Source organism: Phyllostomus hastatus, unplaced genomic scaffold (assembly GCF_019186645.2).
Source record: "Phyllostomus hastatus isolate PE091 unplaced genomic scaffold, TTU_PhHast_1.1 phas_contig_254, whole genome shotgun sequence".
Classification (NCBI taxonomy): Eukaryota; Metazoa; Chordata; class Mammalia; order Chiroptera; family Phyllostomidae; genus Phyllostomus; species Phyllostomus hastatus.
Window position 1 is genome coordinate 5,985,398 of NW_025333810.1, and position 288,358 is coordinate 6,273,755.

At 38.6% G+C, this 288,358-nt stretch overlaps 1 protein-coding gene across 3 annotated transcripts; it reads left to right on the plus strand.

Annotated features, from left to right (window-relative positions):
• Positions 1–40,924: 40,924 nt before the first annotated feature.
• Positions 40,925–204,101, plus strand: MAN2A1 (mannosidase alpha class 2A member 1). Of its 3 annotated transcripts, XM_045837987.1 has the most exons (23): positions 40,925–41,264; positions 41,447–42,049; positions 70,708–70,965; positions 73,722–73,866; positions 87,327–87,498; positions 102,516–102,643; positions 111,145–111,318; positions 113,990–114,176; positions 117,708–117,885; positions 122,757–122,959; positions 126,165–126,347; positions 130,865–130,979; positions 132,867–132,934; positions 160,722–160,887; positions 162,516–162,734; positions 163,416–163,538; positions 166,174–166,288; positions 177,468–177,601; positions 180,585–180,726; positions 183,379–183,512; positions 191,033–191,227; positions 199,612–199,722; positions 201,322–204,101. In XM_045837987.1, exons 2-23 carry the CDS (start codon positions 41,915–41,917, stop codon positions 201,472–201,474), a joined length of 3,438 nt encoding a protein of 1,145 aa, XP_045693943.1. In that variant the 5' UTR covers positions 40,925–41,264; positions 41,447–41,914; the 3' UTR covers positions 201,475–204,101. The 3 variants fall into 3 exon arrangements, with proteins under 3 accessions (XP_045693943.1, XP_045693942.1, XP_045693944.1); XM_045837986.1 differs by having other exon boundaries at positions 40,925–42,049; XM_045837988.1 differs by lacking the exons at positions 40,925–41,264; positions 41,447–42,049 and adding an exon at positions 70,512–70,597.
• Positions 204,102–288,358: the final 84,257 nt, after the last annotated feature.

Here is a 288,358-nt window from a genome sequence, read left to right on the forward strand (position 1 = left end):
ACCTCATGTAAATTAAACCTAATTTTTAAAATAAGAAAAAAAAATAGTTTCAATTAATTCACAGCCCCATGGTGGTGGGTCCTGGACATGGGGATGTTTTCCAAAAACTCTCCAGGTGACTCCAATTTGCAACCAGGAGAGAAATACAGGAAAATCAAGGATAGTTTGGGTGCAGGTTTTGGGCACTCCTGTAATATCTGGGCATATCTGTATCTCCTAGCATTGTACTCCTACCCTCACCCTCTAATATGCTACAGAAGCTTCAATAATGCCATTCTCTTTTAAGCTGGGTGTGACCCCTCCACACTCTCCACCTAGACCTTCTAGAACTTTCATGTATATGAGTTTTTGAAGGGTACTTAGGAAGTAGCAATGACCCCAGAATCTCTTCTGTCATTTATCCCCTCAGAATGGACAATTGATTTATTGTGAGATGTAAGAGTGTACCAAATGCTTATTTTGTTCTTTTAATCAGGGAGTAAAATTACTATTTTAATTGCAGTATAATGAGTTTGAATCTACCCTTTTATTGACCTTCTCCCCTTTCTTCTTGGCCACAGAAGCACTTCTCCATGACACATTTAGAACTAAGAAGGAGCTGCGCATCTCACACAGGAAGGAATGAACATATCTACCACATACCACAAAAAGTATAATTGGCCAACCCAGAAACCAAAAGTATGCCTTACACTGGAAATGACAGAATAGCTTATGTTTCCTACTGGCAGTATGTTTTTCTAAGAGATGACAGTGATCATCCCATGTCCTTGATTAGAATTTTCCAGAGGACCAGTTGGCTGCAAGATAAAGTGCAGTCTCCACAGTCTACCACTAAATGTCTTTACTTCTGAGGCCCAGCTGCTACTTCTAGCCTCATCTTTCACTGCTTATCAACAATATTCCTTGCAACATGTTTCCGAAGTGAATTCCTCCTGTTCCCACCCCACTTTCCCTGTGCCTTATCCCTGGAACATCCTCACTCCCATTCAACCAAATTTTAAAGTGACCTTTCCCTTTCCTGAAAGTGTAAGACTATGTTCCTACCAAAATGAACATGGGCTTTGGACTCAGACAGATTCACTTTAAAATCCCATGACTTTCGGCAAGTCTTTTTATTTTTTATGCAAAAAAGGTCGGGGGTGGAGGAGATGATAACACTCCTGGGAGAGGATGGCTGTAAGAATTATATGAGATCACATGTGAATGCACTTAGATGATCAATACAGAGTTCTCTTCCCTTTACCACTCAAATAGCATTGTTCTCTATTGTGGGTTTTTGAGAGCATGTCTTAATGTCTCTATAACAGCATAGGATACTTGAAACCAAGGGCCTTTTCTTAAACTTATTTGAATATTCTCTTACACTAGGAAGAGTGCCTCACATGCAGAAAGTCCTCCTTAAGTATTTTTGATGGCTGAATAAATAAATGAATAAATATTATGACCCTCTGATAAATAAAACATAATGGCATAGAAGGAGATAAAAAGGAAAGAGCCAGGCTACTTAAAATAGAGTGTCCTGACAAAATGTCATAGTGATTAGCATAATTATGAAAAATGCATTAAATAACTTACCCAGTCATATCCTAGCCTATTTTGGCTTCCTGGGAATGGACATGAGAATTTATTATTTTTTCTCAAATTTTTATTTATTTGTTTATTTATTTTTATTGTGATTAAAAACATAAAAATACTATCTTAACCATTTTAAATACACAGTTCAGTAGTGTTAAGTATATTCATATTATTGTAAAACAGATCTCCATAACTTCTTGCAAAGCAGAATCTCTATAGCCATTAAACAAGTACATGAAGAATTTAACTTCACAAAAAATGGTTGAGCTTATGTTCTATACAACAGCAAACAGGTACCCAGAATCACACAAAAATAAATTCATTGACATTTGATGTTCTTACAGTGGCAATGTAAAAAATAAAACAGGCTCTTATAGTTTTCTATTTAAAACTTCCCTTTAATAAACTGCCTACTACTGTGTAATCCAGATGGTTATATTTGGTATATCAATATAAAAGAATGCTTTAAATTCCATGAAAATAGGGAGGAAGTACACAAAAGGGATGTTTTATGGATAGTCCAGGCAGGGATAGTGTCTCTTTCACAATAGGGACAAAAACATTTTTTAAAAAACATTCTCTATATAAAAAGGTTGCTGCTTTATTCTGAAGTAAACTGTCTCACAAAGAGATGATGCCAGAGAGTTTCTATTCCTCAGGAGGAGGTACCTTTGTCCTCTTTCCAGAGAGAAAGAAAAAAGAACTAGATGTGAGGCTTTCGAGTGTTTACTCCTAACACTGTGAAAAAAGCTCTCATAGACTCATTACATGACATAAGAACAGTCTCAGTTTTATATTACAAGGTAAGAATGAGCCACTTATTGATGTTTAAGATCCATCAAGACTTGCAGGTAAATTGAGACTCTTGACAGATGACCTTGAAACAAAGCAGTGCAATGTGATATTTCTTTACCACCAGAAAGAAAAGACATTCTTGACAGCTGAGAAATGGTGACCAGATAGATCTTGAAGTCATTTTTTCCTCTTAAAGAATTTGAAATATAAAACTTAGGACAGAGGTCACATCTTTGCTAGGCTCTTCAAGAACATAAGGTAGTATCAATATCCCACAGATAGATAATGACTTCTAATCATTGTTAAGGAAAATCAAATGTTATGACTTAGTGAGAATTAAATTTAGAGCATAGTTTAACAAATTCCTCACAATTTCAAGGACAGATATTTATTCAGTTGTACCTTCATTACTATGTCTGGGAATACTGATGGGAAAAAGATATGAGGCCTGTCTGGAAAGTATCCATCCATGCACTATGAAAAATAGAGATATTTATTGAAGAAGATACAAGATATAAGAAACATTGTACATAGGACGATGACACCTCAGTCCCCTTCAAAGCAGGCACCTTGGGACCTCATACAGTTCTCCCAGCATCTCTTCCACTGTTCAAAATACTGCAAAATCCTCTGTGGCAAATGCCATCAGATACCCTCTTTGTATTTTCCTGAATCTCATCAAGGGTCTAAAATCTCTTCCTTTTCAAAGGTGATTTTAGTTTTGGGAAAAGCCAGAAGTCACAGGGAACCAAATCTGGGTTGTAAGGGGGCTGAGTCACTTTGGTGACTTGATGTTTTGCCAAAAAACTGCACATGCATGAGATAGTGTGTTGTCATGACAAAACTGCCAATTGCATGTTGCCCATCGCTATGGCTATTTGCATCATGCAGCACCTCTCAACCAACAAAGAACACTGAGGTGGTACTCCTTATTAATTGTTTGGCCTGGAGGAACGTACTCATGATGGACAACACCTTCCCAATAAAAAAACACAGTTAATATGGTCTTGATCTTGCTGTGACTTTGCTTTGTCTTCTTGGATGTGGAGAACAAGGTGGCTTTCATTGGGACGACTGGGCCTTTGTTTCCAGATCATAGCTGTATCTAGAAGAACTTCTTGAGGAAAGCTTGTTCATTGGTAGTGGTTTGAGTCAAGTCATTAGCAATGGCAGAACGATGTTCCTTCTGCTCTGGGAGCAGAAGCTGCAGAACTAATTTTGCCACAACAGATTTCATGCCAAGAGCCTGTATCTGAATCTCAGACTTAGTAGTTTTTTGAATCCCCAGATCAGCTTCTAGTTCTCACACTGTTAGTTGCTGATCTTTGTTGATTGCACCCTGTACACATTCAACATTCTCAAGTATTCTGTTCGTTGCAGGCCTTCCAGAATATAGGTCACTTTCAACAGATTCACAACCATCTTTGAAGCTTTTGTGCCACACTTGTATTTGCACTGCACTCATTGCATCATCCCTCAATGCCTTCTGAATCGCCTGAATAGTTTCCATGGAGGAATGTTCAAGCTTAATGCAAAATTTTTTGTAGAGTCATTGTTCTACTCCCTCAGTCATTTTGAATGTGATGTCCACAAAGTACACATGCTCACTTAATGGTATCTACTCCCCCCACTGACTAGTACAGTGAAGTTGTCATTGTTCATGCATGTGCATTCCATTTCACTCTTCTTGGCTGCCAGGTTACACTGATCTCACACAAACTGGTCTTGTTACATTAACAATGGCTGGAGTTTTTCTGGACAGATCTTGTATAAGTTAACATAAAAACTCTTTGATGTAAATGCATTATAATAGTAGCATGGCTATTTCCCCAGCTAATACCCTTTTGGTTAATAAATATGACCAAAATTAAACAATGATTCATTTTATTAGCTCCTTCAGGACTTTTCAAAAAATCTGGATTATTTTTTCAGGTCTCATAAAACCATGTACAAGAGGGAAAGTTAGTTTTCACTTTAATGATTGATATTACAGCTGGTGGATAATCAATGACATATTATTTTTCTAAAAGATTAGATTTAAAGTAGGAAGGAAGACTGAAGGGAACTAAAGAACAAAATTCTATTATTTATCATTCTCACCAAAATACAAAGTACTTAACAAAAATCAAGTTATAAACAGTAATATTATCATTACCCTCATTACAAACTAACATAAAATATTAAAGCTATGAATAATTATGCTATAACTATCTATATTTATAATCTTATATCCTTTTTGTTAATATTTTGTTCATTCTTGAGCTGACAACTCCTCAATGAAAAAAAAATCTTCCAGAATGAAATAGCTCTCATAAGAAGCTTCTTTAGCTGCTTTCCTAACTCCTGCCACTTCTCCACAGATGAGTGTCCTCTAAAAGATAGGAAGGTAGTTCACTTCAAGAACACAGATTCCCAAATGGAGACCTTTTCAGATTAAAACAAAGAAAGAAAAAAGAAAAACTCTTTTCTTAAAGCATTCTTCCCAGACATTGGAGACACATAAGTAAGTCCCAGCAAACAAACAAAATAAACCTTTTTATTTGGAAATAATTTCAAACTTATACAAAGATACAAGAATAAGATTAGAGAAAATACCTATATTGACTTTTCCCTGATTCACCTGTTAATATTTTGCTCCATTTGCTTTATTTGTGCATTTTCTCTCTCACATGCACATGCATACATATGTATATCTATCTTTCTGTGAACAGTTTGAAAGTAACATGTATACATCATACTCTTTACTCTTAAATTCTTGTACTTATTTATATTAGAAACATTCTTTTACATAAATAACCACCACATAGTTTTCAACTTCAGTGAATATAACAATGAAAGAATACTATTACTTAGTCCACTATCTATACATCCACTTTTTTCATTGACATACTGTATAGCATTTACTTGCCCCTATTTGGAATTTACTCTAGGATCAACTATTGCATTTAGTTGTCAGCCTTTCATTGGAATATTTTTATAGGTTTTTTTCTCTCTTGTATTAGGTATTTTTTTTGAATTATACAAAAATACACAACAATATCCCTCATTTGGAGTTATCTGATATTTTCTCATGATTTAATTCAGGTTATGCATTACTGGTCAGAATATCACATGAGTAAGGTTGTGTCCTTTTCAAGGTATCATATCTGGAAGCACATGATGTCTATGTGCCTTTATTTTGTGATGTTAATTTTGATTACACAGTGAAGGTGTAGTACTATTTGTTTACTACAGGTAAAATAATTTTTTTCTATGGGGGTTTCTTGAAGACCATGCAAATATCCTGTTTCTCATCAAAATTATCCCTATATTTAGCATCCATTGGTGACTCTCGCATGGACCAATCTTTACAAATTAATATTTACCCAATTCCAGCCCTCCTTCCATGTTTGCCACTGACACTCAGCATTATGCTGTAAATAAGAGCTCTCCTTCACCCTTATCAATTTATCTACTTATTATCAGTATGAACACATGGATTCCTATCTTATAATTGTTTTATAATTCATTGCTGTATTCAGTTATTTTGGACACTAAAATTGTACCAGATTTGGCCAGTGTCAACCCTTTCAAACTGGCCTCTATCTTTTAAAGAAACTCCCTTAATTTCTGGCACAACAAAATTTTGTAGGTCCATCTTGCACCTCTTTTGCTCTGGTCTTATAATCAGTCATTTCTCTAAAAATCCTTGCTTCCTTTAAAAATATAAAGGGTCTGACAGAAGTAATGCCTGCTTGAATGTTGTTGGTAGGGTAATAATATGGATGTAATAATTTATAGTTTTAATTTGAACATCATATCTAAAATGTCATATGGTGTGCTTGAGTGTGATGTTGTTATGTTACAGAATTACATGCTTATGATTCTTTAATTATAAAGGGGTGTTATTTATGTTGGACTCTGTAGACACCAAAATATGCATGCTAAGTATGCTCATTGCTACTGTTGTCTCCTTATTTCCAGACCATTCCAGAAAATATATGCTTGTCTGTAGACATAATCATATACACATATGTATGTTTAGGCATATACACTTGCACTCAAATATGTCTCTGCACACACACTTTATTTATTTATTTATTTATTTATTTATTTATTTATTTATTTATTGTTGTTCAAGTACAGTTGTTCACATTTCCCCCACACACAGCCCCACCCCACCCATCTGTGCCTCCCACCCTTATACCTACACCCTTTGGCTTTGTCCATGTGTCCTTTATACACATGTTCCTTGATGGCCCTTCCCCTCTTCTCCCCCATTATCCCTCTTCCCCTCCCCTTTGGTTACTATCAGTCTATTCTTTATTTCAATGTCTCTGGATATATTTTGCTTGTTTGTTTGTTTTGTTGATTAGGTCCACTTATAGGTGAGATCATACATATTTTAGAAATCTTGAATTTATCCTGATGCCTCTAATACTCATTCATCACCATGGGATTCTTTCTTGTTTTTTTTTCAGTTCTCTATTTGTGCCTCTCTTCTTTCATAGTGAAAACTCTGACTCTCAACAACATCAATACATTTATTCACCTGTTTAATTTTATAATACATCTTAAATGGTTTCAAAATTGCTTTGCTTATAAAACTACAAAACAAACAAATAAACCTATTAGAGAGAGGTCAGGAGTTGCTTTCAATGCTTACCATATCCCAATTTTCAGTCAAGACTGAGGGTATATAGTCACCCACTGTTTATAAATTACCTGAGTTAGAACTCTCCCCTCTCCCTCAACATAATGATGGTCACATTTGAGATTGTTTGTTGCAGTGTTTTCCATTTTAGTTTTTTCCCTTTTCATCCTTGTTGAATTAATGTTATTCTTGATTTGTAGAACATTAACATGATTCCAATAGTCAAACCTATGCAAAAAAAGTATAATGAAAGAAGTGAAACTCCGATTCATATCCCTTCTTATCTATTTCCTGTGCACATTATAAGTGGCCAACTTCATTGTTTTCTGGTTTATCCTTTTACATTAGTTTGTTAGGGCTGCCATAACAAAGTACCACAGATTGAGTGACTTAACAACAGAAACTTATTTCTTACAGTTATGGAGGCTGGAAATCCAAGATCAAGGCACTGGCAGTGTTATTTTCCTCTGAAGACTTCCTGCTGGGCCCTCCTCTTGCTGCCCGTTCATGTGGCCACCCTCTGTGCACACACGCTAATCATTTCTCTCTATGTGTCTGATCTCCTCTTCTTATAAGAAAACCAGTCAGACTGGATTAGAACTCACCTTAATAGTGTCATTTTAACTTAATTACCTCCTTAAATGTCCTATCTCCAAATGAGGTCACATTCTTATGTACTAGGAGTTACATATTCAACATAACTCCTTCCTATGTTTCCTTTTATAAAGATAAGTAGATATGTGAATGTTTTCTTATTTCTTGTTTTTCCTACACATACAGCAGCATAATATTTATACTGTTTTGTACTATTCTGGTTCACTTTTTTTTCAAAGCCATTTTTATTAAACATGGTTTTGGATTTTTGTTTCCATTATGTAATATCTATTTCATATGTTCAATAGATTTCCAAGATTCAATAATTTTTATGCATTTGTAATGAGCATGCCAATCTTAGTTAGCTTCATGTGCTTGGAGTAGACAGTAAGAAGTTATTTTGTATTTTTGGCCTACCAAGGGGTAATAAAAATAATACTTTCCAGGTAGAGTGGCTTAATTCATTAAAGTGGATATGCAACAATTTAATAGCAAAATTGCAAGTAAGTGTAGTCAACGAGCATTTGGTGTGTGATATAAAAAGGGGCATTATAGCCAGTAATTTTTTCTCAGAAGAAGTTGCTTGTCTTTTTTGAGTATAAATTAATATATTCTCTACAACAGCCCAGGTCTGTGTAATCCTTCTCACTATCACAGCACAGCAGAGAGAGAAATATAGAAGATATTCCTCAACTCACCCTTACCACCACCATCTCCCCCCAAAACAACTAAAAGCAATGATACTGAAGACTAAGTTTGAATCTGAGCAATAACAAATTAGCTAATGCAATAAAAATACACTTGCTACAGACCCTATATCTAAAGCCTGAATATACATCATTGAAACAGAAAGACTGAGTCTCTGTAGGGAAAACAACCTGTAATAGTAAAAAATATGCATGGGTTTTAGAGGAATGAGTATTTGTCAGATGTTTCCCATCATCCAGCCAAACTGCATTTAGATGTTTGGAGAATCTGCCACTGCATATATGAGCCTAGTAAAAGTCAGGGCCTACATTCCCAGAATGAAAAAGAAAGTAAAGAAGGTGGTTTAATGCTGTGGACGGAATTATGCTCCCCTCTCTCAAGTTCATGTTTTGAAGCCCTAATCCCCAATGGAACTATATTTGGAGATAGGATCTTTAGGAGTTAAGGTTTAATAAGGTCTTAGGGGTGGAGTTCTAACTTAATAGAACTGATGGTCTTATAAGAATAGGTAGAGGGAGAGGAAGAGAGGGAGATATAGATAGAGAGATCTCTTCTGGGGCACAAAGAAAGGGTCATGTGAGGACATAGTGGTATGGTGGCCATCTGTAAACCAGAAAGAGAGGTTTTATGAGAACCTGAATCAGCTGAGCCTTGACCTTAACTTCTAGTCTCCAGAACTGTGAGAAGTGAATTCCTTGCCTGTGGCATTTTGTTATGCAGCTGAACTGACTAATAAACAGGCCCAGACCCAGGCCCAGATCTTCATCTGTAGATGATCTACTTCTGGAACAAAGGATGGAGAAAAGGCACAGAGGCAGAGAGCTCCTGTTGATAGTGGCAACAACAGTGAAACAATCCTTACCAATTCCTTCCTCTGACATTTACAAATTATTATATATTATAACTTTACATAAATACAGAAATGTAATCACACATGTGTGTGTCTTTTTAGTTCTTTTTTTTTACTTGATTTCATCAACTGTAACCATGTTCCCTAATCCAGCCAATCACTTCTGGTGACCACCTAGAATACATCCTTCTATGTTTTTCTCCATATCATGTATTTATATGTGAACATATACAAAGTCATGCATGCATATATAAATATGCTGATTAGTCATGTTTTATAAACATGGGATCATTGTATCTTTTGGCATCTTGCTTTTCCTATTCAGCAACTCCTTGTGGAAACCTCTCCAAGGTACCAGGGAGCATTCTATTCATCTTTATTAATGGCTGTATTACATTCCATTAATTCCATCATAATTTATTCAGCCAGTTTCCTTGATGGCCATTCATTGTTTCCATTTCCTTTCTTTTATGAACAAATGGCATGACTTGGGCTGAATTTCTGACTATCCAGCCTCTCTTCTGTTTCTCTGTTCAGTTTTGAGCCTACTACTCCAAGAACATATGATATTTTTTAAGTGCAAAAATACATATATAATTTCTGGAAGAATACACATAAAGGTTGTGAAGTTTCTGTTATCCTTCCAACAAATTATTGTTCTGCTTATGTTAATCAGAATCACAGCCTATCATTTGCAACCCAGAACCCTAACTGGTACAGCAAGTTTACCATCTTAGCTTTGCTGTTATTGTTTATTATTACCTATTAACCATGTGTCCTCTCTGAGCCCTTACTTCCTTGTAGAATTATAAGAATTTGGAAAATATATGCAGTGTCATTGGTACAGTGCTTGACATAAACTAGGCTCTTAATAAATGGTAATAAGAAATCATCATTAATAATAACAGTTACTGATAACAACTCAAGGACATGGAAGAGAATCAATGGAAGATATGGAAGAAGGTGAGAATATAAATGGGACCAAGCTCAATTAAGTCTTTACCAATTGTTTATTGAGGAGGATTTAGCATTACTGTCAGAACCATATGGTATTTGTAGGTGTAATTTACCTATTAATGATCCTGTACAGTCATTCCCTAGTGTGCATTTAGGCATTCTTATTTTGCCCTATCCATCACCTTTTCAAAGTTTGGCATTACAAGAAGTCCGTGTGATGATAGTAAAATGAATAGTGAAACGAGTGAAGCAGTAGACACATCTGATGACTCAGAAATGATTTGGCCCAAAAGGAGTAAAGCAAGAAAGCAGCTCCTTTTACCCAAAAGCCTATCCTTTGTGAGTGCCACATGTAAATTACCATTTCACACTCCAAAACTGTATATACCTCTTTGAATTTTTATTCATCGTGTAAGGGTATGATTGCAATAGTTATTCCAATGAAAAGTATGTCTACATTTAGAGGTCGATATTTTTGGTGGGTCATGAAATTAAATTTCCCTTCAGTAGTGAGCATATGTTGACAGTACATGGCAGAGCTATGTATATGTGTCAGTATGATTGGGAAGAAGAAAAGAAGCCTTCTGTCTTTTATATGCATATTCATTGGGAAACTCAAAGTTCTTTGAGAGAAGTTTCATTTATATATTTGATTCTAGATAATTAAAGCAATTAACTGAAATTGAACCATTAGGTGCTTCACATTTTCTTTGTAATTTAATGCTGCTAACACATGGCAACTAATATGTTTGATGTATGTTTCAGCATTTATTTTTCTGGTTGTAGTGTTTTAAAATCACAAGATAAATTTATTTTCACTGAAAAGTATTTATCTTACTTTTTTTTTACCAAAGAATGATTCCCCTTTATTAAACTTTTAATTTTTTCTTTGATATATTTGCTATTTGCTATTAACTGTCCTTACAATTTTTTATTGAATATTTTTCAGTTTTAAACTAGTTTCCTATTATAATTCATGCTCATGGCTAAAACATTAAAAGATATAAAGGTGTATAAACTAAAAAGCACAAACGCACCTCTCACCACAATCTCACTTCTAGTCATTGTTCACAATGTCTTGAATACCCTTCCAGAAATAATTGTACACATGTAATTTCTATTAAAAAAGCATATGCACATGATGTCACTATATAACTAAAGATTTTTGACTTAATAGATACCTTAAATATCTTTCCATATCTTAAATATTTTATATATAAGTATACATATAAAGGAAGATTATATATTTTATCTCATAAAATAAAATAATAAAAGTATCTTTATATAATAGATATCATATAAAAATATCTTCATATGTATATATTTCCCATTTGCTCATATAACTAATGTAAAATATTTAAATACATTTGTGTGTATATGTTATTTTAATTGCTGATTAGTATTCCATTGCATTGGGTGTATTATAATTTTTTAATCTTCAATTTATGAGCACTTAAGATATTTTGAGGGTTTTGTTTTGCTAGATTACTTTTAATAATATGATTGACATCAATTAAATTGTCCATCCTATTATTTAGTAATGAACATCATTGCCCAGGGAGAAGACCTGTAATTCACCAATCCCCAACCCATGCCAGCCCCCATCCCAACAATGACTCATACCCTGCTTCTTTAGCAGTATTCTGGGAACTGGTTAACTCAAGCAATAACCTTCCTAGAAGTATTACTTTGGCCAGTAAAGTACACATTTTCATTCTGGGTAAGAATTTGCTATGACTCAAGAAAGGTGGATATTTTGATGGTCAATTATATAATTTCCTTTTTGATGACAATGAATGCTTACCAGAAAGGCCATGGATCAATAAAATCTCAATTGAGTCTGTGCACATTGCCTAATTGTTTGTGTGATTCCCATAATAAATGAAATAATAGCAATAAGATAAATCAAAGTGAAAAAGGATTTACAAATTCTACAAAGTGCACCAAGTGTTTCCCACTTATCTCACTTACTTATTTTTTATTGTTTTTGTTGTTGCTGCTTTTGAATGTTTAGTAATTTTTTTAAATTGCAGTTGATTTCTTACTTTCCCATTGATGCAGAGATTTCTCTTTTTGGTTGACATCTCCCATTTTATGGTACATACCAATATTAAGCTAACAGAAAATACAAGCAATTTTATCTTTACATTTCTGATGAGATTGGGCATGTCCAGGGTGGTATGGCCGTAGACTATCTTTACATTTCTGAATTGCCTTTTTTCTTTATTATTTCCTTAGTAGCCTCAGTTTAATGAAAAGCCCCTTTTTAATATTTTTATTGTCTTTTTATTTCTAAGTCATCACTATTGCAGATATCCCATGATGCATGTGTTATATGAACTCCTTTCATTCTTTTCATTATTCTAATCTTTACCTTTTGTGTAATATAAATGATTTATAATACAGGATATTCCTGTGCTTCTTAGAATGAGCCTAGCTATTATGCATGGATTGGCCAGGTATTCTCCAGTCACTTCCCTATTTTACTACCAGCTCTGAACTATGCATTATCCTCTGTTTCTTGACTATTCCAGTATGCTTTTCAGCAATATGTGAAAATTCTTATGCTGTGAAAGACATTTATATACTATTAAAACAAAAACAATATTTTATTTAGATTGACTATAAATTTTCAAGGTGTTTTCTTCTTTGTGTTGCTAATACCTTAGAATAATGCCGGGTACTTGATATCCAGTTGACAATTTTTCATCAGGGGCTTTATTCCCTTTTTTAAAAGATTTTATTGATTTATTTTTAGACAGAGAGGAAAGGAGAGAGAAAAAGAGAGAGAAAGAAACATCAATGTGTGGTTGCCCCTCACATGCCCTACACCTGAGGACCTGGCCCACAACCCAGGCACGTGCCCTGACTGGGAACTGGACCAGCAACCCTTTGGTTCGCAGGTTGCCACTCAATCCACTGAGCCACACCAGCCAGGGCTATTCACTTTTTGATGGATCCAAACTGCTCTAAGTGTAACTGTAAAGTTATGTTTGATGATAAACAAAATAAAAAAGGAACATAGAAAAATAGTAATTGTTTTTTTTTGGAGGGGGTAGAAGTTGCTACTTGACTGTGGTTTTTATAGTGTGACATCATCATTTTGCTGATTGAACAATAAAAAGTTCTGTTAAAGTTTATCTGTTATAGGTCTATGTCTTGAATTCGGCATTTCCACTTGTTTTGCTAATAGCAAAGTAGATTGTGGCTTTCCTCTGACTCATGTTCAACATTTTTTTTTGATATAGTAAAATTGAACTGAAAAGAGCATCCAATACTCTTTTCCAATGATAAAGATAATGCTAAAAATAAGAGCCAACATTACTTATTCACCAATGCGCCATGCACAGTATGGGCAGGGAAAAGTAGCTTTACGGTTGTGAGTACATGAAGCAGTGTTTATTCTTGTATTATTATTTACTAAGTATTATATTATTTTCCATAAGAACAACTGTAAACCTACTTTTGCCAACCCCTGTATTTAGCACCTTTTTTGCAGCACTTCATTTAATCCTCTTGATATTGTTAGGAGGTAGAATTATTATTGTTTCTATTTTAGAGATAAGGAAGCAGAGACTCTGAGAAAGTTAAGAACTTATTTGGGAACTACCAGTATCTTGAGTCTGTCTCCAAAGTCCTTGCTGGTAACCATAATGTAGCCTGAGATAAACAGTTTAGAATGAAGAGTTGGCAGGCACATGCACTTTGCTCCAACAGGGATTGAAAGATTGGTTGGCTATTATTCTTTGTTCAAGGGCTGTGGCTATTGCCTCCGCTTTGTTTACTCAAGACTTAGATAAATCAGAATATAACTGAGGAACAAATAGGGTGCACCTATCAAGGGAATTATTTACAGAAAGGATAAATGTATGGGCTGGGGAAATAAAATAATAAGGAAACAACCACCACCACCAACAACAACAACAAAACCTCATCATTATTATCAATAATAACAGTCTTGAGACTTCAGATTTGGTCTAAGGCCCATTGCTCAGGATCAGAGGAAAGTATCTGTTCAGGTCCTTAACACTCCCTGGGTCCCAGATTGATGGTATTATGAACAAGAATGAAGGGGCTCTCTCACACCATTTTTTTGAGGCTTTGAGAATACTATTTTCTGAGCCACATATCAGACCACATAAGGAACAAGGGGTGAGGGATCCAGACACTGCAACCTCAAGAGTCTTTGTAACAGGAAGACCAAGCAAGCAAGAAAAAAAATGGAGATGATGCCATTTATGAGTTCTTGTGAGATAGTCCTAGTGTTCACCCCTGGGCTGCCCTCAGTGTTCCGGACTACCTCCTTTTCCTCATTGGCCTTCCAACTGCTCCCCTGGGTTCTGCCCCACTAGATGAGCAAGAGCCCTATCAGAATTCACTGTACCAAAGGGACAGCAACATTTATTGTTTTGGTTATTAAATATTATTGTTCTAAGAAGGTAGTGAACTCTTCAAGGGCAATATTATTTTTTTGTCTCTCTGGTAGGGCTTAGCACAATGGTGGATATAGAGCAGGTAGTTGATAATTCCTATTAACTTGATTTGACATTAGTTTGGTTCTTATTATTAGTAATTCAAAACTGTACAAGGTTGTCCATAGGTATAAATAAAAAGAAAAAAGATCCCTCCTTCCTGGCTATCACCCAGGGCACCATTGCTTGGAAAGGATTAAAACATTTTGTTTCTCTACCAACCATTTCCCTGGGAAGCCAAGCCAAGCCTATAATGCTATTTAACAATGTTAATGTTCTTCTGTAGGCGGACAGGCAATTCTGAGGCTTGCTTCTCACCTTCCCCCTCTTGCTTAGTTAGAATGACTTAACTCCTCTAATTTTCAGTGGGGAGGGGCAGAGAGAGAGAAAGAAAGAGAGACTTATTTACAATTATGCAGACTTATAGATTCTACCTCATATATTCGTATGCCACAGGAATGTAGAAAGCAATGAACTTTAAACTACAACAACACAAATACTCTATGCTTAACCCTGCCTACCATATCAAATTAGGTACCATATCTACCAAATTAGAAACCAAGAACCGAGAAGAGACTTGATGCTTTAGGGCCTAACTTTGAAGTTTAGGCCATTTAAGTGCCTTCTTGTTGAAACCAGTGAGGTTTCAGTATCAGAAATAGCTGCAGCCTTTACATCCCAGTGACTATAGGAAAATAAAATACCACAACACACCTGGCAGATTATAGTCTTTCAGCTTGGTTGTTTATTTACACTTCACCATGCACTAACTTGACTAAGAGAGCCTGTTTTCTCTTGAAATTTTTTATTGCCAGATCTCATACACTGACAAATCTCTCTGGCGATGACTAGGTGTTTGTAAGTTTGCTTGCCATTTGACAAAAATGAAATGGTGGGATGACTCGTGGTTACAACTAAGTTTGATAAAGCATGTTTATCCATGGCAGCAAGGAGTGAGCACTGGCCCAGGAGTCAACACATTTTAACCTAATTCCTTTCTGACCCTTAGCAAGAACCTCATCTCTCTGGGCCTCATTTCTATACCTATAAATGAGCAAGTTGAACTAGATGGCTTATAGGATTCTTCCCAAGTCTAATGTCCTGTGTTACACTCAGTGAGAGTGTGGAGTTGACAGAAAGATGTCCAACTGAAAAACAGAAGACATATTCTTGAGATTATCTTGTTATTAAACAACTCATTAAACCCTTCTGAGACTTGGTTTCATTCATCTATGAGATCCACTCCAGTTCTAAATTCTATGATTTTTATGGTATTGCTTATTGAGCCTGAAAATATCACAAACATCAGTTCAGGAATTAAGGTTTTTGTACTACATAGCTGTATCATATAAACAACCCAATTTGATCATCATCAACCACCACCATCTATTGTGCAAGCAAATGATTTATCTGCACAGTAGGGGTGAGATGGTGCATATTTTGCAAACATCACTCAGTAGAAATGGTTTTACTTACCCTACCATAACTGCATTTTAAATTACAATTAATATTTAGCACAATTACCACCATGCTGTCTGGTTTTCATGAGGTTAAACACTGTGTCAAGTTGATAAATTCTATATTTTTAGCACTCTGAATTGCCTGCTTTCTACTGAATGGTGCCACTGGCAAACAGCCAACAAGCGCAGATTTGTACCTTCCTACAACTGACCAGCAGAATACTGCATGCCTGTTGAGGTGTTTATGCAGCCTGATTCCTGTAGTCGTTTCCACTTTAGAATTTCACAAACTCATCTCCTTCTTCCCCTAGGAAATAAAGTGTCATTTTTTGGTAGCAGCTTGATTATAGCTAGCCGTTTACTGAGCTATAAGAGTGTAGAGAACTAAGAATGACTATTTCCAAAGAGCTATCTGTAGGATACAGAGGGAGCCTGCATTGCCCTGGGTACTGACATTGTGCTCATCATTTTCCATTCTGTCTTACTGGTGTTCCTCTAAATGCCAGAAACAGAAGATGATTTGGTTTGAATTCTTGTCTGGCAGCTGCCAAAGTCAAAGAGGGAGGAAAAGAGATGATAAGTAATGTTTATTAAGCACCTTCTGTATTGCCAGACACTGCTGAACTCATTCACTGATCATGAAGTGACATCAGACATGACAGAACCCAGGGGCCCAAACAATGTGGTCAGAAAGCTGATTGTCTCCATTTTCCAGTTCTGCTTTTCCCTGCTTGACTGTTTTCACACAGGCTCTTTTCACATGGTGGCTAGATGGCCACACGCAGCCTCACTCTTACATCGTCCCAGCTTAGCAAGCCCATGGATGAATGATTTATCCTTCCCATGTTCGTATAGTTATCCCAAGGAAGATTCAGATTGGCCTTGCTATGCCACATGTTCATGGTTGAACCAATCACATTCCCCTCCCCCAGGCCACAGTGAGCTTGTTTAGGAGTCAGGGTAGCACAATAGTGAACAGCTCATTGGAAGCAATTTCTTTAAAGAACCAAAAGAAGAGGGGTGGCAACCCTTGTTACACAGATACCATTTGAAACTCTGTTCAAATGGTTACCCCAGTCCATTGCAATGAGCTACTTTAGAATAATGTCAGTTTGAGTTATCAGTTTGAATGTTTTTCTCTACTAAAACTGAAATCAGAAATTCTAAAGGAAAAGTTAAAGGCAGTTTAAATTCTCAGTGGACATATATTAACATATATTTATCAGACAAGCTACATAAATCTTTATTTTTTTACCTTTTTTAAAAAAATACATTGTATTGATTATGCTATTATAGTTGTCCCAATTTTTTCCCTTTGTCCCCCTCTGCCTGGTACTCCCCGTCCTTCCAGGGGTTGTACATATAAGTTCTTTGGCTTCTCCATTTCTTATACTATTCTTAACATCCCCCTGTCTGCTTTGTACATACCAATTATGCTTCTTAATCCCTGTATCTTTTCCCCCATTCTCTCCCTTCCCCCTTCCTACTGATAATTCTCCTTGTGATCTCCATTTCTACGATTCTGGTTTTTTCATCTTTTGATGAGTGACTTTCATGCAGAAATGGCAGTTAGCTTTCTCCTGGATACATATGCAGTCATCTAAGTTTAAAGGCATATGGTCTGTCTTGGATCACTTACAAATTGTAAGATGGCGCTGAAGCCCAACTTGTTGCTTATTTCATGCCCTGCACATTTAATTACTGTTTCATGTGAACAAAGAGTTTTACCCAAAGATATGTGCCACTGAAACCTTAGCTGAGTTGAGTTATAAAACAGTTTTTAACAGATTGAGGCAATCTTAGAGGAAAGTTTGTAAAGAAAGTTGGCTTGAACTATATCACTGTAAGTCATGAATGTTTTGAATCAATCTGATTATTGCAGGATAAGACGACAGATACAAGTGTCTAGTTAGTGATTTTCTGGAAAATTCTATAAACCAATATTATTCTACTGGGGTTAATCAATATTGGTAAATGGTTAACAGGTTTGTTCTGAAACAGAAAGGGCATTTCCCTAACTCACTTCTCTCTTTTGGGGGCTGTACTTTAATTTTTAGTTTGGTGCAAATTAGTTTCTCTGCAGCACAAGTTTTCTTAGCTCCACTCTTTGACCATCCACCCATGTGTTCATGCTAGTTAAACCATGCCTCTACCTGGTCATCTTAGATAATACTAGCCTGGAACAGGGAAGAAGCAATAACTGGTGAGCCTGTATAACCTGGTATTTCAGCAGATATGTTAAGAGCTCATGAGTTTGGATTGTTCTATATCATGGGTTGCTCTACCAATTCATAATTATCTAAATGTAAATATAAAAAAATAGCCAGGCTTATGATGAGGATTGAGTGCAATAATATAATGAACTTCCCAGCATGGTATTAGGCACATGCCCTTGATCTAAAGTGGCTGCCATGTTGTTGTTTCCATCCCAAGGCTGCTGCCCACATATGTTCATCATATTGGAATACTATGGGTGGTGAGAGGAAGTGACTAGGCATTTCTAGCCCCTGTATACCTCCTCTGAAATAGCCTCTGCTTTTTCTTTCTCTAATTCCTCTGTTTTGAGTAACTCAGATAAAATGCAAAAATAAATAAATTAGTTAGAAAAAAAATTACCTAAGCTCTGATCCTAAGAAACAGAGTGCAGAAAGTAATTTTACTGACTTCTTTGAACTCCTTCAAAGCATGGCATGTCCCCCTCCTGAATCTTCACACAGGCTGGTTCTCCAATCAGGAACACTTTCTCTCTTACTTGTTTCATGAGCCTTCTCACAATCAAGGCCTTAGTCTAACCTAAGTCTAAACACTCTCCAGAAAGCCTTGTCTGATACTGCCCTGAAGTCAGAGTTAAATGTTGCATTGTCTAGGTCTTCTATATCACCTAGTATGTTAGACCTTTTTTATCACTGCAGTGTCAATTTGGTGACTGGCTCTGGCAGAGACTTTGAGTTCCAGGGCGGGCAGAGTTCATTTGTGCCCTCATTGATCTAATTGATCATTGTATCATCAACACCAAGCACAGTACCTGGCCAAGATCAGGTACTCAATAAATGTCCTTGTTTGGCAATACATGTCCTTTTTCTGAAAGGGGCTCAATGATCATTTGCTCTTTTGTATCTCTTCAGTTATCTGTTTCTCTAAACAGTGCTCCCTCCTATCATGGTGGAAATGTCCCACAGCTTTGCTGGCTAGGAGAGTGACCACTAGCCAAACACTACTGTCAAGTATTTGAAATGTGGGTAGTGCAACTGGGATGTTTATGTTAATTTAATTTACATTTAAAAAGCCATACATGCTATTATATTGGCCACAATAGTCCAAGTGCCTGAAGTTTGAAGGTGTGCTTCTAGGAGCTGTAACTCTAGAAACTTATGCTTTGTGGAGGGATAGAATGATCACAAAATCCAGAAGTTTGACAGTAACATCAAGTTTAATTAATGTTTAGAACCAAGTTCCAAAATAGCACATACATTCTGCCATTTGTTGGGTAATACAGAGAAGTCCCAATATTAAGCAAAGGAATGCAGTGCCTAGGTTAGCATGCCTGCTCTGATACCTTCTAGCTGTGTGACCTCAGACAAGGCACTTATTATCTCATGTCTCAGTTTTCTTATCTATACAATACACCTGATAATAGTTTGTACTAGACAGAGAGAAAAAAAGAGAGAGAGAGCGTGTGTGCGTGCACATGCTTAGTACAGTGCCTGGCATATAGTATGTCCTTAAAATGTTAATCACTGTGGACAATTATTGCATTCTTCCATGTTTCTAAATTATAGTATCTGGATATATGTGTATATACACACACCAATATATCCACTAAATTTATGCATTTATTTCTTAATTTAATCTTTATTGAACTTTTCAATTACCATTTAGTCCCCTTATACCTCCATCCTTCTAACAATCACCACACTGTTGTCCATGTCCATGATGAGTCCTTTTTCTTTTTTCTCTCAATTCCTCCATCCTCTCACCACCGTCTCCACACCCCCAAGCTGTCATCTTGCTCTCCATCTAAGAGTCTGTCTCCATTTTCCTTGTTAGTTCAGTTTGTTCATTAGATTCCACATATGAGTGAAATCATATGGTATTTGTCTTTTTCTGACTGGCTTATTCACTTGGCATAATGTTTTCTAGGTCCATTCATACTTTCTCAAAGGGTAAAATTTTCTTTCTCTCTCTCTCTTTTTTTTGCACGGTAGTTTCCATTGCGTAAATGTTCTGTAGTTGTTTATCCACTCATCTACTGATAGACACTTGGGCTGCTTCCATATCTTGGCAATTGTAAATAAACTGCAAAGAACATAGGGGTACTTATGTTCTTTTGAAATAGCATTTTGGGTTCCTTGGGATATATTACCAGACGTGGGATCACTGGGTCCAAAGGCAGATACATTTTCTGTTTTTTGAGGTAACTGCACACTTTCCCACAGTTGATGCACCAAGCTGCATTTCCACCAACAGTGCAATAAGTGTTCCCCTTTCTCCACATCCTCACCAGCACTTGTTTGTTGATTTATTGATGAGAGCCATTCTGAGAGGTGTTAGATTGTATCTCACTGTGGTTTTAATTTGCATTTCTCTGATGATTAGTGACACTGAGCATCTTTTCATATGTCTATTGGTCACCTGTATGTCCTCTTTGGAGAAATGTCTATTCAGGCCCTTTGCCCATTTTTTAATTGGGTGGTTTGTTTTTTTAGTGTTGAGTTTTCTAAGCTCTTAATACATTTTGGATATTAACCCCTTATCAGATGTATTAGCAAATATGTTCTTCCATTCTGTGAGGTGTCTTTTTATTTTGTTGATGATTTCCTTTATTGTTCAAAACCTTTTTAGTTTGGTATAGTCCCATTTGTTTATTTTTTCTTTTGTTTCCCTTGCTTGGGGGGATATATCCAATAAAATACTGCTCTGAGCAATGTCTGAGATTTTACTGCTTATGTTTTCTTTTAGGATTTTAATGGTTTTGTGTCTAACATTTAAATCTTTGATCCATTTTGAATTTATTTTTGTGTGTGGTGTAAGAAGGTGGTCTAGGTTCATTTTTTTGGCATGTATCTGTCCAATTTTCCCAACACTATTTATTCAATGAACTATTTTTTGCCCATTGTATGTGTTTGCTTCCTCTGTTAAATATTAATTGACTATAAAATTGTGGGTTTATTCCTAGGCTCTCTATTCCATTCCATTGATCTAAGTGTCTGTTTTTATGTCATTACCATGCTGTTTTGATTACTATGGCCTTAGAGTAAGTATAGTTTGATATTAGGCAACATGATTCCTCTAACTTTGTTCTTCTTTTTCAGGATTGCTGTCACTGTGCGGGGCTTTTCATGGTTACATATAAACTTTTGAAATATTTGTTTGAGTTCAGTGAAATATGTCATTAGAATTTTTATAGGAATTGTATTGAATGTATAGGTTGCTTTGGGTAGTATGGACATTTTAATGATGTTATTTCTTTCTATCCATGAACACAGTCTTATTTTCTTATCCATTCAGCTACCCTATGTCTCTTGGTTGGAACATTTAAGCCATTTACATTTAAGGTGATAATTGATAGATATGTATTTAGTGCCATTTTATTGTTAGGGTATTTTCCTCTGCTTTTTTTTCTTTCTCTTTTTCTCTTCCTCTTCCTTCTCCTCCTCTTCTTCTTCCTCTTCTTAAAGCAATCCCTTTAAGATTTATTGCAGTACTGGTTTGGGGTTAACAAACGCCTTTGCTTTTTGTTGTCTGGGAGGCTCCTTATTTCTCCTTCAATTTTAAGTGATAGCCTTCTTGGGTAAAGTAGCCTTGGTTGTAAGTCCTTGCTTTTCATCACCTTGAATATTTCATGCCACTTTCTTCTGGTCTGAAATGCTTCTGTTGAGAAATGAGATGACAGTCTAATTGATGCTCCCTTGTATGTAACTACTTGCTTTTCTCTTGGAGCTTTTAGTATTCTCTCTTTGTCTTTAAACCTTGTCATTTTAATTATGATGTGTCTTGGTGTAGGCCTCTTTGGGTACAACTTGTTTGGGACTCTCTGAGCAACCTGAACTGTTTATTTTTTTCCTTCACCAGATTAGGGAAGTGTCCATCATTATTTTTTCAAGTAGGGTTTTTTTTTTAAGATTTTATTTACTTTTAGAGAGGGAAGGGAGGGAGAAAGAGAGAGAAACACCAATGTGCAGTTGCTGGGGGTCATGGCCTGCAACCCAAGCATGTACCCTGACTGGGAATCGAAACTGCGACACTTTGGTTCGCAGCCTGCGCTCAATCCACTGAGCTACGCCAGCCAGGGCTTCAAGTAGGTTCTTCATCCCTTGCTTGCTCTGTAGTCCTTCTGGTATTCCCATGATGTGGATATTGTTATGTTTCATGTTGTCTAAAATGTTTCTTAAGCTCTCATTTTTTAAAAAAGTCTTTTTTCTTTTTGCCGCTTTACCTGGGTGTTTTCTCCTACCTTGTCTTCCAAATCACTGATGTGATCCTCTGCTTCATCTAACCTACTGTTTATTCCTTCCAGTGGATTATTTATTTCAGATATTGCATTCTTTATTTCTAAATGACCTTTTTTCATGGTTTCTGTGTCTTTTTTCATGCTGTTGAGTATCCTTATAATCATTATTCTAGACTCTCTATCTAATGAATTACTTGCCTTCATTTCATCTAGTTCTTCTTCTGGAGAATTCTCTTGTGTTCTCATTTGGGATCTGTTCTTTGTTTTCCCACTTTGGCTGCTTCTTTGTATCTTCTGCCTTAGTTGTTAAAATACTCAGTGATATAGGCTTGAGTTGTAATCAGCAGTCCAGCTTAAGCACCACAGGCAGGGGCAGAGTAATTTCTGTGGGCAGCACTGTTGTTTCACCTTAGGCTGATGCCACTTGGAGAGGAGTGTTGTGCCTAAGAAAGATGGCAGCTGTTCCTTCAGTTCTCTCCCCAGAGCCATCAATCACAGACTTTCCTCAAGCATCTCTAGTCTACTCCGCCCTCCCTCTGCTGGAGCTCAGGGTAAGTGGCTGCAAATGAATTTTTGTGTACTGGCCCTTTAAGAGGCTCTCAGTGTCTCCAGCCATCTCTCCCTGGCAGTTAGAAACCCTGCTGCTTTTCATAGCTGGGTGTCTTCTGGGTTCTTTTCTAGCTCTGGTGCTGGAGACTGAGGAGCCCAGCTGGGATTTAGACCCCAGACTTCCTCAGTGGGAACCCCCAGCCACTGAAATATCCCTCAGAAACTTTAGCTGCCACCCTTGGGAGCTCAGCTAGCCTTCTTGCACCTCCTCCCCACCCACTACCAGTCTCACCACGGTGAAGCGCTTTCTTCTGTCTGTCCCTTGTTATAAGGCTTATCTCCAGCTAGTGTTCAGTTGGTTATTCAGGATGATTTCTCTACAATTTAGCTGTAATTCCAGATTGGTCCTGGGAGGAGGCAGGTAGCTTCCACTCACTCCTCCACTATGTTGGATCTAATTTTATGCATTCATTGTGTAATATAATAATTTTCAACCAGTGTTCTGCAAGATGCACAATGGTGTGGTGCAAGAATTTTTAAAATGTGCAATGATTGAGTACTTAGTCAGGAGCACTCACCTCTTTTCCCTTAGATGGTCAAATAAAAACATAACAAGATCATACACAACAATAGCTGTCTGGTGTGAATGAATCAAAATTATAGCTATTTTCTTTGTCAGACCAGCAAAACAATATATTTTTAGTGAGCCACAGAATTTAGTAATTAGTTTATGTGTGCCATGAGATGAAAAAGTTTGAAAATCGCTGGTGTAATAAAATATTAAACTGGACCGTTATTAGGGAAGGTAACTCATTTTAGAAAAGTAAAGTATCCCCTGGCTTGTGTAGCTCAGTGGATTGAGCGTGGGCTGCAGACCAAAGTGTCGCAGGTTCGATTCCTAGTCAGGGCACATGCCTGGGTTGCAGGCCATGACCCCCAGCAACCGCACATTGATGTTTCTCTCCCTCTCTGTCTCCCTCCCTTCCCTCTCTAAAAAATAAATAAATAAAATCTTTTAAAAAATTTTTTTTAAAAAAGAAAAGTAAAGTATCTTAAAACATGATATTCAAAAAGAAATTGTTTGAAGTAAGGAGCAGAATTCTTGTTTGTGGGAGGAACTTCACTACAAATATTTCTGTTCTCTCTCTCCATTTGTGTCACCTGTTCAGGCTGCCCTTTTGCCATCCTCTCAACAGGCAAAATGTTCAGTGGGTGGCTGCCTTCTACCATGCACCGCAGGGACTGACCTGAGGTGATGCAATGAGTCCAAAATCCAATTTCTGAGTTTCACTATTCAAATCAGTGTGCTCTACAATGTTTTGTTTTGTATACTTTGTGGCCCTTAGGCCCCTTATAAGACTGTGTGAGTGAGGGTGGGAGACAGGGAGATGGTTCCCAGAATCAGTAGCTGATTTGCAAGTATGAGGAGTTTGTGTGAAGGGCAGCACTAAGTCAGTCACCAGCTCTGATATTTATAGTGAGAAAGTAGAAAGAAGAAGAAGAAGCCATGAAATATTATTAGGAATTCAGGGAAATAGAGAAAGCTACTCAGTATAACTCCTACCTTACTACCTCACCTTCATTTAAAACAAATTTTTTATGCATGATGTATATGTAGAGTCTTTTTAAAAGGAATGTAAACAGTGAACTGTACTTCCTCTGATCCCTGGTGTATGGTAAGTTACTATATGCTTTAGATACATGAAATTGAAATGTATTAACCACAAATTCAGGAAAAAGAGATCTAAAAATTCTCCCCCCTCCTCACTTCTTTATATTAAAAATTGGAGAATCATGCTGAATTTCAAATAATCTGCCAGGTCCCGATAATAAACTGTTTCATTTTAGCAAATTGAGATGTATTATATAAAACATTTTATACTATACATTTTTGGATAGTGAGAAAACAAAATAAAAATGTAAATCTGATATTAGAAGTGTATCTAGTGCCTCTCAAAAAAGGAACATTATAATATTGTAGAAACAGAAAGTATTCATTTTAATACTCACAAATAAATAAATAGCAATAATAAGGAGTCTCAGATGCTTTGAAAGCTGTTGGGACAAGTGAAATGACACAAAATTGGGAAGCTTTAATGTGCCCTGATGAACTATCACTATTGTAAGCCCAGAATTATCTGGACATATTGCTTGTTTTTGTAACTTTGATTGATTATTATCCTGGGGAGAGTACACCATGGTGCTCAGAATTCTAATTAACCCACCATACTTAGAGATTACTCCCTTACATTACCTAGCAACTGGAAAGTAGACAAGCATTTGGGGGGAGAAAATGCTCAAATATATAGTAAAGTAAAAAATATATGTGTACTCTGTCTTTAAATGTCCTCTTGGGTTGAAAAGGATTCATGTTAGCACTAAAACTGCTCCTTGGATTAGAATTAGGACCCATTGGGAAGCTTTATAAATATATTCACCTTTGTGAGGCCACTGGGTTTCCACTACAGTAAATTAACCTAACCAGCAGCAGTTACAGAATGTTAAAGCCTGAAGGAAGAGCAGCTCTTTCTACTCCTTATTTTAATAGTGAGAAAACTGGAATCCAGAAGTAGATGGCTTTGTCTGGGCCACATACTGCTCAGAAGTAAGAGTGGTTTGAGAATGGCAAGCATCTCTTGATCCTCATCTAGTGCTCCTTCAACAACAGCAAGCTCCCTGGAATTCTATGATACCAGCATCTACTGCAACACCTGGAACATAGTAGGCTTAAAATAAATGTGTACTAACTGAATGGCCTGAGACCCTTAATGTTTTAAAAAATCATTTAAAATTAGTTAGAAGAATCAAACAAATCTGGTTTTTGGAGAGGGTATTCAATTGCTATTAGACCATTATGAACAAGAAGAGGGACTATTGAATAATATAAACAGGAGGAAACAATTAAACTGTAGTCTACAGTAATATGCTGAGACTTATATCATGATGGAGAGGCACTGGAAACAGCTGGTAGCCTGTGACTATATCAGAAACAATAAACATTCTTGGCTCAGATGGAGAAAACATAGTGTGAGAGTTCTTTGCTTTCTACTGCTATTCAAACAGCAGATGTATGTTCAAAATGGGTTTTTTAGATAAAACACGATGAAATCTTGACATCAAAAGGTCTTGAAGTAACCACAATAATGAGAATGACCACTGGGGGAAGAGCATTCTTCTTTTATACTGAGTTAGAATATATAAGTATTTTGAATATTTTTATTCAAAAAATGGAAATTTTGCTTAATTTCCATTATCCTGTTTTAAGTCTACCAACCCTGCAAAGCAGAGGCATGATTGATCTTAAAATGTCAATCTTTCACCTAAGAAAAGGAAGAACAGATTTATTTAAAGAATAAAATGTCATAGGGTTTATTAGGAGAAAAGCTCCTGGGTTTGGAATTTCTTTGACAGCCGGGCTTCCAAATGAGTAATTTGCCCTCTCCATCCCTTTTGGAGCAGTTTCCCAGATAGCTGTGAGTGCAGACATCCGCAATGGCAAATGCTTTAATATTTTAGGTTCCTTTTTGAGGAGGTGATAAAATTCTCCTGGATTACTGGATACACTCATCCCAATGAAAATCCATCCACTAGGCTGGGGACGGAGGTGAAGGGGCTGAAATTAAATGTCTTTTATTTGGTCCTAGGGGATCAGGGATCCAAATGAAATCCAGGATTTGGAACACTCATTTAAATAGAGTTTAAACAATGATTGTGTTGGGAAAATGTGAATGGGTTCTCAAAGGGTCTGAAGAATCCTTAGCATCAATATGCACTTTGCACAATGGAGGTTTAATATATGCATTATGCTGTATGTCTAGCATTTATCTGCCTGGCATATAGTGGGTTTTGATGATTATTTGTTAAAATAATTTAATGTTAAAATTAGAGAATATCTCCCACACTTTAGATGTATATAGAAATTTATATTATTTATGAAAATTAATGCATGTTATGACCCTTTAAATTAAAAGAAAACAAAAATGAGTTTGAAGACACTTTCAAGTGTTATCTAAATTGGCCTGTTTCAGAAAGAATCTTATTCAAATCACCCTAGACTAATAAATTCTATTTCTAAAAACCTTAAGATGGAGAATGGCTGTATATAAAGTCCAGTGATTGGTGCTTTGGTTTTCTTTGTGTGGCAGTAAATAATTTTTGTTCTTCAGGTTTTCTGTATTTCCCAGATAATGGGTAAGATTAATGGCATATGTTGCCATTGCACAGGACTAGCTGGAGGGGCCTCTAGGCATCTTGAAAGCCTGAAAAACTCAGTCCCTCTCCTCATCCTTGCAGTTGTTACAGAGGAGCAAGAAGCCTGAGAGGAGGATACCTGTTGTTGAAGAAAACCAGACAAAGGAAGAACAACTCCAAAGACAGGAATCTGTGGTCTGCTCTCATATGTAGGAAGCCTGAGGAATGAGTCAGTCTCTCCAAGGAGTACCAGGCTGCCAGAACAAAAAAAAAAACCTCTTATTTTTCCTCATAAGGATGGGGAGGAACAGAGGGCATAGGTGAAAACACAGCTGCAGTTGGCCATTCTAAAACATTTGGAGAGCATGGCCCCAAGAAAATGGAAGATGGGAAGGGGGCCTGTTTTGGCTTAAATGTTTCATTTTCAACAAAATTCATGTGTTGAAATCCCATCCCCAAAGATGATGGTATTAGGACATAGGACCTTTGGGAGGTCATGAGAGTGGAGCCCTTATGAACAGGATTAGTGTTCTAAAAAGGGATCTCATAGAGCTCCCTAGCCCCTTACACCATGTGAGAATGCAGAAGTCTGCAACTGGGAAGATGGCCCTCACCTGAACATGCTGGCATGTTACTTCTAGATCTGTGAGCAATAATTTCTGTTTATAAGCTGCCCAGTCTATAGTATGTTATTATAGCAGCTTGAATTGGCTGAGACAGGGCCAAACTAAGAATGTCCCTAGTTAATTGTTTAAAAAGTCCTCCCCTGAAACACCTATTCCTAGTTTCTAGATAATGCATGATTCATTCATTCATTTATTTATTCATTCAACAAACAGAGCAGCTCAGATCAATATTATGTACGGCTTCGTGAATATCTTTGCTTCTTAGCAGAGAATCAAGCAAGAAACTTAACTGTGAGCTTGGACTGTTCTTCTAAATAATTTCTGTAGGTTACACAGTTACGTGCTTATGATTCAAATACACCAAGGAAAAAGGGAATATTCTAACACAAAGAAATCACTCTTCAGAAATTATTAAAAAGGCTTGGAATCCTGGCTGGGTAGCTCAGTTGGTTGAGCATCATCCTCATATGCAAAGATTGCAGGTTCAATCTTGGCTCAGGATACACACAAGAATCAACAAATGAATGCATAAATATGTAGAACAAAGAATCTCATATTCTCTCTCTCTGTCTCTATCCCCCTTCTTCCTCCTTCCTCTCTCTCTTTAAAAATCAATGAAAAAAACTTAAAAAAAGAACAGACTTGGAGAAATTTAAATTGAAGAGATAGCTTAGCATCAAATCAGAGTATGAATATACCAGAACTGCTATGTCTTAGCAAATTGACTCCCTGAGGGGCAGCATAGTATACATGAAACTGAAAATGCACAGACCTTTGGCTCCCCAATGGCTGTGGAGAAATACTCTAATTCATTTGGAATTTGCCAGGAAAATAGCTTACCCTTTCATTTATGTTTCATTTTATGTTTTTGAATTTTAATAAGTTTTATTGATTCTTGTGACCATTTTTCTATGACACACTGAGAAAAGTAAATTAAGTGTTTCAGATTGTTTTCTCTGAACACCCTCCACAAGATTTAATTATATTGCTTTTCATCTCTAGAGGTCTTGGATGCCGTTTTACCTCCTTTGTATCAATGACCATCATAGGAGGGAAAAAAGGGTTTCCACACATTCCTTACTTGGTATCTATATGCCTGTAAGTGAAGACATTGGTTTTATCCACAAACCGCAATAGTCAGATTGTTGCAGAAATATGTATTAATTACTGCAGAACCAATATAATGCTGTTACCAGGAACCAGAGGATTAAATCCAGGATTCAAGGTATTACCTATAAGAGAAAGTGGTTGGGATTTGCATCTAAATCATGGTGGTATATTACGGTGTGGGAGGGATGGTGAGATAGATGGTGAGACAAGGTAAACCTCACCACAGCACATGGAAGTTTCTCCTTAGGAGAGCCTAGTGGCTCATTGTGCCTGTCAAGTAGGCTAATGTGCTTGTAAATTTTCTCTGACAGAAAACACATCACAGCAGCAGCACCAGAAAACAACACAACCAAACTGTGGAAGACTAAAAGCTCAGTGCTTTAAAGGGTGATTAGAATATAACAGAGTAAAAAAAATACAAGGCATTGAAAATAAACAAAAGCTAGGAAGAAATGAAATCGCTTTCTAAGAAAAAAGCATTTGTCATTTATAGGCTTCTCACACAGCCATTTTTATGTATTATTTGGCAGTCTCAGTTCAAGGTCAAAAATATCAGAGGGCAAAAGGAATATGACTCAAGGTTTAAGATTTGTCATGACTGGCTTTGTAATTGCATAAATATTAAATATGTAGAAATAATTGTAAGCACATTATCTCCACATCTTTACATGTTGCTTTAATTTTTAATGTAATCTTTTATCTGCCTTTCCTTCAGCTGGCTGTGTGTTTGTGATTTGCATAGCTAGAATGATCCGGTGCCATCAATTTAGTAATGAAGTCACTCATTGAGCAGAAGAGGTTTCTAAAGATTATAGAATGCTATAGGAATGAAGAGTGTGGAAATGAAATTTTATGTTTCAGGTAAATGGGAAGTTTATTTTAGAGCACATTTTCTCATTGAAAATTTAATATGGTCACTTTAAAATAAATTCAGAAAACAGAGAAGTGAGGAAACAAGCATCCATGTTTTCATCATCTTAAGTTGTATGTTCTGGTCTTTTATACCTATGCACATATATTTTTAACATAGTTGTAATTACAATTACATGTGTATGTATTATTTTGCACCCTGTTTTTCTTATTACTGTAATTATATTAATAACTTAATTATATTAATATATTATGTTAATGTAACATTATGTTAATATATTACTAATATCACACTATATAAATATAACTATAACTTTTATGACTGTAAGTTAATAAAAAGAGGGTCCCATAAAATACTTACCCATTGAGTTTCTGGTGACTAGCAGAACATATTAGTTAAGCCCCTGAAACTGAGCCAGATGGATCAAATACTAGCTCTGTAGATTTGGGCAGGTTAGCAAAGACTGTGCCTCAGTTTTCTCATTTATAGAATGGGGATAATAAAAGCACCTCTATTAGAGTGTTTTTGTGAGAGTTAAAGGAAATAATTCATGAAAAGTACTTAGCCTGGCTCTATCACATAGTAAGTACTAAAACTAAGTGCTATTAAAGACAAAAAGTCAAATACATTGCATTGGGTTTACAATTCTATTTTTAAAAAAGAAAGCTTGAATTCTTCATAAAATGTGATTTTCCTAAGCCATTGCCATCATTCAATAAGTTCCTATGTGGTTTTCTTCCCAGTAATAACTCCTGCCATTCACTGTGTATCAGACATTGATGGTTAACAGTTCAACATGTAAGTATGCTTCCCTAAAAATATATCTCAGTTTTGTCTGTTATTGGATTTGATATAAGTGGAGTCACATGCACAACACATGCACATGATACTGCTCTGTATTAGGAAGCACACAATCTAAAGCTTGGTTTTGTTGTGATGAAAAAGCTTTGGGGGAGCATTTGAGATCTTGCGCCTCAGAGTGTTGTCAACTTGGCTCAAAAATTCTTAAAAAATTCAAAAAAAAAGAAAAGTAAGCTTTGGATAGGGAGTCAGAAAACCTGGGTTCTAGTCCAGTCTCCATGAGACACTGGACTCTCATGGGCAAATCTTTTTGCCTCTTTGGGTTTTCTATGTGAAATGTCTAGATGTGTTAAGTGTCTTTGGAAGCTTTAGAGTGCTAAACTGTTAAGCCCTTCCATTTGAGTATTTGTTAACATATGAAAAAACTAGAGCTGAAGAGAATCCAGAGAAAGGTCTGGGGCCTGCTGGAAATAGGCCTCTTCTCAAAAATCATGACAATAATCATGTCAGCAAACAAAGGGCTATAGAAAAATGAAAGTAATGATACTACATCACAACTAATGTTCCCATCTCTGATATGTGCACATTTGGATATAGTATTGGCCTTAACTATTATGTGAATAGAAGATATTTTTTCTGGGACACATCATAGCCACAAAGATTTTAATGTCATTTTTAAACATTTTATAATGTTCTGTATATACTTTGTATATATAGTACTTAAAACATTCTATATAAGTATTTCTCCCAATGCTATCCATAGTAAGTATTGCAGGTTGGCTTACTCAATGTCCATTCCACCCTCCTCTTTTGGTGGCTTCATAATGCAAAGACTGGAAGCTTAGAAATTTTCCCAGACTTCTTTGCACCTACAGCTATAGATAGGAATTAGGTTTGTCAATTAGATATACTCATTCAAGATTTAGAAAACATAAGAGAAGGTGGGGCATCCTTCTGACCACTTCTGGCTGTATTTCTTTTATACTAAAGGTCATATAAATATTTTTCTGCATGGTGTTCCATGGTCCATTCTTTAGCACCATGGAAAAAAATAAGAAGTTGTAGCAGTTGTGACAGCAGTAACTTTTTGTCTCCATCTTCTATCCTACAGTTAAGTTATTGAACCCCATGTTCCAGTAGTCCACCAGCAGTAATAGGTCCACAGATACATCAACTCTGTACTGCAGTGGAATCATTGATTCTTGAAGGCTCAGTTTATGACTCACTTCTTTAATTCTGACATGGACTTTTATAAGCGCCCTCTATTAAATACCTTCATACTTAAAATACTTAGAATTGCTTCTGTTTGTTTGCACTGAACCCTGACTCTTACACATCCTAAATGTTATTTTGGAAAATCTATTCACTGTAACACAAGGTATAAGGCACCATAACTCTACAGAATGTTGTAGCAGGAAGAGAAGGAGTTTTGATGCCAGAAAAGCAAGCTAAACCATTTAATAGCTATATATCCTAAAGAAAGTTATTTAACCTCTCTCTGCCTAAGTTTCCTTATATGTAAAATAAATATTATTATACTTATCTTGCAGTGTTATGAGAATTACATAAGACAACATAATAAAGACTGGTAATAGACTGGTTATTTCTTTCTATTCCCATATTTACTTCCTTTAGTGATTGAGATTATTAGTAAAATGATATTTGAGAAAATTCTCTTTAAAAGACTTTTATAAAAAAACAAAAACAAAAGACTTTATAGGCACAAAGGATTTAGTACTAATTCAGAAGACAAGAAGAATAGCTTTAAATGTAGATGAAGAGCAAACAGACTTCTATTATGAGCCAGAGCAACCCACTGTGAGTGCTACCAATTCACCACAACTGGTGGTTCAGGGCCCAGCTAATCCTTAAGTTCATTCAACAAATATTTATTAAGCTTCAATATTGTTAGATACTACTTTACTCATTAAGATACAGCAGTGAATCTACTGGTCCCTGACTTCCAGGAGCTTGCATTCTACTGGGATAGACATATAATAAATCAACAATGTCAAATAATCAGAACAACTATAAAAAAAGGTACTCTTTCTTCAGTTCTTTCCCTTACCTTCTCTTTCCCTTATGTTACTTGACTTATCCTCTCTCTCAGCTTTCTTTCATGGGAGGAGTCAGAAGGAGGTGAAGATCATACCAACAATGTCAAGATTCTCTTAGGTAGATGAGTAACTTCAGGATCTGTGAGGGGTCTGGGGCTTGTTACTGCTTCATGGTTGCCAGCAGAAAATACAAGAAACAAAGGGGCATGTCAAAGCAATATGAGCATGATGTTGATGCTAGTTTCCCATGTCCCCCAAATCCCATGGGGTCTAAGAGGAGAAGTCCAGGTGAGTGCCACATACACAGCACATGTCTGTCACAGACAAGGAATAGTGAACTTGAGAAGTTTACTGCTCTTAGTGTTTGTTAGGCAAGCCTCCTCTTTGTGGGAGAAGATATTACTTGGTTGCTCAAGGTTGCTCACTGCAAATGCAACCCTCAGAAATAACACAAGTAGAGTAGTTATGGACTCACATTCTTAGCATACCCAGAAAAATGTGTAGACTCGGGGTCCTAGCCGATTGCTTTTCCCAACAGGTAGAGGGGAGAAAATGATTGAACTTTTCATCCTTTATAGTTTTATCCAAGCATAGTTATAAAATTTTGTAAAGTTCTTAAAACTTTGTCCCTACTTCCCTCCAACTTTTCACCTTCTATATGATGTACCGAGGCAGACTATGAGGAGCTTAGATATACTTAGATTAGCAGTTGATAGGGAAAGAGATAGATTTTCCAGCTGTTGCCAAATATAATGTGAGGCTCTTGTACAGATCCTGTCATCACTAGAAGCATGGAGCTAGACCTCAAGCCTTCCAGAAACCTCACCCTAGGCTTTTTGCCTGTTCAAGATTAGAATGAATGCTTATTCTAACAAACTTCCAATGCAAAAATATATTTTGTGGGTAGGGAAAGGACGGAGTATGATATGCTCCCAGCCCTGAGCACTCCTTGCATGGTCATTGCTTTGGCATCCTGGTAGAAAGGCACCTTCCTAGATCATTCTCACAGTCCACTTTTCTTGGACTCTCAAGCCATAGACAGCTGCCTCCTTCACCATTATCAGCACAGAAAAATCATTCTTCCTTGTCCTTTGTCTATAGAGTTATCTGGCTACTCATGCAGGAAATTTCACATTGCCTCAGAGGTAAGGCCTGGGGGAGATACAGTTATGGGGATTAATAGCTCTGGTGGAATCACTCTGGAAAGGAGAGGTTAAGAGGAGCATGCAGTTCTTATTTACTACGAGGCAGTAAGTAAGAAATCTGCTTCTGATCCAGAATACCTCATATGCTCATTCAAGATAAAGATGAATATTGAAAACCCAATACTAGATGACTGAGAGATGTAATGACACAAATATTTTCAGATCATGAGATAAAGTAGTTATAACAAATACCTGGCAATATTTAAAGAGATATATTTTTTGAGCTTCACTATGTGGAATGAGTAGGAGTTTGCTGGTGGACAAGGCAGCTTGATCATGTTCCAAACATAATTATACCAAGGATCTGGGGTACACTCTTGTTCAAGTTTTTATAAATTGGCTCTTTCTTCAAAGTACTTTACTTCTATGTGTTACAAGATTGTCATATTACCTTGATTTTATTCGAATAAGACTTCACTGCCATATGCCAAAAGCAGTTCTAATAACTATACAAATTGACCTTTTAGAGATGTTCAAGTTGTGGTCTATACAATACACAGTGGCCCTGTCTGCTTGGCTCATTAGGGAGAAAACGAGTTGTTCAGCATAACTAGAATAAACATCATATGCTAAAAATTGGTAGGAGACAAAGGCTGGGTAGAAAGACAGAGGTCAGAATTTGAAACTTAAGGTCCATAATGATATGATTCAAATCAAATCGGAAGGTGCCGGGAACTACTAATGGATTTTAGGCAAGAACATTGTGATATTTTAAAATGTCACAAATAAGGAATATTGGGAAAGTGGTGATAGTAGGACAAGATCAGTCAGGAGACCTGGTAAAGATACACCAGATGATAATGAGAGCTGAAAAGGATGGGGAGGAAGTTGATTTGTTCTGCCTCAGCGGGGAAGGAGGTCTTCTTCCTTCCCAGAGTGATTCTGTCCACCAGAGATATTGATCCCAATCACTGTATCTTCTTCTCTTCCATGTTTATCTTTCACTTAACTCTCCTTTATCTTGTGTCTTCATTCTCTTTCTCTCTACTTGCTCTATCCTCGCAGCCTTTCGTTGCCCCAGTATGTCAAAGTCTTTTTTCCACTCACCCTATTTTTCTGCATTAATATTTCCCCCTGAGTTAGAATGGCTTTATTCACCCTTCAGATTAGGATAATCTCACTCTTATAAGTAACAAGTGGTTGAGCAGCCTCTAAGCAGCACTGTGGTGGCTAACACAGCCACAAGTATCACCATTGAGCTGCTATGTTGGTTTGCCACACTTCCAGAAATTTAGCTAGTAAGAAGACAACAGGCTGAACTAGATTCAGACAATTTATTACTTATACAGCAAAAACAGTATCAGCATGGTGTTAGCTTCCCGCATTTCTAGCCCCATAGGATGACCTAACTGGAGGGACCTGATGACAGAGACAGCAGTAATGGGTTGATCTTCTAGTCAACTAAACTATAGCCCGGAAGTTTCCAGATTTACAAAAAAGCTTCTAGCTGAATTTGGGAGGAGATAAAGATGGAAAGTCCTGTGCTCAACTGAAACTAGGGAGATGGCAGTCTTCTGTAAGGTTCCTTTTGAGCCCCCCACAGGAAGCTTATCTGTCCTTGATCAAGGAGGAATTGCAGGGCACTCCAAGACTCTGGTCAGACTTGTCTGTCTGGCCTATGTGAAGACATGTATGATCATGTGGTGGAAAAGCTGTCTCTCAATAACTCTACCCACTTTCATGTATCCAAGTAAGAATAATTTTCAGTCCAAGCTATCCATTAGATTACCTAATTTACTGTACTGATTAATTATAGAGCCTTGGACCAAATATTTTCTATTTGGCTTAGGCCACATCAAATGAGATGATTATGACTAGTAGCAGCATGATCAGGCTCACTTGAAGGATAAATTCCAAACAAGCTCCCCATCCAGAACCAAGTCGGCTGAGTATGTCTCAGGTACTGCTGAGGTATAAACACTTGCATTAGAGAGTTTAGGCTGTTTTATGGTTGTTAGGTAAATGTAGGCCTGATGTCCACATAAGATGTAGTATCCTATTGGTGGTATAACTGTGTTAAGAATGTAAGTATCATTTATTACAACAAGGCTGAATCAATTTTGGGTTCCTTGTGATGGAGAAACTCCTTGATTGAAGCTAAATAATTCCTGCAAAGCAGGCTGGAGTGTTTTGGAAGAAACAATCTGTTTTTCAGAGCAAACTAGCCTAGCCATTATAGTACAGACTGCCCCAGGTGAACCATATTCTGCTAACAAATTCATGGTGGCCTCAGCAACAGCATTTTGCTGACATGGGGGTCAAGGTTTGATTCTTCAGTGTTCAAATGAACAGCTTGTTAAGTTTTTGTTGGTAGAGCCAGGAAGGAGTAATACACACAGCAGTCAATTAAATTCAGAAAGTAGCTATGGTCTAGGGAAAGCATAGGTGGTAGAGAGAGACCACAAGGGACTGACAATAACATTAGGCTGGGGGGACATATTAATGTCCAGAATATTAATCTTGTCATCTTGGGTGGAGGTCATTCACCTGAGAGATCATTTAAGATCTAAGGACTAAGAACCTAAGTCCTAAGGTCTAAGAATCTACCAACTAAGTTAAGAATGGAGATTCATAGTTACTAATGCATAGATGACAGGCCAGACCAAGTGTCCTAAAGGGAAGAGCAAAAGGAGTAAATGATTTTTCCCCCCAAATCCTGAGTTCCCAGGGTTTATGGTGTTTCTTTCCTACCATCTGGGTTGCTGCTTCCCTATCATAGGCACGTGATTAGTATGACCAGTCTCTGCAGCAATCCTTTCATTCTTTTTATCCATCCTCATCATTTATAACAAACACCATTTGCTTGGATTCCTCCCTCTCTCAGTGGCTGTTTCCTTATATAGTGTGTACCATCCTTGAATTTATCCCACTCCTGAGGTGTGGGCTCTGCCAGGACCACTTTAGAGTTGTCAGTTCATACTCATGACCACAATCTTCTGTCCTCTGGCTTAAATATCTTACCAAGGCATATAAAATCCTGGCTACTTCCTGCTCATCCAATTCAATCAGCATAAATAATGTTGTCACTATGAATAATCAAAATGAACTAATGTGGTATTTTGTGGAATGTCAAGATGGTCAGCATCTTTGTAGAACATATTAAGGAGAACTGATACACCACTGAAAAAGTACTATGAAGGTATACTGTTGGCCCCATTATGTAAAAGCCAACAGTTTCTAGTGGTTTTTATAAATAAGTACAGAGAAGATGGCATTAGCCAAGTCAATAGTTATATGCAAAGTGCCAGGTGCTGTGTTGGTGATTTCTTCCAGTAAAAATACTGTATCAGCAACAGCAGACACAATTAGAATTACCTCCTGATTAAGTTTGTAATAGCCCACAGTCACCTCTAAGATCTATATGACTCGGCACTGGCCAAACAGGTGAGTTAAATGGAAATATTATAGGTATCACCAGCCCTGCTTCTTTCAGTCTTTTATGGTGGATTTAATTGTTTCTGGTTTACTACCTTGGAAGGGAATGAAAGTTCCAGAAACTTCCACTTAGCTCTTTGTAGTATAATGGCCCTCAACCCATAAGTAAGAAAGCCAATGTGGTGGTATTGCCAGTTCTAGAACTGAGAAAATACCCACATAGTGACTATGTGGATCATCTGAACTAACTGAACTGTGAGCTGGACATGAGCAAAAGCTTCATCTATCTACTAACAAAGATAAACTCTACCTTTTCTTGGAGGGTCATAGCGGTGTTTTGTGTCACCAGGAATTAGCATCAATTCAGAGCCAATTGTCTAGTAAACCTCAAAAAACCTGTGTATTTCCTTGGCTCCAATGAGCATCATAGGGGTGCCAGAAGGAGAAGAGAAAAAGCAAGAAATCAGAAATCTATTTGAAGAAATAATGAAAGAAAACTTCTCTAGTTTGGTGAAGGAAACAGACATGTGAGTCCAGGAAGCACAGAGAGTCCCAAACAAGATGGATGCAAAGAGGCCCAAGCCACAACACATCATAATTAAAATGCCAAAGGTTAAAGATAAAGAGAGAATCTTAAAAGCAGCAAGAGAAAAGCAGATAATTACTTACAAAGGAGTTCCCTTAAAACTGTCAGCTGATATCTCAAAAGAAAATTTGCAGGCTAGAAGGGATTGGCAAGAAGTACTCAAATTTATGAAAAGCAGGTACCTACAACCTAGACTACTCTACCCAGCAATGATATCATTTAGAATTGAAGGGCAGATAAAGAGCTTCCCAGACAAGAAAAAAACTAAAGGAGTTAGTTCATCATCACCAAACCATTGTTGTGTAAAATGTTAAAAGGACTTATTTAAGAAAAGAAGATCAAAGCTATGCACAATAAAATGGCAATAAATACATACTTGTGAACAATTGAATCTAAAAAGAAAACTAAGCAAACAAGAAGAATAGACACAGAATCATGGATATGGAGAGCATCGTGATGTCATGGGGTCATGGGGGAATGGGTGAAGAGGTGAGGGGATTAAGAAGTACAAATAAATACTTACAGAATAGCTATGGGGATGTAGAATACAGTATAGGAAATGGAGTAGCCAAAGAACTTATACCCATGGACATGAACAATGGTGTGGGGACTGTCGGAGGGAGTTGGGGGTGCTGGATGAAAGGGGGCAAAGGGGGCACAACTCGGACAACTGTAATAGTTTAACCAAGAAAATAATCAAGAAAATGTAATTAAAAATAATGGCCAAAATGTAAGATTATATGCCTTCCATTCTATAATTCGAGGTAGAGAAGCATTCCCCAGCTAGACACAATATCCCTCCCATAATACATTCAGGTAAAGGAGACACAGTCACTTCACACAGTCTGTTCACACATTTCAGTCTTCATCCAAACTTTCACCTTAGTCACATCAAACATTTTATTCTCATATCCTTTCAATGTAACTGTAGACCCTGTTAGCACTTTTCCAACAAGCTGGGGGATGCCACATACTAAACTTGACAAGCTCAGGGGAGGTCTGCATGGCAGGTTTTACAAACTCAGAGACCTAAAGTAACCACATAGGATGGTCTGAAATGAAAACTTCCTAACTAAACATAAGTCATGCTAGGTAGTCATGTCCTAGGCCAGTATTTTTCTTGACAAAAGTCAATCTTTACCTTAACTGAGACTGTTTATTGTCTTTTTGCATCTATGTTAACATACCTTTGGAACATCAGAGTGAACCCTTTTCCAGACCCCTCAGGGCAAAATCTCCCCCCAGGGAGACCATAGAACTCCTCATTGTCATCTTGCTGCCCAAATATCATCCCAATGTGCTGTAAATATTAATTGTTAACTATCCCATACTCACAATGTAAAAGAAGTATGTGTTCTTCCATTTTACTCTTTATCCAACCCCAGATACTTCCCAGAAAGCCCGTTTGGCTTTCTCCCACCTTCTTAATCTACTACTAATGGATTTTGTAACCCCCTCATGTCCTCCTCTTTGAGTCTGGTATAAAATAAGTGGTAAAACTGCCATTTTTGGGAACATTTTTCTCAATCCATTCATATTTTGTTTCCTGGCAAATGTCAGTTTGGCTCAAATAAACTCAAAAAAATTCTTAAAATTAAGAAGCCCATCTTAATAATGGCAACCTCTATAGTCATACATGGCCTACAGAGGGGAACATCCACAGAAATTTTCAAAGATGTATGCCTTCTCCTCACTACCATATTTCTTGTTCTTTAGTGAAGGAAGTGTCTTTTAGGCCTTTGCATGGCACATTGGGGCAATGTGTATGCAGGTTACATTTGATTAGTCCAGTATAACATTTTTCTAAACCTTTGGATTCCCTGTTCCACATTATATCAGGAAGCTCTGGCATCTCAGTCTTGCAAACTCTATGCCACTACTGAGTCCAAATTTTCTTCAATCAACCGAGTAAGCTAGAGACTACAGGCAAAGCTTAATAAAAATAATTAACTACAACTGGGGATTAGAGTAATGAGGGAATCACCAGTGAGAAGAGAACCCTGGAGAATACAGAAATACCAGCTATAAGGAGCTAAGCTTGAACTAACCTTTGGGCTGGGAGATGGAGTTCCCAAGGAAGAGCTCCCCCAGGCCCTCCCAGGGCTAAGATGCAGTCATTACTGGAAAGGGAATAGCCGATTTTCACTGAATGGCAGAGAAATCACTGTGGTGTCACACCTGCAGAACTTCTTGAAAGTCTGCCCTCTGAAACTTGTTTTAAAGGTTGTGTCCAGTATGCCTAGAAAGCTACTCATGGAATAGTGTCCACTACAAAAACCACTAGATTTGGGGACATAGGAGAAATCTGCTGGCCCCTGAGCACTAGAGGGCTTGGCACAAGAGAAAATCAGGTATGCTGCAAGAGCTTGTCTACCAGTGCACCGAACCCAGGTGGGACCCCTCACCCGTTTTTCCTGTAGCGTCTCTTCAGTGCCCTCTATTGACAAAGCTTCAGCCCTTGCTGGCAAAGGAAAACTTACTTTAAAAGGCCCAGACGCATTTTTAGGGCACAGTCAAAAGAGGGTGAATTTGGAGTTGAGAGGCTTAATAACTGGGACAAGCATCACTTTTCAGTTTTCCTCATAGATTTTGTAGCCATATGTCTACATCTGCCTGAAAGGTCTTCGGCAGGCTCCTTTCCCTCAGGTTTCACCAGGAAGCCATCAAAAGCAATGGAGTTAAAGATGCGTCTGAACAGAATTCGAAACCCCCATTTTTTCTTTTCCTATAGCTCTTCATGGAGTTCCCGTCCAAAGCACGCCAGAACCGGGTCCTCAAGGACAGGAAACCTGAACAGCGAAAGGAGAGTGAGGAGAAATCTCAGCCCTAGTGCAATAGGGTCAGGTGGCTCCGGAAGTCCTCTGAGGGCCTCAACTCTAGCAAATATTCCTCCGGAACGACAAAAGCCGCCTGAGGTCTCCCCACAGCCAGGGCTCACGGAGGCAGACGCGGGGCGGGCCCGGCGGGCGGCGCATTGTGATTGGACGCCATGGGCCCCGCCCCCTCATCCCGGCGCGTCGGGAAGGGGCGGGGCCAGCTGCCTGCTCAGCTCTCGGGCTGCGGGCGCCTATTGACCCAGCGGCCGTCGCGCCGCTGCTGTCTCCAGCTAGTGGCAGGCGGTTAGGAGCGCCGCGTGGCGCTGGAGAACCAGCGTTTCCTTTCGCAGCTGCCGCCGCCATCTACACATTTGCGGGGTGGGAAGGAAGGAGGGGACCTGCGGTTGCAGCTGGAGCGGGCTCCTCTCCGGGGACGGTCCTCTTCTTGCTCTCCTTTTCCTCCTCCTCCGCGCGCCACTGCCGCCTGCCCCCTGCGCCCTATCAGCGCAGCCCGGGTCTCGGAACTGAGAGGAAGGGGCGGCGGGGGGCAGGATAGGCAGGAGGGTGGGCGCGCGTTCCGAGGTAACTCCTGCCAGATCCTTGCGTCCCCGCGCCCGGGGTGCTTCCCGGCCCGACAACGGCGGCCGCGGCGGCAGCAGGAAGGGGCTCACTTAGGGGAGGCGGGGGCGGCGCCGCGGGGCGGGACCGGTCGTCCGGGCGCTAAGTTGGGGCCAGGCTCCTCCCGAACCGATTCTTTCCCGTAGGCTCCCGGGACCCAGCTCGGCGCCGCCGGCCCTGGACTCCTGAACCCCGCACCTCCTGTGTGAAGGGGACATCCCTACCCTTGTCGAGAAAACTTTTCCTGTGGATTTTGTTGGGAAGGTGGTGGCAGGAAGTCCGGGGAGCGACCTCTTCTCCGCCTGCCCCGCTCGCCCAGCCTAGTGCTGGAGCTGAGCTCGAGATCAAGTTTTTCCGGGCCCTTTACGGGCTGCAGGCGGGTCCCGCTAGGGGAGGGACGCTTGGTCCTAAGGAGAGCGGTGAGCCAGGGTGAAGGCCGAGGGCGCTAGTGGCGCCAGATACAAGGTGCGGAGCGCGATCCGGACCTGCACCCGCAGTCAAAAGCGCGGAGAGCGCACGCTTGTAACTGGGGAGCCTTCGGCGACCGCTTCCAAGAGTCCACAGTTCTCCTCTGGGTGAAGACTGTGCCCTGGCCCCGAGTCTATCGAGGAAAAATGAAGTTAAGCCGCCAGTTCACCGTGTTCGGCAGCGCGATTTTCTGTGTAGTGATCTTCTCGCTCTACCTGATGCTGGACCGGGGTCACTTAGACTACCCCAAGAACCCGCGCCGCGAGGGCTCCTTCCCCCAGGTAAGCACCGAGGAGGTAAGCGTGGGGGGGGGGTGTAGTTACCCGCCGCTCCTCGCCCTCTACCTCCCGCTGAGGCTCCGCGCAAGGGCAGGGCGAACCCGAACCGGAGGAGGATCGGAGCCTCCTTCCAACCCGGCTTTGCGGCGTTGGGGTGGCTGTGGCCGCGATCCGGGAGCCTCTTCCTCTTCCTGGGCGCGCCGAGTTAACTAAGTGCGGAGCGGCGTGCTGTCTTGGTCAGGTTCCTGTACTCTCACCCCGGGCCTCTTAGGGTGCCCTCGGGCACCTGCTGGCCGGGGAACGCGTGTGGCGTGAGAAGCTCCCTAGCAGGCACAACGCAGTCTTACCGCTTTTGGGTAGACCCTCGGCCCACACAGGGTTAAGCTGCACAGACCCCCTGCGCATATCTAGTTGCGGAAATGGGTCAAACAGACCCCATCTGGGCAATGTTTTTACCCCATTCTTAAGAAATAAACAAAAGTTTATTTCGTGTTGCAGTCCTCTTAGATGTGAATCTGTAGGGTTGCTTTTAGTCGTTATTCTTCAGCTATTACATGGGGTTGTTTGAAGCCTAGTGGGGAAGCGCGTGTTATACTCAGGCCGGAAGCTGTGGGGCGCTCAGCCCTGTGCCGGGTGGTCGAATTGTCAAACGAGCTGGGAAAACGACCCGTCTTGAGGCTTTTATTTAAAGTTGCTAAAAATAAGCAAACGGAGACAGTCTGTTTTATTTGGAAGGATACCGCGCCGCGTGTATTTTCGTTTCCAGTTATTTGTCAATCATCAGTGTACTTCAGAAATTTTAGTAAAACTGGGTATTGTGTAGTATCCCCTGTAATGAATGAACCTGAAGAACTCAAAACCCTGACAAACTGATCTGACAACTACTTGACTAAGGGATAGAGAAACGTAGAACGCGAACAAGTTGAGGTTTTAATTTGTGTGTGTGTGTGTGTGTGTGTGTGTGTGCGCGCGCGCGCGCGACAATTTAAATGGTCTTATAATAGTAACCTTGTCATTTGTTCTTGTGATATGCTAGGGCAAAGTCTTGAATTTATTTAAAATTAAACTACTAACTTTACCTGAGTTATTATAGAAGTGGGGAAAAAAAGACCCCTGTGTGGATACTACCATCATTGTAGAACACTCAATATTTTGCAGGTGACAGGTATTGAAAATCTTGTTATAAACAGATGTATCAAAAATTTAAAAGCTTCCGCTTCTCCTAAGTAGTCTGATAAAGAAAATATTGTGGGATAAGCACCATGGGATATCTTTCAACCTTGGGTTTAGTGTTTATCCAGTGCTTGTTGATAAGATTGGATAAAAGTTTTTAAAAAGGGTGAACTCTGTGAAGCAAGAGCAAAAGGAGGAATTCTAAGCCTTGTTTCATAATTTGGGGGCTAATCTTACTGTTGTGAGTCACCTCTCCCTGCTCCTACTCCTAGTAAACTTATTTTCAGATTTTTTTTATTACAGGAAGAATCATAAAAACTGATATATTTTATTTAAAGTGTTATCTTGAATAACGTCCTTTGGATTTGTATTTGATGACCACTTGGAAATAATTTATGCAAACATCTGGGGCTAGGGTTCTCTGGCAACCTTGACATTTACTGTTTCTAAAGAAGTGAATGACTCATTCAGTTACTGGGACATCTTAGGCAAAGTTAATTCCGTATTTTAATATCCAACCCTAGTCCTTGTCAGGGGGTGGAATTTCTGCTTAAAGTGAAAGTATTTTTGACAGTAGCTGCTGGAAGAAAAGGCCCTGTGTGTTTTCTGTTTTGCTTGCAAGAGGAGAGAGTTTGGTAGGTGGAGATTTTTACATTTAAAGGGTGTCTTAGGTTTTTATTACTGGATTTTCAGTGCAGCAAGAAGGCACTCTTTGCTGAATTAGTTTTGGAGAACTATTAAATCCTGAAGCAGGTGGATAGAATAAACCTGATGTAAGCCTAACTTATGTGTCTGACATCAGCCTATGCATCTTCCATGATAAACTCGATTCTCACAATCACCACCTAGTAGGTAAGGAAACTGAACACAGAGAGATGAACTTGCCCAAAGTCACACAGTTAAAGCTGAGATTTGAACATGCGGCCTTTGGAGGCTAGGCTCTCAGCAACTAGCTCTACTGCCTCTTGGTAATTCTTTGCCTGCTATTAGGCCCCAGCCTGCTTGTGGAAAGATCTGATGGGGAAGTTTGAGCGTGTTGCTCTGTGGCTCCTTGGCTTATGACTTTTTTTGTAAATAAAACTTTTATTATGAAGCCCTGATGAATATGCTAATTTTTCTGAAACATTAAATGCTTGATATTTATAACTGTCTTAGGTTTTCTAGCTCTTGTCAGAGCCAAACATCATAATGAAAACTATTAATGTAGCACAGCATCCAGCATTTGAGTTGAATTTTAGTTTTTTCATTACTTCTGTCATGTAAACCTTCATTTGATGAGAAAACCAAACATAGTGCACCCAAGTTGCAGTGTATTACTATATTCTGCCATGTATAATGCACACTTTTTTGCCCCAATTTTTGAGGGAAAAGTAAGGATGCACATTATACATGGGTAGTACTATTCCATATCTACAGTGTTTTAAATTCTTTCATTTATGCTTATGCATTATGCATTATTTTGTATGCAAAATAATGCCCTGGAATACGATAATCAGTTTTGTTTCTCAATATAAATAAATAAATAAATAAATAATCGAATTAAATAAATAAATGGAAAGATTTTTTTTCCTGAAAGTTTGGGCCAAAGACTTGGGTGTGTATTATACTTGGCAAAATATGGTATATTTATTTGTTGCGGTTGGATACCGAATTATTAGACGCAAGGCAGTCAGCCACTATATATCATTTTTGATGTCTAGAGGAATGATTTATCCAGAAAGGGATTGATGTCTTCTGACTTGTCTGTTTTAGTTTCTTTCAGTTAATGTGGAACCTACAGGAAGGTATATGATCCATCTCGTTAAGCAAGATATGTTTTAAAATCATCCTAAAATGAGAGTAATCTATTTGCTCTAATTCTGGCTTTCACTCTTTCATTCCTCCTACAACTCTGTTTTCCACTGCTTGGCCAGGCTGTGGGGCAGAAGTGGGCCCAAATCAGGGTGCTTGGGTTTCTCCCACCCTGGAGCAGCTGCCTGCCTTTGAGAGAGAGAGAGAGAGAGACAGACAGACAGACAGACAGACAGACAGACAGACAGACACAGGCAAAGGCTTTCACCCTGTGCTTCTGGGAGGAATTCCTTTGAGGCCTGAAGCAACAGGTGGCCTTGTTTGTTTTAGCTTATGCGTAAATTTTAGGGTTAATACAGCTCAGCTAGGAAAATTAATGAAACTTCCACTCAGTGAAAGTCTGGCCAGGGTCTAATGCCCCAAAGATGCTTTGAGGTAATGAAAGAATTCCAGCAGATAGAAAGGATAGAAACATTGTTAAAGTCTTCCTAAAATGCTTTATCATTTCTTACAAGCAGATTTCACAAGTTGCTTATTATCAACAATGTATATATTATAATATGATGTCTTATGTTTGGATCTGGAAAATTAAATTAATGAGCTGATATTGTATAACAAATGATCAGTCTTTAAATAACTAGTATAGCATGTGGCCAAAGAGATTGATATTAACTCTTGGGACTGATGGGAAATATGGAAATGAAGTTCAGATTTTATCTTTGTATCCAGATAATATTTATCAAGTGAGAATGCCTTTACATAAATATTCAATTAAAAGACATTGGAAAGTGGGGACTTTTATGCCATTTGGTTTTTAATTTGTATTGTAAAAATAAACATATAAAATATGCTTAAACACTTTTCTATGTTAATATTTATATTTAATATTTTTATATGTTAATAAGCATCTAAAATATTTCTTAAACATCATTTATATTGGGTGATGTTTAATAAATCTAGATGATGTTTAATAAAAGTTGACCTTGATCCCCCAATTGTTTTTTCTTGCCTTCAGAAATCTGTGAATCTTTACAGATACAGACGAAAACATGATCTTGCTGGCTTCTTCACACTCCAGTGTACTCTATTTATAGACTATTTTCTGAGGTTTGTGCAGGTGTGTATATGGGAGCTTACTTCATCTGTGACTTCTGGGAAGGTGTGGAACTTTGATATCGGTGGCAGTCAGGCATTTAGGAGGAATGCCGGAACTGCAAGCCTCTGGAGAGACTGGTCTCCTCCACCCCTTTCTGAGTCCAGCAATCCTGCAGGACTCCTCCTGCCCAGCATGCTTCACTAAGACTCAAGCTTACTTCCTGTACACCACTGTGACAGTCATGACAGCACCTGGTCTGAAGGCTTCAGTGTAGTATTTTTTAAGTTGATTTGATGTTATACCCAGATCAGCACTGCTGTTAGGGACTAAACAAATAGGTTTGTTTGGGAGAAGTTGTGATCCTGTTTATCTTCAGGGGATTTTTTCTATTGCTCATTCAGTAGCATTGGGGGATACCTGAGCTGTGGGCAAAGAAGCATTGACTGAAATTTCCAATTTTACTTGTTGTCTTCACTTTGAGTCAGCTATTGCTCTTTGTGATAGCTGTTACAACTTTGGCCTTTTTTTTTTTTTTTTTGACAGACCGGCATAAGTGTTGGCATTTTTTCATAGAAGGAGTGGTATAGTAGCTGCTTCTGATCCCCTGCTTAATTATTAGCTTATTTTTTTGAGTCTGGTGGTCTGTTTTTCTTTGTTGTTCCCTCACTTCCGTAGAGATACTTAAGCAAATAGGAGGCTATTCAATAGCTGAGATATCATCTGTTTCTTGGATCATAAAGTCATTGTGTTTTATGATCGAGTTCCTAGTAGCATCAGCTTTTAGGAGTGGAGGAGAAACTTGGAAAGTGAATTTTACTTCTTTTCATAGTTGTCACTAGTAGGTTGATCAGGAGAGTAAGTAGACCATTTTAGCTAAAAGGTTTTTTTTCTTTCAGATACAGATTTCAAGCCAAGCACTAATTTTAAGGTTGAAATCATGCTTAAGATCAAGTGTGAAGGTTGATTGTAGTGAAGTGGAGTTTAGACCTAGTGTTTGACTATTGCTAAATTTGCCTTATGATAGGAGGACATAAATCACTTGGTTTAAACAAACTCAGTATCTTGAGGTCATATGGTAGCTTTTCTGTGAGATGGTATATTTAATGTTATTTGTACTTTTATACAGACAAGCACATAATAGTTGTGTAGTGAATATTTTATGTTAAGTTTTTAACTCTGACATATTGTTTCCTAAAGAAAAGATCAACTTTGAAGCATTTTAGCTTAAAACTGTACAAACTCTACCTTTGGCTGCCTTACAAACATCATTGCTATTGACATTTTGGTTTTGGGGGCTATCCTTTGCATTGTAGCATCATCCCTCAGAATATTCCAGAAACACCTTTTTCCTTCCTTTCCCCCCAGTTGTAGCAACTAAAAAATGTCTCCAGACATTGCTAAATGTCCTCTAGGGGGAAAATGAGTCCTGTTGGAAACCAGTTTGGCTGCAGTCTAGCCAAAGGCCTATTCTTTAGTATACTCTCACTGTTCTTTGTTAGCATTTTGTGTTTTAGGAAGGAGTGATCAAAAGGATTAATTTTAATACTCAAAAAGATATCTAGTACTTTCAGGTGATTAAAATGTTTCCTTTCTCTGGATGCCTAAAATTCACTTACATTTTTTGGATTCTAAATTGCAATATGTTACAGAAAATATGAGGGTAGATTATGTTCATATGCAAATTAAAGAAAGAAAATGGAAGATTATTATAATTAACTTATAAAAATTATATATACTCCTGGCTGGTGTAGCTCAGTGGATTGAGCGTGGGCTGGGAACCAAAGTGCCCCAGTTTCGATTCCCAACCAGGGTACATGCCTGGGTTGCAGGCCATAACCCCAGCAACCGCACATTGATGTTTCTCTCTCTCTCTCTCTCTATCTTCCTCTCTTCCCTCTCTAAAAATAAATAAATAAAATCTTAAAAAAATTATATATACTTGTTCTGAGACAAGCATTCTGGTCAGTGGATAGTAGGTAGATCATCTTTTACTTTCTGCAAGCTAAATTAGAGGTTGGCAGTAGTCCAGATTTATTTCCTTTGCCTTTTAGCACAAGAGATATGATGTATTGATTAGTAACAAGGTAGTATGAAAGTCATATGCAAAAATAATTTGATATGTTTAAAATTTTCTTAGGCAAGCTATTTCCTTTCTTCAGTTTATCATTGTTTTATTTTTGTTAATTCTGATGATTCTGGTTGCTGCACATTTTGTATCCTTTCTTGAGATCAGAAAAAGCAGGGAAAGAAATTAGAAAATGAAGTGCATGGAGACTTCCCTCTTATTCATTTTGTTCTAAATAGTCTTCTTTTTTTTTTTTTTTAAAGAAAGAGGGACGGCAATAGAGGTAGTAAAAGAATGAAGGTTTTGGCAAATATTTTCCTTCCCTCTTGTTTCCAAGACCTCTGGTCTTAAACTCTGCCTAAGTCAGCTGCCAAATCTGGCCTGCCACCTGTTTTTTAGGGCCACAAGATAAGAAAGATTATAATGTTTTTAAGTGGTTAAATATTTCATGACATAGACACAACTCATTTCTCTATGAATTGTGCAATAAAGGCAGATGGCCCACAAAGGCTCAAATATTTTTAAAATGGCCTTTTACAGAAAAAAAGTTCTCCAATTACTGGTTTAAACTGTATTTCTCTTGTTATTGACATTAAAGATATTTATAGTGTGGTTAGAGCTATTGAAGCAGATGTAGATTAATAAAAACAAACAAAATTCTTATAAACTGGTCATTACATAAGCATTAGTCAAATTTATTTTGTGTTTTGAGAGGGTGGTTTAAAACTAGTGTTATCTCTGTGTTTCATAGATTTCCAAGTATTCTTAGAGAACTGTCAGGCTAGAGCATGGACATGTTTGACATGTTTAATTTGTTTTCTTTGTATCACCTGAAGGTTGCTCACTACCAGACTGCTCTGGGACAGAGGGTTCTAGGGCATGAACTGTGCAAGATCGATTCAGAGTCTCATGATTGAAAACCATGACTTTATAATATTTCGATTTCGTATAATTCACAGATGGGCTAAATTCTGAACCTAATCTGACTGGTTGGGTTGGTTAGTAAGCAGTAGGTGGAAAGCCAGGGTCTGGGTATTTTCCTCATAATCTCTTTAGGAACCCTGAGGGCTGCTCAGCTTGGAGGCAGAGAACTACAAGGATATCTTGAACCAGCACTGGACTGCCATCCTATTTACCAAAGAGTGATTAATTTCTGCTAATTTTGATACTTTTTCACAGTTCTTAAAGATTATGTGTGACTTTCTTCATTCCTTGTGGCACAGGCCACCATCCCTTTTGTGTTCTCAGAGATTTAACTGTCATCATTCAGTTGCTGCAGAGTTTGGCTGAACAACATGGGTGTGATTTCTCTCATTGAGTGGTGTCGCAGTTTTTAAGTGTATTTTTTCCATTTTTAAACGTATGTGTTTGTGCATCTTTACATGTAAATGGGTTTCTCACTGGCTTCCTTTGCAGTAGGCACCTTAGAAGTTCAGAGAAATTAAATGCTTTTTCCAAGGACAGAGCAAGCCTCAAAGACACCTGATTCTACCAGTGAGCCTCATTGCCCTCAATCAGGAGTCTGGAGGACCAGGGAATTTGCCAGTGATTTTTTTTCTTTCAGACATGTTTCCTCCAGCATTGCTTGTGTTTAGTTTTGTCATGGGAAGTTCTCCTCCTCCAGGGTGAGGCTGTACCTCGCGCTGAAGATGTCCTTTGCAGCAGTTCCCTTCTGTGCCTTCCTACCACAGGTGTAGAGGAATGTGGAATTTATAGGTTTTGCCTTTGTGGTAGCACTTTTTTTTAAACCTGTGGAGCATTAGAGGATGGAAGCCTGAGAGTATGAATCATTCTCAGAAATTATTTTCTACCCCCAAAAGTCCTGAATTTGCATTTTTAGAACCCAGTGAGGTAGTCATTCTCTTAACAGTCACCAGGGCCCAAGAAGAGTTCTAATATGAAAAAATCAGACAAAGAATTTTAGAGTAAGGGAGGGTTCTTCCAAGTCAGATAATTTAGTCTTTGATTTTTCAGGTAGAGACATTGAGATGCATAAACTGGACTTCAGAAATTTGCCGCAGATCTCATAACTGGTCATAGCAAACCTAAGTTATTGTAATTCAGTGGCCCTTCTCTTGTATTATACCCAACATGTATTTGAGAAATTACTGTGTGTTTGACACTATGAGATTATGATAGTCATACTAGATATATTACTTGCCTTGAAAGGGCTTCTTGGTTATTTGAGAAGACAAAACTACCATTTATGAAACCATAAGAAACAGTTAAGTGTCACCTAATGGTTCACTAAAAGAGTTGAAGAAGTTAGAACAGTGACTGGCATATAGTAAATGCCAGTTATTATCAGTGAACCAAGATTTATGGACAGAGGTTTACCTGCTATGTACCAGGCACTGTTGTAGGTTTTAGTGATACAGCAGCTAAAAATAAAATAAAACTGTGATCTTAATTCATATTCTCGATATAAGGGAAAAGGCTTTAAAAGGAATTTAGAAACAGAATAAAGTTCTGGTAATGGCCCAGGTCAAGTAGACCAAAGGACATGGGAAAGAAGCTAGGCTTTCCTGATTGGGTAGGACTTTGAAAGGAAAAAACAATATTCCTTGTGTGAATATAATGCTTCTGAAGGCTTGGAGTCATGAAGGAGCCTAGCTGGCATCATGAGAAGTGAGGAGATTAACTTAGAATTTTTGGTAAAGAGTAGATGGGAAAACGGGGTAGGTAGTTTGGGATCAGATTGAATTGCCTGAGAGCCAGTCCAAGGAATTATAAGTTAGATAGAAGTGAACCATTTGAAGTTACTGAGTATACCAGAAAGATGCTTGAGAAAAGCAGTGCTGGAAAATTAATTTCGTAGAAAATTTTAGACCTGGAAGAGAGCGAAGAGAATATTCAGTCTCTAGATTATTCTGGTAGCAGTGTGTAGGAAGACTCAGAAGCAGGAAGGAGCTGAGGAACTGTTTGAGATTATAGAGACACAAGGCAGTAAATCCCTATACCAGCACTGAATTGGCTAGAGTCAAGAGGAAGAGGAAAAATGTGGAGACATGCTGTAAAAAGAAGCATCAGGGCTTTCTAGCAGATCAGATAAAGGGTAATGATTGGTCTGAGTCAAAAAATTTCTCTCACCTTTCTCCTTTGGGGTGTTTGGAGACTGCCTGTACTGTTTGCAGAATGGGATAGTTTGAAAAATGAGCTGGTTTGGAAGCCAAGCTCAGATTCATTTATGATGAGGTGGATGTTAGTGGAAATAGCCAAGTGGGCTGGAGTGCCAGAGTGAGAGAGATCAGGGAAGGGAGATGTTGATCTGGTAGTCATCAGTATAGTGCGTTCAGTTGGGATTGTGCTTTGTGAGAATAGAGCAGAAAGCGAAATACACTTCTTATACCCAAAAGCTATGCCTCTTATATTAAGATTACTGTATAGCAGATGTTAATAAAACTAAGCAGCTTGTATTCAAATTCTCAGAAGCCAGCTCATTGATCAGCATTCCTAAGAAAAGAAGAGACTATCATAACGATTTCAAAGAAGCATTTCAATAAGAAACTAAAAATGACCCTTTTCATCTTCAGCTCAAGTTATGGGGCTAAATTATTTTTTTCTAGGCTGGAAGAACAAACATAGATTAGTGTGTGTGGAGGGGGGGAGTGCTGGGGAGCCTGCTGGACTGGAGAAGGATAGATATTTATTATAGGATCAAAAGGCAATGCCCCAAGTAGGGGTCTTATAACTCAGGGTGTTTTTTTTTTTCTCTGAAGATCAGACAGATTTCTGAGAATACCTACTAACTGCTTAGGGTAAATAAGAGCTCCTCCTCTTTGATTGGTTGCTGATCCCCCACAAACTGAGGAAGAACTGTCTTTGTGCCAGGGCTGCTGCTTGCAAATTGTAGGGCCAAATGAGGACAACGCTGGAGATGCAAGATATTTCTTGTGACTTTTAAGGAGAAGATCTAACCAATAATTGTTTAAAATAAGGAAAAATAAGGAAAAACAAGATTTGAGAAGAATCTAAGAAATTTATATCCTTAACTTTTCTTTGATTCTGATGGTGTGACATTTACAAGTTTGCTATTATTATAATTTTATATATTACTTTATGCCTGGCTATTGCATTTATTGCTTCTGTGGTATTTACCAAGTCCCACCTTACCCTTGGAGATCAATTGCATCAGATGGATTTTTATAAAGAAAGTCAGTAGGGAAGGATTTATAAAACCATAGAGGCTTTAGGGCTTGTAAAGAATAGTTAGGAGGTTCAAAATTTATTGTCATTAAGATGGGACTTGCCTAGATACCTGTCTCCTGTCAGTAAGAGGTCGAAGGAGCTCATTGAGGAAATGATTATTATACAGTAAATAAGCCTGAAATCAGACTGATTATATACTTAATACAACCCTGTTTTCAGAGGTTCCTCAAAACTATTTCTGTATGAAGAACCATCTTAGACATGTTAATTGTGTTTATTTAAATAGGGTAAATACAGTATATGCCATTTATCCTCAGAAGTTTAGGTAGTATAAGTATATAAATAACTCTTGTATACAAAGATAGGAGTATGTCAAAAAACTAAGACATTACCAGCCTAGATCAGCAGTCATTGGCCAGATGACATGTGACAGCATGATTGTGGTTCCCTGGGAATTGTTGCAGCCTAAAAATTCATCCCATGAACTTTCATGAGTGGTCTTTGGTGGAATATATTTTTGGCATTATTATCCCAGAACAGAAATGCAATAAAAATACATTTAGAAGAAAAATTATTATGATTTAAAAACTTTTTTAGCAAAAAAATTACAAAGAAAAATAATGATCCATAGAACAATTTGGGAAGTGTTGAATTAAAGAAAAATATTCTATTAGTCAACACTTAATTTGCTTAGTACCACTTCATGCAGTTTTTAAATGTATTTGAAAGTAATAAAACTGCATTATATCAAAATATTTAATAATACAAACATTTTGTCCTATTTACAAGCTTTCTAATAATAGTTTTTAAAAAGATAACTGTTGTGCAGCATCTCACTTTATATAGCAGCTTGGTGCCTAAAATGTTGCCTCAATAGGAGGTGATTTCTGTGCAGCTGCATTGGGCTAATGCAGGAGGGTGTCATATGGTTCTAATCTAAATATACATCTGGAAACTTGCAGGGTAGAAATGGAGCTGTGTCCTGGAGCAGAAGAACGTGCTAGCAACTGGAATCATGACCCTGTTTTTGGAAGTGGTCAGAGGTGGGGCAAAGCTGAGCAGCCTGTTGTTATTTCCAGGTTAGGGTTAGGATCCTCTAGAGTGATTCTGGCAGCTGCAGAGTGGTTTACCCAGGTGCAGCCATGAGTCCTTTGGGTACCCAGCTGTGGCAAGGGATAGTTAACTTGAGATCCCAGCTCTTCATTTCAGTCACGTGGCACTCTTGTCATATACCTGCATCTAGTAGCCTCTGTTACTGTCACTTATAGGCAGATGCGAGATTACGAATCTATAATAGTATTATATAATTAAGCATTCTTTATGTTCACATGGTGAGGGCATTTATTTCTTTGAATGAACAAGTGGCACCACAAAGATAATACCTTGAAAGAGATTCAGGCATGGTAAGTTCTGGGTCTGGAACATACCATTAAAAGGTCATTTGTAACTGTGGTTTGTGGCTTTTTGATAGAGAAGTAGAGTTAGATACCTGACTATGGCCACAGCTCCAGTTCACACTCTTTTTGGCCTCAACACTACACATCTTAAGGGGTGGAGTGGTCACTTGAGGGGTTACCTGTCATTCTGATCACTTGAGGGGTTACTTGTCATTCTATCAAACCAAAATGCTTTCCTGTTAAGTGCCTGAAATCTAACCAAATAGCAGGATTTTCCTCTATATAGTTGAAAAGCATCTGACTTGGAACTACCGCACCAACAGTGTCACCCCTGCTGGAAATACAGATTCTCTTTTACCAAATTACAGTCCCTATATTTAGCTTTAATGCAGTGGTTCTTAACTGCAGATGTGTGAGAATTGCCTGGTGAGCCTTTTACAATTATAAAAAGCGGCTCTGTGCACTCTCTCTCTCTAGGTAATCCCATTCGTTCCCACTGCTTTAAATTCATATTTATACTGACCCCTCAAATTTATATATTCTCCCAACTTTCAGACTTGCATGTCTACCTGATAACACCACTGAGCTATCGAATAACTCCAGAACAAAACCTTTATCCCTCACTCTGCTCCTACCCCAGCATTTTCTATTTTCTTAAAATGCCCCCTATCATCCTCCAGTTGCCTCAGGAAAAAAAAAGAGGCCATTTTTCTTTTTTTCTTTCCCTTTTCTTTCCTAGTTCTTCTGTCCTGTCAAATGGTTTCACATTCCTCTACCTCCACTGCCATGGTCCAAGCCACCATGAAGTTTACCTGGCCAACTACAGTACACTACACTCTCATTCCATTGTCCCACCATAGCTCCAGGATAGCTTTAAAACACTTTTTATTTATTAATCCCCAGACTGTCCAAAATGGAGAGCTTGGTGCTTCTTTCTCTGAAAAATGTTTTTAACCGTAAAGTTTTCTTCTGCCTCCTTTATTTTATAGCCTCATTAGACCAGAATATATATGCTCCTGGGAAAACAGCTTATAAAGTCACATGGCCTCACTCTCCATTGCTCCAGTGCATGGGCTCGCAGTTCCTTAGGCTCTCAGCTCTCCACTTCTGATGGGACTTAGGCAGCTTCCTCCATCAGGGACTGAAGGTATAAGGATACCTTCTAAGCTTTATTTATGTTGCATCAATACTTTGCCGGGTATATTAATTTTCTGTTGCTGCTGTAACAAATCACAACAAACTTAGTGGCTTAAAATAAGAAAATGTATTCTCTTAAAGATTTGGAGGTCAGGTCTGAAATGGGTCATAGTGGACTACAATCAAGATGTTGTCAGGGCTGCCTTCCTTTGTAGGCTTTAAGGAAGAATCCATTTTTTCTTGCCTTTTCTATTGGGTTGGCCAAAAAAGTTCATTTAGTATTTTCCGTACAGTGGGTCTAGTAGTACATAGTTGTCTTTAACTTCATTCAAAACAATTTTGTTAGGTTGTTGTGACAGCTGTCATATCAGCATGCATTTAAAAAAATACTTACCAAATTGGTGAACTTTTGTGCAGCTATTTTAATATTGAAGAGGGAAGAAAACATGCAACATTTTGGGCATATTATGCTTTATTATTTTAGGAAAGGTAAAAATGCAACTGAAACACAAAAAAAAGATTTGTGCAGTGTATGGTGCTATGACTGATTGAATGTGTCAAAAGTGATTTGCAAAATCTCTTGGTACTATTGACATTTTGGCCAAATAATTCTTTGTTGTGGGGCTCTTAGGCATTGGAAGATATTTAGCAGCACTCCTGGCCTCTACCCACTGGAAGCCAATAGCAAGAGACAGTGACATACTCAAAATATCCAAGTCAATAAAGTTATTGGTGAAAATGAAAAATGACTCTTATTTTATGGAAAAAAACTAAATGGACTTTTTGGCCAACCCAATCGCTTCTAGAAGCTGCCTGCATTCCTTGGCTCAAGGACCCTTTCTAGCATGGCATCACTCTGACAACCTCTTCTGTTTCATTTCTTTTCTGGTCTGACTGTCCTCCTTTATCCTTATAAGGACCTATGAGATTACATTGGACCTAACTGAATATTCTAGGAAAATCTCCCCATTTCTCAAATCCTTAAATTAATCTCATCAACAAAGTCTCTGTTGCCATAAAGAGGTTCACCATAGGTTTCGGGGATTATGACTTGGGTATCATTGGGGGGCATTATTGAGGGTGCATTATTCTGCCTTCCACAGTAGCAGTTTGTATACTGTATTTTGCTATATATTATGTACACGTTTTTGCCCAAATTTTTGAGGGAAAAATAAAGATGCACATTATACATGGGTAGTACTTGAAATACCTTGTATCTGTTCTTGTGTTTTGTAATTATTTGTTACATGAAATTTTTTTGTACCATAATGTTCACAAATAAATGCTAAAATTCCTTTATAATACAAAAAACCAAATATCTAAATATAAATAAATAAAACATTGAATTAAAAAATTAAAATGAAAGATTTTTTTCCTGAAAGTTTGGGCCAAAAACGTGGGTGCACATTATATATGGGAGCACTTTATACACAGCAGACTGTATTAATATTACTGGGTTTTGCATCTGGGGATTAAACCAACCCTGGACTGAAAACAGTATTTTTTGATCTGCTGTTGGGAATCTACTTATGTAGAGGGGGGTCAGTTTAAGTTATATGAAGATTTTTCACTGGGTAATGCTCTTCACCTCCAAGTTGTTCAAAGGTCAACTGTACTAATTAATTTGACTCATAGCCACCCTGTGGGTTAGGCATTATCATAGATGAGGAAACAGAGAAGTTTTATAACTTGCACAGAGAAGTTTTATAACTTGGCCAAGATTTTGTCATAGTAGTGGAATCAATTCATATTTCATTTTGGTTTATTTTTTATCTTATTTTCCAGCTTTAGTGAGATATAATTGACATATAAAATGTGTAAGTTTAAGGTACAATGTGTTGATTTGATACACTTATATGTTACAAAATGGTGACCACCATAGTGTTAGCTGGCACCTCCATCATGTACAAATTTACCATTTTTTGTGGTGAGAACCTTTAAGATTTGCTCTCTTAGCAACTTTCAGGTATAAAATACAGTGTTATTAACTGCAATCATCATGCTGTACATTACATCCCCAGGACTTATTTGTTATATAACTGGAAGTTCATACCATTTGATCATCTCATTTCCCCTCCTCCCAGTCCCCAGTCCCCTCTACCGTTCTACTGTATTTCTGTGAGTTATGCTTTTTAAGATTCCAAGTGATGTCATATAATTTGTGTCATACAATTTGTGTGATATCATAAATTTATTTTTTTGACTAATTTCATTTATCATAATGCCCTCAATGTCTGTCTATTTTGTCACAAGTGGAGGATTTTTCTCTCTCTCTTTTTTTAAATGGCTGAATAGTATTTTATTGTATGTAGACATAGACATATATATGCTTTCTTCCAGGAGTTTTATGGTTTCAAGTCTTACATTGAAGTCTTTTTTCCATTTATTTATATGGTGTAAGAAGGTGATCTAGTTTCACTTTTTTGAATATGTCTGTCCAGTATTCCCAACACCATCTATTGAATAGATTGTCTTCTCTTCCCCGTTGTATGTTGTTGCCCCTTTTAGCAAATATCAATTGGCCATATATATGGGTGTGGGTTTATTTCTGGGCTCTCTGTTCTGTTTCATTGATGTGTGTCTGTTTTTATGTCAGTACCATGATGTTTTGATTATTACAGCTTTGTAGTATAATTTTCAGATAGCAGGATAAAGACTGCTATGGCTGTTCAAGGTCTTATGTTATTTTATATAAATTTTCAGATTATTTGTTTTAGTTTTGTGAAAAATGACATTTGACTTTTATTGTATATATAGGTAATTTTGGATGGTATGGACATTTTAACAATGTTAATTCTTCTATCCATGAGCACAGTATATGCTTTCATTTATTGGTGTCCTCTTCAGTTTCTTTCTAAAATGTCTTAAAATTTTCCAAATGCAGGTCTTTTACCTCCTTGGTTAAATTTATTCCTAGGTATATTATTTTATTGATTCAATTATAAATGGGAATGTTTTCTTAATTTCTCTTTCTGATAGTGCATTATTGGTATATAAAAGTACAACTGATTTCTGGATATTTATTTTGTATCCTACTCCTTTACTGAATTGATTTATCAATTCTAGTAGTTTTTTTGTAAAATCTTTAGGGTTCTCAATATATTGATATATAGTATCATATCATCTGCAAATAATGAGTGTTTTACTTCTTCCTTTGCAATTTGGATGCTTTTTATTTCTTATTTCCCATTTGCTATAAGTAGGACTTCTAGTACTATGTTAATAGGATTGGTGAAAGTGGACATCCCTGTCTTGTTGCTCATCTTAAAGGAAACAATTTTACATTTTCCTAGTTGAGTATGATGTTAACTGAGGGTTTGTCATATATAGCCTTTATTACATTGAGGTATATCTCTTCTATTCCCACTTTACTGAGAGTTTTTATAAATGGGTGCTGGATTTTGTCAAATGCCTCTTCTGTATGTATTGGTATGATCACCTGATTTTATTCTTTATTTTGTTTATGTGCTGTTAATTTGCAGATATTGAATCTTCCTTATGTCCAGGAATAAATCCCACTTGGTCATGGTGTATGATCTTTTTAAGGATCATATTGCTGGATTCAGTTTGCTAATATTTTGTTGTGGATTTTTACATATGTTCATCAGGGATATTGGCCTGTACTTTTCTTTCCTTGTAGTGTCTTTATTTGCTTTTGGAATTAGGATAATGCTGGCCTTGTAAAATGAGCTTAGGAGTCTTTGCTACTTGAATTTTTTAGAATAGTTTAAGAAGAATAGGTGTTCTTTTCTTTTTTTGAGCGAGAGAGGAAGAGGGGGATGGAGAGAAACATGCATTTGTTGTTCCACTTATTTACGTATTCATTGGTTGATTCCTATATGCGCACTGACCAAGAATCAAACCCACAACCTTGGCATATAGGGGCTCTAACCAACTGAGCTACCCAGCCAAGGCCTCAATGTTAGTTCTTCTTTGTTGTTTGGTGAAGTTCACCTGTGAAGCCAACTGATCCAGGGCTTTTGCTTGTTGGGAGTTTTTTTGATTTACTGCTTTGATTTCATTGGTTTTAATAGATCTGTCCCGATTTTTCTGTTTCTTCTTGATTCAGTCTTGGAAGATTGTATGTTTCTAGGAATTTATCTATTTTTTCCAGATTATTTAGTTTGTTGGCATATAAGGTCTGTAGTATTTTCGTATAATCCTTTTTATATCTGTGGTTTTAGTGGTTACTTCTCTTTCATTTCTGATTTTATTTATTTGGATCTTCTCTTTTTCTTGATGAATTTAGTGGTTAAAGGTTTATCAATCTTGCTTATTTTTTCAAAGAATCAGTTGTTGGTTTCATTGATCTTTTATAGTGTTTCCTTAGATTATATTGTATTTCATTTATTTCTTCTGTGATCTTTATTATTTTTTCTGTTCACTTTGTTTTTTTTCCTAGTTCCTTTAGGTGTAGGGTTAGATTGTTCAATGAGGGATTTTTTGTTTGTTTGTTTCTTGAGGCAGGCCTGTATGGCTATGAATTTTCTTCTTAAGATTGCTTTTCCATAGGTTTTGTGTTGTTGTGTTTTCATTTGTCTCAAGATATCTTTTGATTTGGTCCTTCTCAATCTTATTGTTAATGCCTTCGTTGTTTAGTAACGTGTTTTTTAGCTTACAATGTGTTTGTGTGTTTTTCAGTTTTTTTTCTTGCAGTTGATTTCTGGTTTCATACCATTGTAATTGGAGATGTGTGATACGATTTGTCTTCTTAAATTGAAACCTGTGTAGTATCCTAAGATGTGGTTTATCCTGAAAAATGTTTTATGTGCACTTGAAAAGAATGTATATTCTGCCACTTTGGGGTGAAATGTTTTTAAAATATCAACTAAATCCATCTGGCCTTATGTGTCATTTAAAGGTACTGTTTCCTTGTTGATTTTCTGTCTGGGAGGTCTGTACGTTAATGTTAATGAAGACTCTGTCTCTTCCTTTAAGTCCGTCAAAATTTGCTTCAGATATTTAGGTGCTCCTGTGTTGAGTCCATATATTCTTTTCTTGGATTAATCCCTTTATCATATGTAATGTCTTTTTTGGCCTCTTATTAAAGCCTTTGTTTTCAAGTGTACTTTGTCTGATACAAGTATTAACTACCTCAGCTTTTTATCCCTTTCCATTTTCATGAGATATCTTTTTTTCCATCCCTTTACTTCCATTGTGTGTGAGTCTTTTAGTCTGAGGTGGGTCTCTTGTAGGGAACATGTACATGAATCTTATTCTTGTGCATCCAGCTACTCTATGTCTTTTGGTTGGAGCATTTAATCCATTTACATTTAAAGTGATATTGATAGGTATGCATTTATACCACTTTATTATTTGTATTTATGTTCTTCTTTTGTTTTTCTTCTTAAATAAGTCATTTTAATATTCTTATAATACTAGTTTGTTGGTGATAAACTCCTTTAGCTTTTTCTTGACTGGGAAGCTCTTTGTTTTTTCCTTCAAATTTAAATGATAGCCTTGCTGGGTAGAGTAGTTTTGGTTGTAGGTTCTTGCTTTTCAACTCTTTGAAAATTTTACATCAGTCCCTCTGGCCTGCGAAGTTTCTGTTAAGAAATGACATCTTATAGGAGTTCCCTTGTAGGTAACTAGTGATCTTTCTCTTACTGCTTTTAAGTTTCTCTGTCTATAATGTTTGGTCTTTTAAACATGATGTGTCTTAGCGTGGAACTCTTTGGATTCGTCTTTTGGGGGGGGGGGCTTTCTGTGCTTCCTGGACTTCTGTATCTCTGGCACCCACTGGTTTTGCCTGAAATTACTTGAGAATTTGTCAGTAAAGATTGAGTGTGGGCCTATGTTGGACACTGCCAGCATTCCCTGAGCCAAGTGCAAATTTGGTGAGGCAGGGCCTTAGGGTATTAGCAGGGAGGGGCTGGTGCATTTCTCAAGTCCAGTGCCAAGTGGAGGGGAGTGTTTGACCCAGGAAAGATGGTATTTGTGCACTTTGTAGGAGAGGGACTGCACAGGGACATTGGTAGATGTCCCTCCAGCCCACTCCCTGAAGCCACACAATTCAGTCTCTCTCTGTATGACTCTGGTGTCCCCGAGTCACTCTCCCTCCATCAGAGACCAGAATGAGTGTCTAAGGAAGATTTTTTGAACTGGCTCTTTAAGAGGACACTTAGGTTCTAGCAGTCTCTTATTTCATCCAGGCAGATGGAATCTCTGTTGATTTTCACAGCCAGATATTATATGTGCTCCTCTGTCTAGCGCTGGTGCTCTGGGCTTGGGTGTTTGGTGTAGGGTTGAAATTCTTTCCTTCTGTGGGGTAACCTCTGCAGTTCAGATATCCCTCCAGATTCCCAGCCACCAATGTGGTTGTGGGGTCAGCCATGTTCATTTCTCTGCCCTTCCTAGTGGTTTTGATGTGGCTTCTTTTGTAAATCCTTAGTTAAAAGACTCGTTTGTATTCAGTTAGTGTTCCGAAAGTTATCCAGGCTGATTGTTCTATAATTTAGTTTTAATTTGGCTATGGTCCTGGGAAGGAGGTGAGTGTAACTTTCACCTACCTCATCACCATCTGAGATTTCCCCATAGTCTTCTGTTTACCAAGATAGTACAAGTATGGTTTGCAAATATTTTCTTTCATTCTATAGGTTGGCTTTTATTTTGTTTTTATTCCTTCACTTTTAGTCTATGTGTGTCCCTAAAGCTGAAATGAGTCTCTTTAGGCATTATATAGTTTGTTTTTTAATCTAGCCATTCTCTATCTTTAGGTTGGAGAATTCAATCCATTTACATTTATGGTAATTATTGATAGGTAAGAACTTACTAATGCCATCTTATTGAAATGACTGTCTTGTAGGTCCCTCATTCCTTTCTTTCCCTCTTGCGGCCTTTATGCTTGATGATTTACCATAATGGGATACTTTGATTCTCTTTTTATCTTTTTGTGAATTTGCTGTAGCTTTTACTTTGTGATTACGTGAAGTTTACATAAAGTATTTTATAGCTATAACGGCTTATTTTACAGTGATAACTTAATTTCAGTTTCATACAAAACTTTACCCTTTACTCCCCCTTTGTTATGTTTTTGATTCACAGTTTACCTTTTTAAAAATATTGTGTATCCACTAACAACTTATTGTAGCTATTTTTATTTTTAATACTCTTGTACTTTTAATCTTTCCTGGTTGTACTCTACCATATTATAGTATTAGAGTATTCTGAATTTGACTCTATACCTTCCATTACCAGTGTGTTGGTAAACATATTTTTATATGTTTACGTGTTTCTAATTTGCATGTCTTCATTTCAGCTTAAGAACTTCTTTCAGCATTTCTTCTAAGGCCGGTCTTGTGATGAATTTCCTCAGCTTTCATTTTTGTGGGGAAGTCTTTTTCTCTTTTTGAAGGACAGTTTTGACAGGTAAAGTATTCCTGGTTGGCAATATTTTTCTTTTTTCATATTTTCAAAGTCACCTCTTCTAGACTTTATCGATTAACTTCAGTAAGGGAAGCCTTTCATCTGTGGGTGAGCATGCTGGAGCATCCTGTTACCCCAGGTCTAGTGGTACAGGGCACCCAGTGCAGGGTGTATGACTATACCAATTTCAGGGGTAGCATGATGTTTTTTTGACTCACTCCACAGGGCTCCCCAACATTGACATCTGTGTGGTCCTAGGCAGGTGCTGCAGAGTGTCTGCAGTGGCTGCAAGTGCTATTTGAGTCCTCACTGTCATCTCCAGGTCCAGTGGCTAGGGACTAGGACAGACAGTCGTGTTGACTACATCAGGTGGTATACACACGTTTACCTGTGGGGGTTAGCTGCTAGGGTCTTGTGTAGTGGCAAGGGCTGGTTGTAAACTTATATATAGTAGTGGGAGTCAAGGCAAGCAGCCTGGGCTGGAGCCAACTGTAGGTGCAACTGTAGTTGAAGGGGCATTTATTGATGTACATTATATGACTGCTCAGTCTCACCAGGGACACACAGAGGTGGATACTAGTGATGGGGGTTAGGCGGGGGCTGTGCAGGTGTACAGCTGGAGGATCCAGGTGCAGGTGTGTGTGATGGTACAGTCCAGTGTCAGAAGATGGGGCCTTATCTGGGCCCACAAGCAGCTGTGGGGCCCCGGCTATAGGCATGTTCTCTCATGGCTGTATAGCCTTCCTGAGCAGAAATAGAATGTGGAAATGAAAGGGGTCAGGTCCATGGTACGCAAGTGCACAGCTGGAGGGTCTACGCTGGGGGCTTGGGCTGCTGCAGCTACAGAGGCCTAGGCTGGCTGCTGGTGTGGTTCCCGGGCTCCAGAGGGCTGGGTGGGCAGGGAGCATGGTGGGACATAGGTGGCTTAGCATCAGTGAATGCCAATAAACATGGGCTGAAATCTGGTGAAATCTGCAAGGCTTCTGCAGTAGCTGTGTTGGCTATTGGTTCCTTCTTCAGTGGTGAAAGCAGGGTTTGTGAACCTCTCTTGCTCTTTCTGTGTGGCTACTCTTGGTAGCTGTTGCTTTTCTTCCTTGTTCTTAGCTGTTTCTATATGTCACTTTGTGCAGTGAAGACTGGGGTAGCTGGTTGCTTACCTCTGTCTTCTTTTCCAGCAAAAGGAGCTCTTTCTAGCTGGGGAGTTCCTTTTTGGTATTGAACAGTGCTGGCTTTGGGGATAGGATAATGCTGACAAAAATGAAGCTTTCTTCCTTCTTTTTTGTGTGTGATCATTCCCAGATTTTGTTGTTGTTGTTGTTGTTGTTTTGTTTTATTGTGCTACTAAACTTTGGTAAGAGATCTCCCAAACCGTTTTTGTTTGTGGATGGCTAATTGTGTATCTTTGTGGGACGACGAAGGCTGGGGTCTCCTATGCTTCCATTTTAGTGATGTGGCTCTCTGGGCTGATGCCCTTAACTGAGATTTCAGGGATGTATAATTCTGAGAAGCCTTTCATATGATTCTGATCTGGTTCCTGTTACAGCCTGTTCACGTCACCACACTTGCTGCCTAGTGGGCACAGCACATTCAGTGATAGACTCCAAGTCCATAAAAACCTTGATGTGATTGAGGGATATGCTGAATCTAACAAAATTTGATTTGAACAGGGTAAAAATGAAAGATCATAGAGATCTCAAGCTTCAGATACATACCCACATAAGTATTGTGGTGATGTTTTATTTCTTTTGAATGCTGCCATTGATGGTTATATATAAATGTATAATACTTCCTCTATAGTTCTCTTCATTAGAAACTTGATTTGGTTGAACGAAGATCTTATATTACTACCATGGTATGAAGAATTCTAGAATTGTTAAAGTTCTTTTTCGAAACTCTATCCCCTGAATCAGTTGAAAATCATAGCCCATTAAGCCATGGTTACTGATAGTAGTAAATATGGGAAACCTTTTGTTGGACTGTATAGAATTCATAATCTTTTCCCAGAAAAGGAGCCACATATTTTACCTGACTCACGAGGTCACCTGTGGCCAAGCATGGATCAGTTTCTCTGTCATTTCCTAAGCTGTTCATGGAAATCACCCCTATTATTTCAGACTTTTCTCTCATCCTCCTATTACCTACTTTTTATTACAGTAAAGATTTTAAAAAATTTTCTTTCTTAAGATTCTTTTATTTTCTTTCTTTTTAAAAAGATTTTATTTATTTATTTTTAGAGAGGGGAGGGGAGGAAGAGAGGGAGAGAAACAGCAATGTGTTATTGCCTCTCACTTGTCCCCTGTTGGGGACCTGGCCCGCAACCCAGGCACGCCCTGACTGGGAATCAAACTGGCGACCCTTTGCTTTGCAGTCCAGTGCTCAGTCCACTGAGCCACACCAACCAGAGCTAAAAATTTTTATTATTTTTGGTGCCCCCAAAATGACATTTAATACTTCCATAGAAAAATTGTCACACAGTTTTTCTTTCTTTTTTCCCCTCAGTAAATACAGAGGTGGTCAAAAGTAGGTTTTTAGTTATTCATATGGAAAATACAGTAGTTAATAAATAATAATACAAGAATAGACTCTATTTTGCATGCTCACAACTATAAAACTACTTTGCCCACTCTTGTATTTTGCAGTCCTGTTTTACGCTAGGTATTCTGCCAGGTCTTAGGGTACAATAGTGACTATAAGAACTATTGTTTCTGTTCTCAATTCAGAGATTCATTTAGTGATGAACGTGGGGAAGCAGTATATGGATAAAATAGATAAAAATGCTGTGGAAGAAACAAAAAGTAAGTTGACATAGAGTATAACATGTGAGAGACCTATTTTAGGATGGCTGGGAAGGCTATGCAGAGGGGACATTTGAGGGGAGAATTGAAGATTATATAAAGAGGGAACATGCACCATGGTCATCAGCTAGAGTGGGGAGGAGTTGGCTCAGAACTTGGATAAGAACAGGGTGAAGTTAAGTTTTGCAGGCAAGAAAGAAAAGGGTAAGGAGATAGATATGCAGGTCTTTAATGATTGTCGTGTAAGGTGTTCTAAGTGCTTTGAGAAACTAACAGTGGAATATAAGAAAGGTATTGCATCTTAGTAGGGCATGGTTGAAAGATGTGTATATAGGAAATCAGTTGAGATATTGCTTTAGTAGGCTAGAAGACATCATTTGTGGTTTGGACCTGAGGGAAAAGAGTAAATTAATTCAAAAACTACTTTGGAAATGAGATGAAAAGAGCATGTAGATAGATTGGATGTGCGAGCGGGGTGAGGAAGGAAGAATCAGTTATGCCACCAAGATTTGGGAAGTGACCAAAAAGGTGGGGACCAGCGCTACTTACCGAAGACCTAAAGACTATAGAAGGCTTTTTGGGAAGGTGTCTTTTGGACTTAAGTTTGAAACCCAAAGTCAGGTAGTCATTTGGATTTTAAGGGTCTTTTGTTTTTTCAGAGAAGAGACTTAAGGTCAAAATAAAAATGTGGAAACATCAGTACAAAAAAAATGGAATTTAAACCTTAGAGTGGATGAGATAATTTAAGACAGTAAGAGAAGACAGAGAACTCAGGAGTTAGCCTTGAAGCGCTCCCTCATTTAGATATTGGGGAGGTTGATAAACATTTGGTAGGAGGAAAACCAAGAGCATGTTGTGTTGGGAGCCTGTGAAGAAAATGGTTCTAGGAGGAGTGCGAAATGCTCCTTGAGATGAGATGAAGACAGTGCTTGCTGCTCAGACTCGGCAACATGGAAGCTGTTGGATACTTTTCAAGAGCAGTTTTGGTAGAGTGGTGGGCAGGTACTGATGGGAATGGACAGGTGAGGGAGTGGGAGTTTGAAGGGAAGGGGGATAATGAGTGTAGACTGTTGATAATTGCTGTATGTCCAGGAAGGGGATAGGATTCTGGAAGGGAATGTGGGGCTAAGATAAGCACTGGACTTTGACATTTTTTTTTTAAGATAGAGTAAGAATCTCAAGTTGAACCATAAGAAATTGGTGGTATTTGACTACTTTTGACTTATGAGAATGGCAGTTTCCTATAGTTTGACCTAATATAACATGTTATATTATTGAGAATGTGTTATTTTAGAAGGGGAGTTTGATGAAGCAGTGCTGAGAGTTTAAACACAAGAATATAGCCTTTGAGCAGTTGAAAGAGATGGGGTTGGAGCTCACCAGCAATGCTGGCCTTTGAAGTGGGGAGAGGGGAAGGCACATATTTTTTATTGTAACAGGAAGGAAGAAGAAGGTGTGCAGATTCAGCCATGCTTCCGTGATCACAGTTAGTGTCTTACCTGGGGCAAATAATTACATAATAAGTTTTCAGATTAGCTATAGATACACATTGATTGATTTTGTGTAGAGGGTTGAGTGGGTACTGATCCTATTTTACCTTCTAGCCTCTAAATTTTCTGTCTCAAAAATCTTTGATATCAGTGATTTTTTTGCTCAGCTTTTCTTTCACCAAAAGCAGGAAAAAAAATAAAATACCATGACCTCCTTCCTCCTCCTCAGCAGTGCAACACTGATAGCCTCCCTATAGAACTGATTAGTAAATCAAAAAATAAAGTGGTTTTCTCATAAGTGATTTTCTTGCCCTACAAAAAATTGTCTTTTTCAATATTATCATCAGTATTCTTTGAGTTGTCAGCATAATTGAAACATTATCTGTGATTTCTGTTACTTTAATGTTGACTATGAGCACATCTTTTCTTAAGGTCATACCACTCTTCTCTGTCATGTACAGAATTTGCTTATGAGGTGTGTGTATTTCAGAAATTTCAGCTGTTTGGAGGGAGACTTTATTCCACTGCATAATGTAGCTTAATAAATAATTTCCATTAGACTGTTAGGCTGACATATCCCTGGGGCACAATTTTCTTTGTGAACTTCATTCAGTGCAAAATTCCAGGTACTGATCATTAATTATACCTTTAAAGTAACAATGAGATTGAAATCATCTTTAATGCCTGCAGGATCCTTTTTCATGAAACATCCATCTCCTGTAATGTTTATTTTGAATAAGACTCTCCTCCATAGGTTATGGTACCAGGGCCATAGTAAGACTATTCCAGAAGGAGCCCTCTTCTTTCTCAGCTCTTCTTGAGCTATAGACGGTTTTGCTGTGTGCATGGCTCCCAAATTGTCTTTTGCCTAAAGTACAGGAAGCTCTGGAGAAAGTTGGCACCCATGTGTTAATTCATAAACTAGTAAGTGTCTGATAAAACATATGGCATCTTTCAAAGCTCTAGGGTAGTTTATTTTTTTAAAGCTTTTTTAGCACACCTTTAAATTTCATTGGAATTAATGTCTTTTTTCCTTTTAACATTTTTAAAATTTATTTTTAATTATAGTTGACATATATTAGTTTGAGATGTACAGCATAGTGATTCAACATTTATATACTTTGCAATGTGATCTCTGTAAATCTAGTAACCATCTGTCACCGTACATAATTATAACAATATTATTGGGTGGTATTTTAGACCTAGCTAAGGCTTTATTTTATGGAGGTATGTGGCTTTACTACAGGCAGGACAAGTCAACATGTTTTGATTCTGCTTGTAAGCAGAGGAACTTTATTCACTCTCGTCATCTGCTGTGGTAGATATTGTAAGCATCACCGAGGTAGACTTGTATTTTCAGCATTGGAAGTATTGAACAGAATTCATCAGGAGTGATTTCAGAAAGCCATGGTCTGTAGTGTTGTGATAACTGAGGGAAGAAAAGTTTGCCCCTTATTTCAGACAGCCTTTGACAGCATGTCTGTTTAGGAAAATATGTATAGATTAGTCAGTTGTGTACTTGACTCTCAAATATTTTTAGCCTCTTCGGGTGAATTTTGGGTTGTGCCAAGGGTCCCCTTCGGCCTTTCCACTGAGAACCACTCAACCAACATCAGTGTGTGCTTGTAAAAAGGGTTTGTGGTATGTATAATACTGCTCCATAGCTTTGCTGACCTGGAACCTACATGGTTCAATCAGCTTTTCTTTGAATCCTAAGCTAGTGTTGCACTGATCCATCAAGTTTTCCTTTGCTTGGTCATTTCTAGTCATAAACTGATCTATACTCTCTGTCTTGCTTTTCACTAGGGAAAATGGGGTTTGTCTTGTGGGATGAGTTCTCTGCTAAAACATTGCACTTCTGTATATGCTGATGAACAGGCTTCAGAGTTCTACCTTGTGGACGTATGCCACCCCACCTAGATGTGACAGTTACCTTAAAGGACTGCAGTTTTGATGTGTGGGGGGCTATTTCTGTCTCTATTAAGAAGTGAGGACTGTGAGAGCATCTCTGAGGTCTGAGTAGGTACATGGCTGGCTGTCATGTGTTCCTTCTCTCTCGCACGTCAGGGCTTTGGGTATTCATCTGCAGTCATCTCTCCCACCACCTCCCAAGATAATTACTGCTGATATGCTTCTAATTTTGGCTACTTTTTTTTCTTATTCCACAATGTCTTCCCTAGTCCCTTCAGACTTCTGTCAGTTTTCACAGTTGGCTGAAATGGCCTTCTTTTGGTAGATAGCCATTTCCATTTCTTCTGTTGTCTTCTTTCCCCTTGTTGAACTGGCTGGTAACCTAGGAGTAAATTCCTTGTTTCTCTCAGCCTCCCCATAATGAAATCAACAATTGTTCACAACAGACAAAAGAAGAATATAAATGCCCATAACCATTTTTTACCACTTCGATTATGGCCTTCCATATGTATTATATTTCAGAAGGGGATCATCATGTCATATATTTCTAAATTTTCAGCAACTGAAAACTATTCTGGGATATTAAATGTACCATTTGACCAGTCCTTTACTTTCAGAAATTTAGGTGTTTTTACCTTCTTTTCTCTTTTTTCTTCCCCCATACTTTCTGTTATTTACTGGTGATAGAATTTCTTGTTTCTGGGTATCTAGAGTTGTTTGTTCACTATCCATATAGTTACTTTACTAAACTTTAATGTGGACTCTTGGGGACACAGGATAGGCTCTTTCTAGTTACACTGTCACTTCGTGTGTTCAGACAGGGACTCATATCTTAACGCATATCTGTCTTCCCAGCATGTAGCGTTATAGCTGGCACAGTAGGAGTTCATTAAAGAGTTGTAGTTGCTTTCCAGAAATATGAGGGCCATTTGGCAAATTTTTAATTGTCTACTCTGTATTTGGAACCCTGACTATAGGAATGAACAAAACAAAGATTGTCCTTGCTCTTATAAGCTGAGGTGTTCCTATATAGGCAAGGTTTATGTTACAGAGGTGGCAAGCCTCTTAGGTGAGGATCAATTAAAAACCTAAAAGTCACACAATATAGTGGCAACGGTCTAAATGAGTTAATAGTGTGGTTATGTGGGGGATGTTCATGGCAGTTTTTTCAAGCATATTACTAATTAACAGTGGACTAATTGATCTTTCTGGGGATGATTGTTCTTTTTTTTTTTTAATAGTTTAGTTTTTTTCCACTAGCATTAATCCCTCTTATACCCTCTTCCACCTTCACCCTCTCTGCTATCACCACCCTGTTGCCTGTGTCCATGAGTTCTTGCTCTTTTTTCCTTAATCCCATCACCCCCTAACAGCCCCCCTCCAGCTGTCAGCCTGCTCTCTATGAGTCCGTCTCTGTTTTACATATTCTTTCAGTTCATTAGATTCCACATATGAGTGAAATAATATGGTATTTGTCTTTCTCTGACTTGCTTATTTCACTTAGCATAATGTTGTCCAGGTCCATGCATGTGGTAAAATTTTCTTTTTTACAACCAGGTAGTATTCCATTGTGTAAATGTACCATAGCTGTTTTATCTACTCACCTACTGATGGATACTTGGGTTCCTTCCAGATCTTGGCTATTGTAAATAATGCTGTAATGAACATAGGGATACATATGTTCTTTTGATTTAGTGTTTCTGGTTTCTTTGAATAAATTCTCAGAAGTGGAATCACTGGGTCATAAGGCAGTTCCATTTTTAATTTTTTGAGGTAACTCCATACTATTTTCCACAGCGATCATACCAATTTGCATTCCCACCAACAGTGACAGGATTGTCCACTAGTGCTGCCAATTGAGATGAAATGATCGTTTGCAGATTTATACTTTTTGGCCTTTAGGAATAACTAGAATCAGTTATGCTTAAATTTAAAATTTCATGCCTGAATATAATATGTTGTTGTATGTAGTAGTTTTAGAGACCCAAAGATATTTTAGGGCTGGATTTGGGGTAATAGGAAATATATCCCAAAACATTTTTGGTCCTTCTTTTGCACATTTAAAAATATGATTAAACAGAGATGCAACCATGGAGGAGATTTTCTGCTGTAAATTGGTGTTTCAACTCTGCCAGCTGTCCGTGCTTTCTGTGATCCCACTTAGAAAAGTGGAAAGTGAAGGGTGAGTGGCTGCCCTCTTGGACAGGCAGATAATTTTTTTAAAAATGTGTGTGTCTCAGCAGAGCTATATTAGAGTTTCATGTAGCTGCCTTTTTCTTTTTTTTATTGTAGGGCCAGCTTTCAATGTTGCAAGAAAAAATAGACCATTTGGAACGTTTGCTAGCTGAGAATAATGAGATCATCTCAAATATTAGAGATTCGGTCATCAATTTGAGTGAGTCTGTGGAGGATGGGTCGAAAAGTTCACTAGGCAATTTCAGCCGCGGTGCTGGCTCACCTCTTCTGCCATCGAAACAATTGTCCCTCAAAGTTGACCCTGAAGACTGTCTGTTTGCTTCACAAAGCGGAAGTCAGAATTCAGATGTGCAGGTAATGTATATATTTGTCAATAATCACTGGGCTTTGTTTTTGTTTGCTTAGATTTGATCTGGTGTCTGTTCTTAGTTACTTAAACTCTCTGAATTCTAGTTTCTGTTTTTGTGATTTCACTAGTTACAAAGCCAATAATACTCTTTTTTAGTGATGAAATTCTGTGTTTCTCCTAATTTTTATTTTATACTTTGTAAATAGGGCCATTTTATATGCTCCTTAGGTGTTATTTTTCTGTAATAGTTGAAGGAAGACCCTTTGTCATTTAAATTTGGCCAGAGAGACTTTTGTTAACCTTCCTTTGCAGAGAACAAAAAAAGCCCTCCTTGTTGTACTATATCACTGTTACACATTGTAGGTTTGATACAGTGTAGGGTTAGATTCTTTTTGCTGAATATCCCTTTATGAGAGGAAAGGGGAATATTCTAGAGCTGTGCTGTCCATTATGGTAGCCACTGCCTACATGTGGCTACCAGGTACTTGAAATGTGGCTAGTTTGAGCTGAAACAGGCTCTAAGTATAATATATACACAAAGTATTGAAGAGTTAGTATGAAAAAAATAATTAAAATATCTCATTCATTTTTATATTAATTATACATTAAGATGGTAATGTTTTGAATATATTGGGCTAAATAAAATATATCATTAAAAGTATTTTTGTCTATTTCATTTTACTACAAAATTTAAAATTATGTATTTGGCTTGCATTATCTTTCTGTTGGATCACGCTGTTCTAGAGGATAGTGGAGTTGAAGACTAACTAGGGTAAGGAAAAACTTTCGTCTTTCCTAAATTTTGAGTGTGTCACTCATATTTTTCTGTCCTGCAAATTAGCAGAGAGCTGTGTTTAATCTTATACTTTAAATCAGATATTGGAACTTGGTGGCAGGATGCTTGGTGATTTCATAGTAGAAATTTTCACTAACTTGTGGGGACAGAGAACAAGATAGGATCTTGAGGCCATGGCTCACAGGCCAAGCTGGAAACTGGGAACAGTGGGGCTGGCTAGGCTTTATGCCTGCAACCTCATCAGCTAGTGTGTGACCACATTTGGATAGGACTGGGATTCTATCTTACGCTTTGAAGGGATGTCTATTTCTGTGAGGCTTGGTTTTAATTAAGTATTTTTTAAAAAGGAACAAAAACATCCCTTTCTTGTATGGGTGGAGTCTAAATCTAGTGGGAACAGAAAGAAGGTACAGAGCAGCCGTGGAAGGCAGAGGGAGGCAGCACGGACTGAGAGATCTGCAGAACCAAAGAAAGTGCTTGAAAGAATAGCAGAGACTGCTAACACATCCTCCTGTCCAGCTGGTTCCCAGAGATTTGTGTGGACTTACCCTTGGAGCATTGTACTTTACTTGTTAGAGTCATAAATTCAAAAGTGAGAAATATGTTACTGCCTTAAAATTCTTTGTATACTTTTATGTAACTTGCTTGATATCTTTAAAAGTTTTTGTAACCTATTTATGTATTAATCATATTTTGCCATGTATATGGCAAACTCATGTTTTTGGCCCAAACGTTCAGGGGAAAAAAAATCTTTCGTTTCAATTTTTTAATTCAATCTTTATCTGTATGTAGAAACAAAACTGATTATTGTATTCCAGGGTATTATTTTGCATATGTATATTATTACTGCTTTCTAGAGTTATACTTTTAATGCATAAGCATAAATAAAAGAATTAAAAACATTTATATAGATATGGAATTAGTAATACCTATGTATAATGTGCACCCTTATTTTTCCTTCAAAAATGTGGGCAAAAAAGTATGCATTATACATGGCAAAATATGGTAATTAAGATGTAACTTCTACATAATTTAAATTTTACCAAAGGGTGATTGTATTCTTTGTCACATTTGGTATAATGGGCAGAATGGAGAGTAAAAGTTGTTAGTTTTTTGGAGGGGGCAGGATTTTTTCCTTTGTGTTCAAATAGATTATTATCTAGAAGGAATACTGCATTGGAAATTTAGAAAACATTTGAGTACTTAAAAGCTAATTCTCTTTTTAAAAAATTCTTCTATTTTTAACCTGGTCAACCTTGTTATAGTTCTATTTTTGGAATAAAAAAGGTAAATTTAACGAATACTAAATGAAAGAATAGCAATAGACACATTTTAATTATGGTACAGATTTTAAACTATATGAGATTGAGTAAAATAAAAAATAATTTTCATCAAATGGGGAGGTGGGCAGGAATATTAGGGGGGTTGGGGGAAGGATTGTCAGGGAACATGTATAAAGGGCACATGGACAAAGCCAAAGAGGGGTATGATTGAGGGTGGGAGGTTGGGTGGGTGGGGTCGGGGGGAGGGGTGGAGGGAAAATGGAGACAACTGTACTTGAACAACAATAAAAAAGAGAAAAGAAGAAAATAATTGTGTTAGAATTTGGCCATAATCATGGCCAAATTTTGGTTTGCTGTTAAGTTCCTGTCTGTTACTATTAAATTTCATTGGAAGTAAAGCAGGGAAAGGAATTGAATGAAATTATTATTTTCTATTAGAAACAGATGGGGAAGGGGATTATTTATCAGGATAGTTATATAACACAGGTAACGTTTTAAGCATTTGAATGGTTATTAAATGTTTTTTGCCTTAACTCTTCATGCCTTTAGAAATGGTTTAACCTTGTAAAATATATACTCCAATGTACAATAATAAGTAATTTTGAGCAAATATTTTTCAACATTAAGTTTAAATCGGTATACATAATTCAACTTACTTATTTTTTGTCTTCTCTATTTTTAGATGTTGGATGTTTACAGTCTAATTCCTTTTGACAATCCAGATGGTGGAGTTTGGAAGCAAGGATTTGACATTACCTATAAATCTAATGAGTGGGACACTAAGCCCCTTCAAGTCTTTGTGGTGCCTCATTCCCATAATGACCCAGGTAAAATTCGCACTTCAAAAAAACTAGAGGTTATTAATTATTAAGTCCCCTGTAGGCACGGACAATTTTAATGAGAATCTGGTGGAATACACTTCTCAAATTTTTAAGTGTTTCCTGACTTTAAACAGTATTATATTCTTTTCATATATCAGTGTATTTTGAGTTCTTTATAGTTTGTGTGCCATTTAAGGATAATAGTTGTGCACTATGAAATAGTAATACCACAAGAAGGTCTTAGCTTTCGGGGACAAAAATTTGCACTCTAAGGTACTGATCATTCGTTTTAGTTACTTAGTGTAACATACTACGTGGGAGGATTATTTCATGTCTGTAAACTCTATGTTAAAAAGTCAGAACGCTCATGGGAAAATCTGAATCTTTAAAACAGAAAAGTAGTGTAATACAAAGTGGGTAAGAGACAGATATGGGCGAGTTCTAACCTCATCATGTCTAAAGTGTTAGACACCTGTAGGCAAGTTTCTTAATCTGAGAGTAAGTTTTTTTCTAGGTACAATCAGTATAAAGTACTTCACAGGGTGAAATGTAAAGGCATGGTATGTGGTGCAAAAGTAACTGCTATCATTATTGTTACTGTAGTTGTTATTTAATATGATGACTTTTGTGTTTTTTATTGGGGCCAGAGATTGTTCCCCAAGGTAAGTGGAAATTGCTAAAATCATAATGGAAATATGATTTGTTGTGACACTTGTTGGTATGAACACGTAGGCACAGAGTAAATGCCCGGCGGATGCAGTTGCAGGATGTTTTTGGAATGTACTTTGGAATGGAAAGACTTCCTTTTTTGAAGGACTTACTAATACTTCTATTTGTTCTTTATCCCAATTTCTCAATTTCATTATTACTATCAGAGGAAACACTTTTCACTTAGTGCTTTGAAGGGTTTTTTTCCTTTTACTCCCCACATTGATTTTCTACTTATATTCTTTTATATTAGTTTATTGCCAGGTATTCCTTTCCATCTCTTTCCAAGACAATAGAACTAACAAGTTAGTGTCTGGACACATGATTTGGTGAAGTGTGAGTGTGTGCTTGCTTCTTTTGGTTGTGAGAAGTAGTCAGGGAGATAGAGCTTGGATGTTGAAATGTTTGAATTTCCAGAATACTTGATTTTTAGTAATTGCAGAGGTATAAAATATATGAAATTAATGATTTTTTTTTAAATTTGTGATGTTAATCATACATCAGCTTCTGACTTGGTTTCTCTGTCTTTGGTCTTAATGTCTTTGTCTTTTTCTACAAGTACCTATTATTTTTAACTTTTTCTCTTGCATGTTTGCATCATCTCCCTCCTTAATCTTAGCCTGTCTCTTCAAATCCAAACTGAGGGATGGCTGGGCACCGTGGAAAGACTTCGGGGATTTCGAGCCAGGCAGAATGAGGCAGGCATCCTGACTTTGCTGTGTACTGGCCAGGTGTCCTTGACATGTTTATCCGTGTGTCTGTAAGATGGAGATCATATAGGTGGGGTAGCATCTTAAGCAGGAGTTAGCTATGAAGTGTAAAAGGTGATGAAAATCACATCTAATCAAAATAACACCAGATTAAATAGTACATCTGCATTTAGGGGATCCATTTTGTTACTGAACAGAAAGAGTTTGTTCACGAGCAGAGTTTGGCACTAGCAGAGCCAAATACTGAAAGCTGGGAATTGCATTAGAGAAAGAGTGGCTATTTTATTGATGAATGATGCCATCCAGGAGAAGAGAAAGCTCATGCTCAAAAGCCTGACCTCCTTAGTGGTGTGTGAGTTAGGGGTTTGGGGTTGTGCTGGGAGCCCATTGGTTGGAGGTGAGTAACGATGAATCATTTTTTCAGATCTTGAAGACAGCTTTGAAGTCTTTTCTGGCATCCCTTTGTCTGGTCTCGTAGTAAAGTAACCAGGGGATTGCTCCACCTTAGGGCTCAGGAACTGAAACGTAGCTTAGGTCAGGACGTTGTCTTTAGCCTGACAGAGGTCCTGAAGCATAAAGTCAGGTCTGGGTTACTATCTCCTGCCATCTTGGGTTGCTTGCTATCAGGGGAAAGGCTAGGTCTCTGGGCTGGGCGGGCAAGAGGCAGGATTTCTAGAGCTAGGATTTAAAACTAAATTCAATTGCAGTTATAAGGACCCTTGGTTTCAATATGAGAAGCACATTTTTGTTTAAATCAGACACACCCACTGAGGTAAGGTGCTTAAACTTCCCATGTGGAATCTGAGACTGCCTTTAGGACTACAGATATTTTTTTCAATAAACTTCATTTACTCTGAAATATTCTCTTGGTGAGTAAAATAGCAAAGCTACTTGTAAATCAATTGTTCTCTCTTTCTCTGCCCCTCATATGTACTTTAATTCTTGTTACTTAATTGGGTGTGTGATGTGATTCCATTGTATACTATGTTTTGGTAGGTTTATAGTTAGAGTTTGCAGTATGCCCTGCAAGTCTTCATGTGAACCACCTCTTCTCCCCTTTTTATTTTTTATTTTTATTTCTTAAAACATTCATTTTTAGAGAGAGAGGAAGAGAGGGAGACAGGCAGAGAAACATAATCAATCTGTTGTCTTGCACACTCCCCAACTGGGAACCCAGCCTGCAACCCAGGCATGTGCCTCGGTGGGGAATCGAACTTGCAACCTTTTGGCTCTCAGGCCAGCACTCAGTCTACTGAGCCACACCAGCCAAAGCTTTGTTTTATTTTTTAAAGGTCTTCATTATCCTTTACCGTTTTCTGCTATCCTCAGTTTCCTTAAATCTCATTTCTTGTTATTCTCTAATAGGCATGTGCACTTAACTGTAATAATAAAATTTGTGCCAAATAGCCCTGGCTGGTGTAGCTCAGTGGATTGAGTGCAGGCCTGTGACTCAAACAGTTGCTGGTTCGATTCCCAGTCAGGGCACATGCCTGGGTTGCGGGCCAGGTCCCCAGTGGGGGTCACGTGGAAGGCAACCACACATTGATGTTTCTCTAGCTCCCTCCTTTCCTTCTTCTCTCTCTAAAAATAAATAAATAAAATATTTAAAAAAAATTTGTGCCAAATATTTTGTAAACATCTACTGCCCCCAGTAACCCTTGAAGGTTATTGCCACCATTCATGATGATTGTTACCAACTTGCCAAGCTTACACAGGTAGTGACACCAGAATATTTTCCTATTAGTTTACCTGGACCTCCCACCTGGTAAACCAGAATGTCAAAGAACGTTTCCTATTACAGTTATCCTTATTGCTAGCCCTACACTTGGCATATGGTGATTGCTACATATATGTAGAGCCTTCTCTGAGCTACCTCTATACCCCTTGACAGCTTCCTCATACTGTGTGCACCCACGCATATGTAAATATTGATAGCACTTTTGCTGAGTCTCCTCACTAGCATGTACTTAGCTCAGTGAGGAGTCAGACTTTGTCTTATTAACCACTGGATCGCTGATGCCTAGCCCAATGCCCAGCACGTAGTACAGACTCATTCAGTTCAATGAGGTAATAAACAAAGGACTCTGGCTCTGCAGATTCAGGTGAAATAGTTGACCTTGGTCCATGATTTTAACTCCCTTCCTTTCCTTCTTCCTGTTGTCTACTTATTTCTATTTCTTAAAAAAAAATCTTAGATTGAACTTTGTAATTTTAAATGCCAAGAACAGATGATATCAAGCTCATCAAGGGCAGGGATTGCCTCTGCCTTTTAGACTTTGGTTCATGCTGAAGTTAGTATGTTGTTGTGTGAGAAGACACCTGTAATAACTGTTCCTGACTGCAATAAAAGCTTGTCTGTTGGTATCCTAGCAACTACAATGGAATCTTTTTGTTTTAGTAAAAGATGTTATTGAGTCCCTCAGTCCATTTCCACCTGAGGAAAAGTCATCAGAAATAAACCTTTTAAAACTAAATTGACTTCTGCTACCAAGCAAAATTCTAGAGAAAAGAGCTTGATCACTTTTCTTAATAATTTTTACTGCTCCTTAATAAATATAGGATTCATTCATTCATTCATTCATTCATTTGTTTTAATTATTTTAAAATATTATTTATTTTCAAAGAGAGGGGAAGGGAGGGAGAAAGAGAGGGAGAGAAACATTAATGTGTGGTTGCCTCTCGCACGCCCCCAACCAGGGACCTGGCCTGCAACTCAGGCATGTGCCCTGACTAGAAATCAAACTAGTGACCTTTTGGTTCTCAGGCTGGCTCTCAATCCACTGAGCCACACCAGCCAGGGCACAAATGTAGAATTTAGATAAAGTAAATTATTCTGTGAAAAACTGTATCATTTAGATCATGAAAAACCATTTTTTCAGTGGAGGAAAAGAGATAAGTAAGTGTACATACATTATAAGTCAAATATGACTCTGTAATGGGAAGTCTTCATATAATACTACTAAATAAAAGTGCAATTAGACGATCTACTTTCTAAATGAGATTTATAGAGATTTGTATTTTCTGCAGCAATTTAAAGCAAACTTGCTCAGTAGTTTGTTTCATCAGTGAAGTTTTATCTATTGGGTATAGAAATACTTGAAATAGGTTTTTTGAAGATTTCTATATTTAGTCCCCTAACTTAAAGAATTACATTACTGTATTATTATATATGTAGATATTGTTCTTTTTAGTTCACCGTAGTAATATGGCACAAGAAAGATAAATTTCAAATTATGTTTGTATTTTAATAAAATTCCTAATTATGTCTTCTTTCAGTCCATAATTGTCATACAATTGTCATACAATATTTTGAATGGTTTACATTAGTTAAAAGAAAATTGGAAAGGACCTGTTAAGTAAATGCTGATAACTTTGTACTGTAGCATTTTTGACTAGTTTTGAATCATGGACCATGAAATTAAATGTTAGTTGACTGATACATGGTCATGTTGTATTTAATAAGCTGATTAAAACACAATTACAGCACCTTTGTATCTACAATCTTAATTCCTTGCTTCCCACTAGTTAAACTGCTGAAATATTTAGGTGATTTTCCTTCAGAGAAATCACAGTGTGTAAAGAGAAGATAAGGTATACTAAATGGAAAGTTGGACAGCATGTTGTTAGTTAAGCAATTTGTAAAATGAACATCAGAAAATAATCCCCCATGTGGTATGACTCCAAAATAGAAGGAAGATCTAGGCCCAGGAATCATATTGCAAAATAATTCTCTTTTGTGCTTTTGCAGAAATTTTATTGATTAAATGAGTGATTAGGATTTTTTTTAATTAACAAAACAGATTTTTGCATTTTGCATTATATGATCATTTGAAATGAGTTTCTGTATCCTTAATCCTTAAAAAGTTTGCGAAAAAAGAACAAAAACATGAGGAAATTATAGTATAATGTTATTTTAAGGTTTTTTTATTCTGATATTGTTAAGCAGAGTCAGCCATAGTTGGGCAAGACCCTTGTAGGGTGAGAGGCAGTGGGGATTTAGAACTCTGGCTGTCAAGAGCACCTGCCAAGTGAAATGTGAGGGTCAGGGGAGGGAGAGATTGGTATGTGGGCACAGTTTGGGGGAGTACTTTGTTCTGTTTAGCTATTGTGGGATAAAGTGAGTTCTTTGGTTTTGGCTGCTGTGAATAGGGAATTTGAGTTTCTGGAGCTAAGGTATTATGAGGAAGAATTGAGAACTGGCATGCATTGCCTGTTCTGAATCAGGAAAATGTCTGGTGTGTGATACTTCATGCCATCCATTCTGCAACCCCAAAAAGTGGTCAATTAAACCCCATTTATGAGGTGAGGGCAGTGAGGCTAAGGTATGTTTTTTAATTTCTTCTTTCAAGGTAAAACAATTATAAATTAATAGAAGATGGTGAATTGCAGCACAGATTTGTCTGATTCTAAGATTCACATTTTTCCTGTTTACCATATTCCCTTCTAAGTTACTTTATTTCGTTAAATAGTCTCATTCTTCTTGCTTTATGGGCATTGGCTTATTCAGTGCATTTGTCTGAACTTTGAGTTAATAGGTTGCCAAATTTATCCAAATTTATCTGAAAAAACAAAAAACAAAAACAGGCTGCTCAGTTAAATTTGAATTTCCTATAAACAACGGCAAGTTTTTAGTGTATGTACCAAATATCATATGAGACCTACTAAACATTTATTCATTATTTATCTAAAATTCAAATTTAACTGGCATCTGGTATTTAGAAAATGGTGGCATTTATGATAAATACTTACATGGCTCCTTAGAATTGTCTTTTTAAGAGATCTCAAGAATTGGTATAATGAGGGGTTTTTTTTAGAGGGGAAAACTCTATCGGGCCTCTAGCTGTGCTGCATTTCTTAGGAGCACATAAGTCAAGTAGCACTTAAGAGAAGTAGATGGTCATTTAAACACCTCTCAATTTCCCTATTTTAGTTACTTTTGTCTTTCAAGCCTGGGAGCTTCAGAGGTCACCAGTGTCTGATTATACAAACAGTTGCTAATAATTGTGGGAATTGACTAGGTTTCAGGCATTGTTCTGGGTTCTTTACATGTGTTACATTCACTACTGCTCTCAGCAACTTTATGACAAGAGTTAATTACTATTACCCTCATTTCATAGGTGAGAGAACTGAGGCAAAAGAGAAGATAAGTAATGTATCTGAGGAAGGGGGACAGGGTTTGAACCCAAGCCTTCACGCTCTAGAATCAGGACTTGTAACCTTTATTTAACATTGCAACCACAAGCAGAACTTCTGGAGGAAAGTCTGTTAAGTGTTTTCAAGCCAAATGTCATCTGTGTTACATTATTAATCAATATAAAACATTTTATTAACTATCTTGCAAAACTAGACATGTTACTGCACTGTTCCTGGTCCATTTTTCTTCTCGTCTATCCGTGTTGAAATGGATGTTTATGTCTTTAAATATTACATTAGTACATGAGATGGTCTGGGTTTCCTCATTGCTACATATTTTACAATTAGAAAGCCACTTAGAAGCAGTATTTTCCAGCTTTTAAAAGAGCTTCTTCCAGAAAGTTTGATAATTTGCTCACTATTTGCCCAATCATAAGGCTGAGTAGCCCCTCCCAAATTTTGAGAGTAACTCCTTAAAGGAAGTCAGTTTTTCTTTTACTTCTAATGATGTCTCATTTTACAGACACTTCTCACGGTTTTCAACAACCGAACTGTTTGGGGAGGACTTACCAGGCCTGAAGTGTCCTATTTGGTGTGAGTCCTTAAAAAGGGAGAAAATCACTTTAGCACGGATTTAGATATTATTTTGGAGGTTGATCTCACAGTTGTAGGTATCAAGTATCAAGGTATGCAGGTTGTTTAAAGGTCACTTAGAAAAGCAATACAGTAAGTGGTCACAGTTGGATATTATACATATGCAGCGGTAGGATGAACAACCCCAGCTGTCCTATCAGTAGTGCAAATGGGTTCTTGTGGTGTGGGATAGAATTTCCAGTGACAGCATCTTACCTGAGTTTAAAAAGTGCTGTATCTCCAGCAATTTAAGGGATGTGAAGCTGATGGGCTTCAAAAACTATTAGATGACATTGAATCACTTGGAAAAAAATGGTTAGGTTATTTTGGAAACCTGAGTCCAAAAGCATTTAGTGGGATCAGCAGGTTTATAGGTTTCCAAACATTCATGTGTCTTTTGAAAACAAGCTTAATCCTGACTCTCCCACTCTTCTCTCTTGGAAACTTCAGTCAGTTACAAAGTTCTCTTCATTTTGCCTCTTATTATGGTCTGTTTCCACTGCAATTCATTAACCATTTTTTAAAATTTAATCTTTATTGTGTTTTTTTTTTTTCATTACTGTTTAGTCCCCTTATACTTCCCTCCCCCCCAGCAATCATCACACTGTTGTCCATGGACATTTTTTTAAAAGCAGAATTATTGTAGTGGCCTCATTTCCTGTTTCTCTTCTACTTTACTTTTTTTTTATGCTATCCTTTACACTTACAGAGCAGTTATTTTTCTTTTTTAATTTAATCTTTATTGTATTTTTTCAATTACCATTTGTTCTCCAGTTATTTTTCAAAGCACAACTCAGAAAACCTTAACTTTCTTCCTCCCAAGTTTTCAGTAAGAATTAAAAATGGTTCAGAAGCTTTCCAATGATCTGATGCCTCACTTCTATTTTCACTTCTCAACGTACTCCCACCGTGTAAGCTGCAGTGCAGCCATACCTAGCTGCCTTCTGCTTCCTGAAATTGGCATCTACCTTCATGGTTTGGTGTATTTTCCATATGCTCTTGCCTCAATTTGGAAATACCACCTTTTCCCCCTAACCAGATGATGACTAATCCAAGAATCTCTCTTTTATCCTTTTGGTAGGAATTTACCATTTCTTTATTCTCACAGCATTTGTTCATATATTCACTATAGAATCTGTTTCCATTTAGATTGGCTTTATTGCTTTGCCCTTATTAGATGCTTGGTTTGTATTTGAATGAATAAACCAGAACAGGATGTTAATTAAAACCCTTTCACAGTTTATTAGTGGGGGAAAAGCAAGCATAATTTATAATAGAAATTAATCAGCAGCATATGTGAGGTATGGTAATACCAATTAAGATTATATGTGACCCTCAAGTGTAAGACTGGATGTTGTAGTCAATTATTGAAGGATTTCACAAGAGCTGGAAGAAACCTGTTGAAAGAGAATAATGTAATTACTAAAATAAAGAAGCTTTTTTATGAGTCATATTTGTATTTGTTTTTAAGTTACAGAATATTACATTAAAATGGAAATAACTTGAAGCTTACATTGCATTTTTAAATGGTTATTTGTATATAATTATTTCTGACTCAAAGTCTTTTTATGTTTTCTTAACATTTGGTACCTGTTTAACTTTTGAATGAAATTAATGTACTCATTAAAAAATCATTATTGTAGTAGTTAAAACCATAACAGTGTAACAGTGATTTAAGGGACATGCCTTTTTTGAGGTGGGTGTTTTAAATCATTTTAGGGCTCACAGAGCCTTTTCAAAAGTATCAACTGTGGTTATTACCAGAGTGAAAGGCGGTAGGTGGAGCTAGAAGAGGGTAAGGGGATAAACGGTGATGGAAGGAGACTTGACTTGGGGTGGTAAACACACAAAACAATGTACAGATGATGTGTTACAGGATTGTATACCTGAAACCTATATCATTTTATTAACTGGTATCACTCCAATAAATTCAATAAAAAAGACAAAGAAACTCAAAGGTATTTGTCAAAGATTGTTAGATTAGCATTAGAATAGACAGTAGTGGACACATTGGAGCCAGTAGTATATGATATCTTTTACCTTTGGTTTCATTTCTAGTTGAAGTATAATAAATTTGCATTTATGTTCCATATACCATTTTTTTTCAGTCTTTTTGGCCATACATCATTATTCATCTATCAAGTGATTATTGAATTCTTGCTATTGTAGGTTTCATATCAGTTGCTAGATTCATGATAACTAACTAGTTTGAAGTTTGGGTTGGCATGTTTTTAGGCCTGCATTGAAAATTTTCAGGACCAGAAGCAAAAATACATGGAGGCCCTCAGACCCTAAGTTTAAATATTTAAAAGTTATAAATCAAACTAATGTATTGCTAAATAAAATAGGTCCTTTCCACCTGCCTTAAGGAACATTATAGCTCACTCATCTAGAAGGCCAAGTATGGGCTTAGATTGCTGGGGCTACAGTTCCCCTACTTGAATGTGGTGGTAGGTGGGGGAGAGTCAGCCTATGGGGCAGCCCACCCCCTTGCTTCCTAGATCTGGTCCTTCTTGCAGACACATCAGCACTTTTTGCACATCTCTACAAACAGTAGGACCTTGGAGGTTACTACCTGCAAGGTTGACTGCCCTGACAGGGGAGGCTCTAGAAGCCGGCCTGGGGCTGTTTGGACACAAATTTCTGGGCCCCTGGTACTCAAAAGGGCAGGGTAGGGCAGGGCAGGGCAGGGCAGGCTCTGGATGGGCCCGTTCTTTGCCCTGTGGATTTATCATGTGGAAGAGATGTTGTCAGAGGAAGAATGTGGAGCTCAGGGAGGGGCATTCTTGCCTGGTCCTGTGGGTGATACTGTGTACACCCATGAACCAAATGAAACTAAGCGTTCTTTAGGAGGATCAGGTCTCCACAAAGTCTTGAGACTTGGAAACTAGATAGGAGTCCAGGATTTTAAAAAATTCTGTTTTTTCAGTGTACAATTAATAGATGTTTAATTATTTATACATATTAGAAATAAACAATAGTTTTCAACTTTTATTAGTTTTATATACTAGAACTTAAATTTTTATGATAAAATAATGATATCAAATTTAGAATTATACCTGCTTTATAGAACTTATAATTATGTATTCTCTGTTTTAAATATTTCCCCACTTACTTAATATAGCAATTAGATTTTTTATGGGTGATAGTGGTGTTAGAGTGCCAAAGACTAAATGGAGTTCTTAATGCTGTTTCTAAAAGGTGTTCTTAATGCTGTTTCAGCCCTGGTTCAATTTCCAGGTGTATTCAAGGGAAAGGAAAAGGCTGTGAATTGACCATTTAAGTAAATCATTCTGCAACTCAGTGTCCTAAGATGATTAAATCTAGATGTAAGATTATAATTTTATGTCACAAAAATTTATCCCTTGGAACTTTTTATAAAATACAATCTTTCTGATGGGACTCATGATAATATACAGTTGTAGTTTTACAGTAATTTGGAAAAAGGAAAAGCCAATTCAGTGTAAAAGGGGATACTTGATTACTCTATTGTATAGAGTAATAAAAACTAATTTACTGTTATATTACTCAATATTGGAAGCTTCAAGAGGCTCTCTTTCAGTTCATTTTTCATTAATTGTGCTATATTGTTGTGATATTAGTCTGTTATAGATGAGTTTTGTGGAAAGCTCTGAAGTTGACATCTCTGAGCTTGTAGTTTGGCTCACTTAAGTATCTTTTACATATCTTCTGCGTGATTGTTGAAGGGCAGATGAAGTGTTGGAGGCAGAATGGATTCATCAGTCACTGTGATTCTTTTATGAAAACTCCTGTGATAGACTACTTTTTGAAATGGCCTTAGTTCATAACAGAGTTTAACTGATGAAAATAAGTAATTGCACTTTAAAAAACATTTTACTTATTAATCTTTCTAAAGGCTATTCTAAATTTGCCTTTTATGCTAGATTACTAGAATTTCCTTACTAAATTAATTTTGGAGGCACTCCACTATTCATAGGTCTTTTCTTCAATTCAGTTAATAACCAAGTAATTAGGATTAGTTTTTTCCTTTTTAATAATTTAGATGAAAAGTATCTGTGATATTTTAAAAAATAACTCTAATAGAACTGGTTAAATAATTTACGTGGTCCTTGATATACATATGTACCGTAATAATAGCATGGTACAAAAATAGATGTTACTTATGTGGATTTGCTTTTGGCTCAATCTTGCAATATGGAGGTAGATGTATATTAAGTATTATGATGGCATTTGGGAAAATAAATTCTTCCCACACTGCAATTTTTATTTTTTGGGTAGTAATAAAACTAATTTTTTCTAGTGCTGTATTATTTTGCTAGGGCTGTTGTTAACAAAGTACTACACACACTAGAAGGCTTAAACACCTGAAATTTATTTCTTAACATTTCTGGAGGCTAGAAGTTCAAAATTAAGGTGGCAGCAGTGTCGGTTTCTTCTGAGGGCCTCTCGTCTTGGCTTGTAGATGGCCTTCTTCCCCAAGTGTCTTCATATGGTCTTTCCTCTGTGTGTGTCCGTGTCCTTTTCTTATAAGGGCATATTGGGTTACAGTCCACTCACATGATCTCATTACCTCTTTAAAGACTTTAGAGCCAAATAGTCACATTTTGAGGTGCTGGGAGTTAGGACTTAAGCGCGTAACAAGGGCACAGAATGAATTCTATGAAAATCATGATTTCGGACAACCAATATGTGTAAGATGTGAAGCAGTTTATTTAAATATTTTATGTAAATTGTATATTTTTCAAAAATATATGTTAGAAATATTGTTTTCATTTCTTCATTTACCTGCTTTAATTGTAGAGATGGGAAATGGGCAATTAAAGACTTATGATGATAATTATGCTAGTAATAATAGTAGTAGTTAGTATTTATTATATATCAGGCTCGGGTCTGATCACACTAAGATACCTCAGGTTTTGATGTTTGTTTTTTTTATTACAGGTACAGGCTTTTAATTTAAACATGGAAAAGTTGGATTATGTGGGTAGCATTATTTGGTGTAAAACCACCTTAAAAGTGCCCTAAATCAAGAGAGTCCTATAAAAAAATATTTGACACTGTATTTCGACTTGGCTTTTAGCTTCATACCTGTCACTTTGCAGGTGCTTAATAAATAACTGTAGAATGAATGAATGAATAGATTTCAGTGAAAGCAAAAGGAAGAAATATTGTCACAGTGGCAGTGCCCTTTTCAGAAGCTCCTATTTGCATTGTCAAAACAGTTGTATTGTCTTCTTTGCCATCTCAGGTTTTTATTATTTTTTGCCAGCAAATATAGTATATGTTGAATATTAACTTAATCACAGTGACAAAACAAATAGTCATTTGGTATTTTAGTTTCCCACGTGTTTGAGGCTTGGAAACAATAGAGCAGTAGAGCTCAGCTTGGATGTATGGACACTCCTCCCTGTAAGATTTTACAGATAAGAAGTTATTTTCTGGAAGGTCCACTTTGCCAGTAGGTAGAACTGGTGGCTCTGTACGCTTTTGCCTCAGTCACTCATTATCTCGCTTTAGTACTCTGGGGCTGTGTTGGGACCTATGGGTCTTATTAAGAATGTTTCTTTATACTTGGATTGCAAATGTCTTTAGATAAAATTGCCTGGATATTTGACAAGTAGTAGGAAGAATCAGAGAACTAAGTTGTCATCTACAGTTCTCTTTTGAGAACACTTTACATAGATGTGTACACATTTGTTATTTGATTAGTGTCAATTTGTGCTTCCAAAAAATGGAATAATGAACAGCCTTTGGGAACCAGTGCCTATTTTTGGCAGAATTCTACTTCTCAATATTCATAATAGTGTAATTACCTTATTTCTCTGCTGTTGGCTTTTAGGTACCCCTTGTAATTTTTTTTTTAATTTAACTTAATCGGTGGAGAATTTTAGATTTGCCCAAGAGTGTACACATTTCATCCCATAGTATGAGAACAGTAATGCCAACTTATAAACATTGTTCAGATTTTTAAAATAAGATTTCTTAGAGATAAATTATAAATAATTAGATACTATGCTTATTAAGTATAAACAAGTACTTTTTGGCCTTTGGTCGTTTTTCTCATTTGTATCTGAATTTGTGCAGTTTTCACAATATTTTTATAGTTTAATTTTTAGTGAGTTTTTGAGTCTTATGTTTATTGAAATGTTTCATTAATTCAAAACATTTGTTAAATTATTATGTATGCCTGTATATGACTTAAACATCCAAGGGTATCTAAAGGTAATACAGTGGAATATGACTAAATTGAAATCAGACATATGAACCAGACCTTTGTGGTATATTTGTGTCTTGATTTAGGTTGGTTGAAGACTTTTGATGAGTACTTTAAAGAGAAGACTCAGTATATTTTTAATAACATGGTCATCAAGCTGAAAGAAGACTCAAGGAGGAAATTTATTTGGTCTGAGATCTCTTACCTTTCAAAGTGGTGGGATACTCTAGATATTCAAAAGAAGGATGCTGTTAAAAGGTTTGTTTTTAAGCTTTTTTTTTTAAGCTTGGTGATATTAAACATTCATTGTACAGTGAAACAAGTGTTGAATTTTTAGAAGGTGAAAATTCTTAGTTTTATATCTGAAACTTAAAATATTTTTTCACATCCTTTTTTCTGTGATTCTGGTTCATCTCTGAAAAAGTGACTTGAAACTTTTTCATTGAAATCTGCATGTTACAACTTTGTCCTAGAAATGGAATTACAAGGTTAAAGGGGCTTAATATTTTAAAGTTTTTTTTGAAGCATATAATCAAAGGGCCCCTGGAAAGGTTGTTTCAGTGTATTCTTTAGTCTTCCATATAATACAGTTGTTCACCAATAATACAACTTTTTTCTCTGAAACCTTGACCAGTTTAATGGTTGAAATATATAATTTTAATTTACATTTTTGATGAGTGGTAATATTGTTTATTTCTCATATATATAGGTAAAATATTTTATAAATGGCCTGATCGTATAATTTTTCTTACTGGTTTATAGTTATATTTGCACATATAACATACACACATACCAATCCTTATTTATCTTGAAGTATTTATTTATTTTCTTAATTCTTACTGCTTGATATACAGACTTTTAACATCTTTATGTTACCAAACTGATGAATCTGTTTTCCTATTATTTACTTTGCATGTCAAATTTTAAAAGGTTTTCCTTAATCTAGAGACCAGATAAGTTATCCTCTTTTCCCTAGTTTCATTTTTTACCATTCAGTTTTTAAAATCTTGAAATTTATTTTTTTAATGTGTTGTGGTGGGAGATTCTTTTCACCATATCTCCCTCTCCTCTGCTCCCTAGAGTTTTAAGATTATTTTATTTTAGCATGTATTGCTTTCTTTTATTTATTTGTTGTGTTGGCCAAAAAGTTCATTTTTTCTGTAGTATGGCTCTAGTAGTGCTTGGTTTTTAACTTCATTCAAAACAATTTTGTTAGATTGTATTGTGACAGCTGTTATATCAGTGTGTATTTAAAAAACTTATCAAAATTGGTGAGTTTTTGTGTAGCCATTTTATTATTGAAGATGGAAGAAAATATGCAACATTTTCAGGATATTATACTTCATTATTTCAAGAAAAGTAAAAACACAACTGAAGTGCAATAAGTTTTCTTACTGGTTTATAGTTATATTTGCACACATAATATACACACATACCAATCCTTATTTATCTTGAAGTATTTATTTATTTGTGCAGTGGCAGTGGCAGATTTGTGCAGTGTATGGAGAAGGTGCTGTGGCTAATTCAACGTGTCAAAAGTGGTTTGTGAAGTTTTGTACTGGTGATTTCTTGCTGGACAATGCTTCCTTGTCAGGAATACCAGTTGAAGTTAGTACTGATCAAATAGAGAAATTAATTGAAAATAATCAACTTCATACCACATGGGAGATAGCCAACATACTCAAAATATTCAAATCAATAAAGTTATTGGTGAAAATGAAAAATATGTCTTTTATTTTATGGGAAAAACTAAATGGACTTTTTGGCCAACTCAATAGTATCACATATACAGCACGTACTCATTAGTCTCTGTTCTAAGTACTTTACAGTGGTAAGGACGATCCTCACAACAGTCCTCTGACGTAGGAACAATGACTGTCCACATTTTAGAGATAAGGGCACTTGCTGGTCTTTCAGGGTCACCCAGCTGGGACATGCCTCACTGCTGAGCTATTCAGTCCAGCCTGTACAGCCCTATAGCCTGTTTCTTTTCACGCTGTGCTGCTTCCCAAAGAAGATTTAAATAGTCCACTCTTTTTACTGATTTGAAGTGCCATCTTTATTGTATTTAAATATGCATTGAATTCTGGAATTTCTCACTTTTCTCATGGACTTTCTGTTTGACTGTAATTGTTGCAGCTTTATATGTTTCATTGACTGACAGTTTATTTTTTAAAAAATATTTAGTTATTTTAGAGAGGGGAAGGAAGGGAGAATGAGAGGGAGAGAAACATCAATGTGTGGTTGCCTCTTACACCCCCAACCAGGGACCTGGCCCTGCAACCCAGGCATGTGCCCCGACTGGGAATCGAACTAGTGATCTTTTGATTCGCAGTCCTGCGCTCAATCCACTGAGCCACACCAGCCAGGGCTCATTGACTGACAGTTTAAATCTCTCCTTGTCTTTCTTTATTGAAAAATTATTTTAATGAGTGACCACTTAATTTCTCCATGGAGTTTTAATTTAGAAAAATTGTCTTACCCTATTAAAAATGGTATTTTGATGGAGATTGATATAAAACATTAAATGTAGTTTGGGTAGAACTGGTTATCCATCATTAGTCATTAGGGGGTTTTATTTTTTCTTCCCTATGATAGCACCCTGAAAATGCTTATAAGATTGGCTAGGGCTTTGGGGGTACTGGATTGAAGAAAGAGTAGCTGCCCCACCCAAAAGGGGTGGCCACTTTTCCACTCTAACCGAATTGGCTGCAGGAACCAGAGTTGTTAAGAAATTCCTCTAATTATTCACGAGAGGCTGGAATTCCAAAATGTTATCTAAATTGTCTTGACTTTTAAATTGAATCGTTAGCAGCTAATTTAGATTCTTTGTTCCCTAACCACCCTGCCCCCCCCCCCCCGCCCCGTGCAGAGTCCAACAGATCCTTAAATTGAGCCAACCTTTTACATTAAGAACTATTCTATAAAAACCCTGCGGAACTGGTGTTTGTTTTATAGGTAATTCCTTGACTGAGTTTTAAGATTTAAAAAAAAAAATTGTCTGCCTAGGTCTTGTGTTGCTCCTTGTGTATAAATAAACTTCATGTTATCTTAAATTAGAATTTCATAGAAATTTTACTTCAGTTGTTTAGAGTGTAAGATCTTATTACATCTGTATTTTTTTTTCTTTTTTACTTTTGGGAAGCTGAATTTTTCTTCATCTTGATTAGAGTGGCTAAAGCATTTAAATTTTTTTGGTGGTTTTTGCACTCTCCTCTAATCCCCAAAGAACTACTTATATGTTAACTGGTTTCTACAGTTGACTTTTATGCTTTTATCTTTTACTAATTCTGTCTTCCTGCTTTTATTAATGCTAAATGGCCCAGTTCATTTATTATAATAAAGAAATATGTCTGTTTCATCTGTTTGCCTTTTAGCACTGCTCTAACTAGCTTTTATGTTTTTGTATTATTTTTTATTGTATGTTGTTCTTAAATGTTATATAACTATATCTATTGTTTTCTTCTTGATTTGAGTATGTTAGAATAATTTTTAATTTCCAAGTGCAGTTTTTTTCCCAATTACATTTTAGCTTTAAGAATTAGTTTTTATATAAAAAAACTAGTGTGGTCAGAGAGTATGGACTATGCAATTTTTATTCTTTTTGTTTGGATTTGCCTAACCTGCACTGCCCCTTTTACTGTAAGTATAATCTAGAGTGGTAGTTCAAATGGCTGGGCGCTGAAGCCAGGCTGCATGGGGTCAGATCCTAGGAGACTGCCACCGCTGTGTGACTTGGGGAAGTGAACCTCTCTGTGCCTCATCTTCTTCCTTTGTCAAATGGGGGTAATATTGGAACCTATTTTATTTATTTTTTATGAGGATTGAATAAATAGGAATAATGTGCTTAGCACAATGTCTGGAGTATTTTAAGTCATTAATAACATTAGAAACTCTTATTATTTTAACTTTTATTTGCCACTCTGAGGATTTTTCTTGGATACCAAGTCTTTTTAGTTCTGAGGTTATCCTGAGAGTCATCTTTTAAAGCAGAACTTAACTATAAAATTTTGTTTTCTATCTTTAAAAAGCTTTCTTATGTAATGTTTCACTGAAGATCATTCCCCGCCCCCCCACAACTTGGATATTTTTAGGATTTTAAAAATTTTATCCAAATTCTAAATTTTCACTAGGTATGTAGGTATAAATAACTTATTAAATTTTCCATCTACCAGTTCAAACATTTCTTCAGCTATTTTTTGCTCTTACTGATGATTACTGTTTTTATTTCATTTGTTTTAGAATTCAGTTATTTAGTTATTGAGTCTCCAGTCTCTCTTTCACATATGTATTTTTATGTTATTTGTTATATTCACTGTGTGTTGAGTTTTTTCCTTGAGATTTTTTTTTTTTTTACACCCCCTCAGATTCACTTCTCTGTGGTATGGACTCTGTTCCTTTCTGGCTTTAAGTGCCTGCTTTTAACTGTTTTTTATTACTCTTTAGTTCTGTGTTCTTTATGTTGTTGTGCAGAAATTATGTATATTTGCCCATTTTATTCATCTTTAGCAATAACAGTCTATTCACATTTGTAATTTGTTTCAAAATGGAGAGTAACTCTCCTGAAATCCCGTCCTTTTCTAACCATATACTTTGTTTCCTTGCTGTGGTTATTAGTTAATATTGCCTGGCCAACATCCATTTCACCAGATTTCCTTTTGGGAAATGGTCCTTCATAGAAATCAGATCCTCCTTCCTGCCCCAGATCAGATGGGCCAGCTAGGCCAGCTATGACCTGAGCTCAGTTCATCAGCTTGTTATTTTTCTAGGGTTTTGAATTGTTAGTGAAATAAGGTGGAGAGATGGGAAGAAGGGAGACAGATACGGAGGAAAGGTTGCAGGTCATCCCTCACAGCACTGGTGCATTTGCAAGACTCTCCCTGTCCTGTGGCATGGTCCCTGTTGTCCTCATAGCACATGGCCTCTTGTTTTCTTCCAGCCATTTCTTAAGGGGACTTACAGTTTGTCCTCAGTACTATGTGCCCCGGACAATCTCCCAACACATTTCCCCTCCAGCATCAGCTAGTGTAGCTTGCAAACAAGACACCTACCTGAGAGATTATTCCTCAGATCCATTTTTGGAGAGCTGAGTTCTAGATGAGCAATAGAGACCCTACAGCCAGAAAAGATGCCCAGATTATGAATAGGACTAGCTGAGGGAAAGAGAAGAGCTGGCACTGAGAAGGTTGGGAGGTCAGTGAAGTGTTCTCTGTTAGTCAGGTGAGACACCTGTGGCTGGCTTTCTCTATCTAGCTTCCTTTTGTGTGGCCTGTAAGCCAACCTTCCTCACTAGGAGCCTGTATGAAGGCGCTTTCTCACTGACTATAGGTAAGAATCCAGCTACCACAGAAGGAAACCGGGTTTGTTGCTTGCTGCTTTTGGTAAGGTGAGGCCTGGCTCTGTCCCAGTGTAGCTTCATTGGGGAGCTGCTGTCTGCAGCAATCAGGGCTTGTGGGTGGAGAGGCTCCTGCACCTTTGGGCATGGGAAACACCATGAGGATGCAGGGAGGGACTGGGATTAGTGTCTATCCCAAGATTCAGCTGTGCTGAAGTCCTTGGCCCTTCAGATTAGGGGCATCTCTCAGATCTTCTCTCTTTAGTATTGGGTAGGCTAAAAAGTTCACTTAAGTTTTTTCTGTAAAATAAAAGAGACATTTTCATTTTTACCAATAACTTGATTGATTTGGATATTCTGAGTACGTTGATTGTTCTTAATTAATATCTTGTTTGACCGCTATCAACTTCAACTGGTCTACCTCACCACGGAGCATCATCCAGCAAGAAATCTCTAGCACAATACTTCGCAAACCACTTTTGACGCATTTGATCAGTCACAGCACCTTCTCCATGCACTGCACAAATCCTTTTCTTGTGTGTTTCAATTGTGTTTTTACCTTTCTTAAAATAATAAAGCATAATAAGCTGAAAACATTGAGTATTTTTTCCATCCTCAACATTAAAATGGCTACACAAAAATTCACCAGTTTTGATTAAGTGTGGTCTTTATAATGCTCACTGACAGCTGTCACAGTGCAACCTAACAATTGCTTCAAATGAAGTTAAAGACGACTAAATGCTACTAGAGCCATCTTATAGAAATAAACAAATGAACTTTTTGGCCAGCCCAGTACTTGGGACTCCCTGCTGATTTTTCATGTGGAAGGGTTGTAGGTCAGTACTTGTTCAATTCTTTTAGTTTCACCTGCATAGCATCTGTCACAGATGCTGCTGATTTTATGGCATGAGGATGGTCACCTTCTCTTGATCCTACCTGGACACATTTCTCTCTCTTTTTTCCTGTTCTGTTGGCCATTTTACTTACGTTGGACCATATGAAATTGCCGATATTTGACTGCTTTGATGTACAATATTGGCCCATTTTATGTGATTCAACCCAGTGTTAAGGGTAGAGAATAGTAAGATGTGGTGGGGGGGGGATGCATATTAGAATTTAGTGCTTAATCCATTGTTTTACTCAGATTCCTTTTATTTTGGCAGTGGGAATGATTCTGAAATACAGGCCTGATCCTTAATAATATCATTTTGCTTGAAGAAAAAATTGTTTTATAGACACATTAGGGACACTGAGTGTTATTTTTGGTTAAGCTTTGCCAAAGTTGCCTCCCTTCTAGCTATAACTATTTACTTGTATTCATTTATTACATTTACTTATAGAACTAGGGTAATAGCATTTTTTTCATACTTAGGCATTCTTAGTGTTTCTTGCCTAAACATATGTTTGTTGGGGGAAACAATAGCTACATAGGTTTGCTTCTATTATTTAAAATTCTGAGCTTGTACTAAGTGGCATTACTGATAAAATTTTTTTGACTACTAGTGTAATGCTTATGCAGTGGCTTCTTTTTCCTTCTGAAGATGAGTCTGTGGATTAAATGTCTGTACCTAAATTTGCAAGCTAGCTGTTGCAGAGCAGAACCAGTTAATTCCTGCAGAGTTCCATGTGAGCTTTTATTATCCCTGAAGAATACCAATTGATTGTGGGAACTTAACAGAAACATAACTCAAATGATCCCATAATCTATTCGAGCAATGACTTGTTTGATTCTTTCCCCTGTGGCAGAAGTAGTCAGCTCTATAAGCTTTTGAAAATGAATATCTAGTTAACTAAAGGGAGATCTATGCAAACATCTAGCTTTTTCATTGTTTTGTGATTCAAACTAATTTAATGAATTGTAGTCAGGGTGCCTGATTGTAACACATATCCACTGGATTTAAAAGAAATTGCCTCTCATTAAATAATCAGCACATTTTCGGTCTATACTTGTTTTATTTTGAAAATGACTGGTATGTTAACATTCTTTTTACATTTTAGTCTTCCTAGTTGAACATTTTTGTCTAAATGCAGTTAAATACTGCATGATGTTTAAAATACATCACAATGTGTGCCCTTATTCAGTCAAGCAGCTGAAACATGAGCCCTTAGCATTTCCTTTGACTAGTACCCAGTGTATTACATATTCATCTTTCCTCTCTGAGCTCTGAGGCATCGAAATGGTTTTTACATTGCATCTGCTCCTGCCGTTGAGACCGGTGTTCAGTGGAGCAACCCACTGAGCTGTTAGCCTCCAGAACGGTTGTATGTTTGCTAGCCTTGACCAGCTTCTTTCTGTGGACCTTTCAGTATGAGACAAGGCTCCAAATATGTACTGGAAGGCTATTATATCTTTACCACATTGCTGGGTTTCATTGCTTTGCCAAGAATGCAAAATCTTGCTCTAATCTTTATACCATCCTCTTAAACCTCTTTTCCTAAGTTTATATTTAAGTGAATCTTCTGCCTTGTTCTCTTAACATCTCTGTTTCCTTATTGAAATCAGAGAAATGTTTGAGGTTACTTTCTTACATAATACAAGTCCAGATTTACTGATGAGCATTTTGAGTTTCACTAGAATATATCTCTGAAATTTTTGTACAGACTAATTTATTATACATTTTATACAAGGTGGATTTTATGGTATTTGACTGAAGACTGCTGCCAGATTTGTAGAGCAGTGAGAAGTCACCGTGTGTCTTGTGATGTTCAGGGAAAATTGCAGATTTGGGTTGAGTTTACAGTCTAAACATGCATAACATTTCACAGAGGAATGAAAGCAATACACCCACTATCTGAATAACTTCGTCCTAATAGTTGAAGCAGCAGTGTACATCTATTATAGAAAGTATGTGTTTCATCCCATTCTCTCCAATCCCATTTCATCTCGAACGAGGTAGCTCTGTTCTCATTCACTTCAACTGCTGGCTTCTGTTTGCCTCACAGAATCTGGCAGAAGCCATGAGGTCATCCCGTCTGCCTCATCCATTGGATACTTCCTCAGTCCCCTGGGAGAATTTCTTTGCAGCATTGACATTGACCACTCTATTCTTCTTGAAATTCTTTCCTTTTTTGCCTCCTGTGACCCAGAGCTCTTTGTCTACTGGTTCTCTTCCTGCATTGCTGAGCATTCCTTTCTCATCACCTCTGATTTCCTCCTCTGTTCTCTTCCTAAAAAGTCCCCGTTCTGGCCTGTGTGGTTCTTCTCTTTGGCTCTTCTCTTCAGTGTGTGTACTTGTCCACACTGTGGTTTTAATTACCAGGTGTTCAGGCTGCTTCCAGATCTACAGCTCTAACCTCAACTTCTTTCTTCTTCCCTAGTTAATGGTAATAGTAATGACTAACATTTATTGAATGCTTACTATGTATAGGCATGTTTTAAGCACTAATATGTGTTTATTCAGTCAGTCCTATATCATTCCCATTAGTTAAGGTTCTTTATTGTTCTTATCTACTGTGGAAGCAACTGAAGCAGAAGTGTTAAGGAAAGTGCCTACACGCCCCCCCACCCCTCCCCGCTTCCGTAAGTGTGGCATGAGGACCACAGTCAAGCATTCTCACCCCAGAACCAGTGCTCTTAACCACAGTGTGCTCTACCTGCGGGCTCCATCCGGTCAGTTCCTAAACCTTGTCAGTTCCTGCCCCTTTAGTGTCTCTGTATACGGACCCCCAGCTCCATCCCCTTACTCTTGTTTCCTTTTTCTGGCTTCTAGGTGTCCTTCATTTCGCCAACAGAGTTAGGTTTTTGATATAGTATGTGAATCTGCCTATGCCGCTTGGCTTCAAAATGTTTCAGTGACACTTCACTGTCAAAAGGTACAGACCAGTCTCCTTTGCCTGGCACGTCCTGGCTTTTCTTCTCCTATTCCTCCTTACTTGTCCACCCCTACCTCTGATCACTTCCTACCCTGCACCCTATTCTTAGCCATGCCGAGCCACCTGAATGTCCTCAGGCACATACTTTTTCCTACTTAGAAATTAGCCCATGGGCTCAGCTTGGATTTTTTTTTTCTGTACACTAGATAATCTCAGTCCTACTCATATTTCAAGACGCAGATGAAATATTACCTTATCGCTGAAACCTTCCCTTATACCCCATTCATTCAACAAATATTTTCTGTGCTCCAGAGATACAGGAAATGAGTGACTGACCAGGTTCCAACTCTCAGGGCATAGCATGGGTGACATATAACTAAACACAGTATCACAATAAAATGTTTTATTCTATGGAAGCAAGAAGGGGGTCTTGGAAGGCTTCCTCAAATTGATGGTATTCAAGTCAAAACCTGAAAGCTGATTAGAACTAGCCAGTTAAGCAGGGAGTAATAGAGGATGGGGAAGGAATCAAAGGTTAGGAGAGAATTGAGATTATGGGCCAGCAATTAGCAAGAGCATGGTGTGTTTAACATCTGAAAGAAATGAACACCAGGATGCAACAGTGTGGGGAAGGGTGTGTGTAAAAGGGCCTGGGAGTGTGTGGTCCTCAGGGAGATGTAAATTAAAGATACTGCAAAATACTATTCCAAATCTTTCAGAGTGGCTAAAATCAAAATGACTGACAACACCAAGGGTTGGCAAGAGTGTGCAGCATTCTCAGATATTGCTAGTGCGAATATAGAAAGAGACACTTTATGAAAAGCCACCAAAAGAGTTTTCTAAAGTTAAACATATATCATGTGACCTAGAAGCTCACCCCTAGAGAAATAAAAACATGCTCACAAAACACTTGTACAGGTATTTTCACAGCAGGCCTTTTTTTATATCATAACTTCAGACTGGAAACAGTTCAAATGGATAAGAAGAAATTACGGCCCTGGCTGGTATGGCTCAGTGGATGGAGTGCCGACCTGTGAAGCAAAGGGTCACCAGTTTGATTCCTGGTCAGGGCACGTGCCTGGGTTGCAGGCCAGGTCCTCTGTTGGGGACCATGAGAGGCAACCATACATCGATGTTCCTCCCCCTCTTTCTTTCTCCCTTCCCCTCTTTCTAAAAATAAATAAATAAAATATTTTTTTTAAAAAGAAGAAATTACAGTGTATTCATGCAGTGGAATACTACTCAGCATAAAAATAATGAATTACTGAAATGAACAGTACTATGGATGAATCTAACGAGCATGTTAAGTAAAAGAAGCCTGATATTATAGTGTAAATATTGTATGATTACATTTTATGAAGTCTTAAGAGGAGCTAAATTGATCTATTGTGATAGAAATCACAATGTCAGAATGTCTTTTCTTTTTGGTGGGGGGAGGGTGAGGTAGGGATTGGTTGGAGAGGCGCAGGACAGAGCTCTCCGAGCCAGTCAGTGGAAATGTTCTCTGTCTTGTTTCGGGTAATGATTACAGGGGTGTAAACAATTGTCAGAATTTATCAGATTGAACATGTATATATTACATGTTATATCTCAATTATAAAATACTTTAGAAAATACAGTGTAGCTATAAACATAATGGTACATGTCTGTTGATATGGAAGGATGTTTATGGCGTAGTATTAAGTAAAATAAGTTGGTTAAAAACTGTGCCTACATAACCCCTTATGCATTTTTAGCAAGATAGTAAGAGTGGACTGACTTATTTGATTTTCTATTTTAACATCTTAATGTATTTTCTAATTTATGTTGAATGAGCATTTCATTTTTTTTTTTTTAAATAACAGGGTAAAGAAATATTTACTATATAGTGAAATATTTAAAGTGTATTTTCTGCTTATTAAAACATTATAGAAACTATTAATTGAACCACCTAATATGAAAAATTTATAAATAAAATTTCACTATTTTGTGAATGCGGTATATCTTCAGGGTATACAGTGCTTTTATGTAATTTTACACTTTTATATTTTTTCTGACTTTTGAATGAGCATGGGTAAAAGTATATATATTATAAAATTTAATAGTTACTTACAGCAATGCGTGATTATAACTACTTTGCCATATACCTTAGCCATCACAGTTTGTTGTACAGCTTTGTGATCTCTCTAGTCTGGTAGGTAAAAAGTGTCATCTCATTGAAATCTGAATTTGCATTTCCTTAGAAGTGAAGTTAAATATTTTTTCTTTTATAGGAGCCAATTGGTTTTGAAATAATCTACTTCATACTTTTTGTTCATTTTTCTTTTGGCTTATCTGTACTCTTTTTTGAGAATTTTGTACTGATAGGAACACAGACTTAAGTGATGAGGAAACAGATACGATTCCTGCCCTCATGGAGCTTACATGCAGTCTGTTGAAGGGAAGAGACAGTAGACACACAAATAATGTAGTTAAGTTTGCAATAAATGCTATTAAAGAGAAGTGTTGGATTTTATGAAAGATAATTTTGGTGGGGCTTGGGTAGGATGGTGGTGGCCAATGAAGGCTCCTAATAGATCCATGAGAGCCACCAAGGCACATATTGGGAGAGAGAACATTCCAGACAGAAACAGTATGGACAGCAAACTGAAAGAAGGCTGAGGGGTATGGCTGAATGACACGAGGAAGGGAAAAGGTGAGAGAGGACTCATTTGCTGACTGTCCCTCCTACTAAATCTTTAAGGACAGGCATCAACAATAATCAGTGAGTTTCCTCAATTATTTTATGTGAGAGGTTTTTAAAAAAAATCTTACTTTTACCCTCACATCAGATACTCCCTGTGAAAGGCACATCAGTCAGGTTATCTGATAAGCAAATGTCTGTAGGTTATTAATTGATTCATTGCAAGCCTCCATCTTTTTGAATTTTCCATTTAACAAATTTTTTATTTAAGAATGAATTTCTATACATCATCTTGTATTATTCCATGTTTCCCCCATATGTGTTATTACAAATTCAACTCTTTTTCTCATGTGAAATTAATTTGTGATTCTCTGAAGCTCACTAAGTGATGCATTGTTTCTTATTAAGCTATCTGTAACAATTTTCCCATTAAGGAAAAAAGCTCTTAGAGTCCATCCTTCTGTATGTGACCAAATTCCAAGTGTGTGCTGAATCAACATAGGGGAAAAAGTGACACTCAGAGAAAATGATTTGCAGCTTCTTGGTCTTGGCAGTAAACTCTTAAGTGTAAATTTGCATCAGAGGCAGAGTGAGCTGTAACAGATATGCTCAGCTTAATCAGTTATTTTCAGTTATTTGATCAGTTATTTTCTTAAGCTTTTTATACCACATTCCCCAGCAATGAAATAGGAAAAACCTGAAGGTCGGTAATGTCTTCACTAAGTAGTTTCAAGTCAGTCCTTTCAAAAAGTGAAATGGGAGTGTTCTTAATTTCAAAAGTTAGTGCTTCCTTTGTACTTTCTACATTTGCCTCACATATATACCTACTCCTTCCCCTCACTTTTTATCATTTCATGTTTGCTTCTAGATCTTGTTCATTAGGATATATTGGGAAAAGTATACGTGCAAACAACATTTGCCAAAAAAACAAGAGAATCTCTTGTTATAAACTACTCAATAGACCCTACTGGGTAGGCACATCTTTCAAAAAAATTTTTGTATTCCCCTATCACAGAGAAATAGCCCAGCTGATGCTTGCTGAACACTAAGTAAATGGAAATACTTGGAAGTACCTATGTTTGTTGTAATTTTTTTTTGAGATATAGGTATTTCCCATTACTTACTTGATGTGTTTTAAAAATTATTAGTCTTAAATGTGTTGTTGAAGTGTTTTAATTTTATTTCCATAATATTGCTAACAGTGTTTTAAAATATATTTGTATAACCTAATATAACTTTTCTGTTATTCTAAACATTTTTCCATTTTTTGAGGTTTTGCTTCTGTAAGACTGTCAGTCCTGCTTTTTTGTGCCTGTCAGTAAGTGGTTTGTGGTAAATGCTATCATGTGGTGGAATGTGGGGGTACAGAGGGAGTGTCAATTTAAGATGGGTGCTCAGGGAGACTTCCCTGGGTAGGTTTTATTTGATCTGAGGTATGAGGATACTTGGAGCCAACTAGGATGGTAATGATAGGAGAGAAAAAAATCAATAAGTAAGAAAATTATGGAAAACATTTTAGTGAGTAGGAGGCTTTTCATGCCTCTCCCAAAACAATAGACAGGATAGTCCTTAAAGTAATTATTATTTGCAGAAAAGTTCACTACACGATTACAGTAGCATCTTGGGCATCATAAAGAACGGTAGGGCTAGATTATTGACAAATGAGGCTTGGGAAATTGATTGCTACATACGGTATGTGTGATTCTCATTGCTTGTTTGGCTGTTTCTTGGAGCATATTCATGCCTGTGAGACTGGAATTATGTAGCCAAGTAACACTGATGTAGATGAAAAATTCAACATTGGAGTGACTTTTCACTTTAGTTTCTATTTTTCTATTTAAGAGTAGGAAAGAATTTGTTTCTGAAATTTTCCAAAAGATCCATTTATTGAGATACTGAGATAAGGAAGTCAAGTTTCTATATTTGATGGCCAGAGATTAAATCCCAAATCTGTCCTGATACCTCAGGCTTCCGAATAGTGGCTATAAAGCATAAGAGGTGGCAGTCTGGTCTGTGGCCTCCAGAGTGTGGCTAAATCAGGCAATCACCAGAAAAATAAGAAAAAGAACTAACTAAAGGCTAAAACCCATTGGCAGTAGGAGCAGGGCAAGATAGTCTTGGATTTAGTTGTGTTAATTAAAGAAAGGCAATTTTTAGAAATTTCCAGCTTCTTTATTAAAAGTTCTTGACTTGGGCCTATGAGAATCTGAGGTTTGACTGGACATTTGGTTTCCTTTAGACACTATAATGAGCCATCATATTCTCTCTGTGAATTTATATTAGTTGGTGATTCCCATGATAACACAGATTTAATTAACATTTTAAAATTTTATACGAGGAATTATTCTTGCATTTTTAGAAATTTTGTCCATTATTCACTCTGTCAGTGGTTATACGATTATGCATGTGTTCGAATAAATCAGATGTTGTGTTAGCGTTTTAGCCTATGTAATAGGCTTTGTAGGAAAATATTTATCTATGCCTCTGATCTGCTTCAGCTAAATTTGACTTGGTACTTGGCTGTTACCGGCAGTAGCCAGTGATATGTACCCTTATTAAAGCTGCTTTTCTTTCTGGAATTTTACACCATTTTCCAAACCATGTTACTGCAAACTGACAAGTCTGTGGCACTTAAGAGTTTGCTTAATCCTTGACTTTTATACTTCCTCAGGTACTTCATCAAGTTTTTAATATATTTTTTCTTTTTTTCTTTCTCAGAGGAAGGTACATTCTTATTTATACAATTTAGTTTTTCTAGGGCTGGAAATCTAGTTACCTTGTATGGTATTATGGCAAAGGAGTACCCAACAGCCTGATAATGTTAATGTTAGAGCTTCACTCAGTAGTGAAAAATAAACTATATAGCCCACATTTTAACTGAACCTGGAGCAAAGTGCTTTATAATGTTTTCTGTATTCCTGGAGGCATGTGATATTTACTAGCTTTACCCTGATATGTTGTTACTTCTGTGTAGTTTGCATGATTAACTTACCAATGTCAGAAGGACTGAAGTAAATCCTGATTTTTCCATATAGGGGTACTGAAACAAATACCATGCTTAAAATGACAGCCCTCCAATAAATGCTCATTAAGATATACTCTGAGTTAAGCACTTTGCCAGGTGCTTTGCAAGATTTAGAAATAAAGTAGATGTGACTCTTGCCATCAAGAATCTTTGAGGTTATATGGGAGATTATATACCCTTATGGAAAGGAACTTCCAAAGCAACCTGCATGGCTTTGGCCTAGGGTGGACACCTCAGACACTGCACTAAGGATGTTTTATCACCAGGGTCCTAAAGTTCACATTCATTCACTAGTTTTAAAAAAATGTTTTAACAACAAAAAAAATGTTTTAACAATTAATATAATAAACACCAGTTATATTTATAGGTTGTCCCTAATATTTATGCAGATTTTAATTTTTTATATATTAATGTAAATTCTTTCATTATTTTCTTCCTAGTTTACTAGAAAACGGTCAGTTTGAAATTGTGACAGGTGGCTGGGTTATGCCTGATGAAGCTGCTGCACATTATTTTGCAATAATTGACCAACTAATTGAAGGACATCAATGGCTGGAAAAAAATTTAGGTATGTATTGATGTCTTTCCCTTTCATTGGGACTACTTTGAGCAATAAATTTTGGGGAATATGAGATGAAGTTCTATTTTTTTTATTTTAAATAACTAATGTTTTCAATACTGATTATTTTTGAACAGTTTTTCTTTATTAGATTATAATGTTTCTTTGATCATAAATTGAGTTACATAGATGTAATACAGTCTTGTCTTAGGTTCATCTAACTTTTTTAATCTATTATTTTATCTGTTTTTTTACCTGTTCCATTAATTAGAATATTTTTTTTCTAAAAATATCCCACTGGGATTTTAATTATATATTACTTACAATACTTGATCATAAGAGGCAAAAACCTTATTTACTAGCTTAAGGAAATAAAGAAAGGAAAGTATTAATTTTGACAGTGTGAATTCCAGACATATGGTAGCTTCAGGTAAGGTTGGATCCAGGGAACTCAAAGTAGATTGTCTGGACACTAAGCACTGTCTCTTTGTCTCTGTTCATTTTTGTATAGCTTTAATCCTCTCCTGGCTCTCACCACATGGTGAATAAGATGACAACCAGGAGGAGGAGTTTTCCTTAATACCTTACCTAATTCATCCAGTTTGAGTCAGGTACTTATTTCTGAGCCAGTTAACTGTGGCCACAGGTATAGGAGATGAAAGCACCAAGGCCTAATCACTTTGGTGGAAATGATCATTAGGAAAGAGGGGCTGTGGAAGGCGACAGGGTCAGCCTTAACTGAACCATGGGAATGAATGAACCATGGAAATGAATGGGTCCTCCATGGGGAAGAAAGGATCCTGTTATCACAAAAGGTGGGGTAGAGGGTGCTTCACTGATAAAATCAAGTGTTCACTGCAACTCATAGGTCATGGGACTAACTATGATATCTTTGTAATATCTAATATTTGCATTCTGCAGTTATATGTAATTCCTTTTAAGTATTTCATATCAGTGCACTTTTGTAGTTTTAGGGGTGGTAAGTAAACATGTTTTTATTGAATTTCTAGATATTTTATTATTTAAATTTTTTTCTATAGAGATAAAATCCCCATTAAGTTTTTCTTTACTTTTTATTTTGGAATAATTTCAAACTTAAAATGTTATAAGAATACTGTAAGAACTCCTCTAAACCTCTTAAGTGTGTTCACCAATTATTAACATTTCTGCATATCTGCTTTATTTTTTCTCTTTTCATATTGTTGTTGTGATTGTTGTTAGAATAAGTTGCAGGCACCATGACTATGCAAAAAAGAGATAATAGCATAGTAGGCCTGAAACTGCTATCCTTAGAAAGGTCTTGCCTACAAGGTTGGCCCTTGTAGGTCTGGGGAGCTTGGATTTCCTAAATGCTAAGAGCGGTTTGCTGTGTTTAAATTGTAAAAATAATGTAGTTTATGCTAAATACTAGTTTTCTTATGGGAGCCTAGAATTTCAGTATATACTCGATAGAGGGTGCCTACGTGACCAACCCCAATGAAAACCTTGGACACTGAGTCTCTCAAGAGCTTCCTTTGTTGACAGTTTTATGTGTTATCACAATTTGGTGCTGGAGGAATTACATGCATCCTGTGTGACTCCACAGGGAGAGGATACGTAGAAGCTTGAGCCCAGTTTCCTGTGGACTGTGCCCTTGCCTTTTCCTTTTGCTGACTTTGCTTTGTATTCTTTCACAGTAATAAATCATAGCTGTGAGTATGGCTATATGCTGAGTCCTGTAAATTTTCTTAACTACTCATTAAACGGGAAGTTGACTTGGAGACACCCTACACAGTGCTACTTTTCTAAGCACAAGTATTGTAAGCTAAGAATATTCATTTTTAAATTAGTTTTTGTGGATTTTTTCTTTATGTTTATCTTTTATCCATATAATTTACATGCAGTGCAACATACAAATCTTAACTGTACAGTTTTAGTTTTGACAAATATATTACCAATTTAACCCACACCTTCATCACTATAGAAGGTTCCTTATTTTCCTCAATTCTCCCCCTGTAGCCAACTGCTTTCTGATTTGTATCACTAGATTATTTTTGCCTATTTAAGAACTTCATATGTAGAGACTGCCTCTTTTGGATCTGGCTTCTTGTGCTCAGCCTACATTTTTTTTTCTTATAAATGTATTGTTTTACATAAAATCTACTCATTTAAATGCAGGGGGACCCCCCAGAAATCACAATTAACTTCTGGAGGGTGGGCCTTTTGTGGCACAGGCTTCCCCCACTAGGTGACTATTCTAGGAACCCATCTGTATCAGTGTACCAGCTGGTGTTTTTGTAAGAGGCTGAGTTCAGCTTCAGTGAAGTTTTTTTTTTAACTCTTTCAAAGCATTTGCCCATTTCATGATGGGTGATTTGCATGTGCATCTGCCCACACCATGCTGAGTGTTCAGCAGTTTTTGACTAAAAATGGCATGACCCACTGTCACAGCCACCAGCGTGCAGTGACGGCGGAATGCTGCGGATGGCTCGTCGAAACACGAGAAAAACATACACAGAGACAACCACGTCCTGTGGGGAAATAGGAACGGAACGGCCACTCTCGCTAGTGGAGAGTGCCATGGCCACCTTCCCTAGGGGAGAGCACCCCTAAGGGAGAGCACCCCGTTCTCCTGCCTGAGCAGGCTTTTATTGGGTTCATTTGCATAAGAATTCAGGTAAAGCTCATTACTCATTGCTGGGAAGTAAGGATCAAACAACAAGGAACTCTGAGGGCCTATTTTGAGTCAGGGTCAGATAGCTAAAGAGCTGTAAAAAACTTTAAGGAACAAACTTACTTCTTCCTTGGACCCTTACCAGTTCATTGAGAGCATTCTAAACAAAGCAGGTTTCACATGATTTTATATATTCTTTCTTAGGCCTGATCACTTGGGGAACCCGCCTTTTCCAGCACAGGGCTGCACCACCCTCTGTCATTGTTTCAGGCTTAGGTGGAGCAAGGGAAGCAAGGCAGCCAAGAGATTAGGAGATTTTCTCGCAGACAATGAGGACTCGGGCTATGTCAAAGCTGAGGGGCGAGGGTTCATCACCCCCTTTTGCTGAGCCTCTAAAGTCCTTCCTTGGGGGCCTCCCATGTGATCATGCCTGTCTTAGATCGCTCCCCCCTTGGGGAATCTTACCCGTCATTGACTAACCGACCAAGCATTGGGGGCCAGGCAGGGTGAAGTAAAAGGAGCAGAAGCAGTGCTCCTGCCAGGGAGATAAGCCTGTCTCCTGGGTGGCTTACGGTTCCAAGGTCGTTCCCTCATCCTTAGCCTTGGCAGGAGTTACAGCTTCTGATACCAGGCAGGGTGGTTCCCAACAACCCACATACCCCACCCTCCCTGTTCAACCAGTCTTGCCCTAAGTGACTTTTTTTTTGTTTCCCTGAATGAGAAAGTTCTCAATGGGAAATGTTTTGCCCATCAAAAAATGAACAGAAGCACTAAAAGGCATCAAAATCAACGAGTTCAAAAACTGTTTTGAGCAGTGGGAAAAACGTCTCAATGGGTGCATTGCATCAAAGGAGAGTACTTTGAAGGTGACTGAAGTCTAAACATGTAAGAATGAATATGCAATTTTTTATAAATAAATTCCAGGTTCTTTTAGGTACTCCCTCATACTGTTCAGTAATTCTGAGTATTTTCACAGGATTGTGCAACCATCACCACCATCTATTTTTAGGACTTTTTCAGCATCCCAAAAAGAAACCTCTTGCTCATTAGTAGTCACATCCCTTTCTGACAACTTGCTTCCTTGCCCCAGGCCCAGCAACTACTAACCTGCTTTTTCCACGGATAGGTTTGACTATTCTGGACATTTCACTCAAGTGGAATCATACATTATATGGACTTTGTGACTAGCTTCTTTCACTTGCCATTATGTTTTCAAGATTGAACAGTGAATCAGGGCTTCATTCCTTTTCAGAGCTGAATAACATTTTTTTTATTCTTTAGTTGATGAACATTTTGATTGTTCTCCTTTTTGACAGCTATGAATATTGTTACTACCATACATTTGTATCAAGTTTTTGTGAGGACATATTTTTTAATTTTGGGAGTAATATACCCAGGAATGGAACTGTTGGATCATATGGTAATTCTGTATTTAGCATTTTGAAGAGCTGCCTAATTACTTTTCAAAATAGCTGCAACATTAACTTTTCTACCAGTGGTATATGAGGGTTCTATTTTAACTTCTCTACATTTTCAACAACATGGGGTATTGTCTTTTTTGTTTTAGCCATATTAGTATGTATGCAATAGTATTTTATTGTGGCTTTGATATGCATTTCCCTAAAGGCTAATGATGTTAAACATCTTTTCATGTGTATATTGGTTATTTGTATATCTTCTTCAGAGAAATGTGAATTCAAATTATTTGCCTACTTTAAAAATTGTGGGGTTTTTTGGGGGGGCGGTTTTTTATTGTTGACTTGGAAGAGTTCTTTTTATAGTCATACTACAAGTTCCTTGTTGGATAATGATTTGCAAAAATTTTTTCCATTCTGTGGATTGTTGTTTCAGTTACTTGAAGGTGTCCTTTGATGAACAAAAGTTTTAATTTTTATGAAATCCACTTTATTTTCCTTTTGTCACTTGTGTTTTAGATGTCATATTTAAGAAACCATTTTCTAACCCAAGGTCATGAGGAATTATTCCTGTGTATTTTTTTTCTAGGAGGTTTATGGTTTTAGCTCTTATATTTAGATAGTGAACACATTTTAAAATATGGAGTTTCTTCTTATTGTACCTTTGGCTGCATCTTTAAATTAGTGTACTCAGTTTTATTTTCTAAACAGTTCAGAATGACATTATGTTGTAGACGTTATTTTTACATTTGGTTATGGTATGCTTTTGGGACCTTTATTACACACATTGCACCATTATAAACTTTTATGAGTTTGAGTTTTTAAAATTGTCTTTTGCCCAAAATATCCATTTTTGCAATTATTTTCTAATTTCATGTAAGCTTCAATATTAAATGTACCTGACATAATTCAGTTTTATTAGTTGTATTATTTATATTACTCATATTCTAATTTTTAAGTCTAGTAGGTTTGCCAAAATTGAGTGGTGTGTTCTTTTAAATGATTGTTTTCTATAATTTTTCCTAACAGGTTTTTACTTTTAACATATTTTGGTAATCTTAATCTTGCATAATGGCACAAAATATTTCCTGTGACATTCTCTGGTTTAATTGGTTAATAACATTTTCAACTTTTCTTATATGTAGTTTTTCTTAATTTTCCCCTTCTTTAAAAAAATAATTGCTTACAACAAGAAAAACCCTAGTGGGTTACTGGTTTCAGGTGTCTGCCTAGCACAAACCTCCCTTTATGTCAAAGTTTTTAAAAATGTCATTTACATTCTCTTTTATATTATTACCTCTTAGGGTTGCTATAATTCACTGCACCTAGTTGCTACTCCTGTGGATCAAGTGGTTTTGATATGGAAACTTTTAATAAGATCACCAGTGATGCTAAAATTTCAGACATCACTGCAGCATAAGATGTTAATTTTTACTCTTGTTTTATAAGCTTATTCTGCCCTTGTTATTTGGGGCAACATGTATTTTTTGTTTTATAACTTAGTTTTGATATTTCAAACTTATAAAAACTTGTATGATAGTGCTTGGGAAGGGCTCCCATATATCCTGTACTTAGATTCATATGCATCTTTTTCTGAATCATTTGAGAGTAAGTTGGAGACATCTTGTCCTTTTATTTCTCAGTCCTTCATTGTGTATTTTCTCTGAAATGAGGACATTTTCTTATATAAGGTAGTTATCAAATTAGCAATGTTAGCAGTGATACAATACTATAGTCTGTTTCATAGGCTGTATTCAGATTTTGTAAATTGTTTCAATAACATTTTTTATAAAAGCTGATATTTTATTTTTACCTTCCAATCTAGTATCCAATCCAGGGTCGTGTATTGCAATTAGTTGTCATGTCTCTCTTTAATCTGAAACTGTCCTTCAGGATTTCTTTGGATTTCTTGACCTTGATATTTTTTGAGGAGTACAGATCTCTGGTATAGAAAGTTAGTCAATTTTAGTTTATCTGTTTCCTTATGGTTAGCTTCAGGTTATTTTTATTCTCTCCTTCCTATCGATCTGTCTACCTATCTACCTACCTACCTAATCTAACCCTATGTATTTATTTTGCTAGATCACTAGAATATCACTGTGGTGATGTTCTATCACCAGATGTTCTATCCTCAGTACGTCCTATCAGGAGGCTCATGATGTCTCTGCTCCAGTATCAGTCATGTTAGCCTTGATAGGTTGCTTAACTTGTGTCTGTTAAGTCTCTTTGCTGTATTGTTACATTTTCTCCTTTCTAATTAGTAACTAATTTGTGTGAGATACATTGAGAATAGGTAAATATCATGGTCCTCATTAAACGTTATGTTTTAGGATCTATTCATGATTTCCTAACTTCATTCTATAATTATTAGTTGGCAGTCTACTAACAGAAAGCATTTCTTTTTTACTTGCTACTTATTTATAGGCTCATGGATTCTTATTTTATTCAATGGGTTATAATCCAGCACTCTTATTATTTATTTTGACTACCCTTTTTTCCCAAATGTGGCAGTGGAAGCCTCTTCAGGCTGTCAACTGAGTTAATTTAATATGTTCCCATAATTCTTTGACCATTTCTTTAATTTATGGCATAAGGATATGTCCCAGGCTTACCTTGTACTTTCTAGCCTCAACCCTGGAATATACCATTTCTTTAAGGTTATTTTTAACGGAGCATGGTGTTTAGAGATTCAGATCTGGGAACTACAGTGAGCTCATTGGTACTGTGGTGTTAACTGTATCTAGGCCCTTTTAGTGCACTGAGCTAGGAAGTGTGTGTGTGTGTGTGTGTGTACTAAAAACGGTAAATTAGTACAGATATTTCCTATTTTAATTCAGTATCATAGGGTATATTCCAGTCTCCCACATTTACATGTTTGTGGTTCCTTTTTTTAACAGTAAAAATCTTGTCCTAATTTGTTTAATCTTTAAATACATAGAAAGTAGTTTCAGAATTATTAAACTCATAGTGCTGCAAAAAATTACTGAGTAGATTTCAAGATTTCTTTACAGTTTTTGGAGATATATTACATATGTGAAATGTACAAGTTTTATGTGGTCAGTTTTTTTAAGTTCTAATGCATAGTGTTGGTCCTCTGAGAGTTCTGACATCCCTTTCTCAGTCTGTTCTGCTGGTTTCCCAACTCGGTTTTCATCTTTAGTACTGTTCTACTAAAGGCCTTCCTGCTGCTGTCTTTTCTGTTACTCTTGGTTACATTGTTTGTGTGATAGTGTCTGCAACTAGAGTCAGAAATAAAATTAATTCATTTTTGTAATCCTAGGGCCTGTCGTAGTCTTAGATATATGGAAGGTGCTAAATAGGCATTCGAATAAAAAATACACACAGTAATACTATTTATGTTGATTTATAGGTTGTGTGTACATGACTTCTTTGAGAATCCTGAATAAATAAAAGATCAGACTTGTATTATGCCAAATGAATAATCGTATTTCATCAATTCTAATCTGTGCATTTATTTATTTATTACATTTTCTCCTCTGAAATTGAGATATATCTTTAGTTGATGGCTTTTAACATTGGTGGGGGTAAGGTGTGAAAACTCTATTGACATCTTTTAGGTACAGAAAATGCACCAGCATCAAAAAGAGAAAACAGAATGTTGACATACGGGAGGGGCCTTGGGAGACTGGGTGAAAAAGGTGAAGGGATTAATAGTACAAATTGGTAGTTACAGAACAGTCACAGAGATGTAAATTACAGCATAGGGAAATGTACTCAGTAATACTGTAATAACTATGTATGGGGCCAGGTGGGTGCTTGAAATATCAGGGGACCATTCTGTAAAGTATGTGATTGTTTAACCACCATGCCATACATCTGAAATTGATACAGAATAATATTGAATGCAAACTGTAATTGAAAAAATTTTAAATGCAAAAAAAACTTAAGACTTAGTGAAATATGATAGTTATTTTGGTCAGTTCTGCCACTGTTTAATAAGATGATTTGGAATAGCTGAAAGGCATAAAAGACAGAATTTCTTAAATGTTGGGATTTGGGAGTACAAAATGAAATGAGTTAGCTGACTTGCTTTTATTGCATAATAGCAAATTGAGGGGATATCCAGCTTCACAAAAGATAGGACTGTGAAATCCTAGAAGGAGGACTTGATTCTGTTTGTTTCTCTAGCTCCATTGAATGGCAGGAATTTTTTAATATCTACAAGGTGACAGAGTGCTTATTTCAGCATCAACTGATTTAACTTCCAGTGTGATCCCGCTGCTTGGGAGACACATCGCAGTGGCAGGACCCTCCCTTCAGAGCTTCCTGTTGGGAGGACTCCTAAAGGCAAATGCTGGGCAGTCACTTTGTCTTCAGACTAAGGAGACCATAGACCTCTGGGTCTGACTGTGTTATGACTCCTCTTTATTTCATTTGTTAATTAAAAAGAAATAACGCTTGTTTTTTTTTTTTCCCAACAGGAGTGAAACCTAGATCTGGTTGGGCTATTGATCCTTTTGGACATTCACCAACAATGGCTTATCTTCTAAACAGAGCTGGATTTTCTCACATGCTTATCCAGAGAGTTCATTATGCAGTTAAGAAACATTTTGCTTTGCATAAAACGCTGGAGTTTTTTTGGAGACAGAATTGGGGTATGTAGGATTTGATGAAAGTTGAAGTTCTCACTTGACCTAGAAGCTATTTCATAAGAGTTGTGAATTCATGCCATTACGGGTTTTATTCAGAATGTCAGTCTTGAAAATCAGGTTGCCCGAAGGTACACATTCTTATTTTTCCTATGTATGCATGCCAGAATTCTTTTAAACAGTAGTGAAAATATTTATCTATAGAACTTTGTAGACTCTTATGCATAAAGGAAATAAGTAGAAGGAATTAATCTTTTGCAAATAATACTTCACTTCTATTTTAAAAAGCACCTGTTTTATCACAAAATTAGTCTTAGAACTAATATCAAATCATTTATCTCAAATTCATTCAGCCAGTGTTTTTTTTCCTTCTTTCTCTCTTGTCTCTGCATCTATTAAGAATTGCCTTTTAAAACCATAATCCTGTCCTCTGAGATCAGCTCTTATATTACCCATATTGCTTACTTTCTTACTGTGTTTTGTGGACACTCAGGCCTTCCAAGGACATACTTCTGCAGCTCTTTGTTGGGGGAGAAGAGACAACATTTAGGTCTTTTGGGAGGCTTTTGCTTTTCCCACCCCTATTTAAAATTCAGAACACCTTTTTTTAAATTTATTTTTTGTTTATTGAGTCTTTATTAGGGGTCATGCATTATATTATGTGCCTTGTACTACCTCTCTCATTAGATCTTCAGAATAATTCTTTACATTAGGGTCTATTATTATCCCTTTTGTATAGTGAAGAAGTGGAGGCTTAGAGATGTGAAGTCATTTGCCAAAAGTCACATGGGGAGCGGGTACAGAGCTGAGACTTGAATCAGTTTAGAAGCTGAGGCTCCTAACCCTTGTCACACACTGCTTTCCCAGGATTGAGTTCTCAGTCAGATTTCATCTGAGAAAAAGGATTTAGTTGATAAAACAGTGTTCAGAATTACTACATTACATCATACTTGCTTTCCTGTGTAATCTAGTTCCCCCTCTTAAGTGTTTTAGAAAAATCATGTGTAAATCTAGATGTAACTTTCTTATACGTACTGCCATGTTTCAATAAAGAAAGAAGATAGCTATATAATTTTTATTTTGGAAAATTAAATCTGTAGGGAAAACAAGAACTTGTAGAGGGTTTGATCAGATGCAAAGGGGATATTGATTTTTTTACAAAAGGATTCTTAATTTGAGGGAGCCCTACTTAAACCATTGCGTACATCTTAATTTCCCATAAATATTAGTCAATGAGGAATTACTGAGCACTTTTATGTAGTTAATAATACTGAGCTTGGAAGAAAATAGAAAATGTCCTTGCCTGTAAGGAAATTATAGTCTCATCTGATAAAAAACAACACTGAATGTAGCAGAAAAACTAAAATTTGTAAGTGGACTGCTAAATAGTGTAGTGTAAGAAGAAACAGTAGGGTATGTCCTTGATCATAGGAGAAAGGAGGAGGAAATTCCATCAGTTCTGAGACTGGTAACAACCTCTGTGTGGTTAGTAAGCACTGTAGTGACCAGCATCCATGGTGTCACACTCATGACATGATTCAGTGAAACATCTGGCAGCAGAAAATGATAACAGATTATAATAACTTTAAAATTTGGAAAAGAATTAGCTCTTAAGCTAAATGGAGTGAAAGGTAGAACAAATATTTTAGGATTTATCTGATAGATTTGAATATGTTGCTTTAAAGTTATGTTTTACAATTAAGTTGAGCTTCTTTGTGTGTTTTGATCCTTAATGAGGCAGTTTTCATTTTTTAAATGTGCATGTTGCTTTCTTTTGTCCTCTTTTTTTCTTTTTTCTGTCTTTATTATAAAAGTAATACATACCCATTTTTGAAGATTTGAAACCCATGAAGAAATAAAGGGGGATAGCTATTCATAGCTCAGGATCATACAAAGATAATAACTTTTAACTACTGGTTAAGCCCTTCAGTCTTGCTGGGTGGTTGGCTTCTGAACTCAAGGGCAGTTATATCAACACCTTGCTGGCATTTATGTTTTAATTAAAAACAATTCTGCATCAGGAATCAGTGCTTGTTTACCATATTTTTTGTTTGCTTGTTTTGTTTTTGAAAATCCTTCTTTTCTTATGCTCCTGTCTCAGTGGAAAGTCCTGTTGGCTCTTTATTGGTGAGCATTGGGGTGACTCCATGAACTCTACTGGTTGTGCTTCCTTCTTCTTCCTGTGAGATGTCGATAGGAATTTGCCCACTATTGTCACAGGCGCCACCTTCTTTTTGTTTCCTCTTTTACTTTCTTCCTCTGTTCTCACCCAGCCTCTGCAGCTAATGGTCTCTCTCAGTGTATCCTGTTAATGGGAGGTGGGAACAGGTGTGGCAGGAGCTGAAAGCCAGGGATGGCCATGGCCATAATTTTAGATGAGCTGATTATAAATTTTGCTTCTGCTCAGTTCGTATCATCCAGGTCAGCAGATGCTGGTTGATAATGGGGCTTTTTTGCCTCTGCTAAGTTTAAATATAAGACGTAGATCTTACTCAGGTGTATCTTACTTTAGGCTGGAGGTCATTCAGTACTGCCGGGGTATATGGTAGTAGGAGTTAAAGGGATTGTTGATTTAGGGCAGAGCTTGCATTATGTAAGTATAAAGTCTGGCATTCTGAAGAGTTTTGGGAAAACAAAATTTATAAATGCAGGTTTGTCTGTTGGCTCTTTATTTTAGATCTGGGATCTGTCACAGATATTTTTTGCCACATGATGCCCTTCTACAGCTATGACATCCCTCACACTTGCGGACCTGATCCTAAAATATGCTGCCAGTTTGATTTTAAACGGCTTCCAGGAGGCAGATTTGGTTGTCCCTGGGGAGTCCCCCCAGAAACAATATATCTTGGAAATGTCCAAAACAGGTATGAAAACAATACATTTCATATGACAACATCTTGAACAAACAAGCATTAGTTGCTTGTTGCTGAAGGGGTGAATAAATGGGCTTCAGTAGCCAACAATATCCTTGTTCAAGGTTTTCATTCAAACCAGATGTAAAGCAACTTAAAAAGCCAGAGCCTTGATGATGCCTGTTATGTGCTAAGGCTTAATGGAAAGTGAACAACAGTAGATCAATATACAATGGATAATGTATAATGAACTGTTACTACTCTCTCCTTTGCCCTCATTATAAAAGCCTTCTGCTGTGTTTGAGTGATTTCATATACTTTTGTTGATAATAAAATTTCTGCTCTCTATTGTATAAATTGGTAAGAAAAGCACCCCAACTACAAGCACATATTTATTGAAATGGAACACATAAAGAGTGTAATTATTTGTTCCCTTAATAACAGTTTCAATAATAGCGAATGCTGCCTAGCCTGATGAATATACACATCTTTGCATCTCGGTGATGTGTTTGAATTACAGGAAACTTTAATTAGAAATATTTATACCTAAAGATATTTAAATAAACACCAAAGCAATGAACATATTTTCAAGAAGATTGCTGATGATGGAATTATTAAATCAAGTTCAATATAGTTATTTTGGTGCTTTTAAAATTTGATTTATTCACTTAAAAATTAGTGGCATATACCAAATGCATTAAAATAAAATGTATGTTATTATATAAACCACTCAGCTCTGCTAGAAAAACAATATAGCCTTTTAAATAAGATCCTTTGCACTGTGCTCTGTCAAGTGTATTTATTTAAAAAATTGTTTTTTAAATAACGTGTGTGAGTAGGAAGGTGAGATTGGATCTCTTTGCCTAGAGCAAGTCCTTGTGATCATAAAGAAATTATTCCAGTGTGAACCTCTGTGGCAGACACGAAAGTATTTTAGTGTGGCAGCCTCCTTCAAGCCATGGATCCTTGCCATCAAAGTCTGACTTTCACAGTTGTTCTGAAAAACTGTCCAAGATTAGGGATTAACATTGTTTCATTTTCTTGGTTCCTACAGCAGGGAGAATCACCAAGGAACACTGAACAAACAGCCTGCTTTCAGGGGTTAGGCTAGTTAGAGAAAATAGTGGAGTATATTAAACAGGAAGAGGTGGGGGGTGGGGCACGGTTGGCCTGCCTGTTTCCTGGAGAAAACTGCTGTTTGTCACTGAATCAGGTATTTACACTAATCCTCTCAGTTCAGGTGGTCAGGGATAGGGAACTGCTTATAGGGTATAGCCAGAGGCTTCTTTCTTCATTTGGGGAGTCCCAGTGTACCCAGACGTATTATGAGCTCCCTCTTTTTGGGCGGGGGTGGGGGGTGGCTTCTGTGAGTACCTGAAAGGCGTTTTCATGTGTAATACTTTGGCTGTGTCATCTGACCTTTCAAGAGCACACCTTGTGCTCATTCAATTCCAGTGTTTCTGAAAGTGGTTTCCAAGCACCTGGGGGCATACGGGTAAATGAATCTATGTAATACTTGCATAGATTAAAAACATATTATTCTAAGTCTTGAAATTTTAACACTTCTGGTTATTTCACAGCAAAATATCACCTTGTTTTGAACTTTGTGATGAATGGAGATCTAACACAGACCTTCCATCTTAGTGACACTTGACTTTTTAACACCCTAAAGAAAGTGAAATTTTACTACATTATACAAGTGATACATTTGATACGTGTAGTTCAGTAGGTTCCTCTACTTTGAATATAAAGAAATACCTTTCTTCATCAATTTTAGTTTTTGGTATAGAACCATGTATTCTACATTTGATGATGATTTACATGTTAGATAATTTTCCTGGTTCTGCTTAAGTTGACATTACTTGCCGAGTAGAATAAGTGAAGGGCAAATTACAGCCACGCATCCTCAAATGTGATGTTGGTCAATTCATTCGTCATTACTTTAACATATATTTAGTGAGTATCCACTGCCAGCTGATGTAGGTTGGTCCCTTAGCTTTCCTGGTGTTGACACTTTCTGAGCAGATGCTTGAAAGTTAGGATAGTTGCTGAGTGGAAAAGGCACATCATTAACATTCGTGATTCCTTTCATTTTATGTGTTGTACATGTGTACAAATGAGATATTAAACTTTGGGATGCATTTAAATGATCACATATCCTCTTTTATGCTGGCTGTCTGAGGGGTCTTGTTTAGTGACCAATCATGGTATATTGTATACTAGTGAGTTATATATTTGGTTTTTACTCTTATTTCTTTTGGTCTTTCTTATCTTTCTATGTGATTAATCTTGTATGTATTTTTTTAACTGTAAGAAGTAATCTAAAACTGTTTTTGGTAAACTTAGAATATTAGTAAGTTACTAGTAAAAATTAAATACTCTAATGATAATCAAAAAAACTACATTATGTTATCTGTGAACATTCTGGTTGTATTTTATCAAGCTATTAAATTTTTGCTAATAATTTAATACTTGTAAAGCAGTTTTAATACTTGTAAAGCAAAACTTGTAACTTCTAAGTAGAGATTATTCATATAAAGAGATTGTGTGAGATTCCCGATTTAATTAAGTGTTTTTTCATAATTTTTATAAAATGCCTCTTTCCATCATTGACATCCTTTGAGTTTCTTTCATAAGTTTTTCATTGTGAATTAGAATTTACTTCTAGATCATCCTTGAGGTGAAAATTGAAATACTTGGTAAAAAGCATATTTGTCATTTATCATTAATTTCTTAAGCTTTGGTCTTATAAACATGGAGAACTACTCTAGTTCTGCTTGTTTAATTTTATTTTCATAGGCCTTTCTATTCATTTCTGTTCTCAGACTTCCTCAGTTGGTGCCCATTCAGCACTTTCCAAAGGGTTTTCTGCAGAATACTAGAATATGAAATAGAAAACATATCAGCAAGTTGTGTTTAGCTGACCTTTTGAGTCATGGGTTAGAGCCCAGGGACATAGCAAACAAAGGAGCTTACTCAAGTCCTGAGCTTTAGCTGTCAATCATTATTGAGGACAGCATGAAAAATACTAAGATTATTGATGGCAGGTGTTAAGTGAATTGATTTTCTACCTTTAAGAAAAGAAATATGGTTCTATAATTGATTTCATTCAGACTATACTTTTCATGTGTTTGATCAGGCATTTTCATATAAATTAGAGAAAGAGATACTAAATCAAATCAAACTTTAAAGTTCACATAGTTGAGAAATCCTTACTGTCTTTGTGGGCTGTGTGGAATCCAGCCTCTGTGGCTGGGCTTTTGGAGGACACTGATGCCCCAGTAATTATATCCCAAAGTTGGTATGTGACTTTATTTCTCTAAAGATGATGCTTTGGGAAGCTATAAGTTTTTCTGTCTGATTAGGAACTTATGGATATTTTAAATAGATATGAAAATTAGTATGATAGTTTAAAAATCTGCCTCATAAATCACACTAACCTATGATATAGGTAAATGGACAGTTTCTTCTAATACAATATACTTTTTAATAAGTTGCCCATTGTTCTTTTCTTAATACCATTATTTTTTAAAATTTTTGTAGGGCTGAGATGCTTCTAGATCAATACCGAAAGAAGTCAAAACTTTTCCGCACTGCAGTTGTCCTGGCCCCACTCGGAGATGACTTCCGCTATTGTGAACGCACTGAATGGGATCATCAGTTCAAGAATTATCAGCTGCTTTTTGATTATATGAATTCTCAACCTCGGTATAATGTTAAGGTAATGAGAAAATATATAATATGATTCTGGATTTGAAGTTGAGCCTTCATTGTGAACTGAAACTCAAGGACAATACCCTGAGTTGCTTTGTCCCACATCCCAGTATTTCTTAGAACATATAGTTATTATGTACAAGTCTAATTCATGAAGAAGAAAATTACCTGCTACTCTAGTTCCATTTCCAGAGTTTTCCAGTTCCTACCACTCCATGAAGGTTAGAGAGCCATTACTTTCATGTGGTTGAAAACATGTACCTACTAAGTTGTGATCCTCATTTTTCAATGATGTTCTGTTTTTCTACCAGCATTGACAATTTATTGTTTCTCTCTGACAATTGCATTTTTGTGATTTAGTATTGTGACTGGCAGATGAAGATGAACATGTCATGAATTTTGCAAACAATTGTCCAGAGAATACACTAGTATTTTTTCTTAGATGAGAGAAGACTTCTGAAATTAATCATTTGTCTGTAGTTTTCACTTCTTTTTTTCTTATGGAAAATTTAAAATGTATCCTAAATGAGAATAACACAAGTACATCCCCCGCCACCTGCAATCCATGGTTTAGCTACAACTCAAAGCCACTTTCATTGTGCAGCTCCGCCTCACTGTCATCTCATTCCTTTCCCTGGGATTATTTTGGAGCAAATTTCAGATGGCATATAGTTTCATCTGTAATCATTTCAGTATCTATCTCTAAATGAAAAGGACTCTGTTTGAAAATATAATCATACCATTATCACATCTAAAAAATTAGCAACAATTTATTAATAGATTCAAATTTTTCTGATCTCCTAAAAGCATTTTTTCACAGATGCTTTGTGTGAGTCAAGATTCAAACAAGAGTCATATAATAGACCCTTTATGAGAAAAATTAATTATCCAACATGTTTATTATATTCACATATTAACTTTCAGGCAGTAGAAAATCTGTGAAAACACTGTAGAAGTGATGTTATTGTGTAGGAAATTAGAAAGCTGGTAATGGACCACATTTTATGTAGTGAAAATTAAAATTTATTAAGTAAACTTAATATCAAATAGATAAATAAAATGTCAAGTTTATTTAAGATACTTACAATTGAATTTCTACCAGATTATGAACTCTGAGCATCAGGATTATGTTTAAATCATCTCTGTAATGAAAATATTCTCAGAGATGAACATTTGATACCCACATGTATGTATGTGGTATTTTTTTTTTGTCCTCATCCAAGGACATGCTTATTGATTTTAGAGAAAGGAGAAGTGAGTGGGAGAGGAGGGGAGAGAAATATCGATGTGGGAGGGAAACATCTATTGGTTGCCTCTTATATTCGCCCGAATGGGGACCAAACCCAGAACCTAGGCATGTGCCCTGACTGGGAGTTGAACCTGCAGTCCTTTGGTTACAGGACGATGCTCCAACCAACTGAGCCACACCAGCCAGGGCTGTATGTGGGCATTTTATCTTTAACTTTATTTTCCTGGGGAATGGTTTTGAGATCAATAAAAGGACCTTATTCTGAAGAATTAAACCCCAATTTTAGTATTTTACCTATTTCCTTCCTTGTACACTGGAACACTTTCTTTAAGTAATTTTTAAAATTGAAATATGTACATAAGAGAAGTGCACGTATCATAAGTGTGTGAAGAATGTTTTCAAGTTTAAAAACTCAATCTCCAAGCCATTACCAAGTCCTTCAAAAGTAACCATATTTTTACTTCTGTCACCATGATTACTGTTGCCTCTTTTTAAATTTTATAAAAAGGGAATCTTAAGCATGTGTTATTTTGTGTCTGACTTTTTTTGCTCCACATAATACTTGTAAGATTCATTCATGTTGTTGCATGTAGCGGTGGTTCATTCATTTTTAATGTTGTGTATCTCTTTCCATTTGACAAATATACTGCAATATATTCATTCTGATGTTACTGGACATTTAGGTTGTTTCTATTTTTGTCTATGACAAATATGTGCTGGTTTTATTTTGTATTTCCCTGGTAGTTAATGAGATTGAGCCTCTGTCTCATACTTTATCGCCACATGGGTACCTTCTTTCATAAAGTGCCTGTTTAAGTCTTTTGGTGATTTTTTTTTTAAACTGGGTTGTCAGTTTCTAACCATTTATAGTTCCTTTATGTATTTTGGGTTGAATCTTTTTTATGATAAAAGTTCTGCAAATATTATCTTCCCCTATATAGCCTGTATTTAATTAATGTTGTCTTTTGATGAACACAAATTCTTAATTTTAATTGAATCTAACAAAACAATATTTTCCTTTACGGTTAGTGCTTATGTTCTGTTTAAGAAATTTTTGTTCATCCCATGGTAATGAATTTATATTTCTTATGAAAATGTCCTCTAGAACCCTTATTGTTTTACCTTCAACATTTAGGTCTGTAGTCCATTTGGAATTGGTTGTTGTGAAGCATGTGATGGTAGGGATCAGAATACCCATTTGCCCATGTGGATATTCAGCATTATTTATTGAAAAACAAACAAACAAACCAACAAACCATAGTTTTCCTATTGTATTGCAGCATCGTCTTTGTCATTAATGATGAGTTAGATTACATTCATGTGGATCTGTGTCTAAACTCTATTTGATTTTGTCTCTTTGACTAATCTTATCCTAATTACTACAGTTTTATAGTAGATCTTACTATCTGGTAGGATAAATCTTCTTGGTGGGATATTTGAAGTTACTTTGTCTAAGCTAAAAACTTACATTTATTATTATTTTTTTAATGAAAGGAAAAACAGAAGTAATTGAATAGCTAAAATATTGATAATATAGTAGCTAAGACAGCCAGTTTGCCATTGATCATAACTTACTTAACAATTTGTGTATTTTTCCTATATGATGTCCTGATACAGGAGTTGAGATTAAGGTTATATTTAAGATTTAATTATTGCTTTTTCATGTAAAAGCCATATAAATTTTTTTTCTTTGGCTATACTTGTATTTTTAGGTGGCCCAAATATTTACTTCATTTGAGCTACCAAGAGACTGTATAGAAAAGCTTATTCTAAATATTTTCTTTTGAGACTACTTTAGCAGTGATAGAGGATTATATTTCTGCTCTCTAAGACTGAATTAAATTTATACAAAAGCCCACTAGGCCACTTACATAAACTTTGCTCTGGGAAATTACAAAGTAGGAAGTATTTTCATCCTACCTAATAAAAATTAATTGAAATATTTTTAAAAAGGAATAGTCAGTTGTTACTGTAAACTCTGTAGCATGCCGTGGTTTCCTAAAATTTGAAATGAATTTTTGTTACCCAATAGAAATTCCTTATTATTACATGAGTGAAGTATGACTTTGAAATATTTAGAATGTTGAATATTTTGCCACTGTATACCTTTCTGAGATCATCTATACATTCTGCTTCCTGGTAATGAGATTGAAGAAAAAATAATACTTAAAATATTAGCTAAAATATATTAAGTACTTATTATTTGCTCTTAACTTTTTAAAGTGCTTCACCTTATTTGACTTAATTATCTAGACATTTTCTGGTAGGTACTATAATTATCCCCATTATAGATGAGAAAACTGAGATACAAGATTAACTTGCCCAGACACACTCTGTTAGGTGAAGCCATGATAAAAGTGGATAGTATAGTTGAAATTGCTTTTCTTTAATGTAAACATAGGATTTAGGAATAATCCTCTGTTTTGCTGTTAAAAATTTGTTGTATCACAATAAGATAGTAATAATTTATACTTACCTTACTAATGTCATGTTTCCAGTTGAAATTTTGCATTTGCAACAGAGAAATAATAGCTAAAACTTACACCATTATTTACCAGTCATGTTTCTAAGCATTTTACTTAGAACTCCATTAGCTGTAACACAGAGAGACAGAGACACTGTGTAGTGTGCTTGAAGCCACATGGCAAGGATTAGAGATAGAATTCAAACCCATGCCGTGTGGATCCAAGTTATTTGCTGCTCTTAACCACTCTGTGAGTATGCTACTCACTTTTTAGTGCTACTTTTAATAATTTTTCTGCCACACTGAGTCAAAATGGCTTTTAATAACCTGTGTATATTTGTGTATAAAATGGGAAACAGCGAAAGTTAGCATCTTTTTTATTAAAAGGAACACATTCCCTGTTGAATTCTCTATTTCTAAAAACACTGTTTTAATATTTGTTTATAAGGTCTGGCATAAGGTTTCTTTTTTCTTTTGATTAGTAAAATAGTTCTTATAAAAATGGACTTATGTACTGGGAATCTGAATCATTAATCAGAAACACCTATTCATTTGAGCAGTCAGCATGTTAGTCTTTGTGTTTTACCTCTCTATTCACTGTCACCTGCCCATAGAGAAAGTCCATTTTTTAAAAAAGTGACCTGCTGTGCTTGAGGTTTCTCCCTTCTGCCTTACAGGAACACATACCGAGGGGAAGAGGAGAGCAGAGTAGGGTAGGTGCATATGACATATGAAAGTACTTAATGACTAATAAAACTTACTATTTCAGACTTCTGGAATATTTTACTCAAAATATGTCCTTTTTGGGATAATTCCCCCATCTTTCTTTCATCTCTGAATTATTCCATGCCCTGATGATTGAACATTTTGAAATTCTACAGGTGTGTGAGGAGTTTTCAGAGCCACAAATTTGAAAATCTACATAACTCTTCCTCTAACTGCTTAGGCATGCAAGTTTTCTCTTAGTTTAATTTGGGACTAGATGCAAGTAAGTGTCACTGAGTATTTCCCCCTGCTTTTGAGTTTTGTTAAATCTGAGGCACATATTCATCTTTACTTGGAAGCTTATCTTAAACATTCATTAGTAACTTTACATTTTAGTGCAAAAGTAATTTTAAGGTAACTATGAATAATTGAAGTACAGCCTTTTTTTTTTTTTTACTAGATACAGTTTGGGACTTTATCAGATTATTTTGATGCTCTGGATAAAGAAGATGCAGCTAGCAGAAAGAATAGCCAATCGATGTTTCCTGTGCTAAGTGGAGATTTTTTCACTTACGCTGACCGGGATGATCATTACTGGAGTGGCTACTTTACATCCAGACCTTTTTACAAACGAATGGACAGAATATTGGAATCCCATTTAAGGTACATTTACCTTCCAATAGCTGCATGTAGTTATTCATGTCTTTTATGTTGTCATAGCCTTTTTGTAGAGTTTTGTGTAATGTACAACATTTATGGAGTGCCAGGATGTGTTTAATGTAATTGTGAAATTTTAATGAAATCAGAGCTGTGTCTCTGAAACATAATCAAATTATTACATGGGTTTATCTGGAATGCAAAGCAGTTTATATAATTAGTTTTTCTGGGAGCTGAATCCTGTGTTTTGTATTTTTCTAACTAATTGCCTGTATTATTGGCACACCATGATACTATTCAGTGACACTGCCACGTGTGTCTGCAGGTCAGTAATGTACCTGAATTATGGGAAACAGGAGCATGTGTCAAAAGGAGCAAATAGGGCCTGTCAGTAGCCAAAATGTGGGCCTCAAAATACATACTCTAAAACGAATGTATTTTGTAGATGGGAGAACTTTAGAGGCTTCATCTCAGTTCTTATTTATTTATTTGAAACACATTTCTATAGGTGTGATTTTCTGCTTAGAAGAGCTAAACTTATAAGAGATGAGAACTGATGGAGGCAGAGTGAGGGGAGGGAACCTGATGTGAGAAAGACAGAAAAGTCAATAGAAAACATACAAATACTGTGTACTGGCATTATCCAGTAGAGCTTTCAATCACTGCCCAACAGAACACTCTGCAGTGACAGAACTATTCCATTTCTTCACTGGTTAGTGTGGCAGCCACTAGCCACATGTAACTATTGAGCATGAAATGTGACCAGTGTGACTGAAGAACTGGATGAATTTCATTTAATTTTAATTAATTCAAATGTAAGTAGTCACATGTAGCTGGTGGCTATCACAGTGCAGAGTACAGTTTTAAGTAACTGAGTCTCGTTTTTGATAAAGATAAATCACCCCAGGGATTCGTATGTATGTATAGCCCAGGACAACTATTAATTTTCATGATGGATTCATTTTCAGTTCAGTTCAAATCATGAATTCATGATGATTAATTTTCATGATGAATCTCAGTATTAAAAGCAAAAAGTTATATCCACCCTCTTCTATGCATTAGTAGAAACAGTACAGTTTGGAAAGCCTTTTTTAAAAAACATGAATTTCTTAAAGAGCTGTACTTTGGTATAAAAGTATGTTTTTTTTATTATTTTACTGTTGTGCTACTGTTACCATTATTACAAAAGGCTAACCTTTTTTGACTGTTTTTAGATATTCACAAATATGCCAGATGAATTCATTATTTTTTTAAAGATTTTATTTATTTTTAGACAGAAGGGAAGGGAGGAAGAAAGAGAGGGAGAGAAACATCAATGTGTGGTTGCCTCTCATGTACTCTCTACTAGGAACCTGGCCTGCAACCCAGGCATGTGCCCTGACTGGGAATCGAACCAGTGACTCTTTGGTTCACAGGCCAGCACTCAGTCCACTGAGGCATACCAGCCAGGGCCCAGATGAATACATTATTATTGTATTTGTAATAAAATAATATATATTATAAAGGTTCATGCATTTTATCAAATAATAGAATATTAGTTATCTGTTATGTTATTCTGAATTGTCTGATAAAAAAAAAGCTAGTATTAAATAATGTAGAGATTCTTTTGGACCACTGAATGATTTTTAAGTGTCAAGTTTTTTTTGTGGCAAAGAGTTATGAATGTTGGTTCAATTTTAATATATATCGAACATATTTAAGGTGAAGTAGTTACTATGGTACTATAATTTGAAAATTCTGCTGCTTTAAAATAAACAACAAAAATACATGCCCTGACTGGTGTGGCTCAGTTGGTTGGAGTGTTATCCATAATTGAAGGTTAGTGGGTTCACTCCCCCATTTGGGTGCGTCTGGGCACCTATAGGAGGCAACCAGTGATGCTTCACTCTCTCCTTTCCCCTCTCTCTAATATCAATGAAAACATGTCAGGCGAGGATAAAAAAAATTATACTAAAAATAAATAAAATAAAACAACAAAAAATAATTGTGAATTTCATAATATAATTAATGTATTTGAGAATAAGTTTATTGTCTGATAATAGTGGTATTTATTTCATCCTTATGCTCACTTGTAAAAAATTTGGATAAAATAGGAAAGTATAGAGAATAAATATTCTTAAAGTCCACTTTCTTACATTTTCAAAACCAGGAATATATGTTGAGTATATGTATGAACATATATGTACAATTTCTTTATTAATTTAAATTTAGTGATTCTTACACTGTACATTTCAGAAGGGTTAGAATTTAAAAATGGAGATTATTTAGTATCTTTTCATTATTTCAATTATTTAAAGGAATTTACTTTTTTAAAAAGCACTGCAAATCTCTCCTTTTTCCTGATACCTTAATACATTGGCAAGCTACCTTGATTTTTCTCTCCATTGTCCTTAACATGTTTTGCATAAAGAACCTTCTTAATATTTTTTACTCCATCAAGTCATGGCTCTTCTTAAAGAACTTTTTATGTCCCTATCCATAATCATATCATCTGATGGAAAAAAAAGATGAAAATTATAAATCCCATATTTAGGCTCAAAAGCTGTTCTGAAAGCTAACGTGTTTTATTCTTTAAAATATATGAGAAAAGACAGCATTATGTTTTATCATTTTTCAGTTTGTATTATTAAATTCTTTGTAGTTGTATGTTACCATTCAGCCTTTAGACTCGCTCTCGTCACTGAGCTATGAAGCTATCATTTTTCTGCTTCCCCTTTACTGTTAGTGTCCCACTCATGTGGCTGTACATTAGGAGGGGAGGGGAGTACCTCCCCTCCTAATACACACTCAGTAGAGTAAATGGCTTTCTGTAGTTGAAGTTCATGGCACATGTCTTCACTGGTCTTGGAGAGAAAAAGGAAAGAAACATTTCTCTAGTTGTTACTGCTGTGTTGAGATATTTTTTCTCTACGTTATACATAAATAAGCCTGTGTTGCTGCCAGTAGGTACTGGCTTCTTTCCAGAACCATCTAGAATCTGAGTCCTTTGTATAAATATAGCAATGATGTTCTTTGATGATGAAGAATTTAGATTTATTAGCTAGATACCTTGGGGGTTTTATAGAATTGTTTATTACCAATATCTTATAAATTGTACTAAAATTATGGATTTTTACTAACCACATTTGAAAATGTGTCAATGCCATATATTTCAAATAGTAAACTAAAATGATTGTTTTCAAGTAAAAATTAATGACTTTTATGCAATCAGGTCCGCTGAAATTCTGTACTATTTTGCCCTGCAACAAGCTCAGAAATACAAGATAAACGGATTTCTTTCATCATCCTATTATGCAATGCTTACAGAAGCCAGAAGGAATATAGGGCTGTTTCAACATCACGATGCTATCACAGGAACTGCGAAAGATTGGGTGGTTGTGGACTATGGTACCAGGTAATACAATGATTGAAAAGTTATCTGAAAACCAAATCTTTTACAGTTTTGGGTCATAAGCTTGTATCTTTTGATAAGATCCTTAATGTCTATCAAGCCATGTTAATAATAATATTCCTTAAAATATTTCTGTAGAAAAACAGCACCAATTTTCAAAGAATTTTTCAAAGAATTTGTTGACAAAGTTCTAGCTGTCTCAACTTTTTATTGCACTGTATTACAAATGGAGTAGTAAAACATTATAAAACTGATCCTATTTTCTCCAAAGTACCATGTGGTACCTTCTTAACTAAGGATTTGTATCAAAATACTAGTTATAAACCAGGAAGATAAAGAGCTACACTTCATTGTACAGAGATTTAATTTCATTCTATTTCATTTCCAGTTCTCTGAAATACCTTATTTATTTAGAAGGACATTGACGAAAAAGAATAAACCTAGAAGCATAGCCAGCAAGTAGAAGAAACATTGTCATACATGAATGATATAAGGAATTAGAATGAGAAGGCATGGTCTGGGTATTGATATCAAAGCTATCTTCAGCATTTTGCCTGTCTGTTAGGTGGATGAAGGAGTAGAAGGACAGTTAAAAATTTTTATATTGCAGAATTAGAAACAATGAGTGCAAGCTTTGGCTCAGAAAACAGAAGATTTTTGTAAACAGTGCTTCCCAATTGTGGAAAGATTTATCTTTTGTAAGATTTCCATCATTGTGCTAGAGTTTGGGTTACCATTTATTAGGATCAGTGCAGAGGAGATTCTTACACTGGGGAAGTTTTGCTGATTGTTTCACTATAGTTTAGATGATTATTTCTTCCAGATTTTTTTTTTGCTATCAACAATTGGATGCGTTGATAATATTTTAAAATCATTTAAAAAATGCTCTAATTTTCTTATACAATAGTATAGATTTAAAGTGAATCTTGTTTTTATATAAAAATTGATACACGACTTATTTTACTAATTGTAGTAAGTATCAATTAAATTTTGTTAGAATATTTTTACTGCCTTTCTAGAAATTTGGGGGAAAATATTCTTGAGGTTCCATTAGTTAACCTGAGTCCTTTAAAATTATATGAAGGGTAGTATCTTGAACACCTTCTCAGTTTTCTTGTGGTATATTTATTTGGCACCCATCTTGAGGTTTAAGCTGAACTTAAAGTGGAAAACACTCACTGGATGATAATGGTGTTGGTATTTCTCCCACAGAAAACAATTTTGAGTGGTTGCCTCTAGGATTTTTGAAAGTAGAGTCAGATTTTCCATTCTTTTTCACTTGTTCCTGTCTACTTGGTATATTGAGAGTTTAAACGTAGGCTGCTTAGAATCAGGCCAGAGTTTCTAAGAGGAAAAAGAGAAGTCATTCTCCTGCATGGCCTGCTGTCTCCCTCTCTGTGGCTGCCATGTTTAAAGAGATTTGGATACAGATCATTGAGTTTTTGCTATAGAACATTTTCTGTCTCATCACCTTCCCAGGCCTGTCATTATATCTTCTGTGTGTTTGGTACTACTTTTTGCTTATAAAAATGTCCCTGAACAAAGTTGCATCTTAGAGGAGGAAAAAACAATAATTCTCAAATTAAACTTGACATTTGTACATTTGCTTTGTGAGCACTTCACACTTCATTGGAAAGTCATAAACAATTATCAAGTCATTATCACAGATATTTTAAGTTTTACATTTCAAAGTAAGATAATTATAAACAGAGGCAGCTAGTCTTTGATGTCCTCTTGTTTTTGGACTGTTGACTACTGTTTATTCTGTTGTTAGCAGATATATCCCTATGAAGAAGTGTCTTGAGTTAGTATTGCATTTGACTGCTAGTAATTGCAACTCAAAACAGATTAAATCCTATCCTACTTATTTTCATGCTGTATCAAATAAGGCTGCAAGTCACCAGTTCACATATGACAATCCCTTTTAGCTTTCTTTTCTGCCATCTAAGGATGACTTCTAAGAGTCATGCTCTCAACAGTAGATTGAATGTTTATATAATTATAAACTGGAGAGGAAGATGGCATCATACATCATGGCACATATATCATGGCATATTTGGAGGTTAATTCTATTTCATGGCATAAAAAATAATTAGACTGGGGCAGTGTTTATAATAAATGTTCAGCTTAAAAGTGAATAAAGGGGCTGTGTGGAATAGAAGAAGAAATGGTAATGAGGTCAGTTATAGAAAGATTTAGTATTTGTCAAATTGCGATTAAAATAAGTAGGAGAAAAAATGAACAAAGAGTTGAGTGTGAGGGTCCAAACATATAGATCAAACTTGGTATGACAAGCAAGATAAAACCTCCTTGAAACAGCAGCAATGATAACAAACTAGAAAACTGATTCCTAATTGGTTCCATGAACTGCTCCATAATAACAGGGTGAGGACATGTTAGGAAATTGGAGGCTCTCAGAAATCCCACATTGATTTTAAGTGCTGAAATATTTAAAATTTTGTTGTATCAGTGTTTCTCAAATTTATTTACTATGTTTAGTTTTCTTTCATTTTAAACAAAGCTTTGTACATCATGAGAAAGTGTTTGGGGAATTCTGTCTAGTCTAGTGCTCATTTCATTAGAAAACTGCATGTTACTATGCCTGGGCCTCCATCAATAATGCTGCAGTGAACACAGGGGTGAATATATATATATATCTTTTTGGATAAATGGTTTCAAAATTTTTAGGTAGATAGCCAGAAGAGGAGTTGCTGTGCCACATGGTAACTCTATTCTTAATTTGTTGAGGAACCTCCATCCTGTTTTTCCTAATGGCTGTGTCATGTTACAATCCCCCCAGCAGTGAACAAGTGATCCTTTTTCTCCACAACCTCTCCAGCACTTGTTGTTATTTGACTTGTTCATAATGGCCATTTTAACAGGTGTGAGGTCTTGATTTGCATGATTTGAGCACACAGTGTAATAATAAATATACGGGTGATGTATTATATTATACGGGTGATGTATACCTGAAACCTAATAATTGTATTAATCAATGTTATACCAATAATTTGGTTGAAGAAAGAAAAATTTTAAGTACAAAAAAGACTGCGTGTGTGCCTTTAGGATACGAACATTGATTCTTGGCATTCACTCAGTTTAGTTAGGACATTTTAATATGCTGTAATGCATATAAGGTTCTAGCTGATGTAGAACATGACTCTTATTTTGTAGGTTCAGACAGCCTAATAAAGATAACCACATAGATCATAAAAATAAACATAGATTGAGGGACTTGTGTCCATAACTGAATTGTATTCATTTATAGTCTTTTACTCTGGTGAGACTACTTGCTGCCATCTAGGTATCATTTGAATAGAAGGAGAAATTTAGCTACATGATGGCCTGAAGTCAAATCTGTGAGATTTTAATGCTGTAGTTACAGATTTGCCATGTAAATGCATTTGACTAATAACTTGATCATGATCACTTATATATTTGAAGGTAATCTTAATGCTCTGTAAAAATAAGTTATTTCTAACTTTTGTACATTTTTTGTTGTTGAATGCCAACAAAAATATTTAATGCACAGATCCAAATATTAGCTTCCTGTGCTTGAGAAGATAATATAATCACTGTATAAAAATAATAGATTGAGTCTGATAGTTAATTAAAAACATCACTAGTGAAGTTTCTCTACAAATTTCTCCAAAATGAGTTTACTTAGGAATGCCTGCTCTATAAATACTTAAAACAATAAAACAACTTGAAAAGAAATTTCAAGCAAGTTTTTATTCCCATATGTAGTGCTTCAGCAATAACTAGCAGTAAACTGAGATTATATTCCAGAATTGATTTTGAATCAGTTGATTTGTAAACATCCTTTGGTTCCTCAGACATTAAAATACAGTTAATACACTAACATACTTAATACATAAAATTTACAGTTTGAATACAGTTAATAAGTTCAATGACAGAGATAAGTAATAAGGACAAAGACAATTTCATTTTCCAAATCTGTAAAAAATTATCTTTTTTCTAGTTTTTTTTAACAAGAACTTGAAACTAAATTTAACAGAATACCTATTTGAATTCTTCAGGAATTTGAGTTTTTTGAAGTGTGTATATGGATTGAATTGTTTTGAGTAAGAATTAATCTCATGTCTTCTTTTGCTGTTTCAGTGCTTGTTAAAGATTTTTCAAAAGTGAAATATCAAATCATTGCTACAAAAAGCTGTTGGGGTAAACATGTTGGATATTCTTTTATTTGGTACGATAGTCATAGAAAGTATAGGTATACTATATAGGTAGTTTGAATAAGTTTATGTGATTCACGCATGTCCAGAAAGTTTTCTGTTTTAAATAAATTCTGATCAGTGTTATCTTTTGATTAACCTTTTTTTTTCTTCTAAGTACTTAGTTGGGGGCAAAAAAAGAGCCAATTCATTATAGGTTCATTCTCAGTTTCACTTTGCGAATACAGGGTGAAAGTAATGGTGGCTTGACCATTATTAAAGAAATTGAAAGTATATACCGATTTTTAAATTACTTCTCAGACTGACAAACTTTTTCGTTCACAGACTCTTTCATTCGTTAATGAATTTGAAGATGATTATTGGATATTCTGCACTACTTCTTCTTTTGAAGGACAAACACTTGTACGAATCTTACACTTCTGTTATTGTCCTAGAAATGGTTAGTTGATATCTCTTAATGTTCATTATAAAAATGTGTGATGCTTTTGTTCTCAGATCTGAAAAGGAGGCAAGAAACTTAGTGGAAAGACATGAAAAATAATTTTTTGTACATTATTTTAAATAATTTGCATTACTTTATATAAATTGCATGTGTGTTCTTCTTTCCTGTTAGTTTGCTTGTATTTGACTTATGATGTGTATTTTGTTCTGACTAAATCTAAGCATGAAAAATAAAATAATAAACATTTCAATGTATGTGAAATATACAGACTTTAGAACATTCTTATTAAGATGATACTGTAAGGTAACTAGACATTATAAATAACTGTTTTGGTGGGCATTAATTGAAAGACCCTTGATATTTGAACTTCTATAAATCCTTAGTCTGCTTTTGCTAAAATTCAATTTGAATAATCCTAAATTGTCTTCTGGTTTTAGGCTAAGTCCATGAGTGCTATGGGCAGTGCTGGGATATGCATAACAGTAGAGGTGATTGAGGATTGAGGACACTAGCTGTTAGCCTCAATCTGCACCTGGTTACATGGGCCTTGAAAGAGTTATAATATCCATGAGCCCTCCTTCAACTATCTGTAATATGTGATGATAATATCTACCTTGTTTAGTGCTATTAATGGAATCTGATGAGCTAATAGAACATACTCTGAAAGGAAGAAAATGCTCTCCTGCAGCAGAACAGTTGAAAAAATGTTTGATTGCCACCCTCTTTATACTTCCACTTGGGCACTTGGATATTTTGTAATTTATGTGTCATTAGAATCTATTGTGAATGATAGACTTTGGCATTTATATGTAATTTAAGTTTATGCGTGTGGAATAAAATATTTTCATATATTGATGCTTACAATCAAATCATGATTATACCTTTTCATATTAAGGTAAAAAATACAGTAAATAGACATATTTCTTAAGAATATGAAACATAGGATACAAAAGTAAAGTAGTAAACTTTTTGTAAAATTATCTTTAGAACCAGATTTATTTATTTCCTAATTGGAACTACCCATATGAACTCTAGTCCCTTTTACATAGGAGGTCTGTCTGGAAAAAGTCCAGCCATTGTTATAACATAACTAGAACTGTTTGCAAGACATAAATCTAACCTGGCAGCCAAGGAGAGTGGACTGGAATGTGTATGTGTGAACAATGATGACTTCACTGTACTAGTCAGTGGGGGTATTAGATACCATTGAGTGAACATGTGTACTGCATTTCTCATTCAAAATGACCGAGCAAGTAAAGCAACAAATCTGCAACATATGTTGCCTTAAGCTTGAACATTCCTCTGCAGAAACTATTTGGATGGTTCAGAAGGCTGCAGCTATGGGCAACTGGTGGTTGGCAGCTTCATCAAGACAGTATGTCCACTCATGTATCACGTGTCGTGCAGAGTATTTTGGTGAAACATTAAATCACCCCGGCTGCCCCCTAAGCCCAGATTTGGTGCCTTGTGACTTCTGGCTTTTCCAAAACTAAAATCACTTTTGAAGGGAATAGATTTCAGACCATTGAAGAGATTTAGGAAAATATGTCAGGGCAGCTGATCATGATTGGGAGAACTGTGTAAGGTCCCAAGGTACCTACTTTGAAGGGGACTGAGTTGTCACTGTCCTATGTACAATGTTTCTTGTATCTTCAATAAATGTCTCTTTTTCATATTACTTGGCCGGTACTTCCTGGACAGACCTCATATACATGCATACACATAGAATTATTTATTTTGAACTTTGATGGGCACTATGTAGCTGGAAAGAGGATTTTTTAAATCCTATTTTGCCCTTTTCAAGATTTTTGCAAGATACTAATATATAGATAATTTTAAAACTTGTTTTGAAAGTAAAATAAAAATTTCTGTTCATTTTTATAGGAATCAAAACAAAAATCACAAAGTTCTCTGCCACAAAAAAATATAATAAAGCTGGGTGTGGAGCCAAGGTAAATACATTTCTCATATACTTTTTCTACTTTGCTGTCTTCTCTGGCTTTCATGATTCTTTTCTCTAGTCAGCTTATATTTTAAGGTGATTTTTTATTTAATCGATTTATTAAAAAAAATTCTGAAGAAGTGGATTTTCTCTCCTGACTATGTCACATTCAGTGTTAACAGTTAGCACATATTGGGCATGAGATGGTAAATATATAGCTTTATGATAAAAATTACCTTGTGTTTTTCATACTGATTATTTTGATATTATGTTCTTTCTTAACTTTTTGTTTATTTTGATTAATCCCTATTTTTTAAATGAAGAAAGAAACTTAATGATTATTAGGAGATAAATTTCTAAGTATATTGTGCTAGTCAAAGTACCTAATTTTAGCACTATTGACTTCTGTTAATGTAAAGGGGAAAGGCATTTAATTGACCTAAAAATGGGACCTTTAATTGGTGGCTGCCTCTGATTTACAAAGAAATGTTTTATGTTTTTATTGGCAAGTATTTAACCAAGTCATCTTTTTTTAATGAGCACACATCCATCAGTCAGTACCAAGTATATCCAGATATGCAAAATATTTATGTAATATAACTTTTACTATTTAAATGATTACTGTTTAACTTACTATTTTATAATGTAACTTATTAGCATTTAAGTTTTACTATTAATTATTAAAAGGTTAATTTACTATTTAAATTGAGAGATTTAATATCTCTTACAAATTATAGGATAAACAAATAATTGTAAAGAATAATTCATGGTTTTAACTAGGTATTCTTTTTTTAAAACGTATTTTATTTGTTTATTTTTAGAGAAAAGGGAAGGGACGGAGGAGAGGGAGAGAAATATCAATGTGTGGCTGCCTCTGGTGTGCCCGCCTCTCGTGTGCCCCCCCCCCCACTGGACACCTGGCCTGCAACCCAGGCATGTGCCCTGACTGGGAATCGAACCAGCAATGGTTCCTTTGGTTCACAGCCCATGCTCAGTCCACTGAGCTATACCAGCCAGGGCTTAACTGGGTATTCTTTATTAAAGTTATTTAAGTATAAATGGAATCAAAGTATTACAGAAAATTTACAGTTGTTAATAGGTTGAGATTCCAGTTAAGAATAGACTAAAGACTTAGCTGCCTTTCTTCAGTAGGTGGTGACTTAATATATTGCTCATACCTTAAAATAAGAAGGTACGTGTTCTTTAGTAATACTAAAGTATCACAGAATACTAAAGAAATCTTATATCATTTTCTTTTGGTCAGAAAAAGATGGGATTAACTTGAAAAGACAGTTTAAGCTTTAAATTAGAAGTCTTGCTTCAGATTGCCAAGTCACAGGATGAAAAGAATAATGATACTGAAAGAAAAATTAGTTATAAAATTACAAAATGTTTTCTTTGTCTTAAAATGTGTTTTGATGCATTTGGAGTTATATGGCTCTTCCTTAATTATTGTATCCCTAATAAACTTCCATTAAACCTATTTGGTTTTAGGCATAATAATCCTCTTATCTATTAACTTTTTCCCCTTTCTCTATTTTGGTGGGGAAAGATCTTTGCTTTTTGCTGACTATAAGAATGACTTAATGTTTGCTATAAGTAATTTACATTTCGTCCTTAGCTGTTAAGATTTTTTTGTAGGTGCATGTCCGCGTGGTGGGATGAGATGGGGGGAGACCACAGTGGGTCAGAGGAAGAGTTGCACCCTGTGGTCTCCTTCCCTCCTACTGTCCTCGCCCTACATAGTAGTAATTGAGACTTTAGACTTACTTATGCTGGAGGAAGAAAGTTAGGACATATGGCCGTATTAATTAAGAATAAGTACGGTTTTGAATTTCAATATTGAGGAGTTACAGTTACAGATAAACAAATTTTTGAGGCTATTAGTAAAATGATCACTTTCAATATTTCCTTTTAAATAGTTTAAATTGTGTTTTTCATCTTAATATTATTTCTTCACAGTTCTTTTCTAACAAATGTCAATGTTACTATTTCCATAGCTAAGTGAATTGGGAATACTTATTGTTATCAGATTCTTATTTTTATCTTTATTATCCACTTTGTACTTCTAGAGCCTCATGAATAGAACTACTTATATTTTTAGTTTTAACATCTATGTTTTACTTGTTAGCCACAAATGATCTGAGTTACTGATCTTCCAGTAAAATTAGTAAAGAATGGAACAATGATGTTGGTGTTATTTAGTAGGTACTGAAAGTTAAATAATTGTCTACACTTCTCATTCTTCCAAATGGGAAGTTTCAGAAATGTGACCATGAGATTTTTTTAATATATTTCATCATATTTTATGATGCTCTAAGGCTTTTTGTTATTTTGATTATAAGTATTTTTCTTACATGAGCAACTAATTACTACTCTGAATAAAGCATGCATTTTCAGTGAGAAGATGTCCATCCCAGTAGGTTCTTGGTGGTTTAGGAAAAAACTTACTCTTTTTAATACATAATACACAGATATAGTACATACTAGCACATAACAGACATACTCCTCCTGCCCTTTTTTTTTTTTAGAGGGGAAGGGTGGGAGAAAGAAAAGGATCATCAATGTGTGGTTGCCTCTTGTGCGCCTTGCACTGGGGAGCTGGATTGCAACCCAGGCATGTGCCCCAGACCAGGAATTGAATCGTGTCCCTTTGCTACGCAGGCTTGTGCTCAAGCCACTGAGTCACACCAGCGAGGGCTGACATCCCTTTTATGTGTAATGTTAAAATAGTATAGGAAGAATGTAAAAGGTTTGTTTAAGGAAGTTATGATGTAAAAAAGGTTGAGAAACACTGATCTAAACCCATGTGATTTAAATAATACATGTAAATGAATTTGATCATGTTGTTGGCAAAGTTGATATAGCCAAAGTATAGCCATAATCTACTGTAACTTAGTTTGTATTTTAAAAGCAGTCCATAATCCATAGTGTATAAAATACTAATTTAATTCACAATCTTACATGAACTATATAGTGTATGTATAGAAAGAAGATACAATTAAGAGTGAAAAGTAGGGCACTGTGAACAAGTCACAAATTGTCTAGCCTTAAATAACCCTTAAATGTACAAAAGATATTTGTTTCTCTATATATCATGATTGCTTCGGGAAACCAACTGTAAAAAAAACAAAAAAAAACCTTGATACAAAGACTTACAAGGTTAGGGACTTGGAGGACAATGAAGTCAGTGACAGGGGAAGAGATTTTCGTCTTCAGTATTCTGTCTGCTCAGGCAGGGCGGGAATGAATGCCACCACCATAGCACAAGCAGGGAAGCCTAAAAATTTGTTTTTTCAAGTAGAAACTCTTTTAGTTTGAGAAAAATGTAATTCAAACCACCTATTACAAATTAACCTTTAAGTCTTTTAATTTTTAGTAAGGTAATTATTGGTAAGGAATCTTATGTCTTTTTCTTTGGGCCAGAAAAAGAAGTGATTAAGTGGAGAAGAAACCATTACTATGTGTAGACAGAAAGGAAATTAGTGTTTTCTAGGCTTGGGTGACTTCAGAACATCAACTGGATAGAAAAAATAGTACTTTATTCCAGAAAAGGTGCTCCGTATCCCCATTGCCATTTATTTATTGAATGGTTCTCCATCACTGGTCTCCCAGCACCTTTAATTCAATTTCCTTTTTATTTTCCATTTGTGTTTTCCTTTTAGATCCCAGTCTTGATTAATAGCTTTATTCCTTTTTCATTCTCTAGGTTCTGAAACCCCACAACCCACTTGACTTCTTTTTTTATTCCATAGTTTCATCAACTGGAGAGTCTTTGAGATTTTACCTTTAACCATCTCTGGCATTCATTGTCTCCTCTCTTCTTATTACCTTCTTGTTTAAGCCATTCTTGATGTTTTGCTTGAACTCCTGCAATGGCTTCTGATCCTTTTGTCTTCAGTTTCTCTATGCTCGTGATACATTACATGTCATCGTCAGAGGAATCTGCCTGAAGCAGAACTCTGAGAAAGTTACGTGGTGGAAATGGCAAGGCTTCTCTCAGTACCTAGTCTCAGGAGTCCTAGAAGGTCATTTCTACTACATTCTATTAGTCATGCAAGTAACGAAGGTCAACCAAGATTCAGGGGGCAGGGAATTACTCTCCATTACTCAACGTGAAGAGTATGCCCAGGAAGCAAAGGGAATAATAGCACTTCATTTTTGGAGACTATCCACTGTAGTTCACCCACTGGTCACCACAGTTCATAAACTTCCCATGTGGAAAATAAAATAAACTCACCCGTCTCCCAAGATGCCCTAAGTTGCAGCCCAAAATTTTCATTTAAATCAAGTTCAAAATGGCTCACTCATATAGCTGGGAATTGATGTCGGCTTATTTCTGCCAGTAAAATTATTTGAAGTTAATCCTGCTATGTTACAAACTCCTTGAGGGTGGAAACTATTTTCTTTTATTTTTCCCACCACCATGCCTATGGTATTATATTCAACATAATAACAATTCAATAGATTGGTTGAAATACATTTAATTATTTACTAAAGAGAATATTAAACTTCAGGCACCAGGTATGCATAGAACATTGTTCATATTCTGTGTGAAAATGTGGTATACTCCCAAGAAAATACGGTATTGTATATATTCTTTCTGTTTGAAAATGTGGTATACTCCCAAGAAAATATGGTATTGTATATATTCTTTCATCTAACATTTAGAGGTTGGATGCCAGAAGACTTTCTAATACACTAAGTAGTACTACAAGTAAAAATCAATTAAATTCAGTAGAACTTTGAATTTCCTCAGCATTGGGACAACTGCTCATTTGACATTTTGGAGTTTCATACCGTGAGACCTGAAAAATTTTAGATTACATCCCAGCATCATAGCATTCTTATAGAATTAACTTTCTTGAGATTGCATTCATGGGGGCTCTTCAAAGTGAGTTCAAAAGATATTCCCAAATATCCAAATGAGTTGACTTTGTCTGATGGGTTTTTACACATAAGACTTTGTTGTTGACTTAGAATATTTGATGATTCTACATTTTCTGTTTCTCAGTATTATCACAGATAGTTCTTCTGGTAGTAATTATCAGTGTATTGAGATTCAAGGCTTTAGATCATTTCGTCAGTGGTCACCATGGTATCAGTGTATATACAGGTCAGAATGTATCTAACAAGTATCTAATATCTCTGCCAGTTGTTTAAACTTGAGTTTTAAGTGAAGAAGCCAAGCTCACAACCTTATTTTTATTGTTTAGAAATGAAATTTCTGGGAAAACAGAATTCTAACCACTCAGATTTTGGCAGTATTTTTTGTTATAATACAGATGTGGTGGAAGCAGTTGTAGCTCAGTGACTGAACTGAGATTCCACTACTTGAGCCAAGTTGGCTCTACTGTGAGAAACTGGAGTCTAATGAAAGAACTGTAAAGGTCGAGGTGGAGCTTGCCTTGTGCTTGGCTGTTTTCCTTGAGGGAGATGGGAAAGTGTTAGCAGCAGTAACTAGTATGAGAACTCTGCTTGCTGCTCATCGATTGTCATGGTTTCAGTTCAAATCTTGTCATGCACTAGACAATGAGTATAGGAATGTCTGCACATTAGATAGTGGAAAAATAGGTGCATAAAGTCAGGAAGATTGAGAATTTCTTCTCAAAAATGGTGGGCTGCATTTTAAAATTATCCCAAGGGAATTCAAGGTAAGAATAGAATACATGATATGACTAGGATTTGATGCTGTGGACCCTTCCCTGGTTCTGTTATTCTGAGAGCAGCTGAAATGTCCTTTCCTTTTAAAGCTAGTTTAGAACTTTGTTGTAATGAGGGATTTTTTAATTGACAGTACTGGACACTCTTAAAAAAAAACCCTGAGCTATTCTAGTCTAGGTCTCTCTGGGTGTTAATAGCATAGTCCATTTATTAATTAATACTCATTACTGGACTTGGAAGATGAGTTCCTACACTCTCCTCTGAGATACTTTTCTGTTAATATTAACTGCTCATGGAAAGTGTTTGTGTATTTTCACCTGTGTTCCATCTGAGTTCTGTTCTGTTAACTTTGACTTTTTCAAGATACAAATTGACTAGTTCTCTGATTATCCATCCAGAAACATGTTTAAGCCTGTCCATAACCTGGGATATTTTTAGAAAGGATGTTTTACTCAAAAGACCAAGTAGAATACAGTACATTATTTAAAGAAGCAAAATTTTCTTATGAAATTAGAATTATCTTCAACATGATAAATTAGTTAATTTTATGTTTCAACTTCTTTGATTAGTGGTTGGAACTAGTTTTGGAACCATTGTGTCTGGGTAGCAATATAAAATAATCATATCTGGTGTTTGCTATTATAAATCAGTCATTCACAGGCTTGCATTTTGCCTGATTTTTCAGGGAAATATAAAGGTCCAGTATTTCCCTGAAGGGTCCAATTAGTGACTCCACCTTTCCCACAATATTCTCCCTACCCTGAACATTTCCATTTATTTTACAACATTAGGAATGATGAGCATTAATTCCTGAATTACTATTTCAACCTTACATTGACTTAGATGAAATAACACCTAGTACATACATATTTTTAAAAAGTTGACCCTTCCATTTTATATGATGGTGAACTAGGGACCCTGAGACTGACTCTCTCAATTTCCTGTTAAAACTCATGAAAACAGAAGATGATGAATAATCAGAGGAGCACCAAAACCTTGGTTTGACAGTCAACCTATTGCCACAATCTAAGATATTCACTAAGTACAAAGCTGATTGAAATGGTCTGAAAAATGCCATCACTCACTGACCAATGATAAATAGTTAGAAATAAAATCAACACAGAGGTCTCTAAAAGCAGGTATGGAGATTGATTCCTTTTCCTTGATATTCCTTGATAGTGTTTACCCCCAAGGTCTTGAAATTCTAGGATGTTACCAAATAGAAAAATGGGCAAATACTTTTCTGCAGGGAAGGTGCTGCCTTTTAAAGCTGTTTAGCAAATGGGTAGCTATTCTTTTCTTTTTGTCCTTGCTGCATAAGGTCTCTATTAACTAATTTCTACCTATTTGACCAATTAATTAACTGATATTTTCCACTCCTTTTCTGTGCCTATGGCACCCTTCCTTATCCTGGTTCTGACAGCCTGCCAGCTAGCAGGTTGGCGTACTTCTCTCTCTGCAGTATTTCAGTTCACCTGTGTAATCATTATGAATCAATTATTTATTCTCAAGTCAGTTGTTCTGTTATTTTTCTCTCACAATTTAATTTTTATTACACTGATGTATTGTGCAAAAATGTTTTTTATATACAGGGTGGTGCAAAAGTAGGTTTACAGTTGTATGTGAAATATAAAGTTTATTCTTATATTACTTATTAATTATTGTATTATTTTCCATATAAACAATTATTAACTTACTTGTGCCCCACCCTGTATATATATGATGTTTAGTATTTCAGAAATTTTCAGCAAAGGTGAATCACTAATAAATATTGACAAGATGCCTACAAAATTTGGGATGAAATCATAAGGATGTAGAACCAGCCTTTACCCAAGACTGCTTAACAGTTTTTAAGTGTTTCACTTCTTGGTCAACTTTAGAAAAACCCAAGCTGGAAACCATAGATGATTTAGCACACATATCATTGAGCAGAAAATATAGCAGTTCCACAGTCAAAGAAGAAGCTTTGATCTTATATCATCAGTGCATTGGGAAATGGTACACACATTTGTATGTTTTATGGTAAAGTTAAAGTGGGACGTCATGTATACTCACATATCCTACTTTAACTTTTGCTTTCAAATCAACTTGAATTCTTTCAGTTAACAGATCTATTACCAGCCATAATCATATTGATAAGAGGGCTTCCACTATGTCTGTAATTTGCAACCAATTTAGAGACTAAATCTGCCAGAAATGAAATAGGCAGGAACAAATGGGAACTTAGGGTAGAACATTGCTCTTGGAAAGTGTCCAGTCAAGGAAATTACTATTGATGGTAGCATGGGCCAAAAGAATACCATGATATTCCTTTGTTGAAGACAAGCCCTCCATTTGTTCAGAGCACCAGGGCTGATACAGAAGATTGAATACTTCAGGCACAGCCACCTTGGATGGTAGCCTTTTGAGAGCTTGCAGTCAGGCTGCATCTGTGCATGTGAATTTACTATTCATTCACTCCTTTCTCCATTACTGCGTCTTCTGTACATCCTTCAGGCATTGTTAACAATCTAGTTATTATATTTATTTATTTTTGTCCATTGCTCTTGCTAAAAATTACCTCTTTGAGGTTAGGAAACTTGTTTGCTTTTGAATCCCCTGGCAAATATCTGGTACCACAAATGTATGTCAAATTAGCTAACTCTTGACAAGAGAGAGACTTCTGCCAATACCAAAAGAAAGACCAAGTGTACCTTTAGCATTCACAGGGTGGATATTACTTCTGTGAGGGTAAGTAAAGGGAAAGTTATCATAGGAAACCATGGCAAAGCTGTATGGAATGACAAAAATAGGAGTAACATGAAGACTCAGAAGAACAACTTACCCCTTAAAAATGATTTACTACAGATAACAGAAAAAAATTTTAATGAAATCTCTTTGGAATTCTCAAAATGTCTGAGTCATGACCTCTAAGTAGTATGAAGCAGAAAGTAAAAGGCTGAAGTGAAAAGAAGACAAGGTGTTGTGAAAAATGGGAGGAGTTCAGTAAGGAAAGATTGTCGGGGCTGGGCTGTGACAGAACATGGTCATTAGTGATTCTGAAGAGTGTAGCTGACATTGTGAGAGAATGTATCACTGACATGGATTTAAAAAAAAAATAAAACCCGTGAGATACTTTTCAAGAATGCAGAGAAAAGGAACACAAGTGGTAACAATAGGAAAGAAGATTATAGGACTTCAACAAAAGAACTATAGATTTTCTTTTTTATATTTATTTTTCAATTACAGAGGACATACAATATTATATTAGCTTCAGGTGTACCGCATAGTGTTTAGACAATTAAATACCTTATGATCATCTTGATTTCTCATACCCACCTGGCCCCATACATAGTTATTACACTATTATTGACTTTATTCCTTACGCTGCACTTTATATCCTTGTTACTATTTTTGTAACTGGCAATTTGTACTTCTGATGCCTTTTGCCTTTTTCATTTATTTCCCAAACCCCTCCCAGGTGATCAGGTGACCATCAGTTTGTTAAAAGAATTATAGATTTTATTTAGGGAAACAAAAAAATGGAGCAGAGGCAGTGGTCAAAGATAGAATTAAAAGCTTTTGGAGCTGAGAAGGTCTTGGTTTATAAGTGAAAAGGGCTAAGTTCTGGATAATATAAATGAAAAGAGAATCACCCATAGTACATCTGGGTAACAACTCAATTAAAATGAGGACACATTGTCAGAGTACCAGGTAAAAAGACAAATATTGTATAATATGGAACAAAAGCTAGACTGACTTAGTTTTCTTCTCTGTGATGAGAATATGAAGTATTGAAATCATTTTATACTCAAATTTATCTTTCATATATGAAGGCAACAAAAAGACATTTTTAATAAAACCTATGAAAGGTACTCTTTCAAAATTTTCTTGATAAAGTCAACTCAGCTGAGTGATACATGAGTCAAAAAGTAGAAGGCATTAGAAATAGACATTGTGAAATCCATGCCCTGAGTGGTATGGCTAAGTGGGTTGGGCATTGTCCTGCAAATCAAGAGGTTACTGATTTGATTCCTGGTCAGGGCCCATGCCTGGGTTACAGGCTGGATCCCAGGTTGAGGGTGTGTGAGAGACAACCAATTGATGTTTCTCTTACACACAGATGTTTCTTATCCTCTCTTTCTCCCTCCCTTCCCCAATCCCTAAAAATAAATAAATAAAATCTTAAAAGAAAATACAACGCTGAGGTTCCTAATTTTAAATATATATAAGAAAGAAATATACATTGTAAAATGTATATTTGTTGTATATTTGTAATACCAACAAATATACAACAACTATACAACAAATGTACATTTGTTATAAAACCAAACTGAATACCAAATAATCATTGTAATACCAAACTGAAAGTAGAAGTGCCCATCCAGTTTTGGCAGAACTTGTGTAAGGTAATGGTAGTTTACTAACAGTAACGTGGATGTGTAGCTTCAAATAATGTAGTATCTGAAAGAGGTAGAGAACACTGTATGCTTCAGTCCTTCTCCTATCAATTCTGACATGCTGTGTTCTCGCTCACATCTAGACTTTGCTGCTAAGCAAAAAACAACATTAACCACCCCACCTACCCTCCAGCCCCAGCCCCAGCCTGCCTGATTCATTCCTGGTATCCTTTGGGACTCAGCTTAGATGTCACATTCTCTGGAACCGTCCTGTGATATCTTTGAGTCAGGGCAAGGTGTCATTCTTGTATGCTCCCATGGGACTAGGTGTTTACTCACTGTTGTCCCACTTATTATAATGTTCCTTTGAAGAGATGTCCTACAAACCCGATGAAGTTATGGGCTGGGTCTCGTTAATCGTTCTACCATGACACACCCAGCAGTCTTTCAGGAAAGTAATCTAGTAATACGTGCCAGGAGCATATGAAGTAGACATTGCATTGGAAGATATGTGTCTCCGGCTTTATCATGTGAGCAAATATTTTAAGAGACAATAACTATTAATGAATTGGTCAAATATTCTGTATTCACAAAAGTCTATATAAAGTTTTTAAAAGATGCCAAATTAGTGTTTCTTTTTATAATAAATGTAATATGGGATTGATAACATTTTGAAGTTCTAGCTTAAGTTTTAATGAAATATGTCTTTCAGTTTCTGTGTAGAAAATGCAGAGGACATGTTTGAATTAAAGAAATTGTAAATAGTTAAGTGAAATAAGGAAGAAGTGTTTGGCACATAGGACATGTTTGCCGAATTGATAACTAGTAGAATGGAGAGATGAAAATGATGGGAAAGAAGTTATAAGTAATATCTGATAGGCAGTTAAGTAAAGGACATAATTAAAAATAAGCAACCCTTTAAGGGAAAGTTTGCTTATAGTGATGAATCTTTATGGGAAAATATGAGATCTGTCTGGAAAAAGTCCAGGTGTTATTAATATAATGAGAACGGTTTGCATGACATAGATGTAACCTGGCAGCCAAGGAGAGTGGACTGGAATGCACATGTGTGAGCAATGATAACTTCACTGTACTAGTCAGTGGGGGTGGTAAACACTGCTGAGTGAACATGTGTACTGTGTGGTCGTCATGCTCAGAATGAGCGAACAAAGCAATGAATCTGCATCAAATTTTGTGTTAAGCTTGAACATTCCTCCACAGAATCTATTTGCATGATTCAGAAGGTTTTGAGGGATGATGCAATGAGTACAGCATAAATACAAGTGTGGCATACATGCTTCAAAGATGGCTGAGAAACTGTTGAAAGTGATCCACATTCTGGAAGACCTGTAACAAGCAGAGTACTTGAGAATGTTGAACATATATGGGCTGCAATCGACAAAGATTGGCCACTGACAGTACAAGAACTAGAAGCTGATCTGGGAATTCCAAAAACTAAAATCACCTTTGAAAGGGAAGAGATTTCAGACCTTCGATGAGATTAAGGAAAATGTTTGTGTGATGAGGCAGCTCATGGCGATTCCAAGAATGGATTTTTGCAGTGTTTTGAACAGTGGAAGAGATGGCTGGGAGAACTGTGTGAGGTCCCAAGGTGCCTACTTTGAAGGGAACTGAGGCATCATTGTCCTACTTACAGTGTTTCTTGTATCTTCTTCAGTAAATGTCTCTTCTTCACATGATGTGGCTGGATACTTTCAGGACAGACTGTGTATGTGCTTTAGCAGAATCATCTTGCATTCAATGTTACCTTCTTTTAAAGATCAATATTAAGTCTTTGGTACTTGTTGGTCTCCCTATGTTACCCAGTATTACTTCTTGTGTGTGTAGTGTTTCACTTCAGATTGCCTTTGACTACATATAGCAGAACCTTACTACACTGGCTTCACGAGAGAGCCTAATTTTTCTTATGAACAAGTTTCAAGGCTGGTAGTCCAGGACTCATGATTTGTTCCATTCGGTCAGGTGAGCCCTTTTACCTTTCAGGTCTGCCATCCTTAGCCTGTGACTTTTCTCAAGGTCTCAAGATTGTGCCTACTTCTCCAAACATGGCCTTTGTGTACCTACCAGGCAGGAGGAGGGGCGAGGATTAAAGTTATGCCGGTAGAGTCTGCTGACATTTATTAAATTAAGGATATAATTTTCTGGGAAACCCTATTCATTGAATTCTAATTATGTTTCATTGGCCAAACCTATGTCACATGACTAAACCAAGCATGCAGAATCAAGAGGCGGGGTGTGCATGTGTTTTAAGCTAGGATTGTCATCCTGAATGAAGTTTGGTTTCTGTCAGTAAAAGAGAATGTGAGAATGGTTATTGGATAGACCACTACCAGGATCTCTTCATTAGGTTCATTAATGACTAATGCCCTAGGCCCCAGGGCATCTATCATATTTTCTCATCATTGCCTACTCCTCCCTTCCTCCTTCAGCTCAGACTGGAGTTGTGTTCTGTACCTTTTAGAAACATGTGCTGAATAAATCAGGGCTGGCTGTTACAAGTTTTATTGGTTTGGGTTTTTTTTTAAGATTGTATTTATTTTATTTTTAGACAGAGGGAAGGGAAGGAGAAGGAAAGAGAGGGAGAGAAACATCAATGTGTGGTTGCTTCTCATTCACACCATACTGGGGACCTGGCTCGCAACCCAGGCATGTGCCCTGACTGGGAATCAAACCAGTGGCCCTTTGGTTAACAGGCCAGCATTCAGTGTGCTGAGTCACACCATCCAGAGCCTGTTACAAATTTCTTAAAAACTTGTTCTCAAGATTTCCTCACAGGTAAAAAAAAAAAAAAATCATATCAAATACTTATAATTGTTTAAAAAACAGTTATAATTATTATACCAGAGAGAGTTTCTTTTAGTCCAAAACCAAAATATAATTGGGTATTGCAAAATTAAGAATTGTGAGAGAGATAAAGTAAAAACTCACAAAATAAGAGCATATATATCCTATCGGGATTTGGGGTGTTCATATATTCAGAAATACAGTATTCTTAAATGTTTACTATTTCTTAGTGTCCTATTTAAGACCATGTTAAAATACTCTTACTCCTTGGTTCAGTTATCCAGCCAGTCAATGGCAGATTTATTGGTGTTCCCCCGTCGTGTAGCACTGTGCTGGAATGGATTCATGTGTTCTTTCCCCTTTCGTTTCTTGGTTCTTTCTTGCTCAGAACTCATATAGGCAGGGTGTCTTCTGTAAGTGGTCTGTGACTTAGACTCTGCCACATAGCCTGCCCCTAAATACAAGTTCTTAATTCTTTACCCAAAATCTTCAGGATTACACATATTTGTGAATTCATTTTTTTTTAATTTTAGGAAAATGCCATATATGCATATTGCATAATACTTTAGAGTCTGAGGCAGGAGTCATAAAATACTTGAAATTTTCTGAATAATAGGATCAAGTGTGATAAATATGTATAGCTTCATATCAGTTCAGTTTAGGTTTTGCCACCAAATGGTTTTGAAAAGTCTTCAAGCTGTCTGGATTTTGCAGATAGAGATTATAGACCTGTAGGGTAATGTTTTGGAAGAATTATGAAATTGTTTAAAATAATTACCAGGCTCACAGCAGAAACCACCTTGATTCTTCTGACTGGTGTTAGATTATTAGCATTTATGCTTGAGTGCTTTAACTTTTCCTCTCTGTCCTGATTCCCATCCCTTTTAATAGTCTGTTGGAAAATGTCTGTCTCTCAGGAAATCTTTGCTAGCTGAGCAACGCTGACTCTTCACTCTTATGTACCACATTCCCTATGCACGGGGATGTTTGAGTGCTGGCTTTTTTTCTTTGTAGGAGTCCTTTCCTGGACTCCACTGAGTGTTCCAGCTTTCTGATTCACTGCGAGAGTCTTCATTATCAGAATTTGTCTTTTTAAAAAATTTCTTATTCCATTCTTGTGTCTCCTGAAATAATATTTCTACAATTCTTGCATCAGGCAGTTTAATTTTTGATGAGCAGCTTTAAATAATATAATTGTATATTAGTTACATACACATTTTTACTATCATTTATGAGTTTCAAGAGACTGTCAGTAGGCTACTATAAACCTCACGCATTGATTTTTAAATGATTTGCAATGTGGAGTTTGTTTCCTTAGGACTTTCAGGGTGTTCTTTTCATAAATTTTACATGAACTTCAAAAGACTCTTTCTAGGCCCCTTGTAATTAGTCTGCTGTGATTTTATTCCTAAGTACCACATTATTTTAGATCTTATTTGATTTAGATTTTATTTATGGAAATGATTGAACAGACTACATTTTATAGGATGGTTTCAAGTTTTATTTCTTAAAAAGCAATGGCAAAGTAGTTGTGTGTTCAGTGAGCACCTGCTAAATTGCCTAGTGAGTTGTGTTTCAATTGACATTTTATTATTTATGCTTTATCAAACTTCCTCAACTAGCCATGAGGTTCTAGTTTATTTTTAGATTATTATACAGGGAGTTGAGTTGTGTGGTTTATCCAGTGAAATTAAAGTAATTCTGCTTGTTGCTTACAACATCTTGCAGTTACCCCATCAAGGATCATAATCAGGAAAATGCAGGAGATGGGGAAGAAAACCGTGCCTGTGTGTGTGTGTACACGCACACCCACACATATGATATTTTGCTTTCTTGCAATATGAAGGCAGCGTTAGCATGAGGACTACCACCCTTAGCCTAGGAATGATTGTAATAATTTCCAGTTAAGATACCTGGAAATATGAAACTTTGTAGAACCTAAGAAAAACTTTGGAAAGAAGATAAGGTAGTGTCGACAAAGAGCTGGCTTTAGTTTTGCTGTGTCTTCCAGAGAATGAAAATTTTGAATGATTCTGTTCTGTTATTGCCATCATGCCAAAGGTTCTTTCCCCAGTAGTTGGAGTTATGTAATGCACTCTGACAGTGCTCAAGTATGTCTGGAATGTGAGTGATTTTTTTAAGTGGTTTGTGTTGGGGTGGGAGTAATTGACAATTACGTGAGATAGAGTCCTTAGTTGTTTATTTTCTCAAGTTTCTTGCACACTTAGTCCTCTGTCCTTGGGCTCCTCTTCCCGCCAGTGTCCATCATGTCTTCTGAAATTGCTAGCATAAAGCTAATTAACTTGGAGCAGTTCAGAGCATAGACTGAAGTGATGTGGCATAATTCAAAGTCTTCCATTCTTCTGAACCAGATTTTTTTTCTTCTAAATGCAGATTAATAAAGCGTGCACTACAAGAGGAACAAGGAAAAGGAATTTAGTGAAGGTTTCCTGATCCTGAAAAAGTCAGGGAGGGCTTCAAGCCCATCTTGGACATCAGAACACTTCACAACTTTGTGGTAAAAGAAAAACTTTAAATAGAGCCTTTGGACTTATTTATTTCATCCTTATTTGGAGAGTAGCATTATTTTATTTTTTTACTTTTTAGTCAAGAAAATTATATGTGCAATTGGGCTCCTTTTTACACTAAAACATTCCTGAGTTTCAGACGTTGTTATAGGTACTTAATATATGCTCAGTACTTTAGGTAGTTGGATGGCTTGTGTGTTTTTCTTCGAAACATGTTCTGTATCTCGTGTGACATCGTGTTTGCATTCACTGTGAGTGATATTTCCTCTAGTGTTTTGTATCTTCTTCAATCAGTTCATTGGATTGTGAGTACAGTGTTTTTCCCAGGACCAATATTGGGTCTTTAAAGTGTTTTGAAAATATGAAGTGGTTTTTGTTATGTTGTTTTCATGTTTCTTCCTCTGTGAGGGCTCGCTAGCATGAAGAGATGTAGCACCAATAAAAAGTTGTTTTCACCTAAGAACCTCACACAAGATATATTTCAGTTGTTGACAAAGATGTACAAAGTGAATATTTGCTAGTTCTATCTTTACTAACAAAACAACCTTATTTTACCACATTAACTTTTAAGGTCTTTTTATTGGTGAAGATCAGCCTGTTTTATGTACTATCTGTTCCTCCAAAGTTACAGTGTTACAGTCATTGGAGAAATAAAATTTTCTTCCAGTAGATGAAAATTACATTTTGATTGAACATCATTCTTTATGCAGCCACCCATAAATATAATATCTTTTGTTGTCTTTTCAGAAAATGGCTACAGATGTCATTTCTGAATTGACAAGAAAATAGAACATCTTAATGTTTTAGGTAAAACAGATGGTATTTTTGTTTTAGGCAAAACTCTCTCGGAGCAAAAGCAACTTAATTGGTGACAAGACTCTTGGGGTCAGCCCAATTATGTACAGTGTTGTGTGTTTTATTTTTATTGCTTTAGTATCAAAAGTTTTAGAATAGTTGGAAAGGAATATTTATCCTTTTTGTTGACTTCCTGTTTTCTGTTATGTACTGGAAATAGTTATGAGTTTGCAGTCCTACTTTGTTTATAAATGTTATAAAATTGCATGTGGATTCTATGGTGGTTATATTTATGCCTTTAGAAATGCTTTTCCCATTGTGACAAAGTCCTGAAATATGTGGTGGTACTTTTGAAGGTCAGCTCTCACTGTCAGATGCCCGAAAGGCACAATGTTGTGAAGAGAGCCCTGGGCTGAGAGTCAGGGGGCTCATTCCAGTCCCGCCTCAATCACTAACTGCTTCATGTTGGAACTCTAGTTTCATCGTGTGTCTTGGGAGAGAGGAGGCTGAAGTAGCTGGTTCCCAGGGTCGTGTGTAGCTGACACTTGATTTTCTTGTTCGTTAAAACATAAATCATTTATAAAGCATTCATTTGGATAAACACAAGGAAAGGAACCTTTGGGGTGGAAAGCCCAACTTTAGAAAACAACCACATTTGTTCAATAACTGGGACAGGGGAAATTGTTTTCCAAAGTATCGGTACTAGCACAAAATGAAGACCTATTATATAGTAATTCCCTTCCCACCACCTCTTAGAAAAAGGAAGAACTTAATGAAAGAATAGCCTATGCTGTTATTTATAACAGTTAGGAGAAGTGGCTTCAACTTCATCGTCTCAAACACTCTTCGCCCCAGCCCCACTGTTGCAGGTGGTTGGAGGCTTTCAGAGTGAAAGCTCTTCGCTGGGGTGGCTCTAGCGCCCTCTGATGCTGCAGCATTCAGAGAGCCTTAGTGAGATGGGACTCTGAGTGCGGGGGCTTGTGGGTGTGTTCTTCCAGCATGTACACCCTGAGTGTCTTACCCATGGACAAGAGCAGCACCACCTTGCCTACCTCTAAGATGCCTCAGAGCCTAGCCCAAGTAACTGCTTGAGTTTGAATTGTGTCTCTACTATTTACACAGCTCTCTGTGGCGTACTGAACTCTTTATGTCTAACATGTGCATGCTTTCAGGGCTTCATAAGTTGGTTGTGAAGCTGAAAGGAGTTAATTCAAGTAAAGCACACATATTTTAAAAGGCACTATTCTAAATGGCTCATTTAGTGCTAGCTGTTGGTATTATTGTTATTATTATTGCATTTGAAAAAACTTACCACCTGCCCAGTCAAATTTACTTTGAGTTAAGAATAGCAGAAATATACCTTCACTAGTTTTATTGTTGACTTACTCCTTTGTCTGTTAGTATCATAAACAAATATAATTCTCTAGCCAAAGTACTATTTTCTAACATAGCTTTGTAGAATATTTACTTTATAATCTATACTTTTTATGTAAACTAAGAACTTTTATTAGTAATATTTATGGAATGATTGGTTTTGAGGATAGTGAGGTATTATCAGAAATTAAATACCTAGTTGACAACAGCAGTTTTAAGTTTTGCTCTCACATTGTTTCATGAAGGGCAGCTTTACTTTGGACTCAGTCACATATGCAGTGTGCTTGTTCGTTTTCTCTTTGAATCTTGTCTTTGCACAAATGATTCTCCATGGCATGATAGATTCTTAATATTTTTGTCCATGATTTTTAAGAAAGTTATTCTCCTACATATAGGAAATAATGGTGAAATAAACTTTTATGTGTTAGGAAGATCGGGTAATGTTTATCACTACTATATTGAAGTACAATCCTAATTTTTATTGCTGGGAGGAAGAGTGTTCTCTTCCTCAGTGTTGAATTTTTTGTCTTCTTAGATGAGGCCACATTCATCACTTAATCAACTGAAAGGCTAGAAAATACCACTTTTTATTTTTCTCCTTGCAAATTTAAATTCCAATATCTAATTGAAAATTTGAGATACTGTTATTTTATAGTTTCTAGTGAGATCTTTATGGGGAGAGAGTTAAATCTGTTTGCCTATTGAAAACGGCCTACTGTATAGAAACAGGTTCTTAAGCTGGGAGGCCTTTGGCACCTCTATGAAAAATCTTGGGCATGTGTGCATTTCTCCAGTGAGTGGGGTCTGCAAAAGATATTCAAAGATTAGACTATAAATAGAATTTTTGAAGGTTAAGAATAACTAACCAGCTTGGTGTAAGGGACTATCAGTCATTTGTTTTGTAGAGAGTATAGCTTTTGGGTTTTTCTCATTTGCCTTCTCCTTATTAACTGTGAGCTCTGGCACTGGACATTGGGAGTTGGGACACATCAGGTCTGGGAGCTAGAGGATGAGGAGGTGGGAGGCAGTACTCCATGGGCTAGACACACCTTCTTTCAGAGACCCCAAGCTCTTCTTATTGCTCTTTATCCATCCCCACCCCTGGCCCCACTTATAGGACTCAAGATTTTCTTCTTTTGTGTTCGGTGGTAAAAAGTCTCTAGTCTTTCTCATACAAAACCAAAGCTTATTCCTCATTTTCAAGAGGACTGGTATAACCTGATGTATAGTTTCCTATTACTGCTGTAACAAATTACCACATATTTAGTCTCTTAAAAAAAAACTCACAAATTTAATATCTTTCAGTTCTGAAGGTCAGAATTACAAAATCCAGTTTTACCTGGCTAACTGAGTATTGGCAGGCTGGTTCTTCCTGGAACCTCTGAGGGGAGAATTGGTTTCTTTTCCCTCTTCCTCTTCTAGAGGCCCCCTCTGTATTCCAGCCCCCTCTGTTGTCACATGTCCATCTTCTCTGTTGGACCTTTCTGCATTTCTCTCAGAATCTGCATTTCTAAGATGCTTGTGATTTTGTTGGGCCAGTTGGATAATCCAAGAAATCTCTCAATCCCATAATTCATAATTTAATCACATCTGCAAATTCCCTTATGCCTGAAGGTTACATATTTGTAGGTTATGGGGATTAGCATGTGAGCATTTTAGGGGACAGCATTTTGCCTTTCATGCTTGGAAACCCAAATTTCATATTTCCAGTGAATGAGGGGATAATTAATTAAGAAGCCTTAGGGTAACTCTATGTAGATGTTTCTCATGCACCTCAAATTCAAGAATTCTAACCCTTGATTTGTCACCTTCATCTTGAAAATTCATCTCACTATCCACCTTCAACTATTCAGTCTTGGTTAAGGGCACCACCATCCCTACCCCTCCCTAACTGAAAACCAGGACTTACAGAAGACTTTTTCTTCTAGTTTACCACCCAGTCTTATCCAAGGAATTGAAAAATTCCACTGATAAAATATCCTATCTGTTTCCCAAATTTGTTCTTTTTGTGTTTCTACTACTCCTCTGATGGAGGTCTTCACTTTTCCTAGCTGGGCTGTTGTAGCAACCTACTTAGGCTTCCTACTTTGAACCTTGACTCCTTGAATTCATCCTCCACCTACAAACTGGATATATGGATTAAAAATGAAAATCTGACCATATTAAACTTAACTTCCCATAATCAGTATAATAAGGTCTAACCTCCTTGCGATGACTTAAAACATCTTATAACTTGAGATTTATTTCCCTTTCTAGCTCCATCTATTGGCATTTTAGAGATGTACTTTACTGTGTAGATTCTAGTGATTTTGGATCATCTGTATGTTCTGAAAATAACATCCTTTTTCTAAAATCTGTGCATTTGTTCTTATAATCATTCTACCGAGAGTGTATTTCTCTACTTTTCTGGCCTAGCTAACTCACCACCTACCCTACTTCTAAAAAGTTACATGTTTTTGTTGTTGTATTTTTCTTATTTTAAAAATACATACATACTTTTTGTAAGTAGTGGTTTACATTCAGAAGTATAAAAAGTAGTTGCAGAATATTCACTAAGAATCTAGAGGAAATATTCCTGTTAATAGTTTAACTTTTCTTCTGCTCAATCTACTCTGTTGTTAAACATATCTGCTGAATTTTTAATTCCAAATATTCATCCTTTTGGAATTTTATTCAGCTAATATTTAACATTTAATTTCTGTGCCAAAATTCTTTATCTTTTTATATCTTTATTCATGCTTTCCTCTTTCCTCAGACATTAATCATTAAAGTCTAATCAGTTAACTCCAGTTTTCAGATTATGTATGGTTCTAATTCTTTTGTCTTTTTGTACTTGTTTAGCCATGTGACTCAGTCTTTGTGATGTCTCAGAATTTTATATTAAGTGCTTGACATTGTGTACCAAATTTATGTAGGTTCCAGAAAAGACCGTGTTCTAGAGAGGGTTTACTTCTGTTCTAATCAAGGACCATGATAAATTGAGGCTGATTTACTTAACTTGTTGTTTATCTAGCTCCCCACATTTTCATCTGATAGTCTGGTGTATTCTGCAGGCCCCACTCCCTGGTGGGTTCTGAAATCTCGTGAGATGTCTCTGAGATTAAGGGATCTCAGAAGCTTTCTGTTGTGGTTTTAAGCCTCCCTTTCTGTGCAGCTGCCAGTAAATGGCACATGCCCTGATGAGAAAATCAGGTGAATACTTGAGGCCTCTTAGGTCCCAACCAGGTGCTCTTTTTGGGCCTTTTTGTCCTTACAGTGATCCTCCGTGTACCTTTGTACAGGCTTTGCATGGAACCCAGCCTCTCCCAAGCTGAAAATTGGCTTGCCCCAGGGCAAAAGGGCCAGGATAGCAGCTCACTTCGCTGAAGTTCTTTCTTCTCCTCAGCAATTCTCAATTGCACTGATTTTCATCCTTTTTCATTTCATGGCACACATAAACTAATTACTAAAATTCTGCAACACACACAAAAAATATTTTTTGCTCATCTGATAAAAAAAATTAGGTATAATTTTGATTCATTCACAACAGACGGCTGTTGTTGGGTTGGCTGTTGTAATTATTTTTTTGTGCTCAGCTGAGGATATGTTTATTGATTTTAGAGAGAATGGAAGAGGGGAGAGAGAAGGGGAGAAGAAATATTGATGTGTAAGAGAAACATTGATCGGTTGCCCCTTGTATGTGCCCTGACCAGGGATCAAACCTGCAACCTTTTGGTTTACGGGATGACATTCCAACCAACTGAGCAACAGAGGCCAGGGTGGCTGTTGTCATTTTTTAATTTGACAGTCTAAGGGAAAAGAGGTCAGTACCCTTGACCAAACGGCCAGGTATTGCATGTTTTAAAAATTCTTGTGACATGCCAGTTGAAAATAGCTGCTCTATTGCCTTCTGGCAGATGATTATGGGATTTGATCTGGCTTTTCCAGTTGGCTGCTAGAAGTGAGAGCTCTTGTGTTTTGTCATCTATTCCATCTTTCCTGAAAATGAAAGTATCATTTATTTTTCAGCTTCAATCTGATAAAAGAAAAATGTTCACTTTGTCTTCTTCAATGTTTATGTTTCTGTTGACTTGTAAGAGTACTTTACAAATTTTCTGAATTTGATAATCTTTTATTTTTTACCCTTTAGTCTTACTGTTTAAGAGAGAAAAAGTTTTAAGCATTTGTTAACAAATCTGCCAGTCTTTTACTTCACTATATTTTCCTACTATGATTAGAAAGACCTTTTGTATCACAAATTGTATTTTTTCTATTAATCTTATATCTTTCCTATTTTTAAACTTTTTAATTCTTCTGGAATCACTCTTGGCCTGCTGTTTCAATGTAGCCCTTTACTCATTTATTCTGCTCATCTGGTGTTTTTGGCCCACTAATGATCCCTTTCCTTTCCTCACCTTTCCTCCCATAAAAAGATTTCAATGGGGTTTTGATTGGCATTGCAACTCATTTGATGTGAAAATAATTCTCTATTTTGAATGTTCTTCTCATTCCTAATCATCCTAACTGCCTCCTTTTTATGTGTGTCTCAGGGCGGTCTCTGCATGCCTTTGTCTTATTGTCTGCCCCGTTGTGTTGAATTGAACAGTTTCTCTCTCTGCCCCTTCCTAGACTATAGGTACTTACAGGACAGGGTGTATGTATCCACATTCACAAGTTTATAGCTACTCGTAGAAGGAGGTATCCTTCTTTCTGTCCTTTTATGTCTTGCCTTTTAGTTAGCCATACACCATGTGTTTACGTTGCATGTGTATATACTCTACGCACCTGTGAGGCTGCCCCCCCACCCTTCACATGTTCTTTAGATTCTTGTTTCAATGTATCTGTGTTATCACATGTGTGGTTTTGTTAATATCTTTCATTTAGATTTATATATGTCTTACACAAAAAAGCATTTAAGGCAGCTCAATGACCTGGGTTAATTAAAACGTTCACTCCACCATCCAGTATGATTCATGTACTATGGTCCCTGGTCAGAATGCCAGGAGGTTTTCATAAAGGAAAAGAGAGGAATTAGTTGCTATTGAGATTCTACTTTGTGCCAAGGCTGAGCAATATGATTTTCCAAACATTTTATCATTTAACCCTAACAGCAATCTTGTCTCCTAATTTTATAGATGAGGATAATAAGGTTTGGAGAAATGAAATAACTCAGCCAAAGCCTCTCAAATTCTAAGTGCCATGCTGGGGTTTTGAGCTTGAATTTTTCTGATTGCAGAGCCTAAGAATTACAAAACTGAGTGTGATTATTAAAGATCTAATATGTCTCAAAAAGTCTCCCTTTGTTTTCATACTGGATTTTTTCCCCCGATGGCTAATATGGTAAGCATTATGTTTTAACCCTAGAATACGAGGTAGACTATATTAAAAGGACTTTGAGTATAGAAATTATAAACATATAACTCTAAATATCCAATATATCCATATTCAGAATACTATGAAAAGGTTACTACTTTTCTTGAAATTATGCTCTATTAATTAGGCTGCTTAGATGAGTATATTCTTTTCTTTCTTTATTTTTTAATTCTGAAATCCTCACTTGAGGATGTGTTTCTTGATTTTTAGAGAGAGAGAGAGAGAGAGAGAGATAAGCATTGATATGAGAGAAAAATATTGATCAGTTGCCTCCTGTATGTACTCCAACTGGGGATTGAACCTGCAACCTAGGTATGTGCCCTGACCTGGAATCGAACCTGCAGCCTTTCTGTGTACATGACCATGCTTAAACCAACCGAACCACATGGCTAGGGCAAGAAGATGAACATAGTTTTATTTGAAATGATTTTTTAAAATATTCTGCTATTGATTAAGAATCAGACAAACTGAGCTCCAGTCTTTCCTTTGTTGTCCTTCTCTGGATCTGTCATTTCCCCTGTCTTTGCAAAGAGATGAAATGTCCTTTCAACATTAAAAATTATTTTTTGAAGAACTGAAATAATCAGAATGAAAATGATCCAATACATTTATAGAGCCTCATACTAGTCGGTATTATTTATAAATGATAAATTGTCCTAGTGGGACTTGGTGTGTTACTCAACTGTTATTCTATTTCAAGTACTGCACTAGGCACATGCAGCTGTAATTATTTTTTGTCTAAACTGGTATTTCCTTAATTAGCTCTAAACTACACTTACAGGGGACTTGCAAATATATTTTGTTTTTATCTTACTTACACAGTCATGAAAATAAGCAGTTTCTTCAAATGTTTCTTTGAATATTGTTTTTGCTTACCTCATGCAATGAGGTTGTAAGACAAACTCCTTAACTTATATGGCAAGATTTTTGCTGTTCCAGTGTTCCAGCTTATAAATTTTGTTTCACAAGTGTAACATATTACATGGAACATAAGTTTTTCTTCTCCTGGAGCTTCTTGAAGAGAGAGGCTCTGTGGGCATCTTTGGCATCTCTGAGGAGAAAATTCTTCACATATGAATTTGGAAGAAAGGGAGTCTGCACAGGAATCCCATTGTCAAAAAAGGTCTTTAAACCCTTGGCCTGTGAGGAAAGTGGTTAAGAAGATGACTGTGGAGGTCCGACTGAGTTCTGAGCCCTGTTGTGGCATTGGTAGCTGGATGAGTCTTGGCAACATACCTAACCTCACTGAACCTGTTTCTTTGCCTGTCTAAACAAGAGGAGGATGAAAGGCTGTACCTTGAGTTTCCCCGTACAGGCCTGAGGGCTGGGCCTGCACTCTGTGATAACACCGGCCTACTCTGACCAACGGGCACGTTCCTCCCATTCCACCCTGCATCCAGTTCTAGATGAAAACCTGTGTGGCCCTAGTCTGGTGTTCACAGCAGGCACTGATTTTATCTGATTTGAGAGGACTCGGATTGCCTCAGTTGTTTTTCGTAACATGACGTGAATCACTTCTACAAAAGAAATGAGGAAATTCTAAATATGCTCATCTTGATAGAATCTTCAAGGATAAACCGTGTCTACAGTGGAATTCTTTGTAGTTCTTTCATAAAGTGATTCCCAGTTTGACATGAGCATGCACATGGCATTTTATTTTTCTCTCTTCTTTTTTTTTATCAAAAGTAGATCATTTTTTGTCCTCTAATTCGATTGATAGGTAACATGTGAGTGTTTTGTCTTCATGAGATGATGGTTATTCTTTTTGTATAGAAATTGAGATAATTGCCTGTAATCCCAAGCTGGGGGATGCTTAGGGTCATAATGAGAGCCAAGAGTCCAGACGTGACTTGGTGTAACAGATAAGTAGGAAGCTAATGCAAATGTAGGGGAATTTGGAGGAAAAAGTTCTGAGTTTCCTATACAGTTACTTCCAAAATAAAATAGAAATTAATTATTATTTTCAGGGTATAAATATCACTTTTTTTGTTAATGTGGATTAAATATTAATTTTCAGTAAATGAGGATGATATCATATGATATTAAAACTGTTGGTTTCATTCACAACTAAACGGCTTAAAAGGGCTCATGTTTGGGGATATTAGTGGTATAACAAATGTTTGGTTACCAAAGCATAATGATAATGAAAATATAGTTATTTTGTGAGGGTGTACTTATTTCCAATGGAAATATAATTCATGTATAATTATGTTTTCTCTATGCTCTATTTAAAATATACATAGATAGGAGTTTGTGTGCATGTCAGATAAATTTGTGCTGTGATGCCCTTGGAGAACATTCTGTGAATCTCTAATTATGTTTAAAAATTATTTTCTTAGAGCAGCATTATACTCATTATATACTCTACACATTTAGTTTTTGAATAGATTCCTGGCATGATAATTACATAATCATTCAGTACAGTAGAAACATCATTATGGTCAAATACTAATTAGCTACTAAAATGAAACAAAACAGAACCTAGTTCACAGCTTATTATAAAAAGTGATTTAATATTGTACAAAACCAAATGTATGGTTAAAATTATTATTTGCTTTAAATGTGAGTCATATCTTTAATCCCATGGGAAGGAATCAGTGTTCTGGATGCTTGCTACCTAATTTATTGCTTGGGCACATTGCATTTTATTATCAGAATCTTTATTACCAATTCTGTATTGAGGAGCATCCAAAGAACTTGCCAGGGGGAATTCTAGGCTCAGTACCAGGGTGTGCCTCAGGGCTTCTGTAGAATTGGGAGACTAGCTGCAGTCTGGGCACATGGGGTTCAGTGGTAAATCACTCCCTTCTAGAATGCTGATTTGAACATCTTTGGTACTGAGGATGAGTGATCCTCAGCTGTTTTTCTTCCTCAGAGCACCTTAGGAACATAATAGAGTCCTGTTAGTAACAGTGAATCTTGGCTGTTGTGATTCTCCAGTGTGTTCATGATAGGAGAACAGCCAGGTGAAACGTAAGCTCTGGTACAGGCCAGTGGGAGCGTGCAAAGAGGTTGACAGATCCCTCAGGTAGGTCGGTTAAGCACGCCTCTCAAAGGGACATCACCCTCACTCTTCCTGAGAATTGCTTCTGTGGTTGAAACAGGTTTATCTGGTATTAGGAGGCTTCAGCTGCCTCTGTGAATATGTTTTGCCTGCATGGTTTCTGCTGCTCTTCTCATATATATAAGGAATCTCAATTATTTCAGAATGGTTAACTTCAGCCATAAGTGCTTCTCCTGATAAACAATTTATAAGGGAAACATTTTATACATTTTCTGTTCCATTCCCTTTCTTTATTTTTGTGTTTTCCTATTGTTCTTCACTTTAGTTTTGGCCAGTGTAGGTATTAATTTTATTTCTTAGTGAATGGTCTGTAATGCAGTTGAAATAGACAGGACACATATGGGATAAAGGAGTACTGCTAGACTTCCTGATGCGCTAAATAAAGGATGCTAGCTTGCTTCTACCACCTCTCATGTGGCTACTATGACTCAGGGAGAGAAGCAGTTGCTATCTAACTTTGGTTCTATACTCTTGCATTTAAAAAATTATATAGAGCCCTGGCTGGTGTGGCTCAGTGGATTGAGTGCCAGCCTGTGAAGCAAGGGGTCACTAGTTTGATTCCCAGTCAGAGCACATGCCTGGGTTGCGGGCCATGTCCCCAGTAGGGGGTGTGTGAGAGGCAAGCACACAATGATGTTTCTCTCCCTCTCTCTCTCACTCTCCCTTCCCCTCTAAAAATAAATGAATAAAATGTTTAAAAAATATGTAGAAAAACAAATATTTCAGATTATGAAAGCATTTACCAATGAATCAGTAAGTTATAGAATTGGTCAAATATCGTCTTGATTATAAAGTAAAATCAAAAACCTTGGAAAGGCTACAGATTGCATAAAGTCTGTGACGTGATGGTCTAGAACATTTGTACTCAAAGAAAAGCTATGAAACAATGAATACCAGCAGAATCATGCTGCTGAGAAAACCTAAGGATGTTTGATTCTTCAACTGAGAAGTACTTGAATACCTAAGAACTTAGAGAAGACTTTGGGGAAAGTGATGAAGTCCTTGACTTTTTTGAACAAATCTAGCTATGTTTAAAACCATCCTGTAAAAACAAATGTTAATGGAGGATATCATAATGTACTAGTAATAAAATGTTAGAAAAATCTGCCCAAAACCCTACCCACTTCATTTGTTTTGTATTCACTCTAAATATAACACTAGTTACAAATATTAACTAAATTTATTTTAATAGTTTTTATTTTCCTTTCTTTAGCTAAGTCCCAATCAAAACTTTTTTTACCACTATAATAAAATTTTAGCCCCTATTTTAAGTGGATACACTTCAAATTATCTTTTTTGCCCAGAACTAAGTTTCTTGGATAATAAGGGCCCCTTGTATATAAAGCATATGTGTGAATTATGTGATTCCACATGTATAGCCATACAGTTTTGCTGATTTAGTGGTCTAGAATGAATGTCAGAATTTTAGTTGAAATTAATTATTAAATTGCAAACAATTTATAAATTTTTTTACTCGGTGTGATTAGTCAGGGATCCAGATATTAGTTGTATAGAGCTGATTCTTTTAGGTCAATAAAATCACATGTATATAGGTCATTTTCTGGGTCATGGAAATAACTATTACAATTCTATTAATGTCTTCTATTTGTATAACATTTTGTTCTTAGAAAGTAAATCCTTAATAAATTACCCTTTGTATTGTGCAGTATTTGTTGTGATGAAATTGCCTGTTCTCCAAAAGTTTCACCAGAATGTTCTTTATAATTCTTTTCCACTTGCTGACTCTGTGACTATCTATGAGCTGGGATCTTACAAATAGCATTCAAGAACTACAGATATATTGAGTCCCCAGTAGTGAAGCAGCTCTTTTTGCAGGTACCTTGTGGTCTATAATCCTTCAGAGCAAGAACGAAACTCGATGGTCTCGCTTTACGTGAGTTCCCCCGCAGTACAAGTGTCCTCCGCTTCAGGAAAGCCTGTGGAAATTCAAATGAGTGCAGTTTGGGATACAACCAGTACTATCTCACAAATGGCCTACGAGGTATGTTTTTACCACAGATCTAGAGAGGGGCATAATTTTACAAGTATAGCCAGGGCCCTGGCCAAGTCACACAAGGGTGTCCAACCTGTGGCCCAATATAAAATCATAAATTTACTTAAAACATGAGATTTTTTTGTGATTATGTGTCACAATGTATTTAATGTGTGGCCTAAGACAACTTTTTTTTCTTTCAGTGTGGCACAGAGACGCCAAAAGGTTGGACACCCCTCAAACCCATCTTCCTGATATGCCAGGGTTGTGGGTTCTGTTCCTAGTCAGGGTACATACAGGAATCAGCCAATGAATGAATATAGAAATAACTAGAACAACAAATTGATGTCTCTTTCTCTCTCAACACTTTCCTCCCTCTCTCTAAAATCAATTAAAACAAAATTATAACCAATTTATATATGTCTACATGGTTCATAGAGCTGTCAAGTTGTTGTATGTGAAGTGGTTAAAGCTGTAAATACCAGCAGACTTAACTGGCTGGTTAAATAACACTACAGGAAAATAGATTCTGTCTTTCCCAGAATATTAATATATTTGTTAGTATGCACATTTTATGTTACTATTGGTACATATTAGCATGTATATTGTATATCTTTGTAAGTATGTATACTACAACTTTTTCCTGAAGTAATCAGGTAATCATTATTCATTAAATTTTGATTTGTTTTGTCTAATTAAATTCATGAAATTGAGATAAATACCACCCTTCTACAACAACTTTGAGTACTGTCAACTTTTTACTGCAAATGAGGGATAATATATCATGAAAGAACTACTTCCTAAAATAAGGAAGTTGCTTCTTCTCCAAGATGTAATTATAGAAATTCTGGGCTCATCCTCCATAGACACTTTGGGGAGGATTTTTTTTTAAATAAGCAATATTAAACTGAACCTCAATATCATTATAAAGGTTGAACTTTTACAGTCCAGAGTACAGTTTTAACTGTTAACTTCTGAACACATAGCCATAAGCTAGGAACTGTAAAAATTATTTACTTCCATTTGTTAAAAGCCATTATTGCTAGCTTCTCTAACAAATTCATAACTTTAAGTAGAAATGAAAAATATAATACAAGTCTTGGTCAGATTTCATAGAAAACACCCCATCTAGAAAATGGAAAGTAGCTCCTAGAAAGCAGGGGGCTTGGCTTAGGATGTGTGCCCTCTAAGCCTTCCTCAGTGTCTGCTGAATCCCAGGCTTTGATGGCTGGTGTTGACTGAACTAATTAATGTGTTTAATGTTCATATTATTACATTGACCATTTTTATTTTTAATGTACTGAAATATAGTATGGTAAAAGGATTCCTAATAATTAGGAAAAATCATTGTTCATAGTAAACCATTTTACAGAGAGATCCACCCCTCCCCACTGAACATTTATTACAAGCCCTGTAGGACAGTTGAGGGTGGTCACATAATTTCATACATTAATGTCTTTGAAAATTCTACCAACTTGAAGTTACACCGGATGAAATGAGATGCTGATATTCTACCCATGAGTATTATATTCTTTTTTTAAAAGTATGGTAGTTTGTTGTTTTCACTAGAAGTACAAATTGGTTTTCTTTCAGTATAGGGCAGTTTTCTTTAACAAATTCTCTTCTCTCTTTTAAAGATTTCTTTTCTAGTGCAGATGCCACCATTGGGACTAAAAGTGTATACACTTTTGGAATCAACAAGTTCAAATCCACATTTAGCTGAATATGTCTTGTATAATGGTAACATAGAAAATAAAGGAATTTTCAACATAAAGAGTATAAAAAGTACTGAAGAAGCTATAACTGTAGAGAACTCCTTTATTAAACTTCGGTTTGGTCAATCTGGGCTTATGGAGGTATGTTTGAATAGTTCTGAAATTCATAGAAGGTTTATTATTTCATTATAATATATGCAGGTTACTAATGCAAAAGGGAAGTAGTCTATGCAAATACTCTGGGAGAAGGGGTGAATGAGCTCTACGAACCTTCTTGTGTCTGCTCATGAGTGTGGTCTGTGGTTGGCGCTGCCATTACTGATCCACAAGCTAAGTGTAAGAGCCCCGACTGTTTAGAAGTGTCCCTGGAAACTTCGAAAACAATTTGATAGAGTATATTTATGCTTACTACATTTAATACTAAAATATTTTAGTGTATATTTGATATAGTACTTTAAATTTAACTTTTCTAGTAATTCACTTTTATCGTGCTTTATAAAAATATTGATTCATGCATATTGGAAGTAAAAAATAAGCCTGCTCCTTCGCTACAGAAGATTTGAGAAGCATTGGTCTAGAGGTCCAAATTTGTGTATATCTTTCTTGGTATAGGGGGTTCTGACTTTTTGTTCCTGTTGTGAAGGTTTTAAATTTTAAGGTTATGTATAAAATTTTGATATTCATTCAAGAATTGTAAATGTTAGCAACCATTAGCATTGTTCAGTCTATCCAGAGGTAATTTTTAAATCCACGTGCATGTAGAACCAGATGCAATAATGTTAATATCTTAATAGTGAGTTGCCTTTAAAATTTTTCTCTTAGGAAATGATAAGTAAAGAAGACGGGAAACGTCATGAAGTAAGAGTACAGTTTTCATGGTATGGAACCACGAGTAAAAAGGACAAAAGTGGTGCCTACCTCTTCTTGCCTGATGGGGAAGCCAAGGTGAGTGCCGCTGAGCTGTTACTCTAGAAAAATAGCCCCTTGGGGGTTATTTTCTAGTGCATTTCTAATAATGCACTATAAAAATGGCCCCTCTTGGGCCATTTTTCTTCATAACCTTCAGTATTTTAAAAAACAAAGAAACTCTTTCCCCACCCTTGACTGAAAGGGTAATATATGCAAATTTTGGCACATTTAAAAAATGCAGAAAAGTGTGATGAAAGCAATTAAATTTACCAACTATTCCATCAGTCCAAGAAAACCACTACCAGCATTTTAATGTGTTACCATCTTGTGTACTTAATGTCCTTTCCCCTCCAGCTTAGGTTTTGCATTGTAGCAGTATATGCTTTTCATTGTGACGGTGCTCACAATCTGATGGTATATTTTTTTTAAGATACGATATTATTGTACACTCTTGTGTTTAAAAAGTTTTAGCTATAAGATGAGTAAGATCTGAGGGTCTAATGTATAACATGGTTACCATACTTGATAGCTACCTTGTATAATGGAAGTTTGCTGAGAGTGGAGCTTAAATTTTCTCACACACAAAAAAGGAAAAGTGTGTCTGTGTATATGTAAAAAAAAAAAAAGAATTTTCTATTGTCATATATGTATGTTTGCTGCCAATACATTACTACTGTAACATTGTGATAAGCTTTCTCTGTAGCATTATTTCATACAATGATAATTGTTTCCTGAGAACTGTCTAGAAAAGTCATTTTGTGTTAGTGGACCAGGCCTGTTAAGGCTTTTGATACATTCTACTTTTTTTTTTTCTCTCTGGAGAGACTGCTTGTTCACTCCCACCAGTGTTTTTTTTAAAGTAGCTTTTGAATATACCATTTCATGCACCGAAACTTAGCCATACTAAAAGCATACCTATAATAATAGCTAAAAGATATTTTATTGTTAACATTTTTATGATTATTAGTGAGGTTCAACTTTCTTATACATTTATTTATCTTCATATTTCTTTTGTGAGATTTTATTTAAGCTCTTTGATTATTTTTCTATTGGTATGACTTAAAGATCTGTAAGTATTCTTTATGTATGGTAAAATTAATCCTTTTTCTTATATATTGCAATATTTTCTCCATGTGTTAATTTGTTAATTTTTTATTTTATATTTCTGTCATGGTAGTTTTTTTCATTTTTGTGTAGTTAGTTCTGAATTTTCATCTTTAGAGTTCCTTCCTTTGGTTTTATACTTATACAGGCTTTCTCCACTTCAAGATTAGTTAAATATTCTCCATAATTTGTTGCCTAGGAACCTATCTCTTGAAAAAGTTACTCTTGTTCTACAATTTACAAAAGCCTGCTAACCAAAATCAAATATAGATTTAAAGAGTTCTGTCGGACACGCTAAGGATCCTAGTTTTGTTTGTAAAAACAAACAAAAACAAACAAAGGTAAACTCTAGCTCACAGTAGGCATTCCAGGATGGGCAGTGGGTCTGTCCTTACTTACCATCTTTTGTCATTGAAGAAGCATTTTGTTTTGACTGACTCTTCTCATACTTAAAAAATAAATATATAAATGTGTATATTTATTTATATATGTCTGTGTTATGGAATATTATACATGGACCATAGTAACTAATTTATTTACAGTTATTAAGCTTTATCAAGCTTTAAACAGCTCTAATGTAAGAAAGAAAGATCATATGTTTACAAAGCGAAAATAAGTGCAGATCCTTGAAAGGGGCAGCTGGGTCTGTCAGACAGAAGCAGGAGCCCAGAAATCACTGCCCCAGGTTGCTGCCGCCTGCATTACTTTCTAGCTACATGTTAATTAGGTACAAGGACTTTGTAAATTGTAATGTAGTATGATAACTTCAGAATATTTTTCTTTAGCCAAAGAGGTAAATTTGGAAGAAAATTATATACAATCTGAAAATCTTATGCTATTTACGTAGTTCACATTGCAAGATTAGCTTTTTACACAATTGTTGAATTTTCTAAGATGTGTAATACTTAAAAGATAATTTTATAAATGCTTTAAATTTGTCCCTTTGTCACATAAGTTACATGTTTTATTCCCACGTTTACTTGAATTTAGATCCTAAATGAAACTAAAGGTTTCTTTTCAAGTTTATAAATTTGCTTTATATTCAACTAGCTCTTTTAAGTAAAAGGGCAGTATGTTTATATAGTAAACCTAACTCTGATTAAACTGTGTTTCTGAATCCTGCTTCCTGTTTGTTTAGATGACTCCCTGTGGTCATCCTTGCCACCTGCCCCAACCCCTAACAATAAGGGGCCATGGTTATAATAAATGTTTGCCTGGGGAAATGTAGCTACTGTAGAACGATACTGCTCTTTCTAATAAATAACATATGGATGGTGTATTTAGAGGGAGTTTGATCAAAAAGTTTTATAGCTTGGAGGAATGTGTGTAGATCTAGGCCAGTCAAACTGTAACATTTTTATTTTCTATTTTTACTAATTTTTGTGTAATGAAAAATCTTACATTTACTTTTTATAGTAAATGCATATTATACTTTGCAAGGTTTGGTTTTTACTTAAAATTGCATATATCAGATGATATGTACTTGCCATTTTAGAAACTATTATAAACATTTCTTAGAAAAGTTAAAAGCCAACTATTTTTCTTAAACATGTGATTTCCTCTTTAGCCTTATGTTTACACAACCCAGCCCCTTGTCAGAGTGCAGCGTGGAAGGTTTTATTCGGATGTGACTTGCTTTTTTGAACATGTTACCCACAGTGTCCGACTGTACAACATACAGGGTAAGAAACACAGAAATGCACTGGTTCTTGAATTTTTCCTTGTCCTGTGTTGTTTTTAATAAAATAGCAGTTGAGTTTTGGAGATGATATAATAATCTGTCCAAACTTGACATCTTACTTACTGTAAATTTAAAATATAATATTTACCCTTCGATAATCAAAAATTGTAAAACATTTCATTGTTCCCTATGTATACATGTTCTTTTTTCTAAGTATCTTCTCTTTCCTACCATAATATTTGTCTTGGTTATGAGCTCATTAACTAAAACCTTTGTTTCTAAGATCTAAACGCAGTGTATCTTATTTTTTTATATTTTATACAATGGAAATTATGTCAGACATAGCTTTCAATGAGCGGGCCACTGTTACACACACATGCACGCACATACACACAGTTAATTATACAAAAGACATTATTATCCTAGCAAAGAAAGAAATAGAAAATAAAAGTTGAAATAGAAAATGAGTTAATGTTATGGGTTGACTGTCTTTATTGAGTGTCAAATTCTGTTCACTTCAAACATTCTTTTAAAAGGCTAAAGTAATGCAAACCTGACAAAATACCCTTATATTTCTTAAACTCTTTATTTAGTCATTTGACTCTTCTCCCCAAAGTAACTTCTGCATAAATTAAGCTTAAGAAGAAAAAAAAATCAAGAACAAAATCAAACAACACTTTCCAAATTCTGTGAACTGTGTAAGACTCATTTTCTTTAACTATAGAAAGACTAAGTAGTTAGTTAGGTGTAGCTATCAAAGAATTAGTATTGATTTTGAAACAAACTGAGTTAGGAGAGTTGGGTTCCATCTGACGGCTGGTTTTGGTTTTGGTTTGATACTTAACTTTAGTTCCTCCATTTTTGTGCTCTCTGGATGATGAAAATAGTAAGAGGTGCAGTTTAAAGTCTCTCGTCTTAACATCACTTAAGCTATTAAAAACCACCGTGTTGTTCTTTTCATTATGGTTTCCATATTTACATTCAAATGATTTCTACAAATATTAAGTTAGAGGAAATCCTGTGCTCACCAGCTTTAAAAGTTCCAAAAGATCAGAGCAGTTTTAGAAATTTCTAATGAAACATAATGCTCTGCCTTCTGTCAGGTTAAATAAGAAATCCATTTCACAGAGACCATAATTGAATGAATGCCCTTTTGGAAGTGCTTTATGGTTTCTAAAAGATTATTTAGTTTGTAGCAAATAAAATTTTTCCAGAGGAAAAGATGGAAGGGGTGGGGGTTAATTTTTCTTGTAGTGTAATGTTCTTTCATTAAATTGAAGCTTTAAATGTTACCAAATAGGCTATTTTAGCTTTTGTCGTTAATCTTCAGATTTGAAGACAGAATATGATACAAACAGAAGCCCCTGTATCCCCTTGTGTTATATTGATACTGTATCATTGCAAAAAGTATATGCCTTGCAGTAACAAGGTGATCAGTAAGTGACATGAGCTAGCCATGGCTTCATTTGTCTTCAGAGCTGTAATTATTAGACTTTGGTGCCCTAGTTTTCTGACATCAGCACCCACTTTGAAGAATTATGTTGCTATGGGTTACCAATGTGTCATGTACATTTTCAGTGGCACAAGGTTTAGGTTCCAGATCTGTTATAATTATGTACCTTCAGGGTTTATTTCCTTCCTACACCCCAGGACTATGTTCTCCTATGTAGGTGTGTGTTCATGAGCAAGTGAGTCTGTATGTTTCACCCCTTAGGAGAAATATCTTAAATGCAATACTTTTGCCTGTTTCCCACCATAATATTGCATTATATGTAATGGATCTTGCTAAAAGAAAGCAACTAGCCTGGAGGTAAAATGTAATGAACTGCCATCAAAAAGTATGGAAGAAAACACCTTCCTTTAGCTGAAATGACATTTTCATTGCATGGGCATATTTAGCAAAGAGAGGTTGCTTAGTTTCTTTGAATTTATAACCAAAACAGATTAATAATATGAAAGAAAGAAGGAGCTCCTACCCTTTGCGACAGCATAGATGGAACTGGAGAGCATTATGCTAAGTGAAATAAGCCAGGATGTGAAAGACAAATACCATATGATCTCACCTTTAACAGGAACCTAAACAACAAAACAAACACACAAGCAAAATATAACCAAAGACACTGAAATAGAGAACAGACTGACAGTGACCAGAAGGGACAGGGGAGGGAATTTCAGGGGAAAAGGGGAAGGGTTTACAGGAGCAAGTATAAAAGATACATGGACAAAAACAAGGGTGGGGGGGGGGTGGAAGTGGAAAGGAGGTGGGGAGGGCTGAGTGGGTGGGCTGGGATGGGAGTAAAAGACAGAAAACTACTTGAACAACAACTAAAATTTTAAAAAATTTAAAAAAAAAATATGACCCTTGACTTTTACAGAGTCAAAATGAACTTCATCTAATTAAACATATAAGAAAATCACGTTGGAATTAGAGATCCAAATCCTTAATTTCACCTCTAAGCAAACAACAGACTTTGTTACTTAAACTGTACAAAGCCTAGATGGCCAGTTAGGTCTTCACAGAACTTAGTGTCACAAAGGTTCTCTGGTGCTTGACTCCCTGCTTCTAAATTCATCTTCTAAGGTCACTGGAATCTGGGATTCCTGTCCCTGGAGTCCTCCCACTGTAAACAAGGTCTCAGAGCTTCCCTGAAGTTGCTTTTATTTCCATAAAAAGAGTCACGAGGATATTAAAATGATCTGCAATCAATTGCTTATTTTTCCCACAGGACTACATTCCATATTTAGGGTGATTTAAGAGTAAAAAGCATTTAGTAAGTTACTGCTATGGAGGCTTAGGTAATTAAGACATTTTTGGAATATCATGCAATTGACTGCTAAGGGCTTTTTTTCCTGTAAATTGAAAGTTTTAAAAATTGAAATAAGTTCAATCTGATTATTCTCTACAGGCATGAAAGAGAACATTATTTTAAGGAACTATAAGCACTTTTTAGTTACCCAAATTCAGAACTCAGAGGTTATCCTGGGGGCTGTTTGACAGCAGCTGCTGCATTGAAGGTGTATCTTTTTTTTAAAAAAAAATTTAATTGTGTTGTATTTTTTTTCCATTATCATTTAGTCCCATTACACCTCCTACACCCCAGCAATCACCACACTGTGGTCCATGTCCATGAGTTCTTTGTCCTTTGGCTCAATCCCTCCGTCCCCTAAACTCCCAACCCCCAGTTGTTATCTGCTCTCCATCTATGAGTCTGTCTCTGTTTTGCTTGTTAGTTCATTTTGTTCATTAGATTCCACATATGAGTGAAATCATATGGTATTTGTCTTTCTCTGGCTTATTTCACTTAGCATAATGCTCTCCAGATCCATCCAGAGACACAGGGTAAAATTTTCTTCTTTTTTATGGTCAAGTACTATTCCACTGTGTAAATATTCCATAGTTGTTTTATCCGCTCATCTACTGATGGACACTTGGGCTGCTTGCATATCTTGGCAATTGTAAATAACATTGCAGTGTAAATAACACTGCAGTGAACATAGGGGTGCTTATGTTCTTTTGAATTAGTGGTTTGGACTCCTTCAGATATTATTCCCAGAATTGGGGTTGCAGGGTCAAAAGGCAGATCCATTTTTAATTTTTGAAGTGTCTCCATACTGCTTTCCACAGTGGCTGCACCAGCCTGCATTCCCACCAACAGTGCAAAAGGGTTCCCATTTCTCCACATCCTTGCCAGCACTGGTTGTTTGATTTATTGATGATAGCCATTCTGACAGGTGTGAGATGGTATCTCATATTGGTTTTAATTTGCATTTCTCTGATGATTAGTGACATGGAACATTTTTTCATATGTCTATTGGCCATCTGTATGTCCTCTTTGGAGAAGTATCTATTCAGGTCCTTAGCCCACTTTTTTAATTAGGTTGTTTTTTTGGCGTTGAGTTTTGTAAGTTCTTTATAAATTTTGGGTATCAACCCCTTATCAGATGTATCAGAAAATATGTTCTCCCATTCTGTGGGTTGTCTTTTTATTTTGTTGAGGATTTCCTTTCTTGTGAAAAAACTTCTTAGTTTGATGTCATCCCATTTCTTTCCCTTGCCTGGGGTGATCTATCTGATAAAAAATTGCTACAAGCAATGTCCAAGACTTTGCTCTATGTTTTCTTCTGGGATTTTAATGGTTTGGGATCTAATATTTAAGTCTTTGATCCATTTTGAATTTATTCTTGTGTGTGGTATAAGAAGGTGGTCTAGCTTCATTTTTCAGCTTGTGTCTTTCCAAATTTACCAACACCTTTTATTAACTATTTTTAGCCCATTGTATGTGCTTGCTTCCTCTGTCACATATTAATTGATTATAAAGATGTGAGTTTGTTTCTGTGCTCTCTATTCTATTCCATTGATCTATGTGTCTGTTTTTATGCCAGTACCATGCTGTTTTGATTACTGTGGCTTTGTAGTATAGTTTGATATGAGGTAGCATGCTTCCTCCAGCTTTGTTCTTTGTTCTTCCTTCTTATGATTGCTGTTGCTGTTTGGCGTCTTCTGTGGTTCTATATAAAATTTTGAAATATTCTATTTCTGAGAAATATGTCATTGGAATCTTGATAGGAATTTCATTGACTCTATAGATTGCTTTGGGTAGTATGGTCATTTTAATTATGTTAATTCTTTCTATCCGTGAATATGGTATGTGCTTCCCCTTATTTATATCTTCATTTTCTTTCCTCAGTGTCTTATAATTTTTCAAGTACAGATCTTTTACATCCTTGGTTAGAATTATTCCTAGATATTTTTTTGAAGCAATTATAAATGGGATTGTTTTCTTAATTTCCCTTTGTGTTAGTTTGTTATATTGGCATATAAAAATGCAATTGATTTTTGAATATTAATTTTGTATCCTGCTACTTTTACTGAATTCATTTATTAGCATCCTTTCCAAATGTGTACTAACTCTGAAGAAGGACTCAGAGTTGGGAAACGCAGGGAAAGTACTATGGTTAAGAGCTCAGACTCTGGAGTCAACCCATCTACATTTCATTCCCAGCTCCCAACCCAGTTCTGACGCTAACCAGCCATTTGATCTTGTGCAGGTTATTAACTGTCTGGCCTTGGTTTTGTTATCCTGGCAATAATGGAGTCTGCCTCGTAGGAGGTAGTTATTCGTCCTGTTGGAGGAATAACTGAGTTAACATACATGAAGTCTGGCAAATACTAACTGTTGCATTTCCTTAAAAGGCTGTGTGAGGCAGATGAGTTAGACCATAAATGTTATGAGAGAGTGGTCATCAAGGGTTGGGGGAGTTGAGGAAGATTTTTGATAAGGAATTGAATTGTTGAGATGCTAGGTCTTGGAGAAATGTCACTTGGGTGGGTGAAAAGGAGGAAGAATGTCATAATGAAGTAGGGTTGGTTAGATGAAACTCCTTTGTTTCTATATGATTTGAAGAACTCTGTTTCCATTACATGTTTTTTAAGGTGGCATCTAGTTTTACTTTGTATTTCAATATTTTTCAAATTGTCTTTGTTCAGTCCCCATCAAAGCTGAGGTAGGTGAGAGGTAAGCTGTTGCTCTTTGTTTTTTGTCCCCCTAGTGGAAATGTGGTAACAGGAAAAGGAAGACCCCTGTGCCTCCCTGGCAGGTCCATTTCAGGCAGAGGGTCTTGAGGGGTGGGTACATATGGAATCCAAGCTTCCTGACTAAAGGTGTCTTGGAAAGGAGCATGTTTGGGAGAACAGAAAGTAGGTAAGTTCAGAATGACTGCCATTTGGAGTATATGAGGACAGACCATCCTGATTATTCCAGCATTCTTCCCTCCCTTGTCCTAGACCAGCCCAAGCCTAGATTGTGGGGAAGGTAACAAACAGAAAGCTCTGGGGCTGTGAGATGTTTTATTCAACTCCCAAGAAAAGGCTTTAGTTAGACCTGACTCTTGGATTTAAAACAAATGTTAGCAATGCAGATGTTTCCTCTAAATCAGAGCTTCAAAAAAACCTGTTGTTTCTTAAAATCAATGTTTGTTAGAAAAAACAAAGGTAGCATCTCAGTTTTTTAGTGTATCTTTCAGTAATATTAGACCTTCAACTATGTCATACTAAATTGGAACAATCTTTAATTAAAATTTGCAATCCATATGATTGAAATTTTATACCTTTCCTATAATGCATTTACTTTTATGTCATTGTGAGAATTACTGAAATGAAAAGCCTAAAATATGTCAACTAGTGCCTAGCTTATTATATTATAAATTAATAAGTAGTGATAGTTATTTATCCAGTGCTTTATAAATAAAACAAAGTATCCATCATCATTTTCTTAAATTTGAGACTTGGAATGAAATTTGCTAAAATTTGTATTCATGAAAGCAGATGTTGAAATTTTCACTTGTGGAGAAATAATCAATGTGAATATTTACAGACTTGGAAATTAGCAAGTACCTCAGAGGATAAATTAGATCTTATAATGGATGATAAGTTGAGTAAGTCAACATGGAGAAAAAGGTCATCCAGTTGTGGGAATTATTACCATTTTTATTCTTGGTACTTTCAGATATGAGTACAATATTTTAAAAATATAGTCATGATAATATTTGATTTTCAGAAACATCATCTTCATGTTGACCTACTTAATTTATCATTTTTATGAGAATTGCTATTCAAGTATATGTGCTGAACTAAGCATTAATAACCATAAGTGTCAACTCCCAGTTAAGTTGGATAAGTTCACAAAAATGTCACAGAAGTAAATACATAGTGGGAAAGATATTTTTATATTTTTCCTGATTTAAATACAAAATTCTCTCAAAGTTGGAGGGAAGATATTCAAACCTAGAACCTCTGTTTTTTTGCCAGCTACTTTTGTCCTACTTCTGCTATAAAGTGATGAGGGCTCAGTCACCTTCCCTGTTCAGAAACAGTCTGAAGAAAAGGGATGAGGACAACAATTATATAGATAACGAGGTACCATTTTTGATCAAGATCCTGCATTTCAAGGACACTTACTGCAGACCTTATTTTCAATCTTAGCTGTTTTTTTGAGGATTTATTTTATATCTTATATCAAATTCCAGTTGAACTTTTGTTTGAAGATTTAAACACTTCTCTTAGGGTTCTCATCACTTTTCATTTTCCTAGGTGAGTATGAACCACTTGCTATTATCCCATCTTGATCTAATGATTTGTCCTAATTACACATCGAGTACCACTAAAAACAGAATTTGATTTTACTTGGGTATGAGTGAGGCTCTCTTTTGCTCTTTCTCCCTAGCTGCTGCCTCTCCCTGTTATCATTGGAATGTAGGGAGGGTGGAGTCTAATGAATTCAGTCTATTCCTTGGAAAAGTATACTCTGTATTTCAAAACTAGGTATGAATAAGGTGATCTAGAAAGGTGGAGAGGGTTGGATCAACTGAGATTCTGCAGTTCTGATAAATCTGATATGACAGTGAAGAGAGTAGATTAGATAGTGCAGAGGAAATGACACCCAGGATTCTCTGGGGGGCCGTCAGTTGCAGGTCAGAGCAATGACATCAGACTTTCCATCTGCATTCCTCAGAGTCACTTTCGCCCTCCTTGCTGGGTCCTCCACCTCTTTTTTTCAACATGGGGCACACGTCAGAGTTGTCCTCCAGTTTTCCTCCCCACTCTCAAGAATGCCCTTCCTGGTTTCCTTAAGACTGCTGCTAAGGAGTAAAGTCTAAAGGGCTATGCCCTTTCTTTTCTGTGTGCCCCTTTCTGATCCACCCAGTAGGAGGTGGCTCTGAAGAGACCAACATCACATTGAGAGTGACTCTAAGATCTTGAGGCTATTGTTCCCAATGACACAGCCTTGCCTGTCCCTGGCCCCGACCTCTTGCCTACTTTTAGTTTTTTCCTCTGCTTTCTTAGAAAATATTCTTCTTTTAAAAATGCTTCATAATTATTTTATGTATGTAAATACATTATACACACACACCCACACTCCTGACAGAAATTGCACACGTTCAGATATAAGGTGAAATTTCTCTGGAATCTCTGCCTGGCCTCTCTCCACTGCTCAAGAGAGGTAACACAAATACCTGTCCTCTCCTGTATTCTCTCTCTCTTTCCTCCTCTCTGTCTCTGTCTCACACACACACACATTCACACGCATGTAAAAATATAGTACTGTATTTGTATCTATGAAAAGCACAAAGCTTATCATGCTCTACAGGCACTGCATTAGTTTTTTCCATCAGATCTTCTTGGTCAGGACAGAGAGCTACTTCATTCTTTTCATTTCTTCCCATGTTGGCTAACTTCTGCATGATGAGGGACATCTTAACTAAATTTGTTTAATAGTGGTTCAGCACCTATGACATGCCCAAAACGTTGTTAAAAACTGGAATACAAGATGGTGTGGTGTGTAAGACAGTTTGTGTCTGTGAGAAGCTAACAGGCTCCAGGGAAGAAAACACACAGCTAAGGAAAGACTTTTGGCCGATGGACTGGCCCCGTTCTTACTTCACATTGCCTGTGTTAATAAGAATAAACAATGTTCATTCTCCTCTAAGGCATAAGCAACAAAAAGGAACTTAATTTTTCTTTGTTGAAACCTGATAATGACATCACCCTGCTGCCCTGCATAGACTACTTTTATGAAGGAGGGGCTATTTTCTTTCCCAGGATTGAAGCCCCTCCTGAGCTAGCCATTCATGCTCAGGTAGAACTACTTTGGTAAAAGTACCTTTTGCTGCTACATACCGGAAAGACCTAGCAGACCACTGGAATCACTGGGTCTGCTTCCCAGGGAGCTCACCCCCAAGTCCTGTGAGCTTCTTTGGGAATGGCATGGTATGTACTCCTTCAGGTATTCTTGACACAGAACAAGTGGACAACATTTCTCTTCCTCACACATACCCTTTTTTAAAAAAAATAAATTATCTTTGAGAACTCAGGGATACCGCTTTGCTTTTATTAGCATTACAGGCTTGTTCATATACATACATTAGGTTTGATCTTATTTTAAAAGTCTTTTTGGGCACAGAATTTAATTAATGTCTTGCTGAATTTTTAATGGATGTAGAGGCCCCTTGTAAGGGAGCTTTAAGTATTTGTGGCAACAACAGGATCTGAGCATAATACTGGGCTTGAGAAAGATGATTTTCTCAATGGAAATAATTTATTGTTGCTGGAGGTAATGTGAAATTATTAATACTTTCTAAAGCATGCTTTCTGTAAATATTTTCCAGAGATACATGACTTGAAATTAATGGCTCTCTCCTTTGTTAAGACTTTATTTCATTTGGTGTATTTTGTTGACCCCTGAGAGACTGTCCAGTCTAGAATGGGGAGCACGCAAAGCACTGCTAAAAACCCTGCAGATGCTTCCAGCAGATTAGAGTTCACTTGTGGGCTTCTGTTTTCCCCAGTGCTGCATCAGGACTGTCATGTTAGTGCTGCGTGTTGTGTTTGGAGCACTTTGGTTTATTTGTAGAAGCTTGTCCATTAAAATTCAATATACAATTCATTTGTTTTTTAAAAAACAATATTCTGGTTAATCTAAGCATTCTGAAATGAAAATTTGCACTTAAAGTAATACATTTCCTAATTCAAAGAAGATACCGTTATTCTGTCATCGGTGTGTGTGATTTTTTTTAACTTCCCAATAATAGGGAAAATACATTTGGATCAGCTGTCTTGGCAGGTTCTTCTGGTTATTCTCAGAAGGAAATATATGTGTGTGTTTAACTCGCAGAGGTTAGTGATCCAGATTATGTCCATAAATCAGGGAAAAAGGCACCCCTTTTTCCTGTCCATGCAGACCATATTCATAATAGCTTTCCAAACAGAGTAAGGAACTGGTTAGCTCTCATTGAGGTGGTTGAGTTGGAAGAGCAACCTATAACACAAAAGAACTTCTGTGAGCATTTTGAAAATCCTTCAGCCTGTTTAGTATTATCACCATGTTATTACTTATGCTTTATAATTTCCAGTGTTATTTTCACATAAATCTATAGTGTCTGGATAAGCTGCATTTACATTGTTTTCCACAAATCTCACAGATTCAAACTTCCTTTCACTATTTCCTGTCACCTTCTGTAAGCTCTGGGGATTTTTCTTGGCTCCTAGAAAGTCTTCTTTACTCCCTCCTTCCCCTCCCCACTTTTTCTTACATAGCCCTCTCTCTAAAGAGTGCTGGTTCTCGGCACAGAGTGACAGATTGCGTGTGAAGAGTAGGGAGAAGTAGGTAATGAATAGCAACTTCAGGGAAGTGACCAGTAAGTGTTGTACAGTCTCAGAAAACTTCAGCTGTATGAAGTAAGTAGGGTAAGTCTTTCCTCTTTGGACCACTTTTCTTAATTGCTCTCTTTCTTTGAAGACCCTGTAATATCTCTTCTACGTACTTAATCTGTATAGAGTATTGGGTTTCTCCATAACTCCTCTCTCTATCTCTGAAATAGACCGAAGGCTTCACTGAGAATCTGACAGTGCAGTTAGGGCAGCATGATAGAAATTAGTAAACACTTTAGGCTTAATCAGAAGAAAGAAATGTCTGACACATCTGGGACTTCTTCAAGCTGTCCTCTGCTTTATATAGCAAAGGGCACAATGAATCACTCTATACCAAAGGGTCCTAAGAGATACCAAATTCAATTAAAATTGATTTAATATCTGGGGAGCTCTCCAGATTATACTCCAAACTACTAATATAGTAATATTAGTTTCAGCCATAAATCATCTCATTGGATCTCCTGTCTCTTTTCCTAGATGTAGATCATGGGCAGTAGTACACCGTCTCTTGGACCAACAGAGTATAAATGTCACTGCTCATAATTTCCCGTGTGTAAGGAGAGCACGATGAAGAAGTAGGCTCTAATGGCTCTGCTGGGGCATGACGGTGCAGGCAAGAGGTGGACTGACCTGCAGTGGGGCTGGCCTTTCCTCATTTAGTGTCCTCATTCCCTTCTACAACTCATTAGAGAATCATTTGTGTGTTATATTTCATCTACATTTATCTCCACCAACTTCTTCATCCTTCTGTTAAGTTGTCAAGTTATGTCTTTGGAATAAATGTTATCTACCATCTGATATTAAAAAGAAAAAAGGTGAATTGGGACAGTATTTAGCATATGAGAGATGGTAAAGACAGGAGATAGAGAACAGGGCATTATATATAACTTCTGAGGGAGTTCTGGATAGTATATTTTTAAGAAGTGGGCAGTTAATTAATTTCCATCTGTTGTGTATACTCTTTTACATTTAGGAATAGAAGGGCAGTCCGTGGAAGTTTCCAATATTGTGGACATCCGGAAGGAACATAACCGTGAGATTGCAATGAGAATTTCTTCTAACATAAACAGCCAAAACAGATTTTATACGGACCTAAATGGATACCAGGTAATTTTTCTTCAAAATGTCTAAATAATGGTTATGTTAGTGCATAACTTTTATATATGGTAATGGGCCAGTTAATTTTGGGTCCTTTGAAAAATATGCATAATGTTGCAAATTATTTCTGAAATTGAACTGAATTTTAACAGCTACAAAAGCAGGGAGTACAGCATAGGAAATGGAACTTATAGGTTCTATATTAACCAGATTTCCAAAATTATGATGAATATCTGACAGTATTTTATAGATCATCTATTTGTAAGAATTTATTTTTTCAAAGAAAGATTTGGTGACTTGTGCATGTTAACTACATTGATGTCAAAATGTATATGAATTTATCAAATAGTAAGGAAACATAGTTAGGGATTGATGGGTTATATCTTTTTTCAACATAGGGAATTGACCTATGCATATTTAGTTTATTCTATATATATTTTATTATATATATATTGATTATTTATATATAAATATATATATAAATTATCAGTATATATATATTTATTATATATATTTTATTTTATATATATTTTAAATGCATAATCTAATAATGGGCTCTTTTAATTTTAGGAAAACTTTATTCCTTTTTTTTATTGGGGTACGTGTGTATACCATTATACACATAGATAGCGTATAAAGGTACAATACAAACATTTACTTAGGAATGTGAGTAGATATGTATTTAATCAACATTTTTGAAGTAATGAGAAAATTGATTTATATAAATTTTTTAGATTGTCAGCTCTCTAAAGAGTTCTTTTGATTGTTGCCTAAATCTCTGTATTCAGAGTGTATGTGTGTGACAATATGTCTTTAAAATAATACTTTTAAACAGCATCTTTTTGACACACTAGCATTTTGGAAATTTCTGGCTATGAATAGAAATAATTTCACAACAAATGCTTTTACTTTGTCTGATTTTCAACTGGGATGAGTAGACAGGATTGTGATAATTTTCTCTTCTACAGTTTCCTGCAGAAGTTAAATTTAAACCTTGTCCAAAGCCTAAAAATTGCAACATACATTTTGAATTAACATGTTAATCTTACTACAGCTGTTTGGTTTTCAAATGAAGCTGATGCTTTATGGTGATTCATTTCTTTGTATACAAAAAGCTTTTCTTAAAATCTACTAGAAGCAATTATTTGTATGTATGGGTGTATACATGAACGAAAAAACTTAGTAAAAATGAACAAAAATGTGAATTTTCTTTTTAAGGATTGAACATTTGACTAAATGGGAAAATACTATTTTTAAGTCTATAACCTAAGTATTTCTACTTTTAAAATAGGCTGTTTTATTAGCTTTGGAAAGAGTGGTGCTTGGGCAAGACTAGAACTCTAGACCTACAGGTAGGGTGTAAGGGAAACAGCTTGCACAGTTGTGAATTTTACATGTCCTTTTTATGAGTATATGAGTTCACTGGAATGGAAGGTCAAGGATTGTAAAGCAGAAATGGAGAATTCTTTTAAGCTAGCTCTGTGTGTGTGTGTGTGCGTGTGCGCGCGCACACACATGCATGTGTATAAAATGATTTATTTTTTTTATTTTTTTATTTTAATTGTTGTTTAAGTACAGTTTTCTGCCTTTTACTTCCATTCCAGCCCACCTCCAAGCTAGCTTTTTTTAAAACATTTTTTAAACATTTTATAGTTGTTTCTTCACCAGTTTATTAATTTCTGGGGACTGTGATAAATATTACCACAAACTGGGTGGCTTCAGACAACAAAAATGTATCCCCTCACAGTTCTGCACACCAGAACTCCGACATCCAGGTGTCAGCAGGGCCGCACTCCCTCCAGATGCTGTAGGGAAGTTGCCTCTTCTTGCCTCTTCTGGCTTCTGGTGGCTTCAGGTCACCGTTGGTACTCACTGCTTTGTATGCACATCACTTCAGTGTGTGCCTCCACTGCCACATGCTGTCTTCTTGTGTCTCCATATGTGTCCTGCTGTCTCCTAATTTTCCTCCTCTTATAAGGACAGCAGTCATTGGATTAGAGCCCAACCTAATCCAGTATTAGCTTGATTACATCAGCAGGGACTCAATTTCAAAATAAAATCACATTCATAGGTTCTGGGTGAACATGAATATGTGGGGGCACTATTCAGTACAACCAGTAAATTGAAAGACATACTGCAGAGTTGTGAGGATTGAGAATCTTCTCTGTGAAATTCCCAGCAACATGCCTGGCATCAGTGGGTACTCAACACACGTTAACTATTATGTTAACTTCTTTGCTTGAGTTTCATGTCAAACTTTTATGAGTTTAAAGGGGAGATGGCATTATTATGTGGTGTGAATAAGATTCCTGATACCAGAGTCTCAGTTTAATGTCTCCTCTTGATGTTAGTTTAGAGTGAGTCTCTAAAGTTAGACTTGAGTTGCATGCAGTCAGATAGTAGGCTAAGAAAAATTGGAATTTGGAATTGTTTACATTGAAACCAAGCAAGAAGACTAAGCATTGAATAGTTTTTAAATATAAATATGCATTTGATTATTATAATGTAATATGTTAGAGGATTTGATGGGGAGATCTAGGGCATTAAAACTGATTTTAGAAGAATTATAAGATATATTTCTTGAAAGAGGATAAGGAGCTATTATGCTTAGCATTCATTAAAAAAGCAGTATGTTAGATTTAGATGAGAAACGAATACTTAATACTTTTATAATTTTATGTAAATATTGGAGGTAGGAGACTTTTGTTAAGGATATTTATTCTGAATTTAAGTAGGAGTGCTTATTTAAAAAATCTGGACAAGTTCTAAATCTCCCTCTTTAAAGTTGTTTTCCCAGATACTTGTGATTTTTTTCATATTGTTTTGAAGAATATTTTACATTTTAAATTAGTTCTAACCTTAAACAATAAAGGAAGCTATACCTTTTTCTCTTTTGAAGGAAAAATCATCTATAGTCAATACTAATTTTTTTAAGTACATATGTAAATATCACTGAACTGTTTTTAAAAAAGAGAATTGTATGGCCTTGCAGATTCAACCTAGAATGACAATGAGCAAATTGCCTCTTCAAGCAAATGTGTACCCGATGACCACAATGGCTTATATCCAGGATGCCGAGCATCGCTTGACTCTGCTGTCTGCTCAGTCTTTGGGTGTATCCAGTTTGAAAAGTGGTATGTATTGTTTAGACTTTTTTCCTCCCATAAGTTTCAGTTGCCAGTGCATAGTTTTTCTGCTGGTCACATGTATCAGTTATCATCTCCAGTTACCAGCTTTCTTCAGAGAACCAGACTATAAGTTAATTTTGGATTTTGTGAGAACAGCATTAAGTGATAGATTTCTTAATCTTAGGGTGAAGAATAGGAGCCTAAAATTCTGTGAAACCCAATTGTTTTTCAAGATAATTTACCTATCCTGATGGCCCATTGTTTGCAGAATGAGCTATTGTGATTAAATGGATGCAGAACCTCAGATGAGTTTATAGAGGTGAAAGGTTACAGTTCAAATGAAGGTCCTTCTCTGAATCACATTCTTCTGCACTACCACCTGAAAGAACAAACGTAGATGATACAGATGGGGAGAAAGAGGTGACAAACACAATTATAAGGATTCCAAAACAAAGAATGAGATGGAGAAAGGAAATAGTAGATACTAATTAATTTTTTAAAAAAATTTCAATTGGGAGGCTTTTGTCTTTTATGATGCATATTTTTAAGTATCATTTATGGGCCATCAGTAGTTCTTCTGTACATGCAAAGAGTTGCTAAGATGAGTGTCTAAAGGAACCAGGCAAACAAGCGGGTGCAGATGCCTGGCGCATTCTTTGACACAAACCCACTTTTTATATTAGGCACATGCATACATTTTATACTTCCACACACACACAAAACGTACTACTTCTCATTTTTCTTTGTGGCCTTTATTAGACAAAATTATGAACTCATGCCATAAAGACATGAGTGCAGTTGTAAAACTAATAATGTCCTCATGCAAGGGATTTGGCCAGGGTGATGGGACTTGACTGAATTGGAGTGCGTGTTCCCCATGTCCAGTGGGGCAGCTGCTGCTCAGGCCCAGTACACGGTCTTCCTGGGCAGGGGCCCAGTGTTGCCAAATGTTTCAGTTTTTGAAGACCCCAGAAATCTGGAATTTTATGTGAAGTTGCCCAATCTGTAAATGTTGACTTAACTTTTTCATTATCAGAACATAAAACATCTTTGTGCCAGATGTGACTCTTGACCTATTCACTTTTAAACCCTGCCTTAAATTCTCAAAGGTAGGCTCTAAACAGGGGATGAGTCATGAGGACTCAAGCAGTCATGGACCAGGCAGTGTTATCTCCCTTCCCAGATAAATATAAGCTGAAAAATAAAGCTCCCTGCCCCTGCTGTGGACAAACACCCTAGAGTTTGAATAGCTACAAACATAAAAATAATTTGAGTACAGTCCAGGAAATGATTGTTATTATTTATTGTATGGACTAACATTTGGAGGCAGGGGAAAGAGTAATTGCCAAGAGATTGATGTACTAATTTTGGTGGGAAGTGATTAAACTCTAATTGTCCTCACAGGCATGGAGACAATTAGTCCCAGTGCCTGAGGGGCAAGTTCTAGACGGTTGTCTTATAAAATACAGAGGTAGTAACAGTGAAAACTCTAACTAACATTGGTCATTTTATATACTGGATACCCAAACTAGGAAGAAAGAAAGTGAAGAGTTGTTTTGACTATGTAAGAGTAATAGTTATTGCCCTGGCTGGCATAGCTCAGTGGATTGAGCTTGGGCTGCGAACCAAAGTGTCGCAGGTTTGATTCCCAGTCAGGGCACATGCCTGGGTTGCAGGCCACGTCCCCAGTGGGGGCCACGTGAGAGGCAACCACACATTGATAGTTCTCTCTCTCTCTTTCTCCCTCCCTTCCCCTCTCTAAAAATAAATAAATAAAATCTTAAAAGAAAAGGCTTAAGGTTCTCTTTATAAGAGTAATAATTATTTAAATCTTTTATGCTGAATGATTTAATAACAAATTTGAATTTGCTGAATAGATGGATAAACATACATATATTTTTTAAAGTATATAACTTTAGGGGTTTTTTTAGTATAATCTCAAATACATAAATATGACTAGATTCCTTTTTTTGTTTGGTTTTTTAGTTTGTAACCTCATAACCTAACCATTAGCTTACAATTTAAATTAGAGGAGATGTGGCATTATTGCACAGCAAATGAAGGAACCACCTGTGACCCCTTTTTGAGCCAGAGGAGACAGGACTAAGGTGATGCCGTCACATAGTGTTAAGGAGGGAAGGGGGTTCATGGTAGGAGTACCAAACCCTAGGGCGTCTTCAGAGAATCACTGCGTAGTCAGTAACCTAAACCATATTTCAAGTCCAATGTCAGTCCTACCCGTCTATATTTGTTTTATTATTTCATGCAAGATGTTAATTTCATGATGGACTTCATAAATATTTTTATATTCCAAATGCTGACACCAAAAATTTTAGAGGTTTAATTTACTCTTTAGATTAATTTTTTTTAATTTTAGATTAATTCTTTTTTAAAAGTTTTAATTTTGATCTCTCCTGTTTTAAATTTCTTCATCAGTTTTTAACTGGACATTAATGCAGAAATATAAATCATGTGGTATGAATACATACTGGTTACTTTAAGCCATTATTGAGAAAAAGCCCATGGTACTGTGCGTTGTATAGGTCTGTCTCCTTGACTAGAGGAGAAACTTAAATCGAGGCCTTGCCTGTACTTACATGATCCTCAATGTCTGTCTGTATTACATAACCCTGGCCAGTTTTTGTGTTCATTCCATAGGTCAGATTGAAGTTATAATGGACCGAAGACTCATGCAAGATGATAATCGTGGTCTTGAGCAAGGTGTCCATGATAACAAGATTACAGCTAATTTGTTTCGAATACTACTAGAAAAAAGGACTGTCGTGAATACGGTAGGAAAAAAATAACTTGTCACCCATAATTTGAAATTAATGACTTTCCACTTTTTTACTTTTTATAATTTTTAGTATTGAGATATGTTTATAACAAATTTATTTTATATTCACAAGAAAGAGAACTTCCATTTTATATCTACACATACACATATATACTTATGCACATATGTATATACATATGCATATTTTATATGTTTATATATATAAATATATATGTTTCTATATGGTAAGGTTTGCATGTAGGTTATTTTAATTTTTTTCTTATTATGTAGATAAAAAAATAAGGTCAAGGAATCACTTTGGGTGAAATTTCCTGAAATTACTTTTGAAAGACTTGAGTTAAAGAATAGAGCTTAGTAACATATTGAGGAGAATAAGTTTGATTAGTAAAATTGATTTGAAGCCCTAGTGTCTTTATTCTCACCTTAGACTCATCTGTTGAAAATGGTTACTTGTCTGTCTTCTTGCTCGGTTTTCATTCTTCAAAGCAAAGATCCAGCATCCCATGGTAGGGTCTGGCCAAAGCTCTGTTGGACACGAACCAGTCTGACAGTGTGCTGCTTCAAGTGCCAGTAAAGCCCCTCAGACTCCTTTGTAAATTCCCGATTACCTTCTCAAGTGGCCCTAAACCTGGCTCTTTTTCTTACTTCTCTCTCCACTCACCATTTAAAATCTTTCCTACTATTTCAGCCAGTGACCTCGCTGTCTGCTTTCTAGAGAGAACACCCATTTGACATAGCTCACAGTTCTAGATACCAAACATCAGCTCCCTCCCTTTCTCTCTTCCCTCGAGTTGCAGTAGAGATGTTCCCCTTCCTCTCATCATAGGCCAGTCCCTCCACTTGTCCTGGGAACTTGACCTAATCTCTCCCTTCAGGATCCTATTATTAGGTATTCTTCTTCTGTATTCCTCCCAGCCCTTCATAGGAAATCCTTTCTGTTCACTTTAAACACTTTGTTTTCTCCCATTAAAACTTAAAACAGCCCTCACTCAAGACTCTCATTTCCAATTTCCCTACACTACGGTCCTGTCTGCCTTATCCTTTGAGCCACAGTGTATGAGATGAGTTTATTTCATCACTTCCTCTGGCACTGAATTCATTTCAGCCTGGCGTTGGCCTCCATCATACACTTTTGTCAGTGTGGATGCAGCAGACGTTTTCATTTGTTCTCTTCTTTCACTTTTAGCAGCATTGGACACTGACCATTGTCACTTCCTAAAACACCAGGGCTGTTTTAGGTAGAATGTGGTAGCCAGGGCTTCCACATTCAGTGGGTTTTCTTTCTTCCTCTTGGGCAGTTCTTTCTCTGTCTCTTATAGTTATCTAGCCATTAAATAATCAGAGCTCTTAGGTTTAGCCCCAGGCCTCTCCCTTTCTCTTTTTATATGTTCTCCCTCCACAACCTCTCCTTCTCTCCTGGCTTCAGTGACCACCTGTATGCATATGGAAACCATAAGTGCATGTCCTATCTACCTAGTTACTTCCTGATAATTCTTTCTACATTTTGAACAGCACCTCAAACTCAACATATCGAAAGTTACTCTCATGATCTCCCTACCTGCCAAAGCCTACCCTTTTCTGTGTTCCCTCTCTTGGGGACTAGCACTACCCTCCCCTCCAGTGCCAGCCACCTAGGAGTCATGTCTCATGGACCCTTCTCCCTCACCAGCCCTTTACTCACAGCAGAGCTCACTAGCACATGGCTCTCTCATTGCCTCAATATTTCAAATTTATTAACTAGTTTACCTCGAACACCCTAATCTCAACTAACATGTGTTTCCTGGACCTAGCTTTTACATCCACTGTGCTCTCCTCTTTCTGCCATATGTTTTCCTTAATCCAGAAAGCAGAGTGTTTTTATTTTTTCAAAACCAAATCTAACCTCATTGCCCACCCCCAACATCCCCCTTACTTAGCTCATCTGAAGTCTCGTTGCTCTCAGTATAAAACACAAAACCCTAGCATGGCCTACAGGGCTCCTCATGGTATGGACCCTGCCTGTCTCCTCTCCTCATTGAGCATGACTCCCACTATTTCTGCTTTGGACCCAGTGGTTTCCTTTCTGTCCTAAGTACTTTCCATGCTCCCTGCCCCCACAGCACCTTTTTTATATGTTTTTCATCCTCTTTGCCCAGGGAACTCGGTTCTAGTTCAGATCAGAACTTACTTCATCAACTACTGCTGCTCGAGCAGGTCAGATCCCCTTCTTCTATGCTCCCTCATCCATGCATGTCTCCTTCATGTGTGTATGGAATCATTGGACCATTGCCTTTCTCTTCCTCTGGACAGTGAACTCTCTGAAAGTACGGTCTACATCTCTCTCTGCTTCTAGGTTGTTCCTGGCAGAGGGGCCACCCAGTATAACGGGTTGGCTAAAAATTCTGTATTGTTTTGTTGGAGGAGAGGGGTTCCATAAAATAAAAGACACATTTTTTTTATTTTCACCAAGAACTTTATTGATTTGAATATTTCGAGTATGTTGGTTATCTCCCACATGGTATACCATTGATTGCTCTCAGTTAATGTCTCGATTTGATCACTATCAACTTCAACTGGTCTACCCAACTGTGGAGAATCATCCATCAAGAAATCTCAAGCAGGAAACTTTGCAAACCATTTCACTTTTGACACATTCATCAGTCACAGCACCTTCTCCATACACTGCACAAATCTTTTTTTGCATTTCAGTTGTGTTTTTATCTTTCTTGAAATAGTAAAGCATAATATGCCAAAAATGTGTATTTTCTTTCATTTTCAGTTTAAAATAACTACACAAAAAAAATCACCATTTTTGGTAAGTTTTTTTTAAATTCACAGAGCTATGGCAGCTGTCACAATACAGTCTAACAAAATTGTTCTGAATGAAGTTCAAGAGTACTAAGTGCTACTAGATCATCTTATGGAAGAAGCCAACAAATCCTGTTGGCCAATCCAGTATGTTGTATGAAAGAATACCCAAATGCGTAGGTGAATGAGCTGTGAGAGTACACTGTGCCGCCACATTTAGCGCAATCACTGTTTACTGCCTTGTTGTCGTGGGTACGTTCGAGTCCCTGTATTAGACTCCAGGGACTTGTCTGTTTCACTTTGCTGTGCCTCATAGGGCCTCTTTGCCTGTGGTAAGCATCCTATAAGTAAAATACTAGTTGATTGAATGAAATGATAACAGCTAGTTAAAGCCAAGAGTTTCCATTATGTAGAATTTTTCAGGAAAAAGATTTTAATATCAATTTTAGATGTCAAGATTTATACCAGTTCTTTGGACTCATAGTTTAAATCAATTACTGACAAGATAGCTTAGTTCTTAGGCTAAAACTGCATAGGAAATCTGTTGGAGTGCTGGCAGCTACTGTCTCTTTCTCCTGAAAATGTTTCTGGCTTTTATGATTTTTCTTTTTATATAGACACTGATTTGCAAAACTTGCTTAACTATGGCAATAAGACTTTTCATGTCAGATCTATAAAGCTTTCACTTAGAAGTTAAATAATTTGTTTATTCCCTTTCAAAACTCCTTAGAGACTAATTGATTCAAATTTGATCCAGTGTTTTTATAATCCAGTGTTGGTTAAATTTTTCTTTTATTCAGCTATAGATTCTTGGACTTAAATCAATAATTTCTTTTAAATAAAAAATGAACTAGAAAAGAGAAAATACATTTTAATTTTTAGTGAAATTGATTAAAGAGACATTTGATAAAGAAAGGTTACATACAATATTAAGTTTTCTAGAAGGCGTTTTTGTTTTCAAGTCAGGCTTTAAAGTCTAAAACATTGATGGTAGAAATAGAGGTGGGGAGACACTGGACAGGAAGGCATCTTAGCGGGAAGCCTTGAGCCTGTCACAGCCCCACTGGAATAACCCTGGATGACTATATAGAAGTGAGTCCTGTTGTCCAGTGTGCTCCCTGGGAAGCAGGCAGAATAAGGACTAGAAGGATGTACAGATGCCCAGCAGAGGGCTGTTGCTGCATGAGGTTGCCCATCACCCGTGATAGTAACACAGAAATAAAAAACAGGAATTTCCTTTTTGGCACTGACCCTTTATGATTTGTTTCCTTGCCACTTACACCCATCATCTTCCTGCTAGCGGCTGGCATGGTAAAAGGGGTGCTGAGCTAGACTTAGAAGTACTGGAAGCATTCACGTGTCACAGTTGTATCATTTCACCTCTGGTTATCAGTTCTTTACATATAAAGAAAGGAAGTTAGGAGAGGTCAGATGAAAAACTCAAATGCTTACAGGGCTCAGGAGAGTGATGGTGTGAGGGAGGTTGGTCAGGTTTAAGGGCAAAAACTTAAGTTAGGTGACCAGAGGGTGGTGCAAACATAACCCAAAGCCCATCGAGAAGCCACAGCTCTGCCCCAGCTGACTCTTCCCACAAGGGCTTGTAAAGGCCCAATGTGACTTGAATTTCCACTGTTTGAGGTAAAAAGTTTAAAAAAGCTTCATAGTTTGGGGGAGTTTTTATTCTTGTCACTGACGATTTTAATGTGAAATCTCCTGGACTTTTTTTTTTCCTATTATTGATAGTTGGCTGGAAAACAAACAACTTTTTAATACCATCCAGACCTACTAAAATATTTCTGTAGGCAAATTAGGCCCATAATGTACCAGACTTTTCAGATGTGTCCTATGTGATATTTATCTCTAAATCTTTAGATTCAATGTATTTTCATTCTTTCTCCTTTTTCCCTCTATCTTTTTACTCTGTCCCCCCCAACACACACAGTATTTTTCTCTCATTTATTTATATTGCATTTGCTTGTTAAGTTAATAGATGACATTCAGCAAACATTATCAAGTTCTCACCATGCATCCAGTCATACTGAATAAAAAAGTGACCAAACAACGATCCCTCACTATCTTATATAATTTAACAGGTTTCGATGTGGGTGAAATGGAAACCTTTGATGTTTAGGGATCGGATAACCCAGGTGGGCCTAATGAAGGGCACCAAGGAGCCTAGCAAGAAGATTGACTTATGTAATATCAGCTGGAACCCAGTGGAGAAGATCTCAACTTGGTGTGGTTTGGATCAGAATATGCTTAAAACTATTTTAATTTCACACATGCTACAAGGAGAAAGCTAGATTTGCAGTCTGAAGCCTTCCAACCAAGAAACCAAATCATGTTTATAGTAGTGTATTAGTTACGACATACAAGGCTGGAGACTTCGTTTATGGCTCAGACACTTAAACATGTTATATAAACTTGGGGTTTATCATAGGGTTACAGTTAAAAAATTACCTGTCCAGGAAGTTAATCAAAATAGTGGTAATTTCAACAGTTAAATATCTTGTTGAGCCCCTGTTGCAATAAATATGTTAAGAAAGTGTGTGAATGGTGGAACCTGGGCAGCTTCCAGCCGTGCTGTTTGTTTGTAGTGCTCTTATGGCACTGAACCGCCACTCTCCTATTAATACAAACTTCTTTTCCTTATCTTGCCTAGGACTATTAATAGATAAGTTCTTGAAATCTCATAATACTTACGACATTGATTCGTTTGACAAGACTTTTCATGGACATGTTTTTCAGTCTGAATCCTGTTTTTTTAAATCCAAACTAGTTAAAAGGGGAAGGCTTATCCTTTTGATTCCAAAGTACATCCTGTTTCTTCTAGAAAGTTGGAAGGGTGTCTGCAGTGGCCGTTCTCAGCACTGGTCCACAGAGCAGTGTGGGGCTGACCACACAGCTTCACCCGGCAGGGAGTGGCATTTAAGCTGCAGGGAGTGGCATTTAAGCGGCACCTTTCTGGGGCCTCACCCCGCCTAGGAAATCTATGCTTTTTAAAAGTTCCCCAAACCATTCTGATGTGTGATCAATTTGGAGGAAGCACTGAGGGTTAGATGAACTGATTTGGGTTTGGAGGAAAGGTAAATGTGCACATTACAACTTCTAACACAGAGATAATCCATCAGGAAGTGCCCCACCCTCTCACTCACGTGTCCTGGGATTCCTCCGAGAGCAGAGAACAAAGTCATAGAGCTTTTTCTGAATGGTTCTTGACCTATAATGTACTTAATGCCTGCTGAACTGATAAGGCAGGTGTTTTCCTTTGTGTTAGAATCTTTTATCTCTATTACTCAAAGGTGATTTGTCAGCAATTCTGACCTAGATTATGAAGTTCTTTGATCTTGGAGTGCATTTAAAGTGTCTTGTTGAAAATGTTCTGTCTTTATTCATGTTATTCTACAAGCTGCATTAAATTTCAGTTTTGTTGGAGAATATTATTTTATGTGCTTTATTTAATCTTTCCTTAAAAAATGTGGAATGGATACATTTTTGACAAGTCTTTCAGACCTCATATTTTTTGTCAGTATCTTAATATTTCAGTGTTCCTCTGCTGCCTTAAAAAATTTTTTTCTCTCTCCCTGGTCTAAATTGTAATGACATATACAGTTTGCTGCTGGCAAGATGCTTGTCACTCTTCACTAACACCCTCTGTTCAATGCTAATCTGACATTCTGAATTTTAAACTCTGTATCTTTTGTAAGTCCTGTCTTTTCACACAGATAAGTAGCCAAGCCTTTCATTTGGGAAAAAAAAAAAGTGTACATCAGAAGATAACAGTGAAATAGTCACTTAAAAAAATAAGATACAAAATTAAATTTACCACAAGTGTTACTGATGAAAAAAAGACTTTTCTACATAAATTATTTTCTCAGTGTTTTTCTGTGTCTGCTTTTACATATTAGGTATTATCAGTTAAGGTTCTGCTTAGTCATTGATTTGATTAATAATATTTGTCATCCACCTTGGTATGTCCCCAGCCCTGGTAGACTTATTTAAAATTAGAACATGCTGAAATGCTTGCCTCCAAGTGTACACCATAGCAAAGACTGAAGCATTTTTAAGTTATACTGGATAATTGTATATCATATAAATGTGTGATAACTATTATATAACATAAAAATTTCCATTTGGGGAATAAAGAGTAGAGGGAAGCAATTGACAATGACTTATTCAATTTAAAAAAAAAAAACAGATGATCCAGATATGCCACCTGTGTTATTTAAAAGCCTTGTTTATTTCGAGAGTTTAAAAAAACCCTGTCATTGAGTAACATTTATGAACCATAGCTTGGGATTAACCTTTACAGTCTAGTTAAGTGTATTAATGAGACCAAGAAAATGTGATGAGAAAAACTTGAGGGAAAGAGGTAACATCTGATGATGTGCAAGATACATGAACATCTCCATCCATCTACTTGAAGAGTTTTGTGGTAGGTTGAGAAAGAGTCATGTTTATGGAAAAAGTTGTGAGGATTTTTAGTATTAAAGCAATAGAAAAGGGATATTACTAACAAATTAATTGGACACTATTCGTTTTCTTGTATTGCTTGGTAATCTGTAATCTGCTATGTATTTTCTGCAACGTGTTAATAAAAATATAAGAAAATCAAAGTATTTATATATTTTTGTATTTCTTTCTATTTAAATCCTATCAAGTAATTCAGTTAATATCATGAGAACTGCAAATATGTAACTCTTACAAATTTTTGCTTTTTCCTGCTAGGAAGAAGACAAGAAGCCAGTCAGTTATCCTTCTCTCCTCAGCCACATAACTTCTTCTTTCCTGAATCACCCTTTCTTAACAATGACAGAGAAGATCCCCATGCCCACCCTTCAGCTGCTGGGTGAATTCTCCCCATTACTGTCATCTTTGCCTTGTGACATTCATCTGCTTAATCTGAGGACAATACAATCAAAGGTATTTCCCAAAATCTATAAAAAAATTACTTTTTGTAATATACCTGGGATAAGGGGATGTGAAGAAGAAAAGATACTGTAAGTTTTACTATTCATCAAGGACTGATTAAGGGGACTTTACTTTTTGGCAAAATTATTTGTTGTTTTGTAGTTTAAAGCATACCCAATACTAATGTATTTCATTCTCAGAAAAGCTCTGTGTGGTGAGTGGGTCAGGGATAACATCTTTCTTTTTTGTATGGCTAAGGCAGCTAAAGCTTTCCTGAGGTTGTGTAATTTTTAGGTGGGAGAACCAGGCCTTCAGATCGTCTGTGCTGGCATTTTCCCTTCATTTATTCTTATTAGCCAATGTTTCTTGAGAGTTAGAGAAATAGAAAACATAACATTTAATTCTGTAGCAGAGGCTTTGCTTTCTTTTCCTTCCTTCCCTTTCTTTTCCTTCCTTTCTCTTTCTAAAATCAGTAAATTAAAAAAAAGAAAAAAACACTAAAGCAAACCAAATAAAATATAAGAATTAACTCCTACAAATTTGAACTAGAGCTTTTAAAATTATATAAGAACTTATGCATTACTATGTAAGAAGATATATATGGCTTGTAATAATGAATATAAGTGAATGCTAGAGGCCTATGTGCATATCTCTATGTATCACAAAGCTTTTTGACCCTGTGAGTGAACTTGTAGGCTTTATCTCGTACCTGCTAGGAGCCAGTGACTGCTAAAGGTACTAGGGATGTAGTCATGAACAAAATAGACAAAAGCCACTGCTTTCTAGACCTTACATTCTAGTGGAAGAAGAATAAGTAATTAAAGAAGGAAAATAAACACTTAAGATGGTAGATGTGGTAAGTGTTCTAGAGGAAAAAAGGGAAGGAATGGTGATTCTAGAAAGTGATACAAGTTTGAATGGAGGAGTTGGAGGGGGAATGGAGAAATGGTGATAATGAGAAAAAATTACATGGAGGAGGTCAGGGAATAAGAGACTCAACGCAGATTTCTGGGGGTAGAGTGGTCCAGGCAGAGCTAAGAGCAAGTGTGAAGGCCTAAAAGCCGAAGATGCGTTCAGGATGGAAGCTACATGCACACTGAGCTTTTCTTTGATTCCTTCGTGGGTCTACTTTTTGAGTTATGGAAAAACCACACCAAAGATGGATAGGCTCCCTGAAGTAACCTGCTATTAATTCAGGGGGTAAACGGAGAGAAAGGATCGAGTGGAGGGCCTCACGTCGCCACCTCCGAGCATAGGTGGTAGAGGACATTAGCAGCCTAAAGGATCTGGAGGCTTCTGGGGCACATAATGGCTACTTTTTCTTACTACTAGATGATTCCTTCCTGAAATTATTTGAAAGTGATTGTTTTTTGGAGGCAGCTTCAGCTAACTAGAGGAAGTGAATTACCCTCTACAATCCAAGACTGGTACTTGTTTTCCAGATCACCTCTTTTTAGTGATTACCTGCTTCTTCCACGCTTCCTGCTGTTGGCTACCTGCGTGTCGTACAAATCTAATCACTTCCCAGATTAAAAGTCTCATTGCCTGCCACACTGGTTCAACACTTGCGCATTCAGGCCCTCTACAGTCTGGCCTCCACTCACTGGCCACCTGGCTTCCCGTTGCTCTTCTCACCTTTGGACAGGCGTGCCACCTCACTCACTCACTCTCTGCAGGCTGAGTAACTGCTGCCTCAGCTGTCACTTATAAAATGGGGCTGGTATCAGATATGCCCACTTCCGGTCTTTTGTGAGAAACACATAAAATAATGCTGTGGAAGCCCTCTGAAATAGAAGTGTTTTGTAAACATACTTTGTAATCCTGATGGTGCCTGCTGGATTTGCCAACTCAGATGCAAACTAGGGTTTCAGCAGAGGGAATAGAAAGCAAATTTAACAATGTGGATATTTGATCAAAAGAAAAAAGACTAAAATGTTAATGCCTGTTAATAACTACTATGCTGCTGGCACACGATCAGAGCTAAATATTTGGGGCTGTTTTGCATTATCATATTAATTGTTGCCAGTTTTTATATTAGCCTTTGACTCTTAGCACATATTTCTAATGGTTGTTTTAGCTCTCTAATAATCCAAGAGGATTGATTAGTCCATTCAGAAACACTTCTTTAAAGAATTGTTCTCTGTCCCCTAACTTCTGATAATAGGAAGATAATCATTAAAGGAAGCTGATGGTAGGTATTGATTTGAAGAAAGCCTGGTACTTAAGTTATGTCAAGGATAATTCCATGGTTATACTAAAAAACACAAATTACTAAATAAATTCAGAAGCCTGGCCCATACAATTTGGATTGTGTTTTTGTTTTTATGTGCTATCAGCTCCAAACATGTAATTTTTTGTTCATTTGAAGATTGCAGCGAATTTGTCCCACTGAAATACAAATTCAGTTGACCCTTGAACAATGCAGGGTGTGGGGGTCATCCACCTGTGCAGTCAAAAAATCCACATATAATCCTGATTGGCCTTCCACATACACGGATTCCTAGCTCCCAGTTGATCCTTGAACAGTGCGGATGTGAGCTGTGCACGTCAATAGGGTTGACTGGACCCATTCAAAAACATCTGTGTGTAAGTGGACCCATGCAGTTCAGACCCAAACGACCCACATTGTTCAAGTGTCCTCTGTAATGTCAACCTTCAGGTAGGGCTCCAAGCAAGACCAGAGGTCTGCATGGCTTATGTCTCAGTAAGCATTCTTTACTCCCGCTTCATACTATTTCCATGATAAATTCATCTGAGGACCACCTTGGACTGGTAAGACTTCATCTCTCTTCCAGCCTGACCTCCTTCCTCAGCAGCATAATGAGGGTGTACCTGCTTCCCCATACCCTCAGCCCCTGTCTAAAGGTTCTTCGGTTCTACACCTCAGGTGGTGTCCCTCGCTCCTCGTGGAGAAAGGAGCCACGGGCTCCAGGAATAGTCAGAGAGGCCTGGGGGCTGGAGTATGCCAACTCACTGAGGTGGCTCGGGCCAGACAGCAGTGCTCAGAGACACTGTGTCCAGATCACACTAGGGGGATTTTTAAAAAAGAGATTTTTATAAATGTCCTCATCCCTGAGATTCTGATTGTGTAGGTCTGGGGTAGAGAGCCTAGGATTTAGTAATTTTTTTTAAACTCTCAGATTGGGAAGCTAAGGGCTAGAGAGATGAAAGGATTAATGATTGAGTGAGTAAGCTGAAAAAACTACCTGAGGTAAATGGTAGAATCGGGACCCACCCCCTGGCCTTCTGAATCTGAATGCTGTATGTTGCCTCTGAGGGTAGTGCTGGACTTCCTGAGAGTTACTACATCTCTTCCTCACAGTACTTTTTCAGGAATTGTTCCATATTGGTAATGAGTTTATGTTTTTATATAAGCCTATCTTGATTTTCTAATTTATATATGTTTTTGGAAGAAAATAATTACATGTCATAGATTTGTAGTCAGGTGAAAAGGGAAGGTCATCTCTTGAAATCCTGCCTCACCACATGCTGTGCGCCCCGGCACGTTCTCGCCGCTGTCAAGGGACCTCACTGTCAGTCTTCTCGTCCTGTGTTCTCTTCGTCACCTCCCTGTTCTTGCCCTATCTGGGGCTTAAGATATTAAACTTTCTGGAAAAGTTTGGAAACTAGAACAGGAGCACCACTCAGGTGCACTAAACAGGAGAGCCTTGTCATTAGGGAAAGGTAATGATTGAGAGAGAAAGAAGTCTTGGTAGAGAAGATGCTGGAAGAATCTCATGGGAGGAAGGATCATGGGTCAGGGTTTGATAGGCTGGAATCGTTGGTGCTGACATTCTGGGGACAAGAAAGAACTTGACTGAGCTGTTCAGTGGGCTTCACAGAGCCGGTCTGCCTTAGACAATGATACGTGACTCAACTAGTGTTTTCCAGATTGTTTCCACGGCTGTATGTTCAGCTGTATTTTTATTTATTCATATATGTATATGTTTACATCAATATGTACCTTTATGCCTATGTCTATACCTCTGTATGTTTAACTCTATTTCTCTGTGGAATTTCCTTTGATGTGTGCTGAACTGTGTCTTGCAAATAGTTAACCAGTCATTTCAACATCAGCACCACTTACTAAGATTTTTCTCTCTTGATTTATTTATACCACCTGCTTTTTATAAAAGGCAGTTTAAAGTTTTTACTTTATTTTGCCTTTCTTAAAAGAATTGATTGGTGCTTTATTGATCTCCCTAGTGTCTGGGAAGGTGAAAATTGTGGGAAAAAAATCTCTTTGTTGTACATATCTAAGAACCACCGTTCACCTTCCCCTTTCTGTCATGTTATCTTGTTGATCAAAGGAGGGTAACTGTTATTGGCTATTTTAATGAGTGCCCTGGAAAATGAATTTCTGCTGGCTATGTCATGTCTCCGGACTTACAACACACTGTGCAATCTTCTAACCTTTCCAGCTGTCAGAATGCACTGAAATATGAGTGTTGTTAGGCATTTTCAAAGCATCTGAACGTTTGGAGAGATTTTCTCACTAGGTGTTTAGGCATGCCTTCATCCGTACACACCTTACACAGTCTAGGAGGAGGGTTGGCGTCACATTCCTCCTGGAGAACTGGTCAAATCTACAGATGCTCCCATCCGCAGAAAAAATGTGTACGTAGATGTTTACTGTACTTACCAGGAGTTTACTGATTTATGAACTGTACATTACTAATAAGCAAATTAAGTTTCTTTGGGTGTGAGACAGGAATAGCGTGACTCTCACGTTTTAATCTCTCACACACTCCAGTAGAGTAATATTTGCCTGTATTACCTCAGGAAAGACTAATGGACATGTGTAATTCTCAGCTTGGCCTTGAATTCTGTTTAAAATAAGACAAATGGATGGGTAGGTTGTGGATTAGAAATTTCTCAAGTTTGTTTTTCAAATTGATACATGTCTTGATAAATCACAGTTTTAGCTCTGCTGGGTCCATTGATTAAACCCTCCCTGTTAGCAGCCTCACATCAGACGGTGACCTCTTTTAGTTTATAGCCTTTTGTTGCGTTATGTCCAAAGTGGTTCCCCCTTTTCCTCTCCTAGCTGGCATCTGTGAGCACTGATTCACAGCTAGAGCAAAGGCAGCAGAACGAAGCTGTCAGAAGCCCAGACTTTGGAGTCAGACTGCCTGGGTTTGAGAGCATCCCCTCTACTTGCCGTCTGGGGGACATAGAGCAAGTCTCTTAGTTAATTCTCTGAGTCCCAGTTTTCTCATTCATACTGTGGCAATGAAACTGAAACCCACCTCGGAGAACTTGTGAGGAGTGAGTGAGTCGGGGTTTGAAAGCATGTAGAGCGGCGGCAGGCTCTGAAGAGGCACCGAGTGCCTGACAAGTGAAGGTTCTCACTTGTGACAGTTACATGAGCAGTTGTGGTTGTTACTAGTAATGAAGGGAAAACGTCGGCACATTTTTTTATAAGTTAGAGAAAGTTAAGTTTTTTGCCAAGGTAAATCTTGATGCCATTTGACTTGTATTCCTCGTATACTTTATTAATAATTCCTCAGATTTTTTTAAATTACGTGCCTAACACTGTCTCCATGGCAGACATTATGGTGAGTGTTGTACACGGGTGTTAGTTAACTCTCACAACACTGTGAAGGTAGGCGGTGCGGTACTGCACCTCGTCTTAGAGCGGAGGAAGCTCACTGACCTAGAGGTGATAGGCAGCTGTTCGAGGTCACTCGGACAGTAAATGGAGGTGCTGGGAGGCACAGACCTGCGTCTCTGATTCCAGTTCCCCACCCAGAACCTTATCCTGCCTCCTGCGTGGTGGGGACTAGAGGAGGGTGATACTGTGCAAAATGTTGGGGAACACACTGCCTTATTTCTCTTGTCTACTCAGTAATAATGGGACACCGGTGGAAGGATACACCCAGCAACCATTCATGGGAAAAGATCAGGAAGGGCTAATGTAGAGTTATTAGAGGTAATTGCTATTTAAGTATAAGAGAGAATGCTTTGTGATAGGGATGTTTCTGTACATTTAAATATAGCAGTGCAAGCTTGTATACCCCCTCAACTACTTTAAATGTTGTTGAAGATGAAATGAGTTAATCTGTGAAAAGCACTCTGCACAGAGTCTGGCACACAGTGAAGTGCTCAATAAGTGTTAGCTGCGATTACTATTATTATCCCTGTGGTTGGCCCTTGATCCTCAGAGGGGCTGTTCAGAAGTCTAAACTAGTTCCTGGGATTTTCAGAGGTTAAGTGATACACACAGAGTCACATAACTGGTTTGCAGTGGAACCAACCCTTGCCTCTGACCCAGCTTTCTCTAAGCCTGGTGGCTTTGTTCTGCCAGCAGACCCCGTCCCCCACACTCCACCCGGTTCCCGGAGAAGCCTCAGCAGCCCCGCTTAGTCTAGGAGCTCCACATTGGTTCATCTGTAGTGGATGCTCCCTGTGCAGTTCTGGAACACCCAAGCTTGCCTGCGGGGATTCAGCTGCAGCTGTGATCCGAACTGTTTCACGGAGACACTCCGTCTGTCGCTCACCTAGCCCTGTGCGAGGTGCAGTTTCAAAATTTGTGAAATTTCTTTCCCACACCTCCCTTCTTTTCTGAGGTCCAGATACTACATATATGTTAATGAATGTAAAATCGGGTCTTTTAAAATCTGTTCCCTCTCGTGGAGCATACAGTGTGACCACTCGGTGTTTCCAGTGGGTTAACCCACACTGACTCCCCGAAGGAGGGAGGCGTGCTGAGCTCCGTTTCACTGAGGTGAGGGGACTGCCGCGTGGGAAAATCAAGTGACTGTGCCAAGGTTTCACAGTGGGCACGTGACAGAGTTGTCTTTGTTATTCTTCTGGAGCTCCTATGTTTATTATAGATGATTGTTTTTCATATGTGCCATTTTCATGCAGTTTTGAGACTGAAATTTACAGAAATTTTATTAGAAATCTTCACCCTGTGATTTAAACTTGCTCTGTGTATAATGGGGTGCTGCAATGACTCAGAATTCCTTAAATGACTTTTTTTCTCTCCCCTCAAACAAAATCTTAATAGTATCATTGCAAAATACCAGTGTAAAATGTCAAAAAACAGGTTACTCCAGCCAGCAATCTGAGGTGAGGACAGCTTTAAATTGTTCAGGCACATTAAAATCAAATCCGTGGTGGGAATGCTGGCAGCTGGTTAGAAAAGATGTCGCTGTAGCACATTAAAAAATCTTATCCCCTAGGGAGGATGATCAAGAACTGGGGTGTATTCATACCCCTGGCCACAGAAGAGAAAAAGGGGTCCTTTTCAACAAAGTGTCAGTGCCAGGCAGCACATGACCCTGCTTGAATAACTGCACGCTTCCTCACTTATTCAAGGAGTTTCAGTCATTTTGCTATTGTCATAAACATGTTCCTCCTTTAGAAACAAACCCTTTAAAGATATTTGTAATTTAAAATATTCAAAGACTTGAACTACTCATGGTACTGACTTTAGCAGATGCAAGAAGTTTTACTGCAAGAAGGTGTATACAGGGATAGATTCTGTATCTCGGAGATACTGCAGGTTCGGTTGCAGACCACTGCAGTAAAGTGAATGTCACAATAAAGCGAGTAGTCACGTGCATATTTTTGTTTCCCAGTGCATATCCTTGATACAGGGTAGCCACAAACCTCCAATTTGTTTAGAAAAAGAAAAAAGTATCTGTGAAGGGCAGTAAAGCAAAGCTCAGTAAAACAAGGTATGCTGGTGCCGAGCCCTGTAGCTCTGTGCCGTGTTTAGTACTTTTCTTCATGCCTGCACAGGAAGAATAGCTTCTGTAATGTGAATTTAAATGATGCATCGAGCTAATACATGTGGTTGGCCTAGCAAGTGAGAAGCATGACTAATTCAGATGTCTCTTATATAAAAATAATGAACCAATACATTAAAGATTAAAAATGTTAATACAATTAGCAAAAATTAGTATTCAGTGAAGAAGCATGTTTCAGTTTTAAGGTGGAGGAGACATCCTCATTCAATGACCAGATAAGGACCAAATTTAGGTGCACATTACAAATCTTTCCTCCTAGTGAGGATGATCCAGAACTTTATTCAGCTGATGTATACCTTAAAAATAAACAAAAGTGAAAGGCTTTATTTGAAGAATCTTGGTAAAGTGGTATGTAATTTGTGGACAACAGGAAACCCAGGTCTTCAAGAACTGTGGGGAAAGTAAGGCATGAGACGACTTAATAAAGAACCTGGAGCATAATACACCTGACTCCTTGTGTGGGGCAAGGTGGACAGGCCCAATGAACATGGCATCTGAGGGGAAATGCCATTTGCCCAGCTTCACGGCTAAATAAAATGGGCCTTTGTGGTTTGGGGATGCTGACATCAGTAAAGTATGCGGCAGTGACTGTATTTGCTTTAATGTCACTGTGCATGTTGGCACTCTGTTCATGTGCAGGTGGATGGCAAGTATTCCGATGAGGCCGCCTTGATCTTCCACAGGAAGGGATTTGACTGCCGCTTTTCCAGCAGAGGCACGGGGCTGCTGTGTTCCACTACCCAGGGAAAGGTGAGCCGAAAATGTGTGTGTGTGTGTGTGTGTGTCAAGTCAGTGTGCTTTGAAATCCTTCCTGACAGTAAGATAATGTTTCATTGCCTCTTCATTGATTTGTTCCCCTCAGCTGCAAATTAGCTCAAGTCTCTGCATCTAAGGAAAGCACGTTCTCAGCCTTCAGGCTCCTCTCCTTGTCAGCATCAAAATGCGTAGTCAGAACACGCGCATATTTGGAAACAGTGCCCTCATTGATTCTTAGGCCTTCCATTTCCAACCTACAAAACACCCTCTCCCACCCCACCCCTGTATTTTCTCTTCATGGGGGTACTCAAGTATGATCTAGTTCAGGATGGCAAACCCAAGTCCTGTGGGGGCCAAGACAAGTTTTATATTAAGTGAATGGGGGTGGGAGTGGAGAAGCGACAGGAGCAGTGAGACTGTGGCCAGTGGGATGATTCAACCACTGCCCCAAGGCAGATATTCTTAGCTTTCCTCAGTTGTTTCCGCAAGCAGACGTGCAGGCCTAGATGTTACGTGAAGCCGCACTGGCACTTGAAGCTATACGGTGCAGGCCAGACCTCTGACTGCTGCCTGATGACTGCCCATTTTTTATTTCTCCTCAAGCTGGTCTTGCTGACACTTCCACCAAGCCTCTCCTTGGAAGAAAACAACCCTCCAGTCGCCCGCTCCTCTCTCAGGGCAAGCTGTAACCCAGAGAACGCAGTTGGGCCGGTTCTAGTGCCCAGGCAGGTGTGCCCCACCAGGCAGCGCAGCTGACCCAGCTCTTCTCCAGAACCTCCTGCACACACTGTAGACTCAACTCAGCAGGTCGGGCTTCAGCCCTACAGATTAGCATGTAGGGAGCATCTGAAAAGAATAGAAAATGCAGTAGGGGCCCTAAATTTATGTAGATAAGCTTCTCCATTTCTTTTACCTCACCATTCATGGAGTTGGTGCTAGGAAAGCCCTAATATGTTTATTATTTTTTTAATTTATTATTTTTTAAAATTATGTTTGTACCTCTACCTGTCTTACTGTGGATCTGAGTATGCTTGGTTGTGAGCAATTGTATTCAAACATTAAGGCTTTGACCCCTGAGGGGGCTATGCAATCCAGAGGAACCTATTCATACAACCTCCCCACCCTGTAAATGAGAGTCACTGCACGAAAAGCCTCCCTGGGGCAGGCTCCGCCCTGTCTCTCAGCTCTGCTGGAACAGGAACATGGTGGAAAACCACCTGTGTTTGGGGGTAAATGTTGACTGAAAGAGGATGGGGATATTTTTAAGGCTTCTTGGCCCATAGGTGTCCCTAGTTTGTGTTGACAGAGTGGCCCTGCTCATGATGTGTTCTCCAGCAGCACGGAAAAGACGGGCAGGACAAGGTGCCCTCTCCTCGTTCCCATCTTCTGTGTTTCCCCCCAGGGGTGGTCTGTGTGTTCGAGCCTGCAGGGGTGTACTTAATCTCCCGCCCTTTCTCATGAGTTTACTTCAGAGGGACTTCAAACATACTGTTTTACTCTGTTCCATAATACTTCTCACTGAAGATTGAACTGTGTGACTAAGCTGTCTTCAGAGTTGATCTAAATGTGCACTTTTTATCATTCACTTTTTAGATATCGATACAGAAACTTTTTCACAAGTTTACCGTTGTAAGTCTTGTACCTTCATCATTATCCTTGATGCATTCGCCTCCAAACGCCCGAAACATGAGTGAGATCAACTTGAGTCCCATGGAAATCAGCACATTTCGAATCCAGCTGAGGTGAACCTGGCTTTCAGATTTGGATTGGGAAGCATTGGCTTTTGTACACTTCTTGGTTTAACGTGCAATAGAGAAGCACATTGTTTTAGCTTCTGGCTACTGTGAGAACATGAATTCTGTGATTTTTTTTTTTAGCCAGTACAGTAAAAACAAAAAAGCCATGCTATAAACCTGTTTATTTGTTTGTTTGTTTGTTTAAGTTCCTCCCATCAACCACCACCATTGGTATGATCGGTATGAATTGACGCAACAAATGAAGAAATAATGTAAAGTCAACCTCTGAACAGATTGTATCTCAGGTTAAATGTTAACTAATTATATCTGTGTTGGGGGTTGTGAAGAGATTGTTATGAGTATTCATGTTGTTGATCCTTTGTTAATTTAACAAAAATGCCCATTTTTACCAAAATGGATTCAAAAGCTGGAGGGTAATAGCTAATGGCCAAAATGGTTGCAATCATTCATACAAGTTAGAAAATTTTTGTGTGTTGAAATGTGTGGAAAAGTGCAATCCATCAGCCCTCATGATACATATAGTTGATTTTCACACCTTTTTCTAATGTACCACTTGACCCTTCCTACCCTTTGTAAAGGGACCCTTCCTCCCTTCCTACCCTTTGTAAAGTGTTTCCAGAGATAGCAGATTTTGAATCATTCAATAGTAGAAAAAGAGGCATATTTTCATTACTTGACAACGTGGGATAGGTGCAATTTATTCCATTGTCACTAAAATAGAATAAGCAATTGTGTAGGTACCATAACCTATTTAGGTACCACAAGGTGTCTTTTTACACAGCTCATTTGAATACAGATGTTCTGAAAAGGGGTTTTCTATTTTAAAAATACCATATCAGAATAAATGTGCCTTATTTTTTTATAAGTCTTGTTAAATCTTTTAGTGTCCATATTACCATTTGGGGAATGTGGGAAGGTGGGCAGGGAGAAGGGTGGGTACTTTCTATGACACATAAATTGTATAATTTTTGCCTGACAATGTTGGCCACATTCTGATCTGCTTCATTAAATTTGTGGTGATATTACTCTAAACATTTTGACTATTTGAATGTACTGAGATCTCAGAAAACAAGGGAAAAATATTAATTAAAATATGCTGCTGCCAAGGAGACTGCAACTTGAAGCAAGGATTCTGTAATGTGCAAAATTCACAACTTGTTTCCATTTCCGAGGAGTTAACCGTATTGAAGAGAGAATGCTTTAAAATAGACCCTGTTCTGAAACTCAGTTATACGTAGCTCACCGTGATTTATCATGTTAGAGAATACATCTGTGCAGTGAGTTCCAAACCTCTGTATGTGTGTGTGACCTCAAAGCGAAGTTCCAAGCCCATGTGCCATTACAAGACTTGTGATAAAACTTGTTTGGGGTCATTGCTAACTTGACATTAAAATGAAAGCACCATTTAGGATATTCAGTTTTAATATAGAGAGCACTGAATGTGTGCACTTTCGAATGTTCTCTCTGTGTTAACTAAGAGATTATTATCTGACTCTAAACTTCCACTTACCTCCTATTATTCCAACATCTTTTTAGAGAAATTAAAAGTTAATTTCTCTTTTATCATGTGGTCTGATTAACATCTGAATTTTAATCAAGACGCAGCTCCTAAGATTATTATATTAAATTCTTAGACTTATATCGTCTTTAATAATTAAGGAAACAATACTGGTGTTGATAAAGACATTAAAAGGGAGAAATTTCATGCAATAAACATGTACTGTAAGTTTCCTTCCTCCTTTTTGGGGTGGGGGGATGCGCAACTAAGTAAGGAAACAAGCACTTCCCTTTGTGGACGTCTACAGATTTTAGGGTTGCCAGAAGCAAATTCCAAGAATAAGATCAGTATTTTTATTGCATATTAAATGTAAAACCTTCCTATGGGAGTCTACTGTGTTCTGTGGTTAATTGTTCTGGAAATTCTGATCAACTGAAATAAAAAATCTTGATGCAATAACAGTGGTTTTGCCACTTCCCGTTGTTGAAGATGGATCTGCCCCATGTCAGTCAGGTCTGAGTGCATGTTGCCACCAACTGCTCACAGGTAGAGCAGAAATTCTCTTTAATGAGCAAGTTTCTGCTTTTTATCTTCAGACTACATTATCAGGGAAAATTAGAGAGGATGCTTTTTCTTTGGGCTCTGGTCAAGAACTGATTGAAGCATTCGGTGTCTCCGGCACACACTGAAGACCATGCACTTCAGTTGTGACGTGGTGGCATGTTTGTGTGCCTGGGTGTTCATACAGTTATTTTCACAGATGTTCATTTGACCAAGGAGTTCATCACGTTTCCTATTTTTTTGGGGGGGGGGATTTTAATTTGGGGTTATAACTTCAGTGTTTGAGAACTCAGCATCCTTGTTTCCTATAAATACTGACTGACATAAAATGCTGTAAAGTGTGTTGTAAAACATTGTAATTACCTTCCCAGGTCTTTGTTGTACTTGTGCCGAGATGTTTTCACATTCCTTTGTCTGGAAGGAAGTCTTTGCTTTCGTTTTGGTTATGTTGCTTACCTTGGAATCAATAGGTTTTGATATTTTCTCTTGGAAGATTTTATATCTTTTTGGGTATATGTAATATAAGATCTCTAATAAAAGATAAATCTTATCATGTACACAGTCCTCTAGAGTGGTTCTTAAATCCTATTTTGTACACAAAATATATTAAAACACTTTGAGGGTACAGTGAAGTACTGAGGGCCTATTCGTTCCTTTGCGAATGAATTTCTCCTTCTTGAGCCCAGTTCTAGTTAGGAAAGATAGTTTTCAAGAGCAAGTGGCAGATGGAGTGGTGGCGAGTTTCCCGTCTATCACCTTTGAGATTGGAATCTAGCAACCTTCCCAGCAACCTGGAGCTGTGGGTCCTTCTGAGCCACTGAGGAGGATCAGATTGTGGTAAAATCCTGTATATTCCATGACAGTGATGAAGAGGAGAATTAAGCTACGGCATGAACTGAGACAGTCCACGTGAGCTGATCCAGAGGTAAGGTGCGTCGGAGGACTGGCATGTGGAGGCAGTTAGCCAGTGGCTGGCTCAGACCAGCACACAGCTCAGTGGCCTTGGGGGAGCTCCTTCAAAGCTAGGAGATGAGGGAGGGGAAGGATAAATATACCTCATACGGGTTAGTCACACAAACGATATGAGACATGCTAACTAGCAAGTTTTGAGTTGTTTCGGGTAACATAAAGAGATTGATCAATTTGTAATCTATATAACCTGAACTGTAAAAGCCTAGAAACATTAATAAAAACTGGATCAGCAGATAATGAAAATTATCTTCAGCTCCATAATATTTGATTACCAACTTACCAAAAATAACTTGAATATAATTTAATTTAGGTGAGCATATGTTCCCATGCCTCTCACAAACCCATGATAAGACATCAACTAAGGGGTCGTGACTCAGTGGTTGGGGAGGGGGGTCTGACAGGGAGTAGAGGGAGATCTGGTAAGGCCGTGCTGCTGCTATGATCCAAGCGGAGCGCAGATGCCAGAAGAGAGGTTATGATGGATGAGACGCCCTCAGCATCCACTGGCTCAAGCAAGCAAAAATGGGAAATTTGTTGCCCCCAGGAACAAATGTTCAAGGGTAGCCAGGGAATGCTTCAAATACAGCTGTAGCCAAGTATGAGATGATGTCATCCGGGACCTTTCTGTCTTGGTTCTGTTTTCCTCTGAGTTCTCAGACCAGGACTCTGCAGATCTGATGGCAGGATAGCCACCAGCAGACCCGTATTCACATCCAGCCAGCTTAGTGACCCCAGTGGAAAAAGAGCACCTTTTTCAAATTTTTCAGCAAATGCCCGGGGATTGATGTGTCTGGCTGTCATCTGGCTAAGGGCAGAGTTAGGTTCAACTAAGTCACATGGACAAAATGAGTGAGAAATAGCCCTCCCCTCACACCACCTCCCCCAGTAGGAAAAGGGATTCTACAGCAGACTCGAGATAGTTCTTAAAAGATGGGTTTGATTTTAAAAGACCAAAAACATGGTACCAGCAAGCCTAAAGAACTAGAAATAGTTTCTTCTGTTAGGAGCAGTGCTGTCCAATAAAACTTTGTGGTAATAGCAATTTAAAAAAAAATTCTATTACAGTCCACATTCAACACTATTCTGTATTAGTTTCAGGTGTACAAGCACAGAAGATAGACATTCATATAGGTTACAAAGTGCTCCCTCTGGTAATTCAAGTGCCCACCCGGCACCATCAATAATTACAGTATTATTAACTCTGTTCCCTATGCTCTGCCTTCCATCCCCTTAATGGCGAGTTTCTTTATACGTGTTCTGTCCCATGTGAGTGTCACCAGCCACGTGTAGCTCTTGAACAGTTAAAATGTGGTTGGTGCTAGGAAGAAACTCTATGTCATTCTAGTTTAAATAGCAACATGTGGCTACAGTGGCTACACCACTGGTCTGAAGCACATGGTTTATATAAGATACTAACTAGTAGAAAATACAACTAAAATGTCAGTGAAGACCACATCGTGCTAGAATCTTGCTGCTCAGTGCAGTCCTCACACCAGAAGCATTGGCATTACCTGGAAAATTGTTAGGAATGCAGACTCTCAGGCCCCACACCAGGCCTGCTGAATGATAATCTGCATTTTAACAAGATTCCCCAGAGGATTCACCGGCCTAGAACACTTATCAAGAAGTAAGGTCTATATTGTTAAACTTTTCTAAGGAATTGATAATAAGTCCTATACCCTGCAACCCTCTGCTACCAGCAAGCATCCCATAGAATCTATCCACGTGTCCCCCCGCCACCCAGTTCCAAGTCACTTTGTGCACGACCTGCCACCTTTACCTCTGAACAGCTCCACCTGCATCCAGTCCTGCCCCTTTCGGTTCTTTTCTTCACATAGCAGCCACAACGTGAAATTGGAAAAGCTGCTTTCCTGTTGAAAATGGTTTCCCATTACACTTGGAGTAACATGCAAGTTTTCACCATGGCCTAGAAGCCCTACTTGACCTGGTCCTCCCTATCCCCTCCACCTGCCTCAGCTTTAGGAGGGTGTGTGTGTGTGTGTGTGTGTGTGTGTGTGTGTGTGTGTGTGTTCGTTGTTTTAGAAATCCTTCCCTGGCCCAGATCGACCTTACCTTATTCCACCCTCCTTCTTACTGTTGTCTACTACTTCGTGGGTCTCTAACACACCAAGAATTCCTCTTAGGGACTTTACCCTAGTTTCCTCTGCTTCCAGACCCTCCAGTTCATAATGGCCCCGCCTCCACTCATTCGTTGGGCATTTTATTAACCTGCTTTGCTGCTGCTTAACTGAGCCAAACTTGAGATTGTGTAGGTTTGCCTTCTCCACTAGAATATACGCTCTACTGAGGAGAAATCCCCCAGCCATTCATTCAGCATCGTATCCCTACACTTGGAAAAGCAGGGTCCAGAAAACAGGTGTGCAACAAATTAATAAAAGTATCTTTCTCACCGCTAAATGCTAAGAAAAATTGCAGTTTTCAGAACTGAAGTCTGTAAAGTCACTTACGTCCTAATTGCATCTTTCTGTTCATGTTATTTTCCTGGTAAAAACCCTCAGGAAGGTCTCATTACCAGAAATTAAAGTATAAATGTTTCAAGCTGCATTTCTAATCTCCCTAAAAGACATGACCTCCTTATGGAGAATACTGTAGTTGTTTATCAATCAGCTACTGCCCCTCTGCCTTCTCTGCTAATAAAAACCTGATTTTATTTATATAGCAGGCAGTCTTGAGTCTCAGGAGGTTAATTCTGATTGGCCTAAATTAGTTGTAAGTTCCTGCTCTAGGCTGGATGATTGATTTAGGAACTGACGTGTCAGAGTTTTAGCCAATGAACTACAATGCCACACACAGGAAGTCAGTTGGGGGCTTCTGGGAGAGACCACCTCCGGCTTCAGAAGGGGAGAGCATGTTCCACTCACCCACCCACCAGTGATTCAAAGCACTGAGTACTCTGTGGGCGTCAAGGCGGGAGCTGCTGCAGGCCTTTTGCAGCCCTGCTGAGAGACACGCTGACAAAGTCAACTGGATGCCCAAGCAAAAGTAGAGCCTGGACCCCTGGTGACGACCTGCTGAAGGAACCACCTCCAACTCTGTTATATGAAGTAATTAGTCATGTTACTATTTAAGCCATCTTGAGTTTAGGGTTATGTTACAAAGAGCTGGAAGTATTTAAACTGAAGCTCCACACCCTGCCTTAGTGCTACACTCTCCGGTTTAGATTCTTTGCTGAGTGGGTGCGTGTGTGCAGCCTGACTACAGCTTGGCTGTGCAGGCAGCTCCTCAGAGCACAGCCTCCCACTTTGGGCCTTGCACATTTCTCTCAAAATGTTTAGTAACACTGTAGTTAATTATATTGTGTAAGGATTTTTTTCAGATACAAGGTGAGGAGGGTTTTTAAAAATACCAAGTGAATCAAGAACGTGTCTAGCAACAAAATGCCTTAAGATTATTGCAGCATAGCTTTGGCACATGCATTCAAAGAACGGGTCGATTCTCATGCGGCACTAGGGCTGGCTCCAGCACGGCAAGGTGAGACCTCCAAATGTCAAGCAAAATCTGGAGGCTGAGGGAAAGGGAACCAAGGGCCTGGGGTGGCAGCAGGGAGTCGGAGGGGCTAGCTTCTTTGAAGGCAGCAGGCTCTTTAAATATTTTCCCAAATAGATTTATATCGCTGAAGTGAATTTCTAAATCTCCACACAGGCGAAGGAGAGACATCGAGAGAGTGCTGTTTAAAGATCACATTTTAATGGCATTACATGGAGCCTGGTGTCCTTGGCTCCTAGGCTCTACATAGTTCTCCAATGTCTTTATTCACAGGCTTAGCCTTGGGGCTCGTTTTCTGGTCCCAGATCTGAAGGCAGTGCCAGGGAGCAAGATGTGTCTCCAGGGGGTGGAAGTGTGCGATTCTTTCACTAAACCAAATGAAGCCTCGCTGGTTGGCTTTCAAAGCATGATGTGAAGGTTGGGGGAGGCCTTTGTTTTGGTCCAAAACTCTCCCCAGAGCATAAGACCAGAGCACTTGCTTTCCTTGGGACACATTTCCTTGCCTCCTGCAGGAGGGCAATAACCAGGCTGGCTCTACAAGTGAGTGTTCAAGAAAAACGATTTGACTCATTTGTTCATTCTGTCTTTACAAATGGATGTTTTAAGTGCAGTTAACAAGATTACTTTGAAGTTAAAATCCATTTTCTTAGGTAAAATCTAGAAATTCATTCTCACTGAATTTATGAGGCTCCCGTTAATAGAGCTTGAAGGCACCTGGTTTTAGATTCTGCTTTGAGCTTTCAATAAACATTAACTGAGTTGTCATTTGGGCAAAGTGCTTGTGCTGAGCTCTGGGGAGGTGGGGAGGATTTGATAGTCCTGCCCTTCTGTCTAGCAAGGGAGGGAAGTTCTGCGTGGAGTTACTGCATGGTGCCATATGATCAGGGAGCATGAGCCACCTCAGTGTTGGTGGCGCATGGTACATACTGGAAGCAGAGAGGAAGGACACTGCTTCCGCCTGCGGTGACGAGGCGGAAAGCAAGGAGGTGGTGGGATGTGAGCTGAGCCTGGGATGACAGATCGCCACCCAGCTGTGGGAGCGGAGGGGGCATGACACCGACAGCACAGAAACAAGCCGGCTGGTGTCTGGTGGAAGGCTGTGAAGGGAAATCATTGGAAGTTAGACTGGAAATGCTCCCTGTAATCTTTGTCTAGACTTTGGACTCTGCAGAAGAAAATAAGGTGTGTGCATATTACTATTGATTTGTAAACACGTTGTAAGAGTGTGAATGAAAGAAGCCTGTGTGGAGTGTCCAGGAAACTTTAATATACCTACATATAATTGACCATCATTGTGAAGAAAAGGACACGTGTGTCTCTGAATTTGTGATTTTTTTTCCATTATAGCCATGTGATGCTTTAGTAAGGCAGTTAAGAAGGCAGATTTCTTATATATGAGTCTGTTGACTTCAGAACTCTATAGTGATTTTATCAGTGAAAGAGTAGCATCTAATCCAAGCTTGGACAGAACAATTTTACAGGGCATTAAAGTAACTAGCTCCCTCCATTAGTCCACAGTCAAACCACTTCAGGACGGTCTCTGGGGTTCAATTTGTCAACCATAAACTCAGGAATATTTGTCACCCAGATACAAGGTTAAAGAATTAATAAGATACATTATTAAAATACTTTCAGCTTTAAAAGGTCTATTATTTTAAACTATAGTAGAACCTCATCATTATGCAATCTCTCAAGCCTCTGTCATTGCAGGGTAATAATGATGAGGTTTTACAATTCGGTAAAAGCTACATAGAGTGAAAGACTAGCCCACCTTATCCAGAGTCTCCGCGTGCGTGCATGGTGAGAGATGAGTGAGGCTGCACCAAAGTTGTAGCCCCAATTCTTGTACCTTTAACAAATACAGAGAAAGTGAGGATCTCTGAAGTGCAGAGTGTCAAATTAGAAGGGAATGCAAGGCACAGGGTAGCACCAGCAAAAATGACTGGTCTTTGAAACTATGCACCTGGCTTCATTAAAATCTCTACAAAGAAACAATGAAATTAAAGCTGTTCAACACTGAAAAAGAAAACTCCCTGTTGGCACGCCTGATGTCACAGAGCCAGGAGGCTGTAGGAGTTCAGAACTTGCCAGGGTTCCAAATGGAAGGAAGCTGTCTTGGGCAGGTAGAGAGCTCAGAGTCAGACGTTGCCACCTGTGTGACTGTGACTATCAGCTACCTGATTGTAAATGTTTGTAAAGCAGCGGGGGTGAGGAGAAGGGGCGCTCTCAGGGCACAGGGCAGGTCTTGATTGGTCTAGGGGCAAGAGGGAAAAAAAGGATCACTAAATGTTGATTCCTTTGTTCTCTTGGCCAGAAGTAAAATAGTGATGATGATGAAGATTAGACAACACTTCGAGTGCCATGTGACAGGCACCATAAACACCTGGCATACTCAGGCCATTTAACCCTCAGAGCCACCCCTGTACAGACTGTACTGTTGTTAGTCCATTTCCTAGAACAGGAAAGTGAAGGTTAATGAAATTGAACTCCAACATTGGACTCTTCAGGATTCTGAGAACTATAGTACACAGGCCAAAGCTAGCCCACTGCCTGTTTTGTACATTAAGTTTTATCGGAACACAGTGATACATTTATTTATTTGCTTTTCAAGGCTGCTGTGTGGCTACAAAAACTGAATTGCATAGTTGCAACTGAGATCAGATGGCCCACAAAGCTGAAAGTGTTTGCTAACGGTCCTTTAGAGAAAAAAATAGAGCCCATGGGATGTAGAATCCCTAGAACTGTCGCTTTGGGGGCTATTTTAATTGCACAGGATGCAAAAGGTGGCAGCTGTAGTGGAAAGAGCACTGGACTGGGAACCTGGCAACCAGGATTCTCGTCTCAACTCTCAAAAGGTAGCTGTGGAAAAGTCACTCTACTTCCTAAGCAGTCTTTTCCTGATCTGCTAATTAAAGCCACCCTGCCAAGTTTCCAAATTAGAAGTTTTCCTAAACATTTTTTTTGTGGTTTGCATAAAGCTATTTAGCATATCAAGTAAAATGCATTTTTACTGGTTCTCCATGGCAACAGTCAAGGCTTTTGCCAAATGACCTTTTGAAGCCCTACCTCTTCCTGCTTTTGGTTATGGAACCTTTGGGTAGACAGATGTTTGAAGGTGGGAATAGAATTCTCTGTTTAATGAAAAAAAAAACATGTTTTTGTTTTGTTTTGTTTGTTTTTGTGAATGCCAGTGTTCCCTTCCTCTGCAACAACCTAAGCCTGAAGTTTTCTCCAGGGAGACTGAAGCTTGAAATTAAAGAGTAAAATGAAAAATCCCGAAAAGATTACATGAAAACCGTTGAGCTTCAACCTGTGCGTGGACACCGGCAGTCCCTGCACCCCATGGGCTTCAGACCCGTGCAGGGAGGGGCCTGTGGAACAGGAGATTCTTCCTGGAAGGACTAAGACAAATCACTTCAAATCTTAAGAAATCTTAGTCTTTGTCATTGCAGTTAAAAATTAGTCTTGGTGTAGCTTTGCCCTGGAAGATTAAGGGGGGAAAAAAGACTGCTTAAACTGCTTAAGAAAAATACAGTGTCTGTGCTTTTGTCTTCTGCGAAGATGATTTGATAAGAAGGCGGGTGATAGGACCTTTATCTTGTTCTGTGACGCGTCTCGGTGGTTTGAGGCAAGAAACACGTGTTCGCTGGTGATTCTGTCTTGACTCTTTTCTATTTAGAGTGTGAAGATTTGGAGTGGGAGTAGGAACAAGATAATTAAATGTATATCGTCTTTGAATGTAACCGCAGGCAAGTCTGAGTCTGAGAGCAGCTAGATGTATATTTTAGGAACAGCAGAATGTCAGAACTTTATGCCCATCACTTAGGAATGAGCTTCCATTTGGCTAACATCAGCCTATTGGATCTCAAGCTGATAAAGCAACGCACATACTGAGCCTGCCCCCTTCTTAAGAAACGTGGCATTTGTAGAGGGCTGAATGGTGGGTCCCCAAAGATATGTCTATGTCCTAACCCCTGGGACTTGCTAATGTTACCTTATGTAGGCCTTTGCAGATGTAATTGAGATGAGATCAGTATGGATTATCTGGGTGAGCCCTAAATCTAAGGACAAATATCCTTCTCAAGACAGAATAGAAAACACAGCCAGGGAGAGGCGATGGGACCCAGGAGGCAGGGGCTGGAGTGCTGCGATGCAGGACGCAAGCTGCTCCTCGGAGCTGCAAGGTCCAGGGTGGATTCTCCTCCAGAGCCTCCAGAGGGAGGGACCCCTGCTGACACCGTGGTTTCAGCTTCTGGCCTCCAGAACTGGGAGAGAAGTTACTGCTGTTTTAAGCCACCCAGTTTGTGGTCATTTGTTGCAGCAGCTCGGGATACTGACAATTGCATTTTTGGGCTCCATCCCACTGCCCTTCCCGAGAGCCACACGGGCTTTCCCCAGGCCCTCCTGGGGTTCCATCAGAGAAGGAAGGGCTGCGGGATCGGGTGGATTTGTGGGAGGCAGGGCACCTCGCCAAAAGGAAGGAAGCACAAAACCAGACAGGAACCCCTTCAGTTTGCGATTCATTTTGTGGGATTAGTCATACATTGGCAGTTTAGGGTACAACTTGGAATAAACACAGGAAGATGTTTTCAGAGATTCACCACGGTTGACCACAGAATGCCGCTCATCTAGATGAAGACTGCATTTCACGGTGATAGTAGGGAGGTAGACCCTTCAGTAAATAGCGTGCTCTTTATTTGGAGAAAAATAAAATTGTAAATCTACCTCAAGCACATGCAAAAATAATTTGAAGATTAAAGATTTAAATGAAAAATGAAGACTATAAAAATAATAGAAAAAATACAGGAGAATGTTTTAATCATTCAGGAATGAAGAAGGCCTTCCTCTGCATGGTATGAACTTGAGAGCTATAAAAATAAATAGGAAAATTTGATTATAAAAATTAAAAATGGTCTGACCAAGGATGCCATAAACAAAGTGAAAGGAAAAACAAAACAATATACAGTCATAAATGTTTGCGATGTGTGTTATTCATCGGGGTACTCAACAGTGAGGGAGCACCAGCAACAGCCCCGACCCTGTGGCCACGCTGGGGAGAAAGGACTGGACAAGACGAACACAGGCCTCACCTCGTGGAACTCATGATCCAGTGAGTGAGGGGCCCACACCGAGCAAGTACTTTTGAGTATAATGAGTGTTATAAAGGTCAAGTGTGGATGTCATGGGAATGTATGAGGTGGACAGTTATTGACAGAGGAGAGTTAACATCTCTCATGTATAAAGAACTCACAGAAATCAATGAGAAAAATATTAACATAGAAAAATTGACCGAGGATATGTACTGCAAATTCCCAAATGATGACATATAGTTTACCAATAAACATATAAAAAGATGTTTATCATCACAGATAATAAAAAATACACAAATTAAAAGATGTAATATTTTACTACCTGACTATCATGAGCTACAATAAACACTGGGCACACACACTCTCCTACTTTGGTAGCAGTGTAGGCTGTAGAAAATGTGACGATGCATATCAACATTTACAGTTCAAAAATGCATCCCTCTGTGTAGTGTGTTATGGACCGGTTGTTTGTGCACTCCCCCACCAAATCCCAATGTTGAAAGCTTAACCCCCAATGGGACGGTATTGGGAGAAAGGGCCTTTGGGAGGTAGTCGGTGTCACATGAGGTCAGGAGCCCTTACCAAAGCAGCACCAGAGAGCTGGTTCACTCTGTCCACAGGCTCACCCTTCAGAGAGGCCCTGCAAGGACACGGCCGCCTGCAGGGTATTATTATCCAGCAATCCATAGGGTAGGTTTTACCTACAGACATGGGGATATGTCATCCAATATTTTGTTAAGTGAGAATTGTAGATGCATACGTACAGTATGAACAGTTTATATAAATAATATATAAAGAGAAAACATTCATATGCATACAATCCATTTATAAAGTGCCCCAATGCACCAAGTACAGTGCTAAGCACTTAACATAATTCATCTCATCTCATTTGTGTCATATAGCATTCATCTGTGGGACATAGTATTATTATTCCTATCTTACAGGTAAGAAATTGAAGGCTAAGAGGTTAATTTGCCTAGTCACACAGCTAACAAATGGGAAAGCTAGAATATGAATCCACACTCTTAACTGTTACACTCTGCATAATTGTTCAAAAAGGACAAATACCAATTGATATTATTTTATAGTAGAGATCGGTATATGGATATAACTATAGGGGCTTTTAATTTTTTGATATTGTTTATTGTGTTTACTAGTAATATGTGATTGTTGTTAAAAATTCAAAGGTACTTCTATTTTGGAAAAAAAACTGAGATAATTCCATGACCTTTGCCTGTGTATAAGACAATGTTTACAGGCAGTAAATTGTTGGTACTGTCACATTAATGCAAAATACATTTAAAGCTGTCATTTAGGATCAGTTCTTAATTAAACTGTTATCAGAAAACCAATTCAGTTTATAAATGACAGAAAAAAGCTTTAACATCAATTACTTTTCTAGAAAGCTGCAACGCAGGAAAACTCGTAAAATGTCAAAGCTTGAGATAACTGCTGTGGATTCCCCAAGTTCACATTATTCAATGGGATATGATTTTCCTGCCACGTGCTTTGACAGGCGTAGTTGTGGCTTGGTGGAAGGAGCTGTACACTGAAAATAAACTAGATTGAAATAAATTGAAGGTCTGGATTTAAGTCTTGACCCTCTTCTTTTACTAGGTAGGTCATCAAATAACAAATTATTTACCTTCTTGAAACCTTACTTGCTTCACATTTAAAATGGAGATGCCAGCCCCTGATGTTCTGGGCTTCCATGCTTTGAGCCCTCCAATACACCCAGCATATGGCCAACCACTTAGTAGGTGCTTAATGAGCACTGGCTATGTCTACAGAGATACCATTTAAGCTTCCAAGTAGAAAGGTAATTGGGTCATCTCAGACTTTTCTGTCCTCAGTTACACCAGCCCAGAAGGAAGGTGGATTTCTCCCACTCACTAGCACCAGCCAGCAACAGCACCATCCAGACTGGGTGTTCATCACTATGGTAACAACCACGGTCTCCCTGCTTCCTGCTCAGTGTTTATTCTCCCATATTTCCCCCTCTTCTCAGAGCCAGACTTAGCTTTATGGCTCCCACTCTGTAGTCCTTTTGAAAAGAAAAGCATACACAAATTATAGCACATGGAAATTAGAGTACATGGAACTTTGCTCCTCAAAATGAGAATGAAAGCCCTATGGCCCTCTTTCTCCTCCTCCCCTCCTCTTCCTTCTTCTTCTCTTATTTTTTTTTTTTTTGTAAAAGGAACCTAACTACAGTACTTCCATTCTTGTAACAAGATTACCTTGTTTTGGAAACATAAACAAGAAGAAGGATTTTTTATGCTTACTTGATCCTAATGGATTTGCTGACTACTCTTTAAAGCTGTAACCTCAGGCCTTTCCATTGAGGGGACTGTGAAAGCAAAGACACAGATATAGGAATGCAGTCGGTGGATCTGAAGGTCCATGTGCAGGCTGGCTTCATTGGAAGAGAAGGCTGACCCAGGTGAGATGTAGGAGAAGAGGCTGGAGTGCTAGATGAGGGCCACACTGTAAGAGAATGGATACTGCTAATGCAGATGTCCTAGGAAAAGTCATCTTCTGTTGCACCAGATTTCTCTGTAATGATGCATGGAGCCCTGTACTTCCTATGTTTCTGTGATTACAACATCTGCTAGAGACCAAAAAGCAGAGAAACTCAACAATATTTGGTTTTAAGCTGTTTACTATCTATGGCCTTAGCTGTAATGGCTACACTCGCATAAATTATTTTCTTAGCTTCCAGTTTCCAAAGAGGAGATCTATATAGATTATTATTTTTATAAGAATAATATTTTTGCAAACATTAAACTGATCATTTTTCACTCCCAGAACTCGTTGCTGCCTGGCTCTGCATGTATTAAATCAATGGACTTCATCACTTCACAGAAGGTAGAAACAGAGAAGTCATTTCTTGGCCATCAGTGGAAAAACATATTTTTAAAAATTCACGGTGAGACCATAGTATTGAAATCCAGGCTTTGTTGAGAGGGGGCAAAAGGCTGTTTAAACTTGCCAAAATTCTTTTTACAAATCAGATGCTAAGCTTAGGGAATCTGGATCACTGAATGTTATTATAAGCCAGAGAGGACTCATATGTGGAGAAACAGGGAAAACCCTTTCTATTTCTGAGAGGAGGGAGCTGAGAGGAGAAAGGAGAAGAAATATAAGCCATCATACATGAATATCCCAGCTGTCTGGCCTCCTTGAGGTTGTACTTTGTTGGACTATGTGGTAGAAACACGTTTCAGAACAGTAGGCTTCTCCTAATATACATTTCAGAGCCTTCCCACTGTTGGCATGACGCTACATCTAACACAGTGCCAGACAGGATTTTAGAAATGGCTGAGGGACATGTCTAGAGGGCTGAGCTTTAGATGTCGCCCTGTTTCTTCATATCCTACCATATGCTGTGCCCCTGGCAGGGATAGGAAGTGAAATAAGCAGTGGGCCGGTGGGTAGTGGGGGTGGTGGGTGGGGGTAGCTAGGGTTAGAAAAAGACGTCACAGGTGTAGCCTTGCTCCTAGAGCCATGACTTCAGCAGAAGTTGCCAACGTGGCATTTCAAAGACCCAGGTGGGGGAATGCACACTTCAGTTGATGCCACCCCTGTTACACGGGCACCAGACCCAACAAGCTATGACACATCAGAGACCAGCAAAGATCCAGAGGATGATGAATGGCCCTGAGGACATTTCACTGACTGTGTGTGTCACACACAAGTGTACTTTATGTCCAGATGCCAGTCTGAGCAGGATGAGGTAAAGAAACAAGGGTAGAACAATACTTAGAGATCAAATTTGGTCCGAGACTGAAGCATCTTTAGATAGCAAATAGAGAATAAAGAAAGTTTGATTTTACTCAGACTGTATAACTTTTGAACCCTCTACACCAGCATTCTTAACCACATAGAGAACTTCTTGGGATTGAGGAGGGCATGGAGTACAGGAAAAAATGAGACATAATGTGATAACAAATCTCTCTAAAGTAATTTTTCCCCAATTGCCATTTTCCAGATATTTAATTTCAACCATTTTATTATTTTTAAAAGATTTTTTATTATTTATTTTTAGAGAGCATAGAAGAGACAGAGAATGAGAGGGAGAGAAACATTACTGTGAGAGAGAAACATTGATTGGTTGCCTCCCATATGTGTCCAAAGCAGAGATCACACACACCCAGACCGGACCAAACCCGTAACCCAGGCATGCACCCTAACCAGGCATCGAACCAGTGGCACTTTTCTTTGTGCAATCATGCCCAGCCAACTGAGCCACACCAGTGAGGGTGAACTATGCCCTTCTTTTGAGAGAGGCAGAACTGGATTTGGACCATGCCCAATCACAAGTCTTGTAGAGGTAGTCTTGTGCATCATTTTGGAATCTGGGAGCAGTTTCTGCCTGTTGTCTTAGAGCCTCCTCCTAAACTGAGAGTGACTCCCATTCTATCTTCCTGTTTCATTTGGTGGAAACAGATCTGTACACATGGCAGGGTGAGGCGTTGTGTACATAACCTCTGAGCACTCATCCCCCTCTGCATTTCCTTATGTCTGGAACTTTCTCTTCCCTTCTTCCACTTGATTCATGCCTCCCCTTCTGCAAAGTCAACCCCACAGCACCTATTTTATACCATTATCCATTCTTTGATTTTGCACTCTTCCCAATTTATTTCAAATCCCAAGTCTGAGGATTTGTAACTTTTGTTCCTACTGTCTATTCAATCCATGGCTCCTACAAAAAGGTAAGGGATATATTCTGCAGACAGGGAAGATGGGGAACATTTCCCAATGCCCTGGGCTCTTTGGCTCCTTAGTACTTACCATCCGTCCTTTCCACAGGTTCCTGCTGTCTTCAGAACTCTCCCTGCTTGTAGGGACAGAACAGATACTGTGTATTGCCTTCAGAAACGTGGTATCAAACACTGAAGGGAATCATGTCATGAACACTATTTGCCAGTTGTATTTCATCCTGTATGCAAATATTTTGTTCTTCTTTATTTGCAGTAGAACAAACAAAAGCAAACTTTTAAAAATGACTTTGATAAAATGGCACAAAGCAAGCACAACCATTTCTTCAAACTAAAATTTTTTGAGTGTTTTACTTGCCTTTGAAAAGAAAATCTTGGAAATACATTAAAATGATATAGGTGCAGAGCTAGGAAGTTGGTAAAATTGACATACTGGATAATATTGTTATCAATGCTTTATTTGGCTACGTGATACCTGTTGTGAGTGTTTTCAACTTTCCTCTATATCCTAAAAAGAATGATTCTTGTTCATGTTAGACTAATACACGTTGGAAAATAATTTGAATTTAAGAAGCTAAATATTTAGAACAATTTGATTAGATTGCATATTAAAGAGAGTTTATATATTCACCATTAGTAATTCCCACTCTAATATTGCCAGTGAAGAAACTCTGAACAGCTGCCATCTAGAATTCTGAAATATCACTGGTTGATAAATGTGCAACATAAGCACCATAGCTCAACAAAATGAAGTGCAATTTTCTCTTCAGTCAGAGAAAAGAGCAAGTTCAAGATTACTTATGCATTAAACAGTCCATTTGGGGAAGCTAATTAGGGAGAGAAGACCTTGAAATAGAAGTCATCAGAAAAAGCTAGCAGATGAGTCTTTTTGGAGACTTAATTTGTCCTTTGTCACAAACAAGAACACCTGTGAAAAGAGCAGGTTGTCCTCCTCCAAAGTCTGGTTATGAGGTTCAGAAGGTTTTCTGATCCTGGAGAAAAACAAAAACAATAATAGTTTATGAGTTTGTCTTCAGGGGCAGTGGAGCTTTCTGAGTATGAGTCTTCCAAATCGTGTAACATGTGTTCAAAATAAGTGCCCCCCCCAAAAAAAAAAGAAAGAAAGAAAGACCCGGGCACAAGAATTTGAATCGTTCTCTTTCCCCCCAAATTTTGTAAAGACTGAGCATGAATAGAACATACAGTGTTTAGACAGTTACTTTTGTTTAATAGGAAATCTAACATGAGCAACAGTGTACCTGAATTCTATCCCATTTCAATGCACTCAGGTTAGTATAATGCTCACGCCAACCATGATGCCCCTAGGAGCTTCCCTATTTAATGCTGCACCTTGTTTTTTGTAGCACATTAATCAAAAATGGGAAAGAAGTAATTCTTGTGTAAGTTTTATTTGTAGTAGTATCATTAATGTGCATATTTCTAGAAAATTTAGATGATTTTTTTCTTAATACATTGTATTGGATTATCACTTTTCTGGAGGTTTCTTAATATTATTTCATAAAAAGGCAAAAAATAAAAGATGTTCTGGAGCAAGGTAACAGTGTTTGTGTTCTTTATGAGAGGTGTCTACAAGAATTAGTGCTCACTCCCATGAAATATCTTTGCGCGGACTGGCCTCAGCCTGTCTTTTCTAAGGGATGGGCAAAGTGCTCTCAAGAAAAGACCAGAATCATAAATTAAGGTGTTTTTCTTTTTCCTAGAGCTTCTGCTTTCTGAAGAGTTGGCAGCCCAGCCCTGAAGTAATGTAGACAGAAGTTTGATTCTTAAACTTTATTAGTGTCAAAAACATTCAGACAACCTATTAAAACCTCAGACCGTGTACTTTCTCTTCAGAAATACTATTTTTATTGTTTAAAAAAGCTAGTTCTGTTCTTCATATACGAGTAATGAGGCTAAAGAAGGCCACTTCTGGCGATTACACAACGAGGCTTAATGGGAGACTCTGAACGTGGGCTGGGCTGAGCTTACAGCCGGGAGAGTTACTTTGGGTCACACTAGTCGCTGTTCTCTTATCCTTTCCTCAAGTCTTCCTTAATCTTTTAGGGGAGGTATCTTGGTCCCAAGCAGCAAAAATATCATATTGACCTGGATAGGTTACTAAAAGCATATGCTTCTTTAAAAGAGCTCCAAATCTTTACAGTCTATGATCTCACCAATGTGAATTGCTTCATTACTATTTGATTCCCACTTGATTCCCACCACCGGGGATGATATTCCAAACATTTAACAACTGAGAAGGCACCTTCATGGATGCTTTCAATGGCAGCCTGGCGCAATGCTGGCGCAGAAACCCGGAGGCCCTGCTGTGTCTTTAGTTGCAGGACCACGGAGAATCCTGAGCAGGGGCCACAGGGAGCACTGCGGTGGGCAATGATTATTTGCCAGTATACTAAAGAATTTCAGTATTTTCATCATCCATACAGCTGTATGGAAGCTCTGCTCACAGCACTGTGAGGTAGAGATTCTAATCTGTATTTTATGGCTGAGGAAACTGAGACTCAAGGAGATTGAGTGGTTTTGCTGTGGTTGCCCCACTGGGACATAGGGAGGAGGGGGACCTGAAGGGCACCAGGACTTGTAAGATGCTCGAGCACAGGTTCTTTTCTCTGTGCAGACACCCTGCAGGGTCTCTGTTCGCCAGGCCCACATTAAGGAGCAACTCAGTACATACTCTGGTACAGTGAGGGTGGCCTGGCTGGAAAAGTCTGCAGGGCCTGGGAACTGAGTCTCTGTGAAGGGAAGTTGTGGCCGCCCTACCCCCTACCTCAAGCAGCTGCAGGGGAGCAGTCAGACTGTGTAAGACCCGTGCAATGGCTGTGTCTCCAAATAAAAGACAGAACTTTGAGGCCAGCTTTTCTGAAGCTGCTTTGGGAATAGGAGGCTTAAATACACTCCTCTTAGATGTATTTATTTTCTTCTTTCTCTTTCTCTCTGAAGAAGGATACGAAGGAGATGAATTTTCTTTATTTTTATTTGAAATTCCTCTCTATTTAAAGAGTTTTGGTGTTGCCTGTAAAGTTAACATATACTCATTGTTGATGACAAAAAAAAAGAAAGCTACTTCATAAATTATTACTTACATTCCTACTACCTACTATTTTATTTTAGTTCTTTACATACATAGCCTTGTCATCATATCTTTTAGCATTTTAAAATTAGTTTGAAAATTCTTGTTTAAAAAACTTTTTGAAATAGTTCTATGATTTTTTTCCATTTTGTTACATTATCTTTGAAGTTTATTTGATCTTTTCTTTATTGTTAGACATGTAGGACATTCCCAGTTTTCCACTCTTCACTTGATCTCCATCTAAATCCTGATAATAGGAATCTTGGACTCACGGGCTGTTTCCTTAGGTAAAATCCTAAAAACTGAGATTAGAGAGACAAGAGTATTAATGGTTTGTACTTAGTGGCTCCTTGTGTTTTTCCTTATTCTGAATTGTTTCTTATAGCTCTTGGCCCACTTTTATAACCACGTTATCCCTTTCCATATTTTGTTCTTGACATGTTAAAGACATACAGTGTACTGAACCAGCATATTTCATATGAAATAGCTCCCAGTACATTGCTTACCATTTAAGATTATGTTTTTTGATATAAAAATGTGTTTCATTTTATGATCAATTCTACTGCCCTTTTCTGTTTTGATTCTTACATTGGTTAATTCTATTTTTTTAAATCCTCACTCAAGAATGTGTTTATTGATTTGAGAGAGAAAGGGAGGGAGAGAGAGAGAAAGAGAGAGAGAGAGAAACACTGATTGGTTGCCTTCCATACTGAGTGTCAAACCTGCAACCTCGGCATGGCCTCGGACCAGGAATCAAACCCAAAGCCTTTTGGTGTATGAGACAATGCTCCAACCAACTGAGCTACCTGGCCAGAGCACATTGGTTAAATCTTCAAAACGCATTCCAAATACCAAGATCTGATAAATATAAAATACATTTTCTTCTCATTCGTTTAAGGCTAATTTTTAATATTTCACTCTTTAAGCTATCAGAAGTTTTATTTAAAGTAAACTTTTGAGGGGGAAACAGTGATCTAATTATCCCAGCACTATCACTGAATATTCATACTTTGCCCCATTAAGTTGTGATGCTACATTTATTTTACACTAAATTGCATCCATACTGTACTAGAATTGGTTTCTTAGCTATTTGTTTGGTCTTATTGATCTACCTGTAATTTTCTTGAGGAGTACATAGTACTTTGATTATTCAAATTAGAATCAAAGGGTTACTATAAAATAATTACTATCTATGCTTAAATTATCACTTTTTAAAAACCTTATTTATTTTAAGTGAAAAGTTACTTTCTAAGCTATATATGTATACATATAAACATGAAAAGTACTTGTGTTTATACATACTTTATTACTAAAGATGTTGGAAGATTTTACACAAAGGTAACATAGCATAATGGAATGAAAATGAGACATTTTTTTAAAACAAGATAAACGCAGGGGTTGAGTTAGGATATGAAATGATTGTCATAACGAACTAAAATTATGTTAGAACAGACCACACATTGGTTCTGAGCCTGCTACTGCTCAAAGCAAAGAGGAAAAATGTGACCAACTGCAAGATTCCAGGGTTAAGCAACAGAAATTATTATTTTTTTAGGAGAAGTACTGCTCCCCTGATTTGGAGACCTCTGGTGTGGAAAATATTTTTGATTACTTCCTTACAGATGGGAAGTGAGTGCCTCCCTCCCTGTTCTCCCATGGCACTTTTGGGTCACTATTACAACACCACCGCCTCCCTCCCCGCCCCCCCTCCTGGGGCCGGGCAGGTGAGGCCCTGTCAACTCTTTGACACAGGCAGGATACAAGCAGTCCCTTGAGTAGCACTCAGAAAAGCTGGACACTAGACATGTGGTCCAACTCCTTTGCTCCTTAGGGAGTAACTTGGAACTGGGGGTTCCCTCGTGGTCATGGGGTGCTGTACCGGGGGTGAGGTTTGAGGGGAGAGAGGATCCTTTATCTTTCCTACTGGTTTTTATGCAGCTGGATTTGCACTTGCCCAGGATGCCCAAACTTTGCTCTCGACTAGTTTCCGTGTTTTTCACAGAGGGTATTATTGATCCATGTGTTGCTGCTGAATCATTGTGGCCATGGAGGGAAGGAGAGTTCAGGGCTTCCTGTTCCACCTCTTGCTGATGTCAAGAGACCACAGCCTGGGCTTTGTGCTTACCCCTGGAGCCATCCGAGGTCTCCAGCCCTGCTTCCATCACTCAGAGCAATAGGGATGGGATTTTAAACCCCTTTTCACTCTTCCCAATCCCAGCCTGACAGTATACTGTATATGCTCATATTAAATGACACCAGGTGATTTTTATTGTCAAAGTGATGGAATTTCAAGGATGGAGTCATTTCCAGTTAATAGTGTGACATTAGTGGTAGATAGATTTAACTTCAGCCTCAGGAGCGAAGTCCAGCTCACTCATCTGCCTTCAGCAATGCTGTAACTTAGTTCTAAAGGACCATTTGGAAGGCTGAGCTGCCAGCTGCTTGCTCTCTGCTCCTCAGATAAGGGAGGCCCATTCCCTTGGCTTATTCCCCGAGCATAATGTGCTCACAGCAATCTGTCAGGACTCATTGCTTACAAAAGAAGAGGACTTACCTTAAATCAGCTTAAGCACAAAATGAAATTTAAGCAACTAACTCATGTAAGTCATGCAGCCGAAAAGTCCAGGCAAAGTTGAGTCAGGGGCTCAATCCTCCCCGTGTCACCAGGACTCCATCTGTCTCCCCCCCCTCTCTCCCTGCCCTGCGCATCTTTCAACTCTGTTCTTCCACGCTGGCCGCAGGCTTAGTTAGGTCCTTTCCACTCTCCATAGTGGTCCCCAGCTGTTGCTGCCCTCTGTCCTACCAGCGTATTAACCCCATCAGAAAGTTCCTTTTTTCATTTCATTTTCCTCTTCCCTAACAGTTTATAGACAAAGTTCTAGGGCCTGAGACTCATTGGCCTCTCTCAGAACTGTCATTCTTTCCAAGGGCTTGCAATGCTCTCACTGCCCGTTGCTAGAAATTCAGGGTTGGGATCAGCCTTGGCACAACTACATAGATTGAGTGTGGACAAGGGGTAGTGTCCTAAAGAGAAACTGAGTCATGGAGTTAAAATAGGAAGACATGGCTGTTGGACAGGTGTAATTGTTACAGGGTGCAGCCAAGAGGGGGGACCCCAAATAGGCATTTGAAATGGGGTCCAGAACTCAAGGTGTCCAGGAGATTTTAAGGTGTCTTCACCCCTTCCCCCACAGGTGTGAGTTGGGGGGAAGGGGCACACAGAGCAAGAACATGCAGGGCAGCTTTGCAGCTAATCCATGGCATGGTCATTTAACATACCTACAGCCTTTGGCTGGTCACTTAGATATGCTAAATAGCTATGGCCATGTTCAAGGCCAGGGGGATGGAAAGGGATCTCCCCCCCAAGATGTGACTAGGGGGCAGGTCCCCTGAGTTACAGCACCTGCGTGGGAGCTTGGAGAAGATTGGCTCCATGACATGGGGTGATACCTGCCCAGACCCACGATGGCGACCAGAAAAGCTGGAGAAGACAGCAGATTGAGGGCAAGTGTGCCCAAGTGTAGGAGGAGTCGGAAATGGGGCTGCGGAAGAAGATTGGCGAGGGGGATTTAAACCGAGACATGGCAGCCGTTGAGGGAGAACCACGCGGCTTTGGACAGAGTGGGGACTCTCCCTTCCCGCAGCCCTGAGGAGGGGAACCACGCGGCTTTGGACAGAGTGGAGACTCCCGTGGCCCTGGGAGAGAGGACCATGTGCCTGTGCCAGAGTGGGGACCCCCCACAGCTTTAGAAGGGGGAACCACCACCTGGTTTTAGCAGAGATCCCGGCGACTCAGCGGAGGGTGCCGGGAACCCAGGGGGGTCTCCCAGTCGAGATGGAGGACTAACTAAGAACCAGAGGACTGCCTGAGCCATGGACTTCTATTTTCTTTCCTGAGATACGGTACTCTGGACTGGGCAAAGGGGGAAGGAAGGAAAGACTGTGTGTTTGTGGGTGTTTTTTAGAGACTTTAGGATTTTTGATAAAGATATTAGGTCACTACTTTAAGTTAGTATAGCATTAAATAAACATTTCCTTTCCTTTTCACGAATCTCTGGCATTGAGAGACATCTTTCCTAGGGCGGCAGACATAACGGACCCGGGGCCTTCTTTCAATAATAGTATATCGTCCCAGGCCCCCCTTGTTGTGTTCTGTAACATAATGGCTAATCTTATGTGTTAACCTGACATGGTCATGGAGTGACCAGATATTTGGTCAAACATTATCCTAGGTGTTTCTGGGAGGGTGATTTTGGGTGTGATTAACATGTAAACTGGTAGACTGAGCAAAGCAGATTGCTCTCCCTAATATTGGGGGGCCTCATCCAATCAGTTGAGGGCCTGATAGAACAACACAAAGCTGACCTTTCCCCAGGCAAGAGAGAATTATTTTTATCTGATTGCCTTTGAACTGGGACATTGGTTTTATCCTGCCTTTGATTCTAAAGGAAACATCAGCTCTTCCTGGGTCTTGACCCTGCAGGCCTTCAGGTTGGAATGTATGTCATTGGTTTTTCTGTTCTCAGGCCTTCAGACATGGACTGTATCTATACCATTGGCTCTCCTGGGTCTCCAGATTGCCAGCTCACCCAGCAGATCTTGGAACTTGTCAGGCTCCATAACAACATAAGCCAATTCCTTTTAATAAATATCTTTATATATATTTTCTCCCTTTAGTTCTGTTTCTTTGAAGAACCCTGACTAACACAGCAGGCAACACACTAGAAACTCTGCCCTCTCCATTTCCTCTCTAAATCTCTCCATCCTCTCCATTCCTTTTAACGCCCTTTTATCTACTCACATCCTCTCCTTCCTGTCCCTGGAATATGTGGGCAGCATAGTTCAGAGCTCATCCTTACCCTCCCCTTTAAAGTCCTCCCTTATTTCATTCTTGGAGAACTAGGCATCATCCACTTTACACTTTCACAGGGAACTGGGCTTTCCCCACTGTTAGCTAATTCTGTTTCCAGATAGACTTCTTTATCCTCCCTAACCTTAAGAGAGAATGGTCACTTCCTCTTTGTGTACCTGCTATGTACGAAACACTGTGTTTAGGAGCTATGAAATATAGGTTCTTTCTTACAAACAGGGAGTCAGATAATCATGATCTTCCTCTCTCCTAACCTTGCTTTCTTAACTCACCTCTAATCAGGCAGTCCACAGTATTTTTAAGGCACTGCTCTTTGGGTGGTAATTAGGTTCTGCGACCAGTTGCAGTCAGAGTGATGACTGGAAAGAGCAGTGGGATTAGCTGGGATGACAAGGTAGTTGGTGCTTTCAGAGTGGTTGGAGCCTGCTGAAGTAAGGTCGAGACCAGAGATGGCGCTGTTGTGCCAGACTGGAGCGTGACATCAGTTACAAATGTCTGGGGGAGGGGTGGGAAATAAAGCTGGACTGAAGAAGTGGGGATAATGCTATTCCATGCCTCAGGGCTGTTGTTGCCAAGAAGAGCAAAGATGGTCTAGCCACAGGGAAGCTCCCACAGACCCACCATTCTTCTCCTCTGAATCTTTGCTCATGTGGTTTTGTCTACTTAAATGCCCTGTAAATTCTTTTTGTTTCTTCTTTATAAATACCTCTCAGGTGTATCCTTTGTATCTCCCAGCTTCACCCTTGTGTAAAACACATTGTTGCCATGGGCCATTGTTATAGTCATGCTACTTCTCTCCCAACTCCAGCCCATCCCCCACGTGGGACTCTGACTTGATTTCTCTTTTCAAGATGCAAATTGGCCTCATGATGCTGTGCAGTTTAAAACCCTTTGAAGGTCTTGCTGCAACTAGGAGCAAATCCAAACTTCTCCCTGTGACCACGGTTGCTTCTCCAGCCTCTTCTCACACTGGCCCGCTATTGCTCCCTTTCTCTAGAAACAGTGATCTTCTGCGTCTTGCTTTGTAATCCAAAATTCATTTCTTAGGAACTTTTCACTTATTGCTCACAGTATCTTGACCATTTCAACCCTGCTCTTCAAATGGCTGGTTCTTCCTCATTTCCCAGATCTCCACTAAAGATCACTTCCTTAGCAAGGCCTTCCTTCATCCCTTTGCCAAAGTAAGTACCTTACCCACCACTAGCACCACCTACCACGATTAATACTATCAGGTTATTCTGCTCACTCAATTCTTAGTGTTCATAAAAAGCTATAACTAATTCGTTTACTGGCTCATTGTTTAATTCATCACTAGGATGCAGATTCCTTGGGGCAGGGATTGTGTCCCTCTTGTATCTCCACCTTTTAGCCCACAGATGTTCTCCAAGTACTGACTGACTGAGTGTGTTACTAAAGGTCTGTATCAAATGCTAGTTCCTTATGCATGGTGTCTTTTCTGATTTTCCCCAACCAGAAGTGATGTCTCTTTTGTCTGAATTCCTGTAGTTCTTTACCTGTACTCTTTTATAGCTCTATTCATTGCCTATCCTCTTCGCATTATTTTGTGGGTTTACTGTACCCTCCTACTTCCTCAAAGACCTGGAGCAGTGTCTTACCGATCCTTTTATACTCCTGCTATACCTGGCACAGAATAGGTGCTCAATAAATTCTTATTGAATTGATTTGAATAACTCAGAGAGCTTTCAAAAGATCAGGCACCTAAAAAATGTTAGAGCTTTCCTTAAAAATAGAACCACAATCAGCACTGGACTTCTGGCCAAAAATGGGCACATTTCCCAGCCATTTTAGAGGTCTTGGAGAACAGCCTAAACACCAATCTCCACTGATCCAAATCGGCTTCATTAAACAGTCGCTGGGCCCGTGAGATGGATGGTGTGTGGGCCGAGTCCTGACAGGTAGGAAGAAAAGATCTCCCGCTTCCAGGTGCTCCTGGCCCCAATTAATGGCCCTGCCATGGAAAATGTCAATGAGGACTGAACAGTGCTGCTTTTCCAGGACTTTTGAGAAGTTTCTTCTGGTGGAGGAGGAAGCCTGGATATATGCGCATGGGTGGGAGTGCAATGAAGGCTCGGGGAAAGAGGAAGGTGTCTGTCCTGGCCAGGGCACTGAAACGTGAGAGGCCGTTACCATCCTGAGTTCATTTTCTTTTTTCTATAAAAGTTGTAATGCGTACCTCATAGGATTGTTGTAGTAAGATAATGTACATGTTAACATTATATACATGTAGTAGCTGGTAAACATGTAGATGGACACTCAAATGTGAGAGACCAGGACCACTCTGAGTTCATTTGTTTTTACCCATAAAAGTTATAATGCATACGTCCCAGGGTTGACGTAGTAAGATAATGTATGTGGTAACATTGTATACATGCAGTAGATGGTAAATACGCTTTAAGTTCCTGCTTCTCTTCACCCATTCCAGGTGAGTGCACTACCTGTGACCTTCAGAGTGGACCACTTCAGGGCGCATAGCTAGAATTTGTGGAAAGGGGAAAAGTAGATTGATGTGTGTGTGTAAGTGTGTTCATATGGCTCACAGTTTTCCATGTGTTATACAAAGGGAAGCTTATATTTGTTATGCATTTTGATATAGCAAGTGAACAACAGAATGATGGACAATTAGCATCTGTTACTCTTGCACGAAGAAGAAAATATAATTGGAATCCTGATCTCAATGTGGAGAGAGATGACTGGCTGAACTAGTGTTAGTTTGTAGAAAGAAAAGTTCCACATCCTGAAAGCGGTACACTAAAGTGAAATTTTCTTACTGAAGCCAGGAATAACAATGAATTCGATCTGAGGCAGACTGGTGAGTAGCCTAGAAGAGCCAAAATTTATTTTTTAAAGATTGCTCAATAGTGAGAATGAGGGATTTTTACTGGCAGATGTGGAAGCCTTTCAGGTCCATCCTCATTGTTATAAAATGAGTACAGAGTACAGGAAATGGATAATTCAATGAGTATCTGTGTTAGTTTACTGGGGTTTCCATAACAAAGCACCACAAAGTGGGTGGCTTAACAAATGGAAATTTATGGTCTCAGAGCTCTGGAAAATGGAGATGTTGATAGGAGAGTTTGCCTCTGAAGGCTGTGAGAGAAGAGCATGTTCCAAGCCTCTGTCCTTGGCTAGTAGACGGCTATCTTTTCCCTCTGTCTCCATGCTGTCCTCCCTCCGTGTGTGCTTGTCTCCAAGTTCCTCTCTTTGTAAGGACACCAGCCATATCGGATTAGGGCTCACACCAGTGTCCTCGTTTTAAGTCAATTACCTCTGTAAAGATCCTGTCTCCACAAAAGGTCACATTCTAACGTACTCATACTCGGGGCTAGGACTTCAATATATGAATTTGGGTGGGCGTGGAGGATATCATTCAACCAAATTTTGTAACAGTTTTGATACCTGAAAACCTTTGCTACATGTTGTGCTCCTAGCTTAACAAAAGAGGGGCTAACTTATACTGAACTGGTTATTTTTGCCTTTGACAATCAGTTCTGGACACAGGTATGGAAAACAGATTACTTATGTCCAGAACACTGCCAGCAGGAGCTCACAAAAGTTTCAGGTTTTCCCTGTAGCATTAAGGTTTGTTTCTCTTTGTAAATGTAATGTGACAAGTTCACCTACAGACCAAATGAAGTAAATTCATGGAGGTCCAGCAAGGCATGCATTTGCTGGAGAATTATCCCCATGGTGACCTGACTTCATTTTTCAGGGACTGTAGCTCCTGGGACATATTCTGTGTGCCTTGTGTTATGCTCATCTCTACCCACAGCTTTGTTGTAAATGGTCAGGAGATCTAAAAAACAACAACAAAAAAAACCCCCCAAGAACCCAAAAACGAAAGCAAATCAACAGACATAAAACCCTCAGAGCTCATATATGCAGAGTAATAACAGATGGAATCGGAGGTGAATGTGTCACAATAATAGCTGCCAATTAAAATTGCTACCTTTAAAGTTTTGTTTGACTTTAACATGGCATGTGAATTGGGTAAGCACTGTTTCTTTTTGGCTTCTTTTATGATTGAAAGATGAGGAAAATAATACATATATTTGTTTTGTTGTTAGCTGCAGGAAATTCATAAGAAGAAATGGCCATTGGCCTGACATTAGACAAAAGCAAACACAGCAAAGTGATAAGGAACTAATGCAACAAGTTCCAGAATGTTAATATTCCACAGAATCCTCTCCAACTATTTGTTTCTCTGCTGCTCCATCCCACTAACTGTTGATTTAGTGGCACAGTGACCCTAAGACCATTTGTTAGCTGAGGCCATTTATTAGATGAAACAATGGACTTTCATCAGAATGAAGGAAGACCCACTCGGTCTTTGAGTGAAGACGCCAGCTGTCAGTGGGAAGAGCACACTTTGCACAGGCAGCGCTGAGGATGGCAGATCGACAGGTGTTTTTGGTGAAGGGGTTTAGCCCTCCTTTGGCATTGAATGCATCCCCTCATGTCAGGTTCAGATGAAGCCCTCTGAAGCCTGCCCTGGAGCTGAACAAATGAATTTGAACATGCTTATGAAAATGGCTGCATAAATATTTTTCTTTGCCCATTCCAGAGCATGCTAATCAGAAGGCTCTTTGAAAACAATATTTTTATCTGTACCTCAAATTCATCCACACCCATTAGCTGCTCAATTAGGTGAAACAAACTTTGAGTTGCATGCCAGCGGCTTAATTTAATTTGCCTGGGATAAGCAGTTGGCCATAACTGTGAAACCCTGTGTCTTTTTTAGAAATTAAACCAGAGTAGTGAAGCAAAAACTCTTAAAATCCAGTGTGGAAATGGAAGCAGACCGCAGCTCATATTGTGCGGAAATTCAAAGCGATTTAGTGAGCAGCATGCAGGTATGTCAGTCTCATCCTTCTGATCTCGTTCACTTCCCGGTCACTGATTTTTTTCTCTCTAGTCCTGTGGCTTCTAAACAGAATCACTCAAGTGACATCAGTTCATGAAGATAAAAGAAGCTTTCTCTTTGATTGTGGCTGGGTGGGTGTTCAGTTCAAACAAGAACTGAGCAAACTAACAGTTGTCTTTATAAATCTTTAGCCTAATGGCACTTTCTTGGATTCAAAATGTAAATTTGATTAAATTGCTTTCCAGTCATCATATAATGTACTTAAAGCATTTCTAGACAGTGAAACACATTTGGCCCAAATACAAAGTGAAAAAAATTTAACTTTGCAAGAAATGTTCCTTTGTTTTTAATTATTTAAAATAACATCCAAGATACACAATTCTTACAAAAAAGAAAGTTGGAAGGTTGATTCTTTTTTTTAAAATCCTTACCCAAGGATATGTTTATTGATTTCAGAGAGAGAGGGGGGTGGTGGGAAGGAAGGGAGGAAGGGGCGGGGAGAGAGAGAGAGGGAGCGAAACATTGATGTGAGAGAGAAATATGGATCACCATCCACTCATATGCACCCCGACAGGGGATGGAATCCACAACCTGGGTATGCACCCTGACAGGGGATCAAATCTGCAAACTTTCTGTGTACAGGTTGCTGCTCCAGGCAACTGAGCCACCCAGTCAGGCAGAATGTTGATGCTTTATGGCACACAAGACAACTATATTTAGGTATGAAGCACCTCTCTAGATAAACAGAGGAGTCAAGAGCAAAGCCTGTTTCCAGCGTGTGTCACTGATACACACTGTGTGGAAATGCAGGGTGTGAGTCCCACTCTGATACTGAGATTAGCTGCTTGGCTTCAGACAAATTGCTTAACCACGTTGTCTTAGTTTCCCTGTATGTGAAAAGGTAGAAGAAATACTATCTATGTTATACAGCCCGCAGGGTTGTCTTTATCAAAGAGAAAAGGATGAAAGTGATTAATACATTTCAGGTGGAGAAACGCACAGCAAGGGTCCAGATGAGAGCTGTGAGATAGAAAAAGAAAGAGAGGCAGTTCAGAGGAAATTTGGAAGTGAAGAGCAAAGGGGCCAAACATAGCGATGAGACTGAGGAGGATGGGCTGAAAAAAAAGCCTCAGTGAGTCTGCGCAGAGAGGAGCTGGCCCGTGCGTGGATAAGAAGACACTGTGGAAATGGGACCATGGAGCCACCAGAGGGAGGTGGGTGGGTCTTTTACCTCTACTGTCCTTGCAGTGTCTACCCTCTGCTGACTGTCCCCACTCTGTAAGCAGTGACCGTGGAATTTGTTCAGCATCCTCCTGTGGTCAGGGCCAGGGAGGGAATCAGTGCTAGTAAGGGTATTGTGTGGATGGCTGAGTCCCTTGACTGAGTTCTCTGACAAGCCTGGTACCTGGGAACAGCCCAGGTAGTGGCTGACAGTAGGCTGAGAGTCATGAGATGATAATTGAAGAGACAGCAAAAGGCACAGCAAACCACTGGTTTTTCAGTGCCCGAAGCTTCTCAGCATGCTAATCTATCCCAAAGGAAAAAGGAATAGAAGGAAGTGATTGGCTGATGGTCTTTCATTTGTAGATGTACTTGCCTAGTTGCCAGTAAGAGAAAGGCTGCTTGCAGGTAAGTTGCCTAAGTGAATAAACTGCATTATGTTAAGAAATTAACAAAAGATGAATTTCAGACAACTTTCTGGAAAATACAATTTGGTGATAAGATACTCTGAAATGTGAAATAGTCTTTCATTGGGAAGAGGAGAGAATGCCATCATTTAAGATATTTAAAAGAAAACTAGCTAAAGCATAGGCTGGAGTCTTATCCAGGAGGGAAAATCCAGACTTGGCAAGAGAAGAGCTAGCTGATGTCTGAGAGCTCTCACACCTCTCATTCTTGATTCTGAAAAGTTGTGATCAAATCCCTGAACATTTTCACAGGCACATTTAAAACTGGGGGCCATGTGAATCATTAGTCATTCTGGTAAGCTCTAGGATTCCGTGCCAGCTGTGGAATTTCATGCAGATGTGGCAAAACAGCTAAGACTACCTTTCAGATGCATATCCTCTTTGTCCCTCAGTCTGGATTTATCCCTGGAAGAATCTGAGCATATTTTAAAAGGGCAAGTTAGGTGGTAGTAGAAATGGAGAGGGGGGAAGAAGAAAAATCTGTTTAAGAGGGAAAGCTTCCAACTTCTTAATTTATGTCAAAGGGAGAAGAATTGCAAATGCCCAGATTTAAGTACTGTAGACTGTGCCTTGGTCTGACCACGCTGGGACCGTGCCCAACCCAGAACAATTGTCACTGTTAATTATGCATTTGAGCATCAGGCCCAACAAATTGGTAATTCCAGGCCATCTTTCCTCTGCTGTCTAATATGCTTCTAGTGTGTCTCCTGGCTGGTTGCCAGCAGAATAAACTCTATCCTTGGTAAGACTACCATTTGAGAAGAAATGCATCTGGAAGGACTGGCAGAAGAGAAGGGATAAGAGTGCTCCCTTGGTAAGTTGTTACGACCATCTGTCAGCTCTGAGTCTCTGGGTGAGGCTGATTGGGGAAGAGACAGGTGCAGTTCAAAGTGGAGAATACTCATTGTGAATGAATTTGTCAAAAGTTTGCCTTACTTAATTTGCACAAGATATTAAGCCAGTGGCTTTATATTGGCTCCTGAGAGTGGCATGCCCATTGCATGTCAGTAATGCACGTGCTGTGCAGAAAAGCAGAAAGGACCACAGTGGGGCCCCAGAGTCTCGGAGTGTGAGTCCTCCTGGCTCTGATACTGGTATTAGCTGTCTGACTTCAGACAAGTTGCTTCACCATATTGTCTCAGCTTCCTGCTATGCGAAAGGTGAAAGAAATAATACCTATCTTCCTATATAACCCACAGGGTTGCATTTATCGAAAAGAAAAAATGAAAGGATTTAGTACATTTATTCTGAAAGAAAACACTTAGTTTTGACAAATTGGTCCTATCGAAGGGACTATCCATAGCAACTCCTCTCTCTGTTTAGGAACTGGAATCTATCCTCTTTTACATCAACTCCAGCAATTCTTCATTTTCCATCCTGCATTGTTATAGTCAGCTTGAGCTGCTATAACAAAAATACCATAGACTGGGTGGCTTAAACAACAGACATTGGCTTCTCACGGTCTGGAGGCTGGGGTGTCCAAGGTTAAGGTGCTTGTAGATTTGGTTCTGCTGAGAGCTGTCTTCCTGGTTTGCAAATGGATGCCTTGAGGTGTCCTCATATGGCTGAGAGAGATCATTTGTATTCTCCCTCTCTTTTAAATTAGTATTTATTTATTACTCCCTGGTCATAAATATAAGTTTTTGTTTCTTCAGTTTTGTCTGGGATATCTTCTTCTTCTGTGCAGTCTTCTCTGGTTTTGGAACAATCCACTGTTTTTCAGTAAGGATCATCTCTGTGTGGTAGGGAGAGCTCATGCATGGGTTAACCAGCCCATTAGCTCTGTAAGTTCTAAGCTGAATCTTGGGAGCTTTGTTCACCAGGATGTTCTCAATGACCAGAGAATTTACATCTAAACCCTTAAGTTCGGCATTACTCTCTGCATTTTTAAGCATGTGCAGCAGAAAATCAGCACTGTTTTTGGACTACCAATCCTGTGTCCAGCCCCACTGGTTGGCCTGAGCATACCTACCAACTCCACCATTGTAATGGCACACAGAATGGCACACGCTGCTTCTGTAAAGTAACATCCTTTAGGTACTTGGTGGCTTTTCAGATATGCATACTCTTGATGCCCTGAGAGAACACGAAGACTTGAACCTCTTGATTTGCATGACTTTGTGGGGTTTTCTGGGTCAAGTGAATAGCAAACAATTTTCATAGGTCACCTTTGGCTGCTTTCAGTAAGAGGAAACTCATGTCTTCTCTTACAAGAGCACTAATCCCATTCATATAAGCTCTACCCTCATGACTTAATCACCTCCCAGAGGGCCCACTCCCTAGTACTACCACATTGGGGATTAGGGTTTCAACATATGGCCTTTTCAGAGAGATAAACATTCAGTCCATAGCATCTATCAATTTTCTCCTCTCTACCAGATCACAGGCCTACATACTCAATATTTTCATCTTAAAACAAACTACAAAGAAAAAAAACCTTCTTTGACCACAAGTCTTTTGTCTCCTTCCACCTACTGTCTACTTTCATTGTCCATCTTGATGACAAAACACTCCAATAGAGTTGTCTGTACTCTGTTTCTGCATGCTCACCTTTGAATCTCTTAACTCATTCCCTTGGGTTTTGTCCTCACCACTCCTTTGAAACCAGCCTGGTAAATCATCAATTACTTCCCTACTGCTAAATCTCGTGACCACCTTACAGGCCTCATCTTTCATGAATTCTCAACATCATTTGACATAAATTTTCATTCTTGTTTTTGAAGTGTTCTTTGCTTCACTTCTAGGCCATCACAGTTTTCAGATATTCATTCTATGTCCTCATTACTTCTTGGGTTCTCTGCTGGTTTTACCTCTTCTTTCTGACCACTATTTTAGGGTGCTCTGGGGTTCATGTTTCAGATCTTTGTCTTCTCTATATCCTCAGGTGATACCACCTAGTTTCATGTCTTTAAATATTATGTGTATCCCATATCTCCAGACTTAATACCTCCTCTGAACATCTAAGTGCCTTGTTGCACATCCAACATCTAATACATTTCTCCAACTCAGCATATTAAATAAATTTACTCATTTATGTCAGAATTATAGAAGTTACCTTTAAATTTTTGCCTCATTCAGATCCTAGATCTTATACATCAGCAAATCCTATCCATCCTTCAAACTACACTTCAAATTTGATGAGTTCTCAATACTATTGTATCACCATCATTTCTCTTTAGGATTAGTGCAAAAGCCTCCTCATGGATCTTCTTGCTTCTGCTTAAAACTGCCCCAGATCCAATCACCATGTAACAGCCTCACTGATCTTTTTAAAACTTAAATCAGATCCTGTTTCTTCTCATTCAAAATCTTCCAATACGTTCCTATCACACCTATGGTAAAATTCAACTCCTTTATTATAACAAGTCCCATGTAATTTGTCTTCTACCTACCTCTCTAATCTAATTTTCTATTTTGTTCCCATTACACACTCTGTTCTGGTCACATGAGCTTTCTTAGGTTCTATGAACAGGCAGGCTATTTCCTCCTCAGAATCCTTGCAATTACTCCCCCTCAGTCTGAAGTATCTCTTCCAGATCCTCAGAGGACTTTGCATAAAGAGTCTTTCCCCAGCCATCCTGTCTAAAACAGCCCATTCCCCCTGCTGTCTCACTGCAGTCCCTTAACCCGATATTTTCTTTGGAGCATTTATTAGTATCTGAAGTTATGTCTTTTATTTTTATTTTTTTGTTTTGTTTTTACCTGCTTTTCTTTGTCTTCCTAAATGAATGTAAGGTTCTGAAAGGCAAGAGCTTTTTAAGTTTACTGTTGGATCTTTAGTACCTAGAATAAGGCTAGTATATAGTAGGCACTCTACGATGGTCTGATTGTGTCCTTACCACCTCCCCATATTTATAGGTTGATATCCTGACCCCCAAAAGATGAGCATTAGTGAGTGAGGCCTTTGAGAGGTAATTAGGCCATGAGAGTGGAGCCCTCATGGATAGGATAATGGGAATACGCTCATGAGTGCTCTTAATAGTTCCCACAGAGCGTCTTTATCTCTTCTGCCCTGTGAGGACATAACAAGAAGGTGCTGGCCATGAACCAGGAGGAGGGCTTTCACCAGAATGTGGCCATGCCAGTGCTTGGATCTTGGATTTCTAGCCTTCAGATCTGTGAGGGAAAAAACTCTGTTGTGTATAAGCCACACAGTCTATGGCATTTTTGAAAGTACTGAGACATCCTCCATAGTGCTTTTCCTGCATCTTAGTAATCTACCATGCCTTTTAAATTTCTTTAGTATGTTTATCTTTTGGTGCATAAAGAGACCAGGTCTTTATGGAGTAAGAGAATGTCCGCTGTATTGGCTAACTCCAGTGTGCTATTTATTCTCATAGTGAGGCTGAGTACCAGTGTTTGTTTAGTGGCTGATTCTTTATAACTCCCTAAGGAGTCCTGGATATGTCAGTGCATCATAGATATCAAGGGAAATTAACTATTTGAATGTGCTCTGGAATTGGCTTTTGGTAAAACCATTAAAAAATCTCATTTCTTCTTTTTTTGTTTACCTTTTTGAAACACAGATGTGTCAGTCTGGGGACTTGAAGCTACTGAGCTTGAGAATGGAAGAAAGTGAGCTGGCAAAAGGGTAAGCTGGGTGAGGGGATGGCCCCAGAATATCGAGGACAGCAAAACTGAGAGCCTGGTGCACAGACTGACAAGATACCTCAAGGCAGAGTTGAGAGGCCCACTGGCTGGAAGGTGGGAGACTGCTGATGGCCAACGGGAAATGGTCAAAGGGCTGAGCCACAGGAGTACATGGCCTTCTGCAGGAGAGAGGGCACGGTGGTAACAGAGAGATAAACTGTCACTCCGAGAGACCCTCAGATAATTCTTTCTGGAGCACTAACCACACTCTTTATTCAACTTAATTGATTATTTAGGAATTGTTAAGTGTCCACATCCTCCAAGCTTTCTTACGGGAAGGAAAAGACCCATCCCATGTGCTCCACGTGCTCACAGACCAGTGTGTTATCTGTGCTCAATAAGCCTAGGTGCACAAGAAATCTTTTCTGAACCAAATGAACTTGGTTTAATTTCAGGAAAGATAAGATGATGGAAAGTGGTTGAGGTTAGGGGACAAAAGGAAGGCAGGTTGAACAGAAAAGACAAGACTTGAGGTAAGCCGTCTCCTTGAAAATGAAGAATTTTTTTTATTATTATTTTAATATTTATCAAAGCCTTCATCCATCAGTCTTACTAGTGCTTCACTGATAATAGGGGATTTTTTTCTTTTCCTCTTTGGCCTACATAAGCATAGAAGCATGGATGATAAAATAGGAAATATGAAGTTAGTTGAAGAAGCACATTATTTCCAAAAGTGTCTGAAAACTTTTACACAGGGTATTTGAATGTAGGCAAACATTTATAAATGCTGTTCTTATCTTCTGTGCTCTTCTTTTTTTTACTACGACTCTTTGGAGAAGTTTGCTTGACATTCTGTTTGACATAAAATCAGCATGTGTCCCAAGTAAATCAACAACAGCTGTTTTAAATATCAGATTGTGTCCCAAAATATCACATGAATCAGGGGAAGAATTTCTTGGAAGCCTATGATTCAGATTACACTGATGGAACCCAGCATCTGGACACTGTGGCCACGGGTAGATGGAGTTGAAGTTGACTGAGAGATGGTGGCCTGTTTAACAGAGCAGTGACTTTTGGGGGAGATTTCAGGGAGATTTTAGATATGCCAACAAAGAAAGAGACCCTGCTACATTCAAGGGAGTCATGCTTTTGTTGGTTGGAGCTTTTACTCAGAATCTTAGTGATTTCCCAAAATAGGCCAGAAAAGCAGTTTAATACCAATTTATCCCCCTCACAAAACACTCAGAGATGTTTTAATCAGTGTTCAGTACCTTCCCCTCTTTAAGGGTTTGTAGTACAATATGATGGACTCATTGTACTATCCACTGCCACTAAGAAAGTTTCTATTCTATGACCTGCAGATTATTTCAGGCTCAGGATAGAAGCAGCTCACCTGTGGTCACTGGTTGGGATTTCTTTGGCAATGCCTGTGGCACTGCCCTCTGCCTGGATAGCAGGCTTCAGGGGAGGGTTTAGGTACTTCCCCTTCACCTCTTAACAACTGCTTCTTTGAGCAATATATTCCCCTTCCACAATGCTGCCAACTGCATACCTGTTGAAACTATTCCATTGAGTTGTAAGGCAACAGCTTCAGACTCCAGGTGGCACATGCATATTTCAGGAGCTTCAGAGTGGACCTGTTGTGCCCATTCCTTCCCTGGGGAGCCCCCCTTCTGCCTTAGTTTTCAAGTTTGCTGAGGAGCATCGTTATTTTAGGGAACTAAAACAGCACCATTTCTCACGATTAATAACTCCCTCCTTTCCCAGGCACTCTTGTGCATTGGATACAACATAAGTCCCTATGCCACCTCATATGCATTAGGATGGCCACTCTCAAAAACCAGAAAATAGCAAGTGGCAGAATGTAGAGAAATTACAGTTGTGCACTGTTGGTGGTAATGTCAAGTGGTGCAATTGCTATGGAACACAGTATGGCCATTCCTTAAAAAATTAAAAATAGAATTACTATATGTCCAGTAATTCAGCTTCTGGATATATATTCAAAAGAATTGAAATCAGGATCTTGAGCCGACCTCAGACATTACTTTGCTTGTGAAGCCTTCCTCAGCTCCATCAGGCATTCCCTCATGCTCCTCTCTATTGCTTCATAACATCTATACAATTGTTAGACCGAGCTTGTGAGTCTGTTTTCACCATTATACCATGAGCTTATACTGTGTCCAAATTAGTTCAAACTCTTTTTTACACTGCAAATAAAAGAAACCTATTTAAACTAACATCGCCACCACCACCGACAAGATCGGGGCCTTGAAGAGACATCTGTACATCCATGTTTATGGCAGCATTATTCACAATAGGCAAAAAGTGGAAGCAACCCAAATGTCCATCTACAAATGAATGGATAAACAATATCTGGCACATATGTACAATGGAATACTATTCAGCCTTAAGAAGAAAGAAAATTCTGACATAAACTATAACATGGATGAAACCCGTATGAACCCCTCATATGAGGTACTTAGAGTAGTCAAATGTGTCCAGACAGAAAGAGGATGGTGAGTGCCAGCAGCTGAGTGTAGCAGGCAATAGGGAGCTGTCATTTAACGGGTATAAAGTTTGTTTGGCAAGATGAGTGGAGTTGTGGAGATCAGTCGTATAACAATGTGAATGTGTGTAACATGGTTGAACTGTACATTAAAAATAATTAAGATGGGAAATTTTATGTTTGTATATTTTACCACAACTAGAAATTTTTTAAAAAGTTAAAAAGTAAAAAGTCCCTGTGACCCATCTCAGTATCTTAAGGAACTGCTGGATTTGACCTTGTGCCCCAGATTCTCCGTGACATCACACCTACTGGTTCTGTGCTGACAGCTCTGGAAAGCTGGACTGTTGGCCGTAGCTAGTCCACCTTTCCTGCATATACTACCAGCCTGAGGGCAGTGTCTCCCCGGACCCCCACCCCTACCCATAGTCAGGGCTTTGGGCTTCCTACTACTCTGGGGAAGGAGTTTCAACTTACCTCCATTGGTTATATTGGGCTGGCCACAAAAATCATTTGTTTTTTTCTGTAAGATGGCTCTAGTAGCACTTAATTGTCTTTAACCTCATTCAAAACAATTTTGTTAGATTGTGCTGTGACAGCTGTCATATCACTGTGCATTAAAAAAAACTTATCTATCTATTGCCATACCACCCTGAACATGCCTGATCTCATCTAAAAAGAAAATTATCAAAATTGGTGAATTTTTGTGCAATCATTTTAATATTGAGGATGGAAGAAAATACACAACATTTTTGACATACTATTCTTTATTATTTCAAGAAAGGTGAAAACACAACTGAAATGCATAAAAAGGACTTGGGCAGTACATGGAGAAGGTGCTGTGACTGATTGAACATGTCAAAGTGGTTTGTGAAGTTTTGTGCTGGAGATTTCTCACTGGACAATGCTCCATGGTTGGGTAGGCCAGCTGAAGTTGATAGCAATCAAATTGAGACATTAATTGAAAACAAGCAACGTTATACCAGGTGGGAGATAGCCGACATACTCAAAACATCCAAATCAATAAAGTCATTGGTGAAAGTGAAAAATGTGTCTTTTGTTTTATGGAAAATACTATGCAGACTTTTGGGTCAACCCAACATGTCCCCCAGAGGCATTACGGAGGACATCCGTTTCTATCATTTGTACACAGTTTTGTGTGGTGCAAATAGAAGTGTGAATGCAGATGTTCATTTAGTGCCCTTTTCTTCGAAGTGCGTTGTGTAGTACTTCAAATACTTGCTTGTCCCAGGCCTCTCTTGCCATAGAAAAAAATTATCTGAAAAACAAAATCACGTATTTATTTTAGAATATTTACTGTTAAACATATAGGAAGACAGCTTTCAAATTTCAATGCCTTCAAAATCCTTTTCAGGTAGGTCCAAATCATACCCTCCCTTTAAGACACAGCTCAAATGCCAAATGATTCTCTGAGTCAGAAGTGATCAATAACTTCCTCTTTTGAATTTCTATAGCATTTATATTTGAAAGTCTCTTAAGACATTTATAGTTTTTATCCTAGATTGTGGTTATCAATACATATCTCCAGTAATGCCTGTACATGAAGGATGTTTAATATATATTGGCTGAATACAAAATACCAAACTCCCTGGAAACCTTAAGCTAACTCTACAAAAATCAAATTGAAAATGGCAGAATTTCTGGCCCTGCAGCTCCTGGGTAGTGCAGACATCTTTGGATAAGAGTAGTAGGTCCTTTCTGGTTCTTCTCAGATTACCCTCCCCAGGCAGCTGTGACTCACAGGGAGCCTGATTCCAAGTGTGAAATTGTTAATGAAACAAATGCAAAGTGATTTTGACCACTCACACAAGTCACCATGGAGTCTAATTAACAAGTGTGGCCTTGACCAACATGTGAGAATAAGAGTTCACAAGCATGCTAACATTGCCAGGGAGACCTTCCTGAGGACAAAGGAGTGTCATTGAGGGGCAAAAATAGTCATTTCACAGACAGAAGCAGCCTGGCTGTTTTATGGAGCCCAGGCGAGGAGATCTGTTCGGCCTGGGAGATCCAGACTTAACTCTTTCAAGTGAACAACAAAGGACTCTCCAGCTTTTAAATGCATCTCTCTTGTCTGCTGCTTTCTCCTTCTAACTCATGCCAAAGGTCAGAGAGCAGACGAAGTATAAATGAAGTGAAGAAATAAAGGTTATTGCCAATGCTGCTACTTTCCCCTTGAGGTTAATTTCTGTTCAGTATCCTTTTCACCTAGAGAGAAGGCAAAATAAAATCAATGGAAATGACATTCAAGTTGCTCTTTCTCTGGGAAAGAGATCTTGACAAACCCTCCATAGGACACTCCACCCAGCAAAGCACTCTTGCTCTTCACACCTCGTGATTAACACGGTTACGCTCCCCTGAACTCTTAGAACCAGTCACCTTGCCCACACTTTTACCTACAGCCTGAAGCTATTTCTCAGTGCTTGCCAGAAACAGTGACTATGGAAAACAGTCTGTCCACGCCTTCTGGTTTACCGTATTTACTGTGTAATCTCTCACAGCCAGGGGGTATGTGGGTGAATCCCGAAAACTGGCACCTCATAAGGCCTCTTCTGTGTGGCACCTATGTCTCCCCCTTTATTAGCCAACCGTATGGTGATTTTATAGGCATAACTTTTATCATTATTTAATATTAATTTGAGAGCCAACAAAACCCAAAGTACAGAACACAGGTACATTTAGATAATATTTTTTCCCACAGGGATGTGCATAGTGAATACAGAGTGAACGGATTAATAAAGTAGCGCCGTACTTACAGGGTGAGGGCGAGTACCTGGGTCTGTGCTGTTTCCCTTTCCCTAGAGGAACCTGACAGAGGGCTTCTTCTTCTTCTTGATCTCCTCCACTTCCTACCCCTCCAGTCCAGCCCTGCTTCTGCTCTCACATCACAATGGCTTGCAGACGTGAGGACTGCCTCTGGCTCTTTGGAATTTCTGAACCATATGTCTAATTCCTTTGTTTCAAAAGGTGTTTGGGTTGTTCTACCAGAGATACTGACTCATATCCAGACCAGAGAGTAAGTTCTCCCTGCTTTGGGGGTAGAAACAATGATGTTAAGAGCAAGCCAATGCCACCTGAGTATAAACTGATCATGTGATAGTCACAGAGCTGGAAAAGTGTGTTCAGGTATATCCTATGATCTAACACACATGGGGTGATTAAAGGGGTCTTGGGGCTTTCTCATGGAAAATATAGAGGCTTTGGACCAGATTTATGTGAAAACTTCTATTTCTCCCTTTCCCCTCAAAATTTGACCTGATTCCTGAAAGTAAGACAGTAATCCTGGATGCTTCATTCATTAATGTGTCTTTCAAGTAACATTGATTGAGCATCTGCTATGTGCAAGTATGGAAATTAACAGGGATATATATGTATGTATATAATAAGGTACTAATATGAGATGGGTGGTACTAATAGATACTAAGAGTATCTCTCTATTTATCATCTATCTATCTATCTATCTATCTATCCATCTATCTATCTATCTATCTATCATCTATCTCTCTACACACACATGATTGTTGTAAGAAATTGGTTCACATGGTTGTGGAGGCTGGGGAGTCCTCAATATGCTGCATGCAAGCTGAAGGCCCAGGAAAGCCAGTGATGTAAATTCCAGCCTGAGGCCAAAGGTCTGAGAACCAGGAGCTTCCTGATGGTGTAAGTCTCAGCCTGAGAAGACTGATGTCTCAGCTCAAGCTGCCAGGCAGAGAGTGAATTCAACTCTCTTCTGCCTTTTTGTTCTTTTTGGGCCCTCGAGGGGTTTGTGGGTACGCACCCCCACATGGGAAGGCAATCTGCCTTACTCTGTCCACCAATTAAAATGCTAATCTCTTCTAGAAATATGCAGACACACCCAAAACCAATGTTTAATCAGATATCGGGGCATCCTGTGGCCCAGTCAAGTTGACACATAAAATGCATCATCACAGCAGGTCTCTGGGCTGGGTGCAAATGATTAAGAGCTGGGCCGACCCCCAAAGTGCACAACTGCTAAAACTGTTTCTTCCTTACAGAGAGCCGACAGTGGTCTCTTGTCATCCAGATCTTACTTGTGCCCTCACTGCTACTTTTCCTTCTCCTCACCAGATAGGGCGACCAGCTTGAAGTTCCCCAAGTGAGCTGTGTGCTCCCAAGCGAGCCCAAGCCGTAGCCTCTGGAGGGAGTGGCTTCTAGGCATTTGTGTCCCTCAACACACTTATCCTTCAAATCTGACCTCCGCTTCCTTCCTCTGTGAAGCCCTCCTTCATCAACTCAGACAAATTTGGATGCTCCTTCTTCAATACTCTTGTAACACTTGGCTTACAGTTTTATAAGCTTGCTAAGAAATTTGTCTCACCCCAGAATCTATATGTGCTTTGAGTGCAAAAAGCACATATTTTTATTTCTCTCTCCCCATTAACTTTCCCAAAGACTTGATTGGTGCTCAACAAATACTTGGTGATTGAGTAAAGAAGCAAATAATTAAATGTAGAAAATGATTATTACCCAGACAGAGGTACTGTATGTGGCAGCTGTCATTTCCTGAGGGCTGACTCTGTCCCAGGCCCTGAGGGCTGACTCTGTCCCAGGCCCTGTGCTGTGTTTTTATATTCATGATCTCACTGTGAGTTCTCCTGTCACAGATGAGGAAACCGAGCTTGGACAGATTAACCAACTTGTCTGATCTGCATGGCTAGCAGGGATAGGGGAAGATCTGGATCCAGGCCTGGCGGGTTGCCCTTAACTGACCGACTGTCCCATGGTGCTGTCCTCATAGAGCCTGAGCTGACCTAGGAAAGTGAGACTGTAACTTAGAATGTTATGGCTCTTTTCCAAGTGTGTTATTGTAAACGTGTTGCCCATTACTTCCGAGTCTGACCTATCACCTCAGATGATGGTTTTAGGGGCAAGCGAAACCCTAGAGCTGAACAAGCACAGAGGAGGCAGAGCCTCTTCTTCAGAATTTAGATCACCGGGAAGCGCACAGGTTTAATTGATGCCTGATCAAATCCAAATCTCATTTGAATGAGGAAATTAAAGTTCTCTACAGTGAACTCTGAGGGATTTGTCAACATGAGATAACTCTCTTCCAAGATAATGACTGAATTTAATCTCACGTAAACCTGATAACAGGCAGTTCTCCTGACAGCCACGGAGCTGCTGAGCTGGTGTGGGAGCAGTGAGGAGATCAGCATCTGCAGAAGCCCCGGGGTGTGGCACGGAGGGAAGTGAAGAGCAGAGAACAGGACATTTCCAGGAAAGCGAAGGCCGGGGGCAAAGAGGTCCGGCTCAGCCTCTGAGGGCAAATGCCGCTCAGTGGGAGGTGCACACAAAGGTGTGACCTGGAGCCTTGGAGACATTTCTGGTTGTGTTCATTTCTGTCCTTTTCTACCTTATTTTCAAATACCCCCACCGAAGGACATGTTTCTTGAGTTTAGAGGGAGAGGGAGGAGAGAGAGAGAAAAACACTGAAGTGAGAGAGAAACATCTATCAGCTGCCTCTTGCACCTGTCCTGACTGGGATTGAACCAGCAAACTTTTGGTTTGCAGGATGACACTCTGACTGACTGAGCCACCTGGCCAGGGCTCCCTCACTTTTTTTTTTTTTAATGATTATGCTCTTTTTCTTCAACAATGCTGCCCCTAGGAATTGGTTTCTTCTCCTCAGGGCAAAATAAAAGAATACTATTTTGCTCACCTCACACACTGATCTACAGACACTTGAGACAAAACATTTATTGTCCATGATGGCTTGGGTACAGAGAAGTGAGCCAAAGAGTGAGTTCCTAGATCCTCCTAAGTGGGCTTTAAAAAAAATTTAAATCCTCTTATAGCACAGGTGGCAAACACAAGGCCTGCAGGCAGAATCCGGCCCTCCACCTTGTTTTATCTAACCCGGCACCTTGTTTCTACCCCGTGGCAGTGCCAAGCTCCTTGCCCCTAGTTAAGGAGTAGTTACATTTATACAGCCCTAAAATTACATTGGGCTCTTTGAAGGCAACTGTGAGGCTGGTGTGGCTCCTTGTGAAAATGAGTTTGACACCCTGGTCTTATATGGACTCTGCTAGAACTTGACTTTGAGTGGATTTTGGGGAATAACCAGGGTCTCTGAGGCCTATGCAGGCACCTGCCCCTTGCTTCCCTGGGCCACGTGGAGGGTAGGACTGTTGGGAACCGCCCTGACTGGTATCAGAAGCTGAAACCCCCACCTAGGCTAAGGCTAAGGGAATGCCCTTGGAACCGTAAGCCAGCAAGGAGACAAAAGCTTATCTCCCTGGCAGGAATGCTGCTTCTGCTGCTTTATTCATAACTGAACCCCCAAAAAGCTTGGTCGGTTAGCCAAAGACGGGTAAGATTCCCCACGGGGGGAACCACCTAAGACAGGCACGATCACTTTGGGAGGCCCCCCAAAAGAAGGACTTTGGGGGTTGCAGCAAAAGGGGGTGAGGGACCCTCGCTCCTCGGCTTTGACAGTCTGAGTTCTCCACGTCTGGGAGAAAAATCTCCTTATCTCTTGGTTGCCTTGGTTCCCGTGCTCCACCTAAGCCTGAAGCAATGACAGGGTGATGCAGCTCTGTGCTGAAAAGGGCGGATTCCCTGGGTGATCAGGCCTAAGAAAGAATATGTAAATTACTGTGAAACCTTCTTTGTTTAGAATGCTCTCAGTTGAATGACAGGGGTCCAAGGAGGAAGTTAGTTTGTTCCTCAAAGTCTTATAGTTCTTTGACCCCGACTCAAAATAGACCCTCAGATTTCCTTGTTTTCTATGGTTCCTTACTTCCCTCTAATGAGTACTGTACTTTACCTGAATTATTATGCAAAATGAGCCCAATAAAAGCAGGTATGAATGGTAAATCAGCGCGCTCCCCACGAGAGGGGGTAGCCATTCCATCATCCCTACTTCCCCACAGAAACTAGTCTGTCTCTGCGCATGTGTTTTTTCTCGTGTGTTTTTCGATGAGCCATCCACAGCGTTCCGTGGTCACTGCTGGCCGGTGACCCACGCATCATAGGACCATTGGTAGGCCATTGCCAGGACATGTCTTTGTGGGTCCTGGAAGTGTGGCGGGTATGGGGATTGCTGTCTTTCCTTTGTTTGGGCTTTTTACCTGTGAGGGTGCGTGGAGCTAGCTTTACTTAGTATTTCATTGCAAAGCCTCAGTTTTAATTTCTTCAATTCCTCTCTTGACCAGGTCTGGTTCTCCAAGAACACTCAAGATGAAGCAAGCAGGCAGAGTACTTGTGGTCAGTTCTGGTGGTTATTGGTCACCTGTGGTTTGTCCCTGCATCTGCAGGAGGCTCATGGTTTTGTCACCACCTCTTGGTGGGGGGCTGGATAGGGCCTTTGGCTCCCAGGCTGGGGCCCGGTACCACTCCACACTTGGGACTAAAGAAAAGGTGCTGCACTTATGGACTGGAAGCCACCACCACTGGCTTCGCTGACTCCTTCCCTGAGGGGTGGAGTGCACAGAAATAGACAGCAGGGACATCCAGATGGACATGGCTTGCCAGACCTTCATTGACTGACCACGATCACCTTTTTCTGACCTTTGGAAATCACAGAGTGCTGTGTTCTCTTGACTCAGTCTCAATGCTAAGGCAGAGTGGCTGGGAAACCGTGCCCCGTGTGCACATTGTCACTGTTCAGTTGTTTTGTTTTTTTTTTTCTTTCTAATCAATCATGGAATCCAAGAGAGTGCTGAAGTGGCTTAGGCTCCAGGAACTCACAATATTGAGGGACACAATGTTCACAAAGACATAATAATCAAGAACAATGGAAAGGAGTCTAAATGACTGAAGAATTGTGTGCAACCCTTGGAAAGGGTTGTAGGACAAGTCTGAAGGCTGGGGTAGGTAGCCAAGAAAGGCTTTGAGAGACAGAGACAGTAGTAACTAAAGCTGGGTCTTAGAGAACGTGCCAGATTTGAGTGGGGGTGGGTAAGGGGAGCCAAGAACAAACGAGGTGGCTACAGGACATTTTTGTTCAATGTTAAAGAAAAGCAGTATGAAACTAAACCCGGGAAGGACAGGATGCCAGGGACTTTAACTGCAGACTACGTTCCCAAGAGCCCCCGTGTTTGAGACAAATCACTGTGACTCTCTCACATGCCCAGGATCTGCTAGGTGACCCCTCAAGGTCACAGAGCAGCCATGGTGCCAGAATGCTGTGGTATACATGTGTAGTCATAGGCTCAAAGCACTTCTCTCTTAACCACGTTACATTTGCTCCCATTCATTAAGCCCTTTGAAGCTTGCCAAAACACAGGTGTGCATTTGTTTTGATTACAGATTCAGAGACCTGCTGGTGAGACTTTTTGAATGGTGAGGTTGCTGTTGCTTCTGCATCTGCTCCTGTTCTTCAAATTGCTGTGACCTGAGAAGTAGGGGGAGGGGAGCCCTTGACTTCAGAGTTTTAGGTCCGAGGTGCCTTTTTCGATATTGCTCTCTGCCCGCCCTTTGGAAGCAGAGGGTGCTGGCCTCTTTCAGAGCTTCCTCCTTGTCACTGATGCCCCACAGTGCCAAGTGCTGACAGGAGGTCCTGGCTGCTTTCAGCTGAGCATTAGCTCTAATGGGCTTGGCAGGACTTTATAATATTCAAAACAAAGAATTTTTTTTTTCTTTTTGTGGTGGGGAGCGTAGTGGTGACTGCCCAAACTCAGGTCACAGGATACGCGGATGATGCGGCACAGCCCTACCCGGAACCGCTCCGTGGCCTGATGCCAGGGTCTGTCTGAGCTGAATAGAATCTGGAGTGGCTTTATCACAGAAATTAGTGAGTGATTAGAGCTGAAAAGAAGCACGAGTTTTAACTTGTATTTAGCACTCCAAGGATAAATTGTCCCTGGTGTTACTAAATTATTCCCTCCGGTTTAGCCAGTCTATAGAATGAATGGGGAGGTGCAGCAAGGAATCCTGGAGGAGAGAATCCGGGGCGGTGGGGGATGGGAGGAGCTGTGGGTGGCCAGGCGTTGGCTTTGTCTGAGGGGAGGTGAGATTGTCTGGGCACTGATTTCAGTCTAATAATCACTAGGACATGTGTTAGAGCTAAGAAGATAGAACTTTGGCCCGGTTGGATATTGAGTTTTTAGTTAAATTGGCATAGTGTACAAAATGTCTTTGAAAAAAAGGACACGGTTTCAACGGGTGGAGAGGAAGGGCGTTACCCACCTATCTTCCCTTCTGGCTTCATGGCAGCAGGACTGTGTTCCAGCTGTAGCCACTCCAGCCTGTGACTTCCCTGTGTGACTAACTGCTCATTGCAGTGAGCTTGCTTCTTTGTCCCCAGCCCCAATGCAGGATTCAGTGGAAGTGATGGCTGTCAAAAGCTACCCTGGGTTTTGCTCTTGGTTCTGCCAGAGGCTACCTTCTTTCTCAGAGGTTACCTTCTTTCTCAGAGGCTCCTTCCTTTATCTTTGGTGCCTTTGTCTTCTAGTTCCACATGCTTGTGGTTAGGACAGAGCTGTTGGAAAAATTCTTTCAGAGCCATCTCAGGAAGATCTGGTTCTGGACTAGGCCAGGCTCGGTCACGCCAGGCAGTGGGCATGCCCCCAGCCCAGCATGGGTTTGCTGAGGGCTGGCCCTGAAGCCTGGGCCAGCCCCTGCCCTCACTGGGCCAGGAGTCTTCCTTTGAGTTCTTTTCGATTGTGTACAAACCAAGCAGAATGGAGAAGTAATGCCAAGAAAATGGAGCTATTGACCGAAATCCAAGGGAGGAACCTGTGACTAGGCTTGGGCCTACGGCTGGCTGGGCCCAGCACCTGGAAAATGTTCAAAGAGCAACACAGTTTCTGTGTCTGTCTTGCTCTGGGACTTGCCAGGCTCTGACTCTCACTGTGTATCTGCTTTGTTTTCTCTCACTGCACCGACTTTGACTATTTCTTCAAGCACATAGTGGAAGATGGACTCCTCTTAGCTCCCAGTTTTACAAAGCCCTCAGTCCAGGCAAACAGTCTGGCCGGTCCTCTCAGTGACAATTCCGAAGTCACAGAAAGAAATCTGATTAGTTAAGATTAAGTCAGAGCAGAGTAAGGAGTTCAGAGGGGGAATGTGGTGATTTCCTGAGTTCCTATCATACATACTATGCACCAGCAGCCTGGGTCCAGAGCAGCCACAAGGCTGTGGTGGCAGGGTGGCGGGGGAGGAAAGAAGAGTGGGTAGTGGAGAGAAGGTCATAGAGTATTAACAAGGCTGCCTGAACTGTGTGGTGGGGGTAGGTGGGGCGGGGTGCCGGTCGGCAGAAGGGCTTAGGATTGGGTCTGCTCCAGCAGCTAGATAACCAGAGAGAGGAAAGTTGGCCTCACCCTTTAACTAGAAAAATGTTGTTTGAAGGCACCTCCCTATTGTGTACTTCAGCAAAATTCCTCATTAACATGGCCCTCATGAATCCAGAGATTTGGTCCTAGATTATCTAATCATCCTGTGGCTTCCCAGAGTGGATAAACTGATATATGCTGGGGAGCCTTTTGTGAATTTACATTCCTTTAATATGCATTGGGCACAGACGGTTACCAGGTTGTCTCCGATCCGTAAGTTTCATCAAGGGCTGATCAAAATTTAGTGCAAGACAGTTTAAAGGGACCAGCTTTTAGGCTGGGAAGTGTGCATATAAATAAAAATGTTGCTGTAGCAGCTCCATTGTTAATGAAAGAAAAATGATCCATGCCCTCTTCCGGGATAGCGGAGTCACTGAATATATTTATTTCAAGATTTAGGTGCAGGGGGAGCAGGCCACAAATCACAGAGCAACCATTAATGAGCCTCTGTCCCTACCTGTTAAGCTTATTAACTGCCTGTTACCTAGAGTTCTATATCCCACCTGGGGAAACAAAATGGATGCTTCAGCAACGCAAAGGCTGAAAAATACAGAAGTTAATCAAAAGCGCAGGGGGGGCCTGGAAATGCAATCAGAAGACATGTGCTGGATGAGGTTATTGGGGGACTGGGAGGCATCTGGGAGGAAGGATCCGGTGCCGTCTGGTCTGAGATTTAGCTAATTAAATTCACCAGTCCTTTAGTCGCTGCCTTCTCCGTGTGTGTGGAGGACATGAAAAGCACAGTCCCTGCCTTCAAGGAACCTGCACGCTAATTGGGTGGACAAACTCAACCTACCTGAATCGGATGGATTCTGATGGAAAGCAAATTCAGGGCAGTTATGCAGAGGCTTTTCGAATAAGTGCTACAGCAATAAACGCAGGAGGGTGTGATCTAGTGGAAAGAGACCCTAGCTGGGAGAGAGGAGACCTTGGCTCTTGCTCCAGTTCCCACATGTGACAGTGGCTGTGCAATTCATTCTCTCCTAGTTTCAGTTTTCTCATTGATGAGTTTAAACTTTGTTGGTGCTAAAGAATAGCCATGAAATACACCTTTTGTGTCCATGAAAGAAGACTAGGGACAGAAAATTGCTTAGCAGAAGGAAGCCTTGATTTGGGTATTTAGAAAAGTATGGCATTTAATTCATGGAGCAGAAGGAGACAGCCACTTTTGGCAGAGGCCCTTGCAATGCACTGGGGCCTAGAGGTGGGTGGGTGTATGCAGAGGAGGGGGCTGCCTCGTGGGCACGGGAGCCAAGGGAGGAGGGGCGTGGACACAGATTGTAGGCAAAGAGATGGACAGAACCAGGTAGGGCACAGGCAATGCAAAGTTTAACACCTAAACCTGCAGCTATGTTCTTTAACCCAAATATATCAGGAATCTTCCCCATCGCTTCTCCACTACGGTGGGGAAGCTTCTTTCTACTGGAGGCAGCAGCAGCCTTCCAAAAGTAATTTGAAGGCAGAGACACTGAAAGCTAAAAAGCCTTGGCTCTATGATTAATTAAAGGAATCATCTCAAATTTAGAAAATTGCTTAAATAAAAGGAGATACAAAATTGCATCAATGTGCCTCCATATGTTAATTACGGCTATTTTTCCTCGTTTTTCTGCTGTTGCTGCAGCTCTGTCCCATCTATCACTCGGTTCAAGGCGTCACGATCAATTGACTGTACCATAAACAACATGTTGTACATGTGGCAAATGATAACATCATTTAACTCGACACAGGGCAAAAAAAAAAAAAAAATCTCCCTGTTTTTAATCCTTCCAGTCTCCCAGGAGAGAAAAAGGACAGCCTTGAATTCATTTCTTACTGAGTCACGCAGACATTTTTTGTGGGCTGTGGAAGCAGAGAAGCAGGATCCAGCCCAGACTCAGACCCTGCCCGATGCAAGCACACCTCACGGGGGAACCTGCCCCCAGTGCCCAGAACAGAGCCTGGCACAGGTAGGTGCTCACCCGCTGAATGTTAGTAAACTGAGTCACCACAGCTGGTCTTATTTTCTCTTATAGGTGGTAAACTACATTGAGAATTGAGGCTCATAACCACAAGGGGTATTTTTACACTTGGAGAATAGCAAATCTTTTCTGGTGGCTGGAAATAGGTAAATACAGAGGATCCCATAATGACCTCTACTTAACAGATACCTAACTCCATATGGAATTAACTGGTGCTCTCCCATTTCTTCTCTAATGCACGGGACTGGAGCGCACAGCACGCTGGATGCATATGGCTAGTGGGCCACCCAGCATTGCCCGTGGTCTGCACCCATTTGCCTGTCCTTACAGTTGTAATTATAGACTTAAATATCACACAAATTGATAATACATGGAAGAAAAGAGCTTTCTCTATGAAAAATAAGTTTATTGCTGCTAAGGAACTGAATAAAATCAGGTGCTTAGAAAATCTATGTTCAATTAGTGGGCGAAATGCCCGTAATGATCGAAAAGAAGTAAACACCTAAAAGCAATGCACTTTCAACTTTGAAGAAGCTAAATCTGGAAGTAATTGGTGATGGATGGGTTGTATGAGTGTGCTTAATGCAAGAAAGACAATATGCAACTCCAATTGGCAAACGCCCACTTAGAGAAAGTACACTTAATGTTTCAAGATGAAAAAAATATTTAGGCCATTTATGTATAATTCTTGAAGATGACTTGTTGTTTTCATAAGCTTTTTACAAGTAACCAGTCAACTGTTTTTTTCTGATTGGTAGGTAGCATAAGAGGGGTTCTACGAAAAACAAATTTAGGAAATTATAAAAGAATTAAGGCCACACAAAATCATATATTTCTAATGAAAGCACAGGACTGATGGTCACAGCTCTGGAATCTGCCGCAACGGGAGAACCTGGCCAGACGCACTGTGCCCCAGGAGGCCTGTCTGCTGTGGAGGCGAATGGAGCCTTCAGTAGCACATCCGTCCTGCCATCAGCTAGCTGTTCATCTTGCTCTTAGCGCTTGCTGTCTCTTTTCCTCTTTTTGATAATGTTTTACAAAAAGGTTTATTTTGAACAAATTTCAGTCTTATAGAAAGTTACAAGTATAATGTCCGTTTTGCAATGGTTGGTTTGTTTCTCTCTTCCTCTCTTTATACTATAGACACACATACTCTTTCTTCTTCTCCTTTCCCCTTCCCTTCTCCTCCTCCTCTTTCTTCTCTCCCTCCTCCTCTTCTTCCTTCCTTTTATTTTCCTTCTGAATGATTTGAGAGTAAGTTGCAGGTATGATGACTTTTGCTCCTAAATACCTGTGTGTGCATCTCTCTTTTTAAAAAGATTTTATGCATTTTTAGAGAAAGAAAGGGAGAGAGAAACAGAGGGAGAGAAACATTGATGTGTGAGAGAAACATTGTCTGGTGTCTTTTTACACACCCCCAATGGGGAACTTGGCCCACAACCCAGGCACGTTGTGACCTTTTGGTTCGCAGGACGGCACTCAAGCCACCGAGCCACAACAGTCATGGCAGGTATGTGTGCATCTTTTGAAAACAAGAATAGACCCTGGAAGCAACTCTGGTTCAGGGCCCAAGCACAGGACCTGGCTCGAGGGAGAACTCATGGCATGAGGAGGTTTGTGCATACTCCATTTTTCCATCCCAATTCTGGTCCCCCATGGGCCACACATGTAAGTAAAGGTCATGAACTGTGTCAGGAGGTCCCCAGTCCTGTGCATGCTGATTAAATATATTGTTGAGAGGTTAACCTTTCCTGCTTGAAGGCTCTGCTTGGTCTGTGAGCCGGGCCTTCTGAGTAGCAACTATAGGTGGCTTTCCTCGTCTTGGCTCTGGAATCTGTAAGGGGGTAGACACCCTGAGCCACTGGACCCCTATCTTCTCCTTCCCTCTGGGCCTGTAGATGGTGGTGGGATGCCAGGGGCTCCTTGATTGCTGCATAATTTATGGGCACACTGTGTCACTTTGCTCCTTCCCCTACATCTCATGTTGGGTGCACTGTATCCCATTGTCACATGGCGATTGCATACACAGTCACATCCTGCTCCCTTCCTCGGAAGGAGACTGGGGTGCCCTTAGGCATGCCGTTCTCCTTCTCTGGGCAGGCAGGCGTGGGGCCCTTAGTGGCCTCTCTGCTCCCTACCTGCACACCTGCCCTCAGAACTGGTAGTGCTATCCCAGTCCTTGCTGCTGCTCCAGAGTACGAGAAAGGCAGAAGGATGGACACTGAGCACAGAGCTCACAGGGGTTGTCTGGTCCATCCCCATCCCTGTTTCGTGAGAAAGAGAAGCACTCCTGGGGCAGGAGTCACCTAGTCTCACCAAGAGATCCAGGGAAGATCTCTCCCACCTCAGGGTTCAGGGTCAGCATCTCCCCTAAAGTCCCCTCCCCACTACGTGACACTTCCTGGAGACTGAGGGTATTTCGTTCTCTGCAAGCCCCTCATCTACAGCCCACAGGTTCATGGTGGTAAGAAAGCAGGAGAGGACAGACTGAGCTCTAAGCTCTTCCATATTGAAAATGACACATTCTTTTCCCTCTCCTTCCACATCTTCAGTTCTGCTCTCTTGCTGATCAGTATCTCTAACATTTGCTGAACATCAGTGTTGACAAATGAGGGGCTACCTGCCTGTCTGTGGGGTCTCCCCGGAATGAGGCCTCAGGTAGGTGGTGGAACAGCTGCTCTTGCTGGGACTCAAGATGTGATGAAATGGGGAAGAACAAGGCCTTGGTAGGGTCGCCAAGCACCAGGACAGGAATTTAATGGGGCAGCTTGAGCAGCCAAAGGCCGAGGTGGCTGGGATGGGGTATGCCAGAAAGGAGTTACTTGGAACTGAGCTCTTTACAATGGCACCCAGGGGGATTCTCTTCAGGTCACAGTGGTCTTGATGTTCTGCTGACAGGGTGGAGGCCAAAGGTAGAGGACACAGGGTCAGAGGAGCTGGGGAAGCTGATGTGGATGTGGCAGGAGTAGCATCTTCCACAGGTACCTGGCAGGACTGGTGGACTGCAGTGGGTACAGCTTAGCACACCTTACCAGGAGGGTCTTGACATGAGTGCTCATGAAACCTACCCTCATCTGAATGTCTCCCCAGGTGGCTGCAAGAGACAAAGGCACGGGATGCAGCCAGGAGCAGACAAGCAGGCTGGGCAGGGTGGGCACCTATGACCCAGAGTTCTCCATGACTGCCATGCTGACTTCCCAGTGCCCCTGCTGTTTATCACCCCGGAGCTGTTGCTACACCTTGTCCCCATGGCTCCCGCTCCCAGGTCAGTCCAAGGCAGTATGTAGTCTTGGGGTCACATCATAGTTTCCTGAGGGAGGAGAACCCAGGTGGAAAGGGGGCGATTCTTCACCTTTGTAGAAGAGAAATCAGTTCTCGAGCCCTTTCTATTTCTTGCAGGCAAACTCTGAAAGCTGGAAATCGGGAGGCAGGGTCACATGGTGCAGCAGGGCATGGAGGTCTTGCAGGAGGCTGAGGACAGTGGTGCTTTAAGGGAGACACCTGGGAGAGTGGACTCTGGAACCCAAGCATCAGGGCCAAGGTCACGTGATCCCTGACAGTGATGGCAAGACTTGTGACAGGCAACACTTTGTCATTTACAAAGTGCTTCCACATCCACTACCCCCTGCAACCCTCACAATTTCCCTGTGGAGGAGAAAGGAAAGGGCTCCTAACAGATGGATCTGAGCAAAGGTAAACAGTGCCCAGCGTTGGACCCGGAGGTTCCACCTCCTAGTCAGGCACCTCTAGTCCAGGACAGCCCAAAGGCCCCTGCTGGGACACCCCTGCTGGGACACCCCTGCTTGGGAAACACCCATCTCCGGGCCCTCCAGGCTTTGTTCCAAGAGCACTCTAAGAAGTGCCTGGGTTCTGACCTCCTTCCCAGGAACCCTCCGAGGGCTCCGTTTTCTGAGACAAGGGCTCTCTCTGTGCCAGCATCTTCAGGGACCTGGCCCTGGGCCCTCAGGGACAGGACAGATGGGGGCAAACTCTCAGGCCCAGGGATAAGAGGCAGAAGCTCACCTTTCAAAGCTCTGCTTTGCTTTCTGCTCCTCCACCTCAGCTCCACTGGACGCTGACAGACAAGATAAAATGAGGGGCTGGGACCCCACTCTCACTCTTCTCTCTTAGATGAGCTGCAGACACTCAGCGTTCGTGAACAATATGACTGTCTACATTTAACTAATGGGGCTCTCTGGTTCTTCCCCTTTTATTTTTGAAGTGGTTAAAATTATCTCTGGTTTTGCTTCTTTAAAAAATGTAAGGAAAGATTTTCTGTAAGAGACCAACCATGGATTCCTTTTGTCACACTGTTCCTTTGCTCAAGAAACACACACATTCTCAGAACCGCAGGCCCGTCTGAGCGCCTTCAGGTTGGACTCTGCTTTCCTGAGGCTGCAGCCCCACCCGGCCTCTGCTCAGAGGCTCTCAGGGGCTCTGCCCCGCCTGGGACGGGTCCGAAAGGGCAGAGGCTTGCTGGAGACACCTGCCATGGAAAGGCAGCTGGTGAACCAGAGCTCTGGGCTTGTGCCTCCATAAGATTCAGCTCTTAGTATCCAGACCTTGGCCACTGGTCACTGCATTTGGGGCTGTGTCCTAGAGCCACAGCACCTGGACTTCTGGGTCAGAAGTCTTTGGATAGAAATCATTGTCTGCTCCAGCCTCTGCCCAGCTTGGCTGTTTCCTGGAAGGATAATGTTCTATTCTTTCCCATCTCAGGTGTCTCTGTAGGTGATTCAGAAAAGTGGAAATAAGAATAGAAAAAAGACAATCTTTTTTAAGTCTGGGCCAAGGGTTCCTTACCTTCCTGATGTTTCCACGTTCCCTAGGTGGTGGTAAGGATGGATTACTCTCCAAACGGGACAGTAATAGGAAGAAGAGCAACAGTCCACATGAGATGGTGAAGATGGTACCAATCACCAAGGAAGGGCTGGAGCTCCACCAGGTAGCAATAATGCTTTCCAGAGAAAAGAGAGAGTTCTCCATCATTTGAATTGCCCTGCTGACTGTAGGCAACTGAGCACTGGGAGTGGCCTGTGGACTAGAGGCCAGGCTCCCATCACAGAGCTGTGGTCTGGTCACAAAGGGCTCCTGAGGGCAGAGAGGGGGCAGTAAGAGGAGGAGGTTGAACCACTGCTCCCCACCCCCAGCCTAGCAGGCTCCATCCCTCCACTCTCCTGGACCCTCTAGACCATCAATTTTCTATTTATTCCACTTGGAAGCCTAGTATTACCTGGTTCCTGTATCTTTTGGAGAGCTTGGCTTGAATTCACCAATTTGGTTATTTCATAGGATTGATAACTCTCAGAAGTGTGTGTTCACTTTTTTTTTGTATAGATTCCCCACGTAAGTGACACGATGCAGTATTTGTCTTTGTCTGGTTTACTTCTCTTAGCATAACGCCCTACAGTTTTAGCCACATTGTTGCAAATCTCAACATATTTTTCCCACATAGTAAGTTTTTTACTTTCATAGATGTAGAGGTAGAGCTTTATTTTATACTTATTAAATTTTGATGATTTATTTATTTTTTAATATTTTTATCCTCATCTGAGGACACACTTACTGATTTTAGAGAAAAGAGAAGGGAAGGGAGGGAGAGAAACACTGATATGAGTGACAAATATTGATAAGTGGCCTTCCACATGCATCCTGACTAGGACCAAACCTGCAACCTTGGTATGTGCCTGGACCAGGAATTGAACCCATGACCCTTTGGTTTATGGAACAACACTCCAACCAACTGAGCCACACCAGCCAGGGCAAATTTTGACTATTTAATTTATTGTTTTCATCCATCTTTGCCATATTCACTGAGAACATCTGAGTGAATTAATGATTTATTATTTAATTAATTATTATTTAATTCCCAAAATATAATCAGTAAAATAAAAATATAAAAATTAAACCTAAAAAATCTCAAGAATATTCTTTTACATACCCAGGAAAGTTAGCATTGATATAATATGTTCTCTAACATACAGTTTATATTTAGATATCATTTCAATATATCATTTGTATCATTTTTTTTCTTGATCCAGGATCAGACCTAGGCTCACTACTCTCTTTTGTACTCTCTTTGCACCTGGAATAGTTCCTCACCATTTAGTTGTCTTACATGGCATTGCCATTTGAAAGAATACCTGTTCAGCTGTCTTATAAAATGTCATTCAGTTTGTGTTTGTCTCACTCTTTCCTCATGACATTACTATCAGGTTATTGTTTATGGCAGGAATACCAACTACCTAAGTAATATTGTGCCCATCACAAAGCATCACACCAGGTGGCATGCAACATCATTTTGTCCCATTACTGGTGATGGTACCTTAGATCATGTGGTTATGGGGCATCCACTGTAAAGTCACCACATTATTTTTTGTAATTAATATTTGGAAACTGTCCAAGTATCCTGCTTCCCATCACACTTTCATCCAATACTTTTATCATACTTTGATAATTTTTTCTGAATTAGTTATTACTATTATGATTGTCAAATGCTGTACCTGTTTCTCTCTACTTCTCTATTTCCAAATGGGGAAACCCAAGCATTAGCTAGAAATTAGAGGTGGGGTGGGGAAAAAGAACATGCATCTCCTCCTGTCCCCCTACTTGGTCATTGAAGCAGAAATGGATTCCTTAATCTATTCAATTTGCTCACAAGTTAGATTCTATATTCTTGGGGCTTTCATATTCCTGGATGTCCTTCCCTCCTTCTTCCTTATGCCAACCCCCAGAGAGTCCAAGTGCTTTTAACTTTTTTGCTCCCTATCCCTCATATTTCTTCTTTTTCCTTTGTCCAGACTTCAAACATGGGAGATCAGTCATCTCCTGATCTACCTGCTTTTTCACCCCTCTCTGAATGGAGTGTATGTGGGGAAAGAGGGCACCTGTGATCACATTGAGTTGTAAGAATACAGGGGCGTTGGGATCAGAAGCCCCTCGGAGATCTGTCCTCAGAGTGGGATATCTAAAATATACCATCAGATGCCTCGCATTACAAAGGCTAATTTCCTGATAGCATGGCACCTCCTTTCTCCTTTTGTTACCTTATTATGCTGAGTGTCTTTAACTTCCCAGCCTTGAGATACTTCTTTTGCTTTATCTAATTGCCTACATGTACTAGTGTTTTACTTGGTTATCTCATTTGCATCTTGCAATAACCGTATGTCACAGGAACTCTTGTTAGAGTCTCCAATTCACATATGAGGAAAATGAGGCTTAGAGAGTGTGGCCTAAGGTCACACAGCTGTTTACCAAAGCAGTCTACTGTCAGAGGACACTCTTTTGCCATCATGTTTCTGAGAAGTGAGATAAAAATGTGGCATAAAGCTCATGAACTTAAGGATGGAATTACCTTCTGGCCTTCCAGCTAGAGTTTACTGACTAAGTTTTTAATTAAATTATGCTTTCCAATGTAATAATCTCAGTGATGTGGTTTCCCTTGATGGGTGGCAACTCTTCTCAAATCACAGCTGATTCTCATGGGAAATAACAGTGGTCACACTGACAGGTGGCAGCTGGATAACCAGGAAGGAATCAGCAAAGGGTCCCAAAAGGCCCACTACAGAGCAGCTGTACTGAACATCCTGACACACCCAGCCCTCTAGACAACAGTTTGGAGTAACAAAAGATGCTCACACACTGATCAAACTGAAAAAAGAAGAAAATCATGCACAGTGTTCCACTGATCTTTTTCTTGTTTTTTTTGTATATATATACATATGTACACACACACGTATATATGTATGTATATACTTCCCTACATTTTACTAATATATTTTACATACATACATGTATATATGTGTATAAAACACATGTATCTGTATATATTATATATACATGTACATATATACATACATATACATATATACATATATATAATGGCATACTCAGCCTTAGGGCAATATGAAGGTTAGGACAATGCTCCAACCCCCCGTCCATACCTATTATGTGTGTGTGTGTGTGTGTGTGTGTGTGTATACCCACACACACATATAATATATATATTTAATTCTCACCTGAGAGTATGTTTATTGGTTTAGAGAGAGAAAAGAAGAGAGAGAGAAAAACATCTATGTGAGAGAGGAACATCAATCAGTTGGCTACCGCACATGTCCTGACGGGATTGAACATGCAATCTAGGTATGTGCCCTAACCAGGGATCGAACCTGCAACCTTTTGGTGTAAGGGATGATGCTCCAACCAACTGAGCCACCAGGCCAGGGCAATCTCTTTCTTTCAAAATTTTTCATTTTGGGCATCTGCTCTTACTGTAGTAAGAATAGGGTTAGGGTAGTTAGACTGAAGTTACTTTATCTCAGCTGCAAAATAAGAAAGCAGGATTCTGAAAGGTCCCCCCTAGGTTCATGAATCTAAATGTGAGTTGTTACTGTAGTCATTTAGTTCTACAATATCAATAGTGTCTTTGTTTATGTGACACATAAACATGACCTACACTGAAGTTAATCCTGATGTTCAAACCACAGTAAAATTCTTTAAGACAGTGATCTCCTAATTGCTTCCTGGAGCAGACACTTTTGGTGAATAAATTCTCCCAAGACAAGGAAGAACTAACTCTGAGATCATTACCATATTCAGAAGACAAATGCATCACCTCATGAAAATGTTAATAGGCCGCATTAATTGGAAGCAGAGGTCAGGCTGGGAGTTCTCTGTAGATTCTGGGAGCCCCAGAGGACTCTGGGCATAGATAGAGTACATCTTTCTAGAACTGGGCAGGAAGTGTTGTAAAGCCCCTTATGCTTTCTGATCCTCTTTCTTCTCTTTTGTTCTATGCCTTCCTTTGTTCTTAGTTTTCACCTCTACACTCTCTCCCCCTCTTCTCTTTAGCAGTGTGCTCCTCATTTCTGCTATTCATTTCTGGCATGAGCCTTCCGGATCAGTGATGCAAAGGAAGAGAACAAAACGAGGAAAGACATTGACTTCAAAGGAAGCAATAATGAGACATCAACCTGAAAATTATTTGAGAATAGACTGTAATGTCTATAAGGCATATCATACGTGAGGATTCACCTTCCCCAAGTCTTTTTCTAGCTATCGTTTCTCCTTTGGAGAGGTCAGCTCACAATAAAAAATATACAAACAAACATCCTCGCTTAATTTTAGCTCCACTTTTGCTTTTTTTTTCTTTTGCTTTCACTTGAAAATTATGCTATACTACTTTATTTTATTTGTTTTTGTTAGGAGTGTATTTTACTTATTTTTTTACTGCCTCACATTCTTTTCAGAACAGGAGGGATTCAAACAACAACAAGCATGAACAATTTGTCCAACTGTGAAAAAGCAATCAATGTGTTTCTATTATCCATAATGATAATCTGCACTTACGCACAATGTGCCATTTGCCAGGCACGGTCCTATCATATCACATACATTGACTCAATGCTCTAATACCCGCTCCATACCTTTTGTAGAAGAGAAAATTGAAACTTAGGGTGATTAAGTAGCCCCTGAAAATGTACACATTTAAGGAGTGAATTGGGGCTTGTAATCATGAACTCTAAGTTTGGACTCCAGGCCTTTCAGGTGTGATGTGGCCTCCTTCTGGTGCACTGTTATAGGTGTGACGAGTGAAAGCATATGAAAAAACCCATCAGTGCTCATTGAACTGCAACCAGCTTATTCTGGAGATGAGATAGCGACTACACACTGCTACTCATCAGGAACTAGAATACAGATAGGTTTGAATACAACACAATCGATGTCCTAAGTCCCAGGAGATCCTACTAAGAGATTCCAGCTTTAACGTGGATTATTGGTTTTGATTCTGAAAAGACTTTTGCAAGACTTATAATTTTAAACTCTGATATGAAATATGCTCACCTGAAACTCTTCCTTTCTTTGGGCATTTTGGATGTCATGTATTCTTCCTTATATCCTATGGCTGTCATTTGTCACAGCTTCAGCTTTTTATACCTGATAGGCAGTGGTTGATTTGCCTCTAAAGCAGTACCATCTGAGACTTTTCACCCTGCATCTTTATTTGGCTCTTTTGCTAGAGAGCAAAGCCCAGTTGGCTCAGAGGCCATGATTGGGGGCAGACGATCAATCCTACATTCTTTTGAGGACTGGGCATTGGAGGGTTTCTTTGAGACACCCATTTACTTCAAAGCTGACCTGTGCTGCTTCTGTACTAGCCCAGACTTACAGCATACTCAGCCTTGCTTAGGACAATTGAAGGGGCACTTTGACTTTTATATTTGTGGATAGTGTCCTGGCTTAACTTAAAGTCCTAGCTGATTTCAGGCCCTTTGATGTGCTGATGAGAGTGTCCAGGTAGAAGAAAGCTGCAAATTTTCCTTTGAAATTTAACTATTGGCTTGGGCCTCTCTTTAGCTCCTGCCAGTAGAGCCAGCAATGTTTTTGAATTGTTTTTCATCTGAGCCCACAATGCGTTTAGCTAAGAATGATGGGGAAGAGAAGGAAGCAAATATAAATGTTACATTGGTCACATTTCATTTGTACAAAAGGATTGGTTTGCTAGCACTTAAATCTTAACTAGGAAATAGCTTTACAAGACAGGGGCCTCTATGCTTGGTGGAAACCTGCTCTTCTGTTTGGAAATCATTAAAAGTCAATTTCAAAATTTTCTGTCTTTAATGATATCCCAACAGTGTGATTTCCTTTCAAGCGTGATTATTTTGAATGGCTTCACTGGTTGAATTGTCTCTGCCCATGTTCTCTTAGGAATGATTTCTCGGGACACAAATATGGCTCAGTGACTTCCATTCAGCTGACAACATTTTATTTGTTTTTCAGGTTGTGACACATTCCTCGTGCACACGGCTGTGAGTTTGACAGACTGTAGGAGGCCCTCGACTATACCTTGCACCCCTCCCAACTTAGTTAGGGTTAACGACCCCCAGGTCTCCCTGGCTGGTCCAAATTTGTGTCTGTTGTCTCAGCATAATTACAAACAATGCTTCTTTCCCTCTAAAAATTGTCCCACTTTGGGTGGCAAATTATGTGGTTATACTATTTCTAGGGAACCTGGAACAGATGTCATCCAGTGGGCATCCACTGTTGTATAGTAGAACAACTGAGTTTAGAACCAGAAAGCTCCTTGGAAGCCTCCTGCTTATCCATGGGTGATGGGACAAGTTAATTTAAAATCTCCCAGAGCTATAGTTTTCTCCTCCAGAGAATAAAAGTAACAACACCTTATAGAGTTTTTGTGAGAATTAAGTGGGTCAATATTTTGTGAAAACACCCAGAAGTGTGCATAGAACCCAACAGGGAGTTATGAGGTTTGTTTAAAGACAAAGTCTTTTCACCTGAGGTGAGAGCAGGGGTGGGTTGTAACTAGCTGCAGTTTCAATGAATTTTTGTGATGAAAAATGGGGCAGAAATTAAGTGAAAGAAGAGAGTTAGAGGGTAAAGGAGGAAATTCTTTAGAAGTAATTGTAGAGCAAGACACAGAAGTGCTGATTTTAAACTTTGCATGGAAATCAATTCCACTCTGGGCTGTGTAATAATTACCCTTGATCCTCCAGGGCGTATTTGAGGGTTCTCACTGTAGTCTATGTCCTGAGTCTTTAACACTTTCCTGTGTTCCAATCCCTCTCTTGTGTTCTTTTGAAGCAGGCTCAGCATCCCCTGAAAACATGGTCTTTTCTGTGGAAGGGCTTGTGTGTGCCCTGGGTCTCCAACAACAGAAGGAAAGTAATCAGCGGTGTGGGGGCACGAGGAAAGAAAAAGCCAAGCCAAGCAAGATCGCCGTGCTGGCAGGACCAGGAGAAAAATTAATCCAGATACAACCATTCTCAGGCAGTTGGGTTCAGCTAGTTAAACACGAATGACAATAAAGTGCCAGGTGTCATGTATCTGCAAGATGAAAAGGTCCAGAAATGGCCAGATCCTCCTTTTTACTCTATCTGTGACCCATTTACTACTTCACCTGGAATAAAGATAATTACACAAGAATTTTAAAGCCTTGAACGTGTTTTTACTTAATAGTCCTCATCATCAATGTAGTGCATGTTTATTATGGGAAATATCCATGTTGCTACTATTCAAATGCAACCACTATATTGGCTTGTTAAACTTGATCATAGTTTTACAATTTTGCATTCCCTTTCCCCCCTCATATTATGTTATTATTTTACCATATTGAAATTTTGTTGGATGAATTTCCCAAAACTTACCTAATTATTTTCCAAATGTTAGATTTCTTTTGTTTCAAATTTATGAAATACCAACCTTTCTGTATAAATCCTTATCTACATTTGGAGTCACAGGTAACCGTTGGACAATGTGAGGATTCAGGGTTTCAAACCCTGTGTAGTTGAAAATCCATGTGTAACTTTTGACTCTGCAGGTTGTCATTTGCATCTGCTGTTTCAACCAACCTTGGATCTGGACCTAAAGCAGTATTTCCAGTTTGTGGCTGGGATCCTGTGGCTGGGAGTACAAAAACACTGTTTTTCATCCTGGGTTGGTTGAATGTGCCGATGCAAAACCAGCAAATACAAATGGCCAACTGTATTTGTTGAGGAGAATCTGTGCTTGAGTAGGCACATGCGGTCCAGATCCGTGTGGTTCAAGAGTCAGCCGTATTTCTTTAGTATGAAAATTAAGGAAGAGGAATCAGAGTCACAGGTATGAAACTTTTAAAGTTCTTTATACATATTCAAAAGCTAAGAAGCTATTTTAAAATACTGCCATAAGTTCACAATTAATTTAATATTATTTCTTTTCATAATTATTTTAATGATATGTAGTAGGCACTAATAATCACTACAATTAATCCTTACATTGCTCTGTAACATATTCTGGTCAAGCCAGCACACAGGTTAATCTGAAGTTTCAACATAAAAATTCGGGCTCCTCCCATACTCAATACTGATGGTGTCATTTGACCCTATTACTTTTGTGGTTTCTCATGGTCTGGTGTTTTACTGGGAGCCGTGATGGTCCCGTTTCTCACTCATTATTGTACTGAAATTACTTTAAAAACCAGACTGGCAGCAGGAAGGGAGGGAGGGCAGGGATTTCTTCCTTTAGAAACAGCCTAAGTAGTCTCAGGTGGGCGCACTTTGGGTACTTGCAGGGTATTTTGGCACAAATTGTGGAAAAGATGTTTTCATTTTAAATAGAATGATATTTGTATCCTGTCAGCTTCTTTGAATGAGTATTGTAAAAATCGGGCAGAAATCTTGGAATGCCTTTCCATGTGTGGGGGCTCAGGATCTGCGGTTGCTTTGTGTCTATTTGAGGTGAAAGTTCAGGTCCAAAATGACAGCCCCTGCCTTTCCCAGGCTCTCTCAGAACTTGTCCTTGACAGAGAGAACCTCCTCACTGCAGAGAATAGCCCTCTGAATCATCTTCCTCCTTCTCTGGTGGAAAAATAAAAGCAACTGGCCAAAAGAGAAGGCTCCCTCAGAACCAAGGTCAGGCCACCCCCTCCAATCAGGATGCCACACCCGAGAGCCAGGTGTCCTCGGACCCCAGGCAGGCCCTGTGCTATGGCTGAGCAGTGCTGATGGCATGGCTGCCAACTAATTTTCTTCAGAAAAATGTAACATGGAAGTTTCTGCTCTGTTAAATAATGAGACAATGGTGCTAATTTTGAGCTCAGATAATTTTAGAGATGGATATATTTATGATTTTAATGTTTTCTAAAATTTCAATAGCATTTCCACCAACATTGTAAATGTCTCTTCTTTTGGCTTAAACATTCTCAGTTTCTTCAATGGTTATTCTGATAGGATTGTTTCTAGAACATTCCCACCATTCAGCCCTCCTCCACATCTCCACCAAGATGTTGATCTTGTCTGGAATGTCTATGGTTACCTAATGTTTTTCTTGCAATATTGAGTCTGCATTAACATAGTACTTTATGTGTCATCTAGTGTGGCTAACCCACATTCTAATAGGACAATATATTCATGTGATCGGTATAATATTGCTGAGACAGTCTAAAGTTAAATTGTCTTCCCCTGCCCTGCACATCAGACTATTTGCTTGTAATAAATCTGTTGTCTGCTGTGACCTTGAGAGCTCCTGCCAAGACAGCCTCAAGTCTCTGTATTATAAACTTGTAAAATTGTTGTGTGTTTTCTCTCTTTATTTGGATATAGGACTTTATATCTATTTCATTTAAAAACATCTAATTTAAGTCTAAGATTTCAGCATCATACCATGTATCTAGAAGGTGCTTAATAAATGCTTGATAACAAAATGCTTAATATATATATTTTAAATAATTAGGTGACCATGGGCAGCAATTAGAAGTAGCTTTAATTGCTTTCATCCTTTTTTTTTCCTTTTCACTCTATTTTAAATTCTTCCTGAAGTCAGTATAGAAATCTATTTCTCTTTCATCTCCTTACTCGCATTAATGGAATACCAGAATCTGACTCTTAATGATCTTAGTGCCACATTTTAAAAGAAAGGAAAAAAAAGGAGAGAAAAAGAGGGGAGTTAAGCATGCATTGCCCTCCTTAATAATATATGTTTTCTGTTCTCAGGATAGTTTATTATTTGGAAACTGTGGGCTCTAATATCTTTCCTATAGCAAACAAAAACAGCATAGGATAAATCAGAATGATTAGTATGCAAGGGGCTGATTCTGGGATATTCACTATAGCTTGTCCTTTCAATGTGTCTTCTTTTGACATCTTCACCCTGGGTATCCTGGCAACAGAGTACTTCATGAAAACAAAAGTCCCATAGACACTGTTTGCTGAATTCCATCAGAATAATAAAAAGACTATTTTATTCAAGCATTTGCTGAAGACGGTAATTTAGAAAAATAGCAAGAAGGCAGCTAAATGTACTCGATTCAAAAGTAACTGACACTGAAGGAAACCCAGACCAAGGATGGTGTCTTTGGGTCATAGAGTTCCTCAACCATTACAGGAAGATAGGAGAGTGAAAAAGAGATGATTAATGGGCTAACATGGGAAGAAGAACAACATGAATGTACTGGAGTAAGAAATCGGGAAAAGGGCCTGTTTATATCATGTAGGGCACACGTCTCTGTACAAGCTAGAGCTGTGTCTCTGCTGCCTGTGTGAACAACCTTGGAAGAGACCTCTTCCAGCTGCACTCGGAGCCTCCTTCTCCTCAGTGCTACATTTGCTCTCCAGGAGAGTAGCAAGCTGGGTACTCAGGACAGCACACTGACTCTTTCTAGGCCTTTGGAGACCCAGTAAGCTTAGTAAGACATTTGGAAGTTCTGATCCACTTAGTGCAGTGATAATGTTGTCAATGGTCCCCTCAGGGCCTTGATAGGGGAAGCATGTCCCCCAGATTGCAGCTATCTCCTTGCTTAGGCTCTGCGGAGAGGAGGGCGCAGGGGGTAAGACAATGGTTAACATGATCTGTTTCCTACTTTTTCCAGGCTTGTCCTGTGATTCTGTATCTCCTTTGTCACCAAGGGGCTGACTGTGTTGGTGCAGGGTCTATTTGCTCTTCCTGAGGGAAAAGTTAGGATATGTTATCCTAGCGCAAGGATTGATTGAACTGAACTCAAGACTCAGAGAAGAGGACTTTAGGGACTAGAAGTTTAAGCTCCTCAAAGAATTGAACTTCAGGAAGGCTCCATAGTAGAGTAGGTGCATTTTTGACAGTGTGCCTCATCCCAGAGCCCCTCCTGGTGACTTCCCCCTCCCCACCTCCTTCCCCAGTTCTCCAAGATTGCTGCTGAAAGCCCTCTTTGTCCAGTATCCTGACTCCTACCCCAATCCCTTTTCCAGGCCCTAGCTGATTGGAGTGGCATCAGGCCACTGACCTCATGTAACTAGTCACAGTCTCACACCTGGGAGTTTGGAAATCAAATTCAGCAATACTTGTCAGTTTAGATGGTTTTTGAACTGAGGACATTTGCACTTGGACGGCCTACTTCTGTGGGCATGCAAAAGCTGAGACAGTAATGATTTAACCATATACAGCAGAACTAGATGAGAAAACATAAGGAGAAAGAGAGAGAGAAAGAAGCTGTCCTGATTTTTGGGAGCTGTCTAGTTTTTAGCTCCAGTTTTGTTTTGTGTTGTTGTTTGATTCAACTCTGCTTATTTGGGTTTCCCTTGAGTTTTGTCCAAGACCTACGCTAGAGACCTTTCTGGTCCAAGCTAATTAGGATGGATTTCGCTTAATTATAATAAAAACAAAACAAAACAAAACAAAACAAAACCTTGACCAAGACAAACTGATCAAAAAGCTACAGGACTGGAATCCAGGCTTACTGTCCCCAAGCCAATGTTTTGTCCACATTACCAGGCCTTCTGCCTCTTAGCTAGAGCCGACACTCAGGGGAAGAATCTCTTTCCTGTGGCAGCTCTGCTGTGTCTGGTGGGGCCAGAGGAACATGAGACAGATGTTAGTTAGTCCCTGAGTGGTCCAGTCCTCCAGCCCTTTCCCCCAGATTGTTCACAAACTGGATAATCTACTGATGCCCATTGCTACTCCTCACCTAGACTAGAACAGAAATCAGTTCTGTGTCTCCCTCCACATGCCCATCTGAATGGCATGTCCAAAAGACCCTTGGACCCTTGCATTCCTGATTCCTGTGTGACCTCTAAGCACCTCAGGGTCAGTTTCTGCAAGTCCCTACCTGAGAGGCCTCAGGTGATGAAGGTGATGCCTCTGCCCTTTTGGAAGGGTCACTTGAAAATCATTGGAGGAAAAGAACCTCAGACAGGCCCTCACTTCTGCTGTAAGATGCCAGCTCTTATTGTTTTGTGATTGTTTATCATTAGGCAAGGGAAAGCTGATGTTCTGAATGAGGTTATTTGTTGGAGGCAGGAGGGAAGAGGGCAAAAAGGGGATTCTATTCAAGTTACCAGTGTTTCTGTAGCTCCTGCTGTGGGAGGCCCCCTCTCTTTGGGACAAGACGCACTGCATGCTTTGGTGTGGACAAAGCTTGTAGTGGTCCAGGCTTTGTAGTGGTCCAGGTGTGATCTCTGCACAGAACTTCCTTTTGCCAAGTTTCATTTCTGGGCAGAAAAGGAACCTAATGTGTTCTTATGAAGCAAAGATAGAATTAGTAGTATAAATACAGGGATGGGTAAAAGTAGGTTTACAGATGTTCATATAGAAAGTGATATAATCATTAATAAGTAGTACTAGAAGAATAAACTATGTTTCATGTACTTACGACTGTAAACCTACTTTTTCCCACCCCTGCAGTCCTTGAAAAGCTCCCGACCATTCCCACAGTCATCAGAAAAAACGTCTAAATGATGCCGATTCTACTTTAAGTAATTTTGGGGGGTGTAATTTAGCCTGTCTAAATCCAGGGACTGGCTGCAGTCTTTCAGAAGGCATGAAACCTGGTTAAGAGGGACAGCTGTAGTCCTTATGTGACCATTGTCACAGCAACACTCCTCTTTTTCCTGAAAAAGTGAGCCAAATCCTGTTTGCAGGAGCCAGTGCATTGCTAGGGAGAGCCAGGACACATCAACATCAAAATGGGCTGGAGTCTTTGAAATTACTGTTTTTTTCCTATCAATGCGTCACCTTCCTGGCCTCCCCTGCAAAACACACACACACACACACACACACACACACATGCAGGCACATGCAAACGGACACCGATGTTCACACTCAGAGACAAGTTCCATACTCATATGACAGTAATAGTCCTCCTGACAAAATAAATTCTCAAACCAATGTACTCATAGGATGAGAAGGGGCTTTAAAGGCTGTGCTAATTATCTACTGTGCTGATTGTGTTACAAATTACCCCAAACCTCATTGCTAAACGGGACAAGCATTTGTTATTTCACAGTCTGAGGGTCTGGGCGCTGACATGGCTTGGGTGCCTCTGGCTCAGGATGTCCCACAAGGTTTTGATCAGGGTCATCTGAGGCTGTCATCGTCTCAAAGCTCCACTGGGGAAAGGATCTGCTCTAATCTTATGTATGAGGCTGTTGGCAGGTCCCAGGTGCTCATGGGCTGCTGACCAATGTCAGTTTCTCCCCCAGGAGTTCCACAGAGATACGCACAATATGCAGCTGGCTTCCTCTGTGTGAGCGAGCAAGTAAACGAGGTCAAGAAAGGGAGAGGGGGCGCCTAAGATGGAAGCCAGATAATCTAAACAGTGACTTTCCATCACCTCTGATGCATCTCATTCTCTAGAAGTGAGTCACTAAATGCAGCCCATGGTCAAGAGGAAGGGATTACACAAGGGCATGGACACTAACTAGGAGGAAGGAGTCACCGGGGATTCTTCTAAAACTGAGGCCCCCAGAGGCCCCCCAGTTCAACCCTGTAGACAGCGACATCTCTGCTCTGCGTGCGTACCTCCTGTACAGGAAGCCTAGTGGCTTTTGAAGCAGCTCTTTCCATTCTATTTTGAGAATCACCATGCTGTATGTGACTGCCCAGCTTCCATTTTCTTTCTGATACGTCACTCCACTTTTCCAACGAAGGCCCAGACCTCCCCTATCCTCAGCCTGGTTTGGGGGTGGGTGTAGGACACAGTCGTGGACAATACCCCAGAATTCCATATCTTCTCAGTCACAGTGATGGGTTAAGGAATGGCACCTGCTTCAGGCTGATCCATTTGACTACCTGGAGGTCTCTTTTTACCATTGCTGTGAATCTCCTCCCCTCTCTACACCTTCCTTCATTGTGTTTTCAAGTGCCAGGTATGGTCATTCTTCTTTTAAAGGACCACTACTGTGCTATGTCAGCCACTTTGCCCCCACCACAGAGAACTGGAAGTACCCTGGAATTTATATTACCCTCCTTTTTTTAAAAAAATAATCTTGACCAGTGTTTGTCTAAAAAGAATTTTATGAAGCCATAATTCACATACCATATACTTCACACATTTAAATGTATAGTACAATGGTAGTCAGTATACTCACAGATGTGTGTGGCCATCATTGTAGTCAGTTGTAGAACATTTTTATTACCTCAAAGAGAAGCCCTCTACCTGTTAGCTATCACCCCTCTGCCCCCTCCCCAGTCTTCACCCCATCCCTAAGCCACTGCTCATCAACTTTGGTCTCTATGGATTTGCCTATTCTAGACATTTGCTATACATTGGATCACATGTGGTATCTTGAGACTAGGTTCTTTCACTTGGCATAATGTCTTCAAGGTTTGTTCACACATGGCAGGTACCACTGCTTTATTCCTTTTGGTGGCTAAATGCTATTCCATCATATGGCTGTACTGCATTTTGTTTATTCATCAGCTGGTAGGCATTTGGGTTGTTTCTACCTTTTGGCTACCAGGAATAATGCTGTTATAACCATCCACTATGTGTTTTTGAGTGGACATATGTTTTCATTTCTCCTGGTTATATACCCAGGGGTAGGATTGGTTGGGTTATAAGGAAAGTCTTTTTCATGGTTCGAGGAACTGCTAGACCATTTTTCCAAAGTGGCTGCATCATTTACATTCCCACCAGTGTTGTGTGATGGCTCTGATTTCTCTACATCCTCACCAACACTATTATCTTACTTTTTTATTTTCACCATCCTAGTGAGTATGACATGGTGTCTTATTGTGGTTTTAATTTACATTTTCTTGATGACTAATGACATGAAACAGTTTTTTTCATGTGCTTATTGCCCATTTGCATATCTTCCTTGGAGACATTCTTTTGGTGTTTTGTTTATTTTTATTTTTAAAAATTTATTATTTTTTAAAGATTTTATTTATTTATTTTTAGAGAGAGGGAAGGGAGGGAGAAAGAGAAGGAGAGAAATATCAATGTGTGGTTGCCTCTCATATACCCTGAATGGGGACCTGGCCTGCAACCCAGGCATGTGCCCTGACTGGGAATCAAACCGTAACCCTTTGGTTCATAGGCTGGTGCTCAATCCACTGAGCTACAGCAGCCAGGACTAGTTTTGTCTATTTCTAAACTGAGTTTACCCGCTTTGTTGACGAATACCTTTTTGATGTGAGAACATGAAAGTCTGGCTATATTCCCTTAGGTTGGGACAACCCTGAGGCATGACTTTCTTTCCAGAGTTCCTCTGAAAAATCACATAGAAGCCAACATGGTGAGATTTTTGCCTTCTTTCTTTCCTTATCAGATTTATCTGTGAGTATATGGTAGCTTGTCTGGCAAACTAGCTGCCTTCTATTTCTTCCCTGCCTACAAGCACAGATTCCTCCACTGCCCCACTGACAGGCAGAGTCTTCGCCTCCATATGCTTGAATCTGGGCTGATGTGTGAACGCTTTGTCTAACACAACACAGCAGAAGTGACGTTGCCCGATTCTGGACCTACACTTAAGAGCTTAGACAGTTTCAACATTCTTTTAAGTAACTGTACAAGAAGTCCAGAGAATCTAATCCAGCCTCATGTTTTTCAAAGTTTCTTAGACCGATTCAGCATTATTTTAGCACAAACATTTTGTTTTTCATTGAAAATTACAGTTTCTCATTGTAGAAAAACTGGAAAATTATAAAATGTGGGGGGATAATAGTTGGAGCACAGAGGATTTTCAGGGCAGTGAAATACTCTGTATACCGTAGTTAGGGTAACGTGTCATGGCATGCTTGTCCAGCCCATAGGATGGCAGCACCAAGAGTAAACCCTACAGTGAACTGTGGTCTTTGAATGGTTATAACGTGTCATGGAGGTTCATCAGTTGTAGCAAATGTGTCACCGGTGGGGCATGGGTAAGGAGGGAAGCCATGCGTGTGCGGCTCTGTGTATGCGGAGTTTCTGTACTTTCCTTTCAATTTTGCTATGAACCTAAAGTGCTCTAAAATAAAGTCTTTTTTTAAAAGAAACATAAATAGGATTATAAAATACTGATAATATACTGCTCAGTGATAAGTATTGCTAACATTTTGGGATATATCCTTGCAGTTTTGCCTGTGCAAATAAATCCATTTCTAGCTATCTTTTGTCTACCAATCAATTTATCTTTATTTATTTATTTTGTAATCAAAAATGTTTGGCTTGATTTATATGTACTTTTTCAAATTCTGCCAAGTTTCTGACGAGGGTCATTCTTCTCCTGGTCTTAGAAGCTTAAGACACTAATACTAAAAAGTATTAGAAGGTATTTGATTTCAAGAGCTATACATTAAGAAAGCAGGGAGAGGGAATTGTGACAGAGGGAGGGGGAAGAGCGAGGATTTTCCTTTTAAGTAACACTACACTCTCTGATCCTTAGCACACCCAGTATCCCCATCTTTTTATTCTCAAAACTGTTTTTTTCTATCTTCAAAGAATCCGTTTTTGTTAAGGAAATGGAATGCACGAGCTGCAGAACTTCTCCACGTGAAAGCACTTACTCAGCAGATGCCCATTGCCTAAAACACTTAGTCTAAATAAACAAACAGACAACGAACATATATCTGCAAGTTTTAGATGATGAAACTTGAAGATAATGAGTTCTGCTTCAGGTAGCACAGGGTGAAATAAAATCACAGAAGCCTCTTCGCAAACATCGACTGCAGCGCCCGGGGGTTAATTGCAAGGATGGGAATGGAGGTGCTGGGTACAATAGGTTAGAATGCAATGGCTGGTGTGGCTGCTGGATGTCCAGCTCTGGGCTCCACACAGGAGAGCAGCTAGTTCATCAGCAGCATGTTCTAAGTGAAGCCCACGAATTTGTAGCTCCAGAGTTACACAAAATAGAACATGGGATAAAACATCTGTTAGGATGGCGAGGATGGGAGCACAAACCAGGGAAGAGAATGTACTGACAAGTACAAACTATTATAGCTATGAAGAATCAACAGAAAGTTGATTCAAATATATCTGCAGTGGGGAATCTATGTAAAATTCAAGAAAATCTGTTTTGCCACCTTCTTGCACTAGCATAAACACAGCAAATGACTTAAAGGTAAAGACTCATTTGGGGAATGCAGTGGTTAACTTCTTCACCTTATGAATATTGAAAGTGTCATTTGTTACATCTAAGCTTGGGGGAGTGCAGGCATGGGGCTCTCAGTGAAACATCTGCTTTCCTCCCTTGTTCTCTTCTGGCACGAGAAGCCTGGTCTCTTTTTCCTTGTTGGAGGATGCGGGCTCTGAGGCTTGCCAACATTCCTTACACTCCCATGTCTGCTCGATGGTAGTGTCATGTTTTATGGGTTCTCACAACTTCCATCCAAGTTTCCTGTTGTTAATCACCAAAGCCTACCATCTTCACATTTCCAAAATATAACGTAAGGCATTTACATCCACTGAAAGAAATTCTTTTTCCTGGCTGCTACAATGCTGTAAAAGAAATACATGTTTCTGGCAAGTTGTCTGATCATATGCAATTTCACTGAGAAAGAATAACCATCTCAATTCTAGCATCCACTTTCTGCGGGGGTGGGGGGGTGGACAGCGTTCTTGCAAATCTGTGATTGTTGTAGCATTAATTAGAAAGACTTTTGACTTAACCAGATAGCAACTATTGACCTTGACTGGCTTCCCAAACTGAATGGAGGTGAACGGCTGGTTGATAGGCTGGGTATTTTGACAAATTCCCTGACCATGCTGGTTCATTTCAAATAGTGTTAACATTTGGACAAAACAATGTCCAAACTCCATTACCTAAAAGTAACAAATGCAAACTTGAAAATAGTAAAATAGAGACTCATATCAAATTTAGGGCTTTTTTAAGAGAATGAATTCCAATTATAAATATTAGGACTTACTGATTCTATGTTAGGGTAATAAAATACATTGGGTAGGAAAATAGGTGGTTCTTTACCTCATTCATCCTAAAAGTCTGCTGTAGTGTCTTAATTAAGATCATTTTAGCAAGGATTAGCATAGTTCTGAATAGGACTGTGGTTGTGGAGATAGAGGAGGGGAGAGATCTGAACAATATTTCTAACATAGAATTCCCAGGAAAGTGATTCCACATGGAAGAGAATGAAGGATTTGGATAACTACGAGCTTTTCCTCTTGGGAGACATGATTAACTGAGTTCTGGGGAGGTTTGATTCAAGGTTCTATGACATGAAGAAAATGAAAAATGAACTATTTAACATGGTAAGCCTTAGTGAATTAAGATATCTATCTAAAGACACCCCTCTCCCCAGCAGGTAAGCAGGAGTGAGCCCTCCAGCCAGGCTTGGGTATGGAATCACAGTGCCAGTTGCTGGCAGTGCCTGGGATCTGACCGGTGTCTCAGGTGGCCTTATGGGATAGCATCTGGGGGAAAGCATATTGAAAATCGGGAGGATGGTCTAAAGCTATATGGGAATCTCACTCCAATACATTCCACTGTAAAAGAAATATTGTTTTGTTTCCTGAAGAGCAACTTGATTTAGGACTCTGAGTGCCCAGTCCTGTCTAATTGGTATCACATTCCATCTCTGTCGTTTGAGCTCCTTCTCCCTCATGGGATTGTACCAAGCCCTGGGATGTGGGGAGGGCATACGTAATGCCTGCACAAAAGAAGTGTCTCTAATTTTAAGTCTCCTGTGCTCACTGTTGGCATCTTCACTATCCAAACACTCAGTATCTCTGGACATCTAGTGGTTCTCTGATTTCACATCACATGGGGCATGGGCAGGTTTGATGAAGCCAGGACCCTCGGTGCTGAGGGTCCCCCTCCCCTTGGGTACCCATGGAACCATCTCTTTGTGTCCCAAGGCACCACTGCAGAGAAAACCAGGGAGCTCTCCTACTGCTCTGAGCACCCCCAACTCTCTCTCCTCCCCCAGCACAGGGGAATCCCCTCCTGCACTTGCCACTTCTCCAAGCCCCTCTGTGTCTTCTGTCAAACTCTCCTTCTCAGTGGGTTTAAAGTGAAAGAAATGCAAACCAGAAAATCTAGCAGGTTTCCTGTTTTGCACTCTGCCATGTAGCTGCCCTAAGGCAATGAATCAAAGAACTGGCTACCTGCTTTGATGAGGGGAGAAAAGGGGAAAGCACAGGGAGGAAATCTACTTAAATTAATACTTCAAAATATGAAGTGGCTGCTTCAGTCATGAACCGACAGGGGGTGAACACAGAGGGAAATTCTTGGGTTTGAAACCAGTGCAGTGAAAAGTGTGGTGAGCCCACAGATTACAGCCTTGAAAAGTAAGTGGGAGATGGAGCCTGAAATAGTTTCTTCAGCTGGGGTGGAAAGTGTCTAGCTATCACATCTCTGCGCAGGGTATTCTGGGTTCCATGGAAATGGAGGAGGGGAGGGGAGGAAGCAGCTTCACCTTTTCTTTCTGTATTTCCTTTTGAAAGAGCCAGGAGAGGTTTACCGGGCTTTCTGCAGACTGACTGATCTGCTCGTGCCTTTCTGATTCCTGGTATGCCTTGCCCTTCCCAGGTCTTGGAGCTTGATGTGCTCATAACCCAGGGTGAGGCAGAGATGGGGGGCTGGGGTGAGCAGAAGAGGAGTATTATTTGATCCACTGCTGGGCTGGACTGAGTTATTGATTAACTTATGGAGCAGAGAAGACACACTTGATGGTGGTTTTTCAAAGTAAATCAGTATTCCAGGCACTGAAAGGAAAACCAAGCTTGAGGGAATTGCAAAGACAGGCTGAGAAAAGATCAAACCACAGAAGGTCAGGTACCACCAAGAGGTTTTTGGCAGAATGAGGTAGCCTTTTTATTGATGAATGTAGGCAGCTGGGGAAAGGCATCAAAGGAGATTATCTATTCACAAGTCCCTCATGCTGATGTGGCCTGCATCTTTGAGTTCTCCCAGAAAAAAAAATCAAGAAAAAAGAGCACTGGGCGTGGGGAGAAAGTGGTGGCTCAGCTGGCACTGATGTGACTGAGGAGTGGCCCTCAGACACGGACTTCACTCTGGGGTGGGGTGCTGGGGTGAGCACAGAGCAGAGGTCCCGGGGACTGCTCTCCCTTTCCCTGCCAGGAGGTGCCAAGTGTTGGGCTGGGCACAGGTGTTGCTTCATTCAGTTGACTGGGGTTAGGGGTGCTGGGTATGGAGCCAAGCACAGACTGGGCTGCTGTTGTGATTAAGACTGCAGGACGGGACACCGCCCACCTGGGCCAGGTCACTTTCCTTCTTTTCCTTGCTCAGCCTTTGTTTTCTCACCCATGTAATGAGAATGCACTTACGGTTTTGTGAATATTAAATGAGGCCAAGCATTGTTTACTCATTTATTCAGTCAACTGCTTTTTTTTCTGGGTAGTGAGGATATCAGTGCAAAAATAAAGTCTCTGTCTCAATGGAGGATACAGACAATAAACAAGTCAGCACAGAAACATAGTGTCGGGTCGTAAGCCGTGACAGAAGCAGGATGGAGTGGGGTGAGGAGATGAGTGATGGAAGATGCAGCTGTAAAAAGGGCATTGGAAGGCCTGATGCGGGGGCATTTAGGAGACACAAATGAGCAATGGGAACAAACCACAGAATGACAAAGAAAACCCTGAGACTAGAGTAGGTTTGGTGTTGTGGGGGTGGGGGGCGGGGGTTGGTGGCTGGGAGGCCAGTGATACAGGAGAGTCATGGGAAATGAGGTTAGAGTAGTCAGATCATGTAGGGCCTTGTAAGTAAGGGGAGAGACTTAAGATTGAAGTGTGTTGGAAAACTCTAACATTTCATTAAAGCCTGTATGCAGCACTTACTGCAGGTCAGGCCCTGTTCTCATTACGTCACTAATTCAGTCTTCACACAACCCTCTGATGGGCCTAGAAGATTAAGTGAGTCACCCAAGGTCACCTGGCTGGCAAGTGGCAGAGCAAAGATTTGAATCCAGACAGGCTGCCTTCAGATCATTGTTCTTCCTTCCTTTGCACAATGTTAGCACATAGGAAGTGCTCAATATATGACCAAGCTGTTGATGTTTAACCATTTAATGGTGTCTCATTTTCCTAGGAAAATATGTAGACCCTCAATATGGTCTGAGAGCTCTGCCTGCCGTGGCTCTGCCCACCTCTGTGATTTCTTGCCATGCCATTCCCTTCCTCAGTCATATCTTCCGGTTATACACGATCTCGTGGTTTCTTGAGCATTCCTACCCTTTACTCACCCTGGGGCATTTGCAGAGGGCAGTGCCTCTGCCAGGAATGCTCTTCTTCCCCAGGGTCTGCGGCCAGTGTTATGCATCTTCCTCCCAGGTGGGACTACAGGCCACACACCTAATAGTCAGTATACCTACCCTGTGATTTGTTGGTTCCTTGTAGCCCTTGCTACACTGTGATGATTTCACTTGTTTATTTGCTTGTTGTTTTTGTGTTTGTATTGCCTGTCCACTCAGCTTTTATAGGGAATTTCAAACGCTTTTCTTTTTAAAGAATACATTCATTGCAGATGGCATGATTGATGGCATGCTCATAGTTTTTCTTTTCTATTGATAAAAAGGCTTTGAGTTTTGCACAGTTGCAGAACAAGCAGAACTTTGACTTACCTTTCATAATTGATATCACTAATTTCATGTATTATTGGCAGTTCTTTTATGTTTTTGCCCAATGTAATTTGTTTTTTTCTCATGGGAAGTATTCTAAAGCCAAGAGGCATCGAAATAATGATGTTTTCAGCCTAAGTGGGTAATATGCACATACAAATATTAAAATATAAAATTATATACATATTTATAATTCTTCCATTCATAATGAAGATATTAATTAATCCATTTAAATATTAATTGAATACATCTATGAAACAAGCATTGTGCTAGATTATGGAGCAAAAAGATAAATATGTCAAAGTCCTTCTTCCTGAAGAGTTTACAACTAAACATAATTACAACCTAGTTTGGTAAATTCTATGCTAGAAAGAAGCCCAAGATATGTGTATGAGAGAATAGAAACCTAATGCTGGGTATGGGAAATGTGTCAAGGAAGTCTCCACGGGTGTGCTACCAGAGATGAACGCTGAAGAGAAAGAAAGAGAGGTCAGCAGTAGCATTTCTGGCTGAGGGAACAGTGCGTTTGAAGGTGCAGGGGTGTGAGAGAGCCTGGAACATCCTGGGAGCTGTAGACACTGTACTTAGAATGAATCCTACATGTATACCCTTAAAGTGCTCCATATTGGTGACTATTAAATGCATAAGCTCTGTTGCTTGGCTCTCAAATTTCTCTACATGTTAACCCCATCCTTCCTCTAATGGCTTTTTTTCCCACTATTCAGTGTTGTGAACACTACACTTATTCTAACCTATAAACCTATGTTCAAGATGTTTCTAATTCATAATACCTTCCTAATTTCTTATCATATTTGAAATTTTCTCAGCCCTTCATTGCCTGTATCAATTACTACCTCTTCCAGGAGGACTTCGTTGACTACAACTGTCCATAGTGATTTGTCCCAGCAGTGAATCAATTTTGTCCTTAAAACCAATACCCTTAAGACTCTACTCCACAAAATATTGGCTTCCAACTAAGATGTAGGTGTAGGTAGATATGCTTTACTTCCTCACACAACCAAAAGATGGATAACAACCAATTTAAAAAGAAAAAACAGAACTTCTGGACAACCAAGGGGTTAAAGAAGAAACATTTATCCAGATTGGTAGAAAGGGTGGAGACAGGCAGCCGGGTTGGAGGGAGGGGACACTTGGCAAGGCAGTGGCTGGCAGATTGGGTGGTCCCATACTTGCATATGGATAAACTGGGGAGTGAGACAGACCATACAACCCAGGTCTCCAGTATGGGAAAGGAGAGCTTCAAAAGCTCTGGTTGTAAAAATCTGTGGGAGTTGCAATGGTTGGGGGAGAAACTGCCAGTCTCACAGTAGAGTCTGTTGGAGGGGCCCATGGGGTCTTAGAATGTACACAAACCCACTCACCTAGGAATCAGCACCAGATGGGCTCAGTTTGCTTGTGGGTAGCGGGGGAAGTGACTGAAAGCCAACCAAGAGCCCAGCAAGCAGCATTGTTCCCTCTCTGACCCTTCCCTCACATACAGTGCCACAATGCAGCCAAGTGGGTTGCCCTTCCCTGGTGAATACCTAAGGCTCCACCCCTTACAATGTAACAGGTGCACTGAGACAAAGAAATCTGGCCCAAATGAAAGAACAGACCAAAGCTTCAGAAAAAGAACTAAGCAACAAAGAGATAGCAAACATATCAGATGAAGACTTCAAAATATTATAATCAGGATGCTGAAAGAAAAGACTGAGTATGGCCACAAAATAAAGGAAAAGTGAAGGCTATATAAAATAAAATAAAGAAAAATATGAGGGGACCAACAATGAAGGGAAGGAAGCTGGAATTCAAATCAATAATTTGGAGCAAAGGGGAGAAATAAGCATTCAACCAGAACAGAACGAAGAAACAAGAATTCAGAAAAAAATGAGGAGAGGCTGAGGAACCTCTGGGACGAATTTAAACCTTTCAACATCATAGGGATGCCAGAAGGAGAAGAGTAAGAGCAAGAAATTGAAAACTTATTTAAACAAATGATGAAAGAAAACCTTTCAAGCCTGGTGAAGGAAATGGACTTGCAAGTCCAGGAAGCTCAGAGAATCCCAAAGAAGTTGGACCCAAAGAAGAACACACCAAGACACATCATAATTAAGTTAGACCCAAGACTAAAGATAAGGAGAGAATCTTAAAAGCAGCAAAACAAAAGGAGAGAGTTACCTACAAAGGATTGCCTGTAAGGCTAGCAGCTGATTTCTCAAAAGAAACCTTACATGCAAGAAGGGGCTGGAAAGAAATATTCAAAGTTATGAAAGGCAAGGACCTACATCCAAGATTACTCCATCCAGCAAAGCTATAATATAGAATGAGAGGGCCGATAAAGTGCTTCCCAGATAAGGTCAAGTTAAAGGAGTTCATCATGACCAAGCCCTTATTATATAAAATGTTAAAGGGACTTATCTAAGAAAAAGAAAATCAAAACTATGAACAGTAAAATGACAGCAAACTCACAACTATCAACAATTGAACATAAAACAAAAACAAAAACAAACTAAGCAAACAACTAGAACAGAAAAAGAATCACAGAATTGGAGATCACGTGGGGGGATATAAGCGGGGAGTGTGAAGGGGGGTGAATGGGGGAAAAGGTACAGAGAATAAGAAACATAAATGGTAGGCACAGAATAGACAGGGGGAAGTTAAGAATCATATAGGAAATGGAGAAGCTGAAGAACTTATATGTACAACCCATGGACATGCACTAAGGGGGGGAATGCTGGAGGGAAGGTGGGTATAGGGCACAGAGGGATAGAGGGGAGAAAAAAAGGGGACAACTGTAATAGCATAATCAATAAAATATACTTAAAAAAGAATCTACTCCATTATCTTTCAATTATTTTGAGTGTTAAATTTGCATTCCTAAATCATTTGTAAATTTAGTAATGGTAGATACCTCTTCGTAAAATTAATTTGTCCAGCTCAGTGTAGGACATGATGAACACTCTCAGTTAGTACCACAATTTGATAAATATTAATTGAATCCAATTATCAAGGGGACTGCTACATGCTGATTATGGTTTGCAGCTCCTAATCTCCTGTACAGTTGGGTGGTAAAATGGGCAGGTTTTATTTCTCCTATACTAATTTATTTTGTGACCTTGGGAAATTAAAAAGATCTGTATATATCAACATGTATATGTTGCCAAACATAATGTTGAATGGAAAAAGCAACTTGCAAAATGATGCAACACAATACCATTTATGCAAATTTTTCGACGATATATACTATACTGTATTTTAATTGGCATATATATGTTAAAGTATAAAAATGGAATAGAAGTATAGACATACAATTCATGCTAATGGGTGTCTCTGGATTTGGAGAGGATAGTCAAAGAAGATTACATCATGACCTATTTTAATTTCACAAAATAAAAAATTTAAAACAAATAACATTTTCTTTTTCCTTTTCTAATTTTTAAAAATTTTAAATTATATTTTATTAATTATGCTGTTACAGTTGTCCTGATCTTTCCTGTTTGTCTCACTCCACTCAGGACACCACACTCCCTCAGGCAATTCCAGCTGGGTACTCCAGGTGTACACTTCGTGTGGGCTGAGTACACCCTCCTCTTGTAGTTGAGCTTTGGTGGCTGTTGACAGATAAATGGGAGGGATTTACCCAGGTCAGTCAGCTGCAAGGATTGGCTGTGACCAGTCAACACCAACCCCCACCCTCCAGAGAGGATCAGCTGTGTGGGGACAGGGTGGTGGTGCTCAGAGGTGAGGTGAGGGGGTCTGTAGCTGTCCTCTAGGTGTGCTTGCCCTGGGGTTTCCTGGCTGGTGCAGGCCAAGGTCAGCCCCCCCCCCGCCCCACCCGCTGGGTTTTGCCCCGGGCAACCTTGCCTGAGTTATAAAGCAATCTGAGATGACTGCTAATTGTTCTGGGCTTGGAGATCTCTAGGCGAAGCCAAATTGTGAATCTAGGCTGCTCGTGCTGGGCCTGGGGCTCACTGAGGGAAGCTGCTTATTTGAGAATATTTAGGAAACTATGAAGGAAGAGCAAAGACCAGCCATTCATAAGGAAATGTAGCTTGGGTGGGTCAGTGAGTTTGGTGGGGATCTCCAAGGCAGGTCAAACAGCGTTAGCCAGATTGATGGAATGTTAGAGACAGCACCAGTCTGCAAATAAGCAATATTTTCAATGGTCAATACTATTTTTCTAATAGTTAATACTATTTCTCTAGTGTTGTGGGATGTTATAGAATTCATTACATTTTTTCTATTTAAAGATTTTTTTCAAATACACAAACGTATGCACACAGAAATTGCATGTGTGTTCAAGAGCTGGAACATTTAGGTGGAAACAGAGACAAAGATCTTGAACAGATCAATTATTGTGACTAGAAAATTTTTCTTGTAAAATATTCAAGACCCTGGTATTATCCCATTATAGCTCCTTGTAGCTCAGGAGAGAGTTCTAGTAAAAATATATTCTGTGGCCTTTGCATGGTCTTTGGTTTTACTGTAGGCTTCATGAGATAATGTGGGAGCTGCCCTGGAGAACTGCAGCTAACTCTCTCTGAATGAACTGAAGCTTCCTCTCTGCCTTTTCCAAACTGTATGATTTCAGGTGAGGTTAATGGGCATTAGTTATACCAGTAGTTGGAGTAATTGGGGCCTGAATTTTAATGCCTGAGCCCCTGCCATTCTAAGATCGATACTGACTCAGGGGAATTACAAGTAGACAGATAACGTCAAGGGGCTGATCATTAACATTCCCAGAAAAGCTGAGAGGGTGGGGCAGGTCGAGAGGTTCCGCAGTGATCTAGGGCCCGGAGGACCTAAGGACATCACCAGTTTATGAGGTCTGAATTGCTCTCACTTAAACTCACGCCAGTGGAAAAGATGGGAAGACTTTCAATGAGCAAATTGAGCTGATTCAACAAGATTGTGTGACCTTACAACCAAGTGCAGCCTGAGGAGATAATAAAGAGACAATTGAATCCAAAAAGGAGAGCCCAGTTGTTTTAATACTAACTCACAGAGAGGGAAGTTTCCTTGAAATGCAAGTCTGTCTAGGTTCCAGAGAACAAGTAATGAGGCAAACATTTATAAATCTTTTAAAATTAAGTAAATGTGTGTGCATGTGTGTGTATATATGTGTGTATAAAAGCACACAAACATATAAACACAAACATGTAAATGATATGCACACATACATCATAACCTAAATATATATACATATATGTATAATATGATAGATTATATGTATATAGATTGCAACAAATGAGTACCTCTGATCAATAAATGCGTGGTAAATGAATGAGCATCAAGGATAGAAAGAAGCTTAATTAGAGTAATAGTTTCCCCTTTAAATTTCTTATTCTTGTTGGAGATTTGCTAACCCTCCTGAATTGGACTGAAGTTTAAGGACACATGATAACAGCTAGGACAGCCAGGCTGTTGGTGGGGATAGGGAAAAGCTAGAGAATGCTAAATCTCCTTCCACATCTGGGAGGGCCCCATGTCTGGGATGAGAAGAGTGAACCAGCACATTGGTTCACCAGCACATTGGTTCACCAGCACATTGGTTCACTCTTCTCGTACTGGCTATGGGTGTGGTTACTATTCCCAATTCATGGAGCAATTATTCTGTGCTAGGCACTTGACACAGATCTCATGTAATCCTCACTACAACACGTGTGAGGTACCAGTATCCCCACTTTCAGAAGTGAAAGCTTAGACTAAGCAGCTTTGATCAGAGACAGTAATGGAGAGGTGGCAGAGCTGGGATTTGAACCTGGGTGTGGCTGACTTTCAAATGCCTGCTTTAGTAATTGCCAGTAGGAATGCTTCTGATCATATTCAACAGCAGATAGAAGGAGCTTTCTCTCTAGTGCAAACCTGTGGGACAATTTAGGCTGCAGTTAAAGGTATTTACAGTAAAGATACCTACCCCAACAGTTGTGAGAGCCATAGGATGCTCTTCAACCATGCAGAGATGCTCCCTGACCACACACGATGTCAACAGTGAGACATTTAGAGTATCAGCTCTGCACCAGGGAGGAGGCACATAACTTGGGGAAAGAGCATGGGCCTTGGAGCCATTTGAACTTGTGATCAAATCCCAGACCTGCCACTTAATAGTTTGCAGCCTTGGGAAAGTTACTTAACCTCACTGAGACTTTCCAGAGCTCTAAAATGCTGACAGCCAAGGTTAGTGTTAGTAATAGAGAAAAGAAGCAAGCAGCACATGGTAGGCACTAAATTGCAGGTAGCTATTATTATTAATAACACTAATTTAAAAAATTGGTTGGCCATCAAACCTAAACAGAGAAAAAGCATACAGTGATGTATGTAGAGGTACAAAACAGACCTCGCTGAATCTCTGACTCCCAGGTTAGCGGCACGGATGTCCCAGTGGAAAAGGCCTCCCCTTATGCTGTTGAGCAAGGGTGCTGAGGCTCCAGGGAAGAGCACACAGTCTCCCCCACCCATAGTGTGTAATGTGGCTGACCCAGAGCACTCCGAACGGTGCTCAAGAAGACTTCAGCAAAGCAGCTGGTGGGATCCTGCACTGGCTCTGAGGTGTAGTCTGTCTTTGGACATTTCTCCATTTTGGTCCATTTTTTTGTGTGTCCCAAAGGTAAACATCCCCTTAAGTGCTAGCATTATTAAGGAGAGAGCTTCTCTTTGAACAAGGATTTTCATTCCTGAGGGGCTCCCATACACACATTTTTTAACATGGACAGACTTAACCAAGAAAGAGAGCAGAAATGATAAACTTTAACAACTGGCATTTATTTAGCACTTACTCTGTGCCAGACACTGTTCCAAGCACTTAACATGTATTAGTTTCTTAATCACTTAATCCTCACAATAGCACTATCAAGTAGGTACCATTGTTATTTCATTTTATAGTTGAAGAAACAGGCACTGACTATTGAGTTATGTTGCCCAAAGTCACAATCCTGACATGGCAGAGCTGGGGTGTAAACCCTGGCAGTCCGTCTCCACAGGCCTTGCGTAGCTGGAGGCGGTCCCTGGCATTCACAGCCCCGTGGACTTCCTTGCACGGTGCTAGAGTTGCACACACAGCAAAATGGCAGCTGGCAGAAAGAGTCCCTCTACCTCAGCAACCCGCTGGCTTTGCAACCCAGACTTAGAGACACGTGGCTTCTCTAAGCATTGTCACTGGCATCTAATTTTAGAGCAGTTAGATAGCAGCAGGGATTCTAACCCATATTTACTGAAATCAAATTAAATGTCTGCTCATTTTGTTATCTTGGAAATATACCTTGCTTTAATGATATGCTAAGTGGATACAATGTCAGAGCAAGATCACAGAGTCTATGTTCTTTGTGACCTCTATGTAGCCTGGCATTGGAGATGGTATTTTTACAGAAATGTATGTTTTTGGTTGTCTAATTCATACATATTCCAAATACTTTGGTGCACTACATTTTGCTTGTTTTCAGTTCTCAAATTCGCCTTGCTTGTAACCTAGAGTGTATTTTGGGTTTAAATGGATACGATAGCCTAGGACATTCCAGGCCCTAGCAGCTCTGAAATGTTCGAGGGCTTTCCAGTCTTAGAGAAAGAAACAAATAGCGAGGTAATAAGAAGCACTTGGGAGAACACACAGCTACTACATTTCATTCTGCTTGTTCTTATTTTTTTGTAGCATAGACACAGGGCTCTGGAATGTTGGACTCCTTTCTGTATCACAGAGAATGGCTGGGTCCTGGAGTTTCAGCCTTGGTTGCAGAGACCATCGGCCCAGTCATTTCTCCCAAATAGTTGGTGACACATGGCCCCGCTGACACAATACCACCCTCTGTTATACAGTTGTTATCTATAAAACTTCTGAAAAATTACATGAGTTTGGAGAGTACCATCTTTTATTAGACAAATCCAAATCCATGGATTCACCATTTGGATTCATTTGGTTCCTTTGGATTCCAGAATTTTGTACTTAAGATCAAGACCTGGCTTTGCCCACTGGGGAGAAGGCCTTGGTAGATGAGCCCAGACCTAAGCAGAACGATGATGTTGGTGAACCCTTTGGTGGTGAGCCTTCCCAACCAGCATCTCCTTTTCCTGCCGGGGGAGATGACACAGCTCTCCCTGGTGATTCATACTCGTGCCTTCATCTTTCTCCTGCCAGTAGATCTGGGGCTTATGAAATAATTTGATAAAATCACTTGCAGTAATAGGTAATTGACTGATAAGGTTTAATTTTTTCACTATATTCTGGGATATTTGCATTTTAATAGAACTTCAGTCTTCATCCAAAGCAATAAGTGCATTCTAGAAGTAAGGAGCTGGTCAAGCAAGTATATTTTTTGAAATCGAACATTTCTTTTCGGTGCCCATACACACATAAATGGCAACTTTTATTGCCTACTTGAAGGGTTGGCCTTGCATATTAAATATTCACTTGTTGAGAATAATAAGCCATGTGCCAAGGCTCTTTGTTGGCTTTGTTAAAGGCAAACAATGAGAGTAATTATAAATGATTCTTAACCACAGAGCACCAATTTGGTTTGATAATACATGCACTCATGCAAACTAGAAAATGTTATTTTACATATAAACTTAATATTGAAATAAGCATCTCCATAATTTGAATTTTGCCCTACTGTCACATATAATAACAAGGCTACAAGGTGCTGTACAGATTAGTGCTTGTTAAGTTTTGTGGTCTCTGTTCCAGCAGCACCAGCATCACCTGGGAGCTTGTTGGACACACACATGCCTGCGCTCCCCCTGAGAACTGAGAACTGCTGCCTCAGAAACTCTGAGGGGTAGGCCCAGCAGTCTGTGCTGAATCAGCTCTCCGGATAATTTCAGTGCACCCTAAAGTTTGAGAACCAGGTTTGTAGATGATTGTGCTCAAACTCATCCCAATTTACAGATGAGTAAATTGAGGCTTGGAAAGATTAAGAGACTGAGCAGAGCTGCCGATTTTCAGTAGTGTTCTTTTTACTGTCCTGAACTAAGTCCTCTGGCTAATCAGTCTGAATGAAAGAGGTTTGCTGTGGCACACTTGATTGACAAGATGGTCAAAGAGCTCCCTGATTGTGTGGCTTTACCCTGATGAGGCTCGGGGGTAAGACTCGAACAACTTCAATCTCTTGGAGCCTCCCAGGGATCGGGCTGCTCCATATTCACTCTCTTGAAAAAGATCAGCGTTCATTTTCCTTTAAAGTTGGGGTTAGTTGGCCTGAGTTGCATACAAATAAGATGAATGAATTCATTACCAAAAGCTAGATTAAGTTTTGCAGCTGTTTTGCCTGGGGATCCAGTAGAGAGAGAGAGAGAGAGAGAGAGAGAGAGAGAGGCCAGCACAGCCGAAAATCCTTTACTGATCAAGGCAGTCTGAAAATGCAATCTTACATGGTAAGTAGCATTCAGAAATACTGGAATGAAGTGAAAAATTAAAATGACTTTTGCCTAAACATGTGGGGATTGGGGCAATCCTGGGGTGCCCTCAAACATAAATCAGAGCTGTGAAATGCAGATGCTGCCTTTTTAGCTGGCTCCCCTCAAGGGGAGTGCCACTTGTGGATTTGGAGTGAGAATTCAGTTCCAGATTTCAAAGGGGCTGGATACATTTTAGGACAAATACTGATGTTCACCACTTTAGCAACTTCATTTATCCATTTAGCTCTCATCACAGCTCTAAAGGAGGCACTATCTCAGAAGTGATTTCTTCTCGTCTGATATGCTCAGTACAGGTGTGCCAACATGTGAATCCATCCATTTTCCCGCCATGAACACAGCCATTTATCCTGATGATATTTAAAATTATCTACTCTGAACCAGGACTGTTCTAGGATTGTTTTTTCTTTTATTTCTTCCTATTATTCTCAATGGAATGAGTGATCTGTATCTTCTTTTTTCCCCTCTACTAGTTTGGAAGTTACATGAGCTGTTTCTTTCAGTGGTTACCTTAGAAGTTTTATCAGATATACTTAAATTATTGAAGTGTAAAATCAACCAAAATCTTGAACCTCATTTTAGTAATATAAGTTCTTTTCAGAGTTTAATTCCATTTATCCTCCTCTTGACTTTTGTTACTGTTATATTTTTAAGTCTACTAAAAGCAATAATTGGCATTGTTATTGCCATTTTATACAATGTTGGTTAATATCAGTTTATTTTATTCTATCTTGCGTCTCAGATCTTACATTTGGAATTACTTTCCTTCCACCTGAAGTGCCTCCTTTAGATTATCTTTTAACGGGGTTATGCTAGTGATGGACTCCCATAGGTCTATAAATTTCTTTATTTTTACTCTACTCTTGAAAGATGTTTCACATGATAAGACTTTTAGATTGGCAGTCATTTTCTCTGAGTACTTTGAAGGGATCATCCTACTATTATCAGGACTCCACTGATAT

Excerpts from the sequence above, each read along its gene's own strand:
- MAN2A1 (XM_045837986.1), top strand. The coding sequence starts at position 41,915 with ATGAAGTTAAGCCGCCAGTTCACCGTGTTCGGCAGCGCGATTTTCTGT. Across the intron at positions 166,289-177,467 it reads CCGACTGTACAACATACAGG|GAATAGAAGGGCAGTCCGTG; the intron begins GTAAGAAACACA and ends TTTTACATTTAG. Across the intron at positions 177,602-180,584 it reads CGGACCTAAATGGATACCAG|ATTCAACCTAGAATGACAAT; the intron begins GTAATTTTTCTT and ends ATGGCCTTGCAG.